The sequence below is a fragment of the Drosophila bipectinata genome, chromosome 4 (genome assembly GCF_030179905.1).
Source record: "Drosophila bipectinata strain 14024-0381.07 chromosome 4, DbipHiC1v2, whole genome shotgun sequence".
Taxonomy (NCBI): domain Eukaryota; kingdom Metazoa; phylum Arthropoda; class Insecta; order Diptera; family Drosophilidae; genus Drosophila; species Drosophila bipectinata.
Window position 1 is genome coordinate 13691901 of NC_091740.1, and position 288358 is coordinate 13980258.

General features: G+C 39.3%; 3 protein-coding genes across 10 annotated transcripts; 2 read left to right on the forward strand and 1 right to left on the reverse strand.

Annotated features, from left to right (window-relative positions):
• Positions 1 to 53801: 53801 nt before the first annotated feature.
• Positions 53802 to 178261, reverse strand: Hcf (Host cell factor). Of its 8 annotated transcripts, none has more exons than XM_070282473.1 (14): positions 178199 to 178261; positions 177707 to 177821; positions 177443 to 177625; positions 175312 to 175621; positions 174428 to 174639; positions 163297 to 163485; positions 142142 to 142293; positions 123597 to 124625; positions 107359 to 108465; positions 73040 to 73283; positions 72836 to 72981; positions 60817 to 61080; positions 54112 to 54475; positions 53802 to 54041 (listed from the first exon to the last, which is right to left on the reverse strand). In XM_070282473.1, the coding sequence occupies exons 2-14, from the start codon at positions 177750 to 177752 to the stop codon at positions 53899 to 53901; spliced, it is 4389 nt and encodes a 1462-aa protein (XP_070138574.1). In that variant the 5' UTR covers positions 177753 to 177821; positions 178199 to 178261; the 3' UTR covers positions 53802 to 53898. The 8 variants fall into 8 exon arrangements, with proteins under 8 accessions (XP_070138574.1, XP_043069305.1, XP_070138575.1 ...); XM_043213370.1 differs by having other exon boundaries at positions 178068 to 178237; XM_070282474.1 differs by lacking the exon at positions 178199 to 178261 and adding an exon at positions 177931 to 178050.
• A 4461-nt stretch (positions 178262 to 182722) lies between these two features.
• On the forward strand, positions 182723 to 185550 carry LOC138926913 (uncharacterized). Its single transcript, XM_070282524.1, has 2 exons — positions 182723 to 182998; positions 183076 to 185550. The coding sequence occupies exons 1-2, from the start codon at positions 182723 to 182725 to the stop codon at positions 185548 to 185550; spliced, it is 2751 nt and encodes a 916-aa protein (XP_070138625.1).
• A 69-nt stretch (positions 185551 to 185619) lies between these two features.
• LOC122322087 (uncharacterized) lies at positions 185620 to 188175 on the forward strand. The gene has a single exon (XM_043213444.1). The coding sequence runs from the start codon at positions 185620 to 185622 to the stop codon at positions 188173 to 188175; it is 2556 nt and encodes an 851-aa protein (XP_043069379.1).
• Positions 188176 to 288358: the final 100183 nt, after the last annotated feature.

The following is a 288358-nucleotide window of genomic DNA, read 5'->3' on the forward strand; positions in this document are numbered from 1 at the left end:
TTCCTGGCTTTCCGCTCTGAGACACCAATCACTTCTATCCGTCCGCTTTTTGCAGAAAGCCCGAGGCTAAGGTACCTATAGCAGCGACGCTGCGCCGTGCGCTCCCTGACTCTGCACATGGTCGATCCTATCCAGATCCTGCTCTAGGACGGAATCCGAGGTAATACAATAATAGCGATAGCAAAGAATTTTACCTTATCGTTTATGGTCATTCTTAAGGATGGCTATCACATTAACACGTACAGAGAAGAAAACCTAAGGGCTCTATCATCATTAATTCGTAAAGTGGAGATAATATTTTCATTATTAACTCCCACATCTACTTCAGGACTCTAGGTCAATCGCCGGTCATCCTCAACAATATTCAAGGCACAGCTCTACTTGTTATAAAAACCATCGAGAACTTCGAACCGTCGTGCAATAAATTCAAGACGGATCTTATACGAAATTTTGGCGTAAAGGAGTCTTTTAATTAACTTTACCAAGAAGCATTTATGCTAAGTAAAAATAACGGTATAACAGAGTAATCTTTAAAAAGTATAATGTGTAAAATAAATTAAAAATACCAATATGATAATGTAAAGCATTCTGAGTTTAGTCCCAAAAATGTTGAAGAAGCTATGCTAAGAACATTCTTGAAAAATATATATGTAAATTAAGCTTCAGTCAATTTTGAAGTTCTCGATTTATTATAAACCGAAGGTCTTTTTAGAACTCTAAATCTTAAAACAAAATTTTCACAAGGTAATGAAAAATCGAACAAAATGGAAAATCAAAACTACAAATACCAAAATAACAATACAAATAATCAAAAGGACCGATTTTTTCATGTCAAATTATAATAATCAAGATCAGAATACAAAAGACAAAAACAATTTCCAGGAATTCCGGAACACAAAATTTAAGTTCAAATCAGAACTATACAAATCAACAAAGCCCTATTTCAAAAATGAAAATTGATCATGTCGAAGTAGATAAAACTAATTGTAGCCAATATAAAAATGATAATCAAGATCAAAGTTTCACTTCTGAATCCATGTCTGAGGCAAATAACTGTTCTTGCTTGCAATATAGTGGCCTCGAAAATCACTTGCTTTGATTAAGTTAACTTTAAACAATTAAATAATCACAGCCTTGATTATGGTTCATTCAATATCATTTTCATCTCCAAATTCAAATTCGCTAATAATGCAAGAAATTATAACCAATTGGCCTCTTGAATTTTAAGAAGATGCCACAATGAGTTGAAAATTGACATCATTTAATAACAAACCATTCGTTGCTATTTGTTCTAGCTTGGACTCGATTTAAGATAAAAATTCCAAAGATAGTTGTCGGGTCAAGCAGCAAGCAACTAATTTAAACATAATAATTAATTAGTAACTGATGTTTTGTTGGTCGCAAGCCGACTCTCTTTCGCTCGGCTTTGCTAATTCGGCGTTTAAAGTTAGCGAGCATCCGCTCAGCCTATTCTGGAAGGTTGGCGCCACTCTCGTTCGTTTTCTTACTGCGCTCGCATCCTAAATTGGATTTCCCATATTGTTCATAAATCCTCATAAATTCTAATTTCATATGCGCCTGAATAAAGTTTATAACGTTGAACTTAATTAAATTCTGATTTTTATTTACTGGCATTGAAAATCATCAATGACCAAACAATAGCGTTTCAAGGAATCGGACCCATGAAAAAACGAGATAAGCAGCACGATTTAAAACCGATCCCGTCCAGCCTAACACAAATACATAAGTGGTGCGCTTATCGCACTAAAGAAAGGGTCTTGCATTGAACATAACGTATGGTTTTTATTGTGTGTTAAAAAATCAAAAATTTTATCAAAAACAAACAAATATAAAAACCACGTTTATATAATCAACCAACACGAAAAAATCAACACGATGGACTGGCGAGACGCCCCTCGCTCCATCAAAACCAAGCCGCCTTCCAAAAAGAAGGCCTATGCTAATTTTTAAATAGACGAATCCCAGCGACTCCGAGCCCGGAGAAATAAAGCCAAAAAAAAAAAAAAAACCTATCATGGATGTTGAACCAAGCCCCAGCGAAGGCCAGAGCTGCACTAAAAACTAAACTGGGAAAAAAAGTATTTCGCCCTCCTATCTGATGAAGACGATATAGATGATAATGACGACATGAGCGGCCGATGACAATGTGGTACCTATCTCTACTAAGTCCCTCAAGAAGGACGACAAAGTAGTCAAAGCACCCAAGGAGATCAAGCCACCACCGATTTTTATCCCGGACGTAACAAATTTAAAAGGCCCTCTTCAAATCCATCTCTGGCGCCCTAGGCGCCAAGGTTGAGATCACTTATAAGGCCGACCAGAACAACTTCATTCGAGTCATGACCACGAACAAGAACGCCTTTACCAAACTTAAGACGTTCCTTAGTGAAAATCAAAAGAGGTTCCACACTTTCCAACCCAGAGACGAACGCGCCCACCGGGTGGTCATCAAGGGACTCTATTACTCGACTGATCTGGAAGATATCAAAGAGGGACTCGGCCGGATAGGTCACAAAGTCCGGTACGTACTTAACCCCACACAAAGCAGTACAAAGAAACCCATAAACATCTTTTTTGTTAATCGGAGCCAGCCAAAAACAATAAGGAACTGACCGCACAAATCCAAGCTGCGGCAGCCGAGGCAGCTCTAAGGCTTTCTAAGGGACATCCATTTTGCAATCCAGACGTCACGTCTCTCAAGCTGGAAAAGCGGTGACTCAGGCGGGTCTGGATGCTGTCCAGGAAAAAGACCAACCTGAATAGAGTCTCAAAGTGGCTCTCTGAACTCTTGGCGGACTTGCGGAAGGAAGCGTTCGACGGGTTCTTTGAACAGTTGAAACCGGGTGTCATACAAAACAATCTGTGGCGCGTCATGATAAGCATACGATGTGAGCCGACGGCAGTTTGTGCAGGTCAGAGACAGACCGAGCTAACGCGTTCGCCGAACACCTGGGAAGCGTATTCTCCCCTTTCTACCGCTGCTCGCCAGAAAAGGCTGTAGAAACGGAAGGACTCTTGGCAGAGCCCGCACGAGGCAACGACAGAATACTACCTGTGACGGAAGAGGAGACAGCCGCTCAGATTTCAGTGTTGAGCAACAACAAGGCCCCGGGCGATGATGGCATCAATGCAACCACATTAAAACTGCTGCCACCTCCAAGCATCAAAATACTGACGAAAATTTATAATAGATGCTTAAAAAAATGGGTACTTTCTGACCAACTGGAAACATGCTGGTAACCATGATACCTAAGCCCGGAAAACCCGAAGCCAATTTTGCCTCTTATCGTCCGATTAGTCTCCTATCGAAGGAGTGTTTTTGAGTAGAGCATTGCCATTACTGGACGAGGCTGGTCTGATTCCCAATCACCAGTTTGGCTTCAGGCGGTCCCACGGAACCCCGGAACAATGCCGCAGAGTGGTGTAGTATATCCTGGACGCCTTTGAAACCAAAAAGTACTGCCTGGCTGTAATGCTGTATGTCAAACAAGCCTTCGACCGGGCACTCCGGTCTCCTACTTAAATTGAAGACTAACCTGCCCAGACCTTACTACCTCTTTCGTTCGTGAAGGACCGCAAATTTGCGGTCACATGCGGAGAGGCCACTTCCGGACTCAGGGAGGTCCGCGCCGGATTCCCCCAAGGCAGCGTGCTGGGCCCTTTATTATACAATGTCTACACGGCCGATCTCCCAGTCTTGCGGAGCCCAAACATAATGGCAGCGACCTATGCGGACGATACCGCCTTCCTGACCGCTGCTGACAACGTTACAGAGGCAGCCGCTGTCATGCTGGAGAAACTAGATCTTCTCGGCAATTGGCAGAGAAGGTGGAATATTCAAATGAATAACGATAAATCCACCACCACCACATTTTCTCTTCGTCGGGGAAATTGCCCACCGGTCCATCTCAACAGAGTTGGCGACCACTCTCCTCGACAACAGCGAACAGATGCGGAGGCTGCGCAGAACTTACTCACTGGACCTTATCTGGAATAACTCTTAGACATGCTTATTTTTTCACTTCTAACTTAAGTTACACATAAGCCAAGTTTTCTGTCACAATATTTTCTGTCACAAATGACAGCGTGCAGTGCGTAGAGATTTTAAATAGATTTAAAATTTTTTTCTTTTAAAAGAACTGTATAAAATAAAAACCAGTTTCAAAACGGAACTCATTGGAGTAATACTTATTTATTATTGGGGTTCCTCTTAACACTATTATAGGGCAAAACATTATTAACCTAATAAATACTGTTATTTATTTTTTCCAGAATACAATTACAATTAATTCAATTTCAAAATAGTTCACCATACTTAGATGAGGAAAATAAATTGATAACATTAAAATAGATGATGGAATACAGATAAAAACAATGCTCACACTAAAATTTTAAGAAGATTTAAAACATAAATATTTCTGGAATGTCAGTGTCTTAGCAATACAAACATTATTGAGCATCAGATAAAAACAGTGGACAAACCTGTATATTAGCTTATGTACCAATAAAATATATAGATACCCTCAAATACATGAGCAAGAAATATGTAATCCTCCATACAATGCCCCTTTATAGCTTGTAGCCAAAAAAACTGATAACTGTGGAATAAAAAAAATGACTGGTACTTAAAAAAACTGACAACAGTGAAATAAAAAAATGGCGTATAGTTTTTGATTACCGCAAATGGAATAAAAACACAGTAGATAATCAATTTCCTATCTCAAATATTGAAGGTATATTCGGATAAGTTAGAAAGACCGCAATATTTCTCTTTTACAGAACTCGCTTGTTCAGGAACAAAATAGGGAAAAGACAGCGTTTTCTACCCCTCAAGTATGCCGTTTGGGCTCAAAAATGCTCCATATTCATACAATTTTTAAAAAACATTATGAAGAAAGTCTTAAGGTTAAAATCAACAAATGCAATTTCTTTTCTAAAGAAACTTAGTTTTTATGTCATGTTTTGACCCCCAAAGTTGTTAAGCCAAACCCAACAAAAGTTAATAGCATTCTTCAGATTCAAATTCCGAGAAATGTTAAACTAATTAGGGCTTTTCTAGAAACCACTGAGTACTATAGAAAGTTCGTAAGGATTTCTCTCAAGAAGCCTACCCATTAATTAAATGCCTTAAAAAGGATGCTATGATCGATATTAATAAACCCAACTTCATGATTGCATTTGACAAATTAAAAAGAATCATAACTGATTTATCGGTACTTAATTAATATAGATTTAGGTGCTGTTTCGCAACAACGTAATCATCCTATTTGCTATGCAAGTCGTACTTTGAGTGAACATGAGAATAACTATAATTTTATACAAAAGGGATTACTAGCTATAGTGTGCTCAACAGCCCTTTTCCCTCCATATCTCTATGGAGTTAAATTAGACATTTGTTCCGATCACCAACCACTTAAGGGGTTATTTTCAGTTGTTATAGATAAAAAAATCGATTTTTTTTATTGCATATTCGTTAAGTATATACTGTTGAGAATACTGAGAATTAGAACCGAAGTTGTAGGTATTTATAGCGCACTATCTGCACATCAATCTTGAACAAACTTGCAACTTTAAACGCGATTATCTCAGAATCTTGATTTTTCAAAATTACCTTTGCGGTGGACACGATTACTTAAAAACTATTAATCCGATCAACACCAAATTTTTTTTTAACGTTGCTTTTATTTCTTGAATCTTCTCTTTGCGAGACTAACAAGAGGTGTATCAAATCTTATATTTTTAACTTAACTGACAGTCATATTGACTGATACGGAGTTAGACGGCCCTAAAAATCGATTGCTGGGTTGGGTGGTCGTTGCGTCTAAGGCGGGATACGCTAGAAACCCGAGTCAATCCCCGAGCGAGAAAATTTGGGTGCGAAGACAGTTTTTCTTTGTATGACTCTTTTTGCTTCTGGATTTCGTCTTTCACTGCGAGGATGCCCAGATCCCGGTGGATGTTTTCGTTGCGAACATACCAAGATTGTGCGCGATTTTTGATTGTGCGCGCTGTATGATGTCTATGTTGCTGCTGCTCGCGTTCCCCCACAGCTGGGAGCCATACGTCCAGATTGGCTTTAGGACTGAATTGTACAGTAGTAACTTGTAGTCCAGGCACAGTGGCGATCGTGAGTTTATGATCCAGTGGAGGCTGCTGGCTTTCAGTTTTAGGTGCATCTTTTTGCATTCGATGAGCTTGCTCCAGGTAAGTCGTCTATCAAGGTGAACGCCAAGATACGTTACGTCGTTAGCTTGAAGGATCTGCATACCGTTTAGTAAAAGCGGAGGGCATGTTTGTCTATTAAGAGTAAACGTTATATGTTTACACTTTTGTTCGTTTATTTTAATGCGCCATTCGGACAGCCACCTTTCCACTATTGTGAGATGATTAGCCAGTTGGGTTGTTGCCTGCGTTGGGCATCTGGAGCGACTAAGGATAGCGGTATCGTCGGCGAACGTTGAGGTTGTTAGTTGTGCGCTCGTAGGAATATCCGCAGTATACAAAACATATAGACACGGGCCGAGTGCGCTTCCTTGTGGAACTCCAGCTTGGAACTCCCGAAGTAGCTGCGTTGCATCTCACTGAGAACACCTATTGTAGAGGTATGATTCCAGTAGCTTGTGGGTGTATGTTGGCAAATACATTTTAATTTTGTGCATGAGTCCGATGAGCCAAAAACGGTCGAAAGCTTGAGATACGTCGAGGAAAATAGCGCTGCAGTATTCTCGCTGTTCGAAGGCTGAGCGTATTTCGGATGTTAATCTGTTCACTTGTTCGATGGTTCCATGGTTTCTTCGAAAGCCAAATTGGTGTGCCGGGATAATATTGCAAGCTTCCAGATGTGGTATTATGCGAGTTAACAAGCATTTTTCAAACAATTTAGACAAACAAGATAGAAGGCTTATTGGTCTGTATGATGACGGAATTGTGTGGTCTTTTCCAGGCTTCGGTATCATTATAATGTTGGATTTCTTCAACTTTTTTGGGAAATAGCCAAGATTAATGATTCCATTCAATAGTTTGCAGACGACCTCTATAGCGCATGTTGGAAGTTCGATCAACATCTTTGGGTCAATAGGTCACCACCGGGAGCCTTTTTTGATTTTAGCCCTCTTATGACTTTTTCGATTTCTTTCGGCCGGAATGAAGGTGCGGCTGGCTGAGGGGAGGACTCTGGCTGAATTTCTGGCAGGAGGAATGAATTTGAGGCTGGGTTTGGCTGGAAGACACTTTCGAGATGTGTGGCGAATGTTTCAGCTCGGTCTTCGTCGCTGCGAGCCCAGCATCCCGAAGAGTTTCTTATCGGGGTGGTCGTTTCAATTGGGGCGCTAAGATTTGGGTGGGCCCTCCACAGGGGGTACTTTGTGCTTGTTGGCGAGAGATTCTGGATGTACCTCAGCTGTGCATTTTCTTCCTGTTGGTGAAGAGCCTAGTCGAGTGATCGGGTTGCTTCCTTAAGGCGTTGTTTTGAAGCTGGTGATCTGCTGTTTTGCCAATCACGACGCGTGCGCCTCTTTTCTCGCACGAGCTGTACGGTTTGCTGATTAGATTTGAAGTGTTTGTTTCGGTCTACATCTTTCCTATGAGGAGTAGAGATTTTAGCTGCCGCAACGAGTACTTCTTCCAGGGCGCTCGTAGTGTAATCGATGTCCGATTCCATATTAAATTCCGGGGCGAGTTCTATGTGGGCACTCACGTACTTTTTGTATTTTAGCCAGTTCGTTTTTGGCGTCGTCAGGCTGAAGGGGTGTTCGGTTATTTCTGGGCTTTGAAGAAGCGTTAGAAGCACAGGCGAGTGGTCTGATGATAAGTCCGAGACTGCTTTGGCACTTATTAGATTGCGAGGTATGTTTTTTGTCACTGCAAAATCAATAAGGTCTGGGAGCTTTCTTGAGTCTGTTAGCCAGTATGTGGGACTTCCAGGGGAAACGTAATCCAGTTTATTTTTCACATTTATAATTGCATTGTACAATTGTCTTCCTTTGGGAGTCACTAGACGTGATCCCCAGTGCGTATGTTTGGCGTTGTAGTCTCCTGCGGCTATAAATCGATCCCCAAGTGAATTGTAGAAGTCCATAAATTGTCCTTCCGAGATTGAGAAACGAGGAGGGCAGTAAACGGCAGCGATTGAAAGGATTCCGTTGCTTGTCTGAATTTGTATCGATGTGGCCTGCAAGAAGTTTGTTGCAAACCTTTTGTGAAAGTGGTGTTTAATGCGTTCTCTGATTAGAAATCCAGTTCCGCCGTGGGCTTTCCCATCTGGATGATCTGTGCGGTAGATTGTGTAGTCTCTTATATGAAAGTTATATTTGCTTGTAAGATGCGTTTCCACCAGTAGCATAACGTCAATATGGTTTTCGGTTAAGAATTGTGATAATTCTAGTTTATGCCGTGAGACACCATTGGCGTTCCACATTGATATTCGTAGCGCTTGCATAGATTATTTAGACTGTTGTGCTACGAGCAGCTGTATCACCATGTTCTGGTTTTGAACAAGCGTTTGCATGGTCGTTTTCATGAATGACATAAGCTCTATCATTTTGTTGGAGGGTAAGCATCATAGTTTCCGTTTTGCTGTGTGGCTGTTCTGGGGCCTGTTGAGCACTTTGGGAGTTAGGCTGAATTGGAATTTCCCTTCCAGATCGTAGAGCATCGGCATAGGAGAAGCAGCGTGTGGTGTTTAGTCGACCGAATGAGGATCTCGCAGCTTTGGCGAAGAAGACGTCTGGCGTAGTTTTTAGCGCAATGTACGCATTCTGAGGATTTTGGTTGCGCGTTGCGGTCGCTTGACGCATGCGACTCTTTAACTCCTTATACACCATATATCCTCTATAGTTTGCTGTATGTATATAAAATAAAAATCATTTTAACAGATAAAAAACAATGGAGTTTGAGTATAAGAATAGAAATACGAAAATTGATTTAAGTTTAAATTAGGATGTAAAAACAACAATCAAAACATCGATGCATTTATTTTTTTTTTCAATTTTCGAAAACACTGATGTTTCTCTTGACAAAATCATCGATGTTCATTGTAGTGTCACTTTCAAAAGGAAAACCTAAGGAAGGGTACCTTTCTGCGAGTCAGAAAGGGCCCTTAGCAAAGCTGGGCAAATAATTTTTGACCGCAGGACTTGCCGTTCCGACATGGGAACTAGGTGGTAACGCCTCGATAGGAATAGTTGGCAGCCCTGCAAACTGTTAGGATCGGGTATGATCAAACGAATGTGGGAAAAGGCTGGACGATAGAAATAGGATGATTCTTTCTTTTTAATTTAAGCCAACAATAGCGAAGCAAGTGGTTTTAAGGAAGAGAAAAAAAAGGTATTCGTCGACAAGATAACGGTCTAGATAACGTTGAGGATAACTGCCTCGGGGACCGTTGCGGAGCACGAATCTCTGAACCTGCGAGGATATAGCAGTTTGAAGCGGTCCTAAACGCGTGGGCATAAAGTAGTGGAGCCCGGAGGCCGTAGAAGAGGACCTTTGCGGTGCTTGTGCTAACGGTTGTTGCCGCACGTAGGCTATTTGCGATTCTATTTTTGGTCAGTTGATCCGAGCTGCCATTTTTCATAACGATCGGCCGACTATATCTTATAACTGCCATATAACTGGACGATCGGAAATGGTATTTGGTATTTGTAAAAATAATAATTTTGGATTTTTTGACGATATAAGTTTAGGATTTTTTTTAGATTTTGTATTGTAATAAATTGCTTATATTATGATACTCTCATAATGATCGGCCAACTATATCCGATTTTTGGGATAAACATCCGGTTTGAACTGCAACGGAGAAGTAATGCCGGATGCTCCTGGTAGGTTTGCCATGTTGTAATTTATATCAGGCAAGTATAAATTATATTATGTAGTCCAATTGTTTTTATTAAGAATTGCGTATCCGCAGGCTGACGTCTGCTCCGATCAGTCCTTATTGAATGAATTCTTTGAATGAATGACATTTTGTTTAGGCTTATTATGTACACCAACGAGACAGTTGCGGATCATATTCGTCAGATCAAGTGCGGATCATATTTCGTCTGCACTTGAGTATGTGCAGAGGGCACTTATTGTTAGGCGACAAAGTCGCTGATTATGTATGTGTCGCAGATTGTTTTGAATATACAAATTATAACGATTATTTGTTGGTACACTCTTGTTTTACTTCTTATTGCTTCTCAGTTCTTTCGAGCGAGACGGATACGCAATTCCAAATAGTGAGACAAATAGTGTTCGTCATAACTCACCACACTGTGCGTGTGTATTTGAGTGTGAGAGAAGTTAGAAGGAACGGACATAAGTTTAAGCGTCAGACTGAAAAAGAAGTTGGAGATCATGCCACTCGCCAGAAAACGTTTCGCCGAAAGTCCAGTCGAGGACTTTGATACTGGATCGTCGTCATCAGAAGTGGGATTACCTCCGCCTCCAGCCAATGATGCAAATCTCCTAGCAATCCTGAAATTGCAAAATCGTAATTTCGTCGAACTGATAAAACAAGTGCAGTGCCAAAAGATATCAAAACCATTGCACTTCCAAAGTTCAGCCCCGATCTTGCAGGATAAGACGCGCTGTCCTGGTGTTCAACAGTCGGCTACATTTTGTCTGAAGATCAGCTCGTGGGCAGCGCTCTTGTAATGGCGCTCAGCAAATCACTGGAAGGCATCGCATCACACTGGCTCTCGCAGACATGTTTTCCCGGCATTACATGGACGCAGTTCCGAGAATTATTTTTGCAACATTTTTCTGGAATGGTGGCTTTGGCCGCCACCGTTATGAATTTGCTAAATGGACGTCCAAATGAAGAGAGTATGGAAGTAGGATGGTTACTTCCCTTATGGCTCGCTGGAAGTCGCTCAGCGTCGAGCAGATTGCAGTATCCGTTACGTTGTCACGTGCAGCTAAGATAAATAAACGATTGCGCCGTTTGGTTTTTACCATGGATATCCAAACCAGAAACGAGCTGCATCAAGAACTCAAAGCCTTTTCGTGTGACACCAGACAGAACCAGCAGGGAGACAACGTACCAGTACCACTAGGAAAAAGAATCATAGCTATGCCTCACATCACGTGTCATAACTGTGGCAAGCCCAGCCACAAGAAGGTGGAATGTCGCTTTAACAAAGAGACAACCCAGCGTCAGCAGCCCCGTAATCAACAATCTGGATATACTGGAGGAAGAGATCGATCATCCGTCATCTGTTACAAATGCTGGAAAAGCTGGACATGTATCTACTGTCTGCCCGGTGGCAACTCCGTTTGTAGCGCTTTACAGATTATGGCAAATGTTTTGATTTGTGAGCATTCACTTGAAACCTTATTTCACGTATTTCTAGATAATTACTTTAAATACGAAGCTTTGATTGGACGTGAAATTTTGAGCCAGGGCATCGGCGTGACAATTACATCAAGCGCGCTTACTTTACTTTATATTACCTGTTGTAGTCTCCGAATGTACTCCTGACCTGGCGGATGTTGACACCGATTTGCATGAACCAGTAATAGATAGACTGCTATCAATATTCCAGAATTTCTCCAATTCGTTCAGAAACGGCATTACACAGAGCCGCGTGACTACGGGACAGCTAGAAATTCGCTTGATTGATCAAAACAAGACGGTTTAGAGGCGCCCTTATCGTTTGAGTGTGGAGGAAAAGAAAACGTTAGACATTCTATTCAAGAGCTGTTAGATGCGAACATTATAAGACCCAGTTCGTCTCCTTTTCGAGTCCGATGTTACTTGTCCGAAAGAAAAATGGTACAGACCGTCTCTGTATTGACTATCGGGAGCTTAATGCCAATACTGTTTCCGACAAGTATCCGTTGCCACTTATATCTAACCAGATAGCTAGGTTGGGTGTGGCTAGGTTTTTCATCTATATTGATAGTGGCCAGTGTTTTTCATCAGATTCCAATATATGCAAACTCTATTGAACGGACCGCTTTTGTAACCCCAGAAGGACAGCACGAATACTTGACTATGCCTTTTGGGCTTCAAAATGCGTCTTCCGTATTCCAAAGGGCTATTAATCGTGCCTTAGGTGATCTGGCTTATAAATATGCCATTTTTTATATGGACGATGTAATGATAGTCGCACGTACGTAATGAGGAAGCTTTTGTGAGATACAACCGAATCCTGGGAAAATACGAGACAATTTATCGGACTTGTCTCGTATTTTCGTCGGTTTGTACCTAAGTTTTCAGAGTTGCTAAAACCCCTCTATGTTCTTACTTCAAGAAGTATTTCATTTTTAGAGAAATTAGAGCATGAGCAGATACGACAGGAAGTGATTCGTATGTGACTTGTGAACCTGTTCTGACTATCTTCGATCCCCAATTCCCTATTGAACTTCATACAGATGCGAGGGCTGATGGCTATGGCGCAATTTTATTGCATAAATTCGAACACAAGCCACGAGTTATCGAATACTTTAGTAAACGGACCTCGCCAGCGGAATCGCGTTATCATTCATACGAACTGGAAACACTTGCAGTTTACAATTCTATTAAGCATTTTCGCCATTACCTTCAGGGTCGACATTTCGTCGTGTTTACTGACTGCAATTCGCTCAAAGCCTCTCGCACAAAAGCAGAACTAACTCCGAGAGTTCATAGGTGGTGGTCATACATGCAATTTTTTGAGTTTGATATTCAGTATAGGCCAGGTGAAATAATGGCTCAGGTAGATTTTCTGTCCCGAAATCCTATGCACCTTGAGTGGGATAAAACCCTTGAGAAAATGTATGAGTATTATTGGTTCGAAAGGAAGTCCAAGTACGTTCGCAAATTTGTCGACAACTGTTTTACATGCAGACTGTCAAAATCCCCATCTGGCAGGGTACAAGCTGAATTGCATCCTATAACGAAAATTGACATCCCGTGGCATACAGTCCACATGGACCTTACAGGGAAGCTTAGTGGTAAAAATGATCAGAAGGAATATATAATCGTGTCAATAGACTCGTTCACGAAGTTTGTCTCCTTGTCCCATACAGTAAGGCTGGATACAGAGAGTTTTATTAAGGCTTTAAAGTCGCTAATATCATTGTTCGTTGTCCCTTCTCGTCTGATTGCAGATCAGGAACGTAGTTTTTCTAGTACAAGGGTTGCTATATATATTTCTGGCCTAATAATGAAACTGCGAATATTTCTGATTAAAATGGTTTTAATGTTTTTCAAAGTATTCTCCAGAAAGACATACACTTTTGCATGCGCTCAAACCAATCGTCGAAGCGTTTTGTCCACTCAGATTGAGACACCTCCAAAACATGGTTTTTAAACGCTTCAACAGCATCTGCTGGCGTCGAAAATCGCTGACCACGCATTTTTCTCTTGATGTGCGGGAATAAAAAGAAGTCATTGTGTGCCAAGTCAGGGCTGTATGGCGGATGACCCATCAATTCGACATTTTGGCCGGTCGAAAAGGCGCTGGTTTGAGCTGATGTGTGAGAGCTCACATTGTCATTGTGCAGAATAATCCATCTTCTCTTGTTCGTTTTTCGAATTTCTCCGAACTTTTCAGGCAATCAAATTGTGGTGCACCACTCAGAGTTGACCGTCCTATGTTGCTCAAGCGGAACAGTCGCCACATGACCTGTTTTAACGAAGGCCTGTTTCTTTCACCAAATGTTTCACCATTTGCTTCGAAGTGCTTCTTCCACGAACAACTTTCGTTGGATTTGGCTCGTCTTCGAAGACCCACACGGTCAATTGCTGTTTTGTTTCGGGCTCATAAGCATAGATCCATGATTCGTCACCTGTGACGATCTCATAAACGTCTTTTGAAACACCGCCACTGTATTTTTTGCTACCGCCACCGGTGGCAATCAGCTATATGGCAGCTATAGGATATAGTCGGGCGATCCCTACGAAACTTGAAAAGTCGTATTAATTTGCCGAAAATTGAAAATCCCAATTTTCTAGCTCTAAAAACACCAAAGTTATGCCATTTTGCATCAATCAGTTATATGGCAGCTATAAAATATAGTCAGCCGATCCTTATGAATTTTGGTAGGTCGTAGTATTTTGCTAAAAATAGCACTCATGCAAAATTCGAACTCTCTAACTCTAAAAACATCGAAGTTATGCTATTTCCGATCAATCAGTTTTATGGCAGCTATAGGATATAGTCGGCCGATCCCGCCACTCCGACTTATATACTGCGTGCAAAGGAAAGAAGGGTGTGTGCAAAGTTTCAAGACGATAGCCTAAAAACTGAGAGACTAGTTCGCGTAGAAACAGACAGACAGACGGACAGACGGACATGGTTATATCAACTCAGGAGGTGATTCTGATCAAGAATATATATACTCAAGAATATCAAGAAGATCAAGAATATATATATATACTTGGCTTATAGCTTGGCTGGTGTGCAAAGTAAAACGAGCTCAAACCAGGCTCGGGACATCCATTCTTTTTTAATTTTAAATCTATTTATATTATAATTTTATTCTTTTAATATGTTTTCCTAAATTTATAATCCAATAAAAAAAATACCAAATTGTAAAATCACCTTAACATCGTCTCAGTTCGTAGTGAAACCCGCTGTAAAAATGTCTATATGTGCGGGTTCTACGGCATTTTGGCAGGCCGCGTCGTGGAACCCGCTCTCAAATGTTTTCATTTTTTCCGTCGTGGAACCCGCTGTAATAATGAATACATTTGAGAGCGGGTTCCACGACAAACGGCTGGCAGATGAGATAGGGAGAGAGAGAATTCTATTTTTAGATCGTAACATCTTTGGAACGATGAAAGTTTGAAACGTTGTAATCGAACCAATGTAAGAGTAAAGAGATCAGAAATATCTTTTACTATCCTTACTCGTCAACTCTGTTTTGGTATAGATTCTAGCGCCTCCTTTAACACCAATTTTAAGTATCATAAAATCAACTTCGAGGGTAGCCTAGATGGATAGTGCGTGGTCCTTATTCATGGGGTTCTGAGTTCGATTTCATTAGCGGGCGGTTGTTTCGATTTTGATAAAGTTTTAGTTTTATGATTCTTTTTATATTTACTTTTAATTTTTTTTTATTTTTTTTTTTACTTTTAATTTTTACGTTATTATTATTATTTTTAAATTAAAGTAAAAATAAGTCACTGACGTGTCGGATGACAAAATGCCGGAAGGACTCCCTTGAAATTTTATTAGCCGGACATAATGAAGAACAAAACAATTTTACAATTGTAAAATTAAAGAAAAATATTATAATTAAGGAAAAATAAAAAAAAAGTCGACCGAATGAGGATCTCGCAGCTTTGGCGAAGAAGACTTCTGGCGTAGTTTTTGACGCAATGTACGCATTCTGAGGATTTTGGTTGCGCGTTGCGGTCGCTTGACGCATGCGACTCTTTAACTCCTTATACACCATACATCCTCTATAGTTTGCTGTATGTATATAAAATAAAAATCATTTTAACAGATAAAAAACAATAGAGTTTGAGTATAAGAATAGAAATACGAAAATTGATTTAAGTTTAAATTAGGATGTAAAAACAACAATCAAAACATCGATGCATCTATTTTTTTTTCAATTTTCGAAAACATTGATGTTTCTCTTGACAAAATCATCGATGTTCATTGTAGTGTCACTTTCAAAAGGAAAACCTAAGGAAGGGTACCTTTATGCGAGTCAGAAAGGGCCCTTAGCAAAGCTGGGCAATTAATTTTTGACCGCAGGACTTGCCGTTCCGACTTATATAATTCGTCTTAGGAAAGAAGGGTGTGTTAAATGTTTGCAGTCGATAGTGTAACAGGGGCAGGCTGACATGGGAACTAGGTGGTAACGCCTCGATAGGAATAGTTGGCAGCCTGCAAACTGTTAGGATCGGGTATGATCAAACGAATGTGGGAAAAGGCTGGACGATAGAAATAGGATGATTCTTTCTTTTTAATTTAAGCCAACAATAGCGAAGCAAGTGGTTTTAAGGAAGAGAAAAAAAAGGTATTCGTCGACAAGATAACGGTCTAGATAACGTTGAGGATAACTGCCTCGGGGACCGTTGCGGAGCACGAATCTCTGAACCTGCGAGGATATAGCAGTTTGAAGCGGTCCTAAACGCGTGGGCATAAAGTAGTGGAGCCCGGAGGCCGTAGAAGAGGACCTTTGCGGTGCTTGTGCTAACGGTTGTTGCCGCACGTAGGCTATTTGCGATTCTATTTTTGGTCAGTTGATCCGAGCTGCCATTTTTCATAACGATCGGCCGACTATATCTTATAACTGCCATATAACTGGACGATCGGAAATGGTATTTGGTATTTGTAAAAATAATAATTTTGGATTTTTTGACGATATAAGTTTAGGATTTTTTTTAGATTTTGTATTGTAATAAATTGCTTATATTATGATACTCTCATAATGATCGGCCAACTATATCCGATTTTTGGGATAAACATCCGGTTTGAACTGCAACGGAGAAGTAATGCCGGATGCTCCTGGTAGGTTTGCCATGTTGTAATTTATATCAGGCAAGTATAAATTATATTATGTAGTCCAATTGTTTTTATTAAGAATTGCGTATCCGCAGGCTGACGTCTGCTCCGATCAGTCCTTATTGAATGAATTCTTTGAATGAATGACATTTTGTTTAGGCTTATTATGTACACCAACGAGACAGTTGCGGATCATATTCGTCAGATCAAGTGCGGATCATATTTCGTCTGCACTTGAGTATGTGCAGAGGGCACTTATTGTTAGGCGACAAAGTCGCTGATTATGTATGTGTCGCAGATTGTTTTGAATATACAAATTATAACGATTATTTGTTGGTACACTCTTGTTTTACTTCTTATTGCTTCTCAGTTCTTTCGAGCGAGACGGATACGCAATTCCAAATAGTGAGACAAATAGTGTTCGTCATAACTCACCACACTGTGCGTGTGTATTTGAGTGTGAGAGAAGTTAGAAGGAACGGACATAAGTTTAAGCGTCAGACTGAAAAAGAAGTTGGAGATCATGCCACTCGCCAGAAAACGTTTCGCCGAAAGTCCAGTCGAGGACTTTGATACTGGATCGTCGTCATCAGAAGTGGGATTACCTCCGCCTCCAGCCAATGATGCAAATCTCCTAGCAATCCTGAAATTGCAAAATCGTAATTTCGTCGAACTGATAAAACAAGTGCAGTGCCAAAAGATATCAAAACCATTGCACTTCCAAAGTTCAGCCCCGATCTTGCAGGATAAGACGCGCTGTCCTGGTGTTCAACAGTCGGCTACATTTTGTCTGAAGATCAGCTCGTGGGCAGCGCTCTTGTAATGGCGCTCAGCAAATCACTGGAAGGCATCGCATCACACTGGCTCTCGCAGACATGTTTTCCCGGCATTACATGGACGCAGTTCCGAGAATTATTTTTGCAACATTTTTCTGGAATGGTGGCTTTGGCCGCCACCGTTATGAATTTGCTAAATGGACGTCCAAATGAAGAGAGTATGGAAGTAGGATGGTTACTTCCCTTATGGCTCGCTGGAAGTCGCTCAGCGTCGAGCAGATTGCAGTATCCGTTACGTTGTCACGTGCAGCTAAGATAAATAAACGATTGCGCCGTTTGGTTTTTACCATGGATATCCAAACCAGAAACGAGCTGCATCAAGAACTCAAAGCCTTTTCGTGTGACACCAGACAGAACCAGCAGGGAGACAACGTACCAGTACCACTAGGAAAAAGAATCATAGCTATGCCTCACATCACGTGTCATAACTGTGGCAAGCCCAGCCACAAGAAGGTGGAATGTCGCTTTAACAAAGAGACAACCCAGCGTCAGCAGCCCCGTAATCAACAATCTGGATATACTGGAGGAAGAGATCGATCATCCGTCATCTGTTACAAATGCTGGAAAAGCTGGACATGTATCTACTGTCTGCCCGGTGGCAACTCCGTTTGTAGCGCTTTACAGATTATGGCAAATGTTTTGATTTGTGAGCATTCACTTGAAACCTTATTTCACGTATTTCTAGATAATTACTTTAAATACGAAGCTTTGATTGGACGTGAAATTTTGAGCCAGGGCATCGGCGTGACAATTACATCAAGCGCGCTTACTTTACTTTATATTACCTGTTGTAGTCTCCGAATGTACTCCTGACCTGGCGGATGTTGACACCTATTTGCATGAACCAGTAATAGATAGACTGCTATCAATATTCCAGAATTTCTCCAATTCGTTCAGAAACGGCATTACACAGAGCCGCGTGACTACGGGACAGCTAGAAATTCGCTTGATTGATCAAAACAAGACGGTTTAGAGGCGCCCTTATCGTTCGAGTGTGGAGGAAAAGAAAACCGAACATGCGAACATTATAAGACCCAGTTCGTCTCCTTTTCGAGTCCGATGTTACTTGTCCGAAAAAAAAATGGTACAGACCGTCTCTGTATTGACTATCGGGAGCTTAATGCCAATACTGTTTCCGACAAGTATCCGTTGCCACTTATATCTAACCAGATAGCTAAGTTGGGTGTGGCTAGGTTTTTCACCTATATTGATAGTGGCCAGTGTTTTTCATCAGATTCCAATATATGCAAACTCTATTGAAAGGACCGCTTTTGTAACCCCAGAAGGACAGCACGAATACTTGACTATGCCTTTTGGGCTTCAAAATGCGTCTTCCGTATTCCAAAGGGCTATTAATCGTGCCTTAGGTGATCTGGCTTATAAATATGCCATTTTTTATATGGACGATGTAATGATAGTCGCACGTACGTAATGAGGAAGCTTTTGTGAGATACAACCGAATCCTGGGAAAATACGAGACAATTTATCGGACTTGTCTCGTATTTTCGTCGGTTTGTACCTAAGTTTTCAGAGTTGCTAAAACCCCTCTATGTTCTTACTTCAAGAAGTATGTCATTTTTAGAGAAATTAGAGCATGAGCAGATACGACAGGAAGTGATTCGTATGTGACTTGTGAACCTGTTCTGACTGTCTTCGATCCCCAATTCCCTATTGAACTTCATACAGATGCGAGGGCTGATGGCTATGGCGCAATTTTATTGCATAAATTCGAACACAAGCCACGAGTTATCGAATACTTTAGTAAACGGACCTCGCCAGCGGAATCGCGTTATCATTCATACGAACTGGAAACACTTGCAGTTTACAATTCTATTAAGCATTTTCGCCATTACCTTCAGGGTCGACATTTCGTCGTGTTTACTGACTGCAATTCGCTCAAAGCCTCTCGCACAAAAGCAGAACTAACTCCGAGAGTTCATAGGTGGTGGTCATACATGCAATTTTTTGAGTTTGATATTCAGTATAGGCCAGGTGAAATAATGGCTCAGGTAGATTTTCTGTCCCGAAATCCTATATCAAAAGATCGCGTCAAGTCAAAAGGTACAGTGGAAAAAAAACATATAAATTTGACAGAGATCCCTGACAATTGGTTGGTAGCTGAGCCGCAGCGCGACGAGGAAACGTCGTCTATTTTTTCTAAATTGCGTAACGACGATCTTGCTGAGGATTTGCCCAAAACGTATGAATTAAGGGCAGGAAGACTATATAAAAAAAATGCAAAGGAATGGGAAAACTCGTTGCCTCCCTATTATCCCCAAGCCGTTTAGGTGGTTTGCCGTAAATAATGTGCACGAGTCCATTATGCACCTTGAGTGGGATAAAACCCTTGAGAAAATGTATGAGTATTATTGGTTCGAAAGGAAGTCCAAGTACGTTCGCAAATTTGTCGACAACTGTTTTACATGCAGACTGTCAAAATCCCCATCTGGCAGGGAACAAGCTGAATTGCATCCTATAACGAAAATTGACATCCCGTGGCATACAGTCCACATGGACCTTACAGGGAAGCTTAGTGGTAAAAATGATCAGAAGGAATATATAATCGTGTCAATAGACTCGTTCACGAAGTTTGTCTCCTTGTCCCATACAGTAAGGCTGGATACAGAGAGTTTTATTAAGGCTTTAAAGTCGCTAATATCATTGTTCGTTGTCCCTTCTCGTCTGATTGCAGATCAGGAACGTAGTTTTTCTAGTACAAGGGTTGCTATATATATTTCTGGCCTAATAATGAAACTGCGAATATTTCTGATTAAAATGGTTTTAATGTTTTTCAAAGTATTCTCCAGAAAGAAAGACACTTTTGCATGCGCTCAAACCAATCGTCGAAGCGTTTTGTCCACTCAGATTGAGACACCTCCAAAACATGGTTTTTAAACGCTTCAACAGCATCTGCTGGCGTCGAAAATCGCTGACCACGCATTTTTCTCTTGATGTGCGGGAATAAAAAGAAGTCATTGTGTGCCAAGTCAGGGCTGTATGGCGGATGACCCATCAATTCGACATTTTGGCCGGTCGAAAAGGCGCTGGTTTGAGCTGATGTGTGAGAGCTCACATTGCCATTGTGCAGAATAATCCATCTTCTCTTGTTCGTTTTTCGAATTTCTCCGAACTTTTCAGGCAATCAAATTGTGGTGCACCACTCAGAGTTGAACGTCCTATGTTGCTCAAGCGGAACAGTCGCCACATGACCTGTTTTAACGAAGGCCTGTTTCTTTCACCAAATGTTTCACCATTTGCTTCGAAGTGCTTCTTCCACGAACAACTTTCGTTGGATTTGGCTCGTCTTCGAAGACCCACACGGTCAATTGCTGTTTTGTTTCGGGCTCATAAGCATAGATCCATGATTCGTCACCTGTGACGATCTCATAAACGTCTTTTGAAACACCGCCACTGTATTTTTTGCTACCGCCACCGGTGGCAATCAGCTATATGGCAGCTATAGGATATAGTCGGGCGATCCCTACGAAACTTGAAAAGTCGTATTAATTTGCCGAAAATTGAAAATCCCAATTTTCTAGCTCTAAAAACACCAAAGTTATGCCATTTTGCATCAATCAGTTATATGGCAGCTATAAAATATAGTCAGCCGATCCTTATGAATTTTGGTAGGTCGTAGTATTTTGCTAAAAATAGCACTCATGCAAAATTCGAACTCTCTAACTCTAAAAACATCGAATGCTATTTCCGATCAATCAGTTATATGGCAGCTATAGGATATAGTCGGCCGATCCCGCCACTCCGACTTATATACTGCGTGCAAAGGAAAGAAGGGTGTGTGCAAAGTTTCAAGACGATAGCCTAAAAACTGAGAGACTAGTTCGCGTAGAAACAGACAGACAGACGGACAGACGGACATGCTTATATCAACTCAGGAGGTGATTCTGATCAAGAATATATATACTCAAGAATATCAAGAAGATCAAGAATATATATATATACTTGGCTTATAGCTTGGCTGGTGTGCAAAGTAAAACGAGTTCAAACCAGGCTCGGGACATCCATTCTTTTTTAATTTTAAATCTATTTATATTATAATTTTGTTCTTTTAATATGTTTTCCTAAATTTATAATGCAATAAAAAAAATACCAAATTGTAAAATCACCTTAACATCGTCTCAGTTCGTAGTGAAACCCGCTGTAAAAATGTCTATATGTGCGGGTTCTACGGCATTTTGGCAGGCCGCGTCGTGGAACCCGCTCTCAAATGTTTTCATTTTTTCCGTCGTGGAACCCGCTGTAATAATGAATACATTTGAGAGCGGGTTCCACGACAAACAGCTGGCAGATGAGACAGGGAGAGAGAGAATTCTATTTTTAGATCGTAACATCTTGGGAACGATGAAAGTTTGAAACGTTGTAATCGAACCAATGTAAGAGTAAAGAGATCAAAAATATCTTTTACTATCCTTACTCGTCAACTCTGTTTTGGTATAGATTCTAGCGCCTCCTTTAACACCAATTTTAAGTATCATAAAATCAACTTCGAGGGTAGCCTAGATGGATAGTGCGTGGTCCTTATTCATGGGGTCATGGGTTCGACTTCATTAGCGGGCGGTTGTTTCGATTTTGATAAAGTTTTAGTTTTATGATTCTTTTTATATTTACTTTTATTTTTTTATTATTTTTTTTTTTTTACTTTTAATTTTTACGTTATTATTATTATTTTTAAATTAAAGTAAAAATAAGTCACTGACGTTTCGGATGACAAAATGCCGGAAGGACTCCCTTGAAATTTTATTAGCCGGACATAATGAAGAACAAAACAATTTTACAATTGTAAAATTAAAGAAAACAAGAAAGGAAAGCTAACTTCGGGCGGAGCCGAAGTTGATATACCCTTGCAGTTAAAACCGGATATATATCGCAAATATCGGATATAGTTGGCCGATCCTTATGAGAATATGATAATATAACCCAATTTATTATAATACAAAATTTAAAACAAGTCCCAAACTTCTATCTTTAACAATACCAAAGTTGGTATTTCTACCAAAAACCATTTCCGATCGTTTAGTTATATGGCAGCTATAGGATATAGTCGGCCGATCCTAATTAAATTTGGTAGGTTGGATCAAATGACCAAAAATAGAATATGTACTAAGTTTCAGCTTTCTATCTTCAAAAAGACGAAAGTTGGGTCATTTTCGATCGTTCAGTTGTATGGCAGCTATAGGATATAGTCGACCGATCCTTATAAAATTTGGCATGTCGAAATACTTTGCCAAAAATAGCTCTTTTGTCAAATTTGAACTCTCTAACTCTAAAAACACCGAAGTTATACCATTTCCGATCAATCAGTTATATGGCAGCTATAGGATATAGTCGACCGATCCCGGCCGTTCCGACTTATATACTGCGTGCAAAGGAAAGAAGGGTGTGTGCAAAGTTTCAAGACGATAGCTTTAAAACTGAGAGACTAGTTTGCGTAGAAACAGACAGACGGACAGACAGACGGACAGACGGACAGACGGACATGCTCATATCAACTCAGGAGGTGATCCTGATCAAGAATAAATATATTTTATAGGGTCGGAGATGTCTCCTTCATTGCGTTGCACACTTTTGATCAAAATTATAATACCCTCTGCAAGGGTATAAAAATATTTATATAAAAGAACGAAAAAGTTCAATGTCCTTACTAGGATTTGAACACAGAAAAATTACACATAGAGTAACTACTCTATGCATTACTCTACCACCCTGTCTCGATCTGCGGCGATCAAAAATACTATTTGTTCTACCAACTACCACATCGGCGCATCGAAAACGGAAACGAGAAATTGAAATTGAAATTTGGAAGCCAAAACATTTTTACTCCGTCGTGCGAGCAGTCACACATACACACATAAGTTCACTTTTTTGTTGACGGGTACATGTAAAGAGTTCTAAAAATAGAATCGTATGCATGTGCGTTTCCCCCCTCACCAACAAGCTCGACGCAAAAAGTTGACCGTTTTGGGCCCTGATGTCCCATCTATGTATGTACTTTATAATCTTTGGTTATAGTTATAGTTATAGTTATAGCAAAGATTATACAGTACATAGATGAGACATCTCATACAAAGAAAAATTTTCTATGGCGGGTTCCATTGCGCGACAAGTTAAGTTTGAAAAATTTTTCGCGCCACAATGAATAAGGAATAGCCGAATGGTAGAGTGCTTGGCTGGTGTGCAAAGTAAAATAAGTTCAAACCAGGCTCGGGAAGTCCATTTTTTTTTAATTTTAAATCTATTTACATTGTTGTTTTATTATTTTAATGTGTTTTCTTAAATTTATAATCCAATAAAAAAAAAATACAAAATTGTAAAATAACCTTAACATCGTCTCAGTTCGTAGTGAAACCCGCTGAAAAAATGTCTATAAGTGCGGGTTCTACGGCATTTTGGTAGGCCGCGTCATGGAACCCGCTCTCAAATGTTTTAATTTTTTCCGTCGTGGAACCCGCTGTAATAATGAAAACATTTGAGAGCGGGTTCCACGACAAACGGCTGGCAGATGAGACAGGGAGAGAGAGAATTCTATTTTTAGATCGTAACGTAAATAAATAAAAAAATATATAAAAGAAAGAAAAAGTTCAAGGTCCTTACGACGATTTGAACACAGAAAAATCTCATATAGAGTAACTACTCTATGCATTACGCTACCATCCTGTCTCGATCTGCGGCGATTAAAAATACTATTTGTTCTACCAACTACCACATCGGCGCATCGAAAATAGAAACGAGAAATTGAAATTGAAATTTGGAAGCCAAAACATTTTTACTCCGTCGTGCGAGCAGTCACACATACACACATAAGTTCACTTTTTTGTTGACGGGTACATGTAAAGAGTTCTAAAAATAGAATCGTATGCATGTGCGTTTCCCCCCTCACCAACAAGCTCGACGCAAAAAGTTGACCGTTTTGGGCCCTGATGTCCCATCTATGTACTTTATAATCTTTGGTTATAGTTATAGTTATAGTTATAGCAAAGATTATACAGTACATAGATGGGACATCTCATACAATGAAAAATTTTCTATGGCGGGTTCCAGCAGTGGAACCCGCTGGAACGAGCGGGTTCCATTGCGCGACAAGTTAAGTTTTAGAAATTTTTCGCGCGACAACGAATGAGGAATAGCCGAGTGGTAGAGTGATTGGCTGGTGTGCAAAGTAAAATGAGTTCAAACCAGGCTCGGGAAGTCCATTTGTTTTTAATTTTAAATCTATTTATATTAAATTTTTATTCTTTTAATGTATTTTTCTAAATTTATAATCCAATAGAAAAAAATACAAAATTGTAAAATAACCTTAACATCGTCTCAGTTCGTAGTGGAACCCGGTGTAAAAATGTCTATAAGTGCGGGTTCTACGGCATTTTGGCAGGCCGCGTCGTGGAACCCGCTCTCAAATGTTTTCATTTTTTCCGTCGTGGAACCCGCTGTAATAATGAAAACATTTGAGAGCGGGTTCCACGACAAACGGCTGGCAGATGAGACAGGGAGAGAGAGAATTCTATTTTTAGATCGTAACATCTTTGGAACGATGAAAGTTTGAAACGTTGTAATGGAACCAATGTAAGAGTAAAGAGATCAGAAATATCTTTTACGATCCTTACTCGTCAGCTCTGTTTTTGGTATGGATTCTAGCGCCTCCTCTAATACCAATTTTAAGTATCATATAATCAACTTCGAGGGTAGCCTCACTTTGCTCTCGTGATTGAGAAGCACGAAGTCGAGCCATACTATTGCGGCGCTGTTCACGTGCAATTTCTTGTTCTTCTTCAGTCCTTTCATTTGCAGTATTTTGTATTCTTCTTGCATTACGGCTTTGTCGGGAAAGATTCGATCGTCTTGGTCGCGGCATTATTAATTAAACATCCGAATCAAATCGATTGCTGCAGAACGCGTTTGCCTAACTCTCAATCGTGTTCGCTCAAGCCTAGCTGCTGACATTTTGACATTTTCATTTGACATTTTCTTGTGCATCTTTCGATTGTGATTCACGTAACTGCGCCACTGCGTCAAATCTAATGTCAAATATTATGATTGCGTTCAGAAATTTAACTTAAGATTTATAATTTAACGTTTGTGACAAAACTTAAGATTTATCCTTCGATTTCTATATAGTCTTATTAAAAAAATAATCGGACAGATTAACAACTGAAGTTAGCTAAAATTAATTTTCTCGAAGCTATATGAAGCTGTGAGACTATGCAATTTTGTCGCGTTCGCGATTCACTTTCACTTTTGTTGAGTTTCGGAACGCGATATTAGATCCTCCAACGCGCATGCGAATTTGAACTTTATACAGCGGTAATAAATTACAAATTGACTCTCCATTTTATTTAGAAAACGTTTGTATGGGAAATAGAAAAATACTGTTTTGAGGATTTTCCCGGCAATTATTCGAATTTTTCTCACCTTTTAAACCTTCCCTAGACCTCCACGAATAATTCAAGACCAAGATAAGATAAATCCGTTCAGCCATTCTCGAGTTTTAGCGAGACTTACGAACAGCAATTGATTTTTATATATATAGAAATAGATAATAATTAAATATAAAAAGAATCATAAAACTAAAACTTTATCAAAATTAAAACAACCGCCCGCTAATGAAATCGAACCCAGGACCCCATGAATAAGGACCGCGCACTATCCATCTAGGCTACCCTCGAAGTTGATTTTATTATACTTAAAATTGGTCTTAAGGATAGTAAAAGATATTTCTGATCTCTTTACTCTCACATTGGTTCGATTACAACGTTTCAAACTTTCATCGTTCCATAGATGTTACGATCTAAAAATAGAATTCTCTCTTTCCCTCTCTCATCTGCCAGCCGTTTGTCGTGGAACCCGCTCTCAAATGTTTTCATTATTAAAGCGAGTTCCACGACGGAAAAAATGAAAACATTTGAGAGCGGGTTCCACGGCGCGGCCTGCCAAAATGCCGTGGAACCCGCACTTATAGACATTTTTACAGCGGGTTCCACTACGAACTGAGACGATGTTAAGGTGATTTTAAAATTTGGTATTTTTTTTATTGGATTAGAAATTTAGGGAAACACATAAAAAGAATAAAAATATAATGTAAATAGATTTAAAATTAAAAAAAAATGGATGTCCCGAGCCTGGTTTGAACTCGTTTTACTTTGCACACCAGCCAAGCACTCTACCACTCGGCTATTCCTCATTCGTTGTCGCGCGAAAAATTTCTCAAACTTAACTTGTCGCGCAATGGAACCCGCTCGTTCCAGCGGGTTCCACTGCTGGAACCCGCCATAGAAAATTTGTCTTTGTATGAGATGTCCCATCTATGTACTTTATAATCTTTGCTTATAGTTATAGTTATAGTTATAGTTATAGTTATAGTTATAGTTATAGTTATAGTTATAGTTATAGTTATAGTTATAGTTATAGTTATAGTTATAGTTATAGTTATAGTTATAGTTATAGTTATAGTTATAGTTATAGTTATAGTTATAGTTATAGTTATAGTTATAGTTATAGTTATAGTTATAGTTATAGTTATAGTTATAGTTATAGTTATAGTTATAGTTATAGTTATAGTTATAGTTATAGTTATAGTTATAGTTATAGTTATAGTTATAGTTATAGTTATAGTTATAGGTATAGTTATAGTTATAGTTATAGTTATAGTTATAGTTATAGTTATAGTTATAGTTATAGTTATAGTTATAGTTATAGTTATAGTTATAGTTATAGTTATAGTTATAGTTATAGTTATAGTTATAGTTATAGTTATAGTTATAGTTATAGTTATAGTTATAGTTATAGTTATAGTTATAGTTATAGTTATAGTTATAGTTATAGTTATAGTTATAGTTATAGTTATAGTTATAGTTATAGTTATAGTTATAGTTATAGTTATAGTTATAGTTATAGTTATAGTTATAGTTATAGTTATAGTTATAGTTATAGTTATAGTTATAGTTATAGTTATAGTTATAGTTATAGTTATAGTTATAGTTATAGTTATAGTTATAGTTATAGTTATAGTTATAGTTATAGTTATAGTTATAGTTATAGTTATAGCAAAGATTAAAAAGTACATAGATGGGACATCAGGGCCCAAAACGGTCAACTTTTTGCGTCGAGCTTGTTGGTGAGGGGGGAACGCACATGCATACGATTCTATTTTTAGAACTCTTCACATGTATCCGTCAACAAAAATGTGAACCTATGTATGTATGTGTGACTGCTCGCACGACGGAGTAAAAATGTTTTGGCTTCCAAATTTCAATTTCTCGTTTCTGTTTCCAATGCGCCGATGTGGTAGTTGGTAGAACAAATAGTATTTTTGATCGCCGCCGATCGAGACAGGATGGTAGCGTAATGCATAGAGTAGTTATAGTAGTTGATTTGTAATTTTTCTGTGTTCAAATCCTAGTAAGGACTTTGAATTTTTTCTTTCTTTTCTAATTATTTTTTTTTTATTTTTCTTAAATAGTAATATTTTTCTTTATTTTTACAATTTTAAAGTTGATTTATTCTTCAAAATGTCCCGTTAATAAAATTCTAATAAAATTTCAAGGGAGGCCTTCCGGCCGTTTGTCATCCGACACGTCCGTCACTATTTTTACAACAATTGTAATCGAATGCAATTAAAAATAATAAAAATAACGAAAAAATTAAAAGTAAAAAAAAAAATTAATATAAAAAAAGTAAATATAAAAAGAATCATAAAACTAAAACTTTATCAAAATCGAAACAACCGCCCGCTAATGAAGTCGAACCCAGGACCCCATGAATAATCTATACCAAAAACAGAGTTGACGAGTAAGGATAGTAAAAGATATTTCTGATCTCTTTACTCTTACATTGGTTCGATTACATCGTTTCAAACTTTCATCGTTCCAAAGATGTTACGATCTAAAAATAGAATTCTCTCTCTCCCTATCTCGTCTGCCAGGCGTTTGTCGTGGAACCCGCTCTCAAATGTTTTCATTATACAGCGGGTTCCACGACGGAAAAAATGAAAATATTTGAGAGCGGGTTCCACGACGCGGCCTGCCAAAATGCCGTAGAACCCGCACATATAGACATTTTTATAGCGGGTTCCACTACGAACTGAGACGATGTTAAGGTGATTTTACAATTTGGTATGTTTTTTATTGGATTATAAATTTAGGAAAACACATTATAATAATAAAACAATAATATAAATAGATTTAAAATTAAAAAAAAATGGATGTCCCGAGCCTGGTTTGAACTCGTTTTACTTTGCACACCAGCCAAGCACTCTACCACTCGGCTATTCCTCATTCGTTGTCTCGCGAAAAATTTCTCAAACTTAACTTGTCGCGCAATGGAACCCGCTCGTTCCAGCGGGTTCCACTGCTGGAACCCGCCATAGAAAATTTTTCTTTGTATGAGATGTCCCATCTATGTACTGTATAATCTTTGGTTATAGTCATATGTGACTATATCAGAAAAAAACTACAACATACCCGATACTCTAAAATACATGAGTAATCACATGAAAGCCCAAAATGAATCTGGAACCCCACATCTGTTCACTACAAACTGATCAACACAAATAAACAGAACGATATAGATCTTTTAAACGCAGATACTTCCCGAATAGACACCATTAAATTTTTGAGACTCCGAATTGGACACACTAAACTGACTCACTGCCACCTATTTGACAGAACACCTCCCACAACATGCCAACAATGTAGTCAAAACGTATTCCTTGAATGCCCTACTTATATTGAGCAAAGACATAAATTCCTATAACAAACTTTAGAAGAAATATTAGACACATGAATATATCTACAACAGGGGTGCCCAGTCCCATTGCTCTCGGTGCTCCTTTGTTGTTGGAATTGCTCTTTCATATGGAAAATGAAAGAAATTCTGCTCCCAGTATAGGCAAGGGCAATTACAATAACAAATTTTCGTGTTTTCCCCATTCTCCTCAATCGTGCTAATCCGAACGCATTTTGTTGCTGGAGTTCCCAACACTATTCAATGCAAGAAATTGATTCTTGTTTTTGTTTTTGCCAAAATGGTCGACCTGAAGCGATACATTTCTTCTTCGCTCTGCATTATTTTTCATAGTATAATAATAAGCTGTTGTAAAAAATGGAGGACCTTTTTAAATTGCTATAATAAAATAAACATTTTTTTTATATTGATTTTTTTAATTTTATTTTTCAGTGCACTCTCATGGATGGGGAAAAAAATTCTCGCACCAAAGTATTGGTGATTCTTTGCATTGGTATGGGAGTTTGCTCTCCCGTATGCAGAGCTTGGGCACCCCTGATCTACAACAATCCGATTTCTTAAATCCATTTAGATTTCTGAAATCCAATCCAGTTAGATTACATTTAAGGATGTAGTCTCATGTGTGAGGTTGAAAAAATTAATTTTTTTTTTTTTTTATATTTTGATAGTATTGTTTATTATGAATGTACTGTTAATGTTTCAAATAAAAATATCAAATAATGACAGAGATACAGCCCATAATCGAGAGCGCGCCTACACCGAAAAGTATGAGTTTCTCGGTAGCGTCTAAACTTTAAACGCGTTTTTCTCGAAACGACATTTTTGTGTGCCGCGCAGGTGATTCACAAAATTCTATGGTACCGATCTAGCTGAAATTTGGATATGTTGTTCTAAAAAGTAACACCTCTGTCCCGTACTAGAATCATTTATTTTTAATGATTCGTTTTTTTTTTATCATTAATTTAAGATAAATTTTTTTAATTTTTTTGAATTTTTTGTTTTGTGAGTTCGCCATTTTGTTGTTTATTGATGAAAATATTTCATTCTAGTACGGGACAGAGCCATTAGCTTACAAAACAATAATCTATTCTAATTTTTTGTTTCGGATGACTCTAGCAGTCGAAATCACCTGCGCCAGGGACCTATCTTTTTTTTTTATATGCATACTTTGGCATGCTATAAAGTGTATTAAACTACACAAGAATAAATTAAACAAAATATTTTCAAATAGTTTATGATGCTTATAAAAACATATTTGAAAATTGAAACGATCGCATTATTTTTTATTACAAAAAAAATTTTTTGAAATAACCTCTAAAAAGTAGGCCGGCACATGAGACTACATCCTTAAATGTTATTATAAAGGTTAATAATATTTAATCTAACTGTACAAACATAACTAGATTAAGTATACATGCATATATTTTTAAGTCAAATGTCACATATTACAACATACATTTTAAGCAGAAGGTCTTTGTAGCTATTGCTTAATACAAACCAAAAATTACCCGCACTTTATAATTGCTGGTCATTTCTTTATAATAATAAAAATAATAATAATAAAAATGCTCCACAAGAATGAAACCACGTTGGTCACTTAATTACACTATTAATTAAATGCAAACATAAGAATGATAAGTAGAATGGATAAGTATATTTTTCTGTTGGACCTATTAGACGACGTGGGCGAGAAAGTGAAGCTTCTTGTAAAGAGTGATCGGTTAGTATGCCCGAATGGCATTCAGAGGAAACGGCCAAAGATTGACTCGTCACAGTACTTCCCCCATAGATTTCATGGGGCAAAACGAGCAGGGAGTCTAATTGTACGGCGGTTCTTGGAGGTGTTGATGTTTTCGGTAATCTTCCGTAGGCCTCCAAGTCTGGTCCTTTATTTGATGGTTTCGGGGTTGAGTACTTCTTCGAAGGCGGGTTTGAGTGGGTCCACTGAAATTTTGACTCTTCGTTCAGCCACGGATAGAGTGAAGTTTTTCTCTTTTCGCTTGATGACTTGTCAGGCGCGTTCGTCATCATTCCGTATGAATACAAGTGACGTTGTTTTCAAATCTTTGAATATGGATGGTTTGGATGTGTCATGATGTGCTGCTTGAGCTGGATCTCTTGCATGATTTTTTTTCAATCAATTCTTTGGAATATTCCTTTTGAAGTTGTACTCTGTTTGACTCGTAAAACTCTGTTTGACTTCCAGATAATCTGAGCGAAGTTCCGTATCCCAACTGTGTGGGTATAGCTTGGATGTCCGGTTTTAAAGATGTCCGGTTATTTCGATTCCATTGTTTCATCATTTCATCATTGATTGTAGGTGGTACGAGTTTTACGTAGGTGTTCGATTCCTTGCAGCCTTAAAAGTTCATTGAATAGTCTCGATTCTGGATCCGTTGTTATGCGAGCCGGTATGCCACATCTGGAGATCCAGGAGCGAATAAGGGCAGATTCTACGACGTCTGCTTGCAAGTCTTCCATGGCAATGGCTTCTCGCCACCCCGTGTGAATATCGATAATGGCAGTAAGGCAGTATCGGTACGGGTCAGATTGTGTTAAAGGTCCGATAAGATCCAGATTGATGTGCTCAAATCGGTGGTTTGCTAGGATAAATTGTTGAAGAGGTGATCGAACGTGACGGGTGATTTTTGGCAACACATGCAGTGTTTTACGAATTCAAAATTACGATTTAAAAAATACGTACAAACCATTAAAACAACATTAAAATAAAAAATTCAGTGTAAAAAAAATTAAAAACAAAAACCCTGTTCACTGAAAGACAAATTAATAAAGTATAAATAAATTTATACAAACCATCTAATAATCTAACGCAATACTGTAATTTTAAAGAAAAAGCAAAAAAACAATAAAACAAAAGTTTTATAAACAAAAAAGTTCAATAAAAAATAAATTACAAAAAATAATAAAAAAAAAATATATACAAAAGAAATAAATAAATAAAAGAACAAAAGGCCGACAGGCCGTCTACTATGTAGCAGATTACAGATCTTGCATCGCTGCTACCAATTGCTGCAATCTTCCTCATCTGTAGAATATATTCGTGAAACGATTCCTGCTTGCGTTTCTTGCAATCACGAAGCTGCTTGTGTTCTCGGCGATCGAACTGATTGCAATTGCCTCAGTTGCGACATTTGTTCCTCCACTCGATTCCACGCTGTGCGTTGTTTTGTATTTTAGTCACATTTTTCCCTCCACTTGCTTCGACAAGACTCTGCACGTAGCTTTTTGTCTCACTCATATTTTTTCTCCACTTGCTTCGACGTTTCTTTCCGGCTCACTCATTTTTCGATTTTTCTCTGCTGCGGCAACGACCTTGTGTAGTACGGCTGTTTTCCTTTCGCAATCGGTACTATTGAAGCCTCCTGCTGTCTGGTCACTCATTTGCTCTCATTCCCTTTTGTGATCCAACTTCTTCACTTTTTAAGACTTTTCGGGACGGTGTCACTTTGTAATTTTCTGGTTAAGACGAGCCCCCAAATGTGAGGAGAGTTGTTAACTCCACTCATTTTTATTATAGATAGTTATGTAGTATTTGTTATGTATATGTTATCCAACTCATAAGTTGCCTCACCAAATAGACAATGTGAACATTATTTGCAAAACGCAGTAGCCCCTGCTGAATGCGTTATGCCATTTCTTATCTTGTCTCCTAATTTGCCCTCAGTCGTTTCTGATGATCCCCAAAAGATTACCCAGACTAAACATCAAGCTCCACTTGTGAACATTCGCCGTCACCAGTCCGAATTGGATCGATCTTCCGATCTTATCACTCTTCACCAATGACTCAACTACTGCATCAGCAAAATGTCCCTTTCTCTTAGAATCTCTTAGGGCAATTGTTTATTCTCTCCAAGTACCCTTTTGGGTTATTTCTCTTAAGACGAGGTTTGTTGGTTATCTGGCAATTAAAAATTGACAGTCTTATTTTGGGAGCAAGCCTTCCACCTACAATCGTTCTAGCCTTAAGCGTTAAATAAAATTCAGTGTTCAAAAATTAAAAACTGTGTTTACTGAAAAAAAAATTCACAAATGAAAAACAACCGTGGTCACTGAAATACAACACAAACAAAAACAAATCTAATAACACAGTGCGACAGTGATTTGGAACTTTTAAAGAGACCTGAATAAGCAACAAACAATAAAACAAAAAATTTTTATAAACAGAAATGTTTAATAAAAAAGAAACTACAAAAAAATTATACAAACAAGAAAGGAAAGCTACTTCGGCTTCGCCCGAAGTTGATATACCCTTGCAGTTAAAACCGGATATACATTGCCGTGCACTTGAATAGGGACAAAAATTTTTTTATGCTTCGTTTTATTTTTCTCCTTCTATTCGTTATCTATTACAGCTATCGGCACGTGCTTTGCTGAGTTTTGAAGAATAGAACAAAGGCTAACTTTGGAAATAAGAGAGAGGTCCCAAGATTTTCCCGTTATATTTATACCCTTCCAGAGGGTATTATAATTTTGTCCAAAAGTGTGCAACGCAGTGAAGGAGACATCTCCGACCCTATAAAGTATATATATTCTTGATCAGGATCACCTCCTGAGTTAATATGAGCATGTCCGTCTATGTACACATTAAATTTACATTACATTTAAAAAAATACTAACATACAAAAAATTTTTATAAAATTAAGAATTTTCTTTTTCTTTTTCATATTCATATTTCTTGAAAACTGAAATACTTAACGATTAAACAATCTGGAAGATATAATAAATAATTTTCAAAAATTAAACATGGCAACCGGTGGTGCACCAAACATGTTAGGTAGTGTAATTGGATCCAGTTCTATTACAACAGCATTAATAAATAGATTGATAAACGTCCAGATAAATGAATTGACAACAAAAATTAATGAATTATCGGCAAAATTAGAAAGTATCCTTACTTTCTAAAAACGGTAGAAGATTATAAAATTCAGACAATTGATCCAAATATAAGTTGTGATATAACATTAGAAGTGATTAAAGCTCTGCCCTATGTTAACGGGGAGCATACTCAGTATGTAGGCTGGAGGCTGGCTGCAGAGACACCATTGAGTTTATATAAAATAAACAGTAAGCAATATTTTATAGCGTTAACCATACTTCGTAACAAAATCATGTTCTTACAGTTCTTGGAACAGTTCTTAATTTCAATGCGATTTTGTCTACATTGAATTTTATCTATAATGATAGAAGACCAATCCACGTTCTAGAAGCTGAACTAAGATTCTTAGACAAGGTAAATTGTCTATTACGGAGTTCTATAACGAGGTAAATAAAAAGATGACTCTACTGATCAACAAAACCATAATTATATCCATATGTAATCTTTACCATTAAAGAAAGTAAAATTACAAAAGAAACTAATAAAGTAATTAGGAGCAATGCTCTAAGAATCTTTATTTCCGGTCTAAACGGATCAATAGCAGAGACGCTTTTCTCGCTAAATCCACCCGACCTTCCAAACGCCCTAGCAAAAGTTCAAGAACTAGAATCTAATAATTTTAGAGCACAATTCGCCAATAGATATTACTGCTTTCAAAATGAAAACCGAAGCCAAAATTATTACCTAAGGTTTAATTCGGTCCAACCAAAAAGTTGGCCCAAACAGACTTATTTCGACCATAATAACGTTCAGGGACAGCAAACCGCGGAACCAAACCGGTCAAAAGGGCAATCTAATAATTATCGTCAGGGATATACCCCAAATTTTAGCACAAACCAAAATCAAGATCGTCCGTATTCAAGTCGACCAAACTTTTATCAACAAAATAATAGCCGTCCTTCTAATAATAATCCACAACACTTTGCAAATCAAGCAGATTGCCCAAGTAATTTTCCAGTAAAGCGAGAGCATGCGAATACAGTAAATTAACCACAAAATAAAACCATAAAAATTAATAATATTCAGGAGGACCATTTTTTAAAGGAAGGGCAAGAGTAAAATTTCCTTACTTAATACGATTTGACAAAAAAGAAAATAGAGAATTTAAAGTATTAATTGAATATATTTAAATAAAAATGAACTCCCTATTTATAAAAAGGTTTCAACAGTAAACGGATATTCGATAATAAAATATTATCACATGATAACGATTTTCAACATTAAAAATATCTATTATGAAATAGAGGGCTTAGAAACTGATTTGTTAGTCGGTTATAATCTACTTAAAAAAATGTGTGCTGTTACGATAGATGGTAAAACTGCTCCTTCGGCATCCGGCAACGCCGAAGTTGCAGAACCGATAGTTCAAGCGGGTAATGAATCTCTGTTAAGTCAGCCGGTAACCATGTGCTTAGCTTTTCTTTTTTATTTGACACTCGAGGAAAGCGGACGAAAAGTGAGAACATAGAATTAAGATTTGGTTATGAATTGTACAACTATTAATTTACTAGGAATTTAAAGTGCTTATCACTGCTTGGAGTGTAAGAGTGGTTACCGACTTTACCACTGTTAGCCCTTGATGCCCTGTTATGAATGAAGGAAACAAATAAACAACTATCAGCATCTACACGGGCGTCTTTACTGGGGCGGCGCTACAAACTTCAAATACATGCAAAATTTCTTTAAATTCTTTTCTGGGGTATTCTTGGAGAATACTTGAATCAGAATGCGAAATCAACATGGTGATGCCTACTGGATACGGTGGAGAGGCAAGATTGGTGGCGACATTCTTCCTTTGTTAAGTGGAGGACGAGCACGTTACAGTTGGCTGTATCGGCGCCGGCTGCGTGAGCATGTGCCATCCCAAGTGTGCTGCTCTAAAGGATGGCGGCGTAAGATGGATCTGTGCAGAGTGTGACTTAGACGTCCATGCACAGAACTCGACGTTGATCAGGACAGAAAAGCTGAGCAGCCTGATGGCTGGGAACAATTACCAGAGTTACTCAGGTGGCGACCAGATGAGGATCGGAACTAATGACGTCAACGAGCCCTCGAAGGAAGCGCAGGACCTGCAGGCGGAGCTAAGATTGTTGGAGGAAGAAGATCAGTTGCTGCAGTTGCGACAAGGCAAGGTCCCAAGGGAGAGGCTATCGGAGGCTGGCCACGCAGAGAAAATGCCTGGAGCATCTAGCACACGGTACCAGAATGCTGGTACGGATACAATTGGTGAAGTTGCCGTTGTGGAAGGAAAGGGCAGTACGCAGAGAGCCCACGCTGGGCCCCCATGGTTCTTTTCTACCAGTGGGGAGGACAACTCAGCCGCTAAGGTCATTAAACCGGTGAGCAGACCATCATTCGAACAATTGACAGCGAGGAAGACTGAGTAAAAAAGTAAAATGTTTTCTGTATATATATTTTTACAAATCATTAAAAATCAATATACTGAGAAAGTGTCAGAGTATATTTTAGTCGGAGTCACTTAAAACGCCGATTGCTTTTAAGTTGTTGTTGTTCTGCAAGAGGTATCAGAAAACCAATGTAAATATATGTATATATATATGCATTTATATATATATTATATATTATATAAACATTATAAACTATATATAAACTATATATAGCTTATGCAACAACAAAAACTTAAAAGCAATCGGCGTTTTATGACTCCGACATTTTACTACTAACACTTAATCTTATTCCTAAATAAATTAAAAATGTATGCTGAAATAATAAAAAATATAATATAAAAAATAATATAATTTCTTTCGTCATTTCATAAATAACGAACACCCGAATTTTGTTAGGGTAGCAAGCCTGAAAAGTAAGAAAAATCCAAATTTTGTGCGCTGGCTTCGAAACGAAATCGCACGCGCACATACACCCGTGTATGTGAATGTGTGACACGCATACATACAAAGATCAACCGAAGCGCAGGCCAACCTTCTTCATCGCGCTCCGTTTAGAGAGTGAGAAACAGAAAACATTTAATGCGAGAATGAGCGTAAGATGAACGAACGATGAGCGTAAGAGAGCGTAAGAAATCCGCTCTGGGGCCTGCTGGCCTGTCGCAAGAAATTTTTGCGTCCATTTTCGTTGTATGAAATGGGTTGTTTATATGCTGTATGGTTAGTGATATAACCCACCTGAAAGCACAGCACAGCCCAGGCTCCTGATAGGTCTCAATAATTGCAGAGTAGGGCGCGTGCTTCGTACCAAGGAAGGCACAACAGATGAACCGATCGCTGAGAAGACTTGCCTGAGGTGGACGATTAAAGGAAGAAGCTCCATAAGTGTGGGTGAAGACATAACCCCAAACTACCACGTGTTTCACATATGTGCATGTGAAGCTGAAGAGAACAAGGAGATCTTGCGCCTGCTTGAGCAGTGCATGTGGTCGGACAGCGGCCCTAGACCGGAGAAGAAAAGCAAGAGCGTATCCAATGATGACCAGTTGGCTATACAGTAGCTGGAGAAGGACACGAGGCGTATAAATGGCCGATTTGAAAAAGGTCTGCTTTGGAGGTATGAAGATGACAGGCTGCCGGATAGTTTACCGACAGCCCTAAAGCGGGCACGATGCCTTTACCAGAAATTGACTCGCTCCGGCTCGCGAAGGAAATTCGCCGACAGCTAGATGAGTACGTGAAGAAAGGCTATGCACGGCCCATTACGTCGGAAGAAGCTGGGGAAAAGCCATATTGGTAGTTACCTATCTTTCCCGTGCTAAACGTAAACAAGCTAGGAAAGCTTCGCATAGGATGCGGCTGCGAAGGCGGAAGAGATTCACAATGCCGCTGAAGGGACCCGGCCAACTAGCGCAGTTGGTACCAATACTTCACAGGTTTAGAGAGAAACTTAATGCGATCGGTGGCGATATCGGCGAGATGTTTCATCAGGTCAGGATACACACAGAAGATCAGAGATACCAACGCTTTGTATTTATAGACCAGTGGTGGGCAAACTCTCATTTTACATAGCACGCGAGTATAGGGTAGGAAATTCTGCCGCAGCGCTGCCGGCACACTGACAGTATGAACACTCTCAAATTTTTTTTAGAAACTCTCTTATTTGCTCTCATTTTGATTTTTTTGACAGCCCAAACTAAAAATCAAAATGTTTTCACGGAAAAAAAATGTTCTCAAAAATTGGGTTGGAAAAAGTATTCTCCACAGAAAATATAGATAGATAAGCGTAGCTTTTCATTTTTTTAAGTACTCTTGCTAGCAAAGCTTTCTTTAAAACTACGTTTTTTTCGCTCAGTGAATGCTTTGCTCTCATTGTTTTTCTCTGCTACGCATACACTCAAATTTGAAACTGGTGTGCGTTTTGCCTCCCACTGTTATACACCCATACACACAACGGAGAGAGAACTACACCATGCAGGTAATAACGTTTGAGGCTAGTTGCTCCTCCCCCAGCCGTGCCCAGTACGTGAAGAACAGAAATGCAGAGTCGTTCAAGAAGCAATACCCACGCGCTGTAAAGTGAATCCTGGAGAATCACTATGTAGACGACATGCTGGACAGCGTTGACACGGAGGAAGAAGCCATAAGCCTTGCGCGTCGGGTCCACTACATTCATGAAGATGAATGTCTCTCTGAATGTCTGAAGATGGCGGATTCCTCATTCGAAACTGGGTATCGAAGTCCAGAGAAGTACTAAGCGCACTCGGCGAAAGAGCACCCACGCTAGTGAGACTAGACGAAACAAAGGATGGACAGACCGAGAAGGTGTTGGGAAAATGGTGGGACACGAAAGAAGATCTCATCCGCTACCGTGTATCCCCACGATATCGCCATAGAAAACTTCTCCAAGAAAGGCAATGACCCACCAAACGAAAGTTTCTCATTGTGTTCGTCCATATATGATCCTTTAGTGCTCATCCTTTAGTGCACAGTGCTGGTCCCTGTCCCCTGCGGTAATGCCGCTAGGCTTTGCTTCGCAGGGCCAGGAATTGGCGTGCTTATGCGCCCCACTACAGTTAACCTAGGCTAGCCTAGCCTCCGCTCGGAGTCGCTCTAGCCTTCTCAGCTCCTTCATCATGTAAGCGGCGAAGCTGCTCAAGTCTGCCCAGAACTGGGCGTCCTCCAGCAACCTCCTTCCGATGACGTCCGCCGTCGCCACTTCCCCTAGGAGTCTCCGCCTGGGGATCGAAAAACGTGGGCAGTCCAGGACCACATGCTCCGCCGTCTCGTCAACCCCGCATTCAGGGCAAATTGGGTCATCATCGTGTCCGAATTTGAAAAGGTAACTCCTAAAGCATCCGTGGCCGCTGAGAACCTGCGTGAATCAGAAGTTCACTTCTCCGTGACTTCTCTGTAGCCAATTTTTGAGGTCGGGAACTAGTTGGTGGGTCCATCGTCCCTTGGTCGACTCGTCCCACCGTTGTTGCCACTTCTGTATACTCGAAGCTCTCGAGATCTCTTTAAGCCGACGGCGTGTTGCTGCCGGAGTTAGCCCGTTCAGAGCTACTAGGGCCTGATATAGCTCTTTACGCTCCGCCGCGAGCAGGTCGAATGGCACCATGCCTGCTATGACGAGAACTGCGTCGTCGGAGATCGAGCGGTAGCCCGGGCACACCCTTAAGGCGCACAGTCTATATGTGCTGGTCAGACCTTTGGTATACGACCTTGTTTTGGCTGCATCAGCCCACACGGGGGCTGCGTAGAGTATCGTTGCGCTGCAGACGGTCTGGAGAAGTAAACGACGTCCTTGCTTCGGGCCCCTACAGTTGAGCATGATCCTCCCTAATGCTCTGGCGACATTCGCTGCCTTGCGATTTGCTACTGCGAAGTGCTCCCTGAAGCTAAGCCTCGTGTCCAGCGTTACTCCAAGGTACCTGATGGCCCTGGTTGATTTGACCACATGTCCTCCTACGTTGATTGAAGCCGTCTCCACTCGCTTCCTACTCGAAATCAGGACAGCCTCTGTCTTGTGGTGGGCTAGGCTTAGCCCTACCTGTTCCAGCCAACCGATGGCGTTTGCAATTGCAGCGTTGCAGTGCTCCTCTGCTTCCTGTATCGTCTTGGCCACGGCGACTACCGCGATGTCGTCCGCGAATCCAACTAGGTGTGTCCGTTCCGGGAGGTCGAGTCTGAGGTCCCCGTCGTATATAACATTCCAAAGGGCTGGGCCTAAAACTGAGCCTTGAGGGACACCACAGGAGGCCGCATGCTCTCGGATGCCTGAGGTCGTCTCGTACCTAATAGTGCTATCACTGAGGTAAGACCTTATGATCTCCACAATGCTAGTCGGCACTCGGAGATTTCGCAGCGCCTCCACTATGACATCCCACCTGGGTGTATTGAAGGCATTTTTAATGTCCAGCGTGGCGATCAGGCAGTACTCCTTACTTCCGCCCGCCCATCTGGTCCCCTCGATTGCCTTGGCTGCAATCTTCCTGACCAGGGAAATTGCGTCGACCGTGGAACGGTGTTCCCTGAACCCGAATTGTAATGGGGAGAGATCTCCCGCGCTGATTACAGCTTCCTGGAGCCTCCGGCATATGCAGCGCTCTAGGGCTTTGCCGCATTGGTCAATGAGGCAGATCGGCCTTAAGGATGACGGATCCTCCGGCGGCTTGCCTGGCTTTGGGAGGAGGACCAGGCTTTGTACTTTCCATCTTCTAGGGAAAACGCTTTCCCGTAGGCATGCGATGAAGACCCTGGCGAACCGGTCCGGGCACGCAGTCATCGCCAGTTTGATTGCGATGTCTGGGATCCCATCTGGACCAGGAGCTTTTCCGACCTGGACCTACAAGTGAGGAGCGCCGCGGTAAGGACCCAATCTGGCGTTTATACAACCCCCGAGACGAAGCTGGCAGTCCTATCTAACGAGAGTAGTTTGGTAGATCCCTGGCGGAATATACAAGTGGGGAGTGTTACGATAGATAGTAAAACTGCTCCCGCGGCATCCGGCAACGCCGAGGTTGTAGAACCGATAGTTTAAGCGGGTGTTGAATCTCTGTTAAGTCAGCCGGTAACCATGTGCCCCTTAGCTTTTTTTTATACTATTTGACACTCGAGAAAAGCAGACGAAAAGTGAGAACCAAAGATTATAATACATAGATGGGACATCAGGGCCCAAAACGGTCAACTTTTTTCGTCGAGCTTGTTGGTGAGGGGGGAACGCACATGCATACGATTCTATTTTTAGAACTCTTTACATGTATCCGTCAACAAAAATGTGAGCCTTTTTATGTATGTGTGACTGCTTGCATAACGGCGTACAAATGTTTTGGCTTCCAAATTTCAATTTCAATTTCTCGTTTCTGTTTTCGATGCGCCGATGTGGTAGTTGGGAGAACAAACAGTATTTTTAATCGCCGCAGATCGAGACAGGATGGTAGCGTAATGCATAGAGTAGTTACTCTATGTGTAATTTTTCTGTGTTTAAATCCTCGTAAGGACTTTGAACTTTTTCTTTCTTTTATAATTATTATTATTTTTTTTTTCTCTAATTGTAATATTTTTTTTTAATTTTACAATTGTAAAATTGTTTTATTCTTCATTATGTCCCGCTAATAAAATGCTAATAAAATTTCAAGGCAGTCCTTCCGGCATTTTGTCATTCGACACGTCCGTCACTTATTTTTACAACAATTGTAATAGAATAATAATAACGAAAAAATTAAAAGTAAAAAAAAAATAAAAAATATAATATAAAACTTTATCAAAATTGAAAAAACCGCCCGCTAATGAAATCTGTTTGTAGGGGGGCGTGGTTGCCGCAAAAGATTCCAGGTGTAGAAATGTTGAATAAAAAGTCGGAGGCGTCTTCCAGTGAATATAACGCGGTCAGCTTTATTGGGCTGCTTACATCGAATACTAACTTAAAAAATAGTACAAAAAGAGACGATCGACGACAACCAACGAGCGAGAGAGAGGGCACTGAGGGGCGAGTGTGGATGCGCTCTTTAGCGCGGGTGCGCTCTTTAGCGCGGGTGCGCTCTTCAACGCGGATGCGCTCTTCAGCTGAGCGGCACAACGGCCCCTCACCTAATCATTCTCCCCCCCTTGCAATCGCTCGGGTTGCAACAGAGCCCTCGTCGCTAGCTTTGCGTCACTGCAGCTAGAGGGCGTACACGGGTCGATGAAGGCCCCCGTGTCGAAAATCCGGGTCCCGATGTTGACGCTGTTCCGTCTCAGCAGCGACGATAGGGTGGGCGCAGCGAGCGCGTCCTGCGGGGGCCCTCGAGGAGTGGCGGAAAGTTGCCTAGGCGCGGATGACGCGGGCGGAAGAGCGGTGGACGGCACCCGATGAGTGGCGGACGAAAGCAGTGGAGCGCTTGACGACTGCCAGCCAGTGGCGGAAGAATGCCGAGGAGTTGCCGACGAGCGCCGGGAATTCGATGGCCGTGGATCGGCTTGTGAGTGCCGGAAAATGGCGGACGCAGGGCGAGAAGCACCCGAAACGCGCCGGGAGTTGGCGGATGACGGCCGACGCGAGAGCGAGACACCCCGTGTACTGTCTGCCGTGGGCGGTGACCGGTGCTTCTTGGTGTGGTGGTCCTGACCACACGTCTTACAGCCGTCCCCACGCCGACAGGATCCGTCGGAGTGCTCGTGGGCCAGGCAGCTCGAGCAATAGCGGTTCACGAGAACCGCTCGGAGCCGCTCCTCGGCACTAAGGCGTAGGAAGCGCCGACACTTCTTCAACGGATGGATCCCATTGCAGACTCGGCATCGGTAGGATAGTGTACCTCGAGTACATCTGCTTTCCAGTGACGGGGCGTTGCGTGGGCGTGGCGACATCGTGCTGAATATGACCTTGGAATCTAGAATTAGGCCCGGATCAGTCGGATCATCAGCTGATTGCCACCGTGCAGCGTGATGCGATGTGTAAATCGAAGAAGGAGTCGTAACAGAATTATGCTCGCATCCTGAATCGAAACCCTGAACCAGTGAGTCACCGAGGCTGCGGGCAACTCGTGCGGAAAAAACAGACACACTGCGGGGGTTGGCTGGAGATAATGGGCCTGTCAGCACCCATCCGAAAATGGTGTCCTGACCGAGAAGCGACCCGAAGATGTTAGCCTTGGAATTACCGAGGAGAATGGACGGAAGAATGTCAGCTCCTAATAACACATCGACTTGGGAGCTCTCAAAGAAGTTGGGGTCCGCCAGGGGAAAGTCGGGCAGCCTCTTGAGACGATCTCGCGAAATCGGATATGTTGACAGATTTCCTGCCAACTGTGGAAGAACATAAGCCGCAGTCTCTAATTGTAGCCCGGGTCTAGACGGCGACCGAATGGAGAAATGGCACAATTTAGTAGACTGCGCGGAAATGGTCTGATTAAGGCCTGCAACTTGGGCTTGAATCGTCTTGAAGGGAGGCTTGGTTGAACAGTCGTTCCGTTATGAAAGTCGCTTCGGAGCCTGAGGGTATCAGTGCTCGTGCTTGGACGGTGCACCCCAAATGGCACACGTTGATAAGGGCCGTGCCCAGTAGGACGGCTCCTGACCCGGAAGCGAAACACACCTGCACATTCGACTGATCCTCGGAGCCGTTTGTTGACGTAGGCGGAGGACTTGGAGCGGTAAGCTGCGTAGGCGGACTTGGAGCGGTTGCGAATGGATTGCCACGGTGCAAGAGGGTGTGGTGTCTGCTGTGGCATGTGGAGCAGGTATGGGCGCTCGTGCAGTCTCGCTGCTGGTGCCCTCGGGCAAAACAGTTTAAACATAACTGCTTCCTTCTTATGTAGTTAGAGCGCCCATTTACATCCATTTCTAGGAAACGCGGACATAAGCGAATGGGGTGGTCCTCCCTCGAACAGAGATCGCAGCCCTTTTGGCCCGGAACCACTCGAGTCTCGTATGAAGTGAGCCTCCGAGCAGGGGCAGTAGGAAGTCCCGACCTTGGCGGAAATTGCACGGAGCCACTAGGCCTGACGTCGTCGATGGCCTCCAGAGTGCGATGGCGCTCTGTCAGGAAAACAGAAAGGAGAAAGGAGACGAGGTTTGCTCGGATTGTAGGCGGATGTTGCCTGATGCGGAGTAGAAGCAGCGTTCTTAACTATTTTCGAATTTGCGGAGCCGGAAGGTGGACTTAACCTTGGCTTGAATTTAACACACAAAAAATAAATAATTAAATTTGGCTAACTGTCGGATTTAAATATGATGGAGCCAGAAGGGTGGAGTTGAAAATCTTAATTTTTAATTAATTGAGGTTATTTATCATGAAGCTGGAACGGTGGAATTGAAACCTAAATATTTAATTAATTGAATTTAATTAACACGAAGCCGGGAAGATGGAATTAAAAAACCGCGGCTCTATTCGGACAGAAGGTGGATATTTAAATTAATTAATCACTTCCCTCTCTTTCTTTCAAGCAAACGGTCGTGTTTTTTTGTGCGCATTGCGTTTTTCTTCCGTAGGTCTGGGATACATTATTGTTGTGAGAATTGTCGTGCTGTGCAAGGCGAAATGAGGTCGTTCATGAGACAGACCAAAAATGGATTTAAAGAGCTGATCACTGGTTTTCGTAAAATCAATGAACAGCTCTGTGCGCTGGACACTCAGTTTAGTGGCCTTCAGCTGCTAAATGAGTCCCCTAAGCGTAAGAAATCCGCTGTTTCTGATCCGCCTCAGCCTGCTCAGCCGACATTAACGCAGCCGCTTATATATCTGGCCACCCCAAGGGCTAGAACTGAGAAAAATTCGTCCGAATTTCTCAGGGATAATGAGCAATTGTCCGATATGTCCGCCATGGCATCCCTTCAAGTGATGCCACAGGTCCTAGGGAACGAAACCCCCATTAGAGTCACCCAAAAAGGTATTCCACAGTCCGGACCACCGGCACCGACTGATGCTGCAGTTCTCGTACCTGCGACATCAAAACCCTTACAGGTGATTCCTCCATCGAAACATATATTTGTTTCTCGGCTTGCCCCTGATACTTCAGAGATTGATATCTCGGCTTATATCAAAGCCAAAACAAAAGCCGATATAAAGGTGGAGGACATAACTAAATTTAAATATAATTATACACGGCGCACGTCTTCTTTCAAGATTCGTGTGCCCGCGCTGATGTTCAAGACGATTTGTTCTCCCAGTTTTTGGCCAGAGAATCTTTTCGTCCAAGAACATCAGCCTAGTTCCGTGAAGAAAAAAGTTAAAAAACCAGTGGGAGTGAGACTTCCCAATATTGGAACCACTGACCAACCCTCCACCTCTTCTTTGGCCACTAACCCAAAAAACTAGTTTCCTCATTAACTCTTACCTATCAGAATACTAGGGGGCTACGTAGCAAACTCCCCAAGCTATATTCTGATAGTTCTTTCTTTGCATCCCATATAATAGCATTTACAGAAACTTGGTTAAATCCGGAGATCTTTAGCTCCGAAGTTTTTCCAAGTAAGTACACCACTTTTAGACGGGATCGATCTCAGCGAAGAGGAGGTGGAGTCCTCATTTCGGTAGACTCTACTCTTGCTTCTGAAGAGGTGAAATCCCATGAGTTTGGTGACATAGAATTTATTTGCGTTAAAATCACTATGTCCGTTAAAGCTTTATAGATTACATGTTCATATATACCTCCTATGTCTGAACCGCGTACATATTGGCAGCATTTGTCCGCCATTCGATACGTCTCTAATCTTATGACGGATCGTGACCAACTCGTAGCGGTGGGCGACTTTAATATCCCAGAATTAAAGTGGTTCAACGTCGATAACTCACCATCTTTGTCACTTATAACTTACCATGACTTCACCGCGGGCATGTTTGATATGTCCCTAGGTCAGATCAATCATGTTAGAAATTCGCTAGGTCGGCTTTTAGACTTGTGTTTTGTATCTGATCCTGATGGTACTGCTCTCTCCAGAGCTTTTCCCCTTTCATCCCCAGAGGATCCATATCACCCCACACTGGAGGTCTCAATCGAAACCACTCCTGGTATCGATCAGATGTCTCTATGCGTGGTAAATACGATTCGCTGTTTCCGTAAAGCTGATTTTCAGAAACTTAATAGCCTTATTGATACATTTGACTGGTCTGATATTCTGGCGTGCACTGATCTTAATGTCACTTTAGAAAAATTTTATTTTACTTTAAATAAATTTTTTGACTCATGTGTGCCTTGGAAATAACCGTCCGCTTCAACAAATCCTCCTTGGCTTACAAGGTGCCTTACTAACTTAAAAACTATTAAAAATAAGCTTTTACTTAAATATAAAAAAACCTGCAGTAGTGTTGATTTCTCAAGATACCTACTAGCTCGGTCGAATTTTACCGTGCATAACGCTGAATGTTATAGGAATTATATTGACCGCTGCCGGATACAATTTACTCAGGATCCAAAGCAGTTTTATAATTTTGTAAACACTAAGCGTAAACACGTATCTTTTTCACCTCTGCTTACGTTTGAAAATTCCTCTGCGACTTCGGATCAGGCCATTGCCGATCTATTCGCAGAATTTTTTCAAACAACTTATTCTCCTCCTAAATTGACTGATCAGCCTTACGCATATAACATTCAAGCAGCAAATCTTATCTTCTGTCCGTCTTTTTCTGAGAACAACTTATTATCTGGTCTTTTAAGGGTAAAACCCTTAAAACCATTTATTCGCCAGGCCCCGACGGAGTACCAGGCTGTGTGCTAAAATACTGCGCCAGGGCTCTGTGCAAACCTCTTCTAAGACTTTTCAACTTATCTTTGGAAACCTCGATTTTTCCCCTTAAGTGGAAGGAATCATTTATAATTCCCCTACATAAAAAGGGGAAAAAGTCCGAGGCTGCCAACTACAGAGGCATCTCTAAGTTGTCGGCAATTCCAAAGTTATTTGAAAAATTAATTACCCCTCATTTGCAACACCTTTGCTCTTCGATCATCACTCCTTGTCAGCATGGCTTTATTAAGCGACGCTCCACCACCACTAACTTATTGGAGTTGACATCCTTTGTCATAGATGGCTTTTGTAAGGGATATCAAACCGATGTAATTTACACAGACTTCAGCAAAGCATTTGATTCAGTTAATCACTCACTCTTGTTGAGTAAACTGAATATGCTGGGTTTTTCTAAAGACCTCTTAACGTGGACCTCCATGGATGGAAGGACACAAAGAGTTTTATTTAAAAACATTCAGTCCCGTCTGGTCCGTGCTACATCCGGCGTCCTCAAGGAAGTCATCTTGGCCCGTTATTATTTACGCTTTTTATAAACGACTTGCCCCCTGCTTTAACGAACTCTCTAGTTCTTATGTATGCAGATGATGTAAAGCTCTGTCTTCAGTACAAATCCATCTCTGCCCAATGCAGTCTTCAGTCTGACCTTGATAACTTTCAAAAATGGTGTTTAGCTAATGATCTAATACTTAATGGATCTAAATGCAAACATATGTCTTTTTATCGTTCTTGCCCTCTGCAAGCTACTTATTCTATTAATGGGATTGCCTTAGAAAAATTAACCCAGGTTAATGATCTCGGCATCCTATTAGACATCAAACTTAAATTTGCCGACCATATTTCCTTAATGGTTAATAAGGCTAAAGGAGTCCTTGGTTTTATCAAAAGGTGGTCAAAAGAATTTAATGACCCCTATATAACCAAAACACTATTCATTTCTTTGGTCCGTCCTATACTGGAGCACGGTTCATGTGTCTGGAGTCCCCAATATGGAGTACATCAGGACCGCATAGAATCCGTACAAAAGAATTTCCTAACTTTTTCACTTAGAGGTCTAAACTGGGATGCAAATCTTCAACTTCCATCTTATAGTAGTAGACTCTTACTCATAAACTTACCTAGCTTAACAAATCGTAGGACAATGCTCGGTGTAGTTTTTCTGCATAACCTTATTAACGGGGATGTAGATGGCCAGCATTTACTAACACGCTTAAATTTTAACATTCCTAATAGAAGGACTCGAAACTTTAGTCCTCTGTTCCTTAGCCGTTGTAGTTCGACATATGCACTGCATGACCCTTTTAGGGTATTATGTTCGAACTACAATGGTCTCTACTCTATTACATCTCTTTCATGTCCCTCTAACTTAAAATATAGAATTTTAAATTTCCTTACTAACTCCTCTTAGCTTAATAATTAACAAATAACTTAATATATTCTAACAAATCGTTTCTTGAGCGCCCCTCGGTCGTCTGGGCCTCTAAGCTTTATGATGAATACAGGAATGCTAGCTGATGCTCTTATTGATGCACAAGCCATTTCCAAATTCTGAAAGACCAGTAAAAAAAAAAAAAAAAAAAAAAAATTTTCCCGATAATTAAATCTTTGACTTTAATTATTGAGTGGCCGGAAAGGTGAATTAAAAACCTGGCCCTTTGCTCGAACGGAAAATAAGAATTAAATAAATTTTCGTAGTTATAATTATCAATACATAAATTTATAATTAATTGATTTTTTAATCTATTTTGTTATGCAGCCGGTTATGCCGTCGGCACCCTGTACGTACCTCAAAGAAAAATAAACAGAAACGAAAAACACAACACGGCTAGGTCGAGAATTTAAGCGACACAATCACGGATTTGTAGTGAAATGGCGGTTTATAATTGTTGGTTTTAGAAAATGTAAATTTTTTGTTAAATTTTATCGGTTATATATTTCCTGAAATTGGAGGCAGAAAATATTTGGAAATTATATGGACATGCATGCAAGTAGGGCAAGGGCATGTGGGGCATATGATGGTACAGCAGAGCTTCGATAAGTGGACTGTATATGTTAAATTTTATCGGTTATATATTTCCTGGAATTAAAGGCAGAAAATATATGGACATGCATGCAGGTACGGATATATGTAAGGGCATGTGGGCATATGTTGGCACAGTGGAGCTTTGATAAGTGGACTGTATAATTGGGGGAACAGAAAAGTTATGTGGTGTAAAAAATGACACTGATTGAGGAAGATAAAAACAAATATTACGACAGCGGCGGACTGTTCGGTGAATTTGGAAATTCCGGAACTAATTCACACCGGTGGCCAATATTAATTATGCCTTCTTTTTGTCACCACACAATTTCACTGTTCACTTGCGAATTTTTCGCGGATTAATTGCACCAAAAAAAATATGTATGTGCGTATGTATGTATGTATGCGGATGCACATATGCCTCGACCGTTGGCAAGCGAATGAATAACGGAGAGGCCGAAAACGGCGAGGAATATGGGCAGCACACAAAACGGAGACGGATAGAAAAATTTGCCGAATTTTAAGATTATTATAGATTATAAATAGATTATTATAGAAAATCTCAACCTGCCGTTGTGTCGGAAAACTCGGACTTGGAGTTGACACGGAGGGAAAAACAATATTGCAGCAGTGTGAACGAAATTTAATGTTCGGATCACTGCTGAAGACCGGCAGAGAGATGGGGACGGAAAAATGTACTTATCTTTTGGCGGAACAATGCCGAGAACTGCTGGCAGAAGAAAATCCAGTAATTATCCGGCTCGAAGGACCACTGTTTGTAGGGGGGCGTGGTTGCCGCAAAAGATTCCAGGTGTAGAAATGTTGAATAAAAAGTCGGGGGCGTCTTCCAGTGAATATAACGCGGTCAGCTTCATTGGGCTGGTTACATCGAATACTAATTTAAAAACTAGTACAAAAAGAGACGATCGACGACAACCAACGAGCGAGAGAGAGGGCACAGAGGGGCGAGTGTGGATGCGCTCTTCAGCGCGGGTGCGCTCTTTAGCTGAGCGGCACAACGGCCCCTCACCTAAACAAAATCGAACCCAGGACCCCATGAATAAGGACCGCGCACTATCCATCTAGGCTACCCTCGAAGTTGATTTTATTATACTTAAAATTGGTCTTAAAGAAGGCGCTAGAATCCATACCAAAAACAGAGCTGACGAGTAAGGATAGTAAAAGATATTTCTGATCTCTTTACTCTCACATTGGTTCGATTACAACGTTTCAAACTTTCATCGTTTCATAGATGTTACGATCTAAAAATAGAATCTCTCTTTCCCTCTCTCATCTGCCAGCCGTTTGTCGTGGAACCCGCTCTCAAATGTTTTCATTATTACAGCGGGTTCCACGACGGAAAAAATGAAAACATTGAGAGCGGGTTCCACGACGCAGCCTGCCAAAATGCCGTGAAACCCGCTCTTATAGAAATTTTTACAGCGGGTTCCACTACGAACTGAGACAATGTTAAGGTGATTTTACAATTTTGTATTTTTTTTTTATTGGATTATAAATTTAGGAAAACACATTAAAAGAATAAAAATATAATATAAATAGATTTAAAATTTTAAAAAAATGGATGTCCCGAGCCTGGTTTGAACTCGTTTTACTTTGCACACAAGCCAAGCACTCTACCACTCGACTATTCCTCATTCGTTGTCGCGCGAAAAATTTCTCAAACTTAACTTGTCGCGCAATGGAACTCGCTCGTTCCAGCGGGTTCCACTGCTGGAACCCGCCATAGAAAATTTTTCTTTGTATGAGATGTCCCATCTATGTACTTTATAATCTTTGGTGAGAACATAGAATTAAGATTTGATTATGAATTGAACTATTAATTTACTAGGAATTTAAAGGGCTTATCACTGCTTAAAGTGTAAAAGAGGTTACCGACTGTACCACTGTTAGCCCTTGCTGCCCTGTTATGAATAAAGGAAACAAATAAACAACTATCAGCATCTACACGGGCGTCTTTACTGGGGCGGCGCTATAAACTTCGAATACCCGCAACAGGGGCTATAATCGACACAAAAAAGGGAGTTATACAATATCATGGGAAGAGGAAAAATTACTTTTTCATAATAAAGTGTGTAAAGAAAATCTTTGCCGCACCGAGGAAAAATGTAGTCACCCTCTGAACGAAATCTTAATAAACAAATATTTTAACAAGTTCAAACAAATTCAGTCTGCGTCGAAACAAGCGACTATGACTACAATTCCGAATCAGAGCGTTCAAAGGATTTTAGTTCAATAAAATCTTTCCAATCCAAAAATGAGGATCTAAGATCAATAACCTAACAATCTACTTCAGGCAACAAAAAAAATAAAAATCAGTGCCTGAACAACATAAAATTGAAATCAGAAAATTATATGGAAGAATTATGAAAAATAATAATAAACCATATCAAAGATGAGCACTCTAAAATAAATATGCTAATTCCTTTCCTCACTGATATTAGAGGGGAAATATACTTAGCACATGATAGACCCGTATATGGAAAACAATACCCATATGCCCAATCCGTAGCAGAATTTGTTAATAAATAAATTAAAAGAATGTCCGAAAAAATCATACAACCTAGCTGGAGTCCGTATAATTCTCCAGTTCTTGTAGTTCTGAAAAAAGGATACAATGAAGATGGCAGTGCAAACTAAGACTTGTCATTGATTTTAAAAAATTAAACGAATACAATTCCCGATAGATACCCTATGCAGGATCCATCTGTTATATTAGCTAATCTGGGAAAAAAAAAATTTTTTTCCACAATTGACATGGAATTAGGTTTTTATCAAATATTAATGAACAAATCCTAAGCAAGGTTAAACTTGCTTGAAATTTATTACTAAGTTGCTTTAAGAAAATGTTTAAAACACAACTTATGTTACATTGTTATATAATTGGAATATTATAATTGAATTATTATTAAATAACCAAGGTTTTTGCATATTAACTCTTTTTCAATAATTATTCAAATAAAAACAAGAAAGGAAAGCTAACTTCGGGCGGAGCCGAAGTTTATATACCTTTGCAGTTAAAACCGGATATATATCGCAAACATCGGATATAGTTGGCCGATCCTTATGAGAATAGGATAATATTACCCAATTTATAATAATACAAAATTTAAAACAAGTTCCAAGCTTCTATCTTTAAAAATACCAAAGTTTGTATTTCTACCAAAAACCATTTCCGATCGTTCAGTTATAAGATATAGTCCACCGATCGTTATGAAATTTAGTAAAATAAAATTTGGTGAAAATACAAATTTCAGCTTTCTATCTTCAAAAACACGAAAGTTGAGTATAGTCGGCCGATCCTTATGAAAGGCATGTCGTATTATTTTGCCAAAAATAGCTCTCATGTAAAATTTAACTAACTAACTCTAACTCTAAAAACACCAAAGTTATACCATTTCCGATCAATCAGTTATATGGCAGCTATAGGATATAGTCGGCCGATCCTTATAAAAATTGGCATGTCGTAATGTTTTGGCAAAAATAGCTCTCATGTCAAATTTGAACTCTCTAACTCTAACTCTAAAAACACCAAAGTTATACCATTTCCGATCAATCAGTTATATGGCAGATATAGGATATAGTCGGCCGATCCGGGCCGTTCCGACTTATATACTGCGTGCAAAGAAAAGAAGAGTGTGTGCAAAGTTTCAAGGCGATAGCTTTAAAACTGGGAGACTAGTTTGCGTAGAAACAGACAGACGGACAGACGGACACACGGACATGCTTATATGCTTATATCAACTCAGGAGGTGATCCTGATCAAGAATATATATACTTTATAGGGTCGGAGATGTCTCCTTCACTGCGTTGCACACTTTTGACCAAAATTATAATACCCTCTGCAAGAGTATACATATGAACAACATTTATGACATTTATAACAACAAATATGAACAAAATACAACAATAGATTAAATCGTATAGGGTTTTTCAATCAATGCAATGTGTATATTTTCGTAGAACAATATTTCTGGTAGTTTCAAAAAATAAAAAAAAAACAGTTATATTTTTGTTGATGTTGTTTCACTGCTATTTCTAGTAACACAGCCGTATAGTTGTTATAGGGTCGAAGATGATGATACCTCTGCAAATGTAGAACAAACCCAAGCCAAGCGACATCGGCGCCCAGCTAAATTCACTGTCCAACTGAGTCAGCCTTCCGTATTTCGGGAGCACTATAGAATAGTTTGTCGTTATCAGGACACAACGGCTATAAGGAGCTCGCTATTTCATATTTCAACGTTTTACGAGCTCCTTCACTGCGTTGCACACTTTTAAACAAAATTTTAATACCCTCTGCAATGGTATAAAAATATGAAAAAGAAACTTAACCTAATGACATGTCCACCTCAGCAGTATGCACAAGACGGACATCATGCCCACTGAAAGGCCGAATACCAGTTTACTCATTGAGATTTTTCAATGCCAATTTAAATTCGCTCCACCAATAAAAATTTCAATTACTCTTTTACGTATTCTGCATGTAGATAAAATTTGATGATACAAAGAGAGGCCAATTAATAGTGTGAATGCAGGGATATAAGTAAAGAGAGACCATTCCGACTCAGACATTGCGAAGCTAAAGCTCTCGATAACCGAAGGGTGACCCGACCTAGACATTGCAGAGCTATTGCTCTATGATAAGACCCATAAAAGTATATTTTATTAACTAAATCATCCCATATTATTACCAAATGTAAATAAATTATATTAAACAAGAAAGGAAAGCTAACTTCGGGCGGAGCCGATGTTTACATACCCTAGCATATAGGGGTATATATCGCAAACATCGGATATAATTGGTCGACCACTATTTCATAATAAAACCATTACAATAAAAAGTCCAAAAAAAAGTCCCAAGCTTCTATCATCCAAAATACAAAAGTTGGTATTTTAACCAAATATCACTTCCGATCGTTCAGTTTATGTTTTATAAGATATATAGTCGGCTGATATTTTTGAAAATTGGTAGGTCAGATCAACTGACTTAAAATAGAACCTGTTCCAACTTTCTATCTTCAAACACACGAACATGGACATGCTCATATCCCGATCAGGAGATCTCAGGAGATGATCCCGATCAAGAATATACATATATACTTTATAGGGTCGGAGACGTCTCTTTCACAGCGTTGCACAATTTTGGAAAAAATTATATAAAAAAGGGTATAAAAAGTTAAGGGAGTAACACAATTTAAAAATATTTCCATGCATTTTATTTATAAGTTCAATATTTCACTTATCAATGATACTATCTCTACTCGTATTTATAAATTTAAAAAAATTTGTTAAATGGTCATTCCGGTAATCCATTGCGCCCTCGTTTGTTTGGCAAGCCGAAAGAACTTGATGTGCTACCAGTTGCACTAGGCATTTTATCTTGGGATCTTTTTAAACTTTGTGGGTTTGCCGGTGATTGCATTTTTGTAGCCATTGGATCTGAAAATTTAAAAAAATATCAATATCTTCAAAATTTAAAATTTTAAGAGTTTATTTTTAAAAGTCATACCTTGGAGCCATCTCACTTGAGTAGCTGGTCCGTAACCCTTTTGGTTGCGAGCAGCTATCCGGAATATAATTGCAGGCTTGTTTGAGCAATCTACATGTGCGTTTAATAATGAAGTGTTTGGCACAGTACACTGATTAGCCGCACCAACATAAACCCGCACAAAAGCCAATTGTGGAGTCGTCAGTGCCTTGTCCTTAGCAGTTGGCTTTACCGCAAGATATACTGAATACTCAACTATCTCTTTTGTTTTTTGTGCCGGTGGTGGTTCCCAGGTTAGGTGAGCCCCTTCTCTAATATCCTTTGATATTTTAATCGCTGAGGGGGCTCCGGGGTAGCCAGGTAGGCAAGTCTTAAAGCTTGATATCTGCGAAAAAATTCATTAACAAATAGTTTGAAATTTTATTATTTTAGCAAAGTTCAATTTAAAATATTTTTCACTTTAGTAATTTCTGTCTTCATTAAGGATTATAGACAGTGGTGTAAATATACAAACAAAAAGCCCTGAAATCGAACACACGTGTGATGTATAATACTTTGGATCAAGTATGCTAAACCTCTTAACACACTGGGACCTCATCAACACCAATATTTAGATTGCTGTTTATACGTCGAGGTATCGTCAAAGCTCTAGTTTATATACCCTTGCAGTTTAGATCGGATATTAATCACAAATATCGGACATAGTGCCCCGATCGTTATGAGAAATTTACTAAAAAACCAAATTATTAGAATACAAAATTAAAAAAAAAACAAGGAAAGCTAACTTCGGGCGGAGCCGAAGTTGATATACCCTTGCAGTTAAAACCGGGTATGAATCGCAAACATCGGATATAGTTATCCTTATGAGAACATCATAATAAAACCAATTAATTACAATAAAACATCTAAAAAAAAGTCCCAAGCTTCTATCTTCAAAAATACCAAGGTTGGTATTTCTACCAAATACCACTTCCGATCGTTCAGTTATATGGCAGCTATAAGATATAGTCGACCGATCGTTATGAAATTTGGTAGGTCGGATTAACTGACCAAAAATATATTTTATATACATATAAATATATTTTATATTGTATAATACAGAGTATACTCTGTACTAAGTTCCAGCATTCTATCTTCAAAGTTGGGTCATTTCCGATCGTTCAGTTATATGGCAGCTATAGGATATAGTCAGCCGATCCTTAAGAAATTTAGGTAGGTCGGATAAACTGACCAAAAATATAATCTGTACCAAGTTCCAGCTTTCTATCTTCAAAAACACGAAAGTTGGGTCACTTCCCTCTCTTTCTCTTAAGCGAACGGTCGTGTTTTTTTTGCGCGCACTGCGTTTATGATAAATATTGGTAAACCGGTGTTTACTCATTTGTGAATTGAATATATTGAGAATCTTAAGAATCTTAAGCTTAAACCGTATCGCTTCGCGAGTGCTGTGGTATATTTGGAGTCGAATTAATAATTTCAATTCCAAGCATAGCTCAGCTCTGCTTCTTCCCCGTCTTATCTCTATTTCTGCATTTTTCTTTTGCACTCTCCAAAGCTCCCGCTTCGGCTTCCTATTTGGCACAGTGGTTCAAGGTATAGTGTTTTTTAACTTTTTATATACTAATTTTGTTTAATTTATTAAAAAAAACAAGAAAGGAAAGCTAACTTCGGGCGGAGCCGAAGTTTATATACCCTTGCAGTTAAAACCGGATATATATCGCAAACATCGGATATACGTCCCAAACTTCTATCTTCAAAAATACGAAAGTTGATATTTCTACCAAATACCATTTCCGATCGTTCAGTTATATGGCAGCTATGGGATATAGTCGGCCGATCCTAATGAAATTTGGTAGGTTGGATCAACTGACCAAGAATTAAATCTGTACTAAGTTCCAGCTTTCTATCTTCAAAAACGAAAGTTGGGTCATTTCCAATCGTTCAGTTATATGGCAGCTATAGGATCGGCGGATGAAATTTGAAATGAAATTTAACATGTAATGTTTGGCCAAAAATAGCTCTCATATAAATTTGAAGTCTCTAACTCGTTCCGACTTATATACTGCGAGCAAAGGAAAGAAGGGTGTGTGCAAAGTTTTAAATCGAGACTAGAGACTAGTTTGCGTACGTATTACATATTTTTGAATTGTATGTTTACGTTCCAGGAGTTTTTTTAACCAGTTTATTAAAAAAAAAAATTTTAAAAAAGTCCGAAGCTTCTATATTCAAAATTACCAAATTTGGTATTTTTAACAAATAAATACATTTGATCGCTTAGTGATATGGCAGCTATAGGATATAGCTGCCGATCCTATCTGCCGAACCCAATAAAATCTGTAGAAAATTTGAACCTTTTATCTTCAAAAACTCGAAAGTCATTTTCGATGTTTCTGTTATAAGACTGCTATAGGATAGTCGGTCGATCCATATAAAATTTGGCATGTCGTATTATTTTGCCAAAAATAAAATCCATAGAAATGTCTAAAAACACAGTTATGGCATTTTCGATCAGATATACGGCTATATTAAGAATACATATATATTCTATATTAAAAATATACTTTATGGTTTACTTTTGACCGAAATTATATTATAATATCCTCCGCAAGAGTATAAAAGTATTCTTTAAAGAAAAGATGCTCAAACCGTTATCTTTTTTCGGAGGCGCCAGCAAGTCGTGCCAGAGCTTCGTGCCAGAGCTTCGGTGCCCTCGATCAGCGAACCGTGAAGATTTACAAAAACAACGTTTTAAAATTACGCGCTTAGGAATTTTTAAGAGCAAAAAAGTCCCGAAAACCCGTTTTTTTTTAAATAAATCAAGATTTTGTCTGAAAAGAAAAATGTGTTAGAAAAATTTCAAACACGGTTTTATACTATATTCGACCACTAACCATACAGCATATAGACAACCCATTTCATACAACGAAAATGGACGCATAAGTTTCTTTCGACAGGCCCCATCAGGCCCTAAAGAGGATTTCTTACGCTCTCTTACGCTCATCGTTCGTTCATCTTACGCTCATATTCTCATAGAATGCTTTCTGTTTCTCAGTCGCTGAAAGGAGCGCGACGGAGAAGGTTGGTCTGCGCTTGGATTGTTCTTTGTATGTATGCGTGTCACACATTCACATACACGAGTGTATGTGTGCGTGCGATTTTGTTTCGAAGCCAGCGCACAAAATTTTGATTTTTCTATCTTTTCAGGCTGTCTACCCTAACAAAATTCGGGTATTCGTTATTTGGTGAAATGACGAAAGAAATAATATTATTTGTTATATTATATTTTTTAATATTTCAACATACATTTTAAATTTATTTAGGAATGAGATTAGGTGTTAGCAGTAAAATGTTTTGTATATATGTATACATTTTTAAGAAGCATTAAAAACAATATACTGAGAATGGAGCAGGGTATATTTCAGTCGACATCACTTAAAACGCCGATTGCTTTTAAGTTTTTTCTTGTTCTGCATGAGAACTGTGCTTGCATACCCTACCCAAATCACTGTCGCACTGTGTAGTCTGTCCGTCTGTCTTTTTCTACGTAAACTAGTCTCTCAGTTTTAAAGCTATTGACTCTCAACTTGCACACACCCTTCTTTCCTTTGCACCCAGTATATAGGTCGGAACGGCCGAGATCGGGCGCCTCTACCCTATAGCTGCCATTAAACTGAACGATCGAAAATGGTATTTGGTAAAAATACCAACTTTGGTATTTTTGAAGATAGAAGCTTGGGACTTTTTTGTAGCTTTATGTTTCCGGTTTTAACTGCAAGGGAATATCAACTTCGACTCTGCCCGAAGTTAGCTTTCCTTTCTTGATATGTAGTGGTTATTATAATTTTAGTAGCGCGTTTTTTGTAGTCGAAAACATTTTCGCAACGAGCCAACAACGTCATGACAATGTTATATGGACATTTTGATTGAAAACTTGAAAAATAAATTCTTAAAATGATTCCAATGGTAGTTGAATTGACTTAAAAACAACCTCTGACTTTGGACTAAATATTTACTTATCGGTACCATCTACTTTGCGCCCACCTGAGCATACAATTTATCCGTATAAAGATGAAACTGGATGATCAACATAGGTAGCAGTTTATGGTGCATGCAGTGACTTAAAGTGATGCACAGAGAGAGCGGCCCGACGAGACATTGCGAAGCTAAAGCTCTTAATAACGGAGAGGGCGGCCCGACCTAGACATTGCGGAGCTAAAACTCTCAAAAGATAGGCTCGATGAAGTCGAGCGGCCGAGCGATTTGTACACACTTAAGCCTAATAAAAAACTTGCCTGACCCGACAATACCCTTGCAGTTATTGATAAATTCATATTGTATATCGCATATATCGAATAAATTTGACTGGTATGTTAATTTCATTAAAACTATCTCAATTTGGCAGTTCAGATTAGTTGACAAAAAATACCAAAGTATTGGTACGAGGGGTATTCAAAAAGTAAGTTTCCCTAGTCTGGCGTTTCTCTCAGACGCCACCTAGCGGACTCTAGCTGAACATAGTTTCAGTGTAGATTCTACCGATAAGAGCGGAATTGGTTTTGGTGGCCAAGAATACTTTTTTCAGCAGTACGAGCTCAATAATCATGGAGTTACCAGTGCAAAGCGTGTCCGATTGTGAATTACGTTCGGTTATTCGTTTTTTAACTGCAAAAGGGTTAAACGGTAATGAAACTCACAGTGAATTGGTGTCTATTTATGGTGAAGACTGTATGAGTGTGCAGATGGTGCGAAGATGGCGCACAGATTTTCTCAACGGACGCGCAGAAGTGCACGATGAGCAGCGTGCCGGACGCCCAAAAAGCGCCATTACGGACGATGCGATTGCAGCGGTTGAAAACATTATTCAGGAGGACAGACGATGGACTATTGACCATATTTTGGAAATGATGTCTCCTAAATGTCAAATTCACCGAACTTCAGTCCAGCACTTCGTTTCAAATGACGAAATCAAACAAGTCGTCAAATCGTGGATCAAAAAACAGGGCACGGAATTTTTTAAGGAAGGTTTACTTAAGCTTTCACACAGATACCAAAAATGTATTGTAGTCCAAGGCGACTATGTAGAAAAATAGTTTAAGAGTCAAAGAATAAAATAAATTCATTTTTACTGCCTAAAACTTGTTTTTTATTTATCCCCCAACGTAGGGAAACTTACTTTTTGAATACCCCTCGTATTTCATAGATACTTGCTATGTTTATGAAAATAACCCCTGATTTGATTTAAGTAGATGTGCCAGCCGTATATAATTAGGTATTTTGGTCTGGTCAAACTTTCACAAAAAGTAAACAAACCAAGCAACTCGATGGATAAACATAAATTCTTCATTTACAATCGGCAAATAAGAACCTGAAAATTAATTATTAATAAAACATTTATGCATTTATTAGTCATTATATAAGGCAAGTATTACTTAATACTTTTACTAGTATGTTCTGCGTTGCCACCTGATTTGAATAGCGTTAAGTTGGTTTGCCATCACCAATTCATGCATTGAGACTGAAATCATAGTAAACTTTCGTGAGTTGCCGAATTCACGAAATGGCGTTTATGCACACACGAATCGGCTGAAATTGTGAATTCGGTATCGCATAAATACTATAACTGGTAGATAGATTTAAACTCATATATTAGTTGACGTGGTAACAGACAGATTTCTCATTCACAGCGCTGTAAACTTTTGAACAAAATTATAATACTCTCGGTAAGGTTTTATACCCAATAATAATGTGTAAGGGAGAATTTAATTATAATAGAATTAATAATTTTTGTTCTAAATAATAAAAGTTCTCTGCTTTGTTTGAAACGCTGAGATCGGATGGCGCTCGTTTTAATGTAGCATTCGTAATTTGAGTGCAATTTTTCTATGATCTAAGAAATTCATTGCTGTACTCCGGATTACTAATCTAAACAGAAATAAAAACAAGAAAGGAAATCTAACTTCGGGCGGAGCTAAAGTTAATATACCCTTGCAGTTAAAACCGGATATATATCGCAAAAATCGGATATAGTTGGCCTTTTGATTACATCATAATAAAACCAATTAATTAAAATAAAAAATCTAAAAAAAAGTCCCAAGCTTCTATCTTCAAAAATACGAAAATTGATATTTCTACCAAATACCATTTCCGATCGTTCTGTTATATGGAAGCTATAGGATATAGTCGCCCGATCCTAATGAAATTTAAGAGGTTGGATCAACTGACAAAAAATATTATCTGTACTAAGTTTCAGCTTTCTATCTTCAAAAACACGAAAGTTGGGTCATTTTCGATCGTTCAGTTATATGGCAGCTATAAGATATAGTCGGCTGATCCTTTTGAAATTTGGCATATCGTAATGTTTTGCCAAAGTTATACCATTTCCGATCAATCAGTTATATGGCAGCTATAGGATATAGTCGGCCGATCCGGGCCGTTCCGACTTATATACTGCGTGCAAAGAAAAGAAGGGTGACGATAGCTTTAAAACTGAGACACTAGTTCGCGTAGAAACAGACAGACAGACGGAGAGACAGACGGACAGACAGACGGACAGACAGACAAACAGACAGACGGACAGACGGACATGCTCATATCAACTCAGGAGGTGATCCTGTTCAAGAATATATATACTATATAGGGTCGGAGATGTCTCCTTCACTGCGTTGCACACTTTTGGTCAAAATTATAATACCCTCTGCAAGGGTATAAAAAAGGAGTTATACATACCTCTCCCCATTCTCCACGCCCACACGAATTAATAGCCGCAAGTCGAAAACGATATGCTGTTCCTGGTTCCAAACTGATTCGTGGATGCTTAATTAAATCGGGAAAGTTATCCAAATCAATACCGTTAATTAGAGCCTCACAATCTTCTTCTATATAACTTGTAACTGTATGTGAGAGATCCTTAAATATTCCAACGGTATGCCATTTCTGGTTGTCGTTTTGGGAGACATTTAAAGAAGGAACTTGCAAGGAATGAGATTGGTTCTGAAAATACATAAAAAGTTTTAAATAGGTTTTATATTTAAAACAACAAGAAACGAAAGCTAGTTTCGGGCGGAGTCAAATTTGATGTCCCCATCCATTTAAGATCGGTTCGCAAGATCGAAAATATTTTATATAGGTCGCCGACCTTTTCCGATTCCGGTCTTGCATTCCGCTCCGAGAACGCATTTGATTGTTAAAACGCAGCTTTCTGCACAAAAGCCAATTGTCGGGTCATGCAGCCGTCGGAATTTAACATAATTATTTATCTGTAACTTTAATCGAACAATAAAAACCCTGTATAAAGTTTTAAAACTAACATAATTAGTCTTTTTATCTTCTTTTTTTACATCTGAGAAACATTTAAAAAAAATTGAAAAATTTTGTTTTCGCTTAAAAAATTCTTTAGAGTCTTAAAATAATAATAATAACAAATAACATATCAAAAGATAGAGTCCGGCCAAAACGTCTAAGGGTCGAAATATTCCATTCTGCGGCGAAGCCTCACAGGAATATCACACAGTACTTAAAACTTTAAACGCGTTTTTTCTCGAAACCGCTTTTTTTGAGTTGGCCGAACCCATAACTCGAACAACTCTTAACCTATCGATCTAAAATATTGACAGTATACTCAGAATACCTATGTCTATCGACACACGAAGGATTTTTTTATATTGCTTACTTTTTTTTATGAACAATTTTGTGACGTTTTTTGTTCGTGAAAATTGAAAAGTTTTTTCAATCACTCACCATTTTGCAAAAAAATTAATATATCGAAAAAATCCTACGTGTGTCGATAGCCGTTGATGTACAGAAACTAACCAAACTTGATTTTTTTGTTTTAGATCAAAAATTAAGGACGTTAGGTGTTCGGCCATGGACCAACTTTAAAAAAAAAGGGCCTACGAATAAAGGCTGCAGAGCCGTTATTTTGTTTTCGATTTATTAAAAAAAAATTGATTTTGTACTTTAAATATAATATAATAAAAACTCATTTGCAAATTATCGATTGGCTCTTTCATTTGGCCAAAAAAAATTCCAGAAAATACGCTTTTTTTTCGCCAGTTACTCAGATGTTCCCCCTTAAAATACCTTCTTATTGGTAAATTTGCGACGTCTTCGCAACCGGATGCATTGTCCAAGTTCGTCGCAGACAAGCTGAACGTGGAGCCGAGTGATTAAGCCTGTGCTAAGCTTGTCAAAAAGGATGCTGACATCAACGTTTTTAAGTTCGTTAACTTTAAGTTGGGAGTTCCGGAGCAACATTTCCCTACATTCTTCAGTGATGACTTTTGGCCTATGTCGGTAAAAGTCAGCTGGTTTGTGCATAGCCTGCTAAGGATATTGACCTCCCGGCTATTCTTTTTTTACCACAATCGCGATCATCAAAAAATATCCAGTAAGGGGCGCCACTGGCACCGTTACGTCTTCTTCTTCACAAGCTTCAATTTATCACCTCGATTGTACTCTTGTGCGCTACCAACAACAAATGGCGTAGGTGTTAATGGTTACGGTTGACGCTTTCTTCAATTCCTCCAATACTTCGCTTTGTTTTCTGATCGATATTATCCAACAACAAAAACAACTTTTTACAAAGCGAGTTGTTTACATCTTATCTTCATTTGTGGATGTCCAGCAACATCAAGACGATGGTAATCGAGACGGCAGCACATCGCGGCTCATCTTATCTCTTTTCGCTGGGGCACTCGCTTTTCTTTTCGCCGATGGAAGATGTTTATTTACGTTTTGGACGTTTGGGTGGATCTTTGCTGCATTTCGATGTGCCTGACTATGAACGCTCAATGCTTTCACAGTGCACTGGATTTGCCCTGCAACTGGACTCTCGCAGGTCTACTGATGAGTCTAATGGAACTTTCTATGTGTCCTCGTCGGCTATCTTGCAAGCTATGCGTATTGGATATGCCTCCACATGCACCAGTACCAGGAATGCACTTTCGTCATTGCCGCCTTGCCGTAAAGCCTTAAAGTTCTATTCCAAAATATATCGGGAATGAAAACCAAGACCCGGATGGTATTCCTCAATTCTTCTGCCTGCGATTTTGATGTAATCATCCTTGTGGAAACGTGGCTCAATGACAAATTCAGCTCCTCTGAGTTCTTCGAGCCTAACTTGTACCATGTATTTCGAAAAGACCGAGATGCATTCAGTACCCAGTGTGGGCGCGGTGGTGGTGTGATCATCGCTATCCGTCGATCTCTTCAGGCCACACCACTGCGCCTTGGCGATTTTAACCTGAGCTCCATTGTCTGGTCTTGGGACCCGGAATCTCCCTGCATGCTACCTAGTAACGTTCATCAGAGTCATTAAATTGTAGTTTTAGATGATATTTTTAGTCTGGGCCTCTCCCAAGTAAATTCTATTTTTAATGATTTATCTAAAATTCTTGATTATATTTTTAAATAATTTGGTTAATAGTAAAGTAGAATTATGCAATGTACCATTAAGTCCTTGTGATATGCACCACAAGCCGTTAGTAATTCATATTGAGTTTTATAGTTTTTTGCCTTCTGCTTCACCCATTCCATATCTGAATGATACTAACTTGTCACTTATTAATGCCTCTTTTTAAGCCTTTGATTGTGTTTCCCTTTTTTCGGATGGGTCCATCGATGATTATTAAACTAAGTTCTTGGTTGTCCTTTTTAATATTATTGATACTTATGTCCCTGTAAAGGTACGAAGATCCTATAGGCTTCCCTGGTATACAAAAGGTTTAAAAAACTTAAACAATAGAAGGGATAAGCATTACAAACGATTTATAATGACAGGGGAGTCTCGAGCAGGAGAGCTGTACTGGCAATTTAAGCGGGAATTGGATTTCCTTAATAAGTTCCTCTACAATCAGTATATATCCGATGTCGAAGCTAGCCTTCGATCCAATGCTAAAGCTTTTTGGCGGTTTGTTAACAGCAAAAAGTCAAAATCGGACATATCTTTATCCATATGTTATGGTAATTTAGCAGCCGACTCGGGTCAGGGCGTTTCTGATCTTTTTGCAAAATACTTTGTCTCTAACTTGGAGCCGCAGGTTCCTTGGAGTGATCATGAAACTCTTCTTAGCATTGAGCCGTTTCTCAATGTGAGTAACATGGACGTTTTGGACGGTGACTTAGTTGAAGCCACTGGACATTTGGCCGAATCGCTCACACCTGACGTGGACGGTATCTCCCCATTCTTTCTTAAGAGGAGTATCGCTTCTCTTTCTACTCCCCTTCAACTGCTGTTCTCCCTGTCGCTTTCATCTTGTTGATTCCCCTGCCAGTGGAAGATTACTTCTATAACGCCTATTCACAAAGGTGGCAGTAGGTCTGATGTTACCAACTATCGCAAAAATCCTATAGACCTATAGCCAAAATTTGCAACGTCGCTAAGATGCTGGGGCGGATAGTAACTAAAAAATTGACTTTTCTGGCTCGTAATTTTATATCCCCCAACCAGCATGGTTTTTTGCCTGGGAGTTTCACTACAACTAATTAAGCGGTCTTCTCTAAGCACTGCTTTGAAGCTTTTGAAAACCGATTTCAGGTTGATGCCATTTACACTGACTTCTTAAAAGCCTTCGACAAAGTGTGCCATGCTGCCCTTCTGGCCAAATTATATAAATTAGGTATTCATTCCTGCCTATCAAATTGGTTCGAGTTTTATCTGGCTGACCGACCTTGCCAAGTTTCTATTGGAGACGCTATCTCAACTCCATTTGTCACTTCCTCTGGTTTTCCACAAGGCAGCTCTCTGGGACCTATCTTATTTATTATTTTCATTAATGACATCTCTTCATGCTTTCGTCATTCCTACTTCTTAATGTATGCGGATGACCTTAAAATCTATAAAGCCACTAGTTGTATTAGGGACAGTTACAGGAGGATATATCCAGAGTTTACTCATGGTGCTCCCGTTATCTTCTTCCATTAAACTTATCAAAGTGTCTGATTACCCGTTACAGTAAGAGGTCACTTGAAATATGCTCGGGTTATTCCATCAATAATTATAGTTTGGCAGCTAAAAAGGAGGTGCTACTCCTTGGTGTCTTATTCGACAGCAAATTTAAATTGTATGGTCACTTAGACTATATTCTGCCTAAAGCGTATGCTTTGCTGGGCTTTGTGAAGAGGCACGTGAACCAATTCAAAAGTCCACACTCAGAGCTTAGGAAGGACATTGGCGTATTATTGGACATGGCTGGTAGTGGCAATACTAACAATTTTAATACTGCTAGACGATTTTTCAGCCAACCTGAGGCTGGAGGCATTTGTTCGGTCGAGGCTGGAATATGCTTTGATCATTTTGAATCCGGCTTGCAAATTTCGTTCCAACAGAATATAACGACTCCAGTAGAAATTTTTAAAATTTGCTCTTCTGCCTCTGAGGTTACAGGATCCTCTACCTTTATACCAGAGCCGCTGTCTTCTTCTCAATGTTTGCACGTTTCAGGATAGGCGTACACTGGCAGCTTTAAATTTTGTTAATAATGTAGTCGCTGATAACATTGATTGCCCTTTTTTACTGGGACTCATTAATTTTATTGTTCCTCAAAGGGATCTTCGTAGCTTTGCCCCCTTTCGAATCAAGTGTCACAGGGCCAACTATCTTTTAAATGAGCCGATTAAGCGGGTTTTTCATATTTTAACTCCTTGCCGCCTAGCTTTCGAATTCAGTGGAGCTATGATAAGGTTGTCTTCAAATGCGTGTTAAGGGGTTATATACCTTTTTTTTTCTTCAAAAAACGAAAAATTTTTTTTTGCTTAATCCTAAAGTATATCCCCTAGAGAATATTTTCCAAAAGTTTCATGGAGATCCGAATAATAGTTCGATAGGAAAAAAGCGTTTTGAGGCGCGGTTCATCACGGCTGCGGACAGCGTCAAGCAACTTTGAATGCGATTATCTCAAAGTCGTGTTTTTCCAAAAGTGCCTTCGCTGTGACCACGATTACACAAGAACTATTTGATCGATCTTCTTCAATTTTTTTTTAAATTATTCGTAATGATTGTGCCGAGTTCGTGAACGATTCAGTTTTTTTGCGTCCATTTTAATTTCGCAGATAAACATTTTTTAATAAAATTTTTAGAACTGAAAACATCCATTTTTTGGAAAAATGTTTACTGTATGCAGAAAAAACCAAATATTCTTGAAAATAATCGTTCACGAACTGGATATAATATTATTTATTTATTTATTATATGGCCATGACAACCCTTTTATCGGGTCTCGGCCTGAAGCGCAATGTGCCTCCACGCGACTCTGTCCTGGGCGCGCCTTCGCCAGTTGGTAACACCAAGTGTGGACAGGGTTTCCATCACCTGGTCTTGCCATCGCGTTCGGGGTCGTCCTCTCCTTCGTGTCCCAACAATCACCGCATCAAACACCTTACGGGCCGGAGCGTCTTCATCCATACGGGCAACGTGGCCCAGCCAGCGAAGTCTTTGAGATTTCACTCGACTGGTTACGTCAACATCACCGTACAGCTCATACAGCTCGTGGTTGTATCTGATGCGATAAACATCGTCCACGCAGATTGGGCCAAAGACTTTACGAAGAATTTTCCTCTCGAACACTCCAAGAGCAGCTGCATCTGATTGCGTCACTGTCCAGCACTCCGCACCATATAGGAGTACTGGAAGAATGAGCGTCTTGTAGAGTGTGATTTTTGTGCGTCGAGAGAGAGCTCTACTATTAAACTGCCTACTGAGCCCAAAGTAACACCTGTTGGCAAGTGTTATTCTCCGCTTAATCTCCAGACTGACATCATTTGTGCTTGTTATAGCAGTGCCTAGGTAGATAAACTCCTTGACGGACCCAAAGCTATAGTTTCTCAGTCAGCTGAGAATCAAGGCGCCGCGATTCTCTGCTAGAGCACACCATAAACTTTGTTTTCTCCATATTCACTGCTAGTCCTACTTTTGCTGATTCCTTTTCAATAGCCCCGAAGGCTCCTGTGACATCACGCTTGGTGCGGCCAATGATATCAATATCATCAGCGTAACCAAGGAGCTGGACACATCTGTTGGTTAATATCGTGCCCGACCGATGTACACCAGCCTTTCTTATAATACTCTCCAATAAAATATTGAAGAGTATACAAGACAGCGAGTCACCTTGTCTGAGGCCACACTTGGTAATAAAGGTTTCGGATTGGCCACTTCCTACCTTGACAGAGCTGATGGTGTTGGTCAATGTCATTCTGCAAAGTCTAGTCAGCTTTGCTGGTATACCAAGCTCAGACATGGCGGCATATAGGCGATCTCGCCGGGGGCTATCAAATGCAGCTTTGTAGTCGACGAAGAGATGGTACGTGTCGATCTGGTTTTCGTAAGACTTCTCCAGGATTTGGCGCAAGGTGAAAATCCGGTCAACAGTGGACTTGCCAGGCCTGAACCCGCACTGATAAGGTCCAATCAGTGCTTCAGCATGGGGTTTCAGTCTTTCACACAATACGCTCGTTAGGACCTTGTATGCAACTGGAAGAAGACTAATTCCGCGGTAGTTGGTGCGCACCGTAGCATCACCCTTCTTCAGGATGGGACAGATCATGCTGAGGTTCCAGTCTTCGGGCATGCTCTCCGTGAGCCATATCTTACTGATTAGTTGGTGCATGCTCCCTACCAACATATCACCAGCTGCCTTAAACAATTCTGCCGGCAGGCCGTCAGCACCTGCAGACTTGTTGTTTTTAAGCCGTTGGATTGCATCCTTGACTTCGATATGACTTGGGATTGGCACTTCAATATCAGTGCCATAGATTGGGGTTCGTGGATCATAGTCTTCAGAGTCTGTGCTTGAGCCAGATAACAAACTCGAGAAGTGATCCCTCCATAACCTCAGCACGACCTCTGTTTCTGAGACAAGATTTCCATCATTGTCCCTGCACGCCACTGTACCAGTCTTAAATCCTTGGGTCAGACGCTTGACCCTCTGGTAGAAGTTACGTGCTTCATTTCTGCATCTGCTGCTCTCTGTGCTCTCACACTCTCGCCTTTCCTGCTCTTTCTTCTTGCGTCTGAAAAGGCGTTTTTCGTCTCTTCTTCTCGACCTGTAGACATCCACATTCGCTCGTGTCGCCCCAGCTTGTAGTGTTCTTCCGTAGGCGGCATCCTTTGCAGCTGTTGCGTCATGACACTCCTGATCGTACCATGGATTCCTTGATAGAGGACGCTGGAATCCAAGCACTTCTTCTGCCGAAGCTCGCAGGGAGTGAGATATGAGCGCCCACATATCGCTTATGTCTTCAGGTATTGAAGGTGCTCGGCTTAATAGCCCCGAGACGTGAGTGGAGAATGCATTCTTCGCCTGTTGTGATTGCAGCTTTCCGATGTCCAGCCTTCTTAACGCACTTCGACGTGCAATCTTCGCCACACATAGCCGTGTGCGAATCTTAGCTGCAACAAGATAATGGTCGGAGTCGATGTTGGGACCCCGACAGGATCGCACGTCGAGTATATTAGATGCGTGCCTTGCATCGATCACAACATGATCGATCTGATTTCTGGTCAGTCGATCGGGAGAGAGCCAAGATGCTTTATGGATGTCCAAATGACGGAATCCAGTACTACGAACTACCATATTATGCGCAGCTGCAAAGCCTATTAATCTGAGACCATTGCTCGAGGTGGTCTCATGTAGGCTTAATCGCCCGACGGTGGCACCAAAGATGTCTTCTCGTCCTACCTTGGCATTAAAATCCCCGAGGAGAATTTTAATGTCATGGGAAGGACAGCGGCCATAAGCTCGGTCGAGCTCCGCATAGAAAGCGTCCTTGGTGGCATCATCCTTTTCCTCCGTTGGGGCATGTGCGCATATCAGGCTGATGTTAAAGAATTTGGCAGTAATTCGGATCGTTGCAATTCTCTCGTTTGTTGGCCGAAAGTGAGAGACTCGGCGCCGCAGCCTGGCACCTACAACGAAACCACAACCAAATTCATGCCGTTCTGGATGGCAGCTGTAGTAAATGTCACAGTTCTTCTTCTTTATGCAGCCTTGTCCTATCCATCGCATTTCCTGGATAGCAGTGATGTCAGCCCTACATTTGTTGAGGGTATCTGCTAGTTGTTGAGCAGCACCAGGTCTGTACAATGTTCGTACGTTCCAGGTGCATACTCTCAAATCATTGTCCTTTTTACGCTTGCTATGGTCGTCAACGTTAGATCGGATCCTTTCCGAGGCTTCTCTTGCTTCCTTCACTGAAATTGTGTTTTACATGGGTGGATTTCAAGTCCTACGCCACAACTTAGTTTATAGAGTTAGGACTCTCGTCGCGCGCTTTAGTTTGCCACTCAACGGCTGTCGAGCGACAATCCAGGGAGAACCACGTGGAGGTAGTGCGTCGGCTTGAAGAAAGCAGTGTCAGGAATCATGCTGGCATTCACCAAGTTGAATGCAATCAGACACTTTGACCTGTATGCTTTCCCCCATTCTCCCCAATGGGGGGATATGGGATAATGGGATATAATATTATACTAATAAAAAATTTTTGGTTTTTTGATTTTGGTTGACCTGCTGGACTTCTATCGTGGTCACCGCAAGCCGCTATAAAAAAAAGGGTTCCGAGAGAATTGCCATAACTTTGTAAATTGTTTATATTTTTTCAAGAACAAACGCTTATTGTTTCGATAAAAACATGTACTATCAATAAAAAATAACTTCAGTGTCATAAAATAATTGCTACACACCTGAAATAAAAATCCAAAGTTCCCTCAATTTTTTCGCTCAAAAAGGTATATAACCCCTTAATCAGGCACGTGTAATCAATCTCATATTAAGTTTGTATTATAATAGTATTGTATTATGTATTAGTTTGTTAATTGTTATTTTGTAGCCATTTAAGGATTTATCCGTTGGCGGAAATAAAAAAACAAATATTTATTTTATATTTACAACTTAATGCACGTTTTAATGCAAATAACACTAAAATTGTAAATAAGTTCTTCGCTAACTTCTTTAATAAGAGCTACCAAATCAGGTTGGCTGAAAAATCGTCTAGCAGTATTAAAATTGTTAGTATTGCCACTACCAGCCATGTCCACTAATACGCCAATTTCCTTCCTAAGCTCGGCCTGTATTTTGGTTTTTCTAGCATCTACCTCCGGCTTAGGCTTATCTACACCACAAACTTGGCATTTTTTAATAGTAAGTCTGTACGATATATGTAAAATACATTCAAAAGCCGTATTTGAATAGATCTAAGTCAACCGGGTAACGCTTTACCATATCCAAATTGTTCATTTATTTTGGTACGGCTTTACAAATACCACATGTCTGTGTGGAAGCTTCTGAAATATGAAATTCATGGAGTATGGTAAATGAGCTGGTAATCGTTGGCTTGATTTGGACCATATTTGGTTTTTTACGTTGTCGGTTTCCAAACATATTAATTCACTTGATTCTTTCTGACATATCGGTTTTATAGGCCGAACATATCGAGTTCATGAGGGTCGCGATATTTTCCAAAAAATTGTTGAACCAAGCTGAACTTGTAAGGGTACGAGACAAACAGTAAATAAAAGCTGGTCGACCATACTTGTCTCCTCATCATAAACATGACTTTCAAAAACCTCCGAACGCGCATTTAAAATGAGGCTTACAGTATGGACTACTAAATTTTGTAAAAGTATTTCAGCAGAATACTCAGTTACTTTTAATCCATCTGGGTAGCACATAATCTTTGCTCTTTCCAGCTCATAGTTGGTGTATATTTCCAGATAGTTGGTGTATATTTCTGCGTTCTTCTCCTTGGCTCTTATCCGCGTAATTTGGTATGTATGTTTTGTTTGTCCAACATCTACATAAAGGGAAAGCGCTTCAAACGACCGTTTTATTTTTTGCCCAGCAGTCACGTCTGTATTCATTGTAGAAACAATTTTTGATAGCGGTTCGCATTCTAGATTTATATAAGCTGGAGCTAGTAGCCACTATTAGCTGTTCACAGTTGTTCCCTGAAGAAGAGTCGACCCTTGTTTGATCTGCACCTTTGGACACAAATCAGAAAATAAAAATTGTATCAAGTTTTTGAGGTTATGTCGTAACCCTGACATTCTGGAGTTTTTTAGACCTCGGATTCGGATTCAGCGACCCTGAAAACATATAATAAACATGGTCTGACCCACGGACTCGAATATAATTTTGTATGAGGTTTTTTGAGGTTATGTCAGAACCCTGACGTGCTGGGGTTTTTTGAACCTCGGATTCGGAATCAGCGACCCCGAAAACATATAGTCTGACCTCCAGACCCGAAAAAATAAAAATCACAAATAATCATTATTTTTGAGTTTTATTTTTTTTGCTCAAAAATAAGTATTAGTCTTGATTAAAAAAATTAAAAATCGATAAGTAATCATTACAAAGTAATTTTTAAAATATAATTTTTATAAACTTTGTATGCAAAATAAGAAAAATTTTAAATTTATTTCAAATATTTATTTAGGGCCAATACCAACATAACTCCCCGTGGAGCTATGTCGTTTCAATCGTCGTCATAAACAGAGATGTCGTTTTAAATTTAAGAAGTATATCAATTTATTCTAATACATTTAACAAGACAGGAAAGCTAACTTCGGGCGGAGCCGAAGTTGATATACCCTTGCAGTTAAAACCGGATATATGTCGCGAACATTAGATATAGTTGGCCGATCCTTATGAAATTCGGCATGTTAAATTATTTTGGCAAAAATAGCTCTCATGTAATATTTGAACTCTCTAACTCTAACACCAAAGTTATACCATTTCCGATCAATCAGAAATATGGCAGCTATAGGATATTGTCGGCCGATCCCGGTCGTTCCGACTTATATACTGCGTGCAAAGGAAAGAAGGGTGTGTGCAAAGTTTCAAGACGATAGCCTACAAACTGAGAGACTAGTTCGCATAGAAACAGACAGACAGACGGACATGCTTATATCAACTCAGGAGGTGATTCTGATCAAGAATATATATACTTTATAGGGTCGGAGATGTCTCCTTCACTGCGTTGCACACTTTGGACCAAAATTATAATACCCTCTGCAAGGGTATAAAAAAAGTCCCAAGCTTCTATCTCCAGAAATACCAAAGTTGGTATTTTTACCAAATACCATTTTAATCAATCAGTTATATGGCAGCTATAGGATACAGTCGGCCAATGCCGGCCATTCCGCTTTATATACTGGCAAAGAAAAAACGGGTGTGTGCAAAGTCGATAGCTTTAAAACTGAGAGACTAGAAGAAATAGACTGACAGACGGACAGACGAACATATCAACTCAGGATGTAACCCCTTAAATTTTTCATAAAAGAATGAAAAGGAATTTTCATAAATGCTGCCAACCTTAATTCTTCTATTTGAATATGCTATGTGTGCCAGATCCACTAAGGGACCAACTACCACTTTTTGTGGAAAAAGTTTTTTTTTTAAGTCGTTGAAATAAGCATCTAATGACTTCATTTTCTACCATCAAGCTTCAATGGTTAAAATCAGAAAAAATTTGCCTCTGTTATTGCCCATAAAAATTCTTTATTGATTAAATAACATATTATGTTTTTATCCAATTTGGACAAAATTTTTGGGAAATCTAGAGAATATAAAATTAGAATAAAATTAGCCTTAAAATTTTAATATATGGGAACGGAAAGGGACGCGGTAAAATTCCAATATTTAAGTCATCTGCCTGTAACGTAGACGCTAGAGCTCCAAAAAACAGTATAAGTTTCTTGAAAAATTCCATTCATTCCCAAAACTGAAAAAAAACGAATCAAAATACATGTACATACACTTGGAATTTCAGGGATGTTTCCACTGCTCTGTTGAGTATGAGAATGTTCCACCACAACTTTATCATCTTGGCCATCGGAAGAAGGTCCAGTTGCGGCTTGCATCATAGCTGCTGAAGCAAGTGCCTCCAAATGTGATCCATCTACTAAAAAAGGAAACAAAATTAATTTGTGTTCAGTGATATCAACTACTTAAAGACCAACCGCTTTGGCATTCACTTGATTTCATGGGCAATGATACAGCAGCAAAATGATTTTCTTGTCCACATTTAGATTCATTTTTCAGTTTTATGTTATTTTCAAGATCTTGGTTTGAATGGAAAGAATCTTTGGCAGCTCCTTGGACTACAACTTCAACTGTCTTGATATGGGTAAGTATAGTAGCAGCTTCCGCATCTGATGAAGTCATTGGTTGAATGCAATCGTCGGCTAATATTGATGTCTTGACCTACAATAGAGGTATAACAATTTTTTTTTGTATTTCTGAATAATATTTATGCAATTATCACAATAAATGATATGACCTAATGCATATGACTAAATCGATTTATTGCATTAGTATTAGTAACGAACAGCAAATAGAAGTCTGAGAGCATGTACATTTTTATAGTCAAAACAAGAAAGGAAAGCTAACATCAGGCGGAGCCGATTTTAACATACCCTTTCAGTTAATACTGGATATATATCGCAAACATCGGATATAGTTTGCCGATCCTTCTAAGAATATCATAATATAACCATTTTATTATAGTACGAAATCAAAAATTAATTCCCAAGCTTCTATCTTCAACACCAAAGTTGGTATTTCTACCAACAACCATTTCCCATCGTTCGGTTACATGGTAGCTATAATATATACCCGGCCGATCCCGGTCGTTCCTACTTATATATTACTTACTATACTTACTAAACTACTTATTATATATATGCTCATATCAACTCAGGAGGTAATCCTGTTCAAGAATATATATACTTTTTAGTGTCGGAGATGTCTCCTTCACTGCGTTGCACACTTTTGGATTATAATACCATACAAGGGTAACAATTTTTTTTTTTTAGCGATTATAAAAAGGGTCTATATTTTTTACAGCAGCATATTATTATACTATGCTAATTGTTTCATAACTTTTACTTAAAAAATGTGCTGCGAAAAAGAAATTCTCGCTTCAAGTCGCTTCAAGTTGGCCGAAACAAAAACAAGAATGCATTTATTGCAGTGAAAAGTTTTCGGCAATCCAACAATAAAATGAATTTCGATTAGCACGATTGAGAATAGGGAAAACACGAAACATTTTTTATACCCTTGCAGAGGGTATTATAATTTTGTCCAAAAGTGTGCAACGCAGTGAAGGAGACATCTCCGATCCTATAAAGTATATATATTCTTGATCAGGATCACCTCCTGAGTTGATATGAGCATGTCCGTCTGTCCGTCTGTCCGTCTGTCTGTCCGTCTGTCCGTTTCTACGCGAACTAGTCTCTCAGTTTTGAAGCTATCGTCTTGAAACTTTGCACACACCCTTCTTTCCTTTGCACGCAGTATATAAGTCGGAACGGCCCGGATCGGCCGACTATATCCTATAGCTGCCATATAACTGATTGATCGGAAATGGTATAACTTTGGTGTTTTTAGAGTTAGAGAGTTCAAATTTGACACGAAAACTGTTTTTGGCAAACCATTACGACATGCCAAATTTCATAAGGATCGGCCGACTATATCCTATAGCTGCCATATAACTGAACGATCGGAAATGATCCAACTTTCGTGTTTTTGAAGATAGAAAGCTGAAACTTAATACAGATTCTATTTTTGGCCAGTTGATCCAACCTACCAAATTTCATTAGGATCGGCCGACTATATCCTATAGCTGCCATATAACTGAACGATCGGAAATGGTACTTGGTAGAAATATCAACTTTCGTATTTTTGAAGATAGAAGTTTAGCCTTTACTTTTTTTTTGTTTGTTTGCTATGACATCTCTGAAACATATTTAGTATACATCAAGTCATTGAACAGACAACATTATATTTTTTCATCATGTTAAAAATGTCGAGTTTTGTACCAGAAAGTGATGATTTGCGGAAAGCATTAATTTTTTGTTTTCATTTGAAGAAAAGAAAATCGGTTTTGCATTGGGTCGTTACGGGCGACGAAAAATGGATTTATTTCAAGAATTCTAAACAGAAAAAATCATGGGTTAATCCGGGACAACCATCAACGTCGACTGCAAAACCAGATCGGTTCGGCAAGAAGACAATGCTGTGTGTTTGGTGAAACCAAAAAGGTGTGGTGTACCACGAGCTCCTAAAAGCTGGTGAAACCGTTAATACTGATCGCTACCGACAACTAATGATCAATTTGAACCATGCATTGATCAAGAAATGACCAGAATTGGCCAGAAGACACGGCAAGTTAGTTTTGCTCCATGACAATCCACCTGCCCACAAAGCAAAACTGGTTCAGGATTCAATCAAAACACTTGGCTGGAAGCTGGTACCCGACCCGCCGTATTCACCAGACTTGGCTCCTTCCGACTACCCTTTGTTTTCAACGATGGGACACGCATTGACTGAGCAGCAGTCCTGAGCAGGACGAGGAGGTCGAAAATGTGGTGTCTGGTTGGTTTGCTTTAAAAGATGAACAATTTTATTGGCGTGGTATCCACAAATTGCCAGAAAGGTGGTCAAAATGTATAGAAAACAAGAAAGGAAAGCTAACTTCGGGCGGAGCCGAAGTTGATGTACCCTTGCAGTTAAAACCGGATATATATCGCTAACATATAGTTGGCCGATCCTTATAAGAATATGATAACATAACCCAATTAATTATAATACAAAATCTAAAAAAAGGCCCAAACTTCTATCTTCAAAAACACGAAAGTTGGGTTATTTCCGATCGTTAAGTTATATGGCAGCTATAGGATATAGTCGGCCGATCCTTACAAAACTTGGCATGTCGTATTATTTCACCAAAAATAGCGCTCATGTAAAATTTGAACTCTCTAACTCTAAAAACACCGAAGCTATACCATTTCCGATCAATCAGTTATATGGCAGCTATTGGATATAGTCGGCCGATCCGGGCCGTTCCGACTTATATACTGCGTGCAAAGGAAAGAAGGGTGTGTGCAAAGTTTCAAGTCGATAGCTTTAAAACTGAGAGACTAGTTCGCGTAGAAACAGACAGACGGACAGACGGACATGCTCATATCAACTCAGGAGGTGATCCTGATCAAGAATATATATACTTTATAGGGTCGGAGATGTCTCCTTCACTGCGTTGCACACTTTTGACCAAAATTTTTTACTTTCCGATTTATATTTTGTGTTTTTGTTCACAAAAAAAACGCTCATTTCATACCGGTACACCTGGTACATATACTTTATAGGGTCGGAGATGATTGCGTTGCACACTGATAAACTCATAACGAGGTTTTTTTTAGGCTGATTGGCCCAACATCCTCCCGAGAGCAGAGCCGTAGCAGAAAAAAGAAAATTGTCACCTCTGCTCTGCTCCGAGCTACGAAAAGTTCAAAGCTATAGCTATAACAATAGCAGAAAAAAAAATCTGTGCTCCTCGTAGCCGTAGCCGTAGCCAAAAATCTAGAACGAGAGCAGAGCAGTGCAAAAAAATATTTTTGCTACTTCTCTTGCGTAGATTTGTTTTTGTTTCTCACCTGATTTTAATGCACCGTCACTGTGTGACCACTTTAGATTCGACCTGTGTGACAACTTATTAATTCGACTGCTATTAAATACTTTTAATAAGGTATTCTTTTGGTTACCCCGACGAGTTATTGCCCGTAGTTGTTTTGATCATTTGAAGTACTGTGCATTCAAGAAAAGGTCACGTGGAATCCAGTTACTTTTGTACTCCTAGGATGAACTTGAGAAACTAAATTCTATTGATATTATAAGTGACCTATTCTAGAAGTTCTCCTATTAGAAGGACCAAAAGTTGAAAGCGGTCTGGCCAGTGCATTAATCAAATGAACTTGATCGTTATGATGCACTAGGACAACCTTATGCAAAACGCACACATGTTTAAAATTTGAGTGTATGGGTAGCAGAGAAAAACAATGAGAGCCGAGCAATCAGCGAAAAAAACGTAGTTTTTTGTTTCCTTTTTCGTTAATTCAATAGTTAGAATGGGCACTAAAATAGTGTATTTTATTTTAAAAAAATCTTTGCTAGCAACATACTACGCTTCCCTATCTATATTTTCTATGGAGAAAACTTTTTCCAACCCAATTACTGAGACAACTTTTCTTAAAATGAAAGAAAATAAGAGAGAGCTCTTAAAAATTTTAAAGTGCTCACATTGTCAGCGCTGCCGGTAGCTGTGGCAGAATTTCCTACCCCATGCACGTGTGCTATGGAAAATGAGAGTTTGCCCCCCACTGCTCTACAGTAACCAGTCGCAGTTAGAACGACATTTTGTATTATTGCACATATGGGACAACTTTGATAACTACGATGACCGAATAGATGAGATTCTACCCAATTTGGCCTAATTCACAAAGCGCTTTAAAGGCCCCAGAAAAGCCACATAGCAAACCGGAAATTATGATGCTTACCCTCAAACAAAGTACGAATTGTCAGAATTCTGGAACGAAAACCATAATGACGTTATGCTACTGGTGGAAACGCATCTTACAAGCAAATACATCTTTCAAATAAGAGGCTACCGGAGTTCTAATCAGAGATTGCATCAAACACCATTTTCACAAAATCTTGGCAACAAACTTTTTGGCCACATCGGTTCATTTATTTATTTACATTCTGTTAGCTTAAAGTTAGAACTAAAGCTACAGGGGGGGGCGTTGCAGCCATAGCTACTAAGGCTTTCGGCTGGCTCATTTATTTTATTTTTTGTTTTTCGTAGTTACATTTTTTGTTATTTACTTAATCCTAATGTCTGTATTAGTCTATGTGGAATTCAAGTTTTTGCACAATTCTATATAATTCGAAAATTAGTTTTCTTATTTCTATTGTGTTGTTGGACGCTTAATTATTAGATAAGATTGATTGTCTTTGTTTTTTTAAGAAAATTTAGGATTCTCAGGATGTTGCTGGTTGTAGGGTTTGCAATGGCAGAATGGAGGTTACCATTTGGGAAGGGGTTTCGGGCAGGATTAAATGCTACGCATTCATTAAGTGGCAGGTGTTAGATGTCGATTGCAGCATTCTATACTGATGGGTGAGTCTTGTATGCCCTAGACGTAATCTAATGAATTTAGTTTGATCTCGTCTTGGTAGACTGGTGATTTCCTTGTTTTTGGAGTAATCATTGATGTTAGTATAATTTATGTTAATAGTTTGGTACCAGCTTGATGTGTTTTGTAATAGGTTTAGTGAATTGTTAGATAGCTTCGATTTTATGTATTTGTTTATATCGGTCTGGTTGAGATTTTTTGTCGTGACCAAAGGTGCTGTAGTTGCGTATTTAGCGGCGTTATCAGCAAATTCATTTCCTATGATTCCCACGTGGCTTGGAATCCACAAGATTTTTATTTTTGGATAGAGCTTTGTAATTGATTCTCTAATTAATGTGGGGTAATGTGAGTTGTTGTCAATGTTTTTTATTGAATTTAAGGCAGACAGTGAGTCGGAGCAGATGCAGATTTTTCCTTTTATTGTGCGGCTTATTTCGATGGCTTCTAATATAGCGATTATTTCTGCAGTAAAGACTGAGGAGTAGGTCGGGAGTATGGCCATTTTAAGGACAGTGGTTTCGGTGGTTATGGCGTATGCAGGTATATGGTTGTAAAGGGATCCGTCAGTATAAATAAATGTAAAGTTGTTCATTTTTGATTTTATGTCTGAAAATTCTTTTATGAATACTGACAAATTTGTTTGGTCTTTTCTGTATTTGGTTAAGGCTATGTCTATTGATTCAGGACTTAGATACCATGGCGGATTTGACTTTGGCGTGGGTTTTATTGGGTTGACCGGGAGGCCAAGGTTGCTACAGGAGATGATACTCTTTTGTATGGCTGAGTTTCTGTATTTTGTTATTTTGTTTTTTAGGATTTTGTCAAGGATTGGTTTCAGCGGAGTGTCTGTTGATTGAATTATAGTTTTTGATAATTTGGCTTGAAGGTGCTGTATTCTAGTTTCAAGAGGGGTAATATTGGATTCGACGTAGATATTATAAATAGGTGTTGAGCGGAAGGCTCCTAACGCGGTTCGAAGGGCGTTGTTGAGTATAGATTTGATCGGTTTTATTTGTGTTTTTGGTGCTAGTCCGTATAGTGGCAGGCCGAAATCTATTTTTGATAAGGATAAGCTTTTCACGATTTGGACTAGGGTTGTTGGTTGACAATTGTACTTATCGTTTGCTAGGAATTTTATTATATTTGACGATTTAGTTAGAGATTTAGTTAAATTATTGATGTGTGGTTTCCAACTATATTTTGAGTCGAAGGATACTCCTAATATTTTTAGTTCTTTTACTGATTCAATAACATGTGTTTGTGTGGATACTTGGCAAGTGCAGCATTGTTTTCTGCAAATATGCATATGTTTGCATTTTGTGATAGACAATGAAGCTCCTGATGTATTACACCAGTTATTAATGTCTTCAAAGAGGCGGTTCAAGTCGATTTGCAAGTTCTTTTCTTTTTTGAGATCTATTATTATGTTATAGTCATCAGCATATGCAATGAAGTTTAAATTTTTATGCCTGCAAATGGTGTCTGATAAGCTATTGAATGCTATAAGGAATAATATTACCGACAATGGGGAGCCCTGGGGTATCCCGTTGTGGAGTGGCTGGATTAGCGATTGACTGTGGTTTACTCTGACTCTGATTTTACGGCTTGTCATGAATTGTGTTACATATTTTGTTAACTTGGGTCCGCAACCCCATTGGTTCAGTTGGCTTTTTATGGTGTGAAGTCCTACCTTCTCGAAGGCTTTTTCGAAGTCAAGTGCTATGACCGAGGCGTGTTTTTTTTCTGAAAGGGTCCTGCTGATGATAGCGTCTACATATAGTAGGCAGTCTGTCACAGACTTCCCTCTTTTAAATCCAACTTGACGGCTGTTGAGAAGTTTGTTAGAGGTAACAAACCACCACAGTCGTTTGGAAATTATTTTATCAAGCGTTTTTGCAATGCATGGGTTAAGGGAGATTGGTCTGTATGATTCTATTGTCGTTTTGTCTTTGCCTGCTTTGTGAATTGGGACTACGGTGCTAATTTTAAAAGCCTGAGGGATAAAAGATCTTAAGATTGAGTTGAAAAAGTTTATTAATCTTTTTTTAACTGGTTTTCCGATGTGCTTTATCATTATATAGTTTATTTTATCGTATCCTGGGGTGTTCCCCTTTAGACTATTCAAAGCAGCATTAAATTCAAGGTCCGTAATGTCTTGTTCCATAAAGTCGGCTTTTTTGTTGGGTAGATAGTAGGTGTCTGATCTGTATGTGTTATTTTTGGCGTCTCTAAATGACTGGGGGAAGTTTTGGTCCTCTGAATTAGATGACCAGTGTTTGGAAAAGGCTGTAGCTATGTCTTTTGAATTTGTGACCGTTGAGTTTTTATTGCTATTTTGGATACAATGAATGTGTGTTGATTTGTGAATTCCGCAGAATTGCCTGATGTTATTCCAGACTAATTCCGTTTTGGATTGGCTTGAAATGGTGGAGGTCAGTGCGTGCAAACTTTCTTTCTTACTGAGGCGAATTTCTCTTCTGAACTGGGCGTTGGCTTTTTTATATTGTATTAGGTTTTCTTGATTCATTTCCCTATTAAACAATCTCCATGCTCGGTTTTTTTTAGTTTTCAAGATATTTAATTTTTTGTTCCACCATGGGACATTGTATTGAGTTTTTGGAGGATGGGATTGGGGGATGCTATTGTAAGCGCTATTTAGTATTATTTTGTTTATGTTGCTGTGTTCTTTGTTTGTGTTTGTTGAAACAGGGATCTGGCTATGGAGACAATTTGTAAGTTTTTCAAATTTTTCCCAATTTGCTTTTTTGGTTAGAAATTTGCTTGTGTAATTAAGTATCTTTTTTTCTTTGTTAAATATGTTGATTGTTATAGGGAAATGGTCGCTACCCTGGGGTGAGTCCATTATTTTAAACTCACAGTGAATTTTAAGGCTTGGAGAGCATAAGGCAAGATCGATGTGGGTGTAAGAGTTGTGGGTGGAGAAATGGGTAGGCTGGCCATTGTTTAGAATTATATAATTGTTTTTTAAAATGTATTCACCGAGAATCCTACCCCTGCGATTGCTCTTGGGGGAGCCCCACAGAGTATTCCAACCGTTAAAATCACCAGTGATCAGCGAAGGTGTTGATGACTGTGGAATAGTGTTTTCTAAATCTGAAGTGGTGAATTTTTGAGAAGGTGGAATATAAGTGGATAGGATGTTAACTTTTTGCTTGGAGTAGATTTCTAAAGCTATGGCATCAAAATTTTGTCCTACCGGAATTGGTTTATGTTGGACATCTTTGTGGATCAATAAGGCGACTCCACCTTTTGCTATAATTGACGTTGTGTTGTACATTTTGAAATTGACAGGGATGGGGAATTGTTGGGAGAGGGTTATGTGTGTTTCCTGAAGGGAGATAACTTTGGGATTGTGTAGTTTGATTAAGATTAGCAGTTCATTATAATTGTTTGTGTAGCCATTAATGTTCCATTGTAATATCTTAAGTGTCATATTTACGTCTAGATTTATTTATATTTAATCTGTAGTCTTTAGTATTTAGTTAATTCTGCAAAATTTTAAGCTTTGACCTTGTTATAATTGTGCTGTTTGTTTTTTCTTTATTGATAAGATTTCTTTTAGTTCTGTTGCTTATATTTTTAGGGAGAATATTTACTTTACTGTTTGTACTATCCTTTCTGATATTTTCAATACTCGAGTCCGTTAGCATTGATTCATCTTCCTTGTCGTCGTATCCTATAATGGGTCTGCCAGTGTCTTCTGATGATGGTGGGTGGTGAGAGGTTGATGCTGTTGTCGGGGGCGTGTTCTGTGTCAATCTTTGTTGTTGGGAGGTGTTGTACTGCATTGAGCTTGCAACCGATGCGTATAGAGACCCATCATGATGGTGTCTCTTCCTGTAGATTGACCAGGCCGTTCTGTTGTCCACTTTTTGGAGGGTTTTGATGGCTTGCACTTCCTTATGGGAAAGAAATATTGGGCAATTTCTGTCTCTGGGATGGTGTTTATTATCCGGCATCTTTTTTTCAGTGCAGTTGATGCAGCAAGGTCCACGTTCGCATTTTTCTCCAATTGTCATGTCGATATGGGAAGGTTGGCTGCACATAAAGCAGGTCTCTGTGTTCTTACAGAATTTTTGGAGGTGACCTAGCCGTAGGCAGTTGTTGCAACGGATTGGGGATGGTATATAAGGCCGAACTTGGACCCTTTCATATCCTATGTAAATGTGATCGGGGAGGTCTAGCTTGTCAAATGTTAGTTATAAGTCCAGTTTCTGTCGGTTCTACTGTGAAGGTCTTCATAATTTTTCTTACGGCTGACACTTTTTGGCTTTTTAGGTTTGCAAGGATCTCTTCTTCATCAATTCCTCGCAGATCATTTGAGTATATTATACCCTTTGAGTAGTTCAGGGTTCTGTGTTCTGAAACTGCTACGGGTATGTCCAATATGGTTGTTAGTTTTAGGAGTTTTTCGGCTTGTCTATTGTCTTTCGTTTGTAGGAGAAGGTTTCCGTCACGTAGTTTCCTACAACTGACGACTACGCCTCCGCATGTTATATCTATAACTTTTTTTATGTTGAAAGGTGAGACTCCTTTAAAGGTTGAATCATCGGTTCTTGATATGATTAGGAATTTGCTAGTTGGAGAAGGTTTTTCCTTCCATATGTCTGGTGGATCGCGCATTGTTCGTTTAAGCTTCTAGTGTAAGCAAGAAGATTGTCACTGCTGGTGCACTAACTGATAACAAATCTAATTATAGAACTGTATGTAAGTTAGAATATTTGTCACTCGCTTAGAAGTTTGATTTGGGAGAGACACACGACTGATCGCATCGACGGCCCAACGTAAACTGCCACATCGGTTCAAATTCAGTCAAGTAAGGGAAGCCTTTCAATCGCTGCTGTTTACTGCTCTCATCGCTTCTCAATCTCGGAAGGACAATTTATGGACTTCTACAATTCACTTGGGGATCGTTTTGTAACCACAGGAGACTACAATGCCAACCATAAGCACTGGGGATCACGTTTACTGACTCCCAAATAAAGGAAATTTTACAATGTGAGAAACAAACTGGACTATGTTTCCCCTAAAAAACCACATACTGGCCAACAGACCCACGCTAGGAAACTAGACCCAGACCTTATTGACCTATTGACTTATATGTAGGTGCAATACTGCCAAAGCAGTGATCCCATTAAATAGGGGACTCGAGACACAGTGCTCTCGTATCGGACGGACCACAGAAATGAATAAGCTTTTAGTAATGTAAAGGTCGTTAAATTCATAAGACCGCCTTTTAATGAAAACAATGACACCTTTAGCCTTATTAACCATTGCACTATGGGCGATTAGTTGATTTTGGCGGCATAAAGTCCACACATAGAGTTAGGAGCTTAATTTTTTTTGTTAAGGGTTACTAATATTTTAGTTTGTTTTCGGATTTTTTTTTAGTCAATTTGACCACGCTCTTATTTTCCGCCCCTTTATAACCCCGACACTTGTAAAAAAATTTAAATTTTTATTATAAAGCAAAGCATAAAAATATAAAAAACAAAAAAGGAAAGCTAACTTCGGGCGGAGCCGAATATATCGCAAACATCGGATATAGTTGGCCGATCCTTATGAGAATATGATAATATTACCCAATTTAAAACCGGATATATATCGCAAACATCGGATATAGTTGGCCGATCCTTATGAGAATATGATAATATTACCCAATTTATTATAATACAAAAACCAAACCTAAAAATGTCCCAAGCTTCTATCTTCAAAAACACGAAAGTTGGGTCATTTCCGATCGTTCAGTTATATGGCAGCTATAAGATATAGTCGGCCGATCCTTATGAAATTTGGCATGTCGTATTATTTTACCAAAAATAGCTCTCTTGTCAAATTTGAACTCTCTAACTCTAAAAACACCAAAGTTATACCATTTCCGATCAATCAGTTATATGGCAGCTATAGGATATAGTCGGCCGATCCCGGCCGTTCCGACTTATATACTGCGTGCAAAGGAAAGAAGGGTGTGTGCAAAGTTTCAAGCTTTAAAACTGAGAGACTAGTTCGCGTAGAAACAGACAGACGGACAGACAGACGGACAGACGGACAGACGGACATGCTCATATCAACTCAGGAGGTGATCCTGATCAAGAATATATATACTTTATAGGGTCGGAGATGTCTCCTTCACTGCGTTGCACACTTTTGACCAAAATTATAATACCCTCTGCAAGGGTATAAAAATAGAATAGAATAGAATAGAAAATATTTCCATGTTTTAACAATATTCCAAACTTAAAAAAACAAAAAGTTAATAATCTTCTTCATCTAAAACAAAAGAATTCTCATGGTTGTCATCGCTTTCGGAGTCTGATTCATCATTAAAACAAGAAAGGAAAGCTAACTTCGGGCGGAGCCGAAGTTTATATACCCTTGCAGTTAAAACCGGATATATATCGCAAACATCAGATATAGTTGGCCGATCCTTATGAAAATATGATAATATAACCCAATTTAATATAATACAAAAACCAAACTCAAAAATATCCCAAACTTCTATCTTCAAAAACACAAAAGTTGGGTAATTTCCGATCGTTCAGTTATATGGCAGCTATAGGATATAGTCGGCCGATCCTAATGAAATTTGGTACGTTAGATCAACGGACCAAAAATAGAATCTGTATTAAATTTCAGCTTTCTATCTTCAAAAAAACGAAAGTTGGGTCATTTCCGATCGTTCAGTTATATGGCAGCTATAGAATATAGTCGGCCGATTCTAATGAAATTTGGCATGTCGTAATGTTTTGCCAAAAATAGTTCTCGTGTCAAATTTGAACTCTCTAACTCTAAAAACACCAAAGTTATACCATTTCCGATCAATCAGTTATATGGCAGCTATAGGATATAGTCGGCCGATCCGGGCCGTTCCGACTTATATACTGCGTGCAAAGGAAAGAAGGGTGTGTGCAAAGTTTCAAGACGATAGCTTTTAAACTGAGAGACTAGTTCGCGTAGAAACGGACAGACAGACAGACGGACAGACGGACAGACGGACATGCTCATATCAACTCAGGAGGTGATCCTGATCAAGAATATATATACTTTATAGGGTCGGAGATGTCTCCTTCACTGCGTTGCACACTTTTGACCAAAATTATAATACCCTCTGCAAGGGTATAAAAATTATATGAACTCAGCTCTGATGTTGGATTATCTTAAAGGTTTATAACTTCTATTGGAAGCGGTTTCTTTTTAAAATTTTGCAGCCTCTTATTTATATAGTAGCTTGATATTAATGGATCAGATGAGTCCATGGCTCTATTAAAAACGTCAGCCATATTACTTAATCTAGAATTTTTTCTGGCATGAGAACGTCGGTCCATTTTATAATGTTTGTTTCGAGCTTCTGATGCATTTTCACCCAAACATCCAACTGGAACTATACACAAATTTATAATGTCTGCTCCGTGAACTAATATTTTATGTACAGTTGGAGACATTGGGTACCACGGATATGTTTTTATATAGATTATAGATTAAAAGTGTCTTTACAAAGTTTTCGGTACTTTTTTGGGCTGATTGAGAATTCACACGATACTGCTATTAATATATAGTAAAAATTATTCAAAATGACCTCATCAAACAATGTTATGGATGCAAACAGTTTTGTATTTACAAAGATTCGTCTCGCCGTGTTACCATCATTGCTGTTACCACTTCCGTTCTGTTTCGGTACACTAATATGCAAACCCATTACCTTTCATACTGTTTGCTGAATTTCCTTCTTTCTTATTAGGATTTTATTTTTATCATCGCCTTTGATGTGCCAGGTCTTTATATCCATACGGTACGATATATTCAAGACGAATTCCATGAATCGAATCCATGCATGTAATGGACTTACGCCGTATTTTAAAGAGCCAGGCTGAGGTCGAAATGTTTCAGAATTAAAATCTGTGATTTCGATAAGTCTTTTGGGATTTACGGCACAGATTGGGCAACATTGATTGGACTTTGTACCAGTTATGACGTTTAATACCTTTCCATCAATTAATGACATATATGTTTTAAAATCCACAGAAATATTTTTACGTTGCCATTTGAACTTTTCCAATTTCGCTACTTGCATATCTAAATTTTCTTTTTCGCCTAAGATTTTTGCGGTGCTCTCTTTCGCGTATTCAATTTTTAAAGGCCTGCAAAACCTTACTGACTGTGGGCTTCTATTTAACCATATTACGCGATTTAAAGAATCGATTAGACGTATTGGTATGACAGTGGATACGAACAGCGATTGATCTAAGAAATCAGGTTCATCTGAATCAAATTTTTGTTTATATGAACTTTGACCCGTCGATCCATCAAACCCATAGCTAATAATAAGGGTGCAGTCCGTTACATTTTCCATTTTCTCTAAAACATCATTTTGTAAGGTCAATATTCGTTCAGCTGTGTGGTTTAGCAAATCCTGCAGAGAAACCTTTGCCACAGTTTCGGAAATACTAATTCCTGACGGTCTGCATTGCAATTTTGTAGATCTTACTAAGTCGTACCCGGGTCATATATTGCAGCCGTGCGCCTTGTAGAGTTGTGTAAAACTGATATATTGCTGCTTTGTGAAATTATTCTCCAATAAAAAAGCTAATGCTTCAATATTAGAAATGCGATCTGGTCTCGCTAGATTTGTTAGTTCGGGATTTACAACATTTTCCTCAGTCATTACATTTCGCAATAAGCCAACCACTTTATTTTCATTACTTTTACGGGCAGACGCAGAGGAGGCATGCAAAAGTAAAGCAGTAGAGCAATCATTTTGACCGGCAACTTCTGATGCCATTTGCCTTCGTAGTCTAGGCCCGGCCTTGGCATATCCTACTTTTGGACGACCCATCTTTGATGGTGATGGCTTAGCAGTATCCTCCACATCAATTTTTATTTCCATAAATTTTGCAAACCATTCTGTGTGAATTGACTTGAATCGCTCAAGATTTCGATTGTATTTGCGCAAGTATCGTTTTATATAATATTCAAAATTAGTAACTTTTTCCTTAATTTGCTGTATGTTTGATTTGCTCAAATTATCTTCATTAATTTTTTCCATTATGTACGCTGTGACAGCATCAGCATTGCGATTGTTGTTGTTTCAAATATCAACAAGCGTGTTGTTGTTGAACGTAAAGGAAACTTCAAGTGCATTTTTTTTTTAAGGAACAAAAATGAGCAAAAAACATGATTACTACAATAAACTAGACACTTTCGTTAGTAACTTGCCATTTTTAGTTGCATGTTTTGATATGCACAATTAAAATTGTTAGATTTTTGCTAAAAATACACTCAACAATAACACTGGACATTAAAAACACCACGAACATTTATACACATTTATCGTAAATAAAAGATTCTAAATACCTTGAGCTTTGCTATCCATATTACACTTATTAATTTAAACGAAAGCAATAATTATTTAAGCACTTTCAACAGCATGAAATTTTTCGTGCCAATTTATATAATTGCGAGCTTCAACAGATCGTCTGGTTTTGAAGGGCTGCCACAAAAAGAGAGTTGCCATCCGATAAAAAAAAAAATTGTTTTTCAGCTAACTGAATTGTTTACTATCAATAAAAAAAACATTTCCTTAATATTTCACCATAAATTTTATGACTTTATGCCGCCCACTATGAAAAATCGCCCATAGTGCATTGTGGAAATATGGTCGGCAAATTTAAGTTTGGTGTCTACTAGGACACCGAGATCATTAACCATTAAGTCAGTGCTGCTCATCCCATTGCTCTCGCTGCTCATTTGTTTTTGCAAATGCTCATTCATACGGAGTTGTGTGAGACTGCTCCCGCCATAATGTTCGTTGCTCACTCCATAAGTTTCGTTGCATTGGTTTCGTAAGCAAAGGGCAATTACAATAACAATTTTTCGTGTTATCCCTATTCTCCTCAATCGCGCTAATCCGAATGGATTTTGTTGTTGGAGTGCCGAAATCTTTTCACTGCAAGAAATTTGTTCTTGTTTTTGTTTCTGCCAAAATTATCGACCTGAAGCGATAAATTTCATCTTCGCAAAAAATTTTTTTTAAGTAAGAAGCTCTGCATTATTTTCTATAGATTTTCCACATTTGCCATAAAAAATAAAGCGCCTTTTTTAAATTGCTATAATAAAATTTATTTTTTATTACATTGATTTTTTTAAACCCCTTGTGAATGTTACAATAATTTTATTTTTCATTTCCATCCCCACATGGATGGGGAAAAAAATTCTCGCACCAAAGTATTGGCTATTTTTTGCATTGGTATGGGAGTTTGCTCTCCCGTATGCAGAGCATGGGCACCACTGCATTAAGTATTAAATTATTTGCTAAATACTATTTTTGAAAGTTTTCAAGATCAGACTAAAGACTGTTTGGGCAGAGATGAATTTTTACTGAAGACAAAGCTTAACATAATCTGCATACAGAAAAACAAGAGAGTTCAAGAATAGAATAAGAACAAGAATAAGAAATTCATCGCTTTAGGTCGACCTTTTGGCAGAAACAAAAACAAGAATGAATTTTTATACCCTTGGAGAGGGTATTATAATTTTGTCCAAAAGTGTGCAACGCAGTGACATCTCTGACCTTATAAAAAATATATATTCTTGATCAAGATCACCACCTGAGTTGATATAAGCATGTCCGTCTGTTCGTCTGTCTGTCTGGCTGTCCGTCTGTCTGTTTCTACGCAAACTAGTCTCTCAGTTTAAAAGCTATCGACTTGAAACTTTGCACACACCCTTCTTTTCTTTGCACGTAGTATATAAGTCGGAACGGCTGAAAGAAGGCTTTCAGTTGAAAGAAGATTGAATGAGGCTAACTTTGCTTCTTATGAAGCCCGTCCCATACCTTTCATTTCACCTAAAAATAAGTTGAAACGATTAGCCTTTGCCAAATCATACGTTAACAAGCCTCAATCTTTTTGGGAACAAATTTTGTGGACCGATGAGAGTTCTTTTGAGTACCATGGTTCAAAAAATAAAATGTACTGCAGAATACCCAAAAATATTCGCAAGAAAGTGCGACCTGTAATTCAACGTATCCCACATGGTGGCAGCAGTGTCATGTTTTATGGATGTGTCTGTTTTAACGGGATCGAGGATTTGGTCCCCATTAATGGGACGATGAATCAAGGACACTATTTGCGCATCCTGAATCACCACGCATTGCTTGCCGGCGACTCATTGGGCAAGACTTTATCCTGAAACAGGATAATGCTCCATGCCATAAATCTAAAATGATAACATTTTTGAGGGACTTGGAAGTAAAATCTTTAGATTGGCCACCCCAAAGTCCCGATCTTAACATTATAGAGAAAGTGTGGGCTTACATAAGAAGAGGAGTACACACCTAACAAGAACTCGAGAGGAGACAATTGATGAAGTCGAAGGACTATGGAATGAAATTTCCCTTTAAACACTTAAAAAATTAGTGAAATCTGTGCCTGCAAAAGGTAATAGATGCCACGGGAGGGTTTATTTTTTATTAATTTATATTTCATTATTAACATTTTTCGCAATTCACATTAATTTTTTTTACAAATTATGTTATGTCAAAATACATTTGGCCTTCCACTTTAATGAATTTGTATTTCCATTTTATAAGATGTAATATAAAAAGTAATATTTTTGTTGTTTTTTATTGTATTATTGCACTATTGTTATATATAATTTTCATTAATATTTTTTGGGTAAATTATTTAGAGTTTATAACACAAAATGTGAATTTTTATTTATGTCAAAATACTTATGTCCACGATTGTATGTTCGACGAATTTTGTTTTCGTTCAAAATTTGAACAATTCGGCTTCGGGTGACTTGAAGGCCCAAATGAGCCTTAATTTGCCCGCTGGACATGCATTGCTTTACTGCTAGGCGTCGAATATGCCGTTTGCACCGATCAACAAAGATGGTTTTCCTTCCACTGCGTCTCGATACACCGTATTCAGTGGGGTTTTTTATAAATTTGGATACGCAGTTTCTATGCCTATTTCATTTAGCTGGACTGATATTTTGGAGCCCGTTTCACGCATTCCAATAATAATTCCCTGCTCCTTGGCCGACAAACTATTCCCACGAGGCATTTTTAGCTAATTTCTCAAATAATTAAATACAAATTCAGCATAATTAATTATTTCTTTATACTTACAATAATTTAGAAAAGAAATTTTCAGATTTTAATATTTTTCACTGCACTATCAGTACTAAAGATCAGATAGACTGATTTTGCACATACAGTAGTGGCCACAAGTTTATCACACTATGCTTCGCCAAACTTTAATTAAAGGTAATTTCGATTCTGCAAGGACTTGTCTATGTTGTCATGTTGAGAGTACCTATGGTTGTTTCTTTCATCCTAGATTTTTCTGTCTTCCTGCCGCAGGACCTTAAGTGCAGCAACCCCAAAAAAACGCCGGACACAAGTTAAGCACACTAAAACTGATCGCTTTTCAGTAGAAAGTTTCACAATTTAAGATCAAAAGTATAAAAAGCAGTCTTAAACTATTAAAAAAAAATCAAATAGCTACAATATACAATGGCAAAGGGGTCCTGGTGCACTGAAGCCAAGCGCGAGGTTATAAATTTGATGAAGTCATCTGGAAAGTCGATTTCATAAATTTCCAAAGAGTTGAATTGCTCCCGGAAAATGATTTACAATGCTCTTAGACATTACAAAAACAACAACACGTTTAAAGACGTAAAACACAAGCCCAAACAGCGGAAAACTACCGCCAAAGGAGATTGTCCTATTGACCGAATGTCTTTTGCTGATCCTTTTAAGACCTCCAGCATCATCCAAAGGGAAGTGTCCTCAAAAAAATATATTGTGGAGTGACGAATCCATGTTTCCCGGGCTGGGATCCGATGGTAAGCAGTATGTTTGGCGACCCTCCAACTTGCAACACAACCGACGGTATACTGTGAAGACTATCAAGCTTGGCAGTGGAAATGTCATGGATTGGGTAGGCTTTTTCGTGGCACGGCGTGGGTCCTATCTACAAAATTGATACTTGGATGGACCAGCATATGTATAAGGACATAATTACAAACATTATGATACCCTTTGCCGAGAAAAAAATTTAACGTTGAATTGGCGATTTATGCATGTCAACGATCCTAACCACTTCACAGAGGTCCTAAAACGTCCAGCTCAATCTCCAGATTATTGAGAATTTGTGGGGCAATGTCGAGCAGCACGTTCGGGCTGTTAAACCCATGAATTTTGATGATTTATGGACTGAAATCCAAAAGGCCTGGTATGCAATTCCCCAACGAAGATGTGCCGTCTTGGTGGAAGGCCTTTCAAGAACATGTGCTGCAGTAATTAAAAATACAGTATATACCACCACATACTAGTTATATTTTTTCAAAGTTTTTTTCCCATAATGAAATAAAAATATTTTGTACTAATTGTGCTAAACTTGTGTCCAACGTTTTTTTTGGGGTTGCTGCACTTAAGAGGGGCATCTGAGAAGAGTTTTGAAAAAAAAAATTTTAATTTGAAAAATTTCATTAAAAAAATTTTTTAGGGACTTGAAAAGAACATATAACAAGAAAGGAAAGCTAACTTCGGGCGGAGCCGAAGTTTATATACCCTTGCAGTTAAAACCGGATATATATCGCAAACATCGGATATAGTTGGCCGATCCTTATGGGAATAGGAATATATAATCCAATTTATTACAATACAAAATCTAAAAAAAGTCCCAAACTTCTATCTTCAAAAATACGAAAGTTGATATTTCTACCAAATACCATTTCCGATCGTTCAGTTATATGGCAGCTATGGGATATAGTCGGCCGATCCTAATGAAATTTGGTAGGTTGGATCAACTGACCAAGAATTAAATCTGTACTAAGTTCCAGCTTTCTATCTTCAAAAACACGAAAGTTGGGTCATTTCCGATCGTTCAGTTATATGGCAGCTATAGGATATAGTCGGCCGATCCTTATGAAATTTGGCATGACGTAATGTTTTGCCAAAAATAGCTCACATGTCAAATTTGAACTCTCTAACTCTAAAAACACCAAAGTTATACCATTTCCGATCAATCAGTTATATGGCAGCTATAGGATATAGTCGGCCGATCCGGGCCGTTCCGACTTATATACTGCGTGCAAAGGAAAGAAGGGTGTGTGCAAAGTTTCAAGACGATAGCTTTAAAACTGAGAGACTAGTTCGCGTAGAAACAGACAGACGGACAGACAGACGGACAGACGGACAGACGGACATGCTCATATCAACTCAGGAGGTGATCCTGATCAAGAATATATATACTTTATAGGGTCGGAGATGTCTCCTTCACTGCGTTGCACACTTTTGACCAAAATTATAATACCCTCTGCAAGGGTATAAAAAGATAGAGTCCGGCCAAGTGTCTAAGTGTCGAAATTTTCCATTCTGCGGCGATGCCTCACAGGTATATCCCACAGTACTTAAAACTTTAAACGCGTTTTTCTCGAAACCGCTTTTTTTGAGTTGGCCGAACACATAACTCGAACAACTCTTAACCTATCGATCTAAAATTTTGACAGTATACTCAGAATACCTATGTCTATCGGCACACGTAGGATGTCGATAAGTTTTTTTTTTTATATTGCTTACTTATTTTTTTATCAACAATTTTGTGACGTTTTTTGTTCGTGAAAATTGAAAATTTTGTTCAATCACTCACTATTTTGCAAAAAATCAATATATCGAAAAAATCCTACGTGTGTCGATAGCCGTTGAGATCCAGAAACTAACCAAACTTGATTTTTTGTTCTAGATCAAAAATTAAGGACGTTAGGTGTTCGGCCATGTACCCCCTTTATAAAAATAGGGTCTACGAATAAAGGCTGCAGAGCCGCCATTTTGTTTTCGATTTATTTAAAAAAATTTTTTTTGTACTTTAAATATAATATAATAAAACCTCATTTACAAATTTTCGATTAGCTGTTTTGATTTGGCCAAAAAAAATTCGAGAAAATCCGCTTTTTTTTTTGGCCTGTTACTCAGATGTCCCCCCTTAAGGTCCTGCGGCAGGAAGACATAAAAGGCTAGGACGATAGAAACAACCATAGGTACTCTCAATATGAAAACCTAGCCGTCCGTAAAAGAATCAAGGATCAAGTCCTTGAAGAATCGAAATTATCTTTCATTAAAGTTTGGCGAAGCATAGTGTGCTAAACTTGTAGCCACTACTGTATATATATTTACTACGCAATACCCGAGGCACCAACATCTTTTTTAAACAAGAAATGAAAGCTAACTTCGGGCGGAGCCGAAGTTGATATACCCTTGCAGTTAAAACCGGATATATATCGCAAACATCGGATATAGTTGGCCGATTCTTATGATTACATCATAATAAAACCAATTAATTACAATAAAAAGTCTAAAAAAAAAGTCCCAAGCTCCTATCTTCTAAAATACGAAAGTTGGTATTTCTATCGATCGTTCAGTTATATGGCAGCTATAGGATATTGTCGGCCGATCCTAATGAAATTTCGTAGGTTGGATCAACTGACCAAAATTAGAATCTGTACTAAGTTCCAGCTTTCTATCTTTAAAAACACGAAAGTTGGGTCAATTTCGATCGTTCAGTTATATGGCAGCTATAAGATATAGTCGGCCGATCCTTATGAAATTTGGCATGTCGTATTATTTTGCCAAAAGTAGCACTCTTGTAAAATTTGAACTCTCTTACTTTGAACTCTCTTACTCTCTAAAACACCAAAGTTATAACATTTCCGATCAATCAGTTATATGGCAGCTATAGGATATAGTCGGCCGATCCGAGCCGTTCCGACTTATATACTGCGTGCAAAGGAAAGAAGGGTGTGTGCAAAGTTCAAGACGATAGCTTTAAAACTAAGAGACTAGTTCGCGTAGAAACGGACAGACAGACAGTCGGACATGCTCATATCAACTTAGGAGGTGATCCGGATCAAGAATATATTATATATTATAATATATTAAAATTAAAATTAAAAATAAAATTAAAATTAAAATTATAATACCCTCTGCAAGGGTATAAAAATGGCATCGCTTTGGCCATTGCAGCAACTTTATTAGATGAAGGTAGAACAGCTCATCCAGCACTTTAGCTGCCATTAAACATTCAAAATAATCCAGATGCAGTGTGAAACATAAAAAAACCATCTTTAATGGGTATAGTGCTAAAACAATGTAAAATAATTATTTTTGATGAATGCACTATGGCACGTAAACATTCGCTTGTTAAAAAACAATGATAAACTATTTGGCGGCTCTTAGATACTCCTTTCAGGTGATTCCAGACAAACTCTGTTCGTTATTTCACGTTCATCGTACGCTAAATAAATTAATGCTTGCTTAAAATCATCGCGACTGTGGCGTAATGTTGAAAAAGTAAAACTGACGAAGAATACTTCCCTCTCTTTCTCTTAAGCGAACGGTCGTGTTTTTTTTTGCGCGCACTGCGTTTATGATAAATATTGGTAAACCGGTGTTTACTCATTTGTGAATTGAATATATTGAGAATCTTAAGAATCTTAAGCTTAAACCGTATCGCTTCGCGAGTGCTGTGGTATATTTGGAGTCGAATTAATAATTTCAATAATTTCAATTCCAAGCATAGCTCAGCTCTGCTTCTTCCCCGTCTTATCTCTATTTCTGCATTTTTCTTTTGCACTCTCCAAAGCTCCCGCTTCGGCTTCCTATTTGGCACAGTGGTTCAAGGTATAGTGTTTTTTAACTTTTTATATACTAATTTTTTTTAATTTATTAAAAAACAAGAAAGGAAAGCTAACTTCGGGCGGAGCCGAAGTTTATATACCCTTGCAGTTAAAACCGGATATATATCGCAAACATCGGATATACGTCCCAAACTTCTATCTTCAAAAATACGAAAGTTGATATTTCTACCAAATACCATTTCCGATCGTTCAGTTATATGGCAGCTATGGGATATAGTCGGCCGATCCTAATGAAATTTGGTAGGTTGGATCAACTGACCAAGAATTAAATCTGTACTAAGTTCCAGCATTCTATCTTCAAAAACACGAAAGTTGGGTCATTTCCGATCGTTCAGTTATATGGCAGCTATAGAATATAGTCGGCCGATCCTTATGAAATTTGGCATGTCGTATTATTTTGCCAAAAATAGCTCTCATGTCAAATTTGAACTCTCTAACTCTAAAAACACCAAAGTTATACCATTTCCGATCAATCAGTTATATGGCAGCTATAGGATATAGTCGGCCGATCCGGACCGTTCCGACTTATATACTGCGTGCAAAGGAAAGAAGGGTGTGTGCAAAGTTTCAAGCTTTAAAACTGAGAGACTAGTTCGCGTAGAAACAGACAGACGGACAGACAGACGGACAGACGGACATGCTCATATCAACTCAGGAGGTGATCCTGATCAAGAATATATATACTTTATAGGGTCGGAGATGTCTCCTTCACTGCGTTGCACACTTTTGACCAAAATTATAATACCCTCTGCAAGGGTATAAAAATGGAATTTAAACTTGTCTGCGCTATGAAGTCTTGTAACAAGACAATTTCCACATCCCAGCCTACCATCCATTGCTGGCTATGTGAAAACGTAGTACACGCCAAGTGGCCGGGTTCACTGCCTCATTTTCGGATGTCATTTCCCGTAGGTCTGGTATACACTATTGTTGTAGTGAAATGGCGAAATGAGGTCGTTCATGAGACAGACCAAAAATGGATTTAAAGAGTTGATCACTGGTTTCCGTAAAGTCAATGACCAACTCTGTGCGTTTGACACTCAGTTTAGCAGCCTTCAGCTACTAACGGAGTCTCCTAAGCGTAAGAAATCTGCTGTTTGTGATCAGCCTTAGTCTACTCAGCCGTCAATAACGCAGCAGCTCATATCTTTGACCACCCTAAGGACTAGAACTGAGAACAATTCGCCGTCCGAATTTCTCAGGGATAATGAGCAATTGTCCGATATGTCCGCCATGGCATCCCTTCAAGTGATGCCACAGGTCCTAGGGAACGAAACCCCCATTAGAGTCACCCAAAAAGGTATTCCACAGTCCGGACCACCGGCACCGACTGATGCTGCAGTTCTCGTACCTGCGACATCAAAACCCTTACAGGTGATTCCTCCATCGAAACATATATTTGTTTCTCGGCTTGCCCCTGATACTTCAGAGATTAATATCTAGGCTTATATCAAAGCCAAAACAAAAGCCGATATAAAGGTGGAGGACATAACTAAATTTAAATATAATTATACACGGCGCACGTCTTCTTTCAAGATTCGTGTGCCCGCGCTGATGTTCAAGACGATTTGTTCTTCCAGTTTTTGGCCAGAGAATCTTTTCGTCCAAGAATATCAGCCTAGTTCCGTAAAGAAAAAAGTTCTAAAACCAGTGGGAGTGAGACTTCCCAATATCGGAACCACTGACCAACCTTCCACCTCTTCTTTGTCCACTAACCCAAAAAACTAGTATCCGTAGCTCCGTAGCAAACTCCCTAAACTATATTCTGATAGTTCTTCCTTTGCATCCCATATTATAGCTTTTACAGAAACTGGGTTAAAGCCGGAGATCTTTAGCTCCGAAGTTTTTCCAAGTAAGTACACCACTTTTAGACGGGATCGACCTCAGCGAAAGGGGGGTGGAGTCCTCATTTCGGTAGACTCTACTCTTGCTTCTAAAGAGGTGAAATCCCAAGAGTTTGGTGACAGAATTTATTTGCGTTAAAATCACTATGTCCGTGAAAGCTTTATACATTACATGTCCATATATACCTCCTATGTCTGAACCGCCTACATATTGGCAGCATTTGTCCGCCATTTGATACGTCTCTAATCTTATGACGGATCGTCACCAACTCGTAGCGGTGGGCGACTTTAATATCCCAGAATTAAAGTGGTCCAACGTCGATAACTCACCATCTTCGTCACTTATCACTCACCATGACTTCACCGCGGGCATGATTGACATGTCCCTAGGTCAAATTAACCATGTTAGAAATTCGTTAGGTCGGCTTTTGGACTTATGTTTTGTATCTGATCCTGATGGTACTGCTCTCTCCAGAGCTTTTCCCCTTTCATCCCCAGAGGATCCATATCACCCCACACTGGAGGTCTCAATCGAAACCACTCCTGGTATCGATCAGATGTCTCTATGCGTGGTAAATAAGATTCGCTGTTTCCGTAAAGCTGATTTTCAGAAACTTAATAGCCTTATCGATACATTTGACTGGTCTGATATTCTGGCGTGCACTGATCTTAATGTCACTTTAGAAAAATTTTATTTTACTTTAAATAAATTTTTTGACTCATGTGTGCCTTGGAAACATCCGTCCGCTTCAACAAATCCTCCTTGGTATACAAGGTGCCTCACTAACCTAAAAAATAAAAAAAATAAGCTTTTACTTAAATATAAAAAAACCTGCAGTAGTGTTGATTTCTCAAGATACCTACTAGCTCGATCGATTTTTACCGTGCATAACGCTGAATGTTATAGGAATTATATTGACCGCTGCCGGATTCAATTTACTCAGGATCCAAAGCAGTTTTATAATTTTGTAAACACTAAGCGTAAACACGTATCTTTTTCACCTCTGCTTACGTTTGAAAATTCCTCTGCGACTTCGGATCAGGCCATTGCCGATCTATTCGCAGAATTTTTTCAAACAACTTATTCTTCTCCTAAATTGACTAATCAGCCTTATGCATATAACATTCAAGCAGCAAATCTTATTTTCTGTCCGTCTTTTTCTGAGAATAACTTATTATCTGGTCTTTTAAGGGTAAAACCCATTTATTCGCCAGGCCCCGACGGAGTACCAGGCTGTGTGCTAAAATACTGCGCCAGGGCTCTGTGCAAACCTCTTCTAAGACTTTTCAACTTATCTTTGGAAACCTCGATTTTTCCCCTTAAGTGGAAGGAATCATTTATAATTCCCCTACATAAAAAAAGTAAAAAGTCCGATGCTGCCAACTACAGAGGCATCTCTAAGTTGTCGGCAATTCCAAAGTTATTTGAAAAATTAATTACCCCTCATTTGCAACACCTTTGCTCTTCGATTATCACTCCTTGTGAGCATGGCTTTATTAAGCTTCGCTCCACCACCATAAACTTATTCGAGTTAACATCCTTTGTCATAGATGGCTTTCGTAAGGGATATTAAACCGATGTAATTTACACAGACTTCAGCAAAGCATTTGATTCAGTTAATCACTCACTCTTTTTGAGTAAACTAAATATGCTGGGTTTTCCTAAAGACCTCTTAACGTGGATCTCCAGCTACCTAGATGGAAGGACACAAAGAGTCTTATTTAAAAACATTCAGTCCCGTCTGGTCCGTGCTACATCCGGCGTCCCTCAAGGAAGTCATCTTGGCCCGTTATTATTTACGCTTTTTATAAACGACTTGCCCCCTGCTTTAACGAACTCTCTAGTTCTTATGTATGCAGATGATGTAAAGCTTTGTCTTCAGTACAAATCCATCTCTGCCCAATGCAGTCTTCAGTCTGACCTTGATAACTTTCAAAAATGGTGTTTGGCTAATGATCTAATACTTAATGGATCAAAATGCAAACATATGTCTTTTTATCGTTCTTGCCCTCTGCAAGCTACTTATTCTATTAATGGGATTGCCTTAGAAAAATTAACCCAGGTTAATGATCTCGGCATCCTATTACACATCAAACTTAAATTTTCCGACCATATTTCCTTAATGGTTAATAAGGCTAAAGGAGTCCTTGGTTTTATCAAAAGGTGGTCAAAAGAATTTAATGACCCCTATATAACCAAAACATTATTTATTTCCTTGGTCCGTCCTATACTGGAGTATGGTTCATGTGCCTGGAGTCCCCAATATGGAGTACATAAGGACCGCATAGAATGTTCGCACTTAGAGGTCTATACTGGGATGCAAATCTTCAGCTTCCATCCTACAGTAGCAGACTTTTACTTATAAACTTACCTAGCTTAACAAATCGTAGGACAATGCTCGCTGTAGTTTTTCTGCATAACCTTAATAACGAAGATGTAGATGGCCAGCATTTACTAACACGCTTAAATTTTAACATTCCTAATAGAAGGACTCGAAACTTTAGTCCTCTGTTCCTTAGCCGTTGTAGTTCGACATATGCACTGCATGACCCTTTTAGGGTATTATGTTCGAACTACAATGGTCTCTACTCTATTACATCTCTTTCCTGCCCCTCTGATTTAAAATATGGAATTTTAAATTTTAAGTTGTTTAAATCAACTGATACCTGGTCGAAATAAATATTGGGAAATAAATATTGAAAAAAATATTTTATACCCTTGCAGAGGGTATTATAATTTTGTCCAAAAGTGTGCAACGCAGTGAAGGAGACATCTCCGACCCTATAAAGGGTCGGATAAAACACCAAAGTTATACCATTTCCGATCAATCAGTTATATGGCAGCTATAGGATATAGTCGGCCGATCCCGGCCGTTCCGACTTATATACTGCGTGCAAAGGAAAGAAGGGTGTGTGCAAAGTTTCAAGTCGATAGCTTTAAAACTGAGAGACTAGTTCGCGTAGAAACAGACAGACAGACAGACGGACAGACGGACATGCTCATATCAACTCAGGAGGTGATCCTGATCAAGAACGTATATACTTTATAGGGTCGGAGATGTCTCCTTCACTGCGTTGCACACTTTTGGACAAAATTATAATACCCTCTGCAAGGGTATACAAATTGAACTTTTGTGGTGGCCAGCTTGTAGTCCCGACCTAAACCCGATTTAGAATGTGTGGGGTATACTCTCAAATAGAGTATACAGCAATGGACGACAGTTTGAAAATTTGGCACAGCTCAAGAAGGGTTTTGTTAAAGAATAGGCCAAAATCGACGAAAAACATTGCAGGATTTGGCTAATTTAATGTCTAAACGCTTGGCTGAAGTCATTTCAAAGCACGCAGGCAATACCCACTATTAGGTGAGAAAATACATTTTTTTTCTACAATTATAAATTTTTTAAAAATTATTTTCTATACAGTGTCCCAATAATTATTTCTAAGGGAGCTAACATAACAATATCAATTTTCGTGGAAAGGATCAGTAAAATAAAAAAGTTTTCTGTTTTCAATGCATTTCTTCTCTATATTTACAAAGAAAATAAAAACAAAAAAATTAAAAATCATTTACGAATTTATTAAAAAAAATAAAGTGTCCCAATATTTATTTCGACCAGGTAGACATTGGACATGGGAAAGTGGCTGTAAGTGAAAATACTGAATGTACTGGAAATACTGGAAAAATGTATTAACCAAACTAAATGAAAAAAAAAATATTAGCCCTTCTAGAAAACAAATAGGGCCAAAAACAACGTTTGCCTGGGCTGCTAGTTTTAAATAAGAATTGGTACATTTAAAGTAAAAATTTTGGGCGGGGCCAGCAGCCAGAGCCGATCATTATGAAATTTGGTAAGTCGGATCAATTGACTAAAAATATAACCTGTTGGAAGTTCCAACTTTCTCAGTTATAAGGGAGCTATATGATATAGTCGGCTGATCCCTTACCCGTCCGGGATATAGTCCGGCCATTCTGACTTATATACTGCGTGCAAAGGAATGAAGGGTTTGTAAAAAGTTTCGAGTCGATAGCTTTAAAACAGAGGTCGGCACGGCCCTATCCCGAGGGCATAGGAAATTTCTCTGCCCGAGCTCTGCCACACACACACGGTGTAAATGTGTGAAACTTCATGCTCCCAGCCTACTTTATGCTATTCGGAACTAACACTAATGCGTTAAAATCATATCAATGTATTGGGGTGCCGACCACTGCTTTAAAACTGAGAGACTAGTTTGCGTAAAACAGACAGACGGATATGTACACATCAACTCAGGAGGTGATCCTGATCACTAACCAAACAGGCCCCAGCAGGTGCCAGCGAGAGTTCTTACTCTCTTTCTTACGCTCATATTTCGTTCATCTTACGCTTATATTCTCATTGAATGGTTTCTGTTTTTCAATCAGTGTTTTTTCAGATTGATATTTGTATGTGTGCGTGCCACACAATCACACACACGTGTGAATGTGTGCGTGCGACTTCGTTTCGAAGCCAGCGCATACAATTTTTTTTTTTAACGTTTCAGGCTTGCTACCCTAAGAAAATTCGGGTATTGGGTGAAATGCCGAAAGTTTAAAAAATTATTTAATAATTATATTATTTGTTATATTATTTGTTATTGTTTGGCCATTGAGCGTTTTCAATGCCGGCTTGCGATCAGCTTTTGTACAAACTTAAGACTAATAAATAAACATTACACTAAACATGACATAAACATTAACACGTGGATCAATAAGTCCCGGGACTAAATAAGAAAAAATTGTTTTTTCGACAAAACTCGATTTTATTCATCAACATAGTCTCCTTCAAGAACACCACAATCAGTCCAGCGCTTCTCCAAAATTTCAATACCTTTCTTGTAGAACGATATATTTTTGGCCTCAAAATAAGCGTTCGTTTCGGCGATGACTTCCTTGTTGGAGTAGAATCTCTTTCCTTGGAGCATTTTTTTTAGGTCTGAAAATAGGGACTACTAGCTGGGGTCCAGATCCGGAGAATATGGTGCGTGCGGAAGCAATTCGAAGCCCAATTCATGCAATTTCGCCATTGTAGCGAGCGACTTGTGACACGGCGCATTGTCTTGGTGGAAGAGCACTTGGCACCCACTTGGACAACAGCTTCCTCATAGACAAATATTCAAGCAAAATAGTGAACACACTGCCGTATGATATCTTTAAGGTATCAGCAATCTCACGCAATTTCAATTTACGGTTTTCGAAAACTATTTGGTGGACTTTTTTGATGGTTTCCGGGGTGATTGCCTCATTTGGCCGGCCAGTGTCTGCAGTGTCTGTACGACCACGTTTAAACTCAGCATACCACCAAATGGTTGTTTTTGATGGGGAAGATTTCCCATAGCACTTTTCAAGCCATTGCTGAGCTTTCACTGTGTTTTGTTTTTTCATTAAAAAGCAATGATAAATTAACACACGGAAGTGAGTCGAATCCATTGCTTTGAGAATATGAAGATGAGCGTCACTTAAATCACTGTAACTCGTGGACCAAACATTAGAATGACATGAAATTTTGACAGATATCTTTTTTCTTAACTTATGAAAAATCATACGGAACTTTTGTTGGCAACGCCAATTATGTGTCAGTCCCGGGACTTATTGATCCACGTGTTATTTAAACATAAACATTAAACGCCGTGCTGCTGCCTGACCCGACAATATATAATATAATATATTATAATATAATATAATATAATATAATATAATATAATATAATATAATATAATATAATATAATATAATATAATATAATATAATATAATACAACACTGCATCATAGCTCAATTCCATCATAGAATTCCATTTTATTGGAATTTACAAATTGGCCTTTATCATTTACGTTTTAAAAATCGCTTTATGTAAATGTTGTCTACGGCTCCGTTTCAAGTGGTCTATTCGGAAGGCCAAATTTTGCGTCACTTTGTCGAGCATTTCTGCTTGCATTCTACCAAAGATTATAAAGTACATACATGGGACATCAGGGCCCAAAACGATCAACTTTGTTGGCGTAAAAAGGCGTAAAAAGGTTTTGGCTTGCAAATTTCAATTTCTCGTTTCCGTCTTCAATGCGCCAATGTGGTAGTTAGTAGAACAAATAGTATTTTTAATCGTCGCAGATCGAGACAGGGTGGTAGCGTAATGCATAGAGTATTTACTCAATGTATAATTTTTCTGTGTTCAAATCCTCGTAAGGCCTATGAACTTTTTCTTTCTTTTATAATTATTATTTTTATACCCTTGCAGAGGGTATTATAATTTTGGTCAAAAGTGTGCAACGCAGTGAAGGAGACATCTCCGACCCTATAAAGTTTATATATTCTTGATCAGGATCACCTCCTGAGTTGATATGAGCATGTCCGTCTGTCCGTCTGTCTGTTTGTTTCTACGCGAACTAGTCTCTCAGTTTTAAAGCTATCGTCTTGAAACTTTGCACACACCCTTCTTTCCTTTGCACGCAGTATATAAGTCGGAACGGCCCGGATCGGCCGACTATATCCTATAGCTGCCATATAACTGAACGATCGGAATTGACCCAACTTTCGTGTTTTTGAAGATAGAAAGCTGGAATTTAATACAGATTATATTTTTGGTTGAGCGGGTTCCACGACAGAAAAAATGAAAACATTTGAAAGCGAGTTCCACGACGCGGCCAGCCAAAATGCCGTAGAACCCGCACTTATAGACATTTTTACAGCGGATTCCACTACGAACTGAGATGATGTTAAGATGATTTTAAAATTTTGGGTTCCACTACGAACTATAAATTTAGGAAAACACATTAAGGGGGGACATCTGAGTAGAGTTTTGAAAAAATCGAAAAATTTTTTTTTCGCTTTAAAAATTTTTTAGGGTCTTGAAAATAACATATAAAAAGATAGAGTCCGGCCAAAGTGTCTAAGTGTCGAAATTTTCCATTCTGCGGCGATGCCTCACAGGTATATCCCACAGTACTTAAAACTTTAAACGCGTTTTTCTCGAAACCGCTTTTTTTGAGTTGGCCGAACACATAACTCGAACAACTCTTAACCTATCGATCTAAAATTTTGACAGTATACTCAGAATACCTATGTCTATCGACACACGTAGGATTATCAACAATTTTGTGAGGTTTTTGTTTGTGAAAATTGAAAATTTTGGTCAATCACTCACTATTTTGCAAAAAATCAATATATCGAAAAAATCCTACGTGTGTCGATAGCCGTTGAGATCCAGAAACTAACCAAACTTGATTTTTTGTTCTAGATCAAAAATTAAGGACGTTAGGTGTTCGGCCATGTACCCCCTTTATAAAAATAGGGTCTACGAATAAAGGCTGCAGAGCCGCCATTTTGTTTTCGATTTATTTAAAAAAATTTTTTTTGTACTTTAAATATAATATAATAAAACCTCATTTACAAATTTTCGATTAGCTGTTTTGATTTGGCCAAAAAAAATTCGAGAAAATCCGCTTTTTTTTTTGGCCTGTTACTCAGATGTCCCCCCTTAAGGTCCTGCGGCAGGAAGACATAAAAGGCTAGGACGATAGAAACAACCATAGGTACTCTCAATATGAAAACCTAGCCGTCCGTAAAAGAATCAAGGATCAAGTCCTTGAAGAATCGAAATTATCTTTCATTAAAGTTTGGCGAAGCATAGTGTGCTAAACTTGTAGCCACTACTGTATATATATTTACTACGCAATACCCGAGGCACCAACATCTTTTTTAAACAAGAAATGAAAGCTAACTTCGGGCGGAGCCGAAGTTGATATACCCTTGCAGTTAAAACCGGATATATATCGCAAACATCGGATATAGTTGGCCGATTCTTATGATTACATCATAATAAAACCAATTAATTACAATAAAAAGTCTAAAAAAAAAGTCCCAAGCTCCTATCTTCTAAAATACGAAAGTTGGTATTTCTATCGATCGTTCAGTTACATGGCAGCTATAGGATATTGTCGGCCGATCCTAATGAAATTTCGTAGGTTGGATCAACTGACCAAAATTAGAATCTGTACTAAGTTCCAGCTTTCTATCTTTAAAAACACGAAAGTTGGGTCAATTTCGATCGTTCAGTTATATGGCAGCTATAAGATATAGTCGGCCGATCCTTATGAAATTTGGCATGTCGTATTATTTTGCCAAAAGTAGCACTCATGTAAAATTTGAACTCTCTTACTTTGAACTCTCTTACTCTCTAAAACACCAAAGTTATAACATTTCCGATCAATCAGTTATATGGCAGCTATAGGATATAGTCGGCCGATCCGAGCCGTTCCGACTTATATACTGCGTGCAAAGGAAAGAAGGGTGTGTGCAAAGTTCAAGACGATAGCTTTAAAACTAAGAGACTAGTTCGCGTAGAAACGGACAGACAGACAGTCGGACATGCTCATATCAACTTAGGAGGTGATCCGGATCAAGAATATATTATATATTATAATATATTAAAATTAAAATTAAAAATAAAATTAAAATTAAAATTATAATACCCTCTGCAAGGGTATAAAAATGGCATCGCTTTGGCCATTGCAGCAACTTTATTAGATGAAGGTAGAACAGCTCATCCAGCACTTTAGCTGCCATTGAACATTCAAAATAATCCAGATGCAGTGTGAAACATAAAAAAACCATCTTTAATGGGTATAGTGCTAAAACAATGTAAAATAATTATTTTTGATGAATGCACTATGGCACGTAAACATTCGCTTGTTAAAAAACAATGATAAACTATTTGGCGGCTCTTAGATACTCCTTTCAGGTGATTCCAGACAAACTCTGTTCGTTATTTCACGTTCATCGTACGCTAAATAAATTAATGCTTGCTTAAAATCATCGCGACTGTGGCGTAATGTTGAAAAAGTAAAACTGACGAAGAATACTTCCCTCTCTTTCTCTTAAGCGAACGGTCGTGTTTTTTTTGCGCGCACTGCGTTTATGATAAATATTGGTAAACCGGTGTTTACTCATTTGTGAATTGAATATATTGAGAATCTTAAGAATCTTAAGCTTAAACCGTATCGCTTCGCGAGTGCTGTGGTATATTTGGAGTCGAATTAATAATTTCAATAATTTCAATTCCAAGCATAGCTCAGCTCTGCTTCTTCCCCGTCTTATCTCTATTTCTGCATTTTTCTTTTGCACTCTCCAAAGCTCCCGCTTCGGCTTCCTATTTGGCACAGTGGTTCAAGGTATAGTGTTTTTTAACTTTTTATATACTAATTTTTTTTAATTTATTAAAAAACAAGAAAGGAAAGCTAACTTCGGGCGGAGCCGAAGTTTATATACCCTTGCAGTTAAAACCGGATATAAATCGCAAACATCGGATATACTTCCCAAACTTCTATCTTCAAAAATACGAAAGTTGATATTTCTACCAAATACCATTTCCGATCGTTCAGTTATATGGCAGCTATGGGATATAGTCGGCCGATCCTAATGAAATTTGGTAGGTTGGATCAACTGACCAAGAATTAAATCTGTACTAAGTTCCAGCATTCTATCTTCAAAAACACGAAAGTTGGGTCATTTCCGATCGTTCAGTTATATGGCAGCTATAGAATATAGTCGGCCGATCCTTATGAAATTTGGCATGTCGTATTATTTTGCCAAAAATAGCTCTCATGTCAAATTTGAACTCTCTAACTCTAAAAACACCAAAGTTATACCATTTCCGATCAATCAGTTATATGGCAGCTATAGGATATAGTCGGCCGATCCGGACCGTTCCGACTTATATACTGCGTGCAAAGGAAAGAAGGGTGTGTGCAAAGTTTCAAGACGATAGCTTTAAAACTGACTAGACTAGTTCGCGTAGAAACGGACAGACAGATAGACGGACAGACAGACGGACCGACGGACAGACGGACATGCTCATATCAACTCAGGAGGTGATCCTGATCAAGAATATATATACTTTAAAGGGTCGGAGATGTCTCCTTCACTGCGTTGCACACTTTTGGACAAAATTATAATACCCTCTGCAAGGGTATAAAAAGTCCCAACCTTCTATCTTCAAAAATACCAAAGTTCGTATTTCTACCAAAAACCATTTCCGATCGTTCAATTATATGGCAGCTATAGGATATAGTCGACCGATCCTTATGAAATTTGGTAGGTCGGATAAACTGACCAAAAATATAATCTTTACTATCTTTACTAAGTTCTAGCTTTCTATCTTCAAAAACACGAAAGTTGGATCATTTCCTTTCGTTCAGGATACAGTCGGCCTTATGAAATTTGGCATGTCGTATTATTTTGCCAAAAAAAAGCTCTCATGTGAAATTTGAACTCTATAACTCTCTGAACTCTCTAAACACCAAAGTTATACCATTTCCGATCAATCAGTTATATATAGGCAGCTATAGGATATAGTCATCCGATCCCGGTCGTTACGACTTATATACTGTGTGCAAAGGAAAGAAGGGTGTGTGCAAAGTTTCAAATCGATAGCTTTAAAACTGAGAGACTAGTTCGCGTAGAAACAGACAGACAGACAGACGGACAGACGGACGGGCGGACATGCTCATATCAACTCAGGGGGCGATCCTGATCAAGAATGTATATACTTTATAGGGTCGGAGAAGTCTCCTTCACTGCGTTGCACACTTTTGGACAAAATTATAATAACCTCTGCAAGGGTATAAAAACACACGTATAAGACAAGCAAAAAAACCATACAATATATTTTTACTTTTTATTCTTCTGATTTTTGTGTTTTATTTGTTTAAATTACTGTACTTACCATAGAATGTGAACAGCTTTTATCGCTTTCAGTAGTAGGTTCGAATTTTGGATTATTAATTTTTGAGCTTTCTGTTTGTTTAACGTCAGTTGTGCTGCTTACTCCTGAGATATCTTCAATAATTTCATTCGGCTCTTTAAAACTTGGGTCATTTGAAACATCAATTAATTCGACACTTGAGGGTTGGACAATTGACTCGGACGTCGATAAGGGTTCTGCCGATAAAGCCGATGCTGCGTTTTCGTTGTTTGTGTTTTCAACTGATTCTGTTTGCGCCTCATTCTGCGGATGTTTTAACAAATCACCAGCTCCATCCAGCTGCTCAATGATATCGTCCATGGGATCTGCTTCTTTCATACTGATAATAGTAACTGGTGTTTCGGATGCAATTTCCTTCGTTGCGTGCGTTGAAGGAAAAATTTTGGTCGGCAAATTTTTTGAAGTCAATGTCACGGTACGTGGATTGCCTTCAGTGTTAAACACAAAACTCTTTTTTGCGCTTAGAGATGTCGATGAAGTGGCAGCAGTGACGGCTGTTGAAGCAGGAAACACCACTACCTTATTGGGTATAGCGCCAGCAGTAGTCATATTGGTATTAGTACTCATGACAGTCACAGCTTTACCCCCAATGTAAAGTGATGTTTTTTGTTGAAGTGGAGTACCACTTGCTTTCTGCATTAATGTTGGTGTTTGTACAGGTGATATATTTCGCAGCATCTTTAAACCAGTCTGGTTGGGTATAGAAGGTCTTTGAGCACCAGCTCCTGGTGCAGGGGTATTGGTTGTAGATGTTGAGCTCACAAGACTTACAATATTTGTTCCAGTTGTCGTCCCACCTGCAGTACTCACAGTAGTACTAGATGGAATGGTCCTTACGGTGTTACCGGTAGTGACTATTATTATCTGTTGGTTTGTTATCTGGGTCCCTTGCTTATTTGTTATAACAAATGCTGGCTTACCGCCTATGACATTTGATGTTACTTTGCCCATTTGTAAAATATTTGAATTTTTCATAATTATCTTACCACTAGACACGCTATGGGGCGACACCAGTTTCAAAACGTTTCCGGAAACAATAGATTTTGGACTTCCTGGTAACACAGGTCCCTGAAAAATAAAAATAAATATATGTCTCATGAAAAAATAAGTGTGAGATTTCAAGTTTAAAGCAAACTGAATATTCGTTAAACAAAATACATTGCTTTTAATTTAAAAAAAGTAAAACGATGCGACGGAAAGTGTCGAAGAAATCGGCGAAGACATTATTTATTGCACGCATAATAAGGCAGAGCTATTGGTCAAACTGACCAAAAAATACTTTTACAATAAAGTTTTAGTTTTTTTGTTAAAGTTTTAAAGTTAAAATTTTTTTTCGAATAATAATAATAATTTTAAATAAATAATAAAATAATAATCAAATAATTACAATAAAACATCTAAAAAAGTGGTCGGCACGTCCCTATCCCGAGGGCATAGGAAATTTCTCTGCTAGAGCTCTGCTACACACACACAGTTCACACAAATGTGTGAAACGTCATGCTCACAGCCTACTTTCTGCTATTCGTTACTAACTCTAATGCGTTAAAATCATATCAATGTATTGGAGTGCCGACCACTGATCTAAAAATAAGATAGGAAAGCTAACTTCGGGCGGAGCCTTAGTTGATATACCCTTGCAGTTAAAACCGGATATCTTTAGTAAACATCGGATATAGTAGGCCGATCCCCATGATAACATCATAATAAAACCAATTAACCAATTACGAAAGTGGGTATTTCTACCAAATACCATTTCCGATCGTTCAGTTATATGGCAGCTATAAGATATAGTCGGCCGATCGTTATGAAATTTGGTAGATTGGATCAACTGACCAAAAATAGAATCTGTACTAAATTCCAGCTTTCTATCTTCAAAAACACGGAAGGTGGATCATTTCCAATCGTTCAGTTATATGGCAGCTATAGGATCGGCGGATGAAATTTGAAATGAAATTTAACATGTCGTAATGTTTTGCCAAAAATAGCTCTTGTGTAAAATTTGAACTCTCTAACTCTAAAAAAACCAAGGTTATACCATAACCTGTGTGAAGGGTCGAGTCAAGTCGATAGCTTTAAAACTAAGAGACTAGTTCGCGTAGAACTAGACAGACAGACGGACAGATGTCTCCTTCACTGCGTTGCACACTTTTGGACAAAATTATTATACCCTCTGCAAGGGTATAAAAAGCTTTGCTAGCAACATTTCATTTGTTTAAAAGATTATAGAATATAGATTCTATATTCACCATGAAGCAAAACTTTTTCCAACCCAATTTCTGAGAAAATTTTTCTCAGTGGAAAGTTTTGTTTTTAGTTTCAGCTGTCAAATGAATCCAAATGAGAGCAAATGAGAGAGCTTCTAAAAAAAATTGAGAGTGCTCACACGTTCAGTGTGCCTATGCTATGTAAAATGAAAGTTTGCCCACCACTTATCATCAATATACCCTTTAATTGATGATAAATTATATTTTGTTTTGTTTTTGAAAACCCATTTTTATATATCTAAGCCATTTTTTTACCACATATTTAAATATTTATATAATTTTTCCTCATTACTTAATTTTGCTCAAAATCTTAGATGTAAAGAAACAAAGTAAAACCCAGAAAATTTTATCATGTCCATTTTAGTATTAATAAACCATTTTACCAAACCAACGTTGAAGCTAGATTTTATTAGAACATTTTGAAAGGATATTAAGTCTAGGAAACTCACTACAATTTAGACCGTAACTGTTTCTTTTTATACCCTAAATTTATTTATTTTTCTCCTGAACGATTAATTGGGTCAGGTGTCAGTAAAGGCAGCATCACTTACTTCATCGGCAACTATCTAGTTTCTTGGTATCGTTTGTCATTTTTGGTTCTGGATCGTGATTTGGAGCACAGGATGCTCAGCCTTAGGCGGATATCTTTTCCAGTGACATGTGGGTTCGAAAGTGACAATTGGTGGAGAAAGAAAAGTGGTGGGCTACCTGAGACATAAGAATTGGAATTAGTCGCTTAGCTGCTAACAGCTGGCTATTGACCATTTAGCCTCAGTAAAAGCTGCCCATTATTTTTATTTTAGCTTTCTTTTCCTCTTTTTATCCTTAACCTTTTGGTTATTCTTCAAGAGCTAAGTAAGACCACTAACCATACAGCATATAGACAACCCATTTCATACAACGAAAATGGACGCAAAAATTTCTTGCGACAGGCCCCAGCAGGCCCCAGAGCGGATTTCTTACGCTCTCTTACGCTCATCGTTCATTCATCTTACGCTCATTCTCGCGATGAAGAAGGTTGGCCTGCGCTTCGGTTGATCTTTGTTGATCTCACACATTCACATACACGGGTGTATGTGTGCGTGCGATTTCGTTTCGAAGCCAGCGCACAAAATTTGGATTTTTCTTACTTTTCAGGCTTGCTACCCTAACAAAATTCGGGTATTCGTTATTTGATGAAATGACGAAAGAAATTATATTATTTTTTATATTATATTTTTTATTATTTCAGCATACATTTTTAATTTATTTAGGAATAAGATTAAGTGTTAGTAGTAAAATGTTTTCTGTATATATATTTTTACGAATCATTAAAATCAATATACTGAGAAAGTGTCAGAGTGTATTTCAGTCGGAGTCACTTAAAACGCCGATTGCTTTTAAGTTTTTGTTGTTCTGCAAGAGGTATCAGAAAACCAATGTGAATATATATATATATATATATGTATATGTATATATCTGTAACAAATTCGAGCGGCGACTTTTTAAAAGTTCCAAAATATATAAGGAAATTATTAAATTAACGACAATAATTTAATTAAATCTCACAATAACCCAAAATAATAACAAGTGCCTGAAAAATTGTAAACAAAAAAGGTAAACAAGTCCATCAGCTGTTTTCGTGTCTTCACCCTCCACTAAAAATCATTCCATCGTTAGAGTAGGCATGCACAAGCCTCTTGCAGAACAACAAAAACTTAAAAGCAATCGGCGTTTTAAGTGACTCCGACTGAAATATACTCTGACATATTCTCAGTATATTGATTTTTAATGATTCGTAAAAATATATAACATTTTATATATAACAGAAAACATTTTACTACTAACACTCAATCTTATTCCTAAATAAATTAAAAATGTATGCTGAAATAATAAAAAATATAATATAAACAAGAAAGGAAAGCTAACTTCGGGCGGAGCCGAAGTTAATATACCCTTGCAGTTAAAACCGGATATATATCGCAAACATCGGATATAGTTGGCCGATCCTTATGATTACATCATAATAAAACCAATTTAATAAAATCTAAAATCTAAAATAAGTCCCAAACTTCTATCAAAAATACGAAAGTTGATATTTCTACCAAGTACCATTTCCGATCGTTCAGTTATATGGCAGCTATAGGATATAGTCGACCGATCCTAATGAAATTTGGTAGGTCGGATCAACTGGCCAATAATAGAATCTGTATTAAGTTTCAGCTTTCTATCTTCAAAAACACGAAAGTTAGGTCATTCCCGATCGTTCAGTTATATGGCAGCTATAAGATATAGTCGGCCGATCCTTATGAAATTTGGCATGTCACAATAATTTGCCAAAAATAGCTCTCATGTCAAATTTGAACTCTCTAACTCTAAAAACACCAAAGTTATACCATTTCCGATCAATCAGTTATATGGCAGCTATAGGGTATAGTCGACCGATCCGGGCCGTTCCGACTTATATACTGCGTGCAAAGAAAAGAAGGGTGTGTGCAAAGTTTCAAGACGATAGCTTCAAAACTGAGAGACTAGTTCGCGTAGAAACGGACAGACAGACAGACAGACAGACGGACAGACGGACAGACGGACAGACGGACATGCTCATATCAACTCAGGAGGTGATCCTGATCAAGAATATATATACTTTATAGGGTCGGAGATGTCTCCTTCACTGCGTTGCACACTTTTGGACAAAATTATAATACCCTCTGCAAGGGTATAAAAATAATATAATTTCTTTCGTCATTTCATCAAATAACGAATACCCGAATTTTGTTAGGGTAGCAAGCCTGAAAAGTAAGAAAAATCCAAATTTTGTGCGCTGGCTTCGAAACGAAATCGCACGCACACATACACCCATGTATGTGAATGTGTGACACGCATACATACGAAGATCAACCACGCTCCTTTTAGAGACTGAGAAACAGAAAACGTTTAATGAGAGAATGAGCGTAAGATGAACGAACGATGAGCGTAAGAGAGCGTAAGAAATCCGCTCTGGGGCCTGCTGGGGCCTGTCGCAAGAAATTTTTGCATCCATTTTCGTTGTATGAAATGGGTTGTCTATATGCTGTATGGTTAGTGGTAAGACGCATGGAATGCGCGTTGACTCTACTTTAAAGTGGAGCTCGTGACCACGGAAAAAGTTCTGATGAGAACCACCTCCCTAAGTAAAATCGAGCAATAGATTTGCACGGAGAACATGAAGATTTATATTTACACATAAGGCCTCATGTCCACAAATCATTGCTTGATTCAAGTCTGCTTCTTTATTTTTTATCAAAATTTTTGTCAAGACGGACGTTAATAGGCAGCGTTGCTAAGTGCGTGGTGGAAATCAAAACCTATTTTTAATTTGAAAAAAAAAAATAATTTTTTTTATTATATATTTTAATATTTATCCTTTTAGTATTACCTTATTCATTATTAGTAAAAGAAAAAAAAAATAATAATAATAAGTAATATATACTCAAAAAGAGGGACCTCCTCCTAGTTCTGAGTGTAGATTATGTAGCTCTGAGATTGGGGCAGTCGATAGCTATAAAACCATAAAGCGTCTTCCATAAAGCGTGCTTAAGGACACATTTGGGAGTCAAGAGAACTTGTCCGATTTGTGATTCGATCTGTATCGATCAACGAATTTCGCAAACTCCGACGTCAGCAATTCAAACCAGGCAGCGTACAAGGCTCGAAAAAATTTCGAGCAGTGAAAGCGAGGTAGACTTTTCAGCTTCAACCAGCCAGGAGCGGTACACCAGCAGAAGAAATGAGCCAAATAACTACAGAAATTTCTGCAGCCGTAAAGGTAATGCAAAACGAGCTACTAACTCAGCTCACGGAGAGGATGGCAAATCTAATACAGACAAATGTAGAAACGCAAATGAGCAATATTGACCAAAAAGGGCAACGGTAAATCCTAATACAAGTAGGAATTCCTCCCTAGAGCTGGTTTTGGGAATTAACATGCCACACGAAGAACAGTATACAGTACCACAGAGACCCAATAGCTCCAGATCCCTAAGCTCGGATTTAGCACAAAGACCCGACAAAGTGGGTCACATTTTATCAAACTGGAAATTAAGGCTTTCGGGATCGGGCGACACTATAGGGGTAGATAGTTTTATCTACAGAGTCGAGGCTCTGACACATCAGACATTAGAGGGGAATTTCTCACTTTTATGCGGGAATGCAAATATGCTATTTGAAGGAAAGGCCTCTGATTTTTTTTGGCGTCATCATAAGACAGTAGAAGTGGTGAGATGGCAGGAGTTTTGTGCAGCCTTAAGGAAGCAGTTCCAGGATTCAAGGCCCGATGTAGATATCCGTCAGATGATCAGGGACAGAAAACAGAGAGATAGAGAATCGTTTGAAAGCTTTTATGATTCCATTTTAAAGCTTACTGACCGACTTAGCCAGCCCATATCCGACGAAACACTGGTGGAAATAGTACGGCGCAATTTACGTCCAGAAATCCAGCATGGGATTCTGAATTTAAATTTCGAGTCCATGGCGAATCTGAGGCATACGGTTAGAAAAAGAGAATTCTTTATAGAAGAGATGCGTAAACAACATAGTTACAAAAACCACTCCCTTTAAGAAAACCGATAAGTGAACTTTGCGAAGAGGTGGAAGGCGATGATGCATTAGAATTTGGGGAAGATTAACTTCAAGAGGAGATAGGAGCATTTTCCTTGGTATGTTGGATTTGCAGAAAGTAGGGCATAGATACCAAGATTGCGCATCAAAAAGGAAAATCTTTTATTATGGTTGTGGTCTTCCTAACGCGTATAAACCCTCTTGTGAGAGATGTACAAAAAACTCTCACAGAAACACTGCAACACCGCGTTCCAAAGCAAGTGTTCCCAACCGACAGTCAGGCTTGACATTAAACTTGCCAACACTGAAGCACGAGGCTAGGTCTGTCTCGCGAAACAGTCGGCGACAAAAAAATTACTGGAAGACAATAAAAGAAATTGCTAGTATTAGAAAAAATGTTGGCGGCAATAGGCCGTACAAAGAAGTTATTTTACTAGAAAAAAAGAGAAAAGGGTTGCTAGATACAGGCACTGGTATATCGTGTATAGGGCATCCGGCTGAGGAGTATATATGCAGTAGAAAGCCTTTTAAAAAGGTTTTACTGCCGATAGAAACAAGCAACAATAGGTAAATTTAAGACAGAGACCGACCCTAGCTATCTCACAGATCTTAGGAGATGCGGAGCAGCACTCGTTATCGAAATCGCAGCAACTTAAATTAGAAAAAGTTATTAAAAGCTTTCCATCATTTGCGTTATCGGGACTGGGTAGGACCTCCTTTTTAATGCATACAATAATGATGCGTACGCATGGAAATTGTGGATAACGAAGGCTTCGATTCAGGAGGTGCTAAAGAAATCGCATGACGATCCATTGGCGTCCATTGGCGTTCAAAAAACTTTGGAGAGAATTCGACGATAATATTTCTGGCCAGGAATGGTGAATGACGTGAAGAACTACATTTCAGGCTGTGAAAGTTGAAGGATGACTAAACCACCGAATAGGGCGTTGAGGCCACCTATGGGAAAGGCAGTCGAGACGCAGAGGTCCTTAGTCCTTTTTTAGGTCCTTATCCTAGGTCTCGTAGTGGGAATATAGGGATTTTTATTGTGCCTGACCATTATCCCAAATTCGTTTTCCTTAGAGCCGTAAAGAAACTTACAGCGGACGTTGTTCTAAATTACTTATTTGGTGTTCCTGAGAGCATTTTTTCCGATAACGGGTCGCAGTTTAGATCCAAGAAATTTCAAAGTATGCTTAGGAGTATCACGCACACTTTAACGGCGGTGCACCCTCCTCAGGCTAATGCTTGGAATGCGGGTAAATCGCTCTGTGACTGCTGGCATTCGTGCTTACATTCGAAGCGACCAAAAGGACTGGGATGAAAATCTTAGTAAAATCAGCTGTGCGCTGAGGTCAGCAACTCATTCCGGTCTGGGATCCACACCTTACTATATGGTTTTTGGGCAGCAGATTACATCTGGTGCAACGTACTCCTTATTGAGGAAGTTGGCGATGCTAGAGGACAAAGCAGCTACTTTTAGCCGTGAGGACTCTTTAGAGATAATCAGAAAGAAAGCAGGTGAAACATTGGGAAAACAATATGAGAGGAATGAACGATATTACAACCTTAGGTCGCGTGAAGTATCTTACAAGGTTGGGTAGGAAGTATATCGGAGGAACTTTAAACAGAGCTGTTTTCAGGAAGGTTACAATTCTAAGCTAGCTCCCCTATTTGTAAAGGCTAGAGTGAGAAGGAAGATAGGAAGCTCAATATATGAACTAGAGGATTTGAGTGGAAAGCTTGTCGGCCGGTACTATGGGAAAGATATTCGCCAGGCTTAGCCACAAGTGGTCAGCCTTGTGGGTTGAGAAGTTTAAATGCACCCCCAAGCCTGAATTTGGTCGGGGGATTTTGTAAAGGCTTGTATCGGATGGATTGCTCATGCGGTTTTGAAGCAACTGGGTCTAAAACGGTCGAGAAGAAAACGAGTAGGCTTAGGGACTGTTAGTGGCAGCGCTCTTACTCAGCGAGAAAAATGGGTGGAGAAATTTATAAACGGGTACACTCTGCAAAAGAAAAAAAAAACTCACGAATAGCTGGCCCTGGGTTCCTCGTATCAATCGGCTGGAGGTTCATTCTTTTTACATTGAGACTCAGACCAGTGCAGTTTAAAGTGATAAAACTTGAATTTATAAAAAGTTTGAAGCAGATAAAAATTGGGAATTTAGTCAGTTGGCACTGCCTCTGGAGGTAAGCGTTTGGGGGAACAATAGTTAATATAAGAGAGGAGATTTCTAAGTCCACGTAATTTATTTTGGCTAGGCCTGCAACAACATCGCTCCCAAGTGCACAACACCTAAGCGAAAGAGGCAAAGCTCTGGGACCAGATCAGTCCGCGGTTCACAACCATCGAAGTCGCTACGGAATTTAGCGAAACCCATGGTGCGGTTGCAGGGAGGTCCTCGGCGCAAGGAGACTCCAGTGTCGAGTTTTTTTTTTAAGAAAATTTAATTAAGTCAGCATAAAAAGGGGATTTTTCTTCTAGAGGGTTAGTTGTGAATATGTGACCTCTAGAAACCCAAGTCAATCCCCGAGCGAGAAAATTTGGATGCGAAGACAGTTTTTCTTTGCATGACTCTTTTTACTTCTGGATTTCGTCTTTCACTGCGAGGATGCCCAGATCCCGGTGGATGTTTTCGTTGCGAACATACCAAGGTGCCCCTGTGATAGTTCTCAAGATTTTTGATTGTGCGCGCTGTATGATGTCTATGTTGCTGCTGCTCGCGTTCCCCCACAGCTGGGAGCCATACGTCCAGATTGGCTTTAGGACTGAATTGTACAGTAATAACTTTTAGTCCAGGCACAGTGGCGATAGTGAGTTTATGATCCAGTGGAGGCTGCTGGCTTTCAGTTTTAGGTGCATCTTTTTGTATTTGATGTGCTTACGCCAGGTAAGTCGTCTATCAAGGTGCACGCCAAGGTACGTTACTTCGTTAGCTTGAGGGATCTGCATACCGTTTAGTAAAAGCGGAGGGCATGTTTGTCTATTAAGAGTAATCGTTATATGTTTACACTTTTGTTCGTTTATTTTAATGCGCCAGTCGGACAGCCACCTTTCCACTATTATGAGATGATTAGCCAGTTGGGTTGTTGCCTGCGTTGGGCATCTGGAGCGACTAAGGATAGTGGTTTCGTCGGCGATCGTTGACGTTGTTAGTTGTGCGCTCGTAGGAATATCTACAGTATACAAAACATATAGACACGGGCCGAGTGCGCTTCCTTGTGGAACGCCAGCTTCGATGGAGTAGTCGCCCGAAGTAGCTGCGTTGCATCTAAATGAGAATACCCTATTGTAGAGGTATGATTCCAGTAGCTTGTGGGTGTATGTTTGCAAATACGTTTTAATTTGCATGAGTCCGATGAGCAAAACTCGGTCGAAATCTTGAGATGCGTCGAGGAAAATAGCGCTGCAGTATTCTCGCTCTTCGAAGGCTGAGCGTATTTCGGATGTTAATCTGTTCACTTGTCGATGGTTCCGTGGTTTCTTCGGAAGCCAAATTGGTGTGCCGGGATAAAATTGCAAGCTTCCAGATGTGGTTTTATGCAAGTTAACAAGCATTTTTCAAACAATTTACACAAACAAGATAGAAGGCTTATTGGTCTGTATGATGACGGAATTGTGTGGTCTTTTCCAGGCTCCGGTATCATTATAATGATGGATTTCTTCCACTTTTTTGGGAAATAGCCAAGAATAACGATTCCATTAAATAGTTTGCAGACGACCTCTATAGCGCATTTTGGAAGTTCGATCAGCATCTTTGGCTCTCTTATGACTTTTTCGATTTCCGCCTGGCTTATAAAACATACTCATTCTAAACTTGAACATTGGCGAATGCACTTTTTGACAATGGATCCTCGGAAATTCCACACTTTTGTAATCCATCAAATTGATTATGGAAACGAGTGCTGCGCACGCAGCAGCTCTTGATTCCTAAACATGAGAACGTCGTGGTATGGCTTTGAAAGTAACCGCCAAGCCTAACCTGGAGCAGTGAATCGGGGGACCGCCGTTCCTGAAAAGATCCAAAGACCAGTGGCAAAATTATCTACCAAGAGCACCTCTGGAAAACAACAACGATCTCAAAAAGGTTGTTTCAGCTTCCAGAGTATACAGCCCAGTGCTTTTAAAACTATTAAACATCGAATTATTCTTAAACTGGAAACGTGTTTACCGCGACACAGCGACTTTCATTATTTATGTGACAATCCTAAAAGCGAAATTTTAGGATAAATCATCCTGAAAACGTTGTCCGATAAAATAGTAATCCAAGGAAAGAACCTGCTTAACGAAGTAGTGCAAGAGATGCATTTAAAGACGAGTTAGGTTTGCTAACAAAAAAAAACAACAATATCCAAAGGAGGAGCGCGCTTATTGGGTTGAATATCTACCTGGACGAAGGTGGTATAACACAGATTATAAACTTCACCGACGACCAAATGTGCTACCCAATAGTGCTACGACGAGAGCAACCACCATTTGCTGCGTGAAAGAACTATAAATATAATCAGGAGTTCTTTATACCCAAGCTAAAAGTGGTATATGTTAATTTTAGCGTCTACACTAAAACGAACTAACTAAACGATATTACCGCCACAACAAGAAAACGGACGGTGGCTCTACTCAAGAACACCATTAAAATATTAACCAAAATATCGTCTATAATCGTCACAGTTTTAGTAGAAGCGAACGGGAACAAGATTTCTTAAAGCTCGATAACTTTGATAAAATAAACACTAAAACATCATAAGAGCGTGCTATAAACCAGAGGTCGGCAGTCAATACATTGATATGAATTTCTTGCCTTAGTATTAGCAAAGATTATAAAGTACATAGATGGGACATCTCATACAAAAAAAAAATTTTCTGAAACGAGCGGGTTCCACAGCGCGACAAGTTAAGTTTGAGAAATTTTTCGCGCGACAACGAATAAGGGACAGCTTAGTGGTAGAGTGCTTGGCTGCTATGCAGAGTAAAATGAGATCAAATCATGCTCAGAACGTCCCCTTGTTTTAAATTTTAATCTATTTATATTATTTTAAAGTGTTTTCCAAAATTTATAATCCAATCAAGAAAAATACAAAATTTTAAAATTACCTTTACACCGCATCAGTTTGTCGTGGAACCCGCTGTAAAAATCTCTATAAGTGCGGGTTCTACGGCATATTGGCTGTAAAACTTAAAACATTTGAGAGTGGGTTCCAGGACAAACGGCTGGCATATGAGAGAGGGAAAGAGAGAAATCTATTTTTAGAACGTAACATCTTTGGAACGATGAAGGTTTGAAACGTTGTAATCGAACCAATGTAAGAGTAAAGAGATCAGATATATCTTCTACTATCCTTACTCGTCAACTCTGTTTTTGGTATAGATTCTAGCGCTTACCTTAAAACCAATTTAAAGTATCATTAAATCAACTTAGAGGGTAGCCAAGTTAAAAAGGGCGCGATCTATATCCTTGGGGTCCTGGGTTCTATTTCATTAGTGCACGGTTGTTTCAATTTATAAAAAGATTTAGTTTTATGATTATTTTTAAGTTAACTATTATTTTTATACCCTTGCAGAGGGTATTATAATTTTGGTCAAAAGTGTGCAACGTAGTGAAGGAGACATCTCCGACCCTATAAAGTATATATATTCTTGATCAGGATCACCTCCTGAGTTGATATGAGCATGTCCGTCTGTCCGTCCGTCTGTCTGTTTCTACGCAAACTAGTCTCTCAGTTTTAAAGCTATCGACTTGAAACTTTGCACACACCATTCTTTCCTTTGCACGCAGTGTATAAGTCGAAACGGATCGGAAGACTATATCCTATAGCTGCCATATAACTGATTGATCGGAAATGGTATAACTTCGGTGTTTTTAGAGTTAGAGAGTTCAAATTTTACATGAGAGCTATTTTTGGCAAAAGAATACATGCAAAATTTTGTAAGAATCGGCCGACTATATCCTATAGCTGCCATATAACTGAACGATCGGAAATGACCCAACTTTCGTGTTTTTGAAGATAGAAAGCTGGAACTTTGTACAGATTATATTTTTGGTCAGTTAATCCGACTTACCAAATTTCATTAGGATCGGCCAACTATATCTTATAGCTGCCATATAACTGAACGATCGGAAATGGTATTTGGTAGAAATACCAACTTTGGTATTTTTTAAGATAGAAGTTTGGGACTTTTTTTTAGATTTTGTATTGTAATAAATTGGATTATATTTTTATATTCTCATAAGGATCGGCCAACTATATCCGATGTTTGCAATATATATTCGGTTTTAACTGCAAGGGTATATAAACTTCGGCTTCGCCCGAAGTTAGCTTTCCTTTCTTGTTTTGTAATAATATTTCTTTTTTACTTTTCATATTTACTGAATTATTATTATTTTAATTGCATTCTATTACAATTGTTGTAAAAAAAAGTGACGGACGTGTTGGATGACAAAATGCCGGTCAGACTCCCTTGAAATTTTATTAGCCGGACATAATAAAAAAAAGTTTAAAGTCCATATGAGGATTTGAACACAGAAAAATTGTTCATTGAGTAGCTACACTATGCGTTACGCTACCACCCTGATTCGATCTTGACTATTTGTTCTACTAACTACCACATCGGCGTATTGAAAACAAAAACGAGAAATTGAAATTTGGAAGCCAAAAAATTTTTACCGTCGTGCATACAGTTTTTTTTATACATACATGTAAAGAGTTGTAAAAATAGAATCGTATGCATGTGCGTTCCCCCCTCACCAAACATGCTCGACGAAAAAAGTTGACGGTTCAAAAGTAATTCAAAAGTTTGAGTGGGCCCTTTAAATGTGTATTTTATTTTAAAATAGTGTATTTTATTTTAAAATAGTCATGAAAAAAATAGAAATGACAAATCACGCTTCCCTATCTCTAATTTCTATGGAGAAAACTTGTTCCAACTTAATTTCTGAGAAAATTTTTCTCAGTGGAAACATTTTCTTTTAAGTTGGGCTGTCAAATGAGGCAAAAATGCGAGTAAATGTGAGAGTTTTTGAAAAAATTTAAGAGTGCTCACACAGAGTCAGTGTGTCGGCAGCGCTGCGCCAGAATTTCCGACCCTATGCACGCGTGCTATTGAAAAGGGCAGTTCAATTTCCCACTGGTTTATACTGTGTGTGTTCGTCAGAGCTCCGGCAGAAAAATTTTCTATGCCCCTGGATAGGGCCCGGCCGACCACTGCTATAAGCCTTTCTTTTCTTACAAAAGTCTGCAACGGTCTTACATCCTGGTTTGCAATAGGCAGCTATAGAGTATAGTCGACCGATCGTTATGAAATGTGGTGGGTCTGACCAACTGAGCCGAAAATACGAAAGTTGGATCACATCTGATAGTTCAGTTATATGGTAGCTATAAGATCTAGCCGGCCAATCCCGTTCCGACTTCTACACTGCGTGCAAAGGAAAAAATGGTGTGTGCAAAGTTTTAAGTCAATAGTTTTAAAACGAAGAGACTAGCTAGTTTGCGTAGAAACAGATGCTCATATCAACTCAGGAGGTGATCCTGATCCAGTATATATACTTTATGGGGTCGGATATGCCTTCTTCACTACGTCGCGAAGGCATAAAAATCACCAATACATTGGTGCGAGAATTTTTGCTTTTATTAAAGAAATGTTCTGCGAAAAAGAAGTTTATCACTTTAAGTCGATTATTCTTCTATTACAAAAAAAAATGCATTCGGACTAGAACGATTGAGGAGAATAGGGAAAACGGAAACATGCTATTGTAATTAGCCGTTCTCATGCTGGGAGCCAAATATTTTGCCGTACACATTATTCCGATCATCTTGCGGATTCGGTTAAAAATTTCTCACTCGATTCAACTCTCTGAACAAAACCCAGTGATGAGGAAAAACTTTTTTTTTGCCATCTTGAGTTCTTCAGCGTTTAATAAAATGATTATGTGTTGACGAATGCATTATTCGGTTCATTTTGAGGTAATCGTGTATGAGTAAACGATTATCGCATTGTGACGCATAACTTTTGTCAACACAAATGAATGTGATAAGCGATATCTTCAAAAATACAAAAATTGGTATTTTTACCAACTACCATTTCCGATCGTTCAGTTATATGGCACCTATAAGATATAGTTGAGACCAAGATATAGTATAGACCAAAAATAGAATGTGTACTAAATTTCAACTTATTTATTCTCAAAAACACGAAAGTTGCGTCATTTTTATACCCTTGCAGAGGGTATTATAATTTTGTCCAAAAGTGTGCAACGCAGTGAAGGAGACATCTCCGACCCTATAAAGTATATATATTCTTGATCAGGATCACCTCCTGAGTTGATATGAGCATGTCCGTCTGTCCGTCTGTCCGTCTGTCCGTCTGTCTGTCTGTCTGTCTGTTTCTACGCGAACTAGTCTCTCAGTTTTAAAGCTATCGACTTGAAACTTTGCACACACCCTTCTTTCCTTTGCACGCAGTATATAAGTCGGAACGACCGGGATCGGCCGACTATATCCTATAGCTGCCATATAACTGATTGATCGGAAATGGTATAACTTTGGTGTTTTTAGAGTTAGAGAGTTCAAATTTGACACGAGAGCTATTTTTAGCAAAACATTACGACATGCCAAATTTCATAAGGATCGGACGACTATATCCTATAGCTGCCATATAACTGAACGATCGGAAATGACCCAACTTTCGTGTTTTTGAAGATAGAAAGCTGGAATTTAATACAGATTCTATTTTTGGTCAGTTGACCCAACCTACCAAATTTCATTAGGATCGGCCGACTATATCCCATAGCTGCCATATAACTGAACGATCGGAAATGGTATTTGGTAGAAATATCAACTTTCGTATTTTTGAAGACAGAAGTTTGGGACTCTTTTTAGATTTTGTATTGTAATAAATTGGATTATATTTTCCTATTTCCATAAGGATCGGCCAACTATATCCGATGTTTGCGACATATATCCGGTTTTAACTGCAAGGGTATATAAACTTCGGCTCCGCCCGAAGTTAGCTTTCCTTTCTTGTTTATCGTTCAGTTATAGCAGAGCAATTGGATATAGTCGGTCGATCCCGGCCGTTCCGACTTATATACTGCGTGCAAAGAAAAGAAGGGTGTGTACAAATTTTCATGACGATAGCTTTAAAACTGAGAGACTAGTTTACGTAGAAACAGACAGACGGACAGACGGAGAGACGGACATGGTTATATCAACTCAGGAGGTGATCCTGATCAAGAATATATATACTTTATAGAGTCGGAGATGTCTCCTTCACTGCGTTGCACACTTTTGGAAAAATTTATTATACCCTCTGCAAGGGTATAAAGAAAATAAACAGAAAACGTTTAACCTGCTTACCTGAAGTTGGCTGGTGACAGTCGTTTGACTGTCACTTTGGGCGTTAGTATGTTTCCCAACATTAAAGTTGACTTTCGGTAGAGTTTGCACAGCCATTCCGCCCGTGCTTGTTTTCACAAACTGCAGCTGAAGATTTGGAGGTAAGGTAAGTGGCTTTTGGATGTAGTACTGTTTTCCACTAATTGGTGCAGCCGGATTAGAAGGTTGTAATTGTCCAGAAGCAGTAGGCATTGCTGTTTTTAATAAATTTGATGTAGAGACACTACTTGAAGCATTTGAATGAACAGAAGCTAGACGAATTGTCGGTGAAGCAGACACACTTGGAACAAGTCGCAAGGCGCCACTTGAAGAAACTGAAGTTAAAACAACATTTCCCGCCATAGAACTTGTTACTCGTAAAGAAGAAGAATCAGTTGCAAGGGAGGTTGTTGTAGTGGAGCTCGTGGTTATTAATCTAGATGTAGATATATTGGGGCGAAACTTTTGTAATATGCCACTAACGGTACCACAGGTACTGTTTGTATTGGCAGTGCTATTGGATACAGATATTTGCGGTTGTACTGAAACTGCCGAAGTAGATATGGAAAACGAGGCATTACAATCATTTGTAATTGGTTTCGTTTGAAACTGAGCGCTTATCGATGATGACAATGGCTGTGAATCTAATAGATCGCTAAAGCCAGTACAATTTGAAGATGTTCGCTGTGTAACTATTGATCCTGTGGTAGTGGGAGTTTGATGAAGGCTCTTCCCCGCCTTTGAGCATACGTCTGCGGAAGTGTTTGCTTCGATTCCAACTTTTTCACCTCCTCCAGTTGTTGTTCCATGGTGTACAAGATTCTGGCTTGAGGGTTTGGAAGCTGTGTTTACGGATTGATCTATCTTTTGAATTTGTAAAATATATGCCGCAGCAAACGTGGTCGCAGACCATGAAAGCTCAAGAGCATGTGTAGAAGCGCGCACGAGTGCAACTTTAACAGCATAAAGAGGCTTTGTCACTTCCAGGTACCATAAATCTTTGCAGCATACCTTAAAAAAAAATGAAATTTTTAATTATACTAATGTTTATGTTAATATTATGAGGTTCATATAAGTAACGGATTTAATGTATTCGTTTTTTTTTTTTAGAATTTACTCATATTGCACAAAGAGCATAATATTCGCTAATATGTACTTACTCCCTTTAATATACAGTTGAAAAAAAAGAACCATTTGGACAGGACAAACTTTTCAATTTTTTTTCAAAAGTGGAGAGAAAAATCGCAATGCAACAATATAAATACCCAAACCTAAGACCACCTGCAGAAATAAATTTTTATTAGCGCATCCTCTATTGCTAAGAGAACCTGCGCAACGAGGCAACAGAGTCCTGACAAGGTTATACGAAAATTTTGATCGAAAACTTTAAAGAAAGTTTTTAAAGTGATTCCAATGTTAGTTAAAATAGACTCAAAAACTCAATAGAAATAAAATAATAATAAAAATAGATAAAAACAATAAAATAGACTCAAATCTCCTTGACTTTGGACTAAATATTTTCTGTGGGATTATATGGCAGCTATAAGATATAGTCGGCCGATCCTTATTAAATTTGGCATGTCGTAATGGTTTGCCAAAAATAGCTCCCGTGTTAAATTTGAACTCTCTAACTCTAAAAACACCAAAGTTATACCATTTCCGATCAATCAGTTATATGGCAGCTATAGGATATAGTCGGCCGATCCCGGTCGTTCCGACTTATATACTGCGTGCAAAGGAAAAAAGGGTGTGTGCAAAGTTTCAAGACAATAGCTTCAAAACTGAGAGACTAGTTCGCTTAGAAACAGACAGACAGACGGACAGACGGACATGCTCATATCAACTCGGGAGGTGATCCTGATCAAGAATATATATACTTTATAGGGTCGGAGATGTCTCCTGCACTGCGTTGCACACTTTTGGACAAAATTATAATAACCTCTGCAAGGGTATAATGAATACCTTCAATGGAATTTGAGTAATGGTAGGACTCTTTTGAATACGAGGAATACTAAATATAAAAAAAATTAAATTTTTAATAAATTTCGCCAGTAACTACATTTATTTTTGCCCAAAATAAAATGTGCTGAAGGGGTACTATTTTTTTCGCTACTGTATACGAGTGCAAGAGTGCATCGATGAACTTAAATCTTTGTATGGCGATGGAGCACCATCTTATAGCACTGTGAAAAACTGGTATAATGAATTCAATCGCGGCCGACGCTCGCTCGAAGACAAAGGTCGTGAAGGTCGTCCAAAAACAGTCGTTGTTCCAGAGAACATTGACGCCGTGCATGAACTGATGCAAGATCATCATGTGACATACCGTGAGATAGAGGCATCCTTGGGCATTTCTTCCATCAGCATACATTCGATATTCCATGAACACTTGGTCGTAAAAAAAAATTTGTTCTCGTTGAATCCCGCACAATTTGACAATCGCTCTAAAAAAAAACTCGTGTGGATAAGTGCAAAAAAAAAAATTAAAAAATACAATCGCGGTGTTTTAAAAGACGTTTATAAGATCGTCACAGATTATGCTTGCTATGCTTATGAGCCAAAAACAGCCATCGACCGTGTGGGTCTTCGAAGACGAGCCAAATCCAACGAATATTGTTCGTGGAAGAAGCACATCGAATCAAATGGTGGCCTGTTTTTTTGGTAAAACAGGTCATGTGGCGACTGTTCCGCTTGAGCAACGTAGGACAGTCAATTCCGAAAGGTATACCACAAAGTGCTTCGACAATTAACTTGAGCGCATGCAAAAGTGTATAAGTCTTGCTGGAGAATACTTTGTAAAACAATAAAACTATTTTTAATCATATATATTCGCATTTTCATTATTAGGCCAGAAAAATATTTAGCAACCCACGTATGTTAGTTTTATGCCTTGTATACTCATTTATAGAATAACAAGTATCCGTTCCGCGAGTATCCTGCGTTTTCTTTTATCTAACATTTAATTAGCGGAAAACGGCCAAAAATTGATACCACGTAGACATGGTAAATAAAATAATGTTCCTTCATTTCAATATTAAGGGGTTATATACAGTTGTGATTGATTAAAAAATCGATTTTTTTTTATTGCATATTCTTTAAGTATGTATATACTGTTGAGAATACTTTTACAAAAAATAACGATCGGAGCATTAGAACCGAAGTTGTAGCTATTTATAGCGCACTACCTGCACATCAATCTTGAACAAACTTGCAACTTTAAACGCGATTATATCAGAACCTTGTTTTTTCAAAATTACCTTTGCGGTGGACACGATAACTAAAAAACTATTAATCCGATCAACACCAAATTTTGACCACTTATTTATTATGATATTACCGTGATTACCGCTATACCGTGAACGAAAAATTTTAAATTTTTTTGAAAACTTTTTTTTTAGAGCATAAAAATTGAAAATCTTATACCTTGAAAAAGTACTTTTTTTGTTAAAACCGTCACCATTTTTTTGTAATAAAAATTTTTACAAATCGCTCGTTCACGGACTAGACAATCTAACATACTAACTAAATTTTTTTGAAGTTTTTTTTTTGACACACCCTTCTTTGGATTTCAGATGAACCGTTTTTGGGATATCATGTCCACCGCAAGACACCATCGAAAAAAGACGATCCGGGAATTCGGCTATAACATTTTTATTATGTAACATTTTTTTATGAAAATATTTAATTAATTACCCAGAAACATGTACTAAACAACTTCGGTAAAACATTTTTTATAAATATTTTCTATAGTGTCAAAAAAAAATCGATAAAATTCCATTTTTTTGCGTGGTACAACTGTATATAACCCCTTGACAACTTAAATATAGATTCATTTATAACATAAAGTAATTATTATACCCTTGCAGAGGGTATTATAATTTGGTACCCTTGCAGAGGGTATTATAATTTGGTCCAAAAGTGTGCAACGCAGTGAAGGAGACATCTCCGACCATATAAAGTATATATATATTCTTGATCAGGATCACCTCCTGAGTTGATATAACCATGTACGTCCGTCTGTCTATTTTTACTTAAACTATTCTCTCCGATTTAAAGCTATCGTCTTAAAAATTTGCACACACCCTTCTTTCCTTTGCACCCAGTATATAAGTCGTTGTCCCAGTATATTAATTTAAACAAAAAAAAAATACCACACTTTATAAAACTTTAATAGGTTAAAACAAGAAAAGAAAGCTAACCGAAGTTGATATACCCTTGCAGTTCAAACCGGATAAATATCGCAAGCATCGGATACAGTTGGCCGATCCTTATGAGAATATCATAATATAATCAATTCATAACAAAACAAAATTTAAAAAAAGTCTCAAACTTCTATTTTAAGGAACACCAAAGTGTTTTTTTTCGCGGTCTTTCAGAATTTGGATATGGCTTGTACATCAATAAGAGCATCAGGTAGCATTCCTGTATTCATCATAAAGAGGCCAAGTCGGCCGAGGTGCGCTCGAAAAACGATTTGTTAGTACATATTAAGCTATTTGTAATTTGTTAAGCTAGGAGGAGTTAGTAAGAAAATTTAAATTGCTATATTTTAAATTAGAGGGACAGGAAAGAGATGTTATAGAGTAGAGACCATTGTAGTTCGAACATAATACCCTAAAAGGGTCATGCAGTGCATATATCGAACTACAACGGCTAAGGAACAGAGGACTAAAGTTTTGAGTCCTTCTATTAGGAATGTTAAATTTTAAACGTGTTAGTAAATGCTGGCTATCTACATCCCCGTTATTAAGGTTATGCAGAAAAACTACACCGAGCATTGTCCTACGATTTGTTAAGCTAGGTAAGTTTATAAGTAAAAGTATGCTACTGTAGGATGGAAGCTGAAGATTTGGATCCCAGTATAGTCCTCTAAGTGCGAACATTCTATGCGGTCCTTATGTACTCCATATTGGGGACTCCAGGCACATGAACCATACTCCAGTATAGGACGGACCAAGGAAATAAATAATGTTTTGGTTATATAGGGGTCATTAAATTCTTTTGACCACCTTTTGATAAAACCAAGGACTCCTTTAGCCTTATTAACCATTAAGGAAATATGGTCGGAAAATTTAAGTTTGATGTGTAATAGGATGCCGAGATCATTAACCTGGGTTAATTTTTCTAAGGCAATCCCATTAATAGAATAAGTAGCTTGCAGAGGGCAAGAACGATAAAAAGACATATGTTTGCATTTTGATCCATTAAGTATTAGATCATTAGCCAAACACCATTTTTGAAAGTTATCAAGGTCAGACTGAAGACTGCATTGGGCAGAGATGGATTTGTACTGAAGACAAAGCTTTACATCATCTGCATACATAAGAACTAGAGAGTTCGTTAAAGCAGGGGGCAAGTCGTTTATAAAAAGCGTAAATAATAACGGGCCAAGATGACTTCCTTGAGGGACGCCGGATGTAGCACGGACCAGACGGGACTGAATGTTTTTAAATAAGACTCTTTGTGTCCTTCCATCTAGGTAGCTGGAGATCCACGTTAAGAGGTCTTTAGGAAAACCCAGCATATTTAGTTTACTCAAAAAGAGTGAGTGATTAACTGAATCAAATGCTTTGCTGAAGTCTGTGTAAATTACATCGGTTTAATATCCCTTACGAAAGCCATCTATGACAAAGGATGTTAACTCGAATAAGTTTATGGTGGTGGAGCGAAGCTTAATAAAGCCATGCTCACAAGGAGTGATAATCGAAGAGCAAAGGTGTTGCAAATTTCTTTTTTTTTTTTATTATAGCTTTGCTTTTATTTATTGAATCTACTCTTAATTTTGAGACTAACAATAAGTTGACGAATCTTAACATTAAAATTTAACTAACAGTATACTAAGACTGCATTCTGGTTGCGCGTCCCTCAGGTCGGTCGCTGGGTGGGTAAGTCATTGCGACGAAGGCGTGATTGGTTGCTCAACCTTGTTAGACCTCTCGCCAGGTGGTTAGGGTGCACCGGATAGCTTGGTTAAGTACTTCTGTTCTGCGATCGCTTCTTTGACTGGTAGAATGTTTAAGTCGCGGTGTATGTTTTCGTTGCGAACGTACCACGGTGCCCCGGTGATTGTTCTCAAGATCTTCGACTGAACTCTTTGAACTATGTTAATGTTGCTATTGCTGGCGTTCCCCCATAACTGGGAGCCGTACATCCATATAGGTTTTAGTACCGATTTGTACAGCAGGACTTGAAGGCCGCTGGCTTTTAGCTTTAGGTGTTTTCTTTTGGCTTCAATGTGCCGGCGCCATGTGAGTCTTCTGTCAAGATGTACTCCTAGGTATGTTACTTCGTTTGCTTGTGGGAGTGGAGTGTTGTTTAATGTCATCGGCGGGCAGTTTTGCCTGTTCAGAGTGAACGTAACATGCTTGCATTTTAGTTCGTTCACTTTAAATCGCCAATCTGACAGCCATTTTTCGACATCGACCATATGAAGAGCTAGCTGCGCAGTTGCTTGTGGATGTTGTTAAACGTGTGCTTGTCGGGATATCTACTGTGTAGAGGACATATAATATTGGCCCTAGCACGCTGCCTTGAGGTACTCCAGCTCCAACAGTGTAATCATCGGATATAGCGGTGTTGCACCTCACGGCAAATTTCTGTCGTGAAGGTAAGACGGGGTAAGAGAAGGTAAGAGCATTGTCTTGATCTTGTACATTGGACCTTCTAGCCAGACTCTATCGAATGGTTGAGAGACATCTAAAAATATGGCAGTACAGTACTCTCGTTTTTCGAACGCGTTCCGAATTTCGGATGTTATCCGGTTGACCTGCTCAATTGTTCCATGCTTTTCACGAAACCCAAATTGGTGTGACGTTTATCCGAGTCATTAGGCATTTTTCAAAGAGTTTAGATAGGCAAGAGAATAGGCTTATTGGTCTATACGACGTGGGGATAGTGTGGTCTTTCCCCGGCTTTGCTATCATTATTATAATTGACTTTTTCCATCTCACTGGAAAGTGGCCAAGTTTGGCGATGGCATTAAATAGCTGGGTGAGAGTGCAAACGGCACAGTATGGGAGCTCAATGATCATTTTGGGAGTTATGAGGTCGCAGCCCGGGGATTTTTTTGGATTCAGTTGTCGTTTGATGATGTTAACGATTTCGTTTGGGCGAAACTCAATCGGCTCATGTTGAGGCTGGGGCTCATCTGATAGAGTCGGCAAAGTAAACGCATTGGTGGCAGGATTTGGTTGGAAGACATTTTTGAGGTGTTTGGCAAACGTGCTGGCCCTGTCTGCGTCGCTGCGCGCCCACCCGTCTGTGGAATTTTTAATAGGCATCACGGTTTGTTTCTGTGAGCTCAGAGTTGGCTGAGCTCTCCATAGTGAGTGTTTTGTACTGTTAGTTGACAAATGCTCTATGACATACGTTTCTTCTTGCTGTAGAGCTTGATCAAGTTGACGTGAGGCATGTTTGAAGCGTTGCTTAGCAGATGGCGATCTGTGACATTGCCATTCTCGACGTAAGCGTCGCTTTTCGAGGACGAGCTGTTCGATTTGTAGATTTGTCTTCTTTTGAATGCAGTGTGTGTATATAGTTTGAGGTGTTGAAACTCGAGCTGCAGAGACGAGTACAGACTCCAGCGAATAACCAAAACTGTCTACGTTGGCTTCGTCGCTGAGGTGAGGACTCAGCTCAATGTGTGAGCTGATGTACTTCCTGTACTTAACCCAATTGGTTTTATGTAAGGTCAGTTTTGATGATTGATCCCATATTTCTGGGTGTTGGAGAAGAGTAAAACGGAAAGGCGAGTGATCAGATAAAAGATCCGAAAGGCATTTTTAGGAATGTTTTTGGTAATCGCAAGGTCAATTAAATCGGGAAGTTTCTTTGGGTCTGCCGGCCAGTATGTTGGTGTGCCAGAAGAAGCATAGTCTAGCTTGTTCTTAGCTTTGATAATTGCATTATAGAGCTGCTTTCCTTTTGGGGTCACGAGACGAGATCCCCAGTGTGTGTGCTTGGCATTGTAGTCTCCTGCTGCTATGAAGTGGTCTCCGAGTGAGTTGAAAAACTGCATAAACTCATCTTCGGCTATGGTAATTGCTTGCCAGTATTTAGGTGTATGTTTATTGATGTGGCCTGTAGGTAGTTTTTTGCAAATTTCGTATGATAATGGTGCTTAATACGGCTTCTGATTAAAATTCCAGTCTCGCCGTGGACTTTACCATCTGGATGATTTGTTCCATAGAATGAATATCCTCGTAGTTGGAAATTGTATCTCTTGGTAAGATTTGTTTCTGAAAGCAGCATTACGTCGATTTGACTGTCTAGTAGGAATTGCGCTAACTCAAGTTTATGCTGCGAAACGCCGTTAGCGTTCCACGTAGATATTCGTAGGGAAATCATTATTTGGATTATTGTGAAACCAGCATTTGTATTAATAGATTTTGGTTTCGCATTAGATCTTGCATAGTTGTACGCATAAACGACATGAACTCCGTAAGGCTTTGTTGTAGACTGCATATCATAGCTTCAAAGTTACTTTTTGGCTGCCTCGGCGGTTGATGCTGCTGAGCCGTGTTCGGTTTTTGGTGAGCTGATTGCGGCTGTGAGCTTTTTGAGGCTGGGGTAGCCAGTCCTGATTTTAAAGCGCTTGCGTATGTGACATTTTTGGCAGAGTTTGTGGGTCCTAGTGAGGAACTGGCTGCAGTCGAGAAGAAGACTTCAAGGTTTGACCTGGAGGCTATGAACTGATTATTTTGGGTGCGGGCACTAAATCCCGGAGCTGAAAGAAGCGACTTTTCAGCTCCTTATAAACTGGGCAACCTCTATAGTTAGCAGTGTGATTTCCACCGCAGTTACCGCACTTTTTCGAGTTTTGGTCATCTTTGCTCGCTGGGCAGTGTGCAGAGTCATGAAGCTCACCACAAACTACACAAACCGGGCGCAGTTTACAGTAAGACCTTGTATGGCCATATTCTTTGCAGTTCGGACATTGTACCGGGCCACTGCGTTTGTGCGGCTCCTCAACTGTAATTCTGCGGTGCAGCAGGAACTGAAGATTGTATATAGGGTGCACTTCGTAGTTCTTGAGGGGCTTAATTTGTGGTTCGAGCTCAACCTTAAAGAATGGCTGCGGCTTTCTATCCTTGTTTGGGATATTGAACACTGTCTTAGCGCTAAATCCCTTCTCTTGTAGCGCCTTTGTTATCTCTGCAGCCGATACTTCGGGCTCTATGCCCTTAAGTACGACTTGCAAGCCTTTGCTGCTTTTTAGCTGATACGTGTAAAAGTTCTTTTTTTTGTCGGTGAGGTATTTCGATAATACTCTGTAATTATCTTCAGATTTCGTTTTAACTTTGGTTTCCTGGATGTGGTATTATGCCCTTTACGAGTGGTATTATGTTGAAGTTGTCCTTGCCCATAAGCTCTATAATTTTGTTAACAAGAACGTTGGAACTTTTTTCTCGTATGTAAATTGGCGGGGGCTTAGGCTTTCTTTTTTCGACTTCTGTAGATTCGGCGTCATCCTCATAGTCTGCCAAGATTTTAAAACGGTTTGAGTTCGAGGGCGTTTCTATTACAGCTATGTTAGCATTGCCACGGGTTACTTGAGAGTTTAGGGGGCTCAGTTTCCTTTTGATTTGGATGTAGCGATCCATACCAGTCTGCACAGCCGGCTTAATATTTTCTTTGTTTTTGTTCTCTTTTTCTGGCAGAACAGCGGCAGAAGTATTAATGTTTGCGCTGCTAGCTGATGACGTCGTTAAACGCGCTGTCGTTACAGTTGCGGTTGTTGTTGTTGTTACGGTTGACGTTGTCAAAGAGGTTGCGGTGCTAGTTACTGCACTCTTTGGCTGCAGAGACATCGATGGTAGCGAGGGGAGCAAGAACGCGCTCTCACGCTCTCTACGTTTAAGAATTCGGCCAAGATTGGGGTAATTGACCGTGTTTGGGATGAGCGTGCATTACTTTCGGTTGCTTTGAAAGTGAAGTAAGCGTTGTTTCTTTGTACTGAGAGCCGTCTCTCGTCTTGCTCACGTTGACGTTGTGTGCTAACGTCGTTTAGACTCATTGCAATCGAGGTTGATATTGTTCGAGTATTAAATGTTATGTTTTATATTCATTAATTAATTAATCAATATAAACATTAGCGATTTCATCGCTGAAAGCGTCTTTTCGCGTTGTTGTTGATTTACGGAACCAGTCACTGCACTTTTTTGATATCATTGAATACTTTTTTTCTTTTTCCCGGAGCACAAACGTCTGCATGCAACGACGATTCGCGATCGAGGTGTTGCAAATGAGGGTAAATAATTTTTCAAATAACTTTGGAATTGCCGAAAACTTAGAGATGCCTCTGTAGTTGGCAGCATCGCACTTTTTCCTTTTTTTATGTAAGGGAATTATGACTGATTCCTTCCACTTAAGGGCAAAAATCGAGGTTTCCAAAGATAAGTTGAAAAGTCTTTGAAGAGGTTTGCACAGCGCCCTGGCGCAGTATTTTAGCACACAGCCTGGTACTCCGTCGGGGCCTGGCGAATAAATGGGTTTTACCCTTGAAAGACCAGATAATAATGTGAGGAGAATTAGCCTCCTCACACGCTAAGACAGCAATGGCCAATCAGTTTAGGGGGCCGCGGGAGATAGGCCGAGGACCAATACGACCGGGGAGGGGTGGGGTTTCACCATCAAGTGCGAAGACGGAATCGAGGTGGAACGTAACGGTTCCCGGAGCAGCAGTAGACGAATGGAAAGACAAGGTTACATCGCCCAGTGGGAAGACGGAATCAACGTGGAACGTAACGGTTCCCGGAGCACCAGCAGACAAATGGAAATGCAAGGTTACATCGCCCAGTGGGAAGACGGAATCAACGTGGAACGTAACGGTTCCCGGAGCACCGGCAGACAAATGGAAATGCAAGGTTACATCGCCCAGTGGGAAGACAGAATCAACGTGGAACGTAACGGTCCCCGGAGCACCAGTGGACGAATGGGAAGGCAGTGAGGGGCAGAGCTCCATCATCGAGTGGAAGACGGAGTCAACGTGGAACGTAACGGCTCCCGAGGCAACGGTGAGCACATGAGCCCGCCGCGCAGCGGAGTTCAGGATGGGCGACATGACTGGGAGCAGCAAAGGAGCAAGGAGCAACAGGGGAGGCGAAGGAGGCCAGCGGCACGTCGCATAGCAACAGCAGGGGCCAGCGGCCGAACGGAAAGGGGCAACGGCCGCACGGATGGCCACCTGCCAGCGGGAAAGTGGCGTGATCTTGGAAACAGGAGTAACGGCAGCCCGCCAACGGGAAAGTAGCGTGATCTTGGAAACAGGAGTAACGGCAGCCCGCCAACGGGAAAGTGGCATGATCTTGGAAGCAGGAGTAACGGCAGCCCGACAACGGGAAAGTGGCGTGATCTGTGGAGCAGAATCCAGGAGGATTAACGGGCGCTCCAGAGGGTATAAAAGGAGGCCCATTGGAGCGGCTCGAGACGAGTCTTTTTAGGAAGCTTGTAGCGTTGAGTTGGATCCACAGGACAGGCGGTCCCTGTGGAGAGTCCGCCAATCAAGTGTTAGAGCGTTTCTAAAAAGGATTCGGTTGTTTGAGTTGAAGGACCGCCTTTGGAGAGTCCAACAGCCAAACGTAAGGAGAACGAACGAGACAAGGAAAGAACAGTACAAGGACAGTTCCGTGGAAAGACCAAGGCGACAGGAGACGAGTTGGACCAGTTCCTGGCCACGGCAGGTAGCCTTGCTAGGAAGTGCAGGAAGGATAAGTCTGGCGCACGCCACTCGGACTCCTGACTCACAACCAACAGGCGTGGTCCTGCACCGAAAAGGACAGGCCAACTCAGGATCCCGAGCCCGGTTTCGCTCCGGAGGACGAGAGAGGATCGGCGTCGGTTGGTTTCCTCGAAAGCTACAGGGTAACAGAGTCGAGTGTGGGCTATTCCCGGTCAAAGCAGGTAGCCTTGCAAGGAAGTGAGGAAAGAACAAGTCTGGCGTACGCCACGCGGGTTCCTGACTCGCAACCAACAGGCGTGGTCCTGCAGGACGCGGATAAGCCAACTCGGGAACTCACGCCCGCTTTGGAACGCGATCGGGGAGGCTCCGATCTCCCACCGAGCAGCTCTTGACCCGGGCCCATTGGCGCGTACGCGCGGTGGTCACCCGGCCGAAAGGGAGGCGTGACGTACGGTCCTGGACAGGCGACTGCCGACCCCGTCGGAAACTGACAAGACTTCGGCGACTCCCAATCCAGGCCCGCCGGTGCGAAAAGGCACGGCGTTTCCTGGCGTAGAGGAGCCGGCTGTAGACAGCAAACTCTGAACCAGGGCCGCTGGTGCGCATACACAGCGGGTTAAGGGGACGACCACCAGTAGCCATCTCCCAAACCGGACTCGCCGGTGCGAAAAGCACGGCGTGGTCCTGGCGTAGCGGAGCCTACTGCAGGCCGCACACTCCGAACCAGGTCCGCCGGTGCGCATGCACGGCGCATCTCCCTGGTGGTGCAGAGGCGACAGTCAGTAGCTATCTCCCGAACCAGTGTCGCTGGCGCGCAGAGCACGGCGTTCATCCTGGTGTAGCGGAGGCTACAGCCCGCCAACTCCCGAGCCCGGCGGTACGGCGCGTATCCCCGACGGCGTTGTGGAGGCTTTTCAGTGCATAGCCGAAGGCCAGACCAAGTCAAAGAGGTGGAAGGCTTGACGACGGATCAACGAAGAGGAACCCCGGCAACGAGAGCAACAGCGGAAACACCAGCAACGGAGGAGATCACCAGGACGGATACACCAAGGGTCACCAAGGATACATCAAGGGTCATTCCCGGGAACCCGCGTAAATCACCATTGTAAGCAGAGAGAGCAGAGAATAAAGAGACTGCACAACGGAAAGCTATCTGTATTATTTACTGGGCTTGGGCAATCACGTCGAATCTATAGATTCGGTTGAACGGATCCGCGAAACTCTGTGAGCTAGCCGCGGCAAATTGTGGCGAGCGGAAGCAGAAATAACAGTTCGTTACAATAAGTTGTTCTCAGAAAAAAACGGACAGAAAATAAGATTTGCTGCTTGAATGTTATATGCGTAAGGCTGATCAGTCAATTTAGGAGGAGAATAAGTTGTTTGAAAAAAGTCTGCGAATAGATCGGCAATGGCCTGATCAGAAGTCGCAGAGGAATTTTCAAACGTAAGCAGGGGTGAAAAAGATACGTGTTTACGCTTAGTGTTTACAAAATTATAAAACTGCTTTGGATCCTGAGTAAATTTTATCCGGCAGCGGTCAATATAATTCCTATAACATTAAGCGTTATGCACGGTAAAATTCGACCAAGCTAGTAGGTATCTTGAAAAATCAATACTACTGCAGGTTTTTTTATATTTAAGTAAAAGCTTATTTTTAATATTTTTTAGGTTAGTGAGGCACCTTGTAAATCAAGGAGGATTTGCTGAAGCGGACGGATATTTCCATGGCACACATGAGTCAAAAAATTTATTTAAAGTACAATTAAATTTTTCTAAGGTCACGTTAAGATCAGTGCGTTAAGATCAGTGCAGTGCCAGAATATCAGACCAATCGTATGTATCAATAAGGCTATTAAGTTTCTAAAAATCAGTTTTACGGAAACAGCGAATCTTATTTGCCACGCATAAAGACATCTGATCGATACCAGGAATAGTTTCGATAAAGACCTCCAGCGTGGGGTGTTAAGGATCCTCTGGGGTTGAAAGGGGAAAAGCTCTGGAGAGAGCGGTACCATCAGGATCAGATACATAGCATAAGTCTAAAAGCCGACCTAACGAATTTCTAACATGGTAAATCTGACCTAGGGACATGCCAAACATGCCCGCGGTGAAGTCATGGTGAGTGATAAGTGACAAAGATGGTGAGTTATCGACGTTGGACCACTTTAATTCTGGGATATTAAAGTCGCCCACCGCGACGAGCTGGTCACGATCAGTCATAAGATTAAAAACGAATTGAATAGCGGGCAAATGCTGCCACACGAACATGTAATGTATAAAGATTTTTTGGACAAAATGATTTTAATGTAAATAAACTCAATGTCACCAAAACTCCTATGATTTCACCTCTTCAAAAACAAGAGTGGAGTCTACCGAAATGAGGACTCCACCCCCCCTTCGCTGAGGTCGATCCCTTCTAAAAGTGGTGTACTTACTTGGAAAAACTTCGGAGCTAAAGATCTCCGGCTTTAACCAAGTTTCTGTAAAGGCTATAATATGGGAAGGAAAGGAAGAACTATCAGAATATAGTTTGGGGAGTTTGCTACATAGCCCCCTAGTATTCTGATAGGTAAGTGTTAACCCTTTACATGGTGGTGATGCAGATCTGCATCATACCGTTTAAATTCAATTATTTATCAAACTGCTTTACGAAACTGTCCAAAATCTTTTTGATGCAGTTCAGCAACTTTCGTTTTTTATATAAAAAGTGTTGATCACTCAGAATTCTGTCCAATACTCAACAGGTGATTACTTTTCCAACCAATTTGGTGAATGTGGTAATCTGAATTGGTTGTGCAGTTTCTGATCCAAAATATAAAAAACAAAAAAAATTGTATAATTGATTCAATTAATGTTTAAAAACAGGAAAATATTATATTTAGTTGTATATTATTGAGTTTTTGTGTTTGTTGCATTATAATACAATTAAATCATTAATTTCGCTAAGTTTAAAAAATCGCTTTTTTTTGCTTTTTGTAAAAAAAAAATAAGGAAAAACCAATTTAAAAAAAAAAAAAATAAAAAGAAGTGTATTTTTTATTTTTACTTATCTACCGAACAAAAAAAAAATCAAGAAAATCGGAGTTATTGCCATGTAAAGGGTTAATGACAATACTAGTTTTTTGGCTTAGTGGACGAAGAAGAGGTGGAAGGTTGGTCTGTGGTGTTGATATCGGGTAGTTTAACTACCGCTGGTTTAAACACTTATTTCTTCACGGAACTAGGCTGACTTTCTTAGAAGAAAATATTCTCTGGCCAAAAACTGGGTGAATATCTTGAACATCAGCGCGGGCACACGAATCACGAAAGAAGACGTGCGCCGTATACAACTATATTTAAATTTAACTATGTCCTCCACCTTTATATCGGCTTTTGTTTTGACTTTGATATAAGCCTAGATATCAATCTCTGAAATATCAGGTGCAAGCCGAGAAACAAATAAATGTTTCGATGGAGAAATCACCTGTAAGGGTTTTGGTGTCGCAGGTACGAGAACTATCAGTCGGTGCCGGTGGTCCGGATTGTGGAATACCCTATTGGGTGACTCTAACATGGGTTTCGTTCACTAGAATCTGTGGCATCACTTGAAGGGACGCCATGGCGGACATATCGGACAATTGCTCATTTTCCCTGAGAAATTCGGACGAATGGTTCTCAGTTATAGCCCTTGGGGTGGCCAGAGATATGAGCGGCTGCATTAATGTCGGCTGAGCAGGCTGAGGCGGATCAGAAACAGCGGATTTCTTACGCTTAGGGGACTCATTTAGCAGCTGAAGGCCACTAAACTGAGTGTCAATCGACAGCTGCTCATTGATTTTAAGAAAACCAGTGATCAACTCTTTGAATTCATTCTTGGTCTGTCTCATGAACGACCTCATTTCGCCTTGGACAGCACGACAATTTTTACAACAATAATGAATACCAGACCTACGGGAAATGGCATCCGAAACTGAGGCAGTGAACCCGGCACACTTGGCGTGTACGACATTTTCACATAGCCAGCAATGGATGGTAGGCTGGGATGAGGAAATTGTCTTGTTACAAGACTTCATAGCTCAGACCACTTTAAATTCCATATTTTTAATTAATAACAAAAAGTTAAAAAAACACTATACCTTGAACCACTGTGCCAAATAGGAAGCCGAAGCGGGAGCTTTTTAGAGTGCAGAGGAAAAGAGCAGAAATAGAGATAAGACGGGGAAGAAGCAGAGCTGAGCTAAGCTTGGAATTTAGAAAAATTATTAATTCTCCTCCAAATATACCACAGCACTCGCGAAGCGATACGGTTTAAGGGGACCCCCCCCCATTCTCGATTTTAAATTTTGACGATTTTCAATGGGCTGGCAAATGAACATAAATTATTTTTTAGGGTTGTAACTGTGCTTACATATATTAAGACACAACAAGAAAGGAAAGCTAACTTCGGGCGGAGCCGAAGTTTATATACCCTTGCAGTTAAAACCGGATATATATCGCAAACATCGGATATAGTTGGCCGATCCTTATGGGAATAGGAATATATACTCCAATTTATTACAATACAAAATCTAAAAAAAGTCCCAAGCTTCTATCTTCAAAAATACGAAAGTTGATATTTCTATTAAATACCATTTCCGATCGTTCAGTTATATGGCAGCTATAGGATATAGTCGGCCGATCCTAATGAAATTTGGTAGGTTGGATCAACTGACCAAAAATAGAGTCTGTACTAAATTCCAGCTTTCTATCTTCAAAAACACGAAAGTTGGGTCATTTCCGATCGTTCAGTTATATGACAGCTATAGGATATAGTCGGCCGATCCTTATGAAATTTGGCATGTCGTATTATTTTGCCAAAAATAGCTCTCACCTAAAATTTAAACTCTCTAACTCTAAAAATACCAAAGTTATACCATTTCCGATCAATCAGTTATATGGCAGCTATAGGATATAGTCGGCCGATCCGGGCCGTTCCGACTTATATACTGCGTGCAAAGGAAAGAAGGGTGTGTGCAAAGTTTCAAGACGATAGCTTTAAAACTGAGAGACTAGTTTGCGTAGAAACAGACAGACGGACAGACGGACATGCTCATATCAACTCAGGAGGTGATCCTGATCAAGAATATATATACTTTATAGGGTCGGAGATGTCTCCTTCACTGCGTTGCACACTTTTGGACAAAATTATAATACCCTCTGCAAGGGTATAAAAAGGAAGAAAATCATTTCACAGAATTTTTTTTGTTTTGTTTTTGTTGTTGTTTTTTGTGATCAAAGAAAAGCCCTTCTTTTCGGCGGCGCATGTGATTTCCGCTCACTGGAACATCTGAATCCAAAAATTCCAACGGGATTAGAAAAAGTACATGTTTGGCTCTCGTATGAACTAGGATTATTAACTTCGCTCAAAAATTAACAAAATGGCGGACCTTTGAAATTTTTTTTTTGAAAATTTCCATTATTTTCAGCCATAAATCGAGTTGAAAAGTAAAGAAGATCTTCACCGATTTGATTTATCCTAGTTCATACGAGAGCTATATATGTATAGAATAACGTGTTAAAATTTGGAACCGATTGGATTAATAGTTTTTGAGTAACCTCATGCGCCAGTCGTAAAAACACTGTTTCGAGAAAAACGCGTTTAAAGTTTTGAGACGGCTCTCGCCGTCGCCTGAGGCTTCCACCATAAATCGGCTATATCTTCAAGAGTTTTTGAAATTTTTACTTGAAATTTTCAGGGAACATTCTTGAATAGTTACAAGTTTGAATTAAATTAAAAAAAAAAAATCGATTTTTTAAAACCGAGAATGGTCCCCTTAAGTTAAAACTTAAGATTCTCAATAGATTCACAAGTAAGTAAACACCGGTTTACCAATATTTATCAATGATAGCAGTTTTAAAGCTATCGACTTGAAACTTTGCACACACCCTTCTTTTCTTTTCACGAAGATCGGAAATGCTTTAACTTCGGTGTTTTTAAAGCAGTGGGGGGCAAACTCTCATTTTCCATAGACCGCGTGCATAGGGTATGCTCTCTCATTCGCTCTCATTTTGACTCATTTGACAGCCCAAACTTAAAAATCCAAATGTTTCCACTGAGAAAAATTTTTTCTGAAATCGGGTTGGAAAAAGTTTTCTTCATGGAGTCGCACGTACACAGTCGCACTCACTCACTCATTAAATTTCGTCTCAGCATTTTATCTCACTCAATTCATTTTCAAGGTTGTGCATTTGAATTTCGTTTTTTAGCTATTCATGCAGACCTCTAATATAGATAGGGAAGCGAAGTTTTACATTTGTTTAGGAAATGTTGATAGCAAAACTTTTTTTAAAATAAAATACACAATTTTAGTGCCCATTCCAACTTTTGAATTAGGAACATTCTGAATTTCTGAGAACATTTTTCTCAATGAAAACATTTTTTTTTGGCTGTCAAGTAAGGTAAGTTTGGTCTGTCAAATAAGGCAAAATGAGAACGCGTCGATCTTAAAGACTCTAACAGATAGAGCTATAGGATTTGATATGAAGACTTAAAATGGATCCACGCCCCCACGTATCCACGTATCTCTGGGACTTTAAGAGATAGAACTTTCCGGAACTATTTTGCCAAATTTTCGTTTTTTTTTTGTTTTTTTTTTTTTTTTTTGTTTTAGAGTGTATACTATTAAAAGTGTGTTAATATGTGGGTGAAAAAATGAATACCGGGACTCTTATTAAAAATATAAAGTTGGGGTTCACATCTTATAAGTTTTGTACATCATTTGAATATATATACAACGTGATTAAAATTTTTAATAGAAAACGTAATTCAAACCGTATAGAAACTTTCAATAATAATATATGTTAATATTTTAAATATAAAATATCTCACCCTGACCTGGTTGTTCCATGCTTTTCGGTAACCATCACGACCAGACCATACATATAGTCGACTTTGAATACCGACTGCGCAATGGCCAGCTCGAGCCCGTGGCACATTTTCCTCTACCGTGTCCAATGTAACATTATCCCAAGACATTGTATCTAAAATGTTCGTATATTTTTGTGGAAAATAAGCATTATCAAATGTATTTAATAAAAAAATATTTTTTTTATTTATATCTAAACAATTGGTGTCAGCTTTGACCCGCACGGGCACGTAACGTTCTCCTTTTCACACATACAGCACAGGAAGCTTCACAAAGCTTTTCGGAGTTCCAATCGCAAATATCGGATAAAGTTAGCGATCTTTATAGACAATTTTATTATAAAATCAATTTTTTTAACAAAGAATGATGCAAAAAGCCCGGATATATATAAAAAACTTCAAACTTCGAATGTAATTGGCCGATCCTTACGAGAAAATCATTATATAATCAATTTATTACAATACAAAAAAAAAGTCCCAAGTTGGGTCATTTCCGATTTTTCAGTTATGTGGCAGCTATAGGATATAGTCGGCCAATCCTTATGAAATTCGGTAAGTCGTATTAGTTTCTCAAAAAAATCGTTCGTACTGTTTATAAAATACTGTTTATTAAGATTGTACTGTTAAAGATTCAAAAAAAAAATATCAAATAATGACTGAGATACAGACCATAATCGAGAGCGCGCCTACACCGAATTGTATCAGTTACTCGGTAGCGTCTAAACTTTAAACGCGTTTTTCTCGGAACCACATTTTTGTGTGCGGCGCAGGTGATTCACAAAATTCACAATAAAAAGTAACACCTCTGTCCCGTACTAGAATCATTTATTATACCCTTGCAGAGGGTATTATAATTTTGTCCAAAAGTGTGCAACGCAGTGAAGGAGACTCGGAGATGTCTATAAAGTATATATATTCTTGATTTAAATCACCTCCTGAGTTGATATGAGCATGTCCGTCTGTCTGTTTCTACGCAAACTAGTCTCTCAGTTTTAAAGCTATCGACTACACAAGAATAAATTAAACAAAATATTTTCAAATACTTTGTGATGCTTATAAAAACATATTTGAAAATTGAAACGATTGTATTATTTTTTATTACAACAATTTTTCTTTTAAATAACCTCTAAAAGTAGGTCGGAACATAAGACTACACCCTTCAATCCGAACTTTCTTACTCTAAAACAAGAAAGGAAAGCTAACTTCGGACGGGGCCGAAGTTTATATTCCTTTTCAGTTCAAACCGGATATATATCGCAAACATCGGATATGTTGTCCGATCCTTATGAGAATATCATAATATAACCAATTTATTACAGTACAAAATCTTAAAAAAAATCGTTCAGTTCCGATCGTTCAGTTATATGGCAGCTATAAGATTTAGTCGGCCAATCGATATGGAATTTAGTAGGTCAGATTAACTGACCAGATATAGAATCTGTACTATGTTCTAGCTTTCTATCTTTTAAAACACGAAAGTTGGGTCATTTCCGATTGTTCACTTATATGGCAGCTATAGGATATAGTCGGCCTATAAAATATAAAATTATAAAATTTGGTAGGTTGGATCAACTGACCAAAAATATAATCTGTACTAAGTTCCAACATTCTATCTTTAAAAACACAAAAGTTCGGTTATTTCCGGTCGTTCAGTTATATGGCTATAGGATATAGGATAGGATATAGTCGGCCGATCCCGGTCGTTCCGACTTATATACTGCGTGCAAGGAAAGAAGGGTGTGTGCAAAGTTTCAAGTCGATAGCTTTAAAACTGAGAGACTAGTTCGCGCAGATGCAGACGGACGGACGGCACACTTTTGACCAAAATTATAATACCCTCTGAAAGGTTATAAAAAGCTAAAGTCGTGGCGACTTATATTCGCGACTGCGTGCAAAGGAGAGAAGAGTGTGTGAAAATATTGAACTAGATTGATCCGAAAGTGAGAAACCAGTTCGCTTAAAAAACAGGACAAGCAGACGGACATGTTTATATCAGCTCATGAGGTGGTCGTGATATAAGTTGCACACGTTTGATCAAAATTATAATACCTTCTGCAAAATAGCTGTTTACAATAAGTCGTGTATAGTCGTGAAATTATAGCCTAAGGTAGGAGAGTACTTTAAGTTCTTTTGACCTTTTATCCAAGTGGCTTTGTTTTATTATAAAAACTATTATTTATATACAACTTTATTCCCAACAACAACATAAAAAAAAAAAAAAACAATACAATAATAATTTTGTTTTTTTTTTACAATTAACAACAGCATAATTACTGAAAAAATTTATAAAGGGGTCATGTTCAAAATTAAAAAAAAAACAAGAAAGGAAAGCTAACTTCGGGCGTAGCCGAAGTTTATATACCCTTGCAGCTAAAACCGGATATATATCGCAAACATCGGATATAGTTGGCCGATCCTTAATTCCTCCTGAAATTTGGTAGGTTGGATCAACTGACCAAAAATATAATCTGTACCAAGTTCCAGCTTTCTATCTTCAAAAACACAAAAGTTGGGTCATTTCCGATCGTTCAGTTATATGGCAGCTATAGGATATAGTCGGCCGATCCTAATGAAATTTGGTAGGTTGGATCAACTGACCAAAAATAGAATCTCTACTAAATTCCAGCTTTCTAACTTCAAAAACACGAATGTTAAGTTATTTCCGATCGTTCAGTTATATGGCAGCTATAGGATATAGTCGGCCGATCCTTATGAAATTTGGCATGTCGTATTATTTTGCCAAAAATAGCGCTCGTGTAATAGCGCTGCTCCTGTCCGTCTGTCCGTCTGTCTGTCTGTTTCTACGCGAACTAGTCTCTCAGTTTTAAAGCTATCGTCTTGAAACTTTGCACACACCCTTCTTTCCTTTGCACGCAGTATATAAGTCGGAACGGCCCAGATCGGCCGACTATATCCTATAGCTGCCATATAACTGATTGATCGGAAATGGTATAACTTTGGTGTTTTTAGAGTTAGAGAGTTCAAATTTTACACGAGAGCTATTTTTGGCAAAATAGTACGACATAATTCGACATAAATCCTATAGCAGCCATATAACTGATTGATCGGAAATTGTATATCTTTTAGGTATAACATGGTGTTTTTAGAGTTAGAGAGTTCAAATTTTACCCAAGAGCCCAATTATTTTTGGCAACACATTACGACATAAATCCTATAGCAGCCATATAACTGATTGATCGGAAATGGTATATCTTTTAGGTATAACATGGTGTTTTTAGAGTTAGAGAGTTCAAATTTTACCCAAGAGCCCAATTATTTTTGGCAACACATTACGACATGCCAAATTTCATAAGGATCGGCCGACTATATCCTATAGCTGCCATATAACTGAACGATCGGAAATGACCCAACTTTCGTGTTTTTAAAGATACCAAGTTGGAATTTAGTACAGAATGTATTTTTGGTCAGTTGATCCAATCTACCAAATTTCATAATAACGATCGGTCGATTAAATCTTATAGCTGTCATATAACTGAACGATCGGAAATAGTATTTGGTAGATATACCCACTTTCGTATTTTGGAAGATAGAAGCTTGGGACTTTTTTTTTAGATTTTTTATATAGTTATTATGATGTTTTATTATGATGTTATCATGAGGATCGGCCAGCTTTTTCCGATGTTTATGATATATATTCGGTTTAAGCTGCAAGGGTATATCAACTTCGGCTCCGCCCGAAGTTCCTTTCTTGTTTTTAGTGGCGATTCGAAGGGCTCTATTTTCGAACGTTTGTATAGTTCGGACATTCGTCTTGCTCGGAGTGCCCCAGAGCTGTATGCCGTACGTCCAGATTGGGCGTATTATGGCCTTGTAAATGAGAAGTTTAGTGGAAGTTCTCAGCTTTGATCTTCTACCCATGAGACAATAGAAGGATCGAAATCTTTGATCAGCCTGTTTTCTCTTCTTAATCAGATGGGGCCTCCAGGTAAGCCTCCTGTCTAGGGTGAATCCCAGGTACTTGGGATTGTCTTCCTGTGGGATTGGAGAGCCGTTGAGGTTAACTGGAGGGCAGTTGCCTTTGCAGAGAGAAAATGTGGTGGCAATGGACTTCTCATTATTGACGGCAATGTTCCATCGCTTTTGCCAGTCGAGGAACAAGTCAAGCTGCAATTGCATTGTTTCGGCTGCCCCCATGGCGCTATCGGCGGTGGTAAGAAAGGCGGTGTCGTCTGCACAGGTTGCTGCGAGCAGGTCAGGCCTTTGAAGAACAGGGAGGTCGGTAAGCATTGTAAGCATTGTACATCAACGGGCCAAGAACGCTGCCTTGGGGTACACCAGCGTGAGCTTCTCTTATACCGGAGATGGCCTCGCCACATCTAACAGCAAATTTACGGTCTTCCAAGAACGACTTTAGGAACTGGAAGTATGGTCGGGGTAGGCCAGTCTTTAATTTATATAGTAGAGCGGGATGCCAGACTGGGTCAAACGCCTGCTTAACGTCCAGCATGACGGCCATGCAGTACTTCTTGGTTTCAAATGCGTATAGGATGCACAGCACCACCCGATGGCACTTCTCTGGGGTACCGTGTCGCCGACTGAAGCCAAACTGGTGGTCAGGGAATGCTTGGAGGTGGTAACATTTTTAAGGGGTCACGCCACCCTGAAATTTTCAAAAAATCGATTTTTTTTTTTACTTAATTTAAGAGACTATATTCTTACGCGTATTTTAAGACGTCCCCGAAGACAATATCTTGATAATTATGGAAGTTATGTTTATTTCAAGGCGGCACTGCAGGAGGGCACCTAAGACACTTCTTTTTCTTCTTTTGCGTTTTTCTCGAAACCACTTTTTTCAAGACGGTGGGCATGATAACTCAAAAACTGTTCAACCGATTGACTTGAAAATTGAAACACATCTTCTTACATAGATTTTCCACGGAGTGACGTAGGATTTTTTTGATCCAATGGATAGAAATTTTTTTATGCAATTTTTAGTACGAAATTTTTTGCCCAAAACATTGAGTCAAGTTTTGAAGTGCTCTCATTTGCGTAATTTTTCTTCTTTTCTAAAACGGCTACGTCACTCTGTTCCAAATTTATCACTTTTTAAAAAAAAATTTTGTTTACTTTTTTCTGATGAAAATTGACACGTGAATCATGCCCACCATCAAGGAGCACTCCGGAAAAACCCATGATCGCCGATGTTCATATCTCCGCCATTTTGAATTGAAAACAAATTTTTTTTTAGAATTTATAAAGCTCATTAGTTGTATTAAATAGAAATAAAAGTGGAAAAATCCTATCTCAACTAGTTTAGTCACAAGAAATTCCTGAAAAACCGTCCCGTTTCCACGCGGTCAGGGTGGCGTAACCCCTTAATGCAATTGCATTGATAGGGGCCCGGGGCCTTGTTGTGGTTCATGATGGTTATGAGCTCAGCTGTTTCCTCCTCAGTCATTGGTCGTATTGGATCGGCGTCCCTGGAAGGCTCGGCTAGCAGTTGGGCAGTTTCAGCAGCATCCTCCGGTAACAACATCTTAAAGATGTTCAAATAATTGGGTGTTGTGAAAATAATTTTGACTAGAGTTATGTAGATTGGAGGGGGGCTTGTGTTTTCTTGCGATGCGCTGGTTGGTTTTCCACAACCTTCGTCAAGGGCAAATCTGTTGCTACTGGAATTGCCTGGTTTTGTCATCTTCGTCGATCTTTTGGACGCGGTTAATGACGGATTACTGCCGGATTACTCTGCGGGCTAAGCTTGAGCTTAATTTGGGTGTAGCGATCCATTTCAGTCTGTGTGGTCGGGCCGCTTTGGCACTTTCCGAAGTTGTTGTTTTTTTACTCGCTGCAGTCGATGACGTTGCGGTATTATGAATTGCTGTGGTTGCAGAAATTGTAGCACTGTTTTACACTGCGAACTCCATGACGCGGAAGTCGGAGTGAGCAGAGCGGGTGAGCAAAACCGTACCCTTTGGTTTTCAGCGGTCAGTAGAGCCGGGTTGCTCTTAATCGCCGATTTTTCCATTTCGGTATTGCAAGTTGAAAAGTAAGAGTAGAAGCCGTTTCTTTGGTTCACTGAGCTTCTATGCTCGTTCTTTTGATCGTTGCTCAATGAGATCATTGCGTAAAACTTATTTATGAGGACTGCCTGGACCCGTTTCTGCGCAAGCATTCAAAAGACCTCGAAGGCCTCTCGCCTAAATAAGATCTCAGTAGGGTACATTTGAACCTCGGGTGGGAGAGGCTCTGCAACGCACACTTTCCGGATGCTCCCAAGAGAAGACAATCGGTTGCGCTTGAATACCTCCTTCGTAACAGGAATCTTAACTGGGGGATAAACACTTTTAAAACCTTTAAGTCTCCAAACTCCAAACATCTTCCTGGCACAAATCAGTAAAAATATTTTCAATAATCTTAATGCCAGAGGTGTGGCTGCGTACGAAGCCTTGGGACTACCCAAGGCAGGAAAACCCTTGCACTACTCCCCCAAGAACTTCAGAACAATTAGTCTATCGTCGGTTCTCCTTAAGACAATGAAGAGGCTCATTAGCCTCCACATCCATCTGACCATTAACCCATTATCAGAAATATATCTGTCAAGTTTGAAAAACCGGTTTTGTTTTCCTTTTCAATAAATAAGTTTCTAAAGATATTATTTGACACAACTAACCAGAATGGACCCAAGCCCAATATCCTTGCGACAGATACAGATTATCGCTTGGTTTGCTCCATGGATAGTGTAAGGCTTTCAGTCCAGTTTCCTGTCTAGTGTAATTCCTAGGTACTTAGCGCTACCATTGAGAATAAGAGTTTACCCTAATAGCTTCGAGAGTCTTAAACTTGGTAGTTTATACTTCATGTTGAATAGAAAAAGTTCGGTCTGGGTTAGATGGACTCCAAGCCCGTTCTTATCTGCACATGCTGAGAAAACTCTTAAAAAGATCATTTTTAAAAATTTCAAAAATGTTGAGGCATTTATGGAAGCAGGAAACAGGGAAACGAAGACCAATGCCCAAATCCGGAACCCCGTTGGCACTTTTCTACATGTCGTAAAAATCGTCAGAAACCAAAAATTCAAAAATTGTCTTGTAATTGTCTACTACCAACCTATATGGCTGATAGTTCCAATGATATTAAACGGTAATCGTCGTTTTTGCAACTGCGTACAGATGGTTATAATGTTTTAAAATTGATCGCAGAATGCCGTACCTTTTAATTGTTCATGCTGATGGTGCCTACATTCCCTTGCGATGAATAACTTTTAAGGGAGCGGACAGCATTAATATTATTTACATTCTTTGTTTTAACTATACATTTTTGTTATACCCTTGCAGAGGGTATTATAATTTTGGTCAAAAGTGTGCAACGCAGTGAAGGAGACATCTCCGACCCTATAAAGTATATATATTCTTGATCAGGATCACCTCCTGAGTTGATATGAGCATGTCCGTCTGTCCGTCTGTCCGTCTGTCTGTCCGTCTGTCTGTTTCTACGCGAACTAGTCTCTCAGTTTTAAAGCTATCGTCTTGAAACTTTGCACACACCCTTCTTTCCTTTGCACGCAGTATATAAGTCGGAACGGCCCGGATCGGCCGACTATATCCTATAGCTGCCATATAACTGATTGATCAGAAATGGTATAACTTTGGTGTTTTTAGAGTTAGAGAGTTCAAATTTGACATGAGAGCTATTTTTGGCAAAATAATACGACATGCCAAATTTCATAAGGATCGGCCGACTATATCCTATAGCTGCCATATAATTGAACGATCGGAAATGACCCAACTTTCGTGTTTTTGAAGATAGAAAGCTGGAACTTAGTACAGATTTAATTCTTGGTCAGTTGATCCAACCTACCAAATTTCATTAGGATCGGCCGACTATATCCCATAGCTGCCATATAACTGAACGATCGGAAATGGTATTTGGTAGAAATATCAACTTTCGTATTTTTGAAGATAGAAGTTTGGGACTTTTTTTAGATTTTGTATTGTAATAAATTGGATTATATATTCCTATTCCCATAAGGATCGGCCAACTATATCCGATGTTTGCGATATATATCCGGTTTTAAATGCAAGGGTATATAAACTTCGGCTCCGCCCGAAGTTAGCTTTCCTTTCTTGTTTAATATACAGTTGGGGTCAAAATAATAGCAGTGCCAAAGAAAAGTTTGATATTAATTAAATTTATTTTTATTTAAGTAATGTTTTTGAGTTAAAATAATACTTTAGGATGTTCTACAGCAGACTTTTCCAAACGTGCCAAAAACTGTCCTGCCGAGAGGCGAAATGTGATTTAAAATTTAATACAGGAAGGGAGAACGTGAGCCCAAGTACAAAATTCAAGACCAGCCCAAGTGGTTGATCCAGAACAGTAATTAAAAATGAAAGACAAATATGAGCTAGTATAATAAATGCGAGATCTACTTAATATATGTCGAAAAGGACAGTAAACCTTCTAATGGGGCAGGGGAAATGTTAGTCAATTGTGTCTCCTAAGGCTGTAAAAACAAAATTGTATAAATATTTTAAGTTTGGGAACAGTAGGAAGGGGAATTAAAGAAAATAATTTCATAGATAAAATTACTCAAAAATTTTAAGCGAAGTGATACTTTAGATCAGTGGTGGGCACGAAATCTAACGGTCAGAGCCGCAGCTCGGCCAAACAACAAAATTCAACAACAACCACCACCCTCGCGATGGTTGTCGTCGCGTTGTGCGCAAACGGACCCTTAATAATTGTTGTTGCAAACTCGGGACCGCGGGGTCGGGCTCGCTACCTGCTTCAAAATTTGTGTAGCATTGTTTTTTGTAAATCTTCACGGCTCACTGACCGCGCGACTCGATCGTCTGGCCCGATTTGCTGGCGCCAAAAATTACGAATAACAGGGGGAAGCCTTGAGAGCCCGAGGAGCCATAGGCTTGCCCACCCCTGCTTTAGATACTTTTTTTAGAGGACATGACACTTTTTTGGACTTTTGAAAAGGCTTTTAACCTAACTGAAGCACAAATAATAGTTTACCGACAAAAAAAAAAGAAATAAAATAAAAATAAAAAAAAATAAATGATTTTAATATTACTTTACAAAAATCAATCGATTTTAAATTTTTACAAAATTTATTTAGGCTGTGGTATGTCTTGCAAGTTTTCACTACTATTATTTTGACCGATTGGTTTTTTGTCAAATTCAACATTTTAATTTTTGATATATGTAGGTATTAGAGGGGTGCAGGAATACATTCTTATTGCCTCAGCCATAGAATACATCCGAATGGAATAGAATGAATGAGTGCAAGAGACACAACGAATTGAGTGAGAGGGAGTGAGAGACAGAGAGAGCATTCTAACTCATGGGCATTCTCTTGCTTTGAAACAGAGTGAGTTGGGGTGGGAAGTAAAAAGAGTGCTTTTGGAATGTCTCGAATGGTTTTTAACACACTCTATGCATTCATTTATTTTCTTTTCTTGAGCAAAACGCTTTTTTAATTCTTCTTTAACAATGAGGAAATTGACCGAAAGGTGAATAATGATGAAAGAGTTTTTTTACTTATGGTTTTTAACTGTTATTATTTTCTTAGTGTTTTTTTTTTAGTTTTCTTAGGTTTTTCCAAATTAAATTATTTTATATATATTATAAAATATATATTTATATTATAAATATTAAAAATATTTTTACATACATAACAGTAAAATATGTATATAAAATATACAGCATAATAATGAATTTTTCTGAAAAAAAAGCAATGACTTACTTCCACTTTTAAATTATTTTATTATCAGCGTCTAAAAATACAGGCAAATGTGCATAGTTGTATCGAACATTCTAGAATGCATTCGAAACAACTCGAATGCGACCTGTAACTCTAACTCATTCAATTCGGTATTCATCCCCCGAATGTTGTGCGAGTGAGACCTACACAGTCGCACTCACTCAATCATTAATTTTCGTCTCACTCAATTCATTTTCAAGGTTGTGCATTTGAATGTCGTTTTTAAGCTAATCATGCAGACCTCAAATAGGTATTATACGATTCTTTTATATTAGGTATTATACGGACGTATCTATGCCCTGTTCCTATCTCAGTATGAAATTTATTGATTCGGAAAATACCCCAGAAAAATAAGTATATGTGGATGCATTTTCCAAAAAAAAAAAAAAAAAAAAAAAAAAAAAAAAGAAAGGAAAGCTAACTTCGGGCGGAGCCGAAGTTTATATACCCTTGCAGTTAAAACCGGATATATATCGCAAACATCCAATTTATTACAATACAAAATCTAAAAAAAAAAAGTCTCAAGCTTCTATCTTTAAAAATACCAAAGTTGGTATTTCAACCAAAACCCATTTCCGATCGTTCAGTTATATGGCAGATATAAGATATAGTCGGCCGATCGGTATGACATTTGGTAGGTCGGATTAACTGAGAATATAATCTGTACCAAGTTCCAGCTTTCTATCTTCAAAAACACGAAAGTTGGGTCATTTCCGATCGTTCAGTTATATGGCAGCTATAGGATATAGTCGGCCGATCCTTACGAAATTTGGCATGTCGTATTAGTTTGCCAAAAATTAAAAAATTAAAAAATTGCCAATTCATAACAATACAAAATATAAAAAATGTCTCAAACTTCTATTTTCAGGAACACCAAAGTGTTTTTTTTCGCGGTCTTTCAGAATTTTGATATGGCTTGTGCATCAATAAGAGCATCAGCTAGCATTCCTGTATTCATCATAAAGAAGCTTAGAGGCCCAGACGACCGAGGGGCGCTCGAGAAACGATTTGTTAGTACATATTAAGCTATTTGAAATTTAAGCTAAGAGGAGTTAGTAAGGAAATTTAAAATTCTATATTTTAAGTTAGAGGGACAGGAAAGAGATTTAATAGAGTAGAGACCATTGTAGTTCAAACATAATACCCTAAAAGGGTCATGCAGTGCATATATCGAACTACAACGGCTAAGGAACAGAGGACTAAAGTTTTGAGTCCTTCTATTAGGAATGTTAAATTTTAAACGTGTTAGTAAATGCTGGCTATCTACATCCCCGTTATTAAGGTTATGCAGAAAAACTACACCGATCATTGTCCTACGATTTGTTAAGCTAGGTAAGTTTATAAGTAAAAGTATGCTACTGTAGGATGGAAGCTGAAGATTTGGATCCCAGTATAGTCCTCTAAGTGCGAACATTCTATGCGGTCCTTATGTACTCCATATTGGGGACTCCAGGCACATGAACCATACTCCAGTATAGGACGGACCAAGGAAATAAATAATGTTTTGGTTATATAGGGGTCATTAAATTCTTTTGACCACCTTTTGATAAAACCAAGGACTCCTTTAGCCTTATTAACCATTAAGGAAATATGGTCGGAAAATTTAAGTTTGATGTGTAATAGGATGCCGAGATCATTAACCTGGGTTAATTTTTCTAAGGCAATCCCATTAATAGAATAAGTAGCTTGCAGAGGGCAAGAACGATAAAAAGACATATGTTTGCATTTTGATCCATTAAGTATTAGATCATTAGCCAAACACCATTTTTGAAAGTTATCAAGGTCAGACTGAAGACTGCATTGGGCAGAGATGGATTTGTACTGAAGACAAAGCTTTACATCATCTGCATACATAAGAACTAGAGAGTTCGTTAAAGCAGGGGGCAAGTCGTTTATAAAAAGCGTAAATAATAACGGGCCAAGATGACTTCCTTGAGGGACGCCGGATGTAGCACGGACCAGACGGGACTGTATGTTTTTAAATAAGACTCTTTGTGTCCTTCCATCTAAATAGCTGGAGATCCACGTCAAGAGGTCTTTAGGAAAACCCAGCATATTCAGTTTACTCAACAAGAGTGAGTGGTTAACTGAATCAAATGCTTTGCTGAAGTCTGTGTAAATTACATCGGTTTGATATCCCTTACAAAAGCCATCTATGACAAAGGATGTCAACTCCAATAAGTTTGTGGTGGTGGAGCGACGCTTAATAAAGCCATGCTGACAAGGAGTGATAATCGAAGAGCAAAGGTGTTGCAAATGAGGGGTAATTAATTTTTCAAATAACTTTGGAATTGCCGACAACTTAGAGATGCCTCTGTAGTTGGCAGCATCGGACTTTTTACTTTTTTTATGTAGGGGAATTATAAATGATTCCTTCCACTTAAGGGGAAAAATCGAGGTTTCCAAAGATAAGTTGAAAAGTCTTAGAAGAGGTTTGCACAGAGCCCTGGCGCAGTATTTTAGCACACAGCCTGGTACTCCGTCGGGGCCTGGCGAATAAATGGGTTTTACCCTTAAAAGACCAGATAATAAGTTATTCTCAGAAAAAGACGGACAGAAAATAAGATTTGCTGCTTGAATGTTATATGCATAAGGCTGATTAGTCAATTTAGGAGAAGAATAAGTTGTTTGAAAAAATTCTGCGAATAGATCGGCAATGGCCTGATCCGAAGTCGCAGAGGAATTTTCAAACGTAAGCAGAGGTGAAAAAGATACGTGTTTACGCTTAGTGTTTACAAAATTATAAAACTGCTTTGGATCCTGAGTAAATTGAATCCGGCAGCGGTCAATATAATTCCTATAACATTCAGCGTTATGCACGGTAAAAATCGATCGAGCTAGTAGGTATCTTGAGAAATCAACACTACTGCAGGTTTTTTTATATTTAAGTAAAAGCTTATTTTTTTTATTTTTTAGGTTAGTGAGGCACCTTGTATACCAAGGAGGATTTGTTGAAGCGGACGGATGTTTCCAAGGCACACATGAGTCAAAAAATTTATTTAAAGTAAAATAAAATTTTTCTAAAGTGACATTAAGATCAGTGCACGCCAGAATATCAGACCAGTCAAATGTATCGATAAGGCTATTAAGTTTCTGAAAATCAGCTTTACGGAAACAGCGAATCTTATTTACCACGCTCGGAGATATCTGATCGATACCAGGAGTGGTTTCGATTGAGACCTCCAGCGTGGGGTGATATGGATCCTCTGTGGTTGAAAGGGGAAAAGCTCTGGAGAGAGCAGTACCATCAGGATCAGATACAAAGTCTAAGAGCCGACCTAGCGAATTTCTAACATGATTGATCTGACCTAGGGACATGTTAAACATGCCCGCGGTGAAGTCATGGTAAGTTATAAGTGACAAAGATGGTGAGTTATCGACGTTGGACCACTTTAATTCTGGGATATTAAAGTCGCCCACCGCTACGAGTTGGTCACGATCCGTCATAAGATTAGAGACGTATCGAATAGCGGACAAATGCTGCCAATATGTGGGCGGTTCAGAAATAGGAGGTATATATGAACATGTAATGTATAAAGCTTTCACGGACATAGTGATTTTAACGCAAATAAATTCTATGTCACCAAACTCTTGGGATTTCACCTCTTCAGAAGCAAAAGTAGAGTCTACCGAAATGAGGACTCCACCTCCTCTTCGCTGAGATCGATCCCGTCTAAAAGTGGTGTACTTACTTGGAAAAACTTCGGAGCTAAAGATCTCCGGATTTAACCAAGTTTCTGTAAATGCTATTATATGGGATGCAAAGAAAGAACTATCAGAATATAGCTTGGGGAGTTTGCTACGTAGCCCCCTAGTATTCTGATAGGTAAGAGTTAGTGGGGAAACTAGTTTTTTGGGTTAGTGGCCAAAGAAGAGGTGGAGGGTTGGTCAGTGGTTCCGATATTGGGAAGTCTCACTTCCACTGGTTTATTAACTTTTTTTTTCACGGAACTAGGCTAATGTTCTTGGACGAAAAGATTCTCTGGCCAAAAACTGGGAGAACAAATCGTCTTGAACATCAGCGCGGGCACACGAATCTTGAAAGAAGACGTGCGCCTTGTATAATTATATTTAAATTTAGCTATGTTCTCCACCTTTATATCGGCTTTAGTTTTGACTTTGATATAAGCCGAGATATCAATCTCTGAAGTATCAGGGGCAAGCCGAGAAACAAATATATGTTTCGATGGAGGAATCACCTTTAAGGGTTTTGGTGTCGCAGGTACGAGAACTGCAGCATCAGTCGGTGCCGGTGGTCCGGACTGTGGAATACCAATTCTTACGCTTAGGGGACTCATTTAGCAGCTAAAGGCCACTAAATTGAGTGTCAAGCGCACAGAGCTGTTCATTGATTTTACGAAAACCAGTGATCAGCTCTTTAAATCCATTTTTGGTCTGCCTCATGAACGACCTCATTACGCCTTGCACAGCACGACAATTTTCACAACAATAATGAATACCAGACCTACGGGAAATGGCATCCGAAACTGATGCAGTGAAATCGGCACACTTGGCTGTTTTAGGCTTTAAGATTGTTAAGATTCACAAGATTTAATTCACAAAGTATGTAAACACCGGTTTACCAATATTTGTCATAAACGCAGTGCGCACAAAAAAACACGACCGTTCGCTTGAAAGAAAGAGAGGGAAGTGACCCAACTTTCGTGTTTTTGAAGATAGAAAGCTGGAACTTGGTACAGATTATATTTTTTGTCAGTTTATCCGACCTACCAACTTTGGTATTTTTGAAGAAAGAAGTTTGGGACTTATTTTAAATTTTGTATTACTATAAATTGGGTTATATTATCATATTCTCATAAGGATCGGCCAACTATATTCAATGTTTGCGATATATATCCGGTTTTAACTGCAAGGGTATATCAACTTCGGCTCCGGTCGAAGTTAGCTTTCCTTTCTTGTTTTTCTCTAAAGAACAGTCAATTAATCCCAATTTACTCAAGCCAAATAAACTTATGTATTGGAATATACTTATTTTCGATGGACTTTTTAAATTTAATTACATATTCTTATAAGATTCCATAAAATCATGTTATTATTATTATATATTCTGTTAGTTCTTCAAATGACTTATAGATTAAAAAAAACTTCAACGGATTCGGTTTGTTGAAAGTATACCTTTTTAATAAAAATTCATCTACATAAGGTCTGCGAAATAATTCACCTTATCACCGTATAAAGTTGTTATTAAAACAAAATTCTCTATGATTTTAAAATAAGTTTAATTTTAATTTTTAATTTACAAAATAACCTAATCAGATTCATTTGTTTATATTTAAAAAAATTATAAGAACATTTTCTTAAAAATAATGTAATTTATTTTAGAACGAAATAAATGAACTGATCGAATTAGAATAATGTTAATAGAAGTAGGTTTTGTTTGTTTTATTATCTTTATAACCCTCTAATACCCAAGAGTGCCTCAAGGCACTTATTATATAATTTGTATTATCTAAAAAATGAAACAACTTTTAATAATTTGAATTATATTTGTCAGTTTACAATAAAATTGTGAACTTATGAGTGGAAGCTTTCATAGCTCTCCGAAGCTTTAAAACGGTACTTTTTCTGTGTTTTTTACATGCATCATGCATTCGCGTGCAAAAATTGCTGTGAGATGCGTAGTGTGTTTATGTTAATTAATAAAAGTTAAATAACTTCAAAGCAGCCAAATAAAAATTATTTTTCTTGAAGGTAAGATATTATATTATCCAAATCAAGTTGTATATAAGCAATTTTATACAACAAGTGCGTTGCAGCGGTGAAATTGTGATAAGTGCCTTGAGGCACTGTTGGGACACCACGCGACCTTTTACAAACACCGCTTTTTTCACAATTGCATGCAATTTTTGTGTTTGTTTCTGTTTATTAAATGGTTTCTCATTGAAGACAAACCGAAATGGCAGGTCGAATGCGTAGACGGTTTAAATTATCCGAGTTGACCGATGAACAGTTGCTGGATTTGTTCAATGATGTTGAAACGGACGAGGAACTCTTGGGTAATTCTAGTGATGACGATGAAGACAGCTTGGATTTAGTAGAATCACTTAACGCGGCATTAGAGGACGCCGAAACTATTTCATTTATAGACAATAGCGGAGATATTGTCAAGGAAAACGTACAGCAGCTAGAAAATACCCAAAATCCTGTAAAAGAGACCTCGTTCACCACTGCCGACAATTGAATATTCAGTGTGTACATCTGAGCCTTCTTCTGGTGGTTTTAATTGTGCCGGTAAGAAATCTAAATCATAAAGTGGTACTAAAATAAGTAATTAATTTATGAACAGGTGTTGAATTAATAAACAAGGTGCCAACTAAGGTAACATGGAGGCAGCAGTCGATGCAGTTACATGTCAACGACATAGCTTTTCGGGGAGATTCTTCACTCCCAGATAGTATAAAGGAACTTGCAACACCTTTGCAGATTTTCTGTTACTTCTTCGATTCACAGATTATGAATATGATTGTTGAAGAAACCATTCGGTCAGCACTAACGAAAAACATAAACAATCAATTCAAATTCAGCATTGACGATGCCCATCACTACATTGGAATTTTAATTTACATGTCAATTTATCGATACTCGAATATAAAAAGCTACTGGGGTATAAATGCATTAGGACCTATAAAACACACCATGTCGCGAAACAAGTTTGAGGAAATCAAAAAATACTTTTCACTGCGGGATGAGAGCAAGCGAATCCAGAAAGGTGAGCCAGGATACGATTCACTGTATCGCACGCGTACGTTTTTAGATCACCTTAACCAGAGGTTTGACTCCGTGCCAAAGCAAGCACGACTCTGCGTCGATGAACAAATGTGCAGCACAAAAATGAGACACCACCTTCGGCAGTATATGCCTAATAAGCCGCATAAGTGGGGTATTAAGCTGTTTGTGTTGTGCGACTCATTTGGTTATGCCTACCGGTTTGAAATTTATAGTGGTGCAGGTGACAACGTTATCTTGCCTGCTCATCCAGATCTTGGACCGTCGGCAAACATTGTTGTACGCCTGACAAAAACGGTAGAAAGTTTCAAAAACTACATCATTTATTTTGACAACTTTTACACTTCTTTACCGTTGATGGTTTATCTGCGTGCTAAAGGGATATATAGCCTAGGAACAGTGCGTGTTAATCGCATTCCAAATTGCAAGCTTCCGAATGACATTTCGATCAGGAAACAGCCGAGAGGTTTTTCGACTGAGTATGTCGGTTCGTCATTTGGCATCGATATAACAAATGTGTTATGGAAAGACAATAAAGCCGTTTGCTTGCTATCAACTTATGTTGGTATTAAGCCATTTTTGAAATTAAATACAAATGAAGGAATAGCAAAGATAGCTCGTTATGACAAGAAATCTAAAAGACATATTGAGGTTGATTGTCCCCAAATTATTCGGGAATATAATGCCCACATGGACGGTGTTGACCTCATTGATGGGCTTATGGGTCGTTATCATATTCGAGCAAAAACACAAGATGCAATGACAAGAATTTTTTACCATTTGGTTGATATGGCAGCAACAAATGCGTATGTTTTATACAGGCGCATTAAAAAAGAAAACAAGAGCACAGACAAGTTGTTGGAGCTTCCGGAGTTTCGGGAATCAATTGCTGCTGGCTTAGTGGCATATCAATGCAAGCGTAAACGCGGTCGCACATTCCGTGATTATGATTGAAAATTTCCGTCACCATCATCCCAGCGAATTGCACAACCAGGTTGGACCATGCAATCCCCATCCACACCGAGATCTTCAAAGCCATCGCTCACAGTTGGTGAAAAATCAAAGCATCCAGTTTCAGATGTACGGTTTGATGAAGTCAACCATTTTCCTGTTTGGATGAGTCGAGACAGTGGCAAAAGATGGTGCAAGCACTGCAAGAAATCCCAAACACAATAAAGGTGCACAAAATGTAATTTGCACTTGTGCTGTACGGCAAATAAAAATTGTTTCTTTGAGTACCATAATCAAAAATTAGAATAAAATCATGTACGAAAAAATTTACTTAAAGCCCCAAGAGTGCCTTGAGGCACTTATTTACCTTTGTTCGATTTACAGGTAAACTAAGACTAGTACAAACTTCTTGAGGTCATATTTGAAATTAAAAGCTATATTTTATCCCAAAAAAAATTACCCAACTTATTTCTTTTAATATTTCTACAATTGGGGCCTAGAGGGATAAGCTAAATATGTCTTCCATTATGATTAACAACCTTTAATATGCGGTCTGGCATTGAATTCACCAAATTTTTAAGAAGTAATCCATACATTTTGTCATATTCAGCTACAATAGCTTCCTTTAAATCCTTTAAAGAGCCAAATTGCCGCCCATGCGCATAAACCTTGCTGGACAGGATTCCGCAAAGGTTTCCGATCGGGCTTAGATCAGGACTTTTAGGAGGCCAGCGCAAAACTGGAATATTTCTTTCTTCAAAAAACTTTTTGTGTATTTTGAAACATGGATGGCAGCATTATCCTGCTGAAATGTCCAAGAATTCCCGAAAAATTTTTCACCAAAATTATAAGAGCATCGTCAAGGAGCTCCAGATATTTTTCGGACTCTTTCCTGCAAATCCAAGCTACCCATACCATAAGAGAACCACCTTAAAAATTGCGCGACACATTAACTTGCTTGGGGGTCCTGATATCGCGATAATAATATTGATAGCCATCTGGACCATCCAAATTAAATTTTTTTTCGTCGCTAAAAACAATATTTTTCCATTCCTGGTCTTAAAATTTAAGCCTCTCTGCAAATTGCATGCGGGAAGTTTTGTGTCGTGGGAGAAGTTGGCATTTGACACTTTTTTTTCATATGAAATGAACGGATCTGCTCGTAAAATTTTTTGGACTCGACGCTTTGAAACTGGAAGGGTTAGTTCTTGGCAAATTTCAGCAGCGCTCAAGTTTTCTTCAACCGCCAAATATTTTATTCGCCGTTTAGTGCGATCTTGCACAAGGGGTGGGCGCCCTGAACGTGGCTTTTTACCATAATTAACAGGATCTTTTAGAAACTTTTGAGTTGTGAAAAAACTTCTTTCCATTTTCGATGCGATTTTACGCAAAGATATCCCAGTTTCACGATATGCCAATATTCTGACTCGCTCTTCATCCGAAAGATATTTTTGTTTAGGCATTGTTACTAAAATAAACGAAAACTTAGATTACAGAAACTAATTTGTCATCAGATCTTACTTGTTTTATTTATTTTTCAATCAAAAAGTAACTTTTACAGACTTTTTACAGCTACAGACTTGACTGGTTAGACACAACGACGAAAACTGATATGATCAGCTCAATTAATTATTTCGTTGTGTACACCAAGTTGCCACAGAGCTTCCAAAAAAAAACAAACGGTTGATAGTCAAATTTTATGTTTACCTTTCAGTTCTTGGAAAAAAATTTGTTGAACAAAATAATGCAAAAAAAAATTGAAAAATTTATCTATAAAACTTTTATACAACGATATTTAAACAAATTCACAAAGGTGAATTATTATTATTATTAATTAATAAAAATTAATTAATCGTATTCCTAAACAAATATAAAATGAATGATTAAATATTTAAATATAAACAAGTAAAAATATTTTTGTTTTCATTACTCATTACTTAATAATTACTTTCATTTAGGGATGTCGGAAATATATCAAAATATCAATATATCGATATATTTTCTTTTAAAAAAATATTATTATCGGAATATTTTTTGGGCAAAAATAGTCGATAATAATATTTTTGAGTTGGTATTTCCGATATTTTATGTTTGGTCACTCTTAAGCCAGAAATTGGCATTAAGTTATCTTATTACGCCTGGAAGTACGGTTCCATCTGAACGGTTGGCTTCTGCCATTAAATGTATTGTCTGTGACTCCCGTAGTCGAATGACAGACCAGCATATAACCGAAAGAGTTTTTTTTAAATCATTGAAGAAAGATTTGTTTTGTAATTAAGAGTAATTAGGAGCATTTAATAAGATAATTAGGTAATTAGCATTATTTAGTACATATTCCATAAATTAATTAAGTTTTAAAAAACTTTTTTTTTTATATTAAGTTTTTTTATAATTAAATTTGAATACAATGACCTTAATAATTTTGTTATTTTTTATTTCAAATAACGTAAATAAAAGTTGCTTGAGAGTGGGTATAAATATTTGTTGTTTTTTAAATTCACTTTTTAAATAAAAAATAGCTCTTATTTGCAGTTCATGGCGGATGAAAACACATATTAAAACCTTTTTTAAATTTACAAATAACCTTTTTTCAATTTTAGCTGACCATAAAAAATATCAAAAATACTCGATATATCGATTTTTTTATGTGATATTTCTTAATATTATCGATTGATATTTTTTTCACTGCAAATATCATCAATACGATATTTTTTTAAAAACCAACAACCCTACTTTCATTACTCATTACTTAATAATGAATACGCCAAGTTTCTTAGGGTAGCAAGCCTGAAAAATTACAAAAATCAAAAATTGTGTGCTGGCTTCAAAACGAAATCGCACGGAAACATGCGCCCGTGTATGTAAATGTGTAAATACGCATACATACAACAATCGATCTAAGCGCAGACCAACCTTATTCATTGGGCTTCTTTCATTGACTGAAAAACAGAAAACTTTCAATGACAATATAAGCGTAAGAAAGAGAGAAAGATTCTCTCTGGGGGCCTGCTGATGCCCGCTTGTCGCAAGAAATTTCGTCACCTTTTTTTGTCGTATGAAATGAGTAGTGTAGTCCAGTGGTGGGAAAACTCTCATTGTTCATAGCACGCGTGCCGCAGGGCTTCCGGCACACTGACAGTGTGAGCACGCTCGAATTTTTTTAGAAACTTTCTCATTTGCTCTTCTTATACTTTGAATTTAGAACCAACCAGAATACAACCAGAAAAAATGTTATACATGTGTGCGTTTTGCCTTCCACAGGTCTAGTCTATATGTTGGTGCTTGTATTCTACAAATACCGGGTATACAAAAATTTTTTAAAATACAATTTCTTCCCTTAGGTGTACCGCGAAAACTGTGGGTGATGGAACCTATCTTTGTTCTGGACTTTGGTCCAGAGGGGAGCCTAAAGTTTATGGAGCAGGTGATACTATGCTTGGAGATTTTTTGCTGTCGGATGTGTAAATTCAAACCGATTTATCTAATTATATTTCATTGGGATGGGTCTCGCGAGTCTAATTTTACTTTCACGAGGGGGAACTTTCACGAACTTACTTCGGTAAGTTTCATGAAATTAAATGTGCTGTATGCGTAAAAAGCATACGTGTCACGGGCCAATGTCACAGGCCCAATCGGGCCAAGACTGCAAAAGGTATTTTTAATCCTAAATCTAAATTAATTTACATACCAAGATTAAGTACGGCAAGCGTATTTGTGCATTTCCATTCCCTCTCTGTTGTCGACTTGGAATCATTTATAACCAAGGGCACCCAGCCACCAAATACATACATTTTGTTAGCGATCATCGTCGAGCTATGCAAAGAACGTGGTAATGGTGGCTGTCCAAGTGTTCGTGGTTTGGACCATGTCATGGAATCTAAAAAAATTTTGGAAAATTTTTTATTGCCGAAAGTGAATATTTTTGATTAGATAGATAAGAAAAACAATGTATTTTGATTTTATTAGTTATACCCTTGCAAGGGTTATTATAATTTTATTCAACAGTGTGCAACGCACTGAAGCAGTCATCTCCGAATTCACTGGGCCTTGAACTCTCCTCGTTCCCTCCCGACACTTCAAGATACAGCCATTCGTTCTCCAGCAATGACCGCCCCTTCTTGAGCTTTGACGCCGTATCTCCAACTCAAGGGGAACTGCTCCAAAAAAATCTTTCATTGCTTCTGTAGAGACAGTGCGACACACAGGCATACTCCCCAACAATATGACACGCTGCACACTGCAAATTTTCGCACTGCCAGCAACAGACGATACTATCTCGCTCTACTTGTTCCGCAAGCAAAAATAAGTCACTTTACATAGTGCGGACCGCTCTCCTGATGAGGCACCCTTCATTACTCAAAACTCGGCGCAATTTCCCAACCGCACCCACCAACTGGTTCTTAATACTGGCAAGGTATAGTGTGAAGAATAACCGTTCCTAAACGGTCAAGCCCAGCTACTTCACTTGTTTCACATACCTTATGCTGGAGTCGTCAAGCCTTAACATACCTCTAAGTGTCTTTCACAATTTTCCCCTCCCGGAAGCCAAACTGCCTATCAGACATTGACTCCCCACACTCTCCTGCAGCCGTTCCACCAGCGCTCGCTCCAGAACTTTTGCAAGTTTCCACGCACTTGGAAGGACCCCCTCACTCACACACTTTGCATACAATTCATACAAGTGATCCGGAATCGCCTTCCAGACACTTGTACAAATATCCGCTATTAACCCATCCATGTCAGGAGCTTTCCTCCGCCCTAGTTCGGACAACAAGCATTCCACACAGTCCTTCCAGGTTGTAAGCACTTGGCCTCCTACCTGTAGGGCACACACCCCTGTGTCCCTATTCTTGTCACACTCTCGCAGAATTTTGTAAACATGACCCCAGGGATTGTGCTCATATGTTAGCATCTTCATTTAATAGGCTTTGAACCTAACTTATTGTTTTATTATTTGTTAAAAAATCAAACATTTTTTCAAAAACCAAACAATTATAAAACTACTTTTATTTACACAATCTTGCGGCCAATCGCGGTCAAAAGCAACACGATGGACTGGCGAGACCCCCCGTACTCTGCCCTTAAATCCCAGCTTAATAGCGCCGAAAAAAAGGTACTATACATTCCAGCCCAAGAAAGTTGTAACTACAACCTACATAGTTGTAGTTAAGAGAATCCACCACTCCACCGACTTAGACGATATCAAGGAGGACTTCCGGCGTCAAGGACATGCAGTCCGTGATGTGCACAATGCCATAGGGCACATCTCTAAAAATCCGCTACCTATATTTTTTCTTAATCTAGAGCCGTCTAGCAACCACAAAGAGGTTTTTAGTGTGAATAAAGTCTGCCACTCTGTGGTCACGGTGGAACCCCCACGCTGCCAAGGATTTGGTCATAGCCAGCGATATTGCAAGTTGCAGCATCGCTGTGTCGAATGATGTGAAGAACACAGCCCAAGCGAGTGCAGGAAGAATCAAAAAGGAGCGGCAAAATGCGTGCACTGGCACGGACATCATCCTGCCTTCTACAAAGGCTGCCCGGCATATAAGAATGTTGGCCAAGGCCAACATGGCCCCTAAAGATCCAGACACATTCCCCTCTGACTGGAAAAAGGCGAAGGTCATCTTCATTCCGAAGCCAGGAAAGCCTCAAGCTGATCTTGCCTCATACAGGCCGATAAGCTTAATATCAGTACTATCCAAGTTACTTGAGAGAGTATTTCTACGCAGATTTCAGACTGTATTAGACAAGGCTGTCTTGATTCCAGACCATCAATTTGGTTTCAGGCGTTGTCACGCCACCCCGGAGCAATGCCACAGGATTGTACAAAAGATTCTAAACAGCCTGGAGGAGAAGAAATATTGTTGCGCAGTTTTCCTTGACGTCAAGCAGGCATTTGACAGGGTCTGGCATCCAGGACTACTAATGAAAATAAAAAGGAGCGTACCCCATGAGCATTACGCCTTCCTCAAGTCATATTTGAATGACAGGTCATTTAGGCCCATAGGCCCATTAAAGCAGGTGTCCCGCAGGGCAGTTTTGTTGGTCCAATACTCTACACACTATACACAGCAGATATGCCTGTTATAGATGAAGGAGGTTTGCTAGCCGCAACATATGCAGACGACACAACTTTCCTAGTCTCGGCAAGCATGTCCGCCCAAACTACATTTACCTTAAGGCGTCTGAAATGGAGGACCCATCTACTGGGCAAACGAATGCAAGTACAGGAAAAGCTGCGACACCTTTACTAGTTGATTGGACAAAGTCAACCCTGAAGCTGAGGGTAAAACTACTAATATATAAGTCAATAGTAAAGCCAGTTTGGTCGTATGGTATCCAACTGTGGGGCACAGCGAGTCCAAGCAATATGAAAGTCATTCATTCTGGCACAGAACAGAGCTCTCAGGACGCTGTCTGGGGCTCATCCTTACTATGACAATTTGACTATTCATGCTCAACTGGGCATCCCTACAGGCAGCGCTGAAGTTAGAAGATTCGCCGCTAAATACAAGGACAAGCTAACACGACATCACACATGTACCACCAATTTGCTGGACAGCAGCACCACCACCAGAAGACTCAAGAGGAAATATCCACTGGATTTAATAAATTTACTAAATGAACTTTTTAGATTCATGAATTGTATTTATCAAACTCCTATTGTCAAGGTTCACTTAAAAAATGTGATTATTGTATTAATAACTGTTCCTAACTGAGGACAGATTGTAAATAAAACTTTCAAATCTTATAAAAAAAAAAAAACAAGAAAGGAAAGCTAACTTCGGGCGGAGCCGAAGTTGATATACCCTTGCAGTTGAAACTGGATATATGTCGCAAACATCGGATATAGTTGGCCGATCCTTATGAAATTTGGTAGGTTGGATGAACTGACCAAAAATCTGTATATAGAATAGAATCTGTACCAAGTTCCAGCTTTCTATCTTCAAAAACACGAAAGTTGGGTCATTTCCGATCGTTCAGTTATATGGCAGCTATAGGCCGATCCTTATGAAATTTGGCATGTCGTAATGTTTTGCCAAAAATAGCACTCATGTCAAATTTGAACTCTCTAACTCTAAAAACACCAAAGTTATACCATTTCCGATCAATCAGTTATATGGCAGCTATAGGATATAGTCGGCCGATCCGGGACGTTCCGACTTATATACTGCGTGCAAAGAAAAGAAGGGTGTGTGCAAAGTTTCAAGACGATAGCTTTAAAACTGAGAGACTAGTTCGCGTCGAAACGGACGACAGACAGACAGACAGACGGACATGCTCATATCAACTTAGGAGGTGATCCTGATCAAGAATATATATACTTTATAGGGTCGGAGATGTCTCCTTCACTGCGTTGCACACTTTTGGACAAAATTATAATACCCTCTGCAAGGGTATAAAAATTAAAACTCGTTTGTCCGAGTATGTAACTTATCTTTAAGCTGGGCCAAGCATTCCGCATCGGACCTTCTGGCCTTTCGAGCCCATCTTTTCCGCAGAGATCGGAGGAACCGTTGCTGGGTCTTCAAATCAAGTGTCCACCACTTAACACGCTTACAAGTCACCTGCTACACATACAACTTGCTCATCCATATTCATAGCACAGAAGGCACCCACGACGCAGGACCAACTCTCCCGCACCTTGGTACGGGGGACCGGCACCGGGGCTATTGGTGGTCCGGCCTGCGCAGCGTCGACGTGGTTCGACGGTCCAGGCATCGTGGGCATGGTGAGCCTAGTCTCCAACTCGGCCACCCGAAGCAATGAGGCCACTACCAGCTCGTCGCACCGGTTCATCGCTGCCGATACGACCTTTATCTCCGCGTTGATGGGGGCGCTGCGAACGGCACGTGCTAGCACGGCTATCTTTACTGCCGGAGCGGCTTCGGTAGTTCTTCCTACCTCGCGGTAGGCGGTTTTTAAACAGCCTTTTCAAAAAGTTCTGTTTACGCGCCAATAGTGCAGTGTTAGTTAAAAACAGTTCTAGTGTTGTTTTCTAACTCTTTTAGTGTTGATTAGTGTTTAGGGTTCTTTAGTGTCTTGGCAGCCCCGCCACAAATTAATACAACTGTTTTTTTTTTGACGAATTGGCAACGTCAACGCGTTGGGTCTCGTCAAATTCGATAGAAACTTTTTATAGCCGTAGGGTATACTCGCAGGGTACAAGGGTTTATTGTAGTCGTGTGGATAAATGTAACATAGAGAAAGAATTTATTATATATATATAGGATATAGTCGGCCGATCCCGGCCGTTCCGACTTATATACTGCGTGCAAAGGATAGAAGGGTGTGTGCAAAGTTTGCAAAGTTTAAATAATATAAAGAAATTTGTTTGAAAGAGTCGGAATTTTTTTTTTTAAATTTCTATAGTTAATACTAAAATGGCTTAACACATGAAGTTTCATCCACCTGCTTTCACTTAATGCGAAGCAATTACAATTAAGGTGTTACGCCACCCTGACCGCGTGGAAACGGGACGGTTTTTCAGGAATTTCTTGTGACTAAACTAGTTGAGATAGGATTTTTCCACTTTTATTTCTATTCAATACAACTAATGAGCTTTATAAATTCTAAAAAAAACTTGTTTTCAATGCAAAATGGCGGAGATATGAACATCGGCAATCATCGGTTTCTCCGGAGTGCTCCTTGATGGTGGGCATGATTCACGTGTCAATTTTCATAGGAAACAAGTAAACAAAATTTTTTTTTTAAAAGTGATAAATTTGAAACAGAGTGACGTAGCCGTTTAAGAAAAAAAAAAAATTACGCAAATGAGAGCACTTCAAAAATTGACTCAATTTTTTGGACCACAAATTTCGTACTAAAAATTGCATAAAAAAATGTCTATCCATTGGATCGAAAAAATCCTACGTTACTCTATGGAAAATCTATGTAAGAAGATGTGTTTAAATTTTCAAGTCAATCGGTTGAACAGTTTTTGCGTTATCATGCCCACCGTCTTGAAAAAAATGGTTTCGAGAAAAACGCAAAAGAAGAAAAAGAAGTGTCTTAGGTGCCCTCCTGCCGCGCCGACTTCAAATGAACATAACTTCCATAATTATCAAGATATTGTCTTCGGGGACGTCAAGAATATAATCTTTTAAATTAGGTAAAAATTGAAATTTTTTGAAAATTTCAGGGTGGCGTAACCCCTTAAATTATGTTTTGGGTCGCGAACGTACGATTAGAACATAGATAAGGATCAAAATAAAAATTAAGAGGTAATTGAACATTTTTTCGCTATCTTTGAATTTTTCTCGTCTAATTAGATTGTTATTTAGAGATTAAGTACAAAAAAAACAAACACATCATATGTTTTCCTTGAGAAAAAAAATGTCTATTATTTTGCCAAACACAGCACTCATGTAAAATCCGAACTCTCTAACTCTTAAAAGTTTTAAGAGTTAAAAAAGTTATAAAGTGATTTAAGTTAAAACACCAAAGTTATACCATTTCCGATCAATCAGTTATATGACAGCTATAGGATATAGTCGACCGATCCCGACCATTACGACTTATATACTAGAAAGGAAAATCGGTTTCTGACCCTCTAGCTCTGCTAAATGAAAACGACAACCCTTTGTTAACCAACTAAATAAAATAATAACTAATCATAAAAAAATCGAATTTACTGGATACGCAGAAGACTTCACATTAACTTACAAGCTAGGAAAAATACAAAACAGGCTCAACTTAGACCCACTTCTAAACGACATAAATCAATGGTCCAAGTCATAATCAAAAAATCAATGGTGCTAAACTCTCGCGTATCGCTTTCAACCAGCAAGTGCAGACACTTGCATATCTGAAGAAATAAAACTGCTGCCTCACACTGCAATCCAACAACACCGACCTACAGAATGTCACTTCCCTCAAAATAGTTTGAATTAAAGCAGTGGGGAGCAGAACTAACACATGTTTAAAATTTGTGTGTGTGCGTAGCAGAGAAAAACAATGAGAGCAGAGAATTCACTGAGCGAAAAAAACGTATTTTTTTATTTCATTTTTCGTTAATTCAAAAGTTGGAATGGGCACTAAAATTGAGTATTTTATTTTAAAAAAGCTTTGCTAGCAACATTTCTTAAGGGGAGGGTAAGGTCAAATCATGCGAAAAAAGCCATGTTTTTGTGATTTTTTTCCTGACGACACAGTTAAAATTTATTTATTCAACCCACGGTATATTAAAGTATGACATTAGAAGAATGTTTTATCAAATTTTTACAAAAAAATATTTAAAAATATGGCAATGGTAGCAATTGTCCGGACGTGTCGCCAAAAAAAGTTGAATTGCGGTGCCCCTCATAACTCGGTGCTGGATCATTTGTAATCAAAAAATGAAAATTCATTCGTTAGATAATAGTTCGCCCCAGGTAACGCTGTAAAGGTTTTTTGAAAATTGCAATTTTTTAATTTTTTCGAAGACTTTGAAGTGAAAAACTCAATTTTTTGGGAAAAAATCGGTTAATTTTTCATTGCAAAATCAAAACTATGAACAAAAAAAAAAAAAAACTCGACAGCGTTACCTCGTAAAATATGTACAGAAATAGTGTTTAAAATTTCAAAAGGATCGGTGCAGTAGTTTTGAAGTTATGAGGGGCACCGACTTTGAAAACGTGAGTTGTGGGAAAAACGCTTTAAAGTTTTAAACACAAAAAAATCCAGTGTAAAACGTTAATAAGCAACTTCGTCAATAACTAATAACTTCGTCAATTTTGCTTTAATTGACTTGAAATTTTGACACAATATTCTTCAGATATTATGCATTCAATTTAAAAAATAAAAAAAAAATGGAAAAAAAAAATATTTAATACCTTACCCTCCCCTTAAACAAATGAAAAACTACGCTTCATTATCTATATTCTCCATGAAAAAAAATTTTTCCAACCCAATTTCTGAAAAAATTTTCCTCAGTGGAAAAATTTTGATTTTTAAGCCTAGTACTGAGTTGACGAAAATCCGCTCTTCAAAATCTGACAGCTGTCAAACTCCATATAAAAAAAACGGTATAAAAAAAAAAGAAGAAGAATTTTTGGTCTTCTAAATTTTTCGGGTACTGAGTTGAGAAAAATTTTAGGTCTTCGATTGAATGGCGTTGCCGGATCAAAAAAAATAAACAGCTGATTTTGGGTCTTGAAATAAATCATTTTATTTATTTGAAGAGCTAAAACATGGAGGGAAAATTTGAAAGAAAAAAATTGTCCGACCGAAAAATTTTCGGCGTGCGAGGATAAATTGAAATTAATTAGTGCGGTCAGGGCGAAGCCCATAATATAGGATTTGACCCGCAAGGAGCATTTTAATTCCATAAAATGGCATTGAAATGATTTGTGATTGATTTTTATTTTGATTTTGACACAGTTTTCTATTTCCTAATCAGCTTCTTAGGGGCGAAATACATAAACAAAACACCAAAATCCAATTGATTTGAATTCATATTTGTTTATTGTTATTTTGTTTACAAACAACAGCTGTTCAGTATTACCTTATTTCTTAATTTTGTTGGTCACACTAGCTCGGTAGCCGAATAAAGTGCAATTTCACAAGCGGAATTTCAAGAGCGGATTTTCGTCAACTCAGTACTAGGCTTAAAGCATAGTACTGAGTTGACGAAAATCCGCTGTCCAACGAGTGACAGCTGTCAAACTCCATATAAAAAAAACGGTGTAAAAAAGGAAAGAAGAAGAAATTTTTGCCTTCTGGATTTTGCGGGTACTGAGTTGACGAAAATTTTTGTTATCGATTTTAATGGTGTTGCCGGATCAAAAAAAAAAAAACAGCTGCTCTCGGGGTGTTAAAATAAATATTACAATTTATTTTTATAGGTGTGACATGGAGGGTCAATTGACCAAACAAAAAAATAGTCGGCCCGAAACATTTTCGACGCGCCAGGACAAATTAAAATGAATTTCTGCGGTCAAGACGAAGCCCATAATATGAGATTTGACCCACAAGGGGCATTTTTTTTTTTTTTTTTTTTGTATTAAGTTACTTTCATCCAGGAAATTGGGGAAGATTTATTTGGCCGTCCCGAAGGGGCATTTTAATGCCATAAAATGGCATTGAAATGATTTGTGATTGATTTGGATTTTGATTTTGACCCAGTTTTCTATTTCTTAATCAGCTCCTTAGCGGCGAAATACATAAACAAAACACCAACATCCAATCGTTTTGAATTCATTTTTGCTTATTTGTTTTTTGTTTACAAACAACAGCTGTTCAGTATTACCTTATTTCTTCATTGTTTTGGTCACACTACCTCGGCAGCCGAATAAAGTGCAAAATCGCTATCAGAATTTCAACAGCGGATTTTCGTCAACTCAGTACTATGCTTTAGTTTGGGCTGTCAAATGAATCAAAATGAGAGAGCTTCCAAAAAAAATTTGAGAGTGATCGCACTGTCAGTGTGCCGGCAGCGCTGCGGCAGAATTTCCTACCCTATACTCGCGTGCTATGTAAAATGAGAGTTTGCCCACCACTGAATTAAAGTAACCAAAATCTACAAATGTAGAAAACCTCACTCTAGAACTAGCCAAAAAAAAACGTAATCAAATGTCTATCTTATACGTGGTCAAATCCATCATGTCTAAAATCGACTACGGGTTACACATATATGGAAATACGCCTAAAACCACACTAAGAAAGGTAAAACAATTTACCACTCAGCAATAAGAATCGCTTTCAACGCAAACGAAATTTGCAATATGCACCACCTTTAGGCTTTATAAGAGATCGGAAAAATCAAAAGCTAAAGTTTCTGCACCACCTCCATAGGAGAAATTTTAAAGATTAAAAAAAAAAAAAGTCCTGCTACTATGGGTCCCTGGACACTGCGTGATCATAGGAAACGAATTCTCGGATATAACGGAAAAAATTTCTCAACCAAACAAAATTAACCACGAATTAAGCAGACTCAATTAAATTCACTCGATTAAGACTAGGCCACACCAACGTAACCCACAGCCACTTAATCAATAAAACACCATCACACAGTGATGCGGCTTGTATGGGGAGAGCGGCCAAAAATACTTCTAGTTGAGGTAGGGACTGGAAACTTGGCACAAAATAATACAACCTACCAAATTTTACAAGGATCAGCCGACTATATCCTATAGCTGCCATATAAATGTTTGATCGGAAATGACCCAACTTTTGTGCTTTTTAAGATAGATCGTTTTTTTTTTTTTTTGTAATAGCAGGGTAACTTTTATTTAAAACTGTCCATTACGGACAACCATTAAATGTTATCATAAACAAAGCGGAGCAAGCATATGACTATTTAGATATTGATTGAGCTGTTTACGTTGCAAATATTCCAAAAATCACCCAACAAAATGGGTAGTTCAATTGTGGAGGAAAACGGCGACAATTAGTCATTATACCCTTGCAGAGGGTATTATAATTTTGTCCAAAAGTGTGCAACGCAGTGAAGGAGACATCTTCGACCCTATAAAGTATGTATATTCTTGATCAGGATCACCTCCTGAGTTGATATGAGCATGTCCGTCTGTCTGTCCGTTTGTCTGTTTCTACGCAAACTAGTCTCTCAGTTTTAAAGCTATCGACTTGAAACTTTGCACACACCCTTCTTTCCTTTGCACGCAGTATATAAGTCGGAATCGGCCGACTATATCCTATAGCAGCCATATAACTGATTGATCGGAAATGGTATAACTTCGGTCTTTTTGAAGATAGAAAGCTGGAACAGATTACAGATTATATTTTTGGTCAGTTTATCCGACCTACCGAGTTTCATAACGATCGGCCGACTATATCTTATAGCTGCCATATAACTGAACGCACGATATAACTTCGTGCGGAGCCGAAGTTGATATACCCTTGCAGTTAAATCCTGCAGTTATCACAAACATAGGATATAGTTGGCCGATCTTTATGAGAATATCATAATATAACCAATTAATAAAAAATAAAGCTAAAACAAAGTACCAAGCTTCTATCTTCAAAAATACCAAAGTTGGTACTTTTACCAAATACCATTTCCGATCGTTCAGTTATATGACAGCTATAGGATATAATCGGCCGATCCTTATAAAATTTGGCACGGCCAAAAATTATGTTGCTAAAAAAAAAAAAAAAAAAAAAAAAAAAAAAAAAAAAAAATAGCACTCATGCAAAACAACCAGGTTACAGCATTTCCAATCAATCAGTTATATGGCGTGGACAGACTGACATGGTCATATAAACTCACGAGGTGATCCGGATCAAAAATGAATATACTTTATAGGATCGGAGATGTCTCCTTCACTGCGTTGCACACTTTTGACCAAAATTATAATACCCTCTGCAAGGGGTACTCTCACTCACCAACAAGCTCGACGAAAAAAGTTGACCGTTTTGGGCCCTGATGTTCCTTCTATGTACTTTATAATCTTTGCTCTAATTTAAAAATTGGTCTTAGTATAATCTTTTTTAATTTATGCCATGAAAGGGGCGTGGCAAAATTCTAAGCTTAGATTAATTTGACGGCAACATAAACGCGAGTTGCTGATAATATTTGGTAGGTTTAGCTTAGGTCTAAAAATGCAACACACTTAGACACAATAACAGCTTAAAAAAAATGGAAAAAGTTAGCCTTGTTGTGTCTAAGTGAAAATGTCAAAAATGCATAGAAACAGACGTACATGCTTACATTTTTTCGACACGTCACCCTGATTAAGAATACATATATATATTTTACAGCGGATTTCGTAACTACATTTCCCGCAAAACTATAATCAATTTTTCTTTCTTTTATTACACCCCCTAGACAATTACTCCATAGGTAATAAGGGCTAATTATGAGTAAAAATATTTACCAGTATCAAGCAGCCACAAATCGCCTAATCGGCATCCACTCATTCCGCCATAAATTAAAAGATTAAGTTTTCCAGTATTCTTGCAAGAAAAGGAAATACCAGTGTGAGACTCTCGTGGTGGTGGACTATCGCCATATGTTTTAGGCACTATCCACTTCCCATTGTGACTGTGTACTCCTCTAGTATCCAATATATACAAATCATTTAAATACCTGTTAAAAATGTAGAAAGGAATAATGAAAAAGAGAGGAAAGCAAACTTCGGGACGAGCCGAAGTTAATATACCATTGCAGTTAAAAGCGGATATGTATCGCAAACTTCGGATATAGTTGGCCGATCCTAATGAGAATATTAAAATATAATCAATTTATTACAATACAAAAACTAAAAATAGGTCCCAAGCTTTTTTCTTCAAAAACACCAAAGTTGGTATTTTTACCATACACCATTTCCGATCGTTCAGTTATATGGCTGCTTTAGGATATTGTCGGCAAACTAAATATAGTCAGTTCCGAAGTTTCAGTTTTCTATCTTCTAAAACACGAAAGTTTGGTTCATTCATCAAAATCCGAACTCTCTAAATGTAAAAACACCAAAGTTATAAGATTTCCGATCAATCAATTATATGACAAGGATATGGACGGCCGATTCCGACTTATATACTGCGAGAAAATAAAATGCTGTGTGAAATGTTTGAAGTCGATAGCTTCGAAACTGAGGGACTAATTTTCCTAGAAACAGACAGACAGACGGGAATGCTCAAATAAACTCAGGAGGTGATTCTGATCAAGTATATATATACTTTATAGGGTCGGAGATGTCTCCTTCACTGCGTTGCACACTTTTGGACAAAATTATAATACCTTACTTACTTAATAACTTACTTTGGAATATTATTTTTAGGGTCATCCGATTCGTTCGCCAAGCCACCAAACAAAAATATTTTTTCTCCAACCATCGTAAAACTGTGTCCCAAACGAGGGCACGGAGAAATTCCCGGTTCTGGGGATTCTGGGTACATTTTTCTCCACTCCCATTTGGTAGCTTGAAGTTCATATAGTTCGTTCGAATATTTTCCGTATTCGATCATTCCCCCAAAGACGAACATTCGTGTACCTTCAACGACAAATCCATACGCGGCGCATCCGTTCGGCACATCCCCTTTAAGGACGGGTACATACCATTGATTTGTAACTAATAAAATAGTAATAATAAGCGTAGTTTCCAATTAAGGATATTAATAATAAAAAATAAAATGCATTTTTTTTTAGAAATTTTATGTCAGATAATTTGATATATAATACTAGAAAACATTTAATAAATCTTATTTTACAAGCGGAACGTTGAAACTGTCTTTCCCAACTAGCTCAAAAAATTAATAATTAATTAACAAAAAAAAATTATAATAATAAAAAAAATATTAACAAAATATTGAAATAGGTTAAGGGGGGACATCTGAGTAGAGTTTTGAAAAAATCGAAAAATTTTTTTTCGCTTAAAAAATTCTTTAGTCTTAAAAAAACATATCAAAAAAACAAGAAAGCAAAGCTAACTTCGGGCGGAGCCGAAGTTGATATACCCTTGCAGCTAAAACCGGATATATATCGCAAACATCGGATATAGTTGGCCGATCCTTATGATTACATCATAATAAAACCAATTAATTACAATAAAAAATCTAAAAAAAAGTCGCAAGCTTCTATCTTTAAAAATACGAAAGTTGATATTTCTACCAAATACCATTTCCGATCGTTCAGTTATATGTCAGCTATAAGATATAGTCAACCGATCGTTATGAAATTTGGTAGATCGGATTAACTGACCAAAAATAGAATGTGTACCAAGTGCCAACTTTCTATCATCAAAAACACGAAAGTTGGGTCATTTCCGATCGTTCAGTTATATGGCAGCTATAGGATATAGTCGGCCGATCCTTATGAAATTTGGCATGTCGTAATATTTTGCCAAACATATCTCTCATGTCAAATTTGAACTCTCTAACTCTAAAAACACCAAAGTTATACCATTTCCGATCAATCAGTTATATGGCAGCTATAGGATATAGTAGGCCGATCCCGGCCGTTCCGACTTATATACTGCGTGCAAAGGAAAGAAGGGTGTGTGCAAAGTTTCAAGACGATAGCTTTAAAACTGAGAGACTAGTTCGCGTAGAAACGGACAGACAGACGGACAGACAGACAGACGGACAGACGGACATGCTCATATCAACTCAGGAGGTGATCCTGATCAAGAATATATATACTTTATAGGGTCGGAGATGTCTCCTTCACTGCGTTGCACACTTTTGGACAAAATTATAATACCCTCTGCAAGGGTATAAAAAGTGCGGCAAAAGTGCCTAAGTGTCGAAATTTTTCATTCTGCGGCAACGCCTCAGAGGTATATCCCACAGTACTTAAAACTTTTGTACTGTAAATATATATAATATAATAAAACCTCATTTAAAAATTTTCGCTTGGCTTTTTCATTTGGCCAAAAAAAAAAAATTAAAGGAAATCCACTTTTTTTTCGCCTGTTACTCAGATGTCCCCCCTTATCATGGTTACCCATGACGAAGTTGCCAAGCTGATCCAGCATAGTCGTCACGAAAATAATGCAAGGCCAGCGTCACCTGCGGATAAGGCACAACCACATTGCTTTCCGATCCGCGCTATCGGCAATGCACTGCAACACAACAGCGGCTACCAGACAACATGCGCGGAAGCCGGGTCACCACTTTCAAAACATAGGGCTACACTTTCGATATAAGAATTTATGTAGTTAGCAAATATTAAATTTCAAATTTTGGAACCCTCCAATTACCATCAAATAAATCTCAATGCGTGCTGACGGCAGATTTGTTGGCCCTAACACCGGCGAAAAATACAAGTTATCGATCTAAATAATTTGTTTATAGTATCTACAAATTACCATTCATTATAATGAAAATTCATCATTCATTTTTATGAAAACGACTTAAATAACTATAAACACTAGAGCGATTTATTTAAATACCAGTGTTATACACGTGCAATTCGTCGACAATTCCTTCATTACCGCCGCCAAAGACCACCATGAGCTCTTTTATGTTTATAGCGCGGTGACCGTGCCTAGGTCGCGGCTGTGGACCTGTGGGGTTGAGAACACGTTTCCATCGAAATCCCGGTAGGTTTTTATGTGAATAGTCGGAATTTTTTTCTATATCCATATCAAGCAAATTACATGTTGAGAGCTGATCAGTTTGTAAAGCTTGTTCGGTGTTTAAGTCAACTAAAATACCTTCTCCTGAAGAGATGGTTCCATTCACTGTATCAGTACATTCCATATTTAATGTACTATAGTATTGCTTAGTTGACGGTTTAAGGATGCATTTTCTGTACAAATCAAAATTATCCTAAAAAGTATTAGAGAATTAACATATGTATGTCTTTTTTTTAACGAATAGATATTTTTTGGGAAATACGGTTAAGGGAAGATTCCTTATGGGAAGTATTTTTTATTACCAATTTTTAATTTACACAATTTTAGAAGTTCAAAATACTGACGAAGGTAATGGGCTCTAGTTAAGTTTATTTTAATCTGGCAATGCTGGCAATGGACGCTTCACCATTAGGGTAAAGCATTTCAGGGTTACACTTACGCGAATCTGCATAAACAAACAACAGTTTAAAAGCACAAATTTCTTTTTTCTTTTTAATAGGTATTATTTGAACTTCTTGTTCAATTTGGTATGTATATAAATAAAACATATACACATATATTTCACGTTACCTACAGTGTACCCCGAACCAAATAGTCACACACAATCAAGTTTGCTAGTGGTGTTAGATTTTTCGATATTTTCAACAAAATAATATCGAAATAATACTTTAAAAATATCAGATATCGGTATTAAAATATTTCATGTATGAAAAATTAATTTTTTTTTATAATGCAAGTGAATTTGTAGTGTTTGTCCAAAATATGTATTTATGTTTTGGGACATTTCATTCTTAAGAGGGGACATCTGAGTAACAGGCGAAAAAAGCGGATTTTCTGGATCTTTTTTTGGCCAATCGAAAATTTGTAAATGAGGTTTTATTATATTATATTTAAAGTACAAAATAAATTTTTTTTTAATAAATCGAAAACAAAATGGCGGCTCTGCAGCCTTTATTCGTAGGCTCTATTTTTTAAAGGGGGTCCATGGCCGAACACCTAACGTCCTTAATTTTTGATCTAGAACAGAGGTCGGCACGGCCCTATCCCGAGGGCATAGGAAATTTCTCTGCCCGAGCTCTGCCACACACACACAGTGTGAATGTGTGAAACGTCATGCTCACAGCCTACTTTCTGCTATTCGGAACTAACACTAATGCGTTAAAATCATATTAATGTATTGGGGTGCCGACCACTAATCTAGAACAAAAAATCAAGTTTGGTTAGTTTCTGTATATCAACGGCTATCGACACACGTATGATTTTTTCGATATATTGATTTTTTGCAAAATGGTGAGTGATTGAAAAAAACTTTCAATTTTCACAAGCAAAAAACGTCACAAAATGGTTGATAAAAAGAAGAGTAAGCACTATAAATCCTACGTGTGTCGATAGACATAGGTATTCTGAGTATACTGTCAAAATTTTAGATCGATAGGTTAAGAGTTGTTCGAGTTATGTGTTCGGCCAACTCAAAAAAAGCTGTTTCGAGAAAAATGCGTTTAAAGTTTTAAGTACTGTGGGATATACCTATGAAAAATTTCGACACTTAGACACTTTGGCCGGACTCTATTTTTAGATATGTTATTTTAAAAACTCTAATAAATTTTTAAAGCGAAAAAAAAAAATATTCAATTTTTTCAAAACTTTACTCAGATGTCCCCCCTTAAGACAGATTTATTTTAAGATTTTAAGAAATGTTCCCCCCAAAAACAGATATATATCACAAATATCGGTAATAGTTGGCCGATTCTTAAACAAATTTTCTTACCATGAAATGTATGAAATTGTTATACCAGGGACTGCAAATAAGACTTATGAGTTGAAAAAAATTGAACAACAAAAAAATCTTTGTTTGGAGTGGGAAAAGGACACATATACCATACACATATACACATATTTTTTAACGGTGAATTCAGAAACACAATAAACTTTTATATCAATTTCTAATGCTAAAATTGAAATATAACTCTTATTTTCAATTTTTATAATAATAATTCAGAATAAGAATTATTTTTCAATTTTTATAAAAAAAATAAAAATACAAAATTATGATTCAATTTTTATAAAAAAAAAATTGAAAATAAGTGTTAGATTAAATTTTTAATATAAAAATTTAAAATAAAAATTGAATGCAAATAATTTCTGAACCGAGTGGACTATTACAAAACCGCTTACATTTTTATGATCTGTGGCGCAGTACCTTTCAAATGATGTATCGAATGTCCTTAAAGGACATAATCAAGGATTCCTTAATAATTCCATAAATAACAGTGTTCATTACAAAAGGAAGACTCGATTATGTGAATTATGTGAAGAAAAATTTTTTAATAATGGCATCTGCAATGACAATATTACTCTTTATTAAAAAAACAGGTCCTAAAAATGTTTTAATCATGGAATCCTCAATTATTCAATTTATTTAGTTATATTTCTACTAGAAATAAATTATAAATTGAATCGTAACACTTATTTTCAATTTTTTTAATAAAAATTGAATCATAATTTTTATTTTTATTTATTTTATAAAAATTGAAAAATAATTTTTATTCTTAATAATTATTATAAAAATTAAAAATAAGAGTTATATTTCAATTTTTGTCATAAAAATCAACAAAAAATTTTTGTTTTATAATTTTTATTTTAAAAATTATAACAATTACGGTCCCTGTGTTATACAATATAAATTATAAAAATGTTACAATAATGTCAAGGTTCTTGTATCGATATTGATGAAGTATGTTTGTTCTTTTCGATATGTGTCGGAGGTGGTGGTTTGACCAAAATTAAAACACCCGCCAATATAATGAATACATGGGAATTTATTTTTTTCACGAAAAGTGCATCATAACTCCAGATAAGCACTATAATGAATGAAAATATTAAATTTGGGAATCTGGTTTGAAATTATTAAAACAAAATTAAACCTGTCGACACTAAGCACTTTTTCATAAACAGGCTTAAGCACTGATTTCAGCGAAACGCGATGAAAAGTTTTCAAGGAAACACTTTTAAAACGTCGTCTATTAAGTTATCTCTTAATTTTATATGTTTTTGTTTAAAAATATCAATTATTTTTTTTTTTACTTTATGGGTAACTGGAAATAAATATAATACAATTAATTTTATTCAATTTCCATATTTTTTTTCAGCATTAACTTCGAAATATAGGGAAAAATTAAATAATCGCCAACTGACGTGGACTCATACAGGCCCATTAGTCTTTTACCATCCCTGGAAAAAATCATGGAAAGGCTGATCCTGAACAGGCTACTTACTCTTGAGAATGTCACCAGTGCCATCCCGAAATTCCAGTTCGGCTTACGTCTTCAACATGAGTTGTTAACTTTACCTCAGAAGCCTTTGAAAAGAAGGAGTATGCAGTTGCTGCCTTCCTTGACATTCAGTAGACTTTTGACAGAGTATGGCAACCTGGGCTCCGGTTTAAAGCAAAAAGTCTTCTTACCCCACAGCTGTTTTAGCTCGTGAAAAGCTTCCTGGAAGAACGCACCTTCCACGTATCTGATGATGGATACAAGTCGTCCACCAAACCGATCTCTGCTGGTGTTCCCCAAGGTAACGTCCTCGGCCCTACTCTATACTCTATCTATGCTTCAGGTATGCCTACACAAACTCCAATCACTGAAGTGAATAAGCAAGACGTGCTAATTGCATTCTATGCTGATGACACTGCTGTCCTGACCAAAAGCAGTAGTATCTTGGCAGCCACTTTTGCCTTGCAGGAGTATCTGGACGCATTTCACCAATGGGCCACGAACTGAAACATTCGTGTAAACGCAGACAAATGTACCAATGTAACGTTTACCAATTGCCGAAGTACCTGCCCAGGAGTCAACCTCAACGATAGTCCAATCAGAGCCCTTCCTGCCAATAAGTACCTTGGTGTCACTTTGTACAAAAAAACTCACATTTGGCAGGCACATTACCTGTATCGAAAACTCGTTCAGGACTAAAGTGGCTCGGATGTCTTGGCTCCTCACACCACGCAACAAGCTCGCACTGTCATGTAAGGTGCAGATATTCAAGTCCATATTAGCGCCAAGCCTTTTCTACGGACTCCAGGTTTATGGTATCGCTGCAAAAACCAACCTGAACAAAATCCGAGTTTTGCAAGCGAAAACTCTTCGAAGATTCTCTGGAGCTCCGTGGTTTATGCGAACCAGAGACATCGAACGAGATCTCAACGTGCCCAAAATCGGAGACAAGCTGCAGGAACATGCTCGGAAACAAATGGAAATGGACTAAATGAGCACCTCAACAGCCTAGCTAAAAAACTTGGTACCGCTGCTATTAGGAGAAGAAGACTGAAAAGACACCACCCTCAAGACCTACCAAACCGGATCTCGACCTAGCCATTTCGTCATCCTCGACATAAACATAAATAAAAATAAAATAAAATAAAAAACTATTTGTCGGTCACAACATTATCGATAGTTAAGTTAGTATAATTAGGAAATGTAGTATTTTAAGTTATCGATCTTTAATTACGGTCCTACAAATAGTTGTAATGTGAATGCTGCCGAAAAGTGCTTCTCATTGTTTTGTGAATTGTAGGAGGGCACACTGCGGTAAGAAGAAGAGCTAAATTTGAATTGTAGACTAATTTATGAATTTACAGAATAAAACCGTTCCGTTCCGTACGTCATAGCAATAGGCCTTTGAAGTTCACCTTTCTTTGGACCTACGCGTGGGGGGAGCCGTTTAAGGCAACTCCGCACATGCCACAAGACGACATCTTTTATTCGCAGTCCTAGGGAGACTGCAAGGGCAACTTGCGCTGGAGGACGGCTTGACGACCAGCTACAGAGTTGCCAGGAGCGCACGGAGCGCAGTTCTCGTACCTGCAGAGGAGTCGCAGCCAGCGACGTAGAGGGCGTAGCCAGCGCCGACCTCTGAGTACGGACGGAGTCGCAGCCAGCGACACGGAGACGCAGCCAGCGTCAGGTTAGGAAGCGCAAGGAGCGCCAAGCATCAGCGGCAGCAGCCAAACGGCACAGGTCCGTTATTTTGGAGTCTGCCATTTTGGAGCGCTAGGGCAGCGCCATATCCGCATCATATTTATTAGGATACTTGGAGATGCAGCATTCCCCCAGGAGGAGTACCCGGCTGAACGCAGGGGAAGCCACCCCTACAACAACGCAGCAGCCAGCGAGTAGTGCAGCAGAAAACCGGCCAAGGGTTAACATAACCACGTCGGCGGCCATTTCTCGCCCAGCCACTACAGTGACTACAGTAGCGTCCCAACCAAGGAGTACTGTAACAGCAGCTGCGAGCTCAGAGCCGGAGGTGGGCCAGCCACTCACGCCGTACCTTTTGGATAGGATCACGGCGTTGGAGAATGAGCTGAAGCAGGTTAGAGACATGAACACAGCGAGCACCGCCAATTGCGCGCCAATCGCAGTTGGCCCAAGCGCAAATGGCGCCAACAGTGGAGCGGACCGCCATTAGCCGCCACATCGAACGGTGAGGCCCAAACTAACGGAGTCGGGCCGGTCCCAAATAGCAGTTTTGGTGCGACCAGTGTGACCTACACGCTGCCGCCATCTTGGAGTGGACCACCGTTGCTAACGACTAGCAACCCACTGTGTGCTACAAATGCTGCGCAGACAGCGCATGGATTCGTGCTACCGGGCGGGAGCATCCTCAACGTGGCAACTGCATCGCAATTTGTGGGATCCTACGCCTCGATGACACCGAATGGAGCCCAAGGAGCGAATGGGCCAAGGAGGCTCCCGGGCTTGCCTATATTTGTAGGGCAGCCCGAGGATTGGACCATCTTTAATTGTGCATTTGTGGAGACGACCCAAGCGTACAACTGCACGGACCTGGAGAACAACCAGAGGCTGTTGAAGGCGCTGAAGGATGAAGCACGCGAGACTGTGAAGTCGCTGCTGATTCACCCTGCGAACGTCAGAGCCGTGATGGAGCAGCTGCGTTTTAGGTTTGGCCGACCGGAGCAGCTAATACGCAGCCAGCTGAACAGCGTGCGAGAGGTGCAGCCGATTACGGAGCAAAACCTGGCGAGGATCGTTCCCTTCGAAACTAGAGTGAGTAACCTCACGGCCTTCTTGCAGTCGGCGAAGGCGGAGCAACATATGGGAAACCCCACCCTCATGGAGGAGCTTGTGGCAAAGCTTCCTACCAGCAAACGAGTGGATTGGGCCAGGCACGCTGCATCAATCGAGCCCTTTCCCACTGTAGCGCACTTCAGCGTGTGGCTACAGGAGTACGCAAAAATCGTGTGTACGATTTTGGACGTCGAGGGAAAGGACCCGAGGCGTCGAGTTCTACACGCGAGCGTCGACCAGAACGGATACGAGCAGCGGGATGACCGGCATGGAGGTTGCCCAATTTGTGGAGGGCAACATGCTACGACGAGCTGCAGGGAGTTCATCGGAGCTTCGCCACCGGGCAGGTGGAGCATGGTGAAGACGCATCGGCTCTGCTTCACATGCTTACGGCATACGACCAGATCCTGCGATGTGCATGGCGAGTGCCAGATCAACGGATGCCGCAGATTGCATCACCGTCTGCTACATGGAGAGGACGAAGGGCGAAGAAGGCCGGAACAGCGAGGTGGCTTCAGGCGCCACAACGGAGGGAACCAGATGTCAGCTGTTTCCAGACGCAGCCCGGAAAGGAGGTCTTCGCCACGAGGTGGTTACAGGGACCACGAGAGGACTCAGCAGTCGGCTGTCCGCAGAAACAGCCTGGAGAGAAGGGCCCCGCAGCCGGCGGAGGCGCCCATGCAGAGGAACTTAAGTATTGACGTCGAAGGAGGCCGACTTTTGTTCCGTATACTGCCAGTAACACTGTACGGAGCTGGTCGCCAGGTGGACACATACGCGCTGTTAGATGAAGGATCCTCCGTCACGATGATCGACGACGAGCTACGGAGGGATCTGGGATTGCGAGGCGAACATCGACAGCTGAACATCCAATGGTTTGGAGGAAGAGCCAGCAGGGAGCCTACCAACGTGGTGAGTCTGGAGATAAGTGGAGCTGGGAAGCCCACTCGCCACCCGTTGAAGAACGTGTACGCCGTTTCAAACTTGAGACTGCCGATGCAGACGTTAAGTCGACGAGATGTCCAGGGCGTGCAACGGGATTTGAGACTGCCGATGAAGCCCTACAGCAACGTGGTGCCGAAGTTGCTCATCGGACTGGACCATGGACATTGGGGATTGCCACTTAGGACGAGGCGGTTTGCCAGAGAGGGACTGTTTGCGGCCGCAACTGAGCTTGGATGGGTCGTGTTTGGGCCAGTAAGTGGACAATCAACTACGCTGTCACCGAGGTTTTGCCTTCTAGCCGTGTCAATGGACGATTCGATGGAAAAGATGGTGGAGGACTACTTCGAGATGGAAAGCTTTGGTGTGAAGCTCGCGCCACCGGTCGCAGCCAGCGACGACGCGCGGGCCCAAAGGATCCTCGAAGACACCACGGTGAAAGTGGGGCGTCGCTACCAGACGGGATTGCTCTGGAAGGACGACCACGCTGTACTGCCACGGATCTATGAGATGGCGCACAGACGGCTGATCAACGTCGAGAAGAAGTTGAAGCGCAACGGGCAGTTGGCTCTGGAATACGACCGTATCATTAAGGATTACGTTTCCAAAGAATATGCAAGGAAGCTGCTGGATGAGGTCGCGGTGAAGAGCGACAAGCTGTGGTATTTGCCACATTTTGGTGTGGAAAACCCAAACAAGCCCGGAAAGGTCCGGCTTGTGTTCGATGCTGCAGCCAAGGTTGGAGGAACCTCACTCAATTCGGCGCTGGACAAAGGGCCACAGCACTACAAGCCCTTGCCAGCTGTGCTCTTCCACTTCAGAGAAGGAGCAGTGGGAGTCTGCGGGGACATCAAGGAGATGTTCTACCAAGTGCTGATCCGACCCGAGGATTGATGTTCCCAACGGTTCCTCTGGAGAGATGGCAACGACGATCGAGAGCCGGATATATACGAAATGAACGTAATGACGTTTGGAGCAGCCTGCTCGCCAAGAACGGCGCACTACGTCAAGACTGTGAATGCCCTGAAGTATCGGGATTCAGATCCGAGGGCAGTCAAGGCCATCATCGACCACCATTACGTCGATGACTACGTGGATAGTTTCGATACGGAGAGCGAAGCTATTGAGGTATCTAGCCGAGTGAAGGAGATACACGCGGAGGCTGGATTCGAACTATGCCAGTTCTCATCCAGCTCACCCATCGTGGAAGCGGCGTTGGGACCACCTGGACAAGTCAAGACCATCGGATGGGGTGAGTCTGAGCAGAAAATCCTTGGAATGCAGGTAGCAACGGATGACTTCAGATTCAACGTGGAGTATCATCGAGTGCCAAAAAGCGTCCTAAGTGGAGACCGAGTCCCAACAAAGAGGGAGTTTTTGAGCCTGCTGATGTCAACGTTCGACCCATTGGGGTTCCTGTGCTGCCTGATGATTACAGCGAAGCTGTTGCTGCGGGAGATCTGGAGGCAGAAGATCCAGTGGGACGATCCGCTGCCGGAGGAGATAGGCAGAGCCTTTGCTGCCTGGCGCAGAGAGATGGACGCCGTGAGACAGTTCCGATGTCCTCGCCACTATTTTGGGCGTGGAGCAGTTCGGACCATCGAGTTGCACGTTTTCGTGGATGCAAGTCAATCTGCATTCGCGGCGGTGGCCTATTGGAGGGTCACGTACGACGACGGAAACGTGCTGGTTAGCTTCGTGTGCGCAAAGACGAAGTGTGCGCCGATGAGGACGATGTCCATCCCACGGCTGGAGCTGCAGGCAGCGGTCCTTGGAATCAGGGTGATGAACACGGTCAAGGAAGAACACAACGTGGACATCAGTGAGACGGTGTTATGGACTGATTCAAAAACGGTGCTGAAATGGATCGGCAGCACCCACCGCCGGTACAAGCAGTTTGTTGGCAACCGAGTGGCGGAGATTTTGGAGTCGTCGATGGTTTCCCAGTGGAGATGGGTACCTACAGCTGACAACGCAGCGGATGATGCGACGCGGTCGCAGAACAAGGCGGACCTTAGCCCGGAATCCCGGTGGGTTCTGAGATTTGCGCGACGGTGCCGCCAGCAGAGAAGCGAGCTCGAGGAATATGGACTCACAGCGACGGAGTGTGAGGCCGCGGAGAACCTGTTCATCAGGCAGGCCCAATTGGAGTCGTTTCCCGACGAGATAAGGCCGGCGGAACGCGGAAAGGAAGTCGCCAACTCGAGCGAGATTCGAAGTCTGGCGCCGTACATGGACAAATATGGAGTTCTGCGAGTTTATGGCAGAGTCGATGCCGCGCTGTCCATGCCGTACAGTGCGAGGAGGCCTGTGATACTGTCACACAAGCACAGTCTCACGGAGATGGTAGTAAGACACTACCACGCCCAGATGAAGCATCAAAACGTGGATGCGACGATTGCCCAGATCCGGACGAGATTCTGGGTCACGAAGATAAGACGAGTGCTAAAGGAGATAATCTCGTCGTGCAACGTGTGCAAGCTGCAACGGACGCGGCCGATACCGCCGACAATGGGACCCCTTCCAGAGGATCGCTTGGAAGCTGGAGGATGGCCATTCCAGTACACAGGACTGGACTACTTTGGGCCACTGCTGGTGACTGTTGCCCGTTACAGAGAGAAGCGTTGGGTCGTCCTGTTTACATGCTTGACGACAAGGGCGATTCATTTGGAGCTGGCGCATGACCTGTCAACGGATTCCTGTATAATAGCGATCAGGAACTTCGACTGCCGTAGAGGACCAGTACGTAAACTGCGGAGTGACAACGGCAAGAACTTCGTAGGAGCTGACAGGGAGGCCAGGCGATTTGGAGACGTGTTCGAGACGGAAAGGATACAGAGTGAGTTGTCCAGCAGGAGCATTGAATGGGTCTTTAATTGCCCTTCCAACCCGTCTGAGAGTGGAGTATGGGAGCGGATGGTGCAGTGCGTCAAGCGAGTGCTGCGCCATATCCTGAAGGAAGTCGCGCCGAGGGACCATGTGTTGGAGAGTCTACTCATAGAGGCGGAGAATATAGTCAACTCGCGTCCGCTCACCCACTTGCCAGTGGATGCGGACCAAGAGGCGCCGTTGACGCCAAATGACCTGCTCAAGGGAGCAGCTAACCTGCCAGATACGCCTGGATTGGATGCGGAGCTGCCCAAGGAGGGTTCTACGCGAAAGCAGTGGAGGATTGCCCGCATGCTGCGAGACCGCTTCTGGAGGAGGTGGGTCATGGAGTACCTGCCTACGCTTGTGCGCCGCGAGAAGTGGTGCCGGAGAACGGAGCCCATCCGCCAGGGCGATATGGTCTTCGTCTGCGATCCTGCCTTGCCCAGACGAGAGTGGCGCAAGGGCATCGTGGAGGAGGTCTACAGCGGATCTGATGGAGTCGTCAGACGCTCCACTGTGCGCGTAAATGATAATGGACTATCTTGGACAATGTTGCGGCCCGTCTCTAAACTTGCAGCTTTGGATTTAAGTGAAGCGGGCCTTCACGGGGTCGGGGATGTCGACGGTCACAACATTATCGATAGTTAAGTTAGTATAATTAGGAAATGTAGTATTTTAAGTTATCGATCTTGAATTACGGTCCTACTAATAGTTGTAATGTGAATGCCGCCGAAAAGTGCTTCTCATTGTTTTGTGAATTGTAGGAGGGCACACTGCGGTAAGAAGAAGAGCTAAATTTGAATTGTAGACTAATTTATGAATTTACAGAATAAAACCGTTCCGTTCCGTACGCCATAGCAATAGGCTTTTGAAGTTCACCTTTCTTTGGACCTACGCGTGGGGGTTAAATAGTGTCGCCACAAGACGACACTATTTAATCACTTCTTGCCCTAAGTAACGCTTAGACTAAGTATTGTTAAAATTTGTAAAAACCGATTCGATTAAACTGCCAATTGGGTAGCAGTGCGCTAATCTTAAGAATAAAATTTCCACATTCAAAACGTTAAAAAAAAGGAACTAATGAAGTTCTAATGGACATCACGACCGGACTCATCCCATTTCCCAAAGAGTTCTGTCACATCACAGATTTAAAAGAGGAGCTTATCCAGTATGTTTTCCCAGATATCGCCCAAAAGTTCAACAACCATAATTGGCTGGGTGAACGAGCCATATTGGCAGCGAAAAAAAAAGATGTCAAGGCTTTCAATGTGAATATTCAGAATTTTCTTCCAGGACATTTGGTTTCCTTCAAATCAGTCGACACCATTATGAACCAGGATGACGTTGTCAACTATCCTCCGGTTTTTTTAAGTTCACTGGAATTGCCTCACAGTTTGCAGGTAGAAGTAGGATCAGTTGTCATCATAGAGCGTAACTTTAATAAGCCTCGACAAAGCAATAAAAAAAAACCTGACTGGCTGTGAAGAAATAACGTCAATGAGGCAACAAACATAACAGGAAAATACAAAGGAGAGAATTTCTTGATCGCTATGGGTTTAAAGGATTTACCCTTCGATTTTAAACGCTTTTTAAAACAAAAATAATAGTTTATGAGAAAAATTTAAATCGATCGAAGTGTGTTTCTGTTAATTCTAAATTTAAACCTTATAAATAGACAGTGTTTCAGGAAAACTTTTTATTAAGCTATTACTTTTTTTTAATGAGGAACATGATGTGTCAAAAATAATAATACAACTTCATGCATCATTAAAAAAAATTAATTTTTAGGCAGTACGAATTCTGTCGGGTCAGCAAGTAAAGCCTAGTACTGAGTTGACAAAAATCCGCTGTTGAAAATCCGATAACGATATCGCACTTTATTCAGCTACCGAGCTAGTGTGACCAAAAAAATTAAGAAAAAAGGTAAAACTGAACAGCTGTTGTTTGTAAACAAAAAACAAATAAGCAAAAATTAATTCAAAACGATTGGATGTTGGTGTTTTGTTTATGTATTTCGCCGCTAAGGAGCTGATTAAGAAATAGAAAACTGGGTCAAAATCAAAATCAATCACAAATCATTTCAATGCCATTTTATGGCATTAAAATGCCCCTTGTGGGTCAAATCCCATATTATGGGCTTCGCCTTGACCACACTAATTAATTTCAATTTATTTCAATTTTTTTCGGGCCGACTATTTTTTTGTTTGATCAATTGTCACTCCATGTTTCACCTATAGAAATAAATGAAATTAGTTTTTTCAACTCCCCGAGATCAGCTGTTTATTTTGATCCGGCAACGCCATTCAATTTGATAACAAACATTTTCGTCAACTCAGTACCCGCAAAATCTAGGAGGCAAAAATTTCTTCTTCTTCCTTTTTTTACACCGTTTTTTTTAAATGGAGTTTGACAGCTGTCACTCGTTCGACAGCGGATTTTCGTCAACTCAGTACTAGGCTTAAAAATTTAAAATGCATTATAATAAACCCTGCATACAATGAGTTGTGTGAACTCGACTTCTTAGCCCCGTTGGTAAGAGTAAATGAGCGCACAAATTATTGCAAATGATAAAGTGCGTCGAATTTTTTTTTTCATAATAATTGAGTACATTTGCGTAGCGAATGTACGCAAAATATAAGATAATTTTACTTTAATGTTGTAAAATTAAAAATTTTGCGAATTGGAACGGAGTATTTTGAAGGAGTAGATTAATTTTTAAAGAGAATACATGTAGCTTTCCATAGAATGTCATTGCCTTTTTCGCTCTTTCGCTTAGCGTAGCGAATGTACGCAAAATATAAGATAATTTTACTTTAATGTTGTAAAATTCAAAATTTTGCGAATTGAAACGGAGTATTTTGAAGGAGTAGATTAAGGGGAGGGTAAGGTATTAAATTTTTTTTTTTTTTCATTTTTTTTTTATTTTTTAAATTGAATGCATAATATCTGAAGAATATTTTGTCAAAATTTCAAGTCAATTAAAGCAAAATTGACGAAGTTATTAGTTATTGACGAAGTTGCTTGCAAACGTTTTACACTGGATTTTGTTTTGTTAAAAACTTTAAAGCGTTATTCCCACAACTCACGTTTTCAAAGTCGGTGCCCCTCATAACTTCAAAATTTTAAACACTATTTCTGTACATATTTTACGAGGTAACGCTGTCGAGTTTTTTTTTTTTTTTGTTCATAATTTCGATTTTGCAATGACAAATTAACCGATTTTTTCCCAAAAAATTGAGTTTTTCACTTCAAAGTCTTCGAAATAATTAAAAAATTGCAATTTTCAAAAAACCTTCACAGCGTTACCTGGGGCGAACTATTATTTAACGAATGAACTTGCATTTTTTGATTACAAATGATCCAGCACCGAGTTATGAGGGGCACCGCAATTCAACTTTTTTTGGCGACACGTCCGGACAATTGCTACCATTGCCACATTTTTAAATATTTTTTTGTAAACATTTGATAAAACATTCTTCTAATGTCATACTTTAATATACCGTTGGTTGAATAAATAAATTTTAACTGTGTCGTCAGGAAAAAAATCACAAAAACATGGCTTTTTTCGCATGATTTGACCTTACCCTCCCCTTAATGTTTAAAGAGAATACATGTAGCTTTCCATAGAATGTCATTGCCTTTTTCGCTCTTTCAGAAGGTTATAAAATTTTGGTGTGCAACGCACTGAAGGAGAAGTCTCCGACTCTGTAAAGTATATATATTTATGATCAGGATTACCTCATGAGTTGATATAAGTATGTTCGCCAGTCTGAATTTCTCTAAATACGCGAAAAACTTTCTGGGGATTTTTATATATGTCACATTGATACGACATATCCTATAGATGCCATATTACTGAACGATTGGAAATTATTTCGGTTGAAGAGCCTGGGACTCTTTTTAAATCTTGCATTGTACTTAATTGGTTTAATATTGAAATTATCAAAAGGATCGGCCAATTACATCCAATATTTGCGATTTATATCCAATCTTAACTGCAAGGGTATATTAACTTCGGATCCACCCGAAGTTAGCTTTTCTTTCTTGTTTCAATATTCCTCACATAACTCTTACAGTGACCCAAAGTCAAGTAATGCTCGGACCAATATGTGCCATTTTTTCTAGTCCATTTAATAGTTTAACCGTGTTAGTGCTTGCTGGCTGTCTACATCACTACATCACCATTAATAAGGTTGAGTAAGAAAACGACACACAGCATAGTTACGGCTTGTTAGTGAAGGCAAGTTAAATAATATAAGTCTACTATGATAGGAAGAGAGGTTAAGATTTGCCCATTTGCCAGGAAAATACAGTCTATTTCTACTGTTTCACATATTTCAAGAACTCATTGTTCATTACATTCACTATCCAATAAATTGATTCTACTATTGTCAATAAATTTTTTTAAAGGACTAATCACTCTCTCAACATGGCCATTGGCACGATCGGAAGAGCGATGTACTTTTCGGGAAAACGGTAACTTAGCTCATCCTTTTAAATATGTCGATCCCTTTTTGATCCCTGTTTTACTTAACTCGGGATTAAGAGCATGAACTACAACAACAACAACAAAAAAAAACAATTATGTTAAGAAGTACCGAACCGCACTGTTCACATTTTCAACATATCTATGGTTTTTGCCCCTCAAAAGTGTAGATGTTATGGGCCGTTTGGTCGACCAGGGGATTTTAAATTGGCGTAGACGCTACTGTCATTTTGGCTGCGCACAACAGCTACAGCGGAAATGACCTCGATCTAAACTATACTCCATATTTTAGTAACACCCGCTAATCATCCCTGATTAATACTCTAATTAAGGTAGTCTAATTAGCTTAACCGGTAACACTTAGCTTTGCTAGCGCCACCTATTGTACATTTCTAGGTTAGGTTAGGTTAGGTTGAGGCGGCGATGAGGGCCGGTTCTGACCCCCATCCACTTGAGCCGCTGGGGCTCCTTGTGATACCGCACAGGCAAGGATTCTACAAAAGGACCTCTCCCTTCCCACTACTTATGTGCCCAAGGGTGCTCTATCCTTCTTGAACCGGCTCGCGGTCCCATCCAGATTTACGGATGAAGGCTACGAGTCTGTGTGGAGCGACCTCCGCGAGGTCTGTAAGGTCTGTAAGTATAAGGGGATACCTACTGGTTCCTTCTCCGGTAGGAGAGGATTGGTAGTACCTGCTCTTGCTAGTTCGTCGGCGGCGCAGTTACCCTCGTGGTCCCTATGCCCGGGCACCCATATGAAGTGTATGTTATGCTGCTCTGCCATCTCGTTAAGAGATCTGCGACAGTCATTCACTGTCCTGGAGTTGGATGAAAGACCGTCAAGGGCTTTGAGTGCCGCTTGACTGTCTGAGAAGATACAGATTGTGTCCGGATTACCAATAAGTGCTGGGGATCTGAGTGCTTCTCCGATAGCTATTACTTCTGCTTGGAAAACACTACAGTGGTCTGGGAGTCTGAAGGACTCATTTAAACACAGCTGTTCGCAATGGAAACCGCCTCCCACCTGGCCATTCAATTTTGAACCGTCTGTGTAAATATGGAGGGAACCGGCTGGTCCCGGGATTTGTGTGTCCCATTCCTCCCTTGTTGGAATGTAGACCTTGTATTTTAAGGTGGGATTATCAACAAGTACGCAGTAGTCTGTAGACCCCGTTGGCGTGCAGTGGTGCAGATCTAACTTGGTATGTCCGTAGTCAGTCCTTTTCCATGCGCCCGTCTCTCGTAGCCTGATTGCCGATAACGTGGTCATCTTGACTCCCACTATCTCTACTGGTAATAGGTCGAGTATGAAGTCTAGTGCGTCCGTAGGAGTGCACTATGGGGTTTTTGACCTGTTTTTGTGGCATTAATTAATAACTCGGTCAGTTTTGGAGATATCGACATGAAACTTTACCAATCGTTATTATTTGATCCTAGGCACATATAGTAAGAAAATCGTTCGGATCAGGAAACTATATCCTATAGCTCCCATAGAAACGATTTGGTAAAAGTAAAGATAAATTAATGAAATTTAAGGAGCTGATATTTGTTGCTATTTTAATACGATATAGCAATTTTGAACCAAATCGGACAACGCTTTCCCTGAAAACTGTCAGTTTAAAATACCGGATTTCAGTGTTCTTCCATACAAATGCATATAAAAGTTGAAAAAGAAAAATTCCTTCATACAGTAGTACTAATCTTATTATTCTTTTTTTTCATTTTCTATAATATATCAATATTATCTAAAAAAACAAGCTGGAATCGTTAAATTCGTCATCTTCGAGACAAACATTATTTTCGTATTCGTACGAAAGCATCTCAATTACCTCAATTGGAAGTAAAAGACTCTTTAGTTTTTTATGCATCTCGATAAATTAAGGACGAAATAATTGGATCTGATGTATCCATCAGATGGAATGTAATCGGTAGTGTTTTCTTGAATGGTGACGCCTGTCTGATTTATACAGCTTGTTTCAGGACTCAGACGCTTCTTCTCCAAAATAGCCGACTGAAAGCACCGTATTTTCCATTACTTCCATTAAAAACTGGTGCCTTTTTTTTCAAAACGGCATTATCCACATTGTTATTTGCATGGCGTTAAAAAAAACATTGTACAGCCATTTGATGCTCAGCCCGGCCCCTTTCGCGGTTCCAAGCAGCGACCAAGTCGGCTTTTGGAGAAAGTGAGGTTATCTAAGAAAAATTCAAATTGCACCAATAGTGGAGAAAAGTGCACAATAAGACTAACAGCCATTGCTCAGTATTGACAACGCTACAACATACACTTGGACGCATTGAAAACTTTTTATTCCTTCTATTTCAAAACTCTTCCCAAAGTTGAAATTTGTTTCCCAAAATTCAGCTTAAGGTGCATCTATAAAATGACAAAATTTTAGTATAGACACGCACAATTTAAACAGTTAATACATTTAACATGTAGTACAAACCTGTGAAATCAGTGTCCATTACTATTTTTCTTTTTAAATGGAGTTTTAAACAAATAATCTAATTTCACAAATCACTATGTGAAAATTGCAAACTTAGCGCACGTGCTTTCGGATGCAACAGCTGACTTTGCAGCTGTTATGCTAGCATATGGTGCTAATAATTAATATTTTGAGTATGAGGCATAATAGTTTGATGTTTTCTTAATACATTCCCATTAATTTTTTTTAAATCAGAGAACTTTCAAAAAATGATTAAATGCCACATAAAGTGGTCAAAAACCCCATAGTGGAGTGGTACGTAGGCTGCCCGTGATACAGACCTCCGCCATCCTTTGCGTTTTCCTAAGCTTCTCCCTGATTGTGGAGTTGGTGAGAGCGGGCCACCATACCACCACCCCGTAGAACCGCTGACCGCTGAATGACCGCTGTATAAAGCCATCTTACTATTTTTGGTGACATTCCCCATTTAAGACCAATGGCTTTTCTGCAAGTATAGAGCGCGATTGTAGCTTTGTTGGCTCTATCCATAGTGTTTGATTTCCAGTCCAGTTTCCTGTCTAGCGTAATCCCTAGGTACTTGGCGCTATCGCTAAGAGATAGTGTTTCTCCTAATAGTTTTGGAAGCCTTAAGTTTGGTATTTTGTACTTCATGGTGAAGAGGACGAGCTCTGTTTTGGATGGGTTAACACCTAGTCCATTTCTAGCTGCCCACGTTGAGAGGACCCTAAGTTTCCTGAGAAGGCAATTGCGACATCATCCGTGTAAGCGATAACTTTGCAACCACCCCCTTCTAGGGATCGCAGTAGGCTATTAACCGCCACGTTCCAGAGTAGGGGTGAGAGTACGCCTCCTTGCGGGGTGCCTCTTCTGACGTATCTATGAATAGATTCTCCTCCTAGTGACGCCTCAACAGTCCTGTTTACCAGGATCTGCTTTATAAGGCGTACGGATTGATTATCTATTCCTAGTCCTGTCAGCGCATTGATTATCGAGCTTGGTAGGATGTTGTTGAACGCACCTTCTATGTCTAGAAAAGCAATGAGTGCGTATTCCTTATCACTAAGTGCCTTCTCGACAAAAGTAGTGATTTCGTGGAGTGCCGTTTCCGTGGATCGGCCCTTCCTATACGCATGTTGTGATCCCGAGATATCATCTGGGTTTATAGTAAGATTAATATGGAGGCTGATTAGTCTCTCCATTGTCTTGAGAAGGAAGGACGACAGGCTTATTGGTCTGAAGTCCTTGGGGGTGCAGTGAGATGGTTTTCCCGCCTTGGGTATAAATACGACTTTCGTCCGCAACCACATTTGGGGTACGATGCCCATCCTGAAGATTGCTGAGAAAGCTATCTTGACCCAAGATTTCAGGTTGGGACCGGCATTAATTAGTTGAGCCGGGACAATGCCATCTGGGCCCGGGGATTTGAAGGGCTTGAAGCTATTTATTGCCCAGCTGAGATATCTATCATTCAATAGGTATTCAAGTGGGTTAGTGGTGGGGGGGCTATTCCCCTGTGTCTGCATTTCCAGGGTTGTGTCTTCTCGAGAGCATCCCGGGAAATGTGTCTCTATGAGAGCCTCTAGGGTTTCTTTGCTGGACGATGTCCAGTTGCCCTCTGAGGTTTTAATGTATCCTACATTTGGTGCAGTAGTTGCAAGGACCTTCCTGAGTCGAGAGGCCTCTGATGTTTGCTGAATGTTCGTGCAGAACTCGGCCCAGGCATTTCTTTTTGCCTTGCGAAGCTCTTTGTTATATCGCCTAAGGTCCGCTTTGTACGACTCCCAGGCTGTCTCCGAGTTTGTTTTTCTGGCAAAATTGAAGGCCTTGCGGGCCTTGGTTTTAAAGGGCGCAAGTGTTTGCGACCACCATGGTGGTTTCTTTGACTTGCTTTTGCCCGATCTGATTTTGGGACAAGCTTTATTGAATGCCCTGGCGCACGCTGCCGTGAGCGTGTCCACCATGGCATCCAGGGCTGCCCTACTATCCACATTCCCTGTTGGAGGATTTCCCAAGGAACTATCTAGCTTCTTTCTATATAACTCCCAGTTCGCTTTTCTCGGGTTGCGTACCGTTAGTCGATTAAAGTTCTCGAAGTTGACCACTAATTCTATGTAACGGTGGTCTGAGAATGAGTGTTTCTCTAGGACTCCCCATCTAACAATCCTGTCTGCTAGTGATTCAGAGTAGAGAGTGACGTCAAGTACTTCTCTTCTGTTCTTGACTATGAAGGTGGGTTCTGTACCCCTGTTACCCACCAAAAGATTGGAGCCTAGGATAAAATCGAAAATTGACTCACCCCTCTCGTTTGTGTCAGTGCTGCCCCACTGATGATGATGGGCGTTAGCATCGCAACCTATGATCAGGTCGATCTTGTGCTTCCTGCTGTCTTGCACCAGCTGCTTGATCAGCGGGTGCGGGGGAAGGGCCTCCTGGTCGTGGCCCATATACGCCGAACATATCCTTAGAGGGCCATTTGGGCTCTCTACGGCTGCGGCTACGTGGTCTTCATTGCTGAAATTGGGTAGCAAAAAGAGGTTAAGGTTCTTTTTTGCGAGGATGCAGGCTCGCCTTTTACCTGTAGTGTTGGCTTTGCAGAGCCTGAACTCCGACGCCCCCAGCCCAAGAATTCTGTCTCCTAGGATCCAGGGTTCCTGGATGAGGGCCACATCTGCTCCACTCTCGGCGAGTTGGAGAAGGACGGCAGCTGACGCTGCTTTACTGTGGTGGAGGTTTATTTGTAAGATCGTCAGGGACATCCTTACAAACCTCTACCACAGTTATCTCTGCCTCCGTCTCGGAGCCCAGCAGAGAGTCCTCCTTCATTCCGACACCACCAAGCGCCCTTGCCAAGTCGCTTTCCTCCGAGGTGTACCCTTCTAGAATGTCCTCCTCCTCATCCGACATTCCCTCCGGGTGCCCCTCTTCGGTCGGCTCCTCCAAGTCTGGCTCTTGTGTGTCTGCCTCCAGACCGATACCTCCTGGCTTGGCCTTCGCATCAGATTTATATATACGGACCGAGACATGCTCGAATCCGTACTTAAGCCGGTGCTCCGTCCTCTCCAGGGCTTTTACGGTTTCCTCATTTAGTGTGAGGACGACCTGCCTCCGCAACCCCACCGCCTCCTCGACCTTGGCGACTCTCCAGTCCGCCGTGGGGAGCGTCGGGTTGCACATCCTAAGCATTGTCAGGATGGTCTTAGGGTCGGCTGGCTTTTCTGTGAGCTACACTCGCGCCCTCGGTTTGCTGGGGATCTCGTCCCAGTCAACCGCCACCAGCTTAGCTCCAGGGTAGACCTCTCCAAGCGATGCAATCATCCGCTTGTAAGTCTCCACCGATCGCGCGTCTTGGCAGCATCTCTTCCACGAAGCGCCCATGCAACTCGTTTACCACTCGTCGCCAGAGTTCCTTGGGGATGAGCCCATCCTTGGAGCCCTTGTCCAGGACTCCAATTAGGGTTCTTCCCTTCGTCACCTCAGCGAACGAGCGGTTGGGCGGCTGCGGCTGGGCCTTCCTCTTCTTGGCCTGGGGGGCTTCTCCCTCTGTGGACCTCTGCCTCTTCGCGCTTTGCGCGGCCTCCTTGGCAGGGTCTGACCCAGTGCGTCTCTTCGGATCCAGCCTTTCTCCCGCCTTTTCCGGATTAAAGTCGGGTAGGATCTCCCTTGCCCACTTAATAATCTCGGCCTGGTCCGGGTTGGCTTCGGCCGATGGGTCCGCTCTCATCAGAATGAAGGCTGCTCTTCTTCTGTCCTTGTAGGATCCTTTACGCTGCGTCGAGTGAGACGCTTCCGGACCAGGGTTCGCCTTAGGGGCACCGCCGGTTGGTTTAGAGGTTGACCCTGGGGTCTTCCTCTCCACACCGTTCGGTGGTCCCATAGCTAGCCCCGCTTTGGAAGAAGTTGCCTTGGCAACCTCCACCGCACCGGCGCGTCCCGCCTCCAGATGTTGTCCCTCTGTGGGGGACTTCTCCATCTCAGCAACTCCTTGGCTTTTGAGGGCCTTGGAGTTTGACGGGCCGTTGGCCCCATTTCCGGTCTTTTTTAGGGAGTTCCGCTCTCCGCTTTGGTTTTTATTAGGTAAAGTGTTATTCATGTTTTGGTCCCACGAGTAGGCGGGAAGGGGTTCGTCCATCATGACATAGCCCGCTTGTCACGATAAGCCTGGTTAAAACTGGGAGGTCGGCCTGTCCCCCAGAGTTCGCATATTAGCGTCCGAGCCCCCCCTCGGACACGCATCCTTCGGGATATGCTGTTCCACCTTGGATTGGGGTAATTTAAGGAAGGGAGTGTTCTTCTCCCCGCCCGACTACCATTAGCCAGCATCCTCGGCAGAGACATGACCTTACCGGGATCTGTTACCAGCCGCCCTCACGTGGAGAGTATAGTCGCACTACCAGCGGTGTACACAGTTACGGCACGCAATTGCTTGCGCGTAGGTCCCCCTGTTGTACCCGTTGGCTGACGGCCTGTACATTTCTAAGAGCCAAATAAAAAAATTCGGTCAATTGATAATGCACTCATCTTTTCGTATCTGTGTTTTGTTATTTTGTTATCTATTGTTATTAATGATGCAATTTTCTATATATTTTTGTTTATTCCGTTTTGTTTTCTTTTTTCGAAAAGTTCCTTTTGACCACCGCTGCAAAGCGTAAACAGAAACCACAGTCTATTTGGACGCGATTGACGACTGTCTTTAGCGTGATACTTTCCTATGGAATGACCTTGTAAGTCTTCAATTTCGTAATATAAGTTTTCTACTCTCTTGCGAACTTTAGATTTTACAAAGACAGGTCCAAATTTAGAGTCTGGACTATCTGGTGCTCGAATGCACTGAGGAACGTAATGCACATTCAGTTGCTCGTCCCAGTCTTTTTGATCTCTTGAACGATCAAGAGATCAAGGTCTTTTTGAACGATTAACCCTTTTGTTGGGTAAAGAAGCGTTGGCTTGCGGCAAATGCACTTCAGTAAAGGTGTGTCTGATCTTGTATTTGTCAACCTTCGCAATGCTTCTAGACGAAATGGAGAACCATTGTCGGACACAATCGTTTCCAGTACTCCAAAATGTCATAAATAAATCGCCTTCGAGATATTTAACTGCCACTCCCGCGTTTATATTCCGAACCGGTCTTAAAAATACGTATTTTGAAAAGTTATCAAGAACGATTAATATTACGATATGGCAAGTTCTTGACCGGGGATTGGTTCTTGACCTGTTGTACCCGTTGGCTGTCGGCCAAATCGATGTACAATCTTTGCAAAAATCGCTAAGTTTCGGGAGCTTTCCCCAAAGGTGGTCTTAAGATGCCATTAGGGGCCTTTGTAGTTTTACACACTTCATAGGAGTTGTTGCATGATTTAACATCAGTTTCTAAACCAGGCCAGAAATAATACCTCCAAATTCTTTCAATCGTTTTATGAATGCCTTCATGAGAAGCAATGGGAGCTTTTCTAAGAACTTCGGAAACTAAGGTTTTAATTCTCTTAATTCAGGAACGGTTTTAATTCATCATAAAGCTTAGAAGCCCAGACAACCAAGGGGCAATCGATAAACGATTTATATCTATAAATCTTATCTTATAGCTGGCTATCTACATTCCCTTCTATTAGGTTATGTAGAAAAACTACACCTAGCATTGTCCTACAATTGGTTAAGCTTGGTAAGATTATTAGTAGGAGTTTACTATTATAAGTTGGAAGATAAAGATTTGCATCACAGTTAAGACCTCTAAGTGAAAATGTTACAGAAATAGAAATAGAGAGAAATTCTTTTGTACGGATTCTATGCGATCCTGATCCTGATTGAGGCCTCCAGACCGATGAACCGTACTCCAGAATCTGACGGGTCAAAGGAATGAATAAGCATTTAGTAATGTAGGGGTCGTAATGAAACCAAGGACACCCTTAGCCTGATTAACCATTGTGGAAATATGTTTGGATTAAATTAAGAAATTTAAGTTGAGATTCTAATAGGACACCGAGATCATTAACCTGAGCTAATGGTTCTAAGGCACTTCCATAGAGAGTATACGTATCCTGCAGAGGAAAAGAACGATACAAAGAGAAAAGCTGGCATTTTGAGCCATTAGGTCAATAACATCGGTTTGAAATCCTTTCGAAAGCCATATATGACAAAGGATGTCAACTCCAAAAAAATTCGTCGTGGTGGACTGACGCTTAATAAAGCCATGCTGACATGGAGAGATGATCAATGAGCAAAGGTATTGCAAATAAGGAGTAAATTATTTTTCAACTAACTTTGGAATAGCCGAAAATTTAGTTGGCAGCATCGGATTTTTTCCTTTTTTTATGTAAGGCAATTATGAAAGATTCCCTCCACTTAAGGAGAAAAATCGAGGGTTCCAAAGATAAGTTAAAAAGTCTAAGAAGAGGTTTGCACAGAGCCCTGGTACAATATTTTAGCACACAGCATAGTACTCCATCGGGGCCTGTCGAATAAATGGTTTTGACCCTTAGAAGATAAGATAGTAAGCTATTCTCGGAGAAAGTAAGCTATTCTCGGAACGGACAGAAAGTAAGAATTGCTGATTGAATGTTGTATGCGCAAGACTGACTTGTCAATTTAGGCAGAGAATAAGTTCTTTTTTTTTAATTTGGCGAATAGATTGACAATGGCCTGATCCGAGGTCGCAGATGAATTTTCAAAAGTGAGCAGAGGTGGAAGAGATACATGTTTACGCTTAGTTTTTACAAAGTTATAAAACTGCTTCGGTTCCTGAGTAAATTGTATCCGACCCTTCAAGAGGCGAATATAATTCCTGTAACATTCCGCGTTATGCACGGTAAAATTTGGCCAAGCTTGTAGACATCTTAAAAAAATCTATACTACTGCAGTATACCAAATACCATTTCCGATCGTTCAGTAATATGGCAGCTATATGATATGGACGCCACGAAAGTGTGTTAATTTCCGATAGTTCAGTTATATAGCAGCAGTTATATAGCAGCTTCAACGGTATAAAAAGGCTTAACAAAATGTAGGCTAGGTTTGGTTAAGGCGGCGATGTGGGGCCAGTCACTGACCTCCCGCACGGGCAAGAGGTTCCTCAAGGAGGTTCCTCCCCCCTACTATCTACTAATGAGCCCAAGGCTCATTACCCTTCCTGCGGCGGATCGCGGTCCCATCCAGCTTTCCGGATGAAGGCAACGAGTCTGCGTGGAGCGATCTCTGTGAGGTCTGTTAGGTACGTGAGTGTTGCTGCACCCAAGAGTTTGAGTAGACTGCGCCCCAGCGCAGGGCCGTGGCACAGGAGGTGTATGACTGTCTCCTCCTTCTCTAAGTCCCCGCAGCTCCTACAGTAATCATAGTGTGGCATCGCTAGTCCGCGTGCTTTTCTATTAACCAGTGCCCCTGGATAGCCTTGACCGGCAGAATGCAGTCCTGCATTTTTAGGGCGATAAGCATCATAGATCTTTTAACATGCGTGAGTTCCTGCAGTTCTGGAGATTCCTTCATTTCCGCTGTGTTATCAGGTCAAAGAGATCCCTGAATTTCTAAGGGAATGCGTTGCTGAATGAGATTAGTTTATCTCCCACAAAAACAATAAAAAATAGTGGCTGCTAAATATAAAAAATAACGAAAGCGAAAACCAAAAAAGATAAGGCCTCGTTAACGTTATAATTCGATCTATATTTTCTCTAATTTTAAGTCTTAATTATCTATTGCGGCGAAGCGGGTCGAATTCACACAAGAGCGAAAATGAGCTTTCGCTCCGCCCTAAGCTATCTTATACTAGATTTGAATAACTAACAATTCAACTATAAACTAACAATTCAAAAATACAATTCAATTTCAACAACAAATTCAAATTATAACAATCTAACCGATGAATCCGTTAACACCGTCGCCGTTAAAGGCCTCCATCCGACAGCTGCACCAGTTTGTGGGCTGCTCTCCTATATTCCGCTCCAGAGCTAGTCCTGAGGACGGTGACTCAGACCATTTCGTCCGCGCCAGCGTGCGTTTCTCCGACCCTTCAAGTGAGCTGTTGTGGCGGCTGTTTATCCTCCGCGATCAAGACCAGCTCGCCCGACCGGATGTCGTCCTCTTAGTGCTGGCACTTCGACCGCGCCTGTGGGCTGGTCACCTGCTGGTCCGGGGTCCGCGGTGCTGGTGCCTTACCGTCGCTTGGATCCTGACTCAGAGCGCCCAGGGGTCGTGAGTTCAGGACGGCCCGACTCCTACGAGGATGGTCTGCGGTTAGCTTGGCGTTCCCTACCGCTCGTAGAAGTAGGTTCTTGGCAGACTTCACACCTGCCTCCCATAGTCCGCCGATGTGCGGAGCCCACGGCGGTATGAACGTAAATACGCATCCGTTTTTTTATGCGTATTGCGTGACCGCGTCGACCTTGTTTTCTATTCTCCGACAAAGCTCTGCGAAGTGGCGACTCGCTCCAACGAAGTTCGTCGCGTTGTCGCAGTGCATAATCTGCGGACATCCTCGGCGCCAAACGAACCTTTGAAAAGCCAACAAAAGGGAATCATTTGAAAAGGCGGAAATTACTTCTAAATGAACTGCCTTGGACGCAAAACAAACAAATGAGGCAATGTAGGACTTATAGGGGGGCCTACCACGAATTTTCAGTGTCGTATCAATAGGGCAACAAAAATCAACACCACATATGGAGATTGGGCGGAGAGCACGAATTCTATCTAAGGGTAAATCTCTCATGATTTGAGTCACAGGCGAGGCTTGCATTTCAAGCAGCGTATGCATGACCGAACTGACTGACTGCAGACTTCCTGCGCATTTACGATCCATGTGCGCTGTACTGTCGTGCAAGTACCGGACGCAGCTCTGAACAGATTGTTTTGTCAACAATACTAGAAACTTGGCATCGTACGATATAGGAGAACTCATGATACAATTATATAATTGTATCATGGGAGAACTGGCCCCAGCCCGAAACAATGAAAGGGTACACCCAGCCTCTGTTGATTCGTGTAAAAAGGGATTAACCTTTTGTAGATTAGGGCTAAAAATTAAATTTTTTCGTTTCTTTTCTATTTTATCTTGATACTCGTGCTCTATATTCGACAGGTGAGGGAACAATATCAGAATTCACTTCTAATTTCTTCGATTTCCTTATAAAGCGGTTCGTTTATAAAACACGTGGAGCAGTTTTAGGTGAGAGTAAAATTCTTCTATCACTTTCAATAAATATGAGGTGGAGACGATTGCGGTTAATCCGACCGCATTAATTTTTGCTTCCATCTGTAGAAGTTCTGGTGACAGATTAAACCGGGGGCTCTTTGGCAACTTATCTTTCGGTTCCTTTAAAAATGTGGGCCTGTAAACCAGATCGATTATACAGTATCCTTTATGTCTCCAGCTACTCTATTCGATACGAAACATCTTTCAGCTACTCTGTTCGATACGAACGTTGACAACGACGGTGGTTGGGAACGAATCCAATGAAGAGTTACTTCTGAATCCGACCAAAATACACTTCGTTCGATCGGAACATTTATTAAATAATGTTCATAACTCTTGTTCAGGTGACAAAAGCTTTTTAAAAGTTGGTACTTCTTCCAACGACCAGAATTCTTTCAAATTGCCATCTATCGACTCGATTAATTTTTCTTGGCAATTCAGGCTAGAGACAGGCTGTTGAGGAGTTGAGGTATTAGCCTTTTATTTTCCCGATACTATCCATCCAAGGAGAGTTTTTTGGAGGATGCGATGGCTTGGACCATGGTTTTATTTAGCCAACGGACAACAGTTCGAAAAATGACTCAGCTCCAATTAACATGTCTTTCCGCTGAGGCCTATAAAAATTGGGTCAAGTTCTTTGGTAGGTCCCCATCTTTCACGTTCACCGACTGGTCAGGGTGATAACCCGAAATAGTTCTCCAAATCCAAAAGTCACCACAGTATCTTTTTCTTGACCTGGGAATTAGCTTGACAAATTCCAAGCAAGTTGATACACGATTCCTCCCTACGGATCTGTAAGCGTTGAGCAAGATTTTTAGTAATAAAGTTCATTTGTGACCCAGAGTCAAGTAATGCTCGGGCCAATATGTGCTCGCCATTTTTAGCGCTTACGATCGACGTCGCTAACAAAACCCTTTCTAGGGATGACGCATGCAAAGCATGTGACGTAGAAGGGCCATCAAGATGTAGGGCTGGGGGAGGATTTTCATTTGGTGGTGTGACGCCAAGTTATTTTCGGTCACATTAAATCGGTGCAGAAGTTTGTGCGACCTTTTTGCAGACAATTTAAACATAATGAGGCTGACTTGACAAACTCAAACCGTTGCATTACAGAAAGGCGTGCGAACGGAATACACTGGGCAAGACTATGGTCTTGGGCGTTGCAATAACTGCAAGCTTGTTTGTTGGAAGCGGAGCAAGCAAGTTCCCGAACCCAGTTTTTTCCCGTTTTGGTTCTTCAGCGGACAGGTGGTGTTACTTACGATTTAAGATTTTTTCGAAATCGGACCACAGCGGCAATTCCTCATAATCCAGTGAGTCTTCCCATTTTTCTCTGGTCACTGGATCTACTCTACTCAAAAATAAATAAATGATGATTGAGTTTGCAATTTTAGGGTCATCTCCTATGTCACCTCGATGACACTGTGTCGATGAGACATCTCAACAACGACGCAGACGTCTGGGAAACTTTCGGAAGGCTGAATAATTTGCTTATTTGGTTCGCAAAAATGAGCCTTCATTACCCGAAACTCTTTTCAGACTAGCAATAGCTTTGTCATAATTAAACTCGTTGACTTGGAATGCCTTGATAGTTCCGAAGGCTTCACCAGAGAGGCAAGAAATTAAATGATTAAATTTCTCGATAACAGGAATATTCACATCCTTGTCTACTAATGTCTCAAAGAGACTCATAAAATGTTTAATCTCTGAATAGTTTCCACTGAATGCCAAATTGGGAATTCGAGTTTGAGTTAGGGCTGCAGAAATTGCAGTAGCTGGTGGGAACTCTTCATCTAAAGTGAAGGCATTTAATAAAGACATCACCCTTGCCTTAGTTGTTATTAGACTTAATTAATTAATTAGACTTTTAACTCGGCTTCAAATTCATCTTCCTCATCTAATTGCTCGATCTGGTCTTGCAACTCATTTGCCTTAAAAATTGTCTCATTTAAAATCTGAAGCCTGCACTCTAGCTCGGTCTTTACTAAAAGAACTAACCCAGCTTCCAAACGTTCCTCTAACCGGCGAATGCTTTTTACTCTAACATTTAACATCTCTAACATCTTCTTCTTAAATCATCAAGAGTCGTGGATTTTAATTTCTGTTTATTATTATCCAATTTCTGATTTTATTTTTTTTTTAATAAACAGACAACAACGATAACAATTTAAAAATTTATTATTTTTTTTTTTAAATCAAAAATTTTTAATTGTATTTTATTTATTTATTAAAAGAATAATTTTTTTTAATAAAAAATAGTTTTTATTTTAATTAGTTTTTTAATTATTAATTAATTAAATTAATAACTATGACAAAAAAACGAAAAAATTATTTAATTTAATATCTGGCGAAAAACGAACAAAAAATTAATTAATATATAGCGAAAAAGATGAAATAATTAATGAATTAATTGATAGTCGAATAATGTTGATAGTCGAGGCACTGAGTATCCAAAAAAAAAGTTGGTTGCCAATGACACCGAAAAAGGTGTATACCTTTGGTGCAATGGTTAAGGTACAATGTGCCAACTAATGCATATACAAACATACATATATAACAGCGGTTAATGGTTGAAGCGAAAACGAGAATTTTACCGCTAAATATATATGTACATATGTACGCCAAATTATTTATGCACTTAAATATGTACTATATATGTACATGTATTTGTATATAAAAAAATGTTTGGCTGCACTAAATTAAACTATTTTTTTTAGCGAAAAATGAACGAGGGGTAAATGTGGAGCGACAGTGATGTCATGGTGATGACAGTGATGATATGGAGCTCGCTGGTGATCCTAGTGGTGATGATTCTGGCTTTCACGGGCTTGTGACGGTTTCACGACGCGGTGAATATTTTTTTAAATTAAGTTTAACTTCACGAACGCGTTGCGATCATCTTTTTTGCTTTTGTTTGAATGTTTGTTTGTTGGTATTTGTTGTGTGCAACACTGTGTCACTGTCACTTTATGTTTTTGAAAAACAAATTTTTTAAATAATTAGTACAACGTAGTACAATTACTACATCGGGGGGCGCTAAAATGTTGAATGGTTTTAGTTTATCTCTCTCGAAAACACTAAAAAATAAAAAATAGTGGCTGCTAAATATAAAAAAACAAAATTATAATACCCTCTGCAAGGGTATAATAACGAAAGCGAAAACGAAAATTATGTGGCCTCTTCAACGTTATAATTCGATCTATGTTTGCTCTAATCTTAAGCCTAACTTATCTATTGCGGCGAAGCGGGGCGAATTCACACAAGAGTAAATATGAGCTTTCGCTCCCGCTCCGCCCAAAGCTATCTTATACTAGATTTAAATAACTAACAATAAAACAATTCAAAACATCAACTAACACATCACTTCACAGTGGAAACCGCTTCCCACTTGGCTATTTAAATTTTACGTCTGTGTAAATATGAAAGGAAACGGCTGGTCCCGGGAGTTTTGTGGTCCATTACTCCCTATATTCCTCCCATACGCAGTTTGTTATGGCAGGCCACCAGACGACTACCCCATAGAATAGGATGGGTCTTATGACCGCTGTATGCAACCATCTTTTTATTTTTGGGGACATTCCCCATCTGAAACCAATGGCCTTGCAGCAGGTATAGAGCGCGATAGTCGCCTTATTTGCTCTATTCTTAGTGTTTAGCTTTCAGTCCAGTTCTCCAGTCATGTCTAGCGTAATTTCTAGGTACTGGGTGTTCCCCTGATATTTTTGGAAGCCTTAAGCTCGATATTTTATACTTCCCAGTGAAAAGAAAAAGTTCGGTCTATGATGGATTTACTCTTAGCCCGTTGCTTACTGCCTCTGCTGACAGAACCCTGAGTTTGTCCGTCATACGGTCACATAGAGTCTGGGGAAGCTTTCCAGAGAAGGCAATTGCGACATCATCCGCATAAGCGATAACCTTGCAACCACCACCTTCTAGGGATCGTAGTAGGCTATTAACCGCCACGTTCCACAGTATGGGTGAAAGTACACCTTCTTGCAGAGAGCCTCTTCTGTGGAGGTTGATTAGTCTCGATTGTCTTGAGGAAGAAAGACGACAGGCTTATAGGTCTGAAGGCCTAAGGGGTGCAGTGCGATGGTTTTCCCACTTTGGGTATGAATACGACCTTCGTCCTCAACCACATTGCGGGCACGATGCCTATTCTGAAAATTGCTGAGAAAGCTTTCTTGACCCAAGACTTGAGCCAGATTGGGTCCGGCTTTGATTAGTTGTGCCGGAAAAATGCCAGAGCCTCTAGGGTTTCTTTACTGGACGTGGTCCAACTACCTTCCGAGGTTTTAATGATCCCTACTTTTGGTGCATTTGTTGCGAGGACCTTTCTGAGTCGGGAGGCCTCCGATGTCTGTTGACTGTTCGAGCAGAATTTGGTCCAGGCATTCCTCTTTGCCTTGCGCAGTTCTTTGGTGTACTGCCTGAGGTCCGATTTGTACGTCTCGCAGGCTGTTTCCGTGTTTGCCTTACTGGCGAGATGAAAGGCTTTGATGGCCCTGCTCTTAAAGGGCGACCAAGTTTTTGCGACCATAATGATGGTTTCTTTGACTTACTACTGCCCGATCTGTCATTGGGACAAGCTTTGTTGAATACCATGGGCGTGTCCACTATGGCATCCAGGTCTTCCCTGCTGTCAACGTCCCTCGTCGGAGGTTTCCCCAACGATCATTCTAATTTTGTTTTTTATAACTCCCAGTTCGCTTTTCTCGTGTTGCGTACTGTTAGTCGATTGAAGTTCTCGAAATCGACCACTAATTCTATGTATCGATGGTCCGAGAAAGAGTTTCTCTATCACTCCCCATCTAACAGTCCTTTCAGCTAGGGAGTCAGAGTAGAGAGTAATGTCAAGTACTTCCCTTCTGTTCTGACTGAATATGAAGGTGCGTTCTGTACTCCTATTACCCACCAGAAGATTGGAGACTAGGATAAAATCGAAGATTGACTCACCCCTCTCGTTAATGTCAGTGCTTCCCAACTGATGATGATGGGCGTTGGCTGCGCAATCTCTGATCAGATCGATCTTTTGCTTCCCGCTGTCTTCCACTAGCTGTTTGAGTAGCGGGTGCGGGGGGAGGGTCGAGGCCCATATACGGCGAAAATACCGTTAGGACTCTCTATGACTGCGGCTACGTGGTGCGGCTCATTACTGAAATTAGGTAGCACAAATAGGATAAGGTTCTTTTTTGCGAGGATGCAGGCTCACCTTTTACATCTTATATCGGCTTTGCAGAGCCTATACTCTGACGCCCCCAACCCAAGAATCCCGGGTTCCTGAATGAGGGCCACATCAGCTCCACTCGCGGCGAGGTGGAGTAGGAGGGCAGCTGACGCAACTTTGCTGTGGTGGGGGTTTATCTGCAAGATTGTCAAAGACATTCTTGGGATTCCCAGCCACAGTAATCTCTGTTTCCGTTTGGAGCTCAACAGGTAGTCCTCCTCCATCCCGACGCCTCTAAGTGCCCTTGCCAAGTCGCTCTCCTCTAAGAGATAAGGTCCTCCTTATCTGACATTCCTTCCGGGTGCCCCTCTTCGGTTGGCTCCTCCAACTCTGGCTCTTGCGCGTCTGCCTAAGCTCAATGCCTTCTGCCTTCTGCCGAATCCGTATTCGATCCGGTGCTCCGATTTTTCCAGGATTTTTTTTACGGTCTCCTCGTTTAGAGTGAGGACAACCTGCCTCCACAGTTCTACTGCCTCCTTCACCTTGCGGACTCTCCATTCCGACGTGGAAAGCGTCGGTTTGCACATCCTCAGCATTGCCAGGATGGTATTAGGGTCGTTCGGCTTTTCTGTGAGCCATATTCGTGCCCTCGGTTTACTTGGGATCTCCGCCCAGTCAACCGCCACAGCTTTGCCCCGGGGTAGATCTCTCCAAGCGATGCTATGATTTGCTTGTACATCTCCACCGATCGCGTGTCTTGGCAGGCTATTATCTTAAAGCTACCCTGGTATCATCCAGCGTATTCGCAATCTGGTGGGGGACTTCCCCTCTATAGCATCTCCTCCATGAAGCGCCAATGCAACTCGTTTACCACCTGTTTTGGGGATGAAGGTCCTTGGGGATGAGCCCATCCTTGGATCCCTTATCCAGGACTCCAATGAGCGTTCATCCTTACGTTACCTCGGTAAACGAGCGGTTGGACGGCTGCGGCTGGGCCTCGCTTGGGGGTTTCATCTTCAGTTGATCTGTGCCTCTTCGCACTAGGCACGATCTTCCTGGCAGGATATGTCCAAGCTTGTATCTTCGGCACCACCCTCACACCCGTCTTTGCCGGTTGAAAGTCGGGCAGGATTTCCCTTGCCCACCTTATGATCTAGGCCTGGTCCGGTTTGGCTTCTGCCGATGGGTCCGCTCTCATGAGGATGATGGGTGCTCTTCTCTTGTCTTTATAAGAGCCTTTCCGCTGTCTCGAGTGAGAGGCTCCCGGACCAGTGTTTGCCTTAGAGGCCCCGCCGGTTGGTTTAGAGGTTGACCCTGGGGTCTTCCTCTCCATGCCGTTCGCTGGTCCCATGGCTAGCCCCGCTTCAGAAGAAGATGCCTTGGCACCCTCCTCCGCACTGACGCGTCCCGCCTCCAGGTGTTGCCCCTCATTGGGAGCTTCTCTATCCCAGCAACTCCTTGGCTTTTGAGGGCCTTGGAGTTTGACGGGTCGTTGGCCCGATTTGTACCTCCTGTTGTACCCGTTGGCTAACGGCCAACGATTATTCTATCTCCTCAGAAAATTCCAAGGAGCAAACTGCTTTTAAAGCTTGCTTATATGCGGATTGCCGACTACGATTGTTGAGAAAATCAAGTAGAATTCAGCCCACTTTGAGTATTCACCGCTGATGGTAGGGAGAGGAAGAAAAGGCAAGGCTTGAAAGCTCCTTGAGGCTTGAAAGTGAACTACGCGCTAGAGTTTGTGTTTGTTTTTTTTGTATATATTAATACACGAATAAACAAAAAAAAATTAGCTTTTTGGAAATTTTATTGTATTTTTTGTGGTATGCACATGTTAAAGCACTGCCCAAAATTAAGGTAGGATTGACTGGTTCTAATTCATGTTTGTGAAATAAGTTAATTTTATTAATTAAATCAAGTTAGGTGCACCAATGTTCGGACATTCAGATTTTTCAAAATTTGTTTAATCCATTCCAAAATAAAAATGTTAAATGAAATAATTTGAATGTTATAATGATCTATATTTAGCTGCAAATTAAATTGGGAAGATAATGCAGAGATGCCAATGTATGGTGCGAGGCTCTTTGTGACTAGAACCGAGAGTGCGCCACCCTTAGATAAAACCTGGTATTAGCTCGCCTGCCTAAGATGATAAATGGGCCCATTGATACCGAGCGGCCCAGATAGAGTCTTATAGTAAAATAAGTTATTATTTTTTAATGAAAAATCTATGAAAAATCTGGCGAGGGAGGAAGTGAGGGCGCGGGTCGAAAGCGCAGCAATGCAATATCACGTCACAAATGGTACGTCGGTTACGTTTGTAATCATTGAAATGTCGCGGGTCGAAAGCGCAGAAATGCAATGTCACATTATAAATGGTACGTCTGTTACGTTTGTAATTGTCTAAGCAATTCAGTAGGAAAGCAGAATAAATCATTTATAACTCCTCTAAAAAGTGTCCGATTTGGATGAATTTTCACTTGTTTTAGTTGATTAGCCATTGGAATAGTTTGCCATTAAAACATATCCCGAAAACATAAATGGCGCGTTTTTGGGGGAGTGGGCGTAGCAAAGTTTTGACAAGATTTAAATATCCAAATCGGGTAGTTCTATGTCTTATAGTCTTTAAGATCGTTCTATAAATGTTTATATGTCTAAATATCTATATCTCTATATCTTAAATATTGTCCGATTTGGGTAAAATTTGTTTTTCAGATATAAATTACTATGTTAAAAGTATGGAATCAAACGTTTTCCAATATACCCTCCAGAAATATTAACAACAAGACCTAATTCATGTACACCTTTCGTTCGTGGAGTAGATTTTACCGTATTCAACTGGTTTCAGTCTAACTATGTTACTAGAACTGGTATTACTTGCTAATCTTCAAACTATGGCAAGTTTTGGGCACAATTTCATTAGCAAAACTGACTTTTTTATTAGAATGACACACAGAAGTTATCCAAAAAGAACTAATAACTTTTTATCCATGGAAAACTTTTAATTTGGTACTGTTCTAAAAAACAACGGCAAAATGTTTTTGAAAAATTGGCAAAATTGGTTTCGAAAAAAATGTCCCGTCATACACAATGTTGATAGCTGCAAGCTGCAGCTTTTATAATGAAGGAAAACGCAGTGCTTCACAGTAAAAAATAACGAAAGCAAAATTCAACGTTATAATTCGATCTTTATGTTTTAGCGAAGCGGGGCGAATTCGCACAAGAGCGAATATGAGCTTTCGCTCCCGCTCCGCCCTAAGCTATTTAAGGCTAAATTTAGATACTAACAATTCAAATTAAAAACAACTTCAAACTAATATCAAATCCAAAAAAAAAGGTCGAATCCGTCGAAGACCGGCCCCGTTGAAGGCCTCCATCCAGCTTCAACTCACTGGTAGCCGCGCCAGCTTGTGGACTGCTCTTCTATGTTTCGATCCAGAACTAGTCCTGACTACGGCGACTCAGACCCTTCCAATCGCGCCGGCGTGCGTTGCTCCAGCTCTTCCTGTGAGCCACTGTTGTGGCGGCCGGTGATCGTCTGCGATCAGGAACAGCTCGCCCGTCCGGATGTCGTCCTCCTGATGCTGCCACTTCAACCGCGGCCATAGGTCCCGGGACTCCCGGCTTGGTTGACGAGACAAGCCGCAATCGCCGCAAGCACTTTAGACCCTGCTGGTTCGAAGTCCGCGGTGCTGGGGGGGCGATGAGCGGCCTTTTTTTATTCGTGTAAAAAAAGATTTACCTTTTGTAGACTAGGGAAAACAAATACAGTAATTCGGATCTTTTCTATTTCATCTTGATACTCGTGCTCTTGGACTATTTCGACTATTTTCTTAAGGGCTTAATTATATACGATTGTATAAATGTGAGATAAGGACGATTGCGGTTAATCCAACCGCATTTTTTTTTGCTTCCATCTGTAGAAGTTCTGGTGACAGATTAAACCGGGGGCTCTTTGGCAACTTATCTTTCGGTTCCTTTAAAAATGTGGGCCTGTAAACCAGATCGATTATACAGTAGCTACTCTGTATACTCGTCTCCAGCTACTCTACTCGATACGAAACGTCTTTCAGCTACTCTGTTCGATACGAACGTTGACAACGACGGTGGATGGGAACGAATCCAATGAAGAGTTACTTCTGAATCCGACCAAAATACACTTCGTTCGATCGGAACTTTTATTAGAGGCTTTATTTTGCGGCAGAGATCTGCGAGAAAGTGAGCGGCACATAAGTCAAGACGGGGGTCTTTGTCTTGAGCGGCGCTACTTTAGACTTTGCAGTCTATAACGAAACTTGAATACCTTCTGCAGATTCGCAACGAATATAGACGAATCGTTGTCATCGGCTCGGTAAACACACATCTAGGAATTGAGATGTCCTCTAATTGCGACGAGGAAATTTGTATTTTGTTCGACGCTGTTTCTAAGTGCAGTGTAATTGACTCATTCCAATCTAGCTTATAAAGCCAAAGTTTCTGCAAAAGGATCTTTCCTTTTATAAGTATAGGGCTTAATTAGCCAAGGGGGTCAAAAAGCTTCGATGTCACCATAAGAATGTTCCGCTTGGTCGCCCTTTGACCCATGACTGAAGCATCAATTTTAAATTTAAATATATCTTCTTTAGGAAACCAAGCAGTTCTAATCAGTTCTTAGTCCGAAAGCGTTATTGGCTTAACCGTGCTCTCGGATGCAGTAACTTCAGGCGAGTTTGAAAACCACTTGCTTAATTCACACCCAGCGTTTTGAAGAACACGAGTTACTTTAGACTTAATTGTCTTTAGCTCTTCAAAGCAACCAGCACCCGTTAACATGTCGTCGACGTAAAAGTCGGACCCAATAACTTCGGCAGCTCGAGGGAATTTATTTTTCACAGATTCACTCAACCTCTTCAAACACCTTACGGCTAGAAATGGGACTAGCGCAGTGGCATATGTAACGGTGTTGAGCTTGCACAGTTTCAAGGACTCTGATGGGTCTTTCCTCCACACTATCAACTGGTATCGCCTATCGGCTTCATTTACTATTACTTGGCGATACATATTTTTTATGTCGGCTATCAGAGCGAATCTGTTCAGCCGGAACCGAAGAAGAGTTGAAGACAACTCTACCTGGATTATTGGACTAACCATCAACAGATCGTTTAGGCACTTCTTTGTAGATGACTTACAAGAAGCATCAAACACGACTCGTACTTTGGTCGATGTGCTTTGAGGCCGTAAAATACTCTGATGGGGTATAACGTAGTACTCCACACTACAAGAACATCATTGCATCACAAATGGCGCAAATACATTTTCTTTAAATTCGGATCTCGAGATAATCTTCTCTCGAGCGACAAAAAAACGGCGTTTGACTACCTCGAACGAGTTTCTCAAAACGCTTGGATCCGATTTAAATGGAAGCCTAACTTCAAATCAACCTGAAGGCAGTACAACTGTATTTTTCTGATAATGTTACTCACATAACTCTTCTTCAGGTGACAAAAGCTTTTTAGAAGTTGGTACTTCTTCCAACGACAAGAATTTTTTTAAATTGCCATCTATCGACTCGATTAATTTTTCTTGGCAATTCAGGCTAGAGACAGGCTGTTGAGGAGTTGAGGTATTAGCCTTTTATTTTTCCGATACTATCCATCCAAGGAGAGTTTTTTGGAGGATGCGATGGCTTGGACCATGGTTTTATTTAGCCAACGGACAACAGTTCGAAAAATGTCTATCCGCTGAGGCTAGACATAAAAATATGGGTCAAGTTCTTCCCTCTCTTTCTTTCAAGCGAACGGTCGTGTTTTTTTTGTGCGCATTGCGTTTTATTAAAAATATTGGTAAACCGGTGTTTACATACTTGTGATTTAAGTCTTGTGAATTTTAACAATCTTAAAGCCTAAACCGTATCGCTTCGCGAGTGCTGTGGTATATTTGGAGTCGAATTAATAATTTGCCTAAATTCTATTCCAAGCATAGCTCAGCTCTGCTTCTTCCCCGGCTTATCTATATTTCTGCATTTCTCTTTTGCACTCTTTCAAAGCTCCCGCTTCGGCTTCTTGTTTGGCACAGTGGTTCAAGGTATTGTGTTTTTTAACTTTTTAAATACTAACTTTTGTTTTATTAAATAAAAAAAAAATAAAAATAAATAAAATGGAATTTAAACTGGTCTGTGCCATTAAGTCTTGTAACAAGACAATTTCCACATCCCAGCCTAGCATCCATTGCTGGTTATGTGAAAACGTCGTGCACGCCAAGTGTGCCGGTTTTACTGCATCAGTTTCGGATGCCATTTCCCGTAGGTCTGGGATACATTATTGTTGTGAGAATTGTCGTGCTGTGCAAGGCGAAATGAGGTCGTTCATGAGACAGACCAAAAATGGATTTAAAGAGCTGATCACTGGTTTTCGTAAAATCAATGAACAGCTCTGTGCGCTGGACACTCAGTTTAGTGGCCTTCAGCTGCTAAATGAGTCCCCTAAGCGTAAGAAATCCGCTGTTTCTGATCCGCCTCAGCCTGCTCAGCCAACAATAATGCAGCCGCTTATATCTCTGGCCACCCCAAGGGCTAGAACTGAGAAAAATTCGTCCGAATTTCTCAGGGATAATGTCCGCCATGGCATCCCTTCAAGTGATGCCACAGGTCCTAGGGAACGAAACCCCCATTAGAGTCACCCAAAAGGGTATTCCACAGTCCGGACCACCGGCACCGACTGATGCTGCAGTTCTCGTACCTGCGACACCAAAACCCTTACAGGTGATTCCTCCATCGAAACATATATTTGTTTCTCGGCTTGCCCCTGATACTTCAGAGATTGATATCTCGGCTTATATCAAAGCCAAAACAAAAGCCGATATAAAGGTGGAGGACATAACTAAATTTAAATATAATTATACACGGCACACGTCTTCTTTCACGATTTGTTCTCCCAGTTTTTGGCCAGAGAATCTTTTCGTCCAAGAACATCAGCCTAGTTCCGTGAAGAAAAAAGTTAAAAAACCAGTGGGAGTGAGACTTCCCAATATTGGAACCACTGACCAACCCTCCACCTCTTCTTTGGCTACTAACCCAAAAAACTAGTTTCCTCATTAACTCTTACCTATCAGAATACTAGGGGGCTACGTAGCAAACTCCCCAAGCTATATTCTGATAATTCTTTCTTTGCATCCCATATAATAGCATTTACAGAAACTTGGTTAAATCCGGAGATCTTTAGCTCCGAAGTTTTTCCAAGTAAGTACACCACTTTTAGACGGGATCGATCTCAGCAAGAGGAGGTGGAGTCCTCATTTCGGTAGACTCTTCTCTTGCTTCTGAAGAGGTGAAATCCCATGAGTTTGGTGACATAGAATTTATTTGCGTTAAAATCACTATGTCCGTTAAAGCTTTATACATTACATGTTCATATATACCTCCTATGTCTGAACCGCCTACATATTGGCAGCATTTGTCCGCCATTCGATACGTCTCTAATCTTATGACGGATCGTGACCAACTCGTAGCGGTGGGCGACTTTAATATCCCAGAATTAAAGTGGTCCAACGTCGATAACTCACCATCTTTGTCACTTATAACTTACCATGACTTCACCGCGGGCATGATTGACATGTCCCTTGGTCAAATTAACCATGTTAGAAATTCGTTAGGTCGGCTTTTGGACTTATGTTTTGTATCTGATCCTGATGGTACCGCTCTCTCCAGAGCTTTTCCCCTCTCAACCCCAGAGGATCCATTTTACACCACGCTGGAGGTATCAATCGAAACCATTCCTGGTATCGATCAGATGTCTCTATGCGTGGTAAATACGATTCGCTGTTTCCGTAATGCTGAATTTCACAAACTTAATAGTCTTATCGAAACATATGACTGGTCCGATATTCTGGCATGCACTGATCTTAACGTGACCTTAGAAAAATTTAATTGTACTTTAAATAAATTTTTTGACTCATGTGTGCCATGGAAATATCCGTCCGCTTCAACAAATCCTCCTTGATTTACAAGGTGCCTCACTAACCTAAAAAATATTAAAAATAAGCTTTTACTTAAATATAAAAAAAACCTGCAGTAGTATTGATTTTTCAAGATACCTACTAGCTCGGTCGAATTTTACCGTGCATAACGCTGAATGTTATAGGAATTATATTGACCGCTGCCGGATACAATTTACTCAGGATCCAAAGCAGTTTTATAATTTTGTAAACACTAAGCGTAAACACGTATCTTTTTCACCCCTGCTTACGTTTGAAAATTCCTCTGCGACTTCGGATCAGGCCATTGCCGATCTATTCGCAGAATTTTTTCAAACAACTTATTCTCTTCCTAAATTGACTGATCAGCCATACGCATATAAAATTCAAGCAGCAAATCTTATTTTCTGTCCGTCTTTTTCTGAGAACAACTTATTATCTGGTCTTTTAAGGGTAAAACCCATTTATTCGCCAGGCCCCGACGGAGTACCAGGCTGTGTGCTAAAATACTGCGCTAGGACTCTGTGCAAACCTCTTCTAAGACTTTTCAACTTATCTTTGGAAACCTAGATTTTTCCCCTTAAGTGGAAGGAATCATTTTTAATTCCCCTACATAAAAAGGGGAAAAAGTCCGAGGCTGCCAACTACAGAGGCATCTCTAAGTTGTCGGCAATTCCAAAGTTATTTGAAAAATTAATTACCCCTCATTTGCAACACCTTTGCTCTTCGATCATCTCTCCTTGTCAGCATGGCTTTATTAAGCGTCGCTCCACCACCACAAACTTATTGGAGTTGACATCCTTTGTCATAGATGGCTTTTGTAAGGGATATCAAACCGATGTAATTTACACAGACTTCAGCAAAGCATTTGATTCAGTTAATCACTCACTCTTGTTGAGTAAACTGAATATGCTGGGTTTTCCTAAAGACCTCTTAACGTGGATCTCCAGCTACCTAGATGGAAGGACACAAAGAGTTTTATTTAAAAACATACAGTCCCGTCTGGTCCGTGCTACATCCGGCGTCCCTCAAGAAAGTCATCTTGGCCCGTTATTATTTACGCTTTTTATAAACGACTTGCCCCCTGCTTTAACGAACTCTCTAGTTCTTATGTATGCAGATGATGTAAAGCTTTGTCTTCAGTACAAATCCATCTCTGCCCAATGCAGTCTTCAGTCTGACCTTGATAACTTTCAAAAATGGTGTTTAGCTAATGATCTAATACTTAATGGATCTAAATGCAAACATATGTCTTTTTATCGTTCTTGCCCTCTGCAAGCTACTTATTCTATTAATGGGATTGCCTTAGAAAAATTAACCCAGGTTAATGATCTCGGCATCCTATTAGACATCAAACTTAAATTTGCCGACCATATTTCCTTAATGGTTAATAAGGCTAAAGGAGTCCTTGGTTTTATCAAAAGGTGGTCAAAAGAATTTAATGACCCCTATATAACCAAAACACTATTCATTTCTTTGGTCCGTCCTATACTGGAGTACGGTTCATGTGTCTGGAGTCCCCAATATGGAGTACATCAGGACCGCATAGAATCCGTACAAAAGAATTTCCTAACTTTTTCACTTAGGGGTCTAAACTGGGATGCAAGTCTTCAACTTCCATCTTATAGTAGTAGACTATTACTCATAAACTTACCTAGCTTAACAAATCGTAGGACAATGCTCGGTGTAGTTTTTCTGCATAACCTTATTAACGGGGATGTAGATAGCCAGCATTTACTAACACGCTTAAATTTTAACATTCCTAACAGAAGGACTCGAAACTTTAGTCCTCTGTTCCTTAGCCGTTGTAGTTCGACATATGCACTGCATGACCCTTTTAGGGTATTATGTTCGAACTACAATGGTCTCTACTCTATTACATCTCTTTCCTGTCCCTCTAACTTAAAATATAGAATTTTAAATTTCCTTACTAACTCCTCTTAGCTTAATAATTAACAAATAACTTAATATATTTTAACAAATCGTTTCTTGAGCGCCCCTCGGTCGTCTGGGCCTCTAAGCTTTATGATGAATACAGGAATGCTAGCTGATGCTCTTATTGATGCACAAGCCATTTCCAAATTCTAAAACACCGGAAAAAAAAAAAAGAAAAAAAAAAAAAAAGTTCTTTGGTAGGTCCCCATCTTTCACGTTCACCGACTGGTCAGGGTGATAGCACGAGATAGTTCTCAAAATCCAAAAGTCGAATGGAAACTCAATACCATTAATTGTTGACTTCACCACAGTATCTTTTTCTTGACCTGGGAATTAGCTTGACCAATTCCAAGCAAGTTGATACACAATTCCTCCCTAAGGATCTGTAAGCGTTGAGCAAGATCTTTAGTAATAAAGTTCATTTGTGACCCAGAGTCAAGTAATGCTCGGGCCAATATGTGCTCACCATTTTTAGCGCTTACGATCGGCGTCGCAAACAAACCCCTTCCTAGGGATGACGCATGTAAAGCATGTGACGTAGAAGGGCCATCAAGATGTAGGGCTGGGGGAGGATTTTCATTTGGTGGTGTGACGCCAAGTTATTTTCGGTCACATTAAATCGGTGCAGAAGTTTGTGCGACCTTTTTGAAGACAATATAAACATAATGAAGCTGACTTGACAAACTCAAACCGTTGCATTACAGAAAGGCGTGCGAACGGACTACACTGGGCAAGACTATGGTCTTGGGCGTTGCAATAACTGCATGCTTGTTTGTTGGAAGCGGAGCAAGCCAACGAACATTTATTGTGCTGCTTCCCGAACCCAGTTTTTTCCTGTTTTGGCTCTTCAGCGGAAAGGTGGTGTTACCTACGATTTAAGATTCTTTCGAAATCGGACCACAGCGGCAATTCCTCATAATCCAGTGAGTCTTCCCATTTTTCTCTGGTCACTGAATCTACTCTACTCAAAAATAAATAAATGATGATTGAGTTTGCAATTTTATGGTCATCTCCTATGTCACCTCCATGACACTGTGTCGATGAGACATCTCAACAACGACGCAGACGTCTGGGAAACTTTCGGAAGGCTGAATAATTTGCTTATTTGGTTCGCAAAAATGAGCCTTCATTATCCGAAACTCTTTTCAGACTAGCAATAGCTTTGTCATAATTACACTCGTTGACTTGGAATGCCTTTATAGTTCCGAAGGCTTCACCAGAGAGGCAAGAAATTAAATGATTAAATTTCTCGATAACAGGAATATTCACATCCTTGTCTACTAATGTCTCAAAGAGACTCATAAAATGTTATTCTGAATAGTTTCCCCTGAATTTTTCCAATGCTGGTAGGGACTCTTCATCTAAAGTGAAGGCATTTAATAAAGACATCACCCTTGCCTTAGTTGTTATTAGACTTAATTAATTAATTAGACTTTTAACTCGGCTCCAAATTCATCTTCCTCATCTAATTGCTCGATCTGGTCTTGCAACTCATTTGCCTTAAAAATGTTCTCATTTAAAACCTGAAGCCTGCACTCTAGCTCGGTCTTTACTAAAGGAACTAACCCAGCTTCCAAACGTATATACGTATATTAATATATAGCGAAAAGATGAAATAATTAATTAATTAATTGATAGTCAAATAATGTTGATAGGCGAGGCGCTAAGTATTCAAGAAAATAGTTGGTTGCCAATGACACCGAAAAAGGTGTATACCCAACCAATTGTAGGGTAGCGCGTTCCGTTGAAGTATTAAACAATGTGCCAAACTAATGCATATACATACATTTTTGAATATGCTCTTCTGACCAAAGGTGGTGCACTAGAGCAGTCCACCTCAGTGAAATTTACATTGGGACATGATTGGAACTCTAGCTTTTCCGTCTCGGTGCCCTATCTGAGGTGACCTGAAGCTAGGTTAAGTGATGCTCCTGCTTGTTTCAGCAGGTCAAGGCCGATGATGGCATCAAAGGAGAACAAATCTGGTAGGATGAAGAACGTAGCCTTCAAGTTGAACAGGGATACGAAGCATTTTTTTGTTATTGTGGTAACGCCATGGATGGAATAGATGGAATGTACCGAGAATGGCGAATCTACTGGGCGGACGCCTTTCAATTCTTCGTATGGACGGATGAAATTTTTTGACGCGCCCGTGTCTATTAAAAGCTTCATTTCTACACCTGCTACTCTTCGTCTGATGAGGGGTAGTAGGGACTTTCCCCTAAAAAATTAATGACGTCCGAATCGTAATCTTTAATAGCGTCGTCGTCAATTTCCTGAGCCGCGCTTGAAGCTGCGGCGGTATATTTGCTCCCGGTTTCGCTCGCGCCCTGCGCGCCGTGATTAACCCTCTGCCTTATGTGTGGGGCAGATCGATCGGACTCAGCCGGCTTCCTGTTTGGGTACGCCGGGGCTTGGGATGGCCTAAGCTTCTTGGACAGCGATGGGTCGATGTCCATGGGTTCAGGAGCGCCTCCACTGTGTGGGGCAGAGTGTACTTGCGCCTTGTGTTGTTTAACGTAGTTCGATTATCACTCCTTGTCAGCATGGCTTTATTAAGCGTCGCTCCACCACCACAAACTTATTGGAGTTGACATCCTTTGTCATAGATGGCTTTTGTAAGGAATATCAAACCGATGTAATTTACACAGACTTCAGCAAAGCATTTTATTCAGTTAATCACTCACTCTTGTTGAGTAAACTGAATATGCTGGGTTTTCCTATAGACCTCCTAATGTGGATCTCCAGCTACCTAGATGGAAGGACCCAAAGAGTTTTATTTAAAAACATACAGTCCCGTCTGGTCCGTGCTACATCCGGCGTCCCTCAAGGAAGTCATCTTGGCCCGTTATTATTTACGCTTTTTATAAACGACTTGCCCCCTGCTTTAACGAGCTCTCTAGTTCTTATGTATGCAGATGATGTAAAGCTTTGTCTTCAGTACAAATCCATCTCTGCCCAATGCAGTCTTCAGTCTGACCTTGATAACTTTCAAAAATGGTGTTTAGCTAATGATCTAATACTTAATGGATCTAAATGCAAACATATGTCTTTTTATCGTTCTTGCCCTCTGCAAGCTACTTATTCTATTAATGGGATTGCCTTAGAAAAATTAACCCAGGTTAATGATCTCGGCATCCTATTAGACATCAAACTTAAATTTGCCGACCATATTTCCTTAATGGTTAATAAGGCTAAAGGAGTCCTTGGTTTTATCAAAAGGTGGTCAAAAGAATTTAATGACCCCTATATAACCAAAACACTATTCATTTCTTTGGTCCGTCCTATACTGGAGTACGGTTCATGTGTCTGGAGTCCCCAATATGGAGTACATCAGGACCGCATAGAATCCGTACAAAAGAATTTCCTAACTTTTTCACTTAGGGGTCTAAACTGGGATGCAAGTCTTCAACTTCCATCTTATAGTAGTAGACTATTACTCATAAACTTACCTAGCTTAACAAATCGTAGGACAATGCTCGGTGTAGTTTTTCTGCATAACCTTATTAACGGGGATGTAGATAGCCAGCATTTACTAACACGCTTAAATTTTAACATTCCTAACAGAAGGACTCGAAACTTTAGTCCTCTGTTCCTCCTTAGCCGTTGTAGTTCGACATATGCACTGCATGACCCTTTTAGGGTATTATGTTCGAACTACAATGGTCTCTACTCTATTACATCTCTTTCCTGTCCCTCTAACTTAAAATATAGAATTTTAAATTTCCTTACTAACTCCTCTTAGCTTAATAATTAACAAATAACTTAATATATTCTAACAAATCGTTTCTTGAGCGCCCCTCGGTCGTCTGGGCCTCTAAGCTTTATGATGAATACAGGAATGCTAGCTGATGCTCTTATTGATGCACAAGCCATTTCCAAATTCTAAAACACCGGAAAAAAAAACAAGAAAGGAAAGCTAACTTCGGGCGGAGCCGAAGTTAATATACCCTTGCAGTTAAAACCGGATATATATCGCAAACATCGGATATAGTTGGCCGATCCTTATGATTACATCATAATAAAACCAATTTAATAAAATCTAAAATCTAAAATAAGTCCCAAACTTCTATCTTCAAAAATACGAAAGTTGATATTTCTACCAAGTACCATTTCCGATCGTTCAGTTATATGGCAGCTATAGGATATAGTCGACCGATCCTAATGAAATTTGGTAGGTCGGATCAACTGGCCAATAATAGAATCTGTATTAAGTTTCAGCTTTCTATCTTCAAAAACACGAAAGCGCCCGTGTCTATTAAAAGCTTCATTTCTACACCTGCTACTCTTCGTCTGATGAGGGGTAGTAGGGACTTTCCCCTAAAAAATTAATGACGTCCGAATCGTAATCTTTAATAGCGTCGTCGTCAATTTCCTGAGCCGCGCTTGAAGCTGCGGCGGTATATTTGCTCCCGGTTTCGCTCGCGCCCTGCGCGCCGTGATTAACCCTCTGCCTTATGTGTGGGGCAGATCGATCGGACTCAGCCGGCTTCCTGTTTGGGTACGCCGGGGCTTGGGATGGCCTAAGCTTCTTGGACAGCGATGGGTCGATGTCCATGGGTTCAGGAGCGCCTCCACTGTGTGGGGCAGAGTGTACTTGCGCCTTGTGTTGTTTAACGTAGTTCGATTATCACTCCTTGTCAGCATGGCTTTATTAAGCGTCGCTCCACCACCACAAACTTATTGGAGTTGACATCCTTTGTCATAGATGGCTTTTGTAAGGAATATCAAACCGATGTAATTTACACAGACTTCAGCAAAGCATTTTATTCAGTTAATCACTCACTCTTGTTGAGTAAACTGAATATGCTGGGTTTTCCTATAGACCTCCTAATGTGGATCTCCAGCTACCTAGATGGAAGGACCCAAAGAGTTTTATTTAAAAACATACAGTCCCGTCTGGTCCGTGCTACATCCGGCGTCCCTCAAGGAAGTCATCTTGGCCCGTTATTATTTACGCTTTTTATAAACGACTTGCCCCCTGCTTTAACGAGCTCTCTAGTTCTTATGTATGCAGATGATGTAAAGCTTTGTCTTCAGTACAAATCCATCTCTGCCCAATGCAGTCTTCAGTCTGACCTTGATAACTTTCAAAAATGGTGTTTAGCTAATGATCTAATACTTAATGGATCTAAATGCAAACATATGTCTTTTTATCGTTCTTGCCCTCTGCAAGCTACTTATTCTATTAATGGGATTGCCTTAGAAAAATTAACCCAGGTTAATGATCTCGGCATCCTATTAGACATCAAACTTAAATTTGCCGACCATATTTCCTTAATGGTTAATAAGGCTAAAGGAGTCCTTGGTTTTATCAAAAGGTGGTCAAAAGAATTTAATGACCCCTATATAACCAAAACACTATTCATTTCTTTGGTCCGTCCTATACTGGAGTACGGTTCATGTGTCTGGAGTCCCCAATATGGAGTACATCAGGACCGCATAGAATCCGTACAAAAGAATTTCCTAACTTTTTCACTTAGGGGTCTAAACTGGGATGCAAGTCTTCAACTTCCATCTTATAGTAGTAGACTATTACTCATAAACTTACCTAGCTTAACAAATCGTAGGACAATGCTCGGTGTAGTTTTTCTGCATAACCTTATTAACGGGGATGTAGATAGCCAGCATTTACTAACACGCTTAAATTTTAACATTCCTAACAGAAGGACTCGAAACTTTAGTCCTCTGTTCCTTAGCCGTTGTAGTTCGACATATGCACTGCATGACCCTTTTAGGGTATTATGTTCGAACTACAATGGTCTCTACTCTATTACATCTCTTTCCTGTCCCTCTAACTTAAAATATAGAATTTTAAATTTCCTTACTAACTCCTCTTAGCTTAATAATTAACAAATAACTTAATATATTCTAACAAATCGTTTCTTGAGCGCCCCTCGGTCGTCTGGGCCTCTAAGCTTTATGATGAATACAGGAATGCTAGCTGATGCTCTTATTGATGCACAAGCCATTTCCAAATTCTAAAACACCGGAAAAAAAAACAAGAAAGGAAAGCTAACTTCGGGCGGAGCCGAAGTTAATATACCCTTGCAGTTAAAACCGGATATATATCGCAAACATCGGATATAGTTGGCCGATCCTTATGATTACATCATAATAAAACCAATTTAATAAAATCTAAAATCTAAAATAAGTCCCAAACTTCTATCTTCAAAAATACGAAAGTTGATATTTCTACCAAGTACCATTTCCGATCGTTCAGTTATATGGCAGCTATAGGATATAGTCGACCGATCCTAATGAAATTTGGTAGGTCGGATCAACTGGCCAATAATAGAATCTGTATTAAGTTTCAGCTTTCTATCTTCAAAAACACGAAAGTTAGGTCATTCCCGATCGTTCAGTTATATGGCAGCTATAAGATATAGTCGGCCGATCCTTATGAAATTTGGCATGTCACAATAATTTGCCAAAAATAGCTCTCGTGTCAAATTTGAACTCTCTAACTCTAAAAACACCAAAGTTATACCATTTCCGATCAATCAGTTATATGGCAGCTATAGGGTATAGTCGACCGATCCGGGCCGTTCCGACTTATATACTGCGTGCAAAGAAAAGAAGGGTGTGTGCAAAGTTTCAAGACGATAGCTTCAAAACTGAGAGACTAGTTCGCGTAGAAACGGACAGACAGACAGACAGACAGACGGACAGACGGACATGCTCATATCAACTCAGGAGGTCATCCTGATCAAGAATATATATACTTTATAGGGTCGGAGATGTCTCCTTCACTGCGTTGCACACTTTTGGACAAAATTATAATACCCTCTGCAAGGGTATAAAAAGAAAAAAAAAAAAAAAGTTCTTTGGTAGGTCCCCATCTTTCACGTTCACCGACTGGTCAGGGTGATAGCACGAGATAGTTCTCAAAATCCAAAAGTCGAATGGAAACTCAATACCATTAATTCTTGACTTCACCACAGTATCTTTTTCTTGACCTGGGAATTAGCTTGACCAATTCCAAGCAAGTTGATACACAATTCCTCCCTAAGGATCTGTAAGCAAGATCTTTAGTAATAAAGTTCATTTGTGACCCAGAGTCAAGTAATGCTCGGGCCAATATGTGCTCACCATTTTTAGCGCTTACGATCGGCGTCGCAAACAAACCCCTTCCTAGGGATGACGCATGCAAAGCATGTGACGTAGAAGGGCCATCAAGATGTAGGGCTGGGGGAGGATTTTCATTTGGTGGTGTGACGCCAAGTTATTTTCGGTCACATTAAATAGGTGCAGAAGTTTGTGCGACCTTTTTGAAGACAATATAAACATAATGAAGCTGACTTGACAAACTCAAACCGTTGCATTACAGAAAGGCGTGCGAACGGACTACACTGGGCAAGACTATGGTCTTGGGCGTTGCAATAACTGCATGCTTGTTTGTTGGAAGCGGAGCAAGCCAACGAACATTTATTGTGCTGCTTCCCGAACCCAGTTTTTTCCTGTTTTGGCTCTTCAGCGGAAAGGTGGTGTTACCTACGATTTAAGATTCTTTCGAAATCGGACCACAGCGGCAATTCCTCATAATCCAGTGAGTCTTCCATTTTTCTCTGGTCACTAAATCTACTCTACTCAAAAATAAATAAATGATGATTGAGTTTGCAATTTTATGGTCATCTCCTATGTCACCTCCATGACACTGTGTCGATGAGACATCTCAACAACGACGCAGACGTCTGGGAAACTTTCGGAAGGCTGAATAATTTGCTTATTTGGTTCGCAAAAATGAGCCTTCATTATCCGAAACTCTTTTCAGACTAGCAATAGCTTTGTCATAATTACACTCGTTGACTTGGAATGCCTTTATAGTTCCGAAGGCTTCACCAGAGAGGCAAGAAATTAAATGATTAAATTTCTCGATAACAGGAATATTCACATCCTTGTCTACTAATGTCTCAAAGAGACTCATAAAATGTTATTCTGAATAGTTTCCCCTGAATTTTTCCAATGCTGGTAGGGACTCTTCATCTAAAGTGAAGGCATTTAATAAAGACATCACCCTTGCCTTAGTTGTTATTAGACTTAATTAATTAATTAGACTTTTAACTCGGCTCCAAATTCATCTTCCTCATCTAATTGCTCGATCTGGTCTTGCAACTCATTTGCCTTAAAAATGTTCTCATTTAAAACCTGAAGCCTGCACTCTAGCTCGGTCTTTACTAAAGGAACTAACCCAGCTTCCAAACGTATATACGTATATTAATATATAGCGAAAAGATGAAATAATTAATTAATTAATTGATAGTCAAATAATGTTGATAGTCGAGGCACTAAGTATTCAAAAAAATAGTTGGTTGCCAATGACACCGAAAAAGGTGTATACCCAACCAATTGTAGGGTAGCGCGTTCCGTTGAAGTATTAAACAATGTGCCAAACTAATGCATATACATACATTTTTGAATATGCTCTTCTGACCAAAGGTGGTGCACTAGAGCAGTCCACCTCAGTGAAATTTACATTGGGACATGATTGGAACTCTAGCTTTTCCGTCTCGGTGCCCTATCTGAGGTGACCTGAAGCTAGGTTAAGTGATGCTCCTGCTTGTTTCAGCAGGTCAAGGCCGATGATGGCATCAAAGGAGAACAAATCTGGTAGGATGAAGAACGTAGCCTTCAAGTTGAACAGGGATACGAAGCATTTTTTTGTTATTGTGGTAACGCCATGGATGGAATAGATGGAATGTACCGAGAATGGCGAATCTACTGGGCGGACGCCTTTCAATTCTTCGTATGGACGGATGAAATTTTTTGACGCGCCCGTGTCTATTAAAAGCTTCATTTCTACACCTGCTACTCTTCGTCTGATGAGGGGTAGTAGGGACTTTCCCCTAAAAAATTAATGACGTCCGAATCGTAATCTTTAATAGCGTCGTCGTCAATTTCCTGAGCCGCGCTTGAAGCTGCGGCGGTATATTTGCTCCCGGTTTCGCTCGCGCCCTGCGCGCCGTGATTAACCCTCTGCCTTATGTGTGGGGCAGATCGATCGGACTCAGCCGGCTTCCTGTTTGGGTACGCCGGGGCTTGGGATGGCCTAAGCTTCTTGGACAGCGATGGGTCGATGTCCATGGGTTCAGGAGCGCCTCCACTGTGTGGGGCAGAGTGTACTTGCGCCTTGTGTTGTTTAACGTAGTTCGATTATCACTCCTTGTCAGCATGGCTTTATTAAGCGTCGCTCCACCACCACAAACTTATTGGAGTTGACATCCTTTGTCATAGATGGCTTTTGTAAGGAATATCAAACCGATGTAATTTACACAGACTTCAGCAAAGCATTTTATTCAGTTAATCACTCACTCTTGTTGAGTAAACTGAATATGCTGGGTTTTCCTATAGACCTCCTAATGTGGATCTCCAGCTACCTAGATGGAAGGACCCAAAGAGTTTTATTTAAAAACATACAGTCCCGTCTGGTCCGTGCTACATCCGGCGTCCCTCAAGGAAGTCATCTTGGCCCGTTATTATTTACGCTTTTTATAAACGACTTGCCCCCTGCTTTAACGAGCTCTCTAGTTCTTATGTATGCAGATGATGTAAAGCTTTGTCTTCAGTACAAATCCATCTCTGCCCAATGCAGTCTTCAGTCTGACCTTGATAACTTTCAAAAATGGTGTTTAGCTAATGATCTAATACTTAATGGATCTAAATGCAAACATATGTCTTTTTATCGTTCTTGCCCTCTGCAAGCTACTTATTCTATTAATGGGATTGCCTTAGAAAAATTAACCCAGGTTAATGATCTCGGCATCCTATTAGACATCAAACTTAAATTTGCCGACCATATTTCCTTAATGGTTAATAAGGCTAAAGGAGTCCTTGGTTTTATCAAAAGGTGGTCAAAAGAATTTAATGACCCCTATATAACCAAAACACTATTCATTTCTTTGGTCCGTCCTATACTGGAGTACGGTTCATGTGTCTGGAGTCCCCAATATGGAGTACATCAGGACCGCATAGAATCCGTACAAAAGAATTTCCTAACTTTTTCACTTAGGGGTCTAAACTGGGATGCAAGTCTTCAACTTCCATCTTATAGTAGTAGACTATTACTCATAAACTTACCTAGCTTAACAAATCGTAGGACAATGCTCGGTGTAGTTTTTCTGCATAACCTTATTAACGGGGATGTAGATAGCCAGCATTTACTAACACGCTTAAATTTTAACATTCCTAACAGAAGGACTCGAAACTTTAGTCCTCTGTTCCTTAGCCGTTGTAGTTCGACATATGCACTGCATGACCCTTTTAGGGTATTATGTTCGAACTACAATGGTCTCTACTCTATTACATCTCTTTCCTGTCCCTCTAACTTAAAATATAGAATTTTAAATTTCCTTACTAACTCCTCTTAGCTTAATAATTAACAAATAACTTAATATATTCTAACAAATCGTTTCTTGAGCGCCCCTCGGTCGTCTGGGCCTCTAAGCTTTATGATGAATACAGGAATGCTAGCTGATGCTCTTATTGATGCACAAGCCATTTCCAAATTCTAAAACACCGGAAAAAAAAACAAGAAAGGAAAGCTAACTTCGGGCGGAGCCGAAGTTAATATACCCTTGCAGTTAAAACCGGATATATATCGCAAACATCGGATATAGTTGGCCGATCCTTATGATTACATCATAATAAAACCAATTTAATAAAATCTAAAATCTAAAATAAGTGCCAAACTTCTATCTTCAAAAATACGAAAGTTGATATTTCTACCAAGTACCATTTCCGATCGTTCAGTTATATGGCAGCTATAGGATATAGTCGACCGATCCTAATGAAATTTGGTAGGTCGGATCAACTGGCCAATAATAGAATCTGTATTAAGTTTCAGCTTTCTATCTTCAAAAACACGAAAGTTAGGTCATTCCCGATCGTTCAGTTATATGGCAGCTATAAGATATAGTCGGCCGATCCTTATGAAATTTGGCATGTCACAATAATTTGCCAAAAATAGCTCTCGTGTCAAATTTGAACTCTCTAACTCTAAAAACACTAAAGTTATACCATTTCCGATCAATCAGTTATATGGCAGCTATAGGGTATAGTCGACCGATCCGGGCCGTTCCGACTTATATACTGCGTGCAAAGAAAAGAAGGGTGTGTGCAAAGTTTCAAGACGATAGCTTCAAAACTGAGAGACTAGTTCGCGTAGAAACGGACAGACAGACAGACAGACAGACGGACAGACGGACATGCTCATATCAACTCAGGAGGTGATCCTGATCAAGAATATATATACTTTATAGGGTCGGAGATGTCTCCTTCACTGCGTTGCACACTTTTGGACAAAATTATAATACCCTCTGCAAGGGTATAAAAAGAAAAAAAAAAAAAAAGTTCTTTGGTAGGTCCCCATCTTTCACGTTCACCGACTGGTCAGGGTGATAGCACGAGATAGTTCTCAAAATCCAAAAGTCGAATGGAAACTCAATACCATTAATTGTTGACTTCACCACAGTATCTTTTTCTTGACCTGGGAATTAGCTTGACCAATTCCAAGCAAGTTGATACACAATTCCTCCCTAAGGATCTGTAAGCAAGATCTTTAGTAATAAAGTTCATTTGTGACCCAGAGTCAAGTAATGCTCGGGCCAATATGTGCTCACCATTTTTAGCGCTTACGATCGGCGTCGCAAACAAACCCCTTCCTAGGGATGACGCATGCAAAGCATGTGACGTAGAAGGGCCATCAAGATGTAGGGCTGGGGGAGGATTTTCATTTGGTGGTGTGACGCCAAGTTATTTTCGGTCACATTAAATAGGTGCAGAAGTTTGTGCGACCTTTTTGAAGACAATATAAACATAATGAAGCTGACTTGACAAACTCAAACCGTTGCATTACAGAAAGGCGTGCGAACGGACTACACTGGGCAAGACTATGGTCTTGGGCGTTGCAATAACTGCATGCTTGTTTGTTGGAAGCGGAGCAAGCCAACGAACATTTATTGTGCTGCTTCCCGAACCCAGTTTTTTCCTGTTTTGGCTCTTCAGCGGAAAGGTGGTGTTACCTACGATTTAAGATTCTTTCGAAATCGGACCACAGCGGCAATTCCTCATAATCCAGTGAGTCTTCCCATTTTTCTCTGGTCACTGAATCTACTCTACTCAAAAATAAATAAATGATGATTGAGTTTGCAATTTTATGGTCATCTCCTATGTCACCTCCATGACACTGTGTCGATGAGACATCTCAACAACGACGCAGACGTCTGGGAAACTTTCGGAAGGCTGAATAATTTGCTTATTTGGTTCGCAAAAATGAGCCTTCATTATCCGAAACTCTTTTCAGACTAGCAATAGCTTTGTCATAATTACACTCGTTGACTTGGAATGCCTTTATAGTTCCGAAGGCTTCACCAGAGAGGCAAGAAATTAAATGATTAAATTTCTCGATAACAGGAATATTCACATCCTTGTCTACTAATGTCTCAAAGAGACTCATAAAATGTTATTCTGAATAGATTCCCCTGAATTTTTCCAATGCTGGTAGGGACTCTTCATCTAAAGTGAAGGCATTTAATAAAGACATCACCCTTGCCTTAGTTGTTATTAGACTTAATTAATTAATTAGACTTTTAACTCGGCTCCAAATTCATCTTCCTCATCTAATTGCTCGATCTGGTCTTGCAACTCATTTGCCTTAAAAATGTTCTCATTTAAAACCTGAAGCCTGCACTCTAGCTCGGTCTTTACTAAAGGAACTAACCCAGCTTCCAAACGTATATACGTATATTAATATATAGCGAAAAGATGAAATAATTAATTAATTAATTGATAGTCGAATAATGTTGATAGTCGAGGCACTAAGTATTCAAAAAAATAGTTGGTTGCCAATGACACCGAAAAAGGTGTATACCCAACCAATTGTAGGGTAGCGCGTTCCGTTGAAGTATTAAACAATGTGCCAAACTAATGCATATACATACATATATAACAGCGGTCAACGGTTATTTTACCGCTTAATATATTTGTATGTAAGTTATCCAACCCCTAAATACAGGCCACTTATGGCTTTTATAAACAATATTTTCAATCTCTGCATTTGCCTTTGGCTTGATCTTTGGCTCAATTATCCAACCCATAAATCCAGGCCACTTATGGCTTTCCGTTTATGAATTTTATAAACAATATTTTCAAACTCTGCATTTGCCTTCGGCTTTGTCTTTGGCTCTGATGTCCGATCTCGGTTCCCCATAAACAAATCAAAATCAAAAGTAAACATCAGCTTCCCTCCGAATCCCAATCAATTACGCCTTTTGCGTTTCAAGTACCCACCAAATTGCATCGATCAGCGTAATCGAATTTCACAATAAGATGCGACAGTTTCATCTTAAGCCTCTAATCTAAACACAACTGATAGCCGAGGTTCTTTGGATCAGATTTAGAATTAAGAAATCAGTCCTATTTTGACCGAGACCGCGAACGGTTGACAAAAATATTTAAGAGAAATCAAAAGTGTCTTGTAATTGTTACGTTTAATAAATAAAGGTTTAACACCAATTTGTGTAATTAAAAAATAAAAAATTACATTTTTTTAATTCACCGAACTACAAACAATTTAACTGGCGCCCAACTCAAGGGGTCTGTTTAAGATCTGTAAATTTGAGAAAAATAATATAAGATTTATATATTGCAAAAAGTAAGATTCGCGATTTAACAAAAAAATATAAAGAATAATTCTGGAAGATTTGATAAATAGCTTTTGTGAACTAAATCTAACAATGGCAACTGGAGGTTCAGCACCAAATTTTTCTGCAGGCAGTGTAGCCACAGCCGGCAGTTCAATTGAATGAAGTTAGCAGGAAAGTAGAATATTTAGAAGGAAGGCTAGCCACAGATGCAAACACTGTGGAAGATTATAAAGTACAAACAATTGACCCAGCTATAAAATGCGATACAACACTTGAAGTGGTAAAATCCTTACCAAATTTCACAGGGGAAACAACACATGTAGGTTGGAGGGAAGCTGCAGAAACTGCAATGAGTCTCTATAAAATTGAAAGTGAACAATATTTTATCGCCCTAACAATTTTACGAAATAAAATTATGGGAGCTGCCCATGATGCTCTTACCAATCATGGCACAGTTTTAAACTTTAAAGCAATCTTATCCCGATTGGACTTTATATATAGTGACAAACGACCAATACATGTTCTCGAGTCAGAACTAAGTATCCTAAGGCAAGGACGAATGACAGTTACTGAGTACTATAACGAAGTCAATAAAAAAATGACCTTACTAATAAACAAAACCATAATGACATACGGAAAAGACAGTGTAATTACCAAAGAAACAAACAATTCAATAAGGAGAAATGCTCTACGAGTATTTATATCCGGACTTAATGGATCTATTTCAGAAACTCTTTTCACATTAAATCCACCAGATTTGCTCAATGCTTTGGAAAAGGTCCAAGAATTAGAATCAAACAACTTCCGTGCTCAATTCGCAAATAGGGTTAATGGATTTAAAAATGAAAGTAAATATCGGGGAAACAACTTACGATTTGATCAAATACGGAAAAATAATAGTACCACTAAAATGGGAAATAATTTTAATCATAACCAAAATTACAATTGGCCACAAAAGGGAAATTTTTGGCAAAATAATAATCAAAATAATAATCATAAGCAACAAGCTATCGAGCCAATGGATGTTGATCCACCGATTCAACTCCAGAATAAATCTAATAACAATCGGCAGCCGAGCCAAAATTGGCAGTCAAATAGTTACCAGGGAAGATATAATAATTGGCAGGCAAACGATATAATCAAGGTAGATATAATAATAATTATCATCAAAATAAAAATCGTTCAAATTTTTATAACACAAATCAAAATAGAGAGCAAACTCAAGCTCAAAAAAGGGAATCAGATGGAACAGAAAGTCAGCCAGCTAATAAAGTAACCAGATTAAATAATATTATTGAAGACCATTTTTTAGACCAGACCCCTACAGAGGAATGCCTTATTTAAATAGGATAGATCGAAAAACCAAGAAGCAGCTAAAAGTTTTAATAGATACATGAGCCACTGCTTGTTACATAAAAAGGGGAATTTTTGAAAATAAAAACGAGCTACCAATATACAAAAAGGTAACAACAGTTCATGGCTACTCAATTATTAGGTATTACCATATTATAAATATATTTGAAACAAAACAATTATTTTATGAAATCGAAGGTTTAGAATCTGATATTCTAATTGGATTCAATTTATTAAGAAAAATTGGAGCTATAATAAATATAGATAAGGGAATCTTGGAATATAATGGGAAACAGGAGAAGTTAAAATATTATGATAATGAGGAGAAAAACGAAATACGTTTAATTGAAGAAAATAATATTCTTCCGTTAAAAGAATTTATTATAAAAAAGTATTTTGATGATAATGGTAGCGAAAACACAGATTCATTATTTGTTGAAAACAGTGAGAAAAGCTTGGGAGTGTAAAATCCCGAGAACGCCGACGTAGAAATATGCATCAACAAAAATACAAATATCTTGGGAACAAAAAATCCCGAGAACGCCGACGTAGAAATATCCGTCAACAAAAATACAAATATCTTGGGAACAAAAAATCCTGAGAGCGCCGACGTAGAACTATCCGTCAATAAAAATAAAAATATCTTGGGAATTAAAAATCCTGAGAACGCCGACGTAGAAATATCCGTCAATAAAAATAAAAATATCTTGGGAATTAAAAATCCTGAGAGTGCCGACGAAGTAAATACCGTCAAAAATCAAATAAATAATATAGGTACTGACCAATTAGGCGGATTGAGGGAAAAGATAGTTCACTATATTGAAAAGGAGCATACAAAGATAAATATGCAAATTCCTTTTAGAACAGACATAAAGGGGGAAATAAATCTTATCCACGATAGGCCAATATACGGGAAGCAGTATCCGTATGCTCTATCTGTCAACGACTTCGTGAATAGCGAAATCAAAAGAATTTTATCAGAAAAAATAATAAGGCCTAGCAGAAGCCCTTACAATTCACCACTTCTGGTAGTCCCAAAGAAGGGAGAGAATCAAGACGGAAGCCGTAAATTAAGACTCGTCATTGATTATAAAAAATTAAATGAAAGTACTATACCTGACAGGTACCCAATGCAAGACCCATCAGTAATTCTATCAAATTTGGCAAAAGCAAGATATTTTTCAACAATAGATTTAGAGTCAGGATTTCATCAGATACTAATGAAAGAATCTGATGTCGAAAAAACAGCCTTTTCAATAAACAATGGAAAATACGAATTTTTAAGAATGCCATTCGGTTTAACAAATGCACCAAGAATCTTTCAGAGAGCAATGGACGATATTCTAAGAGAACAAATAGGGAAAACATGTCATGTCTATATGGACGACATTATAATATTCTCAAACTCAATTGAACAACACTATACAGATCTAAACAAAATTATAAATATATTATTGAGGGCAAACATGAAAATCTCTTTAGAAAAATCTAAGTTTTTCAAACGCGAAACCCGTTTTCTAGGATACATGGTATCCTATAACGTCATCAAGACAGACCCAAAGAAAATTGAAACCATTAGAAAATATCCGCTTCCAGAAAATATTCGGGAACTAAGAAGTTTCCTAGGTTGTACGGGCTATTATAGAAAATTTGTTTCAAACTACGCCTACATAGCCAAACCTCTAACAAAATATCTTGGAGGTCATAATGGCAAAATCTCAAAAAGAATGTCAACAAAAATATTGATTCAGCTGGATGAACCAGCAATTTAACGAGCTGAAAGAAAATCTCATTGCTCAAGTAGAACTAGTTCAACCGGACTATAATAAAAAATTTACCTTGACCACCGACGCCTCAGACGTCGCAATTGGTGCAGTTTTATCTCAAGAAGGAAAACCAATTACTTTTATTCCAAAAACCTTGTCTAAAACAGAACAAGCTTATGCGACTAATAAGAAGGAACTTTTAGCGATAGTATGGGCTCTTAAAAATCTAAGAAATTACTTATACGGAGTAATTGGAATTGAAATTCAAACCGACCATCAAACTTTATCTTACACAATTTCGGATAAAAATCCCAATGTAGATATGAAAGGATGGTATTCTTTCATACAAAGTTTTACACCGAAAATAACATTTAAGCCCGGTACAACAAATGTAGTTGCAGACGCATTATCTCGAATTCAGATAAATAATATTACTGACAGCGATATAGAACAAACGGACCTGTCAGACTCAGATCAGAACACACAGCATTCAGCTGAAAGTAGTTTTGAAAATGTAATACAAGAGACCCGTAAACCGTTAAATCAATTTAAACAACAACTGTTATTAACAACGAGGAGGTATACAATACATGAGTCACTGAAAATTTTTGACAGGACACGTCATTTAATTGAATATGACACACCAGAAAATTTAATAACTATATTAAGAGAGTATCTTCCACCTAACATTACGGTAGGAATTCATTGTACCTTAGAGGACTTATTTCAAATTCAATTACCTTTAAAAAATAATTTCACAAACACATTCCTTTTTACAAGAATCTTTCTACAAGACGTGGAAAACGAGGAAGATAAAGCTATAATAATAGAAGAAACGCACAGCCGTGCTCATAGGGAGCTAGAAGAGAATTACAAACAGATCAGTAAATTATATTATTGGCCAAACTGTTTTAAAAAATTAAAAGAATATATTAAAAATTGCGTGATTTGTAACGAAAATAAATATAACAGGCACCCAATAAAAATTCCAATTGGGGAAGCCCCAATTCCAAGTAAAGAAGGAGAAAAATTACACATTGATATATATTACGCGCAAGGTCTTACTTTCATAACTTGTATTGACGCTTACTCAAAATTTCTAGTAGTAAAAGAAATCCAAAATAAATTAAATATCGAAAATAAAGTAATGGAACTTCTTCAGCATTTTCCACAAGCAAAAGTAATAATGACCGATAATGAACCGAGCTTTACCTCGGCCCAATTTAAATCTTTCGCACAAAGGTGCAATTTAACTTTACATTACGCAGATCCGAGGCACAGCACGTCAAACGGACAGGTTGAAAGGGCACATTCTACATTAACAGAATTAGCTCGATGCATTAAAGAAGAATTTAATTTAACTGACTTTTCCGAAATAATAATAAGAGCCGCTCAAGAATATAATCAGAGCATTCATTCTACAACGAACCAAAAACCTTTTGACGTATTATATAATAAAATAGAGCACGATAACATTCCTGAACTTTTGAAAAATACTCAAGAGAAAATGTTGGAAACACATAATGAAAACAGAAAAGAAAAAGAATATCATGTGAGACAGGTAGTCTATGAAAAGAAACACGGGGAAAGAAATAAACTTAAAACCAGATATAAAAAACAAATAGTTAAGGAAAATTTACCCAACAAAATAATAATCAACAATAGAAATAGAATTATTCACAAAGATAATATAAAATTCTAAGTATTTATATATTATCCTTTTTTCTTTCCTTTCCCAGAAAATGTTTTATCAGGTGCTCATACTACACCTTATTTTATTAACAAAATCAGAAATAATTGACTATACAAGTCACGAATATCTTCTATTTAAGGACAATAAAGACGTATTGACGTACGATTCATACGCAGATTTATTCCATGTAACTAACTTAAGCTTTTATAAAGAAATAATAAATTTGGAATCAGATAATATTAAAAGGGATACTAATAAAAGGTCACAATGGGAAATTAAATATGACATAAAAGTAATCGAACTAATTTTATCGCACTTAGTATCAACTAGATCAAGAAGAGGGATAAATGAGTTAGGCACCGTGTGGAAATGGTTAGCTGGAACTCCGGACCATGATGATTTTATTACAGTTCAGAATAAAATTAATGAATTAATTGAAAACAATAATAAGCAGTCTATTATCAATTCCCGATTATTCAAAGAAATAGAATCTCTTTCCGATGATTTTAAAAAAGTATTTATTGATCAAGATCTACCACTTCGAAAACATCGCTTGCGATTATTAACATTTGATCTGCAAAATTTAATTGACACAATCACTCTAGCAAAAATAGACGTTTTTAATACCAAAATTTTAAACAATGATGACATCTTGGAAATATTAAAACATGAACAAAAACCAGTAATTATAGCCGATTTAATGGACATCTCTTCTTTTAAAATCGCATTGCATAAAGAACTTTTAATAATTTATATAAAATACCCAATAATAAAAAACAGATGTGAAATATATCACGCTAGAGCGATTTCCCAAATCGATGGAAAACTAGTATTAAGCAATCAAGTCGCAAAATGCGAAAATATGTTTTATGAAATGTCCAATTTTAAGAACGAACTTTTTAATAATTATTGCACTCTAAGTAACAAAAAAACTTGTTTTACCCGATTATTAAATGGTGAGAAATCAACCTGTAAAAAAATAAGAGAAATAAATAAAAAAATAGACATCATACAAGATGGTGCCATTCTTATAAATGGGAACAATATTGTCAACAACTCCCATTTAAACGGTTCGTTTTTAATAACACTTAATGGTACAACTAAAATTAATAATATCTCATATACCAATTTGGAAAATAAAATTCTTGAATACGTAACTACGAACCACTTTAAAAATTATGAAATATCCGATTACATATTATCAAATAACTCTGATCTTTCTTTAGATAATATAAAAATTTTAAACCCATTCGTTAAAATTAAGAATACTAAAATATCACTTACCTTTATATTATTAATTTTAATCATTATATATTTGATTCTTTCACTTATTATAAAATACAAAAATGCTATATTATTTGTAACCAAAAAACATCGGCCTGAACCAGAAAAATCTATTAACCAAGAAATTTTTTTAACAGAATTAAGAGATCATTTAAACGAATTTCATATTGAATCGGGACGATCCATTTTAGAAGGGGGAGAGTTATCCAACCCCTAAATACAGGCCACTTATGGCTTTTATAAACAATATTTTCAATCTCTGCATTTGCCTTTGGCTTGATCTTTGGCTCAATTATCCAACCCATAAATCCAGGCCACTTATGGCTTTCCGTTTATGAATTTTATAAACAATATTTTCAAACTCTGCATTTGCCTTCGGCTTTGTCTTTGGCTCTGAGGTCCGATCTCGGTTCCCCATAAACAAATCAAAATCAAAAGTAAACATCAGCTTCCCTCCGATTCACAATCAATTACGCCTTTTGCGTTTCAAGTACCCACCAAACTGCATCGATCAGCGTAATCGAATTTCACAATAAGATGCGACAGTTTGATCTTAAGCCTCTAATCTAAACACAACTGATGGCCGAGGTTCTTTGGATCAGATTTAGAATTAAGAAATCAGTCCTATTTTGACCGAGACCGCGAACGGTTGACAAAAATATTTAAGAGAAATCAAAAGTGTCTTGTAATTGTTACGTTTAATAAATAAAGGTTTAACACCAATTTGTGTAATTAAAAAATAAAAAATTACATTTTTTTAATTCACCGAACTACAAACAATTTAACTTGTACGCCAAATTATTTATGCACTTAAATATGTTTTATTTTATTTGTATCTAAATAAATGTTTGGCTGCACTAAATTTAATTATTTTGTTTGGTGAAAAATGAACGAGTGGTAAAGGGGGCGACAGGTGATGTGATGGTGACAGGTGATGGTGATGACCGTGATGACATGGAGCTCGCTGGTGATTCTAGTGGTGATGATCCTGGCATTCACGGGTTTGTGGCGGTTTCACGACGCGGTGAATTTCTTTTTAAATTAAGTTTAACTTCACGGCATAAACTAGAATTGTCTCAATTCTTGTCCGAAAACCATATTGACGTTATGCTACTGGTGCAGAGGTCGGCACCCCAATACATTGATATGATTTTACCGCATTAGTGTTAGTAACGTATAGCAGAAAGTAGGCTTTGAGCATGACGTTTTACACATTTATACAGTGTGTGTGTGGCAGAGCTCGGGCAGAGAAATTTCCTATGCCCCCGAGATAGGGCCGTGCCGAACTCTGTACTGGTGCAACGCAGTTTCTTTACAAGAAAATACAGCATTCAAAAAAGAGGGTTCACAGTCTTCCGCACAGATCATCCAGATGGGAAAGCCCACGGCGGAATTGGAGTTCTAATCAGAGAACGCATTAAACATAATTTTCACAAAAGGTTTGCAACAAACTTCTTGCAGGCCACATCGTTTACTGCCCTCCTCTCTTCTCAATCTTAGAAGGACAATTTATGAACTTCTACATATCACTGTGAGATCGTTTTATAGCCGCAGGAGAGTAAAATGCCAAACAGACGCACTGGGGATCACGTCTACTGACTCCCAAAGGAAGGTAATTGTACAATAGAATTTTAAATGTGAGAAATGAACTTGACTTTGTTTCCCCTGGAAGTCCCACATACTGGCCAACCGACCCAGTGCTTTTAACGCTTCTTGGAAACAAAACCCACATAGAACTCGCCCCGGATTTTAACATGGAATCGGACATCAACTACATTTCAAGCGCCCTGGAAAAGTACTCGTTGCAGCTAAAATCTTTACCCCTTAGACCGAGGAAGTAGACCGAAACAAATACAACATCAAATCTTACAGCTCGTGTGTGTGATTGGCAAAACAGCAGACCACCAGATTCAATGCAACGCCTAATGGAAGCAACCCGATTACTTGACCAGGCTCTTCAACAACAGGAAGAAAATGCACAGCTGTGGTACACCCAGAATCTTTCGCCAACAAGTACAAAGTATCCCTTGTGGAGGGCCCATCCAAATATTAGCGCCTCAATTGAAACGACCACCCCGATAAGAAACTCTTTGGGATGCTGGGCTTGAAGCGAAGAAGACAGAGTTGAAACCGGCCGAACGAAATCGAAAAAGTAAGAGGGTAAAAGGGCCAAAACCAAAAAATGCTCTCGGTGGTGACCTACTGACTCCAAAGATTTGGATCGAACTTCCAAAATGGGCTATAGAGGTCGTCAGCAAACTATTTAATGGGATCATTAATCTTGGCTATTTCCCAAAAAAGATAAAGAAATCCATCATCATCATGATACGGAAGCCTGGAAAAGACCCCACAATTCCGACATCGTACAGACTAATAAGCCTTCTATCTTGTTTGAAAAATGCTTGTTAACTCGCAAAATACCACTTCTGGAAGCTTGCAATATTATCGCGGCACATCAATTTCGCTTCCACGGCTTCCATGAAGAAACGGATTCCATGAGGAAACCACGGAACCATCGAGCAAGTGAACAGATTAACATCCGAAATACGCTCAGCCTTCGAACAGCGAGAATAATGTAGCGCTTTTTTCCTCGACTGAGTTCGGCTTATTGGACTCATCCACAAAATTAAAACGTTTTTGCCAACATATACCCACAAGCTACTGGAATCATACCTCTACAATAGGGTATTCTCAGTGAGATGCAACGCAGCTACTTCGGGCGATTACATCATCAAAGCAGGAGCTTCACAAGGAAGCGCACTCAGCCCGTGTCTATATGTTTTGTATACTGCGAATATTCTTACGAACTCACAACTAACAACGTTCGCCGACGATACCGCTATCTTTATTCGCTTCAGATGCCCAACAAACCACCGCACAAACAAAAATCTTGAGAACTATCACTGGAGCACCTTGGTTTGTTCGCAACGAAAACATCCACCGGGATCTGGGCATCCTCGCCAGAAGCAAAAAGAGTCATACAAAGAAAAAAAACTCCAGAATGTCAGGGTTACGATATATTCTCAAAAAACCTCATAAAAAATTATATTCGAGTCCGGGGGTCAGACGATGTTTAGGCAGTAAATATGATTTTTAGTTAAGTTAAAAATATAAGATTTGATACACCTCTTGTCTCCTTCTCTACCTTGCCGAGTGTGAAGCTACTGTAACCCTTATCCTGGAACCGTGAATCCTAGAAGACAGAGTTCTTAGGTTGGGGCGACGAAGTATAGGCTCTGCAAAGCCGATACGGCAGGTTAAAACCGAGCCTTTTTTTTATAAATAATCTGCTTTTGCTACATAATTTCAGCAATAAAAACTATGTAGCTGCAGCAATGAAGAGCCCAAGGTTGCATCTGAGTAGACGCTGGGGGGAGATATGGCCCACGACCAGGATGCCCTCTCCCTGCACCCGCTGCTTAGACAGCTGGTAAATGTCATCGAGAAACAGAAGATCGATCTTATAATAGGGTGCTACGCCAACGGCCATCACTATCAGTTGGAAAACAAGAGACACAAATTAAAGAGTTTAGTCAATCTTCGATTTTATCCTCATCTCTTAACTTCAGGAACAGAACGAAAACTTGACATAACATTCAAAACCGACTCTCCAGCGCACACAAAAGAAAAACACAACTAAAAAAACACAACTTAGTGAATCACAATTACATAGAATTACACAGTGCGACAGTGATTTGGAACTTTTGAAGAGACCTAGTAGTAATTGTTCATTTGGTCGAGTATAGTATAAAACCATTTTTGAAATTTTCAAACACCCTCAAAATCTTGATTTATTTGGAAAAAACGGTTTTTCGGGACTTCTTTGCTCTTAAAAATTCCTAAACGCGTAATTTTAAACCGATTTTAAAATTTTAGGAGCTTTTGAAAAAAAAAATAGATCTTTAATTTACTTCAACAAAAAAGATATAATTTTTACGCAGGAAACTGACATTTTTGAATTTTTGTCGTGTTTTTCGGACTTTGACGCCATTTTTTCGGTACAACTTCCAAGAAATGGTATCATTTTCGACACATATCAATATTGTCTCGTTAATTCTGAATAAAACGAGACCAACTTCATTAGGAAAGTTTGAAAATTGTTTAAGTTATAACGCTTTTCCCAAAACAAGTCAGTGCAATTTTACTAGCGCTTTTACTAGGAGTAAAAGTGTGTTTTTACACACTTTCTTTTGAAAGGAATAATGGAAATGGAACGGCACACTATTACTCCGGAACGCTAGCAAGATTGTACTGACTTGTTTTGGGAAAATCGTTATAACTTCACGGTAAATAACCTACTGCGACCCTTAGACACTGCAATGCTATTGCATACGCTGAATATGTTGTTATTGCCTTTACTGGGATATTTAAACAAACTCTTTGCAAATGACAGATAGGCTAGGGGTTATTCCAGCATGGGCTGATAAGAACGGGCTTGGAGTTATCTATTTCGTCTTAACAAATAGAATCCTAGTTCTCTTTTTGGAGTTCTCTTTTCCTACTCACTAGGAAGCTTAAATTGCTAAGTTTAAAACTTTCGAAAGGTGTCAGGGGAATTTCTCACCGTCCGGTTTGTCGGAAGACTATTGGGCATATATGGGGTATGTCTCCAAAAATGGTTAAATGGCCATGCACGGCGCTCATTGGCACGGCGCTCATTGGACCAATTCTTTTCCACGGGATTGTGGTTAGGTGGTCGTCATAATAGGTCGCCTCTTTGTGAAGGGAAAGGCTTAGGAAATCTCAGCGGTTGACGGAGGACTACATTACAGGCAGTCTGCGTACCACACTTTATCCTTGCTTTCCTGGCCAGAACCAGGAGGAAAATTGCGGCTCTGATGAATTAGCAAGGTGGGATTTATCAACCTTTATCCATTATCCATTTATCCATTAGCAACATGCGGCTCAGATCCAGGGAGTACTTCGTCCTGCAAGCACTCAGGAAAAGGGTAAGATTAATAATGATCGGTAAAATCTGTATTTGGAGTACAGTTAAATACGCCAAGCTTAGTTTAAATTCCCGATTTAATAAAGCTTGTAAGACCCGAATGTAAGATTTTATGCCACCCGACATCTTGAATGCCACCACTTGGTTTTCAATATCATCTTAAATGGAAAGCAGTCACAGCTAATGACATGCGCGGCGCTATAAGCTCCATCTTCGAAGATTCAGGATCTACTTTGGTAAGTGCTGGGGCTCTTTCTCCAGCTGCTAAAGGATGTCTGTAAAACCATACGCAATTGTATTTTTCCGTTGCAGCGCAGCTCATAAAATAAACTCGCTCCAATTAAAAGATTGTCTCTTTGACGTTCTTTCCTAGAATCCTGAGGCTTCAACTTCCCTAGGACTTGCAATATGCCGACGTCTAGACTAACGCTGCAGTGCGCTGGCCTGAAGGTCGATTAGCCCTTTACATGGCAATAACTGCGATTTTCTTAATTTTTTTTGTTTGGTATATAAGTAAAAATAAAAAATACAATTCTTTTTATTTTTTTTTAAGGTTGGTTTTTCCGACTTTTTTTTACAATAAGCGAAAAAAAACGATTTTTTTAAACTAAGCGAAATTGTTGATTTATTTGTATTATAGTGCAACAAACACAAAAACTCAACAATATACAACTAAATATAATATTTTCTTGTTTTTAAACATTAATTGAATCAATTATACAATTTTTTTTGTTTTTTTTTTTATATTTTGAATGAGAAACTGCACAACCAATTCAGATTACCACATTCACCAAATTGGCGAGAAAAGAAATCACCTGTTGAGTATTGGACAGAATTCTGAGTGACCAACACTTGTTATATAAAAAACGAAAGTTGCTGAACTGCATCAAAAAGATTTTAGACAGTTTTGTATCGCAGGTTGAAAAATAATTGAATTTAAACGGTATGATGCAGATGTGCATCACCAGCATGTTAAGGGTTAGCTTAGCCATCAAGATGGCAGTATACATGAGCAGTATAGTCATTTACTTTAATGGTAATGGCAATTTCAGCCCCAATTTACTTTCATATAGGATCACCGGCGATTTAACATTTCCAAGCTACAGCTGAGTTGCTAATCGCTAGGTAACAAAGAGGAGAGAAGGGTCGAGAGGCGATCGAGCAGTCAAAACTCAAAACGCTGTACCAGCTAATGAAAAAATCCATTTCATTCGCGGATTTTACTTGAGTTTTTTCACACCTGTTGAAGGAAGCCTCGGGATAAATCCGATAGTTAAGAAAAGTGTAGAAGATTACGAAGAAAAGTGTTGCTCAGAAGAAAAGCGTGAAGAGGAGGTGACGATTCGCATCGAACAAAATCCTCTAGGAGCAAAATTGTTTTGTCAAACAGTAGACATTGCATATTTTTATACTACCTTTAAGTTGAACCAAGAACACTCTTTGCTATATTAGCCATGGTGAAAATATTTAGGTTAAAGTTTCAAATCTAATAGGTCACCCAGATTATTAACATGGGTTAATCTTTCAAAGCCTCACTTATACAAAAGACACAAAAGATCGATACAAAGACTTGAGTTTGCATTTCGATCCATTAGGCTTTAGATAATTTGCTAAACTCGACTTACCCAAATCGGATTGCGGTCTAGATATTATACTAGTGAATTTAAATTACAAGCGAAGTTTGTCATCATCATACATAAGTACCATTGTAAATCACTAAGCAAAGGGTAAATCGTTAATTAACAGTGTGAAAAGTAAGCCTCCAAGATGGCTTCCTTGAGGAACACCAGATGTAACATGTAAAAGACGCGAGTAATCGTCTTAAAAAGAGATATGTTGGGTTCTTCCAGTTCAGTATCTCGAAATACATTTGGGGAGATTAGTTGTGAAACCCAAAAAACTAAGTTTAAGTTTGAAAGAAAATGTATTTTTTTATATTTTTATAAAAAAAAAACAAAAAATATTTGTACATGAATCAAATCCTTAATTAATTAGGAATTAATAATTATTAAATATTTGATACCGTTACAGAGTTACGGCGCTTCCATAGCCCTCACAGCATTCTTCAAATTTAAAGCGAGCTTTTCTCCAAACCACTTTTTTTCATCTGCCTATCAAAATATCTAAGAAACGAATTGACCGATCGTGTAAGTCTACACGTTTATTTTTGAATAGTTTATTTTTTAATATTTGTCCAAACTCTTAGTTCCGGCTTTGAGATACAAATTGGGATGGAAGTTATATGACGCCTTACTCAAGGGCTCGTAGCCGTGGTCAGCTGTTTTGGTCAAGTACGCGTTCAAAATATTCCTACCAAGATCACTTCACACAGTCCGCTAAGTGATCAATAATGTTCGCCAACGTAAACCCAAAGATCCTCTAAGCGATTCTTATTTCTTACCCAGATCACTTCACACAGTCTGCTAAATGATTCCTAATGTCAGCCCACGTAAACACAGGATCCCCTAATGTTCGCCAACTTAAACATCAATTTCGCCCAATTATAGATTTCAAGTTTAATTGACAAATTGCATCATCCTATTTTCCGACTCTCTTGAGTCATTCTCTTACTTTAATCAGTTTTTGGAATAAATCTCTTAAGCGGAGGTTAGATTATGGATTATTGAACCAGAGTCAGGGATCCTATTTTGATATAGATTAACGGTTCACAAAAAATAATAGATTTTTTTGTACTAATTGTTGAATAAAGTAAAAAATTGAAAAGTTGAATAATAAAAAATAAAAATTTTATTTTTTTTTTATCAATCGGTTAACAACAAATTTAATTGGTTCCCAACGTAGGGCTACGTAAAAAATCCACCAAACGACACAACAAAGTTTTCTTCTGGGCTGCTCGCAGGGAGCTGGCCAACAGGTTCGGGTGATTATGAAGCCTCTGCATGTAACGTGCGCTGCTTCTTTGGATCTCGTCCTTGACCCGAGGGAAACTGAGAACCTCGTGGATGGTGCGATTGTCATGATAGACATGGGCCCCAGTGGCGATTCGAAGGGCTCTATTTTCGAACGTTTGTATAGTTCGGACATTCGTCTGGCTTGCAGTGCCCCAGAGCTGTATGCCGTACGTCTAGATTGGGCGTATTATGGCCTTGTAAATGAGAATTTTAGTGGAAGTTCTCAGCTTTGATCTTCTACCCATGAGACAGTAGAAGGATGGAAGTCTTTGATCAGCCTGTTTTCTCTTCTTAATCAGATGGGGCCTCCAGGTAAGCCTCCTGTCTAGGGTGAATCCCAGGGGTACTTGGGATTGTCTTCCTGTGGGATTGGAGAGCCGTTGAGGTTAACTGGAGGGCAGTTGCCTTTGCAGAGAGAAAATGTGGTGGCAAAAGACTTCTCATTATTGACGGCAATGTCCATCGTTTTTGGCAGTCGAGGAACAAGTCAAGCTGCAATTGCATCGTTTCGCCTGCCCCCATGGCGCTATCGGCGGTGGTAAGAAAGGCGGTGTCGTCTTCACAGGTTGCTGCGAGCAGGTCAGGCCTTTGAAAAACAGGGAGGTCGGCCGTGTAAGCATTGTACATCAACGGGCCAAGAACGCTGCCTTGGGGTACACCAGCGTGAGCTTCTCTTATACCGGAGATGGCCTCGCCACATCTAACAACAAATTTACGGTCTTCCAAGAAGGACTTTAGGAACTGGAAGTATGGTCGGGGTAGGCCAGTCTTTAATTTATATAGTAGAGCGGGATGCCAGACTGGGTCGAACACCTGCTTCACGTCCAGCATGACGGCCATGCAGTACATCTTGGTTTCAAATGCGTATAGGATGCAAAGCACCACCCGATGACACTTCTCTGGGGTACCGTGTCGCCGACTGAAGCCAAACTGGTGGTCAGGGAATGCTTGGAGGTGGTAACATTTTTAATGCAATTGCATTGATAGGGGCCCGGGGCCTTGTTGTTGTTCATGATGGTTATGAGCTCAGCTGTTTCCTCCTCAGTCATTGGTCGTATTGGATCGGCGTCCCTGGAAGGCTCGGCTAGCAGTCGGGCAGTTTCAGCAGCATCCTCCGGTGAGCAGCGATCGAAAGGCTTAAAGACACCTTCAAGGTGTTCGGCGAAGGCGTTGGCCCTGTCCATCTCCGATCTGCACCAGCTGCCGTCGGTTCTTTGTACAGGTGGGATCCTTTTCAGCGGCTGTGTGATAGATTTGGTGACTCGCCATACGTTATGTTGAGGGTCGCCTGGCTCAAGTTGTTCGACGAACCCGTTGTTCGCTTTCTTAGTCTTGCCAGCGTTTCTGTCAGACATTTGGACGCTCTATTGAAGGCGGTTTTGTCCAAAGGATTCCTCGAGAGCATCCACACTCTTCGGAGTCGTCGCTTTGCAAGTTTCTTCGAGTTCTTCGACTTCTGGGCTCCAAAAGTGGATGTCCCTGTCAGTGGCTCTTGGGCGGTGGGAGGGTCTTGGTGCTGCTTCAGAAGCTGCCGCCTGAATATGGTCTGTTAACTCTTCTACAACGGTGTCGATGTCAAACGGGGAGTCAAGTGTCGGGCTGTGGTCGGTAACGTTGTTCAGGTATGATTGGTACTTGTTAACGTCTGTTGTCTTGTAGATCAGCTTTTTGCGGGCTGACCTGAGCAAGGCTGTGGTGAAAAGTGACACGGCGAAGGCGCTGTGGTCCGAGAAGAGGTCTTCTACTTCTCTCGCCTGAATTCCGGCAGAATCCAGTCCTCCGGAGATGGCGAAGTCTAGGACATCTGGGATTTTGTGAGGATCCGTAAGCCAGTATGTGGGTGCACCGGTCGCGTGACAGCTCAAGTTTCGGGACTGAATCTGCCTGTATAGGGCCGAGCCCTTTGGGTTCCTAATCCTGGAGCCCCACCAGGGGTGTTTAGCATTAAAGTCCCCTCCGATTATAAACTTGGGGCCGAGGCAATCCAGTAGCAAGCCGAATTCCTGTGGATGTTGTGCCTGGGGGGGCAATAAGCTGCAGCGATTGTTATGTCACCGTTGGTAGTGGAGATTTTAATTTGGAGTCTTTGCACATGGCTGGATTGCCTCATACTTGATGCAGCTGCGAATAAGGATGGCCGCGCCCCCGAGACCTTTACCGTTCGGGTGGTTAGCGGCTATGAGGTCGTATCCTCTAATAGTCAAGTATGATCTGTTGGTAAAATGCGTTTCTGATATGAGGAGAACGTCTGCTTGGTGGGTCCTGCAATACAGCTCGACCTCTGGACTTCTTTTTACCAGGCCGTTAGCATTCCATATGGTTATATCTAATTGCGTATGCATAAGGATTAGCAAACGGTGGCCATCATTTGTGCTATTTGGCTCAAGACCTTTTCCATCATGCGCTGAAACATAGATTCCATTCTAGCCATTAGGGCATCCATTGGATTACTTGAAAGACTGGGATCGGGATTGGGGTTGGAGTCACAACAAAGTGACAGTGATCAGGGAATTTGAGACAAATAATATACGAAATATTGATAAAAAAAAGTAAAAAGCACCATATTTTCTGCAGGCGATAAACGACCAATACATATTCTCGAGTCAGAACTAAGTATCCTCAGGCTGGGACGAATGACAGTTACTCAATACTTGAACGAAGTCAATCAAAAAACAAGAAAGGAAAGCTAACTTCGGGCGGAGCCGAAGTTTATATACCCTTGCAGTTAAAACCGGATATATATCGCAAACATCGGATATAGTTGGCCGATCCTTATGATTACATCATAATAAAACCAATTAATTACAATAAAAAATCTAAAAAAAAGTTCCAAGCTTCTATCTTCAAAAATACGAAAGTTGATATTTCTACCAAGTACCATTTCCGATCGTTCAGTTATATGGCAGCTATAGGATATAGTCGACCGATCCTAATGAACTTTGATAGGTCGGATCAACTGGCCAATAATAGAATCTGTATTAAGTTTCAGCTTTCTATCTTCAAAAACACGAAAGTTAGGTCATTTCCGATCGTTCAGTTATATGGCAGCTATAAGATATAGTCGACCGATCCTTATGAAATTTGGCATGTCGTAATAATAATTTGCCAAAAATAGCTCTAGTGTCAAATTTAAACTCTCTTACTCTAAAAACACCAAAGTTATACCATTTCCGATCAATCAGTTATATGGCAGCTATAGGATATAGTCGGCCGATCCCGACCGTTCCGACTTATATACTGCGTGCAAAGGAAAGAAGGGTGTGTGCAAAGTTACAAGACGATAGCATTAAAACTGAGAGACTTGTTCGCGTAGAAACGGACAGACAGACGGACAGACGGACATGCTCATATCAACTCAGGAGGTGATCCTGATCAAGAATATATATACTTTATAGGGTCGGAGATGTCTCCTTCACTGCGTTGCACACTTTTGACCAAAATTAAAATACCCTCTGAAAGGGTATAATAAAACAATTCAAAAAGGATAATTCCGACCAAAAATCTCGAAGGAAGAGACGGAGACGGGAGGCAGGATCGTCAGACAATATAGGTAAGAGGTCGGTCCAGGAAGAGGAGCCATGGCTAATGGATTGCTTCTTTCCAGACCGACCAGACCCATTTATCCTTATAAGGAAGCCAGGCCTGAAAAGAAAAAAAATTGGGCCTGACGAATTTTGATGTTTGATTTTTTCTTTATTTATTTATTTATCGGCCACAACAACTAAGAAGTTTCCTAGGCCTTACGGGCTATTATAAAAAATGTTCTCAAATTACTCCTTTATAGCCAAACCTCTAACAAAATATATATACAAATATTAAGGAGGTCATAATAGTAAAATTTCAAAACGAATGTCAACAAAAATGTTAATTTAGCTGGAAGAACCAGCTATCACTTCCCTCTCTTTCTCTTAAGCGAACGGTCGTTTTTTTTTTGTACGCACTGCGTTTATGATAAATATTGGTACACCGGGGTTTACTCAATTATGAATTGAATATACTTGCTTCGCGAGTGCTGTGGTATATTTCAAGCATAGCTTGAGCATAGCTTCAGCATTGACCAATTCCAAGCATAGCTCAGCTCTGCTTCTTCCCCGTCTTATCTCTATTTCTGCATTTTTCTTTTGCACTCTCAAAAGCTCCCGCTTCGGCTTCCTATTTGGCACAGTGGTTTAAGGTATAGTGTTTTTTTTAACTTTTTATATATTAATTATGTTTTATTTATTAAAAACATGGAATTTAAACTTGCGCTATGAAATCTTGTAACAAGACAATTTCCACATCCCAGCCTACCATCCATTGCTAGCTATGTGAAAACGTAGTACACGCCAAGTGTGCCGGGTTCACTGCCTCAGTTTTGGATAACATTTCCCGTAGGTCTGGTGCGCACTATTGTAGTGAAATTGTCGTGCTGTCCAAGGCGAAATGAGGTCGTTCATGAGACAGACCAAAAATGGATTTAAAGAGTTGATCACGGGCTTTCGTAAAGTCAATGACCAACTCTGTGCGCTTGACACTCAGTTTAGCAGCCTTCAGCTACTAACCGAGTCTCCTAAGCGTGTTTGTGATCCGCCTCAGTATACTCTGCCGTCAATAACGCAGCCACTCATATCTTTGGCCACCCCAAGGGCTAGAACTGAGAACAATTCGCCGTCCAAATTTCTCAATGAATTAGCAATTGTCTGAGCAAATGTCCTCTGTGGTATCCCTTCAAGTGATACCACAGGTCCTAGTAAATGAAACCTTCATCAGAGTCACCCAAAAGGGTATTCCAAAGTCCGGACCACCGGAACCGACTGATGCTGCAGTTCTCGTACCTGCGATACCAAAACCCTTACAGGTTTACAACCCTACAGATTCCTCCATCGAAACATATATTTGTTTCTCGGCTTGCCCCTGGTACTTCAGAGATTGATGTCTCGGCTTATATCAAAGCCAAAACAAAAGCCGATATAAAGGTGGAGAACATAGCTAAATTTAAATATAATTATACACGGCGCACGTCTTCTTTCAAGATTCGTGTGCCCGCGCTGATGTTCAAGACGATTTGTTCTTCCAGTTTTTGGCCAGAGAATCTTTTCGTCCAAGATTATCAGCCTAGTTCCGTAAAGAAAAAAGTTATAAAACCAGTGGGAGTGAGACTTCCCAATATCGGAACCACTGACCAACCTTCCACCTCTTCTTTGTCCACTAACCCAAAAAACTAGTATCGTCACTAACAATTACCTATCAGAACACTAGGGGGCTCCGTAGCAAACTCCCTAAACTATATTCTGATAGTTCTTTCTTTGCATCCCATATTATAGCCTTTACAGAAACTTGGTTAAAGCCGGAGATCTTTAGCTTCGAAGTTTTTCCAAGTAAGTACACCACTTTTAGACGGGATCGACCTCAGCGAAGTGGGGGTGGATTCCTCATTTCGGTAGACTCTACTCTTGCTTCTGAAGAGGTGAAATCCCAAGAGTTTGGTGACATAGAATTTATTTGCGTTGAAATCACTATGTCCGTGAAATCTTTCTACATTACATGTTCATATATACCTCCTATGTCTGAACCGCCTACATATTGGCAGCATTTGTCCGCTATTCGACACGTCTTTAATCTTATGACGACTGGGCGGTGGGCGACTTTAATATCCCAGAATTAAAGTGGTCCAACGTCGATAACTCACCATCTTTGTCACTTATCACTCACCATGACTTCACCGCAACCGTGACATGTTTGACATGTCCCTCTGTTTTGTATCTGATCCTGATGGTACCGCTCTCTCCAGAGCTTTTCCCCGTTCAACCCCAGAGGATCTATATCACCCCACGCTGGAGGTCTCTATCGAAACTAATCCTGGTATCGATCAGATGTCTCTGTGCGTGGCAAATAAGATTCGCTGCTTCCGTAAAGCTGATTTTCTCGATATCGAAACTAATCCTGGTATTGATCAGATGTCTCTATGCGTGGCAAATAAGATTCGCTGCTTCCGTAAAGCTGATTTTTAGAAACTTAATAGCTTTATCGATACATACGATGGGTCCGATATAACGTCACTTTAGAAAAATTTTACTGTTCTTTAAATAAATTTTTTGACTCCTGCGTGCCATGGAAATATCCGTCCGCTTCAACAAATCCTCCTTGGTGTACAAGGTGCCTCACTAAACTAAAAAATATTAAAAATAGGCTCTTACTAAAATATAAAAAAACCTTCAGTAGTGTTAGTTTTTCAAGATACCTACTAGCTCGTTAGAATTTTACCGTGCATAACGCGGAATGTTATAGGAAGTATATTGACCGCTGCCGGATACAATTTACTCAGGATCCAAAGCAGTTTTATAATTTTGTAAACACTAAGCGTAAACACGTATCTTTTTCACCCCTGCTTACGTTTGAAAATTCCTCTGCGACCTCTGATCAGGCCATTGCCGATCTATTCGCAGAACTTTTTCAAACAACTTAATCTCCGCCTAAATTGACAGATCAGCCTTACGCATATAACATTCAAGCAGCAAATCTTATTTTCTGTCCGTTTTTTTCTGAGAAAAACTTATTATCTGGTCTTTTAAGGGTAAAACCCATTTATTCGCCAGGCCCCGACGGAGTACCAGGCTGTGTGCCAAAATACTGCGCCAGGGCTCTGTGAAAACCTCTTCTAAGACTTTTCAACTTATCTTTGAAAACCTCGATTTTTCCCGTTAAGTGCAAGGAATCATTCATAATTCCCCTACATAAAAAAGGGAAAAAGTCCGAGGCTGCCAACAACAGAGGCATCTCTAAGTTGTCGGTAATTCCAAAGTTATTTGAAAAATTAATTACCCCTCATTTGCAACACCTTTGCTCTTCGATTATCACTCCTTGTCAGCATGGCTTTATTAAGCGTCGCTCCACCACCACAAACTTATTGGAGTTGACATCCTTTGTCATAGATGGCTTTTGTAAGGGATATTAAACCGATGTAATTTACACAGACTTCAGCAAAGCATTTGATTCAGTTAATCTCTCACTCTTGTTGAATAAACTGAATATGCTGGGTTTTTCTAAAGACCTCTTAACGTGGATCTCCAGCTACCTAGATGGAAGGACACAAAGAGTCTTACTTAAAAACATACAGTCCCGTCTGGTCCGTGCTACATCTGGCGTCCCTCAAGGAAGTCATCTTGGCCCGCTATTATTCATGCTTTTTATTAATGACTTGCCCCCTGCTTTAACGAACTCTCTAGTTCTTATGTATGCAGATGATGTAAAGCTTTGTCTTCAGTACCTATCCATCTCTGCCCAATGCAGTCTTCAGTCTGACCTTGATAACTTTAAAAAATGGTGTTTAGCTAATGATCTAATACTAAATGGGTCAAAATGCAAGTATATTTATATTTTATTCGTTCTTGCAAGCTACTTATTCTATTAAGGGGATTGCCTTAGAAAAATTAACCCAGGTTAATGATCTCGGCATCCTATTAGACATCAAACTTAAATTGGCCGACCATATTTCCTTAATGGTTAATAAGGCTAAAGGAGTCCTTGGTTTTATTAAAACGTGATCAAAAGAATTTAATGACCCCTATATAACCAAAACACTATTCATTTCTTTGGTCCGTCCTATACTGGAGTACGGTTCATGTGTCTGGAGTCCCCAATATGGAGAACCGCAAAGAATCCGTACAAAAGACTTTTTAATATTTGCACTTAGAGGTCCATATTGCAAATCTTCTGCTTCCATCCTACAGTAGCAGACTTTTACTTATAAACTTACCTAGCTTAACAAATCATAGGACAATGCTCGGTGTAGTTTTTCTGCATAAACCGGGGATGTAGATAGCCAGCATTTACTAACACGTTTAAAATTTAACATTCCTAATAGAACGTTTCGAAACTTTAGTCCTCTGTTCCTTAGCCATTGTAGTTCGACATATGCACTGCATGACCCTTTTAGGGTATTATGTTCGAACTACAATGGTCTCTACTCTATTACATCTCTTTCCTGTCCCTCTAATTTAAAATATAGAATTTTTAATTTCCTTACTAACTCCTCTTAGCTTAAGGAATTTCAAATAGCTTAATTTATACTAACGAATCGTTTCTCGAGCGCCCCTCGGTCGTCTGGGCTTCTAAGCTTTATGATGAATACAGGAATGCTAGCTGATGCTCTTATTGATGCACAAGCCATTTCCAAATTCTGAAAGACAGCAAAAAAAAAAAAAAATTTAAGCTTTTAACGAGCTAAAAGAAAGTCTCACTGCTCAAGTAGAACTAGTTCAACCGGACTGTAATAAAAAATTTACCCTGACCACCGACGCTTCATACGTCGCATTTTGTGCAGTATTATCTCAAGAAGGTAAACCAATTAACTTTTTTTTTTAAAAAACCTTGACTAAAACAAAATTATGCAACTTATAGGAATGAACTTTTAGCCATAGTATGGCCTCTTGAAACTTAAAGAAACTACTTATACGGAGTGATTGGAATGGAAATTAAAACTGTTAAGAGGAGCCCCAAATAAATGGGTTTTACTCCAATGAATTTCGATTTGAAACTGTTTTTTATTTTATACAATTCTCTTACAAGAAAAATACATGAAAATCTTAAATCCATTTAAAACCTATGCGACCCTTTCTTATGTGCGATGACCGCACCACTTATGAATTTTTCTAGGCTGCAGGGGATCGTTTTTAACCCATGCTGTTTATCTTGTATTTTCATGGGTCCGATCCCTTGAAACTCAATCTTTGGAATTTGTATCTAAAATTGCGTTTAAAGCTTTAAAATTCTGCAATTTAAGGTCCACGAAAAAGGTTTACATTTGATGTTGTTTTAGATTAACATATTATTGATCATTATCAATCTCTTTACTTTATATCCTTTAGCGCAAAAATAACCTTCCGATGTTTTTTGGCTGTAATTTAAAAAAAAAATTCAAAATGTTGGTTCTTCTTGTGGATTATTTGTATTAGGTCTTTTAATTTTTATACCCTTGCAGAGGGTATTATAATTTTGTCCAAAAGTGTGCAACGCAGTGAAGGAGACATCTCCGACCCTATAAAGTATATATATTCTTGATCAGGATCACCTCCTGAGTTGATTTGAGCATGTCCGTCTGTCCGTCTGTCTGTCTGTCCGTCTGTCTGTTTCTACGCGAACTAGTCTCTCAGTTTTAAAGCTATCGTCTTGAAACTTTACACACACCCTTCTTTCCTTTGCACGCAGTATATAAGTCGGAACGGCCCGGATCGGCCGACTATATCCTATAGCTGCCATATAACTGATTGATCGGAAATGGTATAACTTTGGTGTTTTTAGAGTTAGAGAGTTCAAATTTGACATGAAAGCTATATTTGGCAAAACATTACGTCATGCCAAAATTTCATTTGGATCGGCCGACTATATCCTATAGCTGCCATATAACTGAACGATCGGAAATGACCCAACTTTCGTGTTTTTGAAGATAGAAAGCTGGAATTTAATACAGATTCTATTTTTGGTCAGTTGATCCAACCTACTAAATTTCATTAGGATCGGCCGACTATATCCCATAGCTGCCATATAACTGAACGATCGGAAATGGTATTTGGTAGAACTTTGGTATTTTTGAAGATAGAAGTTTGCGACTTCTTTTTGGAACAACTATATCCGATATTTGCGATATATATCCGGTTTTAACTGCAAGGGTATATCAACTTCGGCTCCGCCCGAAGTTAGGTTTCCTTTCTTGTTTTACATCAAGTCGAGAATATGATGCCATGTTAATGGCCGCCGTAACAGTCGATTGTCATGTGCCCTCTTTATGGCATTTTCCATAACTTTGGCCAGAAATTCCGGTGATAGGTCCTCACATTCTTGACGGATATTGTCTTAAAGAGCTGAAAGAGTCTGAGGCTTGTTGACATAAACCCTCGACTTCAAAAAGCCCCACAAAAAAGTCTGGAGCGGTCAAATCAGGGGATCTTGCTGGCCAGTGGTAAAATAAATATTGGTCATTAAAATATTGGTCAAATAAATAGTTACCAATAACCCGCGATCTGAAACAGTGTAACGGAACATTTTTTATTTACGTGTATTTCGCATGTGTTTACTACACTAATGCCAAAACAGAACTGACATTAGAGGCCAATCGCAAAATTTATAGCATCTTCTGATAGGAAGATTACTTTTGCGCCACCCTGTATAAGTGTATTTTTATACCCTTGCAGAGGGTATTATAATTTTGTCCAAAAGTGTGCAACGCAGTGAAGGAGACATCTCCGACCCTATAAAGTATATATATTCTTGATCAGGATCACCTCCTGAGTTGATATGAGCATGTCCGTCTGTCCGTCTGTCCGTCTGTCCGTCTGTCCGTCTGTCTGTTTCTACGCAAACTAGTCTCTCAGTTTTAAAGCTATCGTCTTGAAACTTTGCACACACCCTTCTTTCCTTTGCACGCAGTATATAAGTCGGAACGGCCGGGATCGGCCGACTATATCCTATAGCTGCCATATAACTGATTGATCGGAAATGGTATAACTTTGGTGTTTTTAGAGTTAGAGAGTTCAAATTTGACATGAGAGCTATTTTTGGCAAAATAATACGACATGCCAAATTTCGTAAGGATCGGCCGACTATATCCTATAGCTGCCATATAACTGAACGATCGGAAATGACCCAACTTTGACCCAACTCGTGTTTTTGAAGATAGAAAGCTGGAACTTGGTACAGATTATATATTTGGTCAGTTGATCCGACCTACCAAATTTCATTAGGATCGGCCGACTATATCCTATAGCTGCCATATAACTGAACGATCGGATTTTTGAAGATAGAAGTTTGGGATTTTTTTTAGATTTTGTATTGTAAAATATTGGATTATATATTCCTATTCCCATAAGGATCGGCCAACTATATCCGATGTTTGCGATATATATCCGGTTTTAACTGCAAGGGTATATAAACTTCGGCTCCGCCCGAAGTTAGCTTTCCTTTCTTGTTTGAATTAAAATTTCTTAAATATTTAAAAATTGTTTGTGTTTTTAATGTCATTTTCAATCTAATGTTTGAACATCCTGCAAGGGGCCACAAAACTGGCTTAGTTATATTTTTGTGTGTAAATTTATGTTTTCTTTGAGTTTTTTTTTATTGGACTCTAATTTTTATATATATTTTAAGGGGAGGGTAAGGTATTAAAATTTTTTTTTTGTAATTTTTTTTTTATTTTTTAAATTGAATGCATAATATTTGAAGAATATTGTGTCAAAATTTCAAGTCAATTAAAGCAAAATTGACGAAGTTATTAGTTATTGATGAAGTTGCTTTTAAACGTTTTACACTGGATTTGTTTTGTGTTTAAAACTTTAAAGCGTTTTTCCCACAACTCACGTTTTCAAAGTCGGTGCCCCTCATAACTTCAAAACTACTGCACCAATTCTTTTGAAATTTTAAACAATATTTCTGTACATATTTTACGAGGTAACGCTGTCGAGTTTTTTTTTTTTTTGTTCATAATTTTGATTTTGCAATGACAAATTAACCGATTTTTTTCCAAAATATTGAGTTTTTCACTTCAAAGTCTTCGAAAAAATTAAAAAATTGCAATTTTCAAAAAACCTTTACAGCGTTACCTGGAGCGAACTATTATCTAACGAATGAATTTTCATTTTTTGATTACAAATGATCCAGCACCGAGTTATGAGGGGCACCGCAATTCAACTTTTTTTGGCGACACGTCCGGACAATTGCTACCATTGCCATATTTTTAAATATTTTTTTGTAAAAATTTGATAAAACATTCTTCTAATGTCATACTATAATATACCGTTGGTTGAATAAATAAATTTTTACTGTGTCGTCAGGAAAAAAATCACAAAAACTTGGCTTTTTTCGCATGATTTGACCTTACCCTCCCCTTAATTGTTGCGTTTACCTTCTACAAACGGCTAAAGAATTATTTTAATATTTTTTTTTTTTACTTGTTTTTTTTTTTTATACCCTTGCAGAGGGTATTATAATTTTGTCCAAAAGTGTGCAACGCAGTGAAGGAGACATCTCCGACCCTATAAAGTATATATATTCTTGATCAGGATCACCTCCTGAGTTGATATGAGCATGTCCGTCTGTCCGTTTCTACGCGAACTAGTCTCTCTGTTTTAAGGCTATCGTCTTGAAACTTTGCACACACCCTTCTTTCCTTTGCACGCAGTATATAAGTTGGCCGACTATATCCTATAGCTGCCACATAACTGATTGATCGGAACTGGTATAACTTTGGTGTTTTTAAAGTTAGAGAGTTCAAATTTTACACGAAATCTATTTTTGGCAAAACATTACGATTGCCAAATTTCAAAGGGATCGGTCGACTATTTCTTATAGCTGCCATATAAATGAACGATCGAATAACCCAACTGTTTTTGAAGATAGAAAGCTGAAAATTAGTACAGATTCTATTTTTGGTCAGTTGATCCAACCTACCAAATTTTATTAAGATCGGCCGACTATAGTCCTATAGCCATATAACTTAACGATCGGAAATGGTATTTGGTAGAAATATCAACTTTCGTATATTTGAATATAGAAGCTTGGGACTTTTTTTAGATTTTTTATTTTAGTTAATTGGTTTTATTGATGTAATCATAAGGATCGGCCAACTATATCCGATGTTTGCGATATATATCTGGTTTTAACTGCAAGGGTATATCAACTTCGGCTCCGCCCGAAGTTAGTTTTCCTTTCTTGTTTTAGTTTAAAATAACTTTACTTTTTATGCCTAAGTACATTTTTTTTGTATAATCGTATAAACTTTAACATTGGCTATTTTTTTTTAAAGAACTTTTTTTTTTTATAATGTTCAGAATAGGTGAAGAAAATACAACGGAAAATACAATATGCCTTTTAGTTCTAAATTACACGTTTATAATATTTAATTGTTAATTGCTAGTCGAGCTACTTTCAGAAAGGCTTAAGAGGACTTCAAGTCTTAGAATTTTCCATTTATAATTGTTTCTCCTAGATTGATTTGGTTTCATTTTTATTTATTTTATGTTGGCTATTTTTCTTTTTATTTCTACTATTAGACAATTTTTTAAATTGTTATAATTGTTTTATAACAATTATAAATATATATATAGGAAAATTGTTATATAACAATTTTAAATTACGCAATTGAAATTGTTTACTATTATTTTTGTTACTTTTTTCCTATATTATTTTATATTATTATATTATATATATTATATATATTATTTGCCTATTAAATATTTTATGCTTCCCCAAAGGACAGCACGATAAATGACAGATTTTGTATTTTTGTCGGATAACGTGAAATTCTTTTCTATGTTTAAACTCTTTTTTACCCCTTAATAATTGTTCTGAGGGTTGCACTTAACTCTGCCCTCTTTCTTTCCTCTAATCATGGAATTGTATTTACCAAAGCTGTAGAAATAATAGATTCTTTAATAGGATTGGATCTTGTGCGATCTGACACAATCCATCCGAAAATCGTTTTTGTCAGAGAAGTAAACCTCTTTTTACTATCTTTGGCATAATAAATTGTGGATATAAATCTGCACCAATTATTAGATCAATTCGACCAGGTTTATCAAAATTGGGATCGACTAAATAATAGCATTTCCAATCAAATTTATTAATATTTACATATACTATATATGTGGTAAGAGTTTGATTTAGTTTTGGTATAATAATTTCATTTGAGCTAAATTCTTTTGAATATTTACTATTGTTTATGTGAGGGGGCGTTGGGCCGCCGCTCAGCTGAACGTAAGAGCGCATCCGCGCTGAAGAGCGCACCCGCGTTGAAGAGCTCATCCGCTCGCCCCTTTATGCACTCTCGCTCTCTCGTCGGCCGTCATCGATCGTCCGTTTTATTGTACTAGTTAAGTTAATCTCTTGTAAGCAGCCCAATAAAGCTGAACGCGTATAACCCGAAGACGCCCCCGACTTTTTTATTTTCATCTTCATCTTTACTCCTGGAATCTTTTGCGGCAGCAACGCCCCCCTACAACATTTTGGTCCTTCGAGCCGGATAATTCCTGGATTTTTCTTCTGCCAGCAGTTCTCGGCATTGTTTCGCCAAAAGATAAGTACATTTTTCCGTCTCCCTTTCTCTGTCGGTCTTCAGCAGTGGTCCGAACATTAAATTTCGTTCACACTGCTGCAAGATTGTTTTTCCCTCCGTGTCAACTCCAAGTCCGAGTTTTCCGACGCAACTGCAGTTTGAGATTTTCTTCTCTTCTTCGCCTTCAAATTCTGCAAATTTTTCCATCCGTCTCCGTTTTGTGTGCTGCCCATATTTCTCGCCGTTTTCCGCCTCTCCGTTATCCATTCGCTTGCCAACGGTCGAGGCATATGTGCATCTACATACATACATACGCACATACGTATTTTTTTGGTGCAATTAATCCGCGAAAAATTCGCCAGTGAACAGTGAAATTGTGTGGTGACAAAGAGAAGGCATAATTAATATTGGCCAGCCGGTGTGAATTAGTTCCGGAATTTCCAAATTCACCGAACAGTCCGCCGCTGTCGTAATATTTGTTTTTTATCTTCCCCAATCAGTGTCATTTTTTACACCACATAACTTTTCTGTTCCCCCAATTATACAGTCCACTTATCAACACTCCACTGTGCCAACATATGCCCACATGCCCTTACATTATGTATATATATCATATAGTTACATAGTTACATATGTAATAGTAGTTACATAATAGTTACATAGTTACATATATATATATCATATATAGTTACATATATCCGTACCTGCATGCATGTCCAAAAAAAAAAAAAAATTTTAATTTCCTAAGACCAACATTTATAAACCGCCAATTATAAAACGCCATTTCACTCAAAATCCGTGATTGTGTCTCTTCAATTCAGACCTAGCCATGTTGTGTTTTTTGGTGCTGTTTTTTTCCGTACAGGGTGCCGACGGCATAACCGGCTGCGTAACAACTCACTTCAAACAAAAAATAAATTGATTATAAATTTATATATTTATAATTATAACCACCACAATTTATTTAATTAATATTTCCGTTCGAGCGAAGGGCCAGTTTTGTTTTAAGTCTCCTTTCCGGCCACTCAACAATTAAAATTATTTAAAAAAATTAATAATCGAAAATTATTAATAATTTAATTATCAACCTTCTGTCCGAATAGAGCCGCGAACCTTTCCGGCTTCGGGATAACTAAATCCAATTAATTAAGGATTAAGGTTCCAAATGCACCCTTCCATAATAATTAAATCCGACAATTAGCCACAAATTAATTATTATTGATTTTTTTTTTTTGTGTTAAATACAAGCCAAGGTCAAGTCCACCTCTCCGACTCCGCAAGTTCAAAAAGAGTTAAGGATTCAATATCTACGTAGGAACCACACTTGTATACATATACATATATACATATATAGTTCGGCATCAATTTGTTTTTCGAACGAGCACGAATTTTTCCATTTTCCGCGCATCCAAAGCTGCTTCTACTCCGCATCAGGCAACATCCGCCTACAATCTGAGCAAACCTCGTCTCCTTTTGGGTTTTTTCTGGTTCCTAAAGTTTTTCTTTCCACATTCGAATTGTGTGCCGCTGCTCCGATTTGCTAGCCGTGTCCGACGACAATGCGGCCGCCTCGACAGTGCTGGAAGCGAAGTACAGTAGCTACTGTTACTCCGTCTATTCGAGGTGTATTGCCCAGTTTCGGGAGAAAATTGCCTCCCAATCCACTCAGGCTACCGTCAATGTCCACACGCCCGCGTCTACAGGCTGCCGGTTACCTCCAGTGGATACCGAGTACTTTGCGGGTGATTATCTTCGGTGGCCCACCTTCAGAGACTTGTTTACGGCTATTTACATCCAAAACTGGATGTAAAAACTAAAAAAAAAACTGGATGACCCCGGTGACCGGGGTCACCCCGGTAGAGAAGTTGTTCCACTTACTGTCCAAAACAAGTGGTGACGCCCACGTCATTGTTTCTAAGGCTCCGCTTACCCATGAGGGGTTTGTCGCCGCGTGGCAAAGCCTCACAGACCGCTTTGAGAACCGGCGGCTATTGGTCAAAAGCCAGATGAAGATCCTTTTCAACATCCAGGCTATTTCTCAAGGGTCCGGGGTCGCGCTGAAGGAGTTGCAAGCCACCATTTAGAGTTGTCTGACAGCCCTAGAAATGTCCTCCATTAATGTTGAGGCTTGGGACTGTCTCCTGGTATTTATGATTTCGTCAAAGCTCCCCAAAGTCACACTTTTTATGTGGGAGCAATCCGTACATAATAAGGCCGAGATTCCGAGATTAGATAACTTCCTGACAGAGCGCCATCGCACTCTGGAGGCCATCGACGACGTCAGGCCTAGTGGCTCCGTGCAATTTCCCCCAAGAACGGGACTTCCTGCAAGGGGCTGCCCGACATTCCTGGCGTTTATGTTTTAACTGTTTTGCCCGGGGGCACCAGCAGCGAGACTGCACGAGCGCCCATAACTGCTTCACATGCCACAGCCGACACCACACCCTCCTGCACCGCGGCAATCCATTCACCACCGCTCCAAGTCCGCCTACGCCAGCAAACGGCTCAGAGGATCAGTCGAATGTGCAGGTGTGTTTCGCTTCCGGGTCAGGAGCCGTCCTACTGAGCACGGCCCTTATCAACGTGTGCCATTTGGGGTGCACCGTCCAGGCACGAGCACTGATAGACTCAGGATCCGAAGCGACTTTCATAACGGAACGATTGTTCAACCTCGTCAAGCCTCCCTTCAAGACGATTCAAGCCCAAGTTTCAGGCCTTAATCAGACCATATCCGCGCAATCTACTAAATTGTGCCATTTCTCCATTCGGTCGCCGTCTAGACCCGGGCTACAATTAGAGACTGCGGCCTACGTTCTTCCACAGTTGGCAGGAAATCTGGAAACATATCCGATTTCGCGAGATCGTCCCAAGAGGCTGCCCGACATTCCCCTGGCGGACCCCAGCTTCTTTGAGAGCTCCCAAGTCGATGTGGTAATAGGAGCTGACATTCTTCCGTCCATTCTCCTCGGTAATTCCAAGGCTAACATCTGCGGGTCGCTTCTCGGTCAGGAGACCATTTTCGGATGGGTGCTGACAGGCCCATTATCTCCAGCCAATCTCCGCAGCGTGTCTGTTTTTTCCGCATGAGTTTCCCGCAGCCTCGGTGACTCACTGGATCTGGGAGAGGTGCCCACACAGATCAGCTCGGAATCGGATCCAGGTTGCGAGCACAATTCTGTCTCGACTCCTTATTTAATTTACGCATCGCATCACGCTGTACGGTGGCAATCAGCTGATGATCCGTATGATCCGGGCCAAATTCTGGTTCTCGTGAACCGGTATTGCTCGAGCTCCCTGGCCCACGAGCACTCCGATGGATCCTGTCGGCGTGGGGACGGCTGTAAGACGTGTGGCCAGGATCACCACACGCTGCCGCACCCCGTGACCGAGGAGCACCGGCCAGTTTTCGGCACTCACAAGCCGATCCACGGCCACCGACTTCCCGGCGCTCGTCGGCGACTCCTCGGCATTCTTCCGCCACTGGCCGACAGTCGTCAAGCGCTCCACCGCTCGTCCGCCCGCGTCATCCGCGCCTAGGCAATTTTCCGCCTCTCGTCGAGGGCTCCCGCAGGACGAGGCCACTGCGCCCACCCTATCAGCCGTAACGACGAGGGATTTGTTGCAACCCGAGTGATTGCAAAGGGGGCGGGATGTTTATGTGAGGGGCCGTTGGGCCGCCGCTCAGGTGAACGTAAGAATGCATCCGCGCTGAAAAGCGCACCCGCGCTGAAGAGCTCATCCGCTCGCCCCTTTATGCACTCTCGCTCTCTCGTCGGCCGTCATCGATCGTCCGTTTTATTGTACTAGTTAAGTTAATCTCTTGTAAGCAGCCCAATAAAGCTGAACGCGTATAACCCGAAGACGCCCCCGACTTTTTTATTTTCATCTTCATCTTTACTCCTGAAATCTTTTGCGGCAGCAACGCCCCCTTACAGCAACTATTATTCCTGAGTGTCAATTTTAATTTGTGATTTTAAACACAGGCACCTGTTAGTGATAGTGGAGTATCACTTAATATGTGTGGGAGATTTTATTTTAGGCAAATTTAATTTTTTTGCTTCCTTTTTAGAAATTAAAGTACTTTGTGACCCATTGTCAATCAAAGCTCTGAATTTTTTAAATTCACCATCTTGACCTTTCATTTGAACGTAAGCGGTGGCCAACAACACTTGTTCAGAGGTCATGCACGTATTCACTATTGCCTTGCTTGTGTGGATCATGCTATGGTGATTATTTCTAAGGCATATATCCGTTCTTGAATGCACAAGCTCCTCAATGTGTATTTCAACATCACCTTTGAGCTCAATTATTTTGCTCATGTATTTATTATTATGCCCTTCCATATTTATCAAATCGGACACTGTTTCTATTATGCAGAGAAATATTTTTATTTTTTTAATTCTTATTGGAAAGGTTTTATTTTTCCTTTTCTGAATTCCAATGTAAGTTGTCTCGAGGAAAATCCTCGAGGTTCTTTATAGCCTCTTCAAGCCTAGTAAGAAGCTCATTCTGGACATTAATTTTTTTAATTTTGTCCTTGGCGGACTTAAATTTTGATACCATGCTATCGAAGTGATTTTTCATAAAATAATCATGTTCTACAGGTCCAAGTTGAACCAAATGATTGTGAACCAAATTTTCATTTTTTTTTTATTAAGTTAATTAACGGCATATATTCTTTTGTTCGAATTTAATTTTTACCTAGATTTCTACCTAATGATTCGCATAGCTTTACAGGCTATACTGCTATTGGGTAGAAGGGTTCCGCTCATTATACCCTTGCAGAGGGTATTATAATTTTGGTCAAAAGTGTGCAACGCAGTGAAGGAGACATCTCCGACCCTATAAAGTATATATATTCTTGATCAGGATCACCTCCTGAGTTGATATGAGCATGTCCGTCTGTCCGTCTGTCCGTCTGTCTGTCTGTTTCTACGCGAACTAGTCTCTCAGTTTTAAAGCTAGCGACTTGAAACTTTGCACACACCCTTCTTTCCTTTGCACGCAGTATATAAGTCGGAACGGCCCGGATCGGCCGACTATATCCTATAGCTGCCATATATCTGATTGATCGGAAATGGTATAATTTCGGTGTTTTTAGAGTTAGAGAGTTAAACGAGCGCTATTTTTGGCAAAATAATACGACATGCCAAATTTCGTAAGGATCGGCCGACTATATCCTATAGCTGTCATATAACTGAACGATCGGAAATGACCCAACTTTCGTGTTTTTGAAGATAGAAAGCTGGAACTTGGTACAGATTATATTCTTGGTCAGTTAATCCGACTTACCAAATTTCATAACGATCGGCCGACTATATCTTATAGCTGCCATATAACTGAACGATCGGAAATGGTTTTTGGTAGAAATACCAACTTTGGTACTTTTGAAGATAGAAGCTTGAGCCTTTTTTTAGATTTTGTATTGTAATAAATTAGGTTATATATTCATATTCCCAAAGGATCGGCCAACTATATCCGATGTTTGCGACATATATCCGGTTTAAACTGCAAGGGTATATAAACTTCGGCTCCGCCCGAAGTTAGCTTTCCTTTCTTGTTATACCCTTGCAGAGGGTATTATAATTTTGTCCAAAAGTGTGCAACGCAGTGAAGGAGACATCTCCGACCCTATAAAGTATATATATTCTTGATCAGGATCACCTCCTGAGTTGATATGAGCATGTCCGTCTGTCCGTCTGTCCGTCTGTCTGTCTGTCCTTCTGTCCGTTTCTACGCGAACTAGTCTCTCAGTTTTAAAGCTATCGTCTTGAAACTTTGCACACAGCCTTCTTTCTTTTGCACGCAGTATATAAGTCGGAACGGCCCGGATCGGCCGACTATATCCTATAGCTGCCATATAACTGATTGATCGGAAATGGTATAATTTCGGTGTTTTTAGAGTTAGAGAGTTAAACGAGCGCTATTTTTGGCAAAACATTACGACATGCCAAATTTCATAAGGATCGGCCGACTATATCCTATAGCTGCCATATAACTGAACGATCGGAAATGACCCAACTTTCGTGTTTTTGAAGATAGAAAGCTGGAATTTAGTACAGATTCTATTTTTGGTCAGTTGATCCAACCTACTAAATTTCATAAGGATCGGCCGACTATATCCTATAGCTGCCATATAACTGAACGATCGGAAATGACCCAACTTTTGTGTTTTTGAAGATAGAAGTTTGGTATATTTTTAGGTTTGGTTTTTGTATTATATTAAATTGGGTTATATTATCATATTTTCATAAGGATCGGCCAACTATATCCGATGTTTGCGATATATATCCGGTTTTAACTGCAAGGGTATATAAACTTCGGCTCCGCCCGAAGTTAGCTTTCCTTTCTTGTTTTTTCATCAAGTTGTTTATAAGTATAATGCAACGCTGTGGACCAATTAAAATATAGTTTAAAAAAATTGAAATTCTTTGTTGTTGTGCGGCCTTTGCTGCTCCTGATGCTCTTGATGTTTCTGCTGTTGTTTTGGTTGCTGGTGGTCTTGACGTTGTTGCTTTCGCTGCTGCTGCCGCTATCGATGTCGCTGCTGTTGCTTTATTTGCTGGTGTTCTTGATGTGGTTGCCTTCTCTGCTGCTGCCGCTCTCGATGTTGCTGCTTTTGCTATTGTTGCTTTTTGTATGTTTTATGTTTTAATTTTTGTGGATGTTTGTTTTTTTAATTTTTGTGTATGGTTTTTGTTTTAATTTTGGTATGTGGACTTTTTTTTTCAAATTTTTGTGGACGTTTTTTTTTTCTAAATTTTTTTTTGACGTTCATTTTGAGGGTTTTAAGGGTTATTGTTATTTTTATTTTGTCCACAATCACTTTATACCATTTTTTTTTTACTATCTGACCCGGCAATCGTTTTGCCACCAGATGACATTATAATTTGTGTACAAAATTTACTCAGTTTTAACCTAATGTATTATAAAGTCATCTGGGGCAAAACAAATAAAGGCAAACAAACAAAAAAAAAAGCAAACATTATTTTTAACTTCAAATTTAAAAGTTCGAACCACCATTAAATCGAATTTATGTGGTTCGTTTGGCATTGAAAGAGTGAGCCCATTTTATGATAAACTTAGCCTCTGATTTTGAATGTCGAATTGTAATGTTGACCATTTGCATTAGTATTTCGAACTATTTCTGTTGCTCCGAACGATGTCTTTTGAAAGCATGAATTGAATGTTCGAATTAACTTCAGAAACACGTTAGAATCTGGATCCGTGCTGCACGTTCTGTAGTTGCACTTTTCCTGACGCGCAACACATCCCATCTGGCTTATTTTTGAATTTCAGAGCTTGACAATTCGGACATTCCTTGTCCATAGCACCAATTACCACTTTTGAGTGAGCATAATACTCAATATCAAGCTCGTATATCTTCTGGCTCTTCTTGATGCAATTGCGCTATTCTAACACGTACATTAGTATTGTTTGGTCATTGAGGGTTTTCAATGCCAGTAAAAAAAAACGAATTTATATTTAATTTCAAACGTTACAAATGTTTATTTTTTTCATGCAGATGAAGCCGGATGAGCCGCAGATGGACCAGTATATGGTGCATGCAGGGACTCAAGTCAATACAGAGAGGGCGGCCCGACTGGTCACTGCGAAGCTTAAGCTCTCGATAATGGAGAGGGCGGCCCGACCTAGACACTGCGAGCTAAAACTCTTTATAGAAAGCCCGTTGAGTCGAGCGGCCGAGAAAGAGTCGGCTTGCGATCAACTAAGCTTTTGTACAAACTTAAGCCTAATAAATAAACATTACACTAAGCATTGCACTAAACATTACATAAATATTATTTAAACATAAACATTAAAAGCCTGGCTGCTGCCCGACAAGTATTTTGTTGCTGGATTTGTTCTTCGCTTCTTTCGAATCTTCTATTTCGCATGTTTCGAGATCTACTTGTATCACGACTCAAATCACCCCCTTTGCGTTTTCTTGACATTGCTTACTGTACAAAACACTCATAAATAGAATTAATGTATTTACTTAATCATGAAGGATTTTTGCGCCATTTTAAATTGAGTTAAAATGCTATGGTAGCATGATTTTTTCAGTGTGATGAGGTAGTAACTCACTTTATATGCGATTTTTGGTATGTCAAACAGGATTTAAGAGGCTGAAAAATAGATTTTGGCGCATTCTCAGACCTACTCAATACGCTTACAAAACTTTATGAGAATCGGTATAGCCGTTTCGGAGGAGAATGGTAACAAAAACTGTGACACGAAAATTTTATATATATAGAAGAAGATAAATAAAATGGATCGGGTTTTCCTCTATGACGCTATAAATCCAGAATGCACGAACCGATTTACACGGTTTTGCATTCGTTGGAAAGGTCTCAGGCTGCGCCAGCTTTAACATACTATAAGAGTACTACAAACCAATATTTTAAGTAGAGGGCGCAGGCGCGTAAAACATTGTTCGACAGCTACTCATTTTTCTCTGCTGATTTAATGTGACAAACCTGCATTGTGTTTTCTGTCAAATTGTGAACAAAATTTGAAAAAATAATGTTTTTATTCCAAGAAAAGTTTTATTTAGGAAAAGTTTAAGTGACCGAAACACTAATTCTGATGAGTACAATTAAAAAGTAATGTGCATATAATGACGTTATTTATTAAATACCGAGCGATATTAAATATATATATTTAATAGAAATATAAATATAAATATAAATATAAATATAAATATAAATATAAATATAAATATAAATATAAATATAAATATAAATATAAATATAAATATAAATATAAATATAAATATAAATATAAATATAAATATAAATATAAATATAAATATAAATATAAATATAAATATAAATATAAATATAAATATAAATATAAATATAAATATAAATATAAATATAAATATAAATATAAATATAAATATAAATATAAATATAAATATAAATATAAATATAAATATAAATATAAATATAAATATAAATATAAATATAAATATAAATATAAATATAAATATAAATATAAATATAAATATAAATATAAATATAAATATAAATATAAATATAAATATAAATATAAATATAAATGAGACACGCTCTGACTTGTGTAAAAAATAATAATAACAAAAAACAAGAAAGGAAAGCTAACTTCGGGCGGAGCCGAAGTTGATATACCCTTGCAGTTAAAACCGGATATATATCGCAAACATCGTATGTATATAGTTGGCCGATCCTTATGAGAATATGATAATATAACTCAAGTATTATTATATAGAATCTAAAAAAAATCCAAAATTTCTATCTTCAAAAATATCAGAGTTGGTATTTCTACCAAAAACCATTTCCGATCGTTCAGTTATATGGCAGCTATAAGATCAGCCGGAGATGTCTCCTTCATTGCGTTGCACACTTTTGACCAAAATTATAATACCCTCTGCAAGGGTATAAAAATAATTTGTAAGAATAATTTATATTAATTAATAATTTGTAATAATAATAAAATAATAATTTGTAAATAATAATTTGTAATTTATTTATTTAATTCTTTTTATTGAAAGGAAAGGTGGAGGTGAAATCTTTACAGTTCCTCGCTGATTCCTAAGTGAATGATTACCCCCACGAATCCCTGTTATTTCCTCTCAGATTCCTCAGTGAATACACCTACAAATCCGTGCTTTTGCCTTTCAATTTTCCCTGTATATTCCCCAGAAATTCCCAGGGGTATTTAGTTCAAAATTCTTTTCGAATTACTGCAGGAATCCTGCAGAATTCCCTGAAAATTCCCCGGGGAGTTCGAATTTCTTGATGCGAGGAACTCTTCTATGGAAATTCCTTGATGGTTTGTATGAAATATACCCCGAGGATTCCCTGGTTGGCAATTCCTTTTCCCCGGTTGGCAAAAACTCCCCGGGGAATTTCTTAAGGCAAGGAACTCTTCTATGGAAATTCCTTGATGGTTTGTATGAAATATACCCCGAGGATTCCCTGGTTGGCAATTCCTTTTCCCTAAGGTTTCCTTGAGAAATGCTTGAGGAATGGTACTGAAGGGAAGTCAAAAGATCAGAAGTCAACAAATGAATGTTTGCAATTACAGATACAAGGACAAATAGGACAAGGATATCGTTTGCATGGTTCAATGGTGCCAACACCAGATGCACCGCATCAATTTCTGCAAATATATTTCATTTCGTCGATGGTGGATCAGCTAAATGTGCGGTGCAATATACAGGGAACACGACATTTAAAGAGAAGAGTTATTGAACAGTTGCAAGCATTTTTTTACGCTTAAGACGCTGTGGTTAATGTGTTCAAAGCAGCATTGGAACGAATGCCATCGAATACGCAAAAATTTGTCACAAGAGCGGATTGTACCCCAACAAGTGAACATGTGCGAAGATTCAATGCACTCACTGTTAATGATGTTGCTACAATTAATGTTGGCGATCGAACTAAATCGCAAGACATTGTCTTTCAGCGGAGAGCTGCAATACAATGTTGATGCATTGCATGAATTCGTTCGCAATAATAAGCCGTTGCTGAATGAACAGCAAAAACAAGTATACTAAACATTAATGCAAGCGGTGGACAATAATACTGATGGTTTACTCTTCCTTTATTATCGATAACCACAAAAATGAAAGTTGAACTTCAAAAAGATCAAAGAATTTCAGAATTTTGGAAATGGCTTGTGCATCAATTAGAGCATCAGCTAGCGTTCCTGTCTTCACCATAAAGCTTAGAGGCATGCTTAAAGCTTAGAAGATTTACATCCCAGTTAAGGCCTCTAAGTGAAAAAGTTAAGAAATTCTTTTTGTAATAAATTCTATGCGGTCCTGATGCACTCTATATTGGGGACTGCACACATTTGAACCGTACTCCAGTATCGGAAGGACCAATGAAATGAACAAGGTGTTAGTTATAAAGGGGTCATTATATTCTTTTGACCACCTTTTAATAAAACTAAGGACTCCTTTAGCCTTATTAACAATTAAGAATATATGGTCGCCAAATTTAAGTTTAATGTCTACTGCCCCTGCTCGGAGGCTCACTTCATACGAGACTTGAGTGGTTCCGGGCCAAAAGGGCTGCGCTCTCTATTCGAGGGAGGACCACCCCATTCGCTTATGTCCGCGTTTCCTAGAAATGGATGTAAATGGGCGCTCTGACTACATAAGGAGGAAGAAGTTATGTTTAAACTGTTTTTTCCGAGGGCACCAGCAGCGAGACTGGACGAGCGCCCATACCTGCTTCACATGCCACAGCCGACACCACACCCTCCTGCACCGCGGCAATCCGTTCGCCACCGCTCCAAGTCCGCCTACGCCAGCAAACGGCTCAGAGGTTCTGTCGAATGTGCAGGTGTGTTTCGCTTCCGGGTCAGGAGCCGTCCTACTGAGCACGGCCCTTATCAACGTGTGCCATTTGGGGTGCACCGTCCAGGCACGAGCACTGATAGACTCAGGCTCCGAAGCGACTTTCATAACGGAACGATTGTTCAACCTCGTCAAGCCTCCCTTCAAGACGATTCAAGCCCAAGTTGCAGGCCTTAATCAGACCATTTCCGCGCAATCTACTAAATTGTGCCATTTCTCCATTCGGTCGCCGTCTAGACCCGGTCTACAATTAGAGACTGCGGCTTACGTTCTTCCACAGTTGGCAGGAAATCTGCCAACATATCCGATTTCGCGAGATCGTCTCAAGAGGCTGCCCGACATTCCCCTGGCGGACCCCAACTTCTTTGAGAGCTCCCAAGTCGATGTGTTAATAGGAGCTGACATTCTTCCGTCCATTCTCCTCGGTAATTCCAAGGCTAACATCTGCGGGTCGCTTCTCGATCAGGAGACCATTTTCGGATGGGTGCTGACAGGCCCATTATCTCCAGCCAATCTCCGCAGCGTGTCTGTTTTTTCCGCATGAGTTTCCCGCGGCCTCGGTGACTCACTGGATCTGGGAGAGGTGCCCACACAGATCAGCTCGGAATCGGATCCAGGTTGCGAGCACAATTCTGTCTCGACTCCTTATTTAATTTACGAATCGCATCACGCTGCACGGTGGCAATCAGCTGATGATCCGTCTGATCCGGGCCAAATTCTGGATTCCAAGATCATATTCAGCACGATGTCTCCACGCCCACGCAACGCCCAGTCAGTGGAGAGCAGATGTACTCGAGGTACAGAATCCTACCGATGCCGAGTCTGCAATGGGATCCATCCATTGAAGAAGTGTCGGCGCTTCCTACGCCTTAGTGCCGAGGAGCGGCTCCGAGCGGTTTTCGTGAACCGGTATTGCTCGAGCTCCCTGGCCCACGAGCACTCCGACGGATCCTGTCGGCGTGGGGACGGCTGTAAGACGTGTGGTCAGGATCACCACATGCTGCCGCACCCCGTGACCGAGGAGCACCGGCCAGTTTCCGGCACTCACAAGCCGATCCACGGCCACCGACTTCCCGGCGGTCGTCGTCGACTCCTCGGCATTCTTCCGCCACTGGCCGACAGTCGTCAAGCGCTCCACCGCTCGTCTTTGTGATTTTAAACACAGGCACCTGTTAGTGATAGTGGAGTATCACTTAATTTGTGTGGGAGATTTTATTTTAGGCAAATTTAATTTTTTTGCTTCCTTTTTAGAAATTAAAGTACTTTGTGACCCATTGTCAATCAAAGGTCTGAATTTTTTAAATTCACCATCTTGACCTTTAATTTGAACGTAAGCGGTGGCCAACAACACTTGTTCAGAGGTCATGCACGTATTCACTATTGCCTTGCTTGTGTGAATCATGCTATGGTGATTATTTCTAAGGCAAAACGAGCATTGTAACCAGCTATTGCACTTAGTATCAGAACTGTGCTTTGAACATAAGTAGCTCCAGTTCCATTGTTGAACAACGTCTGTTCTTTCCTGTGGACTTAATGCTTTAAATTTATAGCAATAAACTAATTGATGCCCGGGCATTTGGCACATCGGACATGTTTGGTTATTTGTGTACGCAAACTCTTAGGCGTTTAAAGAGATTTCACCCCAGCGATCTGGGGTAACTGTAAATAACTGTAAATTATTGTATAAAGTCTAGGCCCATATCCCATATGTATCATATTCACCCCATCTTCTAAGCGCCCGGTTATGTTCAAATGGTTCTGAACGATTCCGGCGACTACAATAAAATTTAACTTGTTTTAAAAAAAGGTTATTTGTGTTATTTTTTAACATTTTTGTTGGTAACTAGAAAAAATATTAAAACTTTTAATATTAACTTTTTTTGTTTTTTTTTCCTTCTGATGCCAACGAACGCGTTGGTCTAGAAATTCTATGACATGCTTTAAATTTTGGATTTCATAAGATCTTTTAACTTGGCCTTTTAACTTTTAACCTAACTTTTATTTTTGTAGGGCCTCAATATTTAATTTCTTTAAAATAATATGCGCAAAAAATGATATGTATTTATGTAAATGGGAAACCACATTTCGTGCTTCCCCTTTTAGAGCACTTTTAAGGTAGCTTAGCTTCAAGGATGGACTTATATCCATTCTTGAATGCACAAGCTCCTCAATGTGTATTTCAACATCACCTTTGAGCTCAATTATTTTGCTCATGTATTTATTATTATGCCCTTCCATATTTATCAAATCGGACACTGTTTCTATTATGCAGAGAAATATTTTTATTTTTTTAATTCTTATTGGAAAGGTTTTATTTTTCCTTTTCTGAATTCCAATGTAAGTTGTCTCGAGGAAAATCCTCGAGGTTCTTTATAGCCTCTTCAAGCCTAGTAAGAAGCTCATTCTGGACAATAATTTTTTTAATTTTGTCCTTGGCGGACTTAAATTTTGATTTCTACCTAATGATTCGCATAGCTTTACAGGCTATACTGCTATTGGGTAGAAGGGTTCCGCTCAATTTTTCATCAAGTTGTTTATAAGTATAATGCAACGCTGTGGACCAATTAAAATATAGTTTAAAAAATTGAAATTCTTTGTTGTTGTGCGGCCTTTGTAGCGCTGTCGGTCCTCTACGAGTCATCTACGGTCCTCTGCTGTTGCTCCTGATGCTGTTGTCCCTGCGGTTGCTGCTCCTGATGCTCTTGATGTTTCTGCTGTTGTTTTGGTTGCTGGTGGTCTTGACGTTGTTGCTTTCGCTGCTGCTGCCGCTATCGATGTCGCTGCTGTTGCTTTATTTGCTGGTGATCTTGATGTGGTTGCCTTCTCTGCTGCTGCCGCTCTCAATGTTTCTGCTGTTGCTATTGTTGGTTTTTGTATGTTTTATGTTTTCATTTTTGTGGATGTTTGTTTTTTTAATTTTTGTGTATGGTTTTTGTTTTAATTTTGGTGTGTGGATTTTTTTTTCAAATTTTTGTGGACGTTTTTTTTTGTAAATTTTTTTTTGACGTTGATTTTGAGGGTTTTAAGGGTTATTGTTATTTTTATTTTGTCCACAATCACTTTATACCATTTTTTTTTTACTATCTGACCCGGCAATCGTTTTGCCACGAGATGACATTATAATTTGTGTACAAAATTTACTCAGTTTTAACCTAATGTATTATAAAGTCATCTGGGGCAAAATAAATAAAGGCAAACAAACAAAAAAAAAAGCAAACATTATTTTTAACTTCAAATTTAATAGTTCGAACCACCATTAAATCGAATTTATGTGGTTCGTTTGGCATTGAAAGAGTGAGCCCATTTTATGATAAACTTAGCCTCTGATTTTGAATGTCGAATTGTAATGTTGACCATTTGCATTAGTATTTCGAACTATTTCTGTTGCTCCGAACGATGTCTTTTGAAAGCATGAATTGAATGTTCGAATTAACTTCAGAAACACGTTAGAATCTGGATCCGTGCTGCACGTTCTGTAGTTGCACTTTTCCTGACGCGCAACACATCCCATCTGGCTCATTTTTGAATTTCAGAGCTTGACAATTCGGACATTCCTTGTCCATAGCACCAATTACCACTTTTGAGTGAGCATAATACTCAATATCAGCCTCATACTGGAATGCTAGACGCAGGAATGAATCATTGTTGTTTTTGGTCATTTGTTTTGCGTCTATTGACTGTAAAACGACGTGATTTTCGTTGTTCTAATCTTCTGAGTTTTTTGCGTTCAGCTCGTATATCTTCTGGCTCTTCTTGATGCAATTGCGCTATTCTAACACATACATTAGTATTGTTTGGTCATTGAGGGTTTTCAATGCCAGTAAAACAAAACGAATTTATATTTAATTTCAAACGTTACAAATGTTTATTTTTTGCATGCAGATGAAGCCGGATGAGCCGCAGATAGACCAGCATATGGTGCATGCAGGGACTCAAGTCAATACAGAGAGGGCGGCCCGACCTAGACACTGCGAGCTAAAACTCTTTATAGAAAGCCCGTTGAGTCGAGCGGCCGAGAAAGAGTCGGCTTGCGATCAACTAAGCTTTTGTACAAACTTAAGCCTAATAAATAAACATTACACTAAGCATTGCACTAAACATTACATAAACATTATTTAAACATAAACATTAAAAGCCTGGCTGCTGACCGACAAGTATTTCGTTGCTAGTCCCATCAGCGCATTGATTATTGAGCTTGGTAGGATGTTGTTGAAAGCACCTTCTATGTCTAGAAAAGCAATGAGTGCGTATTCCTTGTCACTAAGTGCCTTTTCGACGAAAGTAGTGATCTCGTGGAGTGTCGTCTCCATGGATCGGCCCTTCCTATACGCATGCTGTGATCACGTGATATCATCTGGGACAGTAAGATTAATATGGAGGTTTATTAGTCTCTGTTTAGGTATCTGGTATATTAGTTTATTAGGTTTAGGTATCTGGGTATCATAAGTAGCTCCAGTTCCATTGTTGAACAACGTCTGTTCTTTCCTGTGGACTTAATGCTTTAAATTTATAGCAATAAACTAATTGATGCCCGGGCATTTGGCACATCGGACATGTTTGGTTATTTGTGTACGCAAACTCTTAGGCGTTTAAAGAGATTTCACCCCAGCGATCTGTCTTCCCGTGTTATTCAATAATATTGTAAGCTAATGTAAATAACTGTAAATTATTGTATAAAGTCTAGGCCCATATCCCATATGTATCATATTCACCCCATCTTCTAAGCGCCCGGTTATGTTCAAATGGTTCTGAACGATTCCGGCGACTACAATAAAATTTAACTTGTTTTAAAAAAAGGTTATTTGTGTTATTTTTTAACATTTTTGTTGGTAACTAGAAAAAATATTAAAACTTTTAATATTAACTTTTTTTGTTTTTTTTTTCCTTCTGATGCCAACGAACGCGTTGGTCTAGAAATTCTATGACATGCTTTAAATTTTGGATTTCATAAGATCTTTTAACTTGGCCTTTTAACTTTTAACCTAACTTTTATTTTTGTAGGGCCTCAATATTTAATTTCTTTAAAATAATATGCGCAAAAAATGATATGTATTTATGTAAATGGGAAACCACATTTCGTGCTTCCCCTTTTAGAGCACTTTTAAGGTAGCTTAGCTTCAAGGATGGACTTATATCCATTCTTGAATGCACAAGCTCCTCAATGTGTATTTCAACATCATCTTTGAGCTCAATTATTTTGCTCATGTATTTATTATTATGCCCTTCCATATTTATCAAATCGGACACTGTTTCTATTATGCAGAGAAATATTTTTATTTTTTTAATTCTTATTGGAAAGGTTTTATTTTTCCTTTTCTGAATTCCAATGTAAGTTGTCTCGAGGAAAATCCTCGAGGTTCTTTATAGCCTCTTCAAGCCTAGTAAGAAGCTCATTCTGGACAATAATTTTTTTAATTTTGTCCTTGGCGGACTTAAATTTTGATTTCTACCTAATGATTCGCATAGCTTTACAGGCTATACTGCTATTGGGTAGAAGGGTTCCGCTCAATTTTTCATCAAGTTGTTTATAAGTATAATGCAACGCTGTGGACCAATTAAAATATAGTTTAAAAAATTGAAATTCTTTGTTGTTGTGCGGCCTTTGTAGCGCTGTCGGTCCTCTACGAGTCATCTACGGTCCTCTGCTGTTGCTCCTGATGCTGTTGTCCCTGCGGTTGCTGCTCCTGATGCTCTTGATGTTTCTGCTGTTGTTTTGGTTGCTGGTGGTCTTGACGTTGTTGCTTTCGCTGCTGCTGCCGCTATCGATGTCGCTGCTGTTGCTTTATTTGCTGGTGATCTTGATGTGGTTGCCTTCTCTGCTGCTGCCGCTCTCAATGTTTCTGCTGTTGCTATTGTTGGTTTTTGTATGTTTTATGTTTTCATTTTTGTGGATGTTTGTTTTTTTAATTTTTGTGTATGGTTTTTGTTTTAATTTTGGTGTGTGGATTTTTTTTTCAAATTTTTGTGGACGTTTTTTTTTGTAAATTTTTTTTTGACGTTGATTTTGAGGGTTTTAAGGGTTATTGTTATTTTTATTTTGTCCACAATCACTTTATACCATTTTTTTTTTACTATCTGACCCGGCAATCGTTTTGCCACGAGATGACATTATAATTTGTGTACAAAATTTACTCAGTTTTAACCTAATGTATTATAAAGTCATCTGGGGCAAAACAAATAAAGGCAAACAAACAAAAAAAAAAGCAAACATTATTTTTAACTTCAAATTTAATAGTTCGAACCACCATTAAATCGAATTTATGTGGTTCGTTTGGCATTGAAAGAGTGAGCCCATTTTATGATAAACTTAGCCTCTGATTTTGAATGTCGAATTGTAATGTTGACCATTTGCATTAGTATTTCGAACTATTTCTGTTGCTCCGAACGATGTCTTTTGAAAGCATGAATTGAATGTTCGAATTAACTTCAGAAACACGTAAGAATCTGGATCCGTGCTGCACGTTCTGTAGTTGCACTTTTCCTGACGCGCAACACATCCCATCTGGCTCATTTTTGAATTTCAGAGCTTGACAATTCGGACATTCCTTGTCCATAGCACCAATTACCACTTTTGAGTGAGCATAATACTCAATATCAGGCTCATACTGGAATGCTAGACGCAGGAATGAATCATTGTTGTTTTTGGTCATTTGTTTTGCGTCTATTGACTGTAAAACGACGTGATTTTCGTTGTTCTAATCTTCTGAGTTTTTTGCGTTCAGCTCGTATATCTTCTGGCTCTTCTTGATGCAATTGCGCTATTCTAACACATACATTAGTATTGTTTGGTCATTGAGGGTTTTCAATGCCAGTAAAACAAAACGAATTTATATTTAATTTCAAACGTTACAAATGTTTATTTTTTGCATGCAGATGAAGCCGGATGAGCCGCAGATAGACCAGCATATGGTGCATGCAGGGACTCAAGTCAATACAGAGAGGGCGGCCCGACCTAGACACTGCGAGCTAAAACTCTTTATAGAAAGCCCGTTGAGTCGAGCGGCCGAGAAAGAGTCGGCTTGCGATCAACTAAGCTTTTGTACAAACTTAAGCCTAATAAATAAACATTACACTAAGCATTGCACTAAACATTACATAAACATTATTTAAACATAAACATTAAAAGCCTGGCTGCTGACCGACAAGTATTTCGTTGCTAGTCCCATCAGCGCATTGATTATTGAGCTTGGTAGGATGTTGTTGAAAGCACCTTCTATGTCTAGAAAAGCAATGAGTGCGTATTCCTTGTCACTAAGTGCCTTTTCGACGAAAGTAGTGATCTCGTGGAGTGTCGTCTCCATGGATCGGCCCTTCCTATACGCATGCTGTGATCACGTGATATCATCTGGGACAGTAAGATTAATATGGAGGTTTATTAGTCTCTGTTTAGGTATCTGGTATATTAGTTTATTAGGTTTAGGTATCTGGGTATCATAAGTAGCTCCAGTTCCATTGTTGAAAAACGTCTGTTCTTTCCTGTGGACTTAATGCTTTAAATTTATAGCAATAAACTAATTGATGCCCGGGCATTTGGCACATCGGACATGTTTGGTTATTTGTGTACGCAAACTCTTAGGCGTTTAAAGAGATTTCACCCCAGCGATCTGTCTTCCCGTGTTATTCAATAATATTGTAAGCTAATGTAAATAACTGTAAATTATTGTATAAAGTCTAGGCCCATATCCCATATGTATCATATTCACCCCATCTTCTAAGCGCCCGGTTATGTTCAAATGGTTCTGAACGATTCCGGCGACTACAATAAAATTTAACTTGTTTTAAAAAAAGGTTATTTGTGTTATTTTTTAACATTTTTGTTGGTAACTAGAAAAAATATTAAAACTTTTAATATTAACTTTTTTTGTTTTTTTTTTCCTTCTGATGCCAACGAACGCGTTGGTCTAGAAATTCTATGACATGCTTTAAATTTTGGATTTCATAAGATCTTTTAACTTGGCCTTTTAACTTTTAACCTAACTTTTATTTTTGTAGGGCCTCAATATTTAATTTCTTTAAAATAATATGCGCAAAAAATGATATGTATTTATGTAAATGGGAAACCACATTTCGTGCTTCTCCTTTTAGAGCACTTTTAAGGTAGCTTAGCTTCAAGGATGGACTTATATCCATTCTTGAATGCACAAGCTCCTCAATGTGTATTTCAACATCACCTTTGAGCTCAATTATTTTGCTCATGTATTTATTATTATGCCCTTCCATATTTATCAAATCGGACACTGTTTCTATTATGCAGAGAAATATTTTTATTTTTTTAATTCTTATTGGAAAGGTTTTATTTTTCCTTTTCTGAATTCCAATGTAAGTTGTCTCGAGGAAAATCCTCGAGGTTCTTTATAGCCTCTTCAAGCCTAGTAAGAAGCTCATTCTGGACAATAATTTTTTTAATTTTGTCCTTGGCGGACTTAAATTTTGATTTCTACCTAATGATTCGCATAGCTTTACAGGCTATACTGCTATTGGGTAGAAGGGTTCCGCTCAATTTTTCATCAAGTTGTTTATAAGTATAATGCAACGCTGTGGACCAATTAAAATATAGTTTAAAAAATTGAAATTCTTTGTTGTTGTGCGGCCTTTGTAGCGCTGTCGGTCCTCTACGAGTCATCTACGGTCCTCTGCTGTTGCTCCTGATGCTGTTGTCCCTGCGGTTGCTGCTCCTGATGCTCTTGATGTTTCTGCTGTTGTTTTGGTTGCTGGTGGTCTTGACGTTGTTGCTTTCGCTGCTGCTGCCGCTATCGATGTCGCTGCTGTTGCTTTATTTGCTGGTGATCTTGATGTGGTTGCCTTCTCTGCTGCTGCCGCTCTCAATGTTTCTGCTGTTGCTATTGTTGGTTTTTGTATGTTTTATGTTTTCATTTTTGTGGATGTTTGTTTTTTTAATTTTTGTGTATGGTTTTTGTTTTAATTTTGGTGTGTGGATTTTTTTTTCAAATTTTTGTGGACGTTTTTTTTTGTAAATTTTTTTTTGACGTTGATTTTGAGGGTTTTAAGGGTTATTGTTATTTTTATTTTGTCCACAATCACTTTATACCATTTTTTTTTTACTATCTGACCCGGCAATCGTTTTGCCACGAGATGACATTATAATTTGTGTACAAAATTTACTCAGTTTTAACCTAATGTATTATAAAGTCATCTGGGGCAAAACAAATAAAGGCAAACAAACAAAAAAAAAAGCAAACATTATTTTTAACTTCAAATTTAATAGTTCGAACCACCATTAAATCGAATTTATGTGGTTCGTTTGGCATTGAAAGAGTGAGCCCATTTTATGATAAACTTAGCCTCTGATTTTGAATGTCGAATTGTAATGTTGACCATTTGCATTAGTATTTCGAACTATTTCTGTTGCTCCGAACGATGTCTTTTGAAAGCATGAATTGAATGTTCGAATTAACTTCAGAAACACGTAAGAATCTGGATCCGTGCTGCACGTTCTGTAGTTGCACTTTTCCTGACGCGCAACACATCCCATCTGGCTCATTTTTGAATTTCAGAGCTTGACAATTCGGACATTCCTTGTCCATAGCACCAATTACCACTTTTGAGTGAGCATAATACTCAATATCAGGCTCATACTGGAATGCTAGACGCAGGAATGAATCATTGTTGTTTTTGGTCATTTGTTTTGCGTCTATTGACTGTAAAACGACGTGATTTTCGTTGTTCTAATCTTCTGAGTTTTTTGCGTTCAGCTCGTATATCTTCTGGCTCTTCTTGATGCAATTGCGCTATTCTAACACATACATTAGTATTGTTTGGTCATTGAGGGTTTTCAATGCCAGTAAAACAAAACGAATTTATATTTAATTTCAAACGTTACAAATGTTTATTTTTTGCATGCAGATGAAGCCGGATGAGCCGCAGATAGACCAGCATATGGTGCATGCATTGACTCAAGTCAATACAGAGAGGGCGGCCCGACCTAGACACTGCGAGCTAAAACTCTTTATAGAAAGCCCGTTGAGTCGAGCGGCCGAGAAAGAGTCGGCTTGCGATCAAATAAGCTTTTGTACAAACTTAAGCCTAATAAATAAACATTACACTAAGCATTGCACTAAACATTACATAAACATTATTTAAACATAAACATTAAAAGCCTGGCTGCTGACCGACAAGTATTTCGTTGCTAGTCCCATCAGCGCATTGATTATTGAGCTTGGTAGGATGTTGTTGAAAGCACCTTCTATGTCTAGAAAAGCAATGAGTGCGTATTCCTTGTCACTAAGTGCCTTTTCGACGAAAGTAGTGATCTCGTGGAGTGTCGTCTCCATGGATCGGCCCTTCCTATACGCATGCTGTGATCACGTGATATCATCTGGGACAGTAAGATTAATATGGAGGTTTATTAGTCTCTGTTTAGGTATCTGGTATATTAGTTTATTAGGTTTAGGTATCTGGGTATCATAAGTAGCTCCAGTTCCATTGTTGAACAACGTCTGTTCTTTCCTGTGGACTTAATGCTTTAAATTTATAGCAATAAACTAATTGATGCCCGGGCATTTGGCACATCGGACATGTTTGGTTATTTGTGTACGCAAACTCTTAGGCGTTTAAAGAGATTTCACCCCAGCGATCTGTCTTCCCGTGTTATTCAATAATATTGTAAGCTAATGTAAATAACTGTAAATTATTGTATAAAGTCTAGGCCCATATCCCATATGTATCATATTCACCCCATCTTCTAAGCGCCCGGTTATGTTCAAATGGTTCTGAACGATTCCGGCGACTACAATAAAATTTAACTTGTTTTAAAAAAAGGTTATTTGTGTTATTTTTTAACATTTTTGTTGGTAACTAGAAAAAATATTAAAACTTTTAATATTAACTTTTTTTGTTTTTTTTTTCCTTCTGATGCCAACGAACGCGTTGGTCTAGAAATTCTATGACATGCTTTAAATTTTGGATTTCATAAGATCTTTTAACTTGGCCTTTTAACTTTTAACCTAACTTTTATTTTTGTAGGGCCTCAATATTTAATTTCTTTAAAATAATATGCGCAAAAAATGATATGTATTTATGTAAATGGGAAACCACATTTCGTGCTTCCCCTTTTAGAGCACTTTTAAGGTAGCTTAGCTTCAAGGATGGACTTATATCCATTCTTGAATGCACAAGCTCCTCAATGTGTATTTCAACATCACCTTTGAGCTCAATTATTTTGCTCATGTATTTATTATTATGCCCTTCCATATTTATCAAATCGGACACTGTTTCTATTATGCAGAGAAATATTTTTATTTTTTTAATTCTTATTGGAAAGGTTTTATTTTTCCTTTTCTGAATTCCAATGTAAGTTGTCTCGAGGAAAATCCTCGAGGTTCTTTATAGCCTCTTCAAGCCTAGTAAGAAGCTCATTCTGGACAATAATTTTTTTAATTTTGTCCTTGGCGGACTTAAATTTTGATTTCTACCTAATGATTCGCATAGCTTTACAGGCTATACTGCTATTGGGTAGAAGGGTTCCGCTCAATTTTTCATCAAGTTGTTTATAAGTATAATGCAACGCTGTGGACCAATTAAAATATAGTTTAAAAAATTGAAATTCTTTGTTGTTGTGCGGCCTTTGTAGCGCTGTCGGTCCTCTACGAGTCATCTACGGTCCTCTGCTGTTGCTCCTGATGCTGTTGTCCCTGCGGTTGCTGCTCCTGATGCTCTTGATGTTTCTGCTGTTGTTTTGGTTGCTGGTGGTCTTGACGTTGTTGCTTTCGCTGCTGCTGCCGCTATCGATGTCGCTGCTGTTGCTTTATTTGCTGGTGATCTTGATGTGGTTGCCTTCTCTGCTGCTGCCGCTCTCAATGTTTCTGCTGTTGCTATTGTTGGTTTTTGTATGTTTTATGTTTTCATTTTTGTGGATGTTTGTTTTTTTAATTTTTGTGTATGGTTTTTGTTTTAATTTTGGTGTGTGGATTTTTTTTTCAAATTTTTGTGGACGTTTTTTTTTGTAAATTTTTTTTTGACGTTGATTTTGAGGGTTTTAAGGGTTATTGTTATTTTTATTTTGTCCACAATCACTTTATACCATTTTTTTTTTACTATCTGACCCGGCAATCGTTTTGCCACGAGATGACATTATAATTTGTGTACAAAATTTACTCAGTTTTAACCTAATGTATTATAAAGTCATCTGGGGCAAAACAAATAAAGGCAAACAAACAAAAAAAAAAGCAAACATTATTTTTAACTTCAAATTTAATAGTTCGAACCACCATTAAATCGAATTTATGTGGTTCGTTTGGCATTGAAAGAGTGAGCCCATTTTATGATAAACTTAGCCTCTGATTTTGAATGTCGAATTGTAATGTTGACCATTTGCATTAGTATTTCGAACTATTTCTGTTGCTCCGAACGATGTCTTTTGAAAGCATGAATTGAATGTTCGAATTAACTTCAGAAACACGTAAGAATCTGGATCCGTGCTGCACGTTCTGTAGTTGCACTTTTCCTGACGCGCAACACATCCCATCTGGCTCATTTTTGAATTTCAGAGCTTGACAATTCGGACATTCCTTGTCCATAGCACCAATTACCACTTTTGAGTGAGCATAATACTCAATATCAGGCTCATACTGGAATGCTAGACGCAGGAATGAATCATTGTTGTTTTTGGTCATTTGTTTTGCGTCTATTGACTGTAAAACGACGTGATTTTCGTTGTTCTAATCTTCTGAGTTTTTTGCGTTCAGCTCGTATATCTTCTGGCTCTTCTTGATGCAATTGCGCTATTCTAACACATACATTAGTATTGTTTGGTCATTGAGGGTTTTCAATGCCAGTAAAACAAAACGAATTTATATTTAATTTCAAACGTTACAAATGTTTATTTTTTGCATGCAGATGAAGCCGGATGAGCCGCAGATAGACCAGCATATGGTGCATGCATTGACTCAAGTCAATACAGAGAGGGCGGCCCGACCTAGACACTGCGAGCTAAAACTCTTTATAGAAAGCCCGTTGAGTCGAGCGGCCGAGAAAGAGTCGGCTTGCGATCAAATAAGCTTTTGTACAAACTTAAGCCTAATAAATAAACATTACACTAAGCATTGCACTAAACATTACATAAACATTATTTAAACATAAACATTAAAAGCCTGGCTGCTGACCGACAAGTATTTCGTTGCTAGTCCCATCAGCGCATTGATTATTGAGCTTGGTAGGATGTTGTTGAAAGCACCTTCTATGTCTAGAAAAGCAATGAGTGCGTATTCCTTGTCACTAAGTGCCTTTTCGACGAAAGTAGTGATCTCGTGGAGTGTCGTCTCCATGGATCGGCCCTTCCTATACGCATGCTGTGATCACGTGATATCATCTGGGACAGTAAGATTAATATGGAGGTTTATTAGTCTCTGTTTAGGTATCTGGTATATTAGTTTATTAGGTTTAGGTATCTGGGTATCATAAGTAGCTCCAGTTCCATTGTTGAACAACGTCTGTTCTTTCCTGTGGACTTAATGCTTTAAATTTATAGCAATAAACTAATTGATGCCCGGGCATTTGGCACATCGGACATGTTTGGTTATTTGTGTACGCAAACTCTTAGGCGTTTAAAGAGATTTCACCCCAGCGATCTGTCTTCCCGTGTTATTCAATAATATTGTAAGCTAATGTAAATAACTGTAAATTATTGTATAAAGTCTAGGCCCATATCCCATATGTATCATATTCACCCCATCTTCTAAGCGCCCGGTTATGTTCAAATGGTTCTGAACGATTCCGGCGACTACAATAAAATTTAACTTGTTTTAAAAAAAGGTTATTTGTGTTATTTTTTAACATTTTTGTTGGTAACTAGAAAAAATATTAAAACTTTTAATATTAACTTTTTTTGTTTTTTTTTTTCCTTCTGATGCCAACGAACGCGTTGGTCTAGAAATTCTATGACATGCTTTAAATTTTGGATTTCATAAGATCTTTTAACTTGGCCTTTTAACTTTTAACCTAACTTTTATTTTTGTAGGGCCTCAATATTTAATTTCTTTAAAATAATATGCGCAAAAAATGATATGTATTTATGTAAATGGGAAACCACATTTCGTGCTTCCCCTTTTAGAGCACTTTTAAGGTAGCTTAGCTTCAAGGATGGACTTATATCCATTCTTGAATGCACAAGCTCCTCAATGTGTATTTCAACATCACCTTTGAGCTCAATTATTTTGCTCATGTATTTATTATTATGCCCTTCCATATTTATCAAATCGGACACTGTTTCTATTATGCAGAGAAATATTTTTATTTTTTTAATTCTTATTGGAAAGGTTTTATTTTTCCTTTTCTGAATTCCAATGTAAGTTGTCTCGAGGAAAATCCTCGAGGTTCTTTATAGCCTCTTCAAGCCTAGTAAGAAGCTCATTCTGGACAATAATTTTTTTAATTTTGTCCTTGGCGGACTTAAATTTTGATTTCTACCTAATGATTCGCATAGCTTTACAGGCTATACTGCTATTGGGTAGAAGGGTTCCGCTCAATTTTTCATCAAGTTGTTTATAAGTATAATGCAACGCTGTGGACCAATTAAAATATAGTTTAAAAAATTGAAATTCTTTGTTGTTGTGCGGCCTTTGTAGCGCTGTCGGTCCTCTACGAGTCATCTACGGTCCTCTGCTGTTGCTCCTGATGCTGTTGTCCCTGCGGTTGCTGCTCCTGATGCTCTTGATGTTTCTGCTGTTGTTTTGGTTGCTGGTGGTCTTGACGTTGTTGCTTTCGCTGCTGCTGCCGCTATCGATGTCGCTGCTGTTGCTTTATTTGCTGGTGATCTTGATGTGGTTGCCTTCTCTGCTGCTGCCGCTCTCAATGTTTCTGCTGTTGCTATTGTTGGTTTTTGTATGTTTTATGTTTTCATTTTTGTGGATGTTTGTTTTTTTAATTTTTGTGTATGGTTTTTGTTTTAATTTTGGTGTGTGGATTTTTTTTTCAAATTTTTGTGGACGTTTTTTTTTGTAAATTTTTTTTTGACGTTGATTTTGAGGGTTTTAAGGGTTATTGTTATTTTTATTTTGTCCACAATCACTTTATACCATTTTTTTTTTACTATCTGACCCGGCAATCGTTTTGCCACGAGATGACATTATAATTTGTGTACAAAATTTACTCAGTTTTAACCTAATGTATTATAAAGTCATCTGGGGCAAAACAAATAAAGGCAAACAAACAAAAAAAAAAGCAAACATTATTTTTAACTTCAAATTTAATAGTTCGAACCACCATTAAATCGAATTTATGTGGTTCGTTTGGCATTGAAAGAGTGAGCCCATTTTATGATAAACTTAGCCTCTGATTTTGAATGTCGAATTGTAATGTTGACCATTTGCATTAGTATTTCGAACTATTTCTGTTGCTCCGAACGATGTCTTTTGAAAGCATGAATTGAATGTTCGAATTAACTTCAGAAACACGTAAGAATCTGGATCCGTGCTGCACGTTCTGTAGTTGCACTTTTCCTGACGCGCAACACATCCCATCTGGCTCATTTTTGAATTTCAGAGCTTGACAATTCGGACATTCCTTGTCCATAGCACCAATTACCACTTTTGAGTGAGCATAATACTCAATATCAGGCTCATACTGGAATGCTAGACGCAGGAATGAATCATTGTTGTTTTTGGTCATTTGTTTTGCGTCTATTGACTGTAAAACGACGTGATTTTCGTTGTTCTAATCTTCTGAGTTTTTTGCGTTCAGCTCGTATATCTTCTGGCTCTTCTTGATGCAATTGCGCTATTCTAACACATACATTAGTATTGTTTGGTCATTGAGGGTTTTCAATGCCAGTAAAACAAAACGAATTTATATTTAATTTCAAACGTTACAAATGTTTATTTTTTGCATGCAGATGAAGCCGGATGAGCCGCAGATAGACCAGCATATGGTGCATGCAGGGACTCAAGTCAATACAGAGAGGGCGGCCCGACCTAGACACTGCGAGCTAAAACTCTTTATAGAAAGCCCGTTGAGTCGAGCGGCCGAGAAAGAGTCGGCTTGCGATCAACTAAGCTTTTGTACAAACTTAAGCCTAATAAATAAACATTACACTAAGCATTGCACTAAACATTACATAAACATTATTTAAACATAAACATTAAAAGCCTGGCTGCTGACCGACAAGTATTTCGTTGCTAGTCCCATCAGCGCATTGATTATTGAGCTTGGTAGGATGTTGTTGAAAGCACCTTCTATGTCTAGAAAAGCAATGAGTGCGTATTCCTTGTCACTAAGTGCCTTTTCGACGAAAGTAGTGATCTCGTGGAGTGTCGTCTCCATGGATCGGCCCTTCCTATACGCATGCTGTGATCACGTGATATCATCTGGGACAGTAAGATTAGCATGGAGGTTTACTAGTCTCTGTTTAGGTATCTGGTATATTAGTTTATTAGGTTTAGGTATCTGGGCCTGGGGACTTAAGAGGCTTGCAGCTATTTATCGCCCAGCTGAGATACCTGTCACTCAATAGATATTCGAGTTGGTTAGGGAGGGAGGGGTTGTCCCCCTGTCTCTGCGTTTCCAGGGTTGTTTCTTCTAGAGAGCATCCCGGGAAATGTGCCTCTGTGAGAGCTTCTAGGGTTACTTTGCTGGACGATGTCCAGTTACCTTAGCTGAGGTTTTAATGTATCCTACGTTAGGTGCAGTTTTTGCGAGGACCTTCCGGAGTCGGGAGTTCTCTGATGTTTGCTGAATGGTCCAGGCA

Bases quoted from the DNA above. Each gene is read 5' to 3' on its own strand.
- LOC122322087 (XM_043213444.1), top strand. From the start codon at position 185,620: ATGACGTTTGGAGCAGCCTGCTCGCCAAGAACGGCGCACTACGTCAAG.
- LOC138926913 (XM_070282524.1), top strand. From the start codon at position 182,723: ATGCAGCATTCCCCCAGGAGGAGTACCCGGCTGAACGCAGGGGAAGCC. The intron at 182,999-183,075 runs GTTAGAGACATG...TGGCGCCAACAG, and splicing joins TGGAGAATGAGCTGAAGCAG to TGGAGCGGACCGCCATTAGC.
- Hcf (XM_043213365.1), bottom strand. The intron at 73,284-107,358 runs GTAAGTACAGTA...CCTCTATTGTAG, and splicing joins AAAGCTGTTCACATTCTATG to GTCAAGACATCAATATTAGC. The intron at 54,476-60,816 runs GTATGTATAACT...ATTTTTTCGCAG, and splicing joins GGCGTGGAGAATGGGGAGAG to ATATCAAGCTTTAAGACTTG.